General features: G+C 47.5%; 6 protein-coding genes across 16 annotated transcripts in view; 4 read left to right on the forward strand and 2 right to left on the reverse strand.

The window, feature by feature from the left end:
- LOC138645095 (cytohesin-3) overlaps positions 1-12,677 on the forward strand; it is a 126,173-nt gene extending 113,496 nt beyond the window's left edge. Inside the window, exons 10-13 of the mRNA XM_069734149.1 lie at positions 4,412-4,488; positions 6,455-6,526; positions 8,479-8,633; positions 10,805-12,677. Of these exons, the coding sequence (XP_069590250.1) occupies positions 4,412-4,488; positions 6,455-6,526; positions 8,479-8,633; positions 10,805-10,877 (377 nt within the window). The 3' untranslated portion in view covers positions 10,878-12,677. The remainder of the gene's footprint in view (positions 1-4,411; positions 4,489-6,454; positions 6,527-8,478; positions 8,634-10,804) is intronic.
- A 10,677-nt stretch (positions 12,678-23,354) lies between these two features.
- GDE1 (glycerophosphodiester phosphodiesterase 1) lies at positions 23,355-36,244 on the reverse strand. Its single transcript, XM_069734150.1, has 6 exons — positions 35,924-36,244; positions 34,148-34,323; positions 30,739-30,844; positions 27,831-27,923; positions 27,326-27,537; positions 23,355-26,379 (listed from the first exon to the last, which is right to left on the reverse strand). Exons 1-6 carry the CDS (start codon positions 36,173-36,175, stop codon positions 26,232-26,234), a joined length of 987 nt encoding a protein of 328 aa, XP_069590251.1. The 5' UTR covers positions 36,176-36,244; the 3' UTR covers positions 23,355-26,231.
- An 11,122-nt stretch (positions 36,245-47,366) lies between these two features.
- On the forward strand, positions 47,367-81,117 carry CCP110 (centriolar coiled-coil protein 110). Of its 2 annotated transcripts, XM_069734151.1 has the most exons (14): positions 47,367-47,572; positions 49,916-50,068; positions 56,824-56,952; positions 65,585-67,145; positions 68,654-68,778; positions 70,380-70,530; positions 70,821-70,963; positions 71,758-71,874; positions 71,979-72,080; positions 73,787-73,903; positions 74,956-75,035; positions 76,036-76,098; positions 76,649-76,708; positions 78,105-81,117. In XM_069734151.1, exons 2-14 carry the CDS (start codon positions 49,931-49,933, stop codon positions 78,178-78,180), a joined length of 2,862 nt encoding a protein of 953 aa, XP_069590252.1. In that variant the 5' UTR covers positions 47,367-47,572; positions 49,916-49,930; the 3' UTR covers positions 78,181-81,117. The 2 variants fall into 2 exon arrangements, with proteins under 2 accessions (XP_069590252.1, XP_069590254.1); XM_069734153.1 differs by lacking the exons at positions 47,367-47,572; positions 49,916-50,068; positions 56,824-56,952 and adding an exon at positions 62,200-62,265.
- Positions 81,118-90,952: 9,835 nt separating this feature from the next.
- Positions 90,953-175,506, forward strand: VPS35L (VPS35 endosomal protein sorting factor like). 2 transcript variants are annotated; one of them, XM_069734155.1, is made up of 32 exons: positions 90,953-91,013; positions 98,921-99,020; positions 100,481-100,645; positions 102,080-102,199; positions 102,302-102,326; positions 105,148-105,224; positions 106,327-106,455; positions 106,699-106,783; positions 111,625-111,684; positions 115,656-115,752; positions 116,629-116,676; positions 117,474-117,567; positions 117,641-117,718; positions 117,797-117,919; positions 122,354-122,400; positions 123,222-123,333; positions 125,216-125,332; positions 125,901-125,954; positions 127,068-127,148; positions 127,476-127,538; positions 127,645-127,730; positions 127,889-127,969; positions 128,640-128,703; positions 129,638-129,736; positions 131,376-131,453; positions 132,138-132,252; positions 165,072-165,211; positions 165,551-165,716; positions 168,041-168,159; positions 173,204-173,350; positions 174,586-174,645; positions 174,819-175,506. In XM_069734155.1, exons 1-31 carry the CDS (start codon positions 90,985-90,987, stop codon positions 174,619-174,621), a joined length of 2,835 nt encoding a protein of 944 aa, XP_069590256.1. In that variant the 5' UTR covers positions 90,953-90,984; the 3' UTR covers positions 174,622-174,645; positions 174,819-175,506. The 2 variants fall into 2 exon arrangements, with proteins under 2 accessions (XP_069590256.1, XP_069590255.1); XM_069734154.1 differs by lacking the exon at positions 174,586-174,645.
- Positions 175,507-190,021: 14,515 nt separating this feature from the next.
- On the reverse strand, positions 190,022-250,118 carry KNOP1 (lysine rich nucleolar protein 1). 3 transcript variants are annotated; one of them, XM_069734158.1, is made up of 4 exons: positions 250,096-250,118; positions 226,842-228,453; positions 215,653-215,709; positions 190,022-190,532 (listed from the first exon to the last, which is right to left on the reverse strand). In XM_069734158.1, the coding sequence occupies exons 2-4, from the start codon at positions 228,447-228,449 to the stop codon at positions 190,197-190,199; spliced, it is 2,001 nt and encodes a 666-aa protein (XP_069590259.1). In that variant the 5' UTR covers positions 228,450-228,453; positions 250,096-250,118; the 3' UTR covers positions 190,022-190,196. The 3 variants fall into 3 exon arrangements, with proteins under 3 accessions (XP_069590259.1, XP_069590257.1, XP_069590258.1); XM_069734156.1 differs by lacking the exon at positions 250,096-250,118 and adding an exon at positions 238,531-238,605; XM_069734157.1 differs by lacking the exon at positions 250,096-250,118 and adding an exon at positions 238,464-238,599.
- The window catches only part of IQCK (IQ motif containing K), an 82,829-nt gene continuing 33,096 nt past the window's right edge, over positions 238,626-288,358 (forward strand). For 4 of the 7 annotated variants that reach the window (XR_011314707.1, XR_011314706.1, XM_069734163.1 and 1 more), the window contains exons 1-7: positions 238,659-238,721; positions 249,117-249,181; positions 254,511-254,583; positions 255,688-255,785; positions 273,290-273,342; positions 273,749-273,826; positions 281,392-281,476. Coding sequence is in view for 5 of the 7 variants with exons in the window: in XM_069734163.1 (XP_069590264.1) it covers positions 238,673-238,721; positions 249,117-249,181; positions 254,511-254,583; positions 255,688-255,785; positions 273,290-273,342; positions 273,749-273,826; positions 281,392-281,476 (501 nt within the window). In the remaining 2 variants the exon portion in view is untranslated. Of the gene's footprint in view, positions 238,722-249,116; positions 249,182-254,510; positions 254,584-255,687; positions 255,786-273,289; positions 273,343-273,748; positions 273,827-281,391; positions 281,477-288,358 lie in introns of all 7 variants that reach the window. The other 3 variants (XM_069734162.1, XM_069734161.1, XM_069734164.1) reach the window with 3 other exon arrangements.

Here is a 288,358-nt window from a genome sequence, read left to right on the forward strand (position 1 = left end):
TATTGTGGAGATTTCCTGATTCTCCTATACGAAAATATGCAGGCTAGCATAAAAGGCATGTTCTTGTAGCTATATGTTCAGGGAAGGAAGGATTGGGCATGTTGGATTTCATCATGTCCAATCTTTTATTACCCCAGGAGAAATCTCGCTGTCAAAGGCATCTGACAGCTACTTATTCTTCTCCGCCTTTTGCGAAGGCATGCTTGGTTAGTGAGTGTGCTGAAGGGCAAACAAATAGTATTTAAAGTGTATAACTACATTGATTTTTTTGGGGGGGGAATTTTTTTGGCAGTGATATTAGCGACTTCTTGTTAAGAGGTTTTGATGATGGTTTCAACAGACCAAATCCAGCGATGTATTTTATTTCTTTCCCCTATAGACCTCTTATCGGTTTCTGACCGCTCCAATAGGCAATCTTATGGAAACTTAGCCTGTATATGTAGCGAAGGCTGCTATAGTTCTGCTGCTGATTTCCTAAAGGATGACATCAGATTTGTGCCTTTAAAGTCTTATAGTTAGCTTAAAATTATTTATACCGTCTTCATTGTTTTTAAGTAATTTTACTGTTTGGAAAAAGAATTTAATTGTATTTTTTTATTTTTTTTATTTGGCTTTTAATAGTGTGTGAAAAGCAACATTTTTGCTTTCTCATAAATACTTTCCGCCCTGTGGAGCAGCGCATTATTGGAAATCAATACGATACACGTCCCTCAGGAAGCAAACAGATTAGATGTTCTCTTTTCTGATGAGCAGGACACTTGGGTTTGCTGGGGTTGCTCTTGCTAATAGGCTTGATGTATCGTCCTGCAACAGGTGGGAGCGATGAATATATAGCTGTATCTATAATATACCGTTTACCACCATCATCATACATCGGGGTTTGGTACATAAGAATCTATTGCCATCTTTATTCTTCTCAATCTCAGGAGAGCATAAGAAGGGAACAGATATCTTGATTTCAGCACTGGGTTGCTTGCTGTAGTTTTGATAAGATCATGGCTTTGTCTCTGTGATGAGCTCTGTTTAACCCCACCAGTGCCATTATTAAGTCTTCCACTTATGCTGTGCACAGGCTGATCGCGCCCAATCTCTCTGCATGGATAGTTTATGGCTTTGGATGACTACATAGTAGTAGTAGAGCTGCAGCAGATAAAACTACAGCAAGAAGCCCAAGTCATCCATACTTAGAATCCAAGTTTTTGCTCCGCAGATGAGCAGTATTAACCTTGTGACAGGTTCTCTTTGCCATCTATTCTGGAATTGCAGATAAATGGTTAAACATTACTTGGATTGGATGTAAGAAAACATTATAGTTAAGGATTGATGTTAGTGCAGAAATCTTATTGTAGTTTTTCTTGCTTGTAGTAAAGACGGGCACAGTAGTCAATCGGTGAGCTCAGCGGCTCGTGCCTTCACCGTGGGCAGAGCCGCTGAGCTCCATTACTGGCTGCAGACACCAGGAGCAAAAGTTGAGACCTGGGGAGGGTAAGCAAAGCATAGGTTGTAGCTGATTGACAGTAATTTTTCAAAACCAGAAACCCCCTCTACAGATATAGGGTTTAATCTGCAGGTACATGGTGTTACAATGATACCCACCTGCCTTACTTTTAAGTGCAGCTGCTGAGAGAACATGAACATATTTCTTCCCAGGAGCCGCCGGCTTTCAGTCTTGGGGCATGCATGAAGCCATTTCAGTCTATGGATGAACACTATGGATTGCGGCTATAATCACACCCCGACACTGTGCAGAGCTAGCTCTCGATCACCATGCCCGGGCGCTGCTCACTGCATACTGTAGCTACCCTGTGAACACCCCCATGACTGAAAGCCGGCAGCTCTCCGGAGGAAATAAGTTCACTTTCAGTGCAGCAGCCAGGAAGCATTGTAACTAATGATGAGCGCAAGGGCTTGTTACTTGAGTTTGCCTAGGGTGCTCGGGTATGCACAGAGTATCATGGGTGCTCGAGTGACAGGTCCGAGTTCCTGGGCCCATATGTTTTGCGAACACGTCACTCGAGCACCCGCGATACTTGGTGCATACCCGAGCACCCTAGGAAAACTCCAGTAATGAGCAATTGCGCTCCTCACTAATTGTAACGCTATTTACCTGTGGATTAACTCAATACCTGTAGGATAAATAGCGTTTTACGAGGTGACCGGTTCCCTTTAAAAATTCACATCTTCCTTACAATGTTTTATGCTCCTCCTTAGAAGCCATGATTGATAGTATTCCATCCATGGGCAGTATGTGTGAATTCTGTATGAGATGTAGGGTTTCCCGCTTGGTTTGCAGCGTTCGGGCTGTGCAATGATGCCTTGCAGGAAGGCTGTTCATGGCGACTCTTGGGTCTATAATATCATTTTCTCTTCCAAGATGTCTTCCAACTACAAGATCTGTAATAAAATTATTGTGTAATGACGTTAGGGCATGGATAATGGATTCATAAGTACCATCAGTCTCCGACCTGTCAACCGAAAAGAGATAAAGCTGAAAACGGAGCCCAGTCTCCCAAACTGGAATCCAATTTACCATAGGGCCTAATGCTGTAAATTGGAGAATCAACATGACTCTCCCCAGCGATGAATCCATCATTGCTCTCCTACACTGTAAGCCTTGTAAAAGCGCTCGTAATGATCATCCAACAAGGGCTGAAGACCCCTAGGTTCACACTGTAAGCCTTGTAAAAAGCGCTCGTAATAATCATCCAACAAGGGCTGAAGACCCCTAGGTTCACACTGTAAGCCTTGTAAAAAGCGCTCGTAATGATAATCCAACAAGGGCTGAAGACCCCTATGTTCACACTGTAAGCCTTTTAAAAAGCGCTCGTAATGATCATCCAACAAGGGCTGAAGACCCCTAGGTTCACACTGTAAGCCTCGTAAAAAGCGCTCGTAATAATCATCCAACAAGGGCTGAAGACCCCTAGGTTCACACTGTAAGCCTTGTAAAAAGCGCTTGTAATGATCATCCAACAAGGGCTGAAGACCCCTAGGTTCACACTGTAAGCCTTGTAAAAAGCGCTCGTAATAATCATCCAACAAGGGCTGAAGACCCCTAGGTTCACACTGTAAGCCTTGTAAAAAGCGCTCGTAATGATCATCCAACAAGGGCTGAAGACCCCTAGGTTCACACTGTAAGCCTTGTAAAAGCGCTCGTAATGATCATCCAACAAGGGCTGAAGACCCCTAGGTTCACACTGTAAGCCTTATAAAAAGCGCTCGTAATAATCATCCAACAAGGGCTGAAGACCCCTAGGTTCACACTGTAAGCCTTGTAAAAAGCGCTCGTAATGATCATCCAACAAGGGCTGAAGACCTCTAGGTTCACACTGTAAGCCTTGTAAAAAGCGCTCGTAATGATCATCCAACAAGGGCTGAAGACCCCTAGGTTCACACTGTAAGCCTTGTAAAAGCGCTCGTAATGATCATCCAACAAGGGCTGAAGACCCCTAGGTTCACACTGTAAGCCTTGTAAAAAGCGCCCGTAATGATCATCCAACAAGGGCTGAAGACCCCTAGGTTCCTTAGATGACTCTGCGATGGAGCAATGGGCAGAGAAGCATGAGTTTGCACAGCTTTTGAACACCCATGCTTACAAGTCACGCTCTTGGTCTCCATTGGCTGCTTAATTTGCTGTCATCTTCACTGTCGTGTCCAGACATCGTCTGTTTGTTCCAGACTTGCATCCGCTTTCTCTGTAATTCTGAAATGTTCTCTTAAACTTGTTTTTTATTTTTCTTTCTTACAAAGTTTTAAAAGTTTTTATGGTAGGATGGACGGCAGCATGCCTATAGCCGGTTGGTTCTCAACGGTAGAAATGGTTAAGTCCGATCTCCTCCTCGTCCATAAAATATGAAATGTAAAACAGGTGGAAGCTATTTTTGTCGTTGGAGGTTTTCTGCAATAAGTATGCCCCAGCTAATTGAGATATTGGATGACTTCATTCCAGCACACAAACTTTGCTCGGATTTTTCTCCTCGGGGATCGCTCCTGGAGTCCGTCCAGAGCTCGTCTTAACATTTGGTCACGCACAGTAGAAGACTTCAGTCTCGATGTGCCCTGTAATGTAGTCAGGGATTCTCTCTAAAAAAAGAATTCTATATCATATATATGAAATAATCGAGAACCCTTTGGGAAATTTCTAAAGACCCTTTTTTCCCCCCCTCGATATGTCATTTTTTAAAATTTATATTTCCGCTCTCAGTTTGGAGCGAGACTCCAGTAACTAATGACAATGTGCTGGATAAGTGAAAGCAGGTGTTCTTACATAAAGGACAACTCTATAACTAAAGAACGGGGGCCAGATCTCCTCCACGTGTCCTAGAAGTGAAGAGGTTAGATCTGGAGGTTCTTGTGCAGCGCGGCCATTTGTAGACTCGTTTCTTCATGGCGTGATCTTTGTGTCCTGCAGGAGGAAGAGTGAAGACGTGGAAACGCAGATGGTTCATCTTGACTGATAATTGCCTGTATTACTTTGAATACACAACGGTGAGTAGATTTGGTGTCTTCACTAAACGTTGATCATTTTCGAGAGCCGGAAGGCTGTATTATAACTGGTTGGCACACTTAAAGTGGTTCATCCCAGGAGCCAAATCTCACCGATGCGTTCTCCTTGGCACATATCCAGATGTAGACACTAACACATCTATAGGTATCTCTATGAATGAAGGTGGCACTTCACCGACAAGGGAATGGATTACACAATGATTGTGTATATCCGAAATATGGTCATCCAAATTGAGGACTTACATACTCGATTTGTTTCCAAACCTACAACTTGAGCAGCATTTGTAGAATCTTATGTAAAGGTGTTCTCCACTACTTTTGTGTTGATGACCTATCCGGGTAGGTCATGGATATCAGATCGGTGGACACCCCTGCTAATCTACTGTTCCCAGTTCTGGTGGCAGCCGGATGTGATTGGTTTCGGAACAGCACAGCTCTGTTAGCGCTATGGTGCCCGCGGCCGAATACTGCACATCGGTGGCCCTATTGGAATGAGTAGGCGTTCATCTGCCGTATACAACTACAGCCACTATCCAGTTGACAGAGCTGTCCTGGTTCCACTCCACAACTGATTGTAGTCGGGGAACTGATGATATTCAGGGGAGCCGGGTGTCGCACCCCCACGATCTGATAATGATGACCTATCTCAAGGATATGCCATCAATATAAAAGTAGTGGACGAGCCTACAACCATTTTAAAGGTGATTTACAGGTGTATAATATAATCTATCCGTTGCATAGGTGATCATTATCAGATTGAGCTTTTATTAGCGCCTTCTGTGCCGGGTGTTGGAGCACAGCGCTGTTCAATGTATAGCGGCCACTGCCAGATACTGCAGCTCAGCTCTTATTCACTGAAATTGAAGGTCTGCAGTCTTTGTGCGACTTCTGAATTGTGACACTGCGATGCATACACTGTCATGTTTCCCCCGTGGGTGGTCATCATGTGTGAGATATCTGTACTTGCTGTCATGTACTGACTAGTCTTACTGGGATTCTCTGCAGAGAATAGAATTAAGAGAACCCAGATGAGTCTAATTGTCACTATGCAAATAGCACACATGTGATCAAGTGATCACCCATCCGCATACGGAATATGGCGGTGTATGCATCGCACAGTGTCACAATTCTGCACTTTGCAGCCACATAAAGTGACTGCAGATTTGTCAGTTCAGCCTGGACAACCCCTTTAAATAGGAGCTGAGCTGCAGTTCTCATGAGCAGCCACTATATGTTGAATGGAGCTCTTCCAGCTTGTACACTGCTTACATCTGGCTACAGACAAACCTAATAACTGCTGATCGGTGGGTACACATGGGGTCAGACCCCCACTGATCTGATATGATGGCTCTTCAATATGATATGCCTGCACGAAACACCCCCTTTCAAAATGCAGCCACCAGAGCAATCATCTATTTTTTTTTTTATGGCTACAAGTAGCCATGTATTTCTCCTGCAGTGACCACTGCTGGAGAGTGTTGGTACTGCATGGTGGATAGTTAGATGGAAGGCCATCTTTTTTAAAACAAGAACTCCTAGGATCCGCTAGAGCACAAGACACTCCTTCAGAGTAGCTCTCCATAAAAAAAAACCAACGTACTGAAAAGTATCTGATGCGGCTATGCTACTTTCTAAACATACTTGTTCACCTCCAATCCTGATCATGTTCAATTGACACAACTTGCTCTTATTTCTGCGACGCCGTGCTCGTTTTTCTGCGACGCCGCGCTCTTATTTCTTTTACATTTTGGTTGGTTCTCGAGCCCCGTTCTTTATATCTTGCATTGTACCTCCCCCTGGTGGAGAATACAAGATTTGCGCGATTTAGAGGTCATTGCAAATATACTGTACATATATCTCTTTATACATATTTATTCTGTTTATTTTTTTTCTCTGCAATTAGAATTTCACTTTTACTTGTTCATTCTTACACTGTATGCTTTTACAGGACAAAGAACCAAGAGGTATAATTCCTTTGGAAAATTTGAGTATCAGAGAAGTTGAAGATCCTCGCAAACCAGTGAGTATTTTTTATGTATTTGCATAGCGCCATCATATACCACAGCGCGGCGCAGTCATTAACATCACTGTGCCCATTGGGGCTCTCAGTCTAATTTCATTATCAGTATCACTTTGTGGTGTGAGATAAAATCAGAGCATCAGGAGGATTTTTTTTTTTCTAAAGATATTTTAAGCCTTTTTCTTTTTCATGGCACCCCTTTATTTCAAGACTGGGGTCAATGGGATGTTTCCGTGCACAGTTTAAGTTTGGACATAATGTGTAGGGTCCTGTGCCATTGAGAAGGGGAGTGGTAATGGCCGGTGTAGACATACACTTCCGGGAGGAATAACAGAGGAACGGGCACAATGCAGAATCTAAGAAAAGCTGTTCCAGGACGGTTGTTACATGGGGATACAAGTATTTAGTATCACAACCACATTTGCAGTTCCATTTCTCTAGCTTACTGCAGACAGATTTCCTTGTGATATGATGGAGCCATAACTTTCTGGCACAAAGTTCATAGTTTTTAAGGTTGAAAGAAGACACAAGTCCATCGAGTTTAACCTATAACCCAACAAGGGAAACTGTATCCACATTTCTGTAACAGATTAACATCTTAAAACCTGCTTACGAGCTCTTCTGGTGACCCGTGACTGCAGCCAACATGACTAGATGGATAATGGGGTTACTAAATATGTGTATACTCTATATGATAGTAAGGGATCGTGTGGTAGTAAAGCATATGATGCCTTTTCTACACTTCCCCACGCTGCAGTAAAGCATATGATGCCTTTTCTACACTTCCCCACGCAGCAGTAAAGCATATGATGCCTTTTCTACACTTCCCCGCGCAGCAGTAAAGCATATGATGCCTTTTCTACACTTCCCCACGCTGCAGTAAAGCATATGATGCCTTTTCTACACTTCCCCACGCAGCAGTAAAGCATATGATGCCTTTTCTACACTTCCCCGCGCAGCAGTAAAGCATATGATGCCTTTTCTACACTTCACCGTGCAGCAGTAAAGCATATGATGCCTTTTCTACACTTCCCCGCGCAGCAGTAAAGCATATGATGCCTTTTCTACACTTCCCCACGTTGCAGTAAAGCATATGATGCCTTTGCTACACTTCCCCACGCAGCAGTAAAGCATATGATGCCTTTTCTACACTTCCCCATGCAGCAGTAAAGCATATGCCTTTTCTACACTTCCCTGCACAGCAGTAAAGCATATGATGCCTTTTCTACACTTCCCCACGCTGCAGTAAAGCATATGATGCCTTTGCTACACTTCCCCACGCTGCAGTAAAGCATATGATGCCTTTTCTACACTTCCCCGCACAGCAGTAAAGCACATGATGCCTTTTCTACACTTCCGCCACGCAGCAGTAAAGCATATGATGCCTTTTCTACACTTCCCCACGCTGCAGTAAAGCACATGATGCCTTTTCTACACTTCCCCCACGCTGCAGTAAAGCTTATGATGCCTTTTCTACACTTCCCCGCGCAGCAGTAAAGCATATGATGCCTTTTCTACACTTCCCCATGCAGCAGTAAAGCATATGATGCCTTTTCTACACTTCCCCATGCAGCAGTAAAGCATATGATGCCTTTGCTACACTTCCCCACACTGCAGTAAAGCATATGATGCCTTTTCTACACTTCACCGCGCAGCAGTAAAGCATACCATGCCTTTTCTACACTTCCCCGCACAGCAGTAAAGCACATGATGCCTTTTCTACACTTCCCCACGCTGCAGTAAAGCACATGATGCCTTTTCTACACTTCCCCCACGCAGCAGTAAAGCATATGATGCCTTTTCTACACTTCCCCCACGCAGCAGTAAAGCATATGATGCCTTTTCTACATTTCCCCCACGCAGCAGTAAAGCATATGATGCCTTTGTGACCTGGCAGACACCACCGATAATGTATCTCTAATCTATTTATTAATTTTTTTTTAATATTCCAGAACTGTTTTGAGCTATTCAATCCAAGCCACAAAGGACAAGTTATCAAAGCTTGTAAGACAGAAGCAGATGGGAGAGTGGTGGAGGGAAACCATGTTGTGTACAGAATATCTGCACCTACACCCGAGGAGAAAGAAGAATGGATAAAGTCTATCAAGTGAGTCATGGCCACTAGTTAGTGATAAGTCACGGAGCTACACGTAGAAATCCTGAGGAGCTTTTACTAGTCAAACTCTGCAGATAAATGGTGTAACGCCTTCAAGATCACATACCCAGCTAGGCTCAGCTACATGCACTAACAATGGGCTGAACGAATGTTTGATTCCCATCCTTGGTCCTTGTAAATATGGTGGCAATTACACTTGTTTGTGACTGATTGCAAGCTGTATGCAGCCTAACAGTCCGTTTACATTAGACAACCTGACCCATCAGTCGGCTGCATGTTTACTGATCAACGATCATTTAAAGCAGTGGTCCCCAACTCCAAGCCTCGAGGGCCGCCAACAGTGCAGGTCTTCAGAATTTCCTTAGTATTGCACAGGGGTTGGAATCATCACCTGTGCAGATGATCACATTACCACCGATGCAATACTAAAGAAATCCTGAAAACCTGCACTGTTGGCGGCCCTCGAGGCCTGGAGTTGGGGACCCCTGATTTAAAGAGAATGTCTGCAGGTTTTTGCTACCTCATCTGAGAGCAGCACGATGCAGGCAAAGAGAAGCTGAATCCAACGTTGTATCACTTAGTTTACTGGGTGCAGCCGTTCTGACACATTCGGAGCTTTTAGCTTTAGAATGAAGCAGAGCTGAGGAAGATAACTCCGCCCACACCACAGCTAAGCCCGCCCACACCAGGCTTTGTATATACATGGTCCATAGACTATGAGCTGCGTATCACAGAAAGGGGCGTTGCCGGATTAGTCCAACAATGTGAATCTCTTAGTGATAAATCCTTCAGTTAGTAAACGGCTCGCTCTTGACAAGCGACATCCCTGAATTCTGTGTTTTAGCCGCTATCTCCCGTTGTCTTCAGATTACACAGCAAAAACCTGCTGACGTATTCCATTTAATAGCGTGTTCAAGTAGGCCAACCACACTTCCGATGGATACAGAACGTTCATTGACAGATCATTCTGTGCACAAATGTAGTAATTGTTCTCGGCAGCACATGTCCTATTTACATAGGACAATGTGCTGCTGAGAACAATGATTTTTAAGCACAATGGGCATTTTGCTTGTTCGTGTGATTGGCATCCTCTTTACACTGCTCATTCCCGATAATCGTGCAGTGTAAATGCACCGTAAGAAGTCGTGAGCGGCACATCTTGCCACGTAAACAGGAGGTGTGCTGTATTGACCAGTACCTCTGCCCAGTCATCCCATAACCAACTTGGTCTATCATTAATTGTTGCTCATCTGGTACAAATCTACTTGGATTAGGGCACTTTCCCCCACTACTAACTTGACCTATATACCTGACTTCTATATAACTGCTCTTAATTTTAAAGCTTTAGTTTTATTGTTCATGATTTTTCATCAAAAGTAAAATTGCAGCATTACTGGGACTCGCTCAGCTCTTGTTTTACTATGGGACATTTCAGCCATAGGCATTTATCACCGGTCCTCTGAATAAGTGATGAATGATAGTTCGGTGCCCAGATCTTAATCCTCTGTCCTCCTCAGCCACATATTTGTGCCTTAGAAGAGTTTGTATCGAGCAATGGCAGAGAGTGTAATATTCCTTGGCTGACCATTGCATCTACGGTCCTCAACATTGGTCATCTCATGGTGCTTCTTCAAAAGACCTTGAACGGCACATGTTGAAACCTCAGTCATCTTAGACATCTTTGCCTGGGAGAGACCTTGCTGATGCAGTATAACTACCTTGTGTCTTGCTGCTGTGCTCAGTCTCTCTATGGTGTATGACCTTTGATATGAAACTGTCTTCCACAACCTCACCTTTGTAATAGTTTGGCTGTTCCTTACTCCGTTTTAAGCCTCCTACACTGCTGTTTCTGTTTCACTTAATAACTTTTGAAAGTTTTCTTACTTTGCAGCATTTTTTCCACCTCTGCCTAAAGCTCATTTAGTGATTTGCTACTACAGTGTGCATTTTCTGCCTGCATTTCAGGACGCAGATCTGCGGCATGTCCGCCCTGCGAGAACATACCCAATAGCGTAGATTGCCCAATAATACCGAGCACACATGTCGCGCACTACAGAACGATGCTAGGTTATGCCAGGGGTGGGGGAGGGGGCTAATTTAATAATTAGCGTTAATCTGTGGTGTGTTTTCCCCTAATGTGTTTTTGTTCGGTCTTCCTACAGAGCAAGTATTAGTAAAGATCCCTTCTATGACATGCTCGCGACAAGGAAGAGGAGAATCGCTAATAAGAAATAACCTACGTGATGATGATGGTAGCGTCACTCCTGGTACGAGTTGAAGGACCAATCTTAAACCTGGACTTAAAATGCCATAACAGGCGCCACAAGACACGCTCCTTCCAGTGGGAAAGTCTACCATACTGGTATCCACTGCGAATCTCAGCACTGTGCTATCCAGATTCCCCACAGTTTTTGTATTTATTTCCTTTTACTTTGGGCGTCCGACCATTGTAAACTTGATGACGCCTTCATGGTGATGTAAATAGCTCCTGGCACACAACACTATGTCCATACCCAGAGTGCATACATGTCTGATTTCATGTTCCCCTTCCTTTTCTAACATGGCAGCTATGTAGAAGGTATTAAACGCTCAGACTAGGCGCGGTGCAAGCATAGCATTGCTCCAGCGGGCCATGGCTATCCCATAAGCTGCTGACATCAGTGCATTCCCTCATTGTTCCCCGAAGGAAAGAACAAGCCTACTGCAACCGGCTTTGAAAATTTGGTTCATTTCACATCCGGATAATCTCCAAATAGCCACTGAATATAAGCTAACTTGTCGTCTGTACAGTCTTTGTATTTTATATATACGTTACATATATATTGACGCTACATATAATTAACAGCGGGGGTATTACACAATTGTGCCTGCTATGGAGCAAGACAGTATTGTTGTATAGAGCGCCTCCAGCTGATGACCAAGAGGACGAGTGCATCCCTCCATCCATGCATGATCACATAGTGCGGTGTGTATCCCACCGCAGCCATGAAAATAGTAGGAATTATGCCTTAAGCAGCCAAAATCTGTGACCCCAATGTTTCAAAGGCCTTTTTTTTCCTTGCCGATTGAGCCATTGGGTATGTTGCCCGTGGTGTGGAGATGGAGAGAAGACCCACCTGTGGTGTGGAGATGGAGGAACGGCCCTCCTGTGGTGTGGAGATGGATGGACGGCCCTCCTGTGGTGTGGAGATGGAGGGACGACCCTCCTGTGGTGTGGAGACTGAGGGACGACCCTCCTGTGGTGTGGAGATGGATGGACGGCCCTCCTGTGGTGTGGAGATGGAGGAACGGCCCTCCTGTGGTGTGGAGACTGAGGGACGACCCACCTGTGGTGTGGAGATGGATGGATGGCCCTCCTGTGGTGTGGAGATGGAGGGACGACCCACCTGTGGTGTGGAGACTGAGGGACAACCCACCTGTGGTGTGGAGATGGATGGACGGCCCTCCTGTGGTGTGGAGATGGAGGGACGACCCTCCTGTGGTGTGGAGATGGAGGAACGGCCTCCTGTGGTGTGGAGATGGAGGGACGACCCTCCTGTGGTGTGGAGATGGAGGGACGACCCTCCTGTGGTGTGGAGATGGAGGAACGGCCCTCCTGTGGTGTGGAGATGGATGGACGGCCCTCCTGTGGTGTGGAGATGGAGGAACGGCCCTCCTGTGGTGTGGAGATGGAGGGACGACCCTCCTGTGGTGTGGAGATGGAGGGACGACCCTCCTGTGGTGTGGAGATGGAGGGACGATCCTCCTGTGGTGTGGAGATGGAGGGACGATCCTCCTGTGGTGTGGAGATGGAGGGACGACCCTCCTGTGGTGTGGAGACTGAGGGACGACCCTCCTGTGGTGTGGAGACTGAGGGACGACCCTCCTGTGGTGTGGAGACTGAGGGACGACCCTCCTGTGGTGTGGAGATGGAGGGACTACCCTCCTGTGGTGTGGAGACTGAGGGACGATCCGCCTGTGGTGTGGAGACTGAGGGACGACCCGCCTGTGGTGTGGAGATGGAGGGACGACCCTTCTGTGGTGTGGAGGTGAAGGTACCCATCCACTCACACAGGACCTCAACCTCTAAGCTGTCCCTGATGTAATGGTATATGTAGCTGACTTTATGCAATGTTTCTTCAATTGTGTGGATACAGGTGGTTTATATTGTTACGTTGTGAATTTTGTCTATAAAATAATAGTTTATTTTTGCAGCAAAAAAAGTAAAAAACAAGAGATGACTTTTGCCAGTAAAGCCACCGGAAATGAGCACAGATCCAGGAGAGCCATGCATGTTAGTTCCATGGGTGGACATAGTTATATGTAGAACTATTGTAACCCTATTTTGTTTTATTCTGCCTGTTACCTGTCTACCTGGCACCTGTTCTTAACCCCAAAATCGTTCTAGAACCTGAGATTGTTAACGAACCCCCTCTAGGAGATGGTGCTTGAGATCAGATAATGGCCTTACAAGTGTTCTGTACAAGCCGTTTACTGGCATAGCCCCTTCCTCAGATATATAGAAGGTGCGTTACATGGTGACGTGTGTGTACACTGTGTATATGTAAAGGGTTAAATATTCAATAGAAGGTATGGTAGCCTGGGCACACATTTCATCCACTTCTCTGTATGTGTGACGTTACCCTGACACATGTAGTGAGCAGCTATAGACGTCCACTGGGAATTTAAAGGGACGCCCTCATTCTGTCGTGTAGTGTCAATGTTATATATTTGGGCACCAGTATATGATGGCAAAACGTAATGGTGGGACATAGTCCAGATACTTGTCTGCTGAATTATTTGGTCACCGATGCCTGCAAATGCTTCATTAGCCCAATGGATTGGGCTGCGTACGTGCAAAATTATTTTTCACAAATTTTATATAAAGTTGGGCATGGTGTGGAATCTCTTTCCAAGCTCGGAATTGGAGAAGATCGCCATGCTATATATGTCAGTAAACAGGCCGATCAATCAGCAAAGTGAAAACTAAAGGTGGCCGTACACATTGGTCTAGAGCTCGGCAAAACCAAAATGTTCATTCATTAATGAAACGTAATAATTTAGCCGACCGATGACAAATCGTTATCATTTGCTAAGAAATTAGCTCTGTTTCCAGATTTCCATCCAATAATTGCTGGCTATAGTTCTGTGAAAGAACAATCCTAGAAAGATCATTCACCAGGACAGTGAACATATAGGGGCCAACATGGACTGAGATGTGTGCGACTACATCCGCGTAACCATCATTCACCCGAAAATCATATGTTCATTGTTTATTTGCCCATCAACCTTCTTCTACCTAAGTGTATGTAAGATGGACGGGGATCGGATCGTAGTGCACGGACTGGCCGGCGGCTATCTCAACTCTCGCGTGACCTCTTCATGTATTTCTGTGCAGGTGGGTAGAGCCGCCGGCCAGTCCGTACACTGCGTTCCCATCTCTGTCTGATTTATACGGCCGTCTGACTCTTACCCAATTTCTATTCCTTTAAGTGGTTCATATATGACCTCCTCTACCCCCCCCCATCCGCAATGTTTTTGGCAGCAGACTCAACCTATATGTTCAATTACGTATCTAAATGACCAAACTCCATTGTAAGTCCCAGACTCCAATAACGGGGCGGTGTTACTGACGGCAATGTGTGTTAGTCTCCCAATTGTTTCCATATACTATAGACATGTACAACACAATAGATCCTCGTTGACGGAGGTCCCGGATTCCTCTCTAGGGACTGTGGAGTCATTACTTGTACTTAAAGTAGTTTTAAGGCATCAAGGCAGTTTGAAGGCATCAGCAGATCTGGAAGTGGCAAGTGCCTTCATCATTTGCTGTGAAAACCCGTTATCTGACCACGCCGATCTGTCCAGGGTGATTGTATAAAAAATGTGGTGGTCTAATGCGGGGACCATATGTAAAGAGTGTCTTACTGAGGCTCACTGCAGATGACTTGCATCTTGTGCCGGACATAAGATAGCCCTCCACTGTAGGCTTGTCCCGGTCTCTCGACAGGTTCACTTAGATGACTGAGCGGGCATGTTTCAATAGAGATGGCGATCGGTATGTAGCCGCCAGCATGGCTGGCCAGATGTACCCCAATGTCTGACAATAAGGGTCAGTCCGGATACCTCCATGCACATAGGATTTTGGTTGATGGCCAGTTTTAGAAAAGGTAGTTTTTCTTCTAACACAATGGAAAGTCGTCACTTTAGCCCCTTACAATAAAAAAGTAACATTTAGGCTTTTTTCTTCTTTGAGTACAAGAGATAAACTCTGCTATATCTGATTCTCATCCATTTTCGGTCGTGTTTTGAGATTTTACCAGTCTGCAGGATTAGTTTGTCTCTTATTTAAAAAAAATAAAAATCCAAGCATCTCCTACACATCAAACAATAAAAAACTGAGAGTAAATGGGGTACGTGCCGTGTTTTTTTTTGTTTTTGTGCTTTTGTGCTACCGACATGTGAACGTGCTCATAGACCTTTATGGGTAGTTCTAGTTCCCCGAGGCTGTTCGACAGCCTCAACACACGCAGGGTTTGCTTAACAAAGCCGCCAGACTTGCAGGGGCAGCTATTCCAGCATTTTTCTTTTTTTAACACGCCAAAATACTCTTAGTTTGGCTATTAGTGATGAGCGAGCCAAACGGTTATTCCCGATTTGTAAAAGACTTGCTACCTACTATTGTGGAAGGTCGCTTGTGACTTGCTTCCCCAGAGGGAGAAATTGGAGTTAAAGGGATATTCCCATCTCTAAGATTCTATCCCAGTATGCAGTATAGTTCTTCTGATTCGCTATATCATTTACCCCATGTGCAGGGCATTGCAGTAGCTTAGGTATCCATGGTTACGACCACAAGCAACTAACTGTCACTGTGTGTGTTGAAGTAACCATGGATGCCTAAGCTACTACAATGCCTTGCACATGGGGTAAACGACATAGCGAAGCAGAAGAACTATCCTAAATTTCTAATTGGAGGTATTTGTTAATATTATTATTATTACACCTACTACATATTGGGGTAGGATCTTGGAGATGGGAATACATCTTTAAGTCTTGACTGCTACATCTGTGTAAGTGCCCTTGTTGCCTACATGAGTAGTGATTCTTTGAACCCACGTTATGCAATCATAGCTGACTGGACGACCATCACTGGCTTTGTAATCGCCTATCTAGTTTTTCTAGTACACATTATTGTATTAGGGCCCCATGGTGCAACATATTACTTCTGTAGCTTCTTCAGTGATTCTTCGTGCTCCTACATTTTCCTTTTAAATTGCTTGATGTCCATTCAAGCTGCCATGTAGACATAGTTCAGGACGGACATTCGCTCCACGTTCAGTTTGTGCTATATATATATATATATATATATATATATATATATATATATATAATGTAATATATATATTCCAAAGAGGAAGGGTAAGGTTTGCATTTCAGGGAGGGGTGTCTAGCGGACGGTGCCTGAGCCTGCTGTGCGTACATATGACCCTACTGTGGCGATTATTTGCAGTGACTTTTTTGTTACTTTTCTTGCACTGAGCAGCATTTGCTTCACATTTTCATTCCTTCTAAGAGTATACAAATCGCTAAAAAAATATAAAGAAATAATAATACAAAAAAAAATAAAAAATTACATCCAGGATTTAGCTGGCCTAAATCTTGTGTTGAGAAGAAAAATGAAGAACTTTTTTTAGGTCGTTGAAGCAATTTGTGCTTTTACAATGCAACATTTATATTTTCCAGAATCATTCTCCGTTTCGGCAAATCCATTTATACGTAGATCTACTTGTGCTATGGAGCGGTCTATAGGCCGCTCTCACCCTGGAGTTTATGTGGGTATTTAGTCTTTTATTTATTTTTTAGTAAATCCAGAATGTTTCTATTTGCATTGAAATTTAATTTTAAAATGTAAATATTGTACAGTTGTATATTCCATAGATTATGTGCAAAAATGTAAACCCGATTTCTTTGCATGAAGGATTCTGTATCTTTTCTGAGTATATCACTCAAAATCCAGAATAATTAGGGGGGAGGGGGGAGAATTGCAAATACTGTTACCTTTCTTGGAATATAATTAAAGGCGTATATTGTTCAAACCGGCTTGGTCTTTCTTTTTTTTGTCATTCAGCAACAATTTTTAATGTTTTGTTTTGCAGAATACAGGCTGCTGTAAATCATGTTTGTACCGACAGTCGATTAATGGCCTGTTTAGGCAGGCATGTGGCATTTAATGTATGCCCAGAGCGATCAGTAATAGATTATTGTGTGCACATAGCCGATGTGTTCTCACCAGCACGTGTCCTGTTTACACAGCCTTCTCCATACAGGGCAGATACGGACAGTAATACATAGCCGGCATCTGCTTGTAACAAGCCTTTATCACTGTTATTTCAGTATTTAAATGCTGCTGTCAATCACTAACTGTGGCATTTTGCTAATGAAAATCGCCAGTGCACATGCTCATTGGCTCCCCGCAACGTGATCGCAGGGAGACTGATGGGTTACAGTGACAGCAGGAGGCGTGCTGAAGGCTTCCTCCGTTTCTGCCATCTTGCTATTCCTGTATGATGATCAATTCTGAACATATTTCTTCAATTCTACTCCCAATGAAATTTGGCAAATTTTGCAAAAACAATATTCGCTGCCGATTGTAATCGGAACCGAATTTTGAAAAATTTCCCTTAACTCTATTCTTCTCGGATGAGAACAGGTTCACACTGAGTACATGTGTAGTGTCTGGAGATGCTTGTTGCTCTCCGAGCATTTTGGCGTGCTCGGAGATTGTTTTCCTCGCCTCAGCTGCAAGATTTGCGACTGCTAAACAGCTTGAATACATGTGAGGGTTGCCTGTTTGTTAGGGAATTCCCACATGTATTCAGTCTGTCTACAAGTCGCTAATCATGCAGCTGAGACGACAAAAACTAAATCTCCAAGCATGCCAAAATACTCGGAGATCACCTGAGCGTGCTCGGGAAGACCTGAGCAACAATGCTACTCGCCCATCAGTACTTCTGGTGCATGACAATGCTAGGCCTCGTGGCTGAAGGGTGTCAGCAGTTACTACATGATTAAAGGGAACCTGTCACCTGAATTTGGCGGGACTGGTTTTGGGTCATATGGGCGGAGTTTTCGGGTGTTTGATTCACCCTTTCCTTACCCGCTGGCTGCATGCTGGCTGCAATATTGGATTGAAGTTCATTGTCTGTCCTCCATAGTACACGCCTGCACAAGGCAAGATTGCTTTGCGCAGGCATGTACTATGGAGGACAGAGAATGAACTTCAATCCAATATTGCAGCCAGCATGCAGCCAGCGGGTAAGGAAAGGGTGAATCAAACACCCGAAAACTCCGCCCATATGACCCAAAACCAGTCCCGCCAAATTCAGGTGACAGAGTCCCTTTAAGGCATTTATGCTATGGACTAGCCTGTCCATTCCCCAGACCTGAATTCAATGCACCACAGACTGTGCAGGAATTGATTGATGCTTTAATCCAAGTCCGGGAGGAAATCCCTCAGGAGAACATCTGCCTCCTCAGCAGGAACATGCCCAGGCATTGTAGGGAGGTCACACAGGCACGTGGAGGCCACACACACTACTGAGCATCATTTCCTTTTCTTGAGGCACTTCCATGGAGGTTGGATCAGCCTGTAATTTGATTTCCCATTTTGATTTTGAGCATCATTCCAACTCCAGACCTCCATGGGATATTAATTTTGATTTACATTGATTATTTTTAGGTTTTATTGTTTAGCACATTCCACTATGTAATGAATAAAGATTTGCAACTGGAATATTTTTTTTTTTATCAGATAGATTTTTATTATCCGCAAAGAATAAACAATCAGAATATTTCTCATGACAATGTTTCATTAAACATTTACAGATAACTTTTTCCCCCCGACCAAGAGCTCCCCCCACCCCGCCCAACCCCAGAGACCTCAGCCAGAGCCACCCCACTTCCCATCATCATACAACCATTTGAATAAACATCCGTTATATTTCCATTGAATACAAGGCTCCCTATATTCTCATTTATCATCCTAATTCAAGTCCATCCACGGTTGCCACAGCTTGTGGAAGATGTCCAGCTTATTCCTTTTGGTGTAGATACTTTTCTCCAAAGTAAGTATATGCTCCGCTTGCTTAAGAAAGTCTCTTCTTGTTGGAGGTTCCTCTCTAATCCAAAATTTGGCGATCAATTTCCTAGCAATGAATAACAATCGTGCAATAGCTATTTTAAACATGTTGTCCGTAACAATTTCCTCCACATATCCCAATATGCAAGTCAGTGGAACCCTAGGGACAGAACATCCATACACCAGTTCAATACGATTTAAAACAACTATCCAGAAGGAGGACAGTCTAGGGCACTGCCACATCATATGCAATATCCCCGCCTGGGATTGTGAGCACCGAGGGCATTCCGAGTTCTGCCTAAGCCCAGCCTTGAACAACCTGTCAGGGGTTCTATAGGCCCTATGGATTACGAATAACTGTGATAGCCTGCCAGGTTCACTCATTGATATCTTGGGCACATATTCTAGGACCGACTCCCATCTATCATTGTCAATTATTCCCAATTCAGCTTCCCATTTCCCTTTGGCTCGGATGGGATATTTTTCCAGGAAAGAAAAAAGTAGAAACCCATATATTTCTGAAATCGCCCCCTTCGTGCAGCTATTCTTAAGGATATAGTCGAGCATGAGATCAATCTGTACCACTATGGCTCCCCTTTTATTCTGTGCCTGATAAGCATGAGAGATACGATTATACTGGAACAATTCAGACCGTGGCAACTGAAATTCTTCCTGCAACTCCTCAAATGTTTTAAGTCTGCCCTGACTTATCAGCCGCCCCAGCCGTTTAATACCTGCTGCAGACCAAAAGTGAAAACCCTCCCTCTGCCTAAATTCCGGTAGATAAATGTTGTCCCAAATAGGCGAGAATCTGGTGAACCCACTCACTTCCCTAATGAGTTTGACTTCTTCCCATACTCTGTGAATTAATTTGATAGTGCACCCATGTGAACCCATTTTTTTGAATTGTCCTCCCTCCAAACTGTCACTCAAAACGTCTGCCTGTAGTAAGAACCTCAAGCTATTGGGTATTTGCACACTCCCTGCCTCCTCCCCCCATCCTTTGAGATGTTGACACTGTGCTGCTAAGAAGTATAGCCATGGATTAGGAAGTGCAAGACCCCCCTCTGTTTTGGCCCTCTGAAGTATCTCCTGTTTAAACCTAGGACTCTTTCCTCCCCATATTAATTCCCCAAACAAAGACCTAATCTTACGGAATCTGCATTGTGTAATCCAAATGGGAGAGTTATGTAGCACGTACAACAACTGTGGCATTACAATCATCTTTAAGAGGTTCACCCTACCAACCACCGATAAATGTAATTTGTTCCAAGCCGCAATCTTGGTACGAATTTTCTGCATTAATGGACTTAAATTCAGTTCCTCAAAGGTAGATAGAGGAAGAGCAATCTGAATACCCAAATATTTTAATTTTTGAACAATCTTTAATTTTGTGGTTATCGCCCTCTCTCCACTGCCAATACTGTCCCCCTCAATCAACAACATACAAGACTTATCCCAGTTTATTGTGAGACCCGAAAACCGACCAAACTCCTCAATCGCAACTGGAATATTTAGTTCAGTGATATCTAGGATGTGGGATTTTAGTGTTCCCTTTATTTTTATTTTTTTTGAGCTGTGTACAGTGATTCACTCTCTACTTTACCCGGAAAAAATGTTTTAACTTCTAAAAAGAAACAGCTGACCATACTGAAATTTGGACTGAACATAGTTTGGTTCAGAAGTGAGCATGCGATGACCCACAGCGATGAGAAAAGTCCTCATGACTAGTGGTCTCGCTGACTTTTTGCACGTCGGTAGTTTGTGTGGTGCTTGCATTTCACCCTTGTCGAATTCCTTCTTTATTTAACAATGTACAGATGCAGTTTGGAGGAGTGGGTTTTCATCAAGTGAGCTTCTAAAGAAGTTTGGAGGTCGAAATTCACCGTCCAAGTTGTGTATTCTGTCATAGGTGAATAAGCTGGAGCGTACAGCAACATTACCGGATAGGCATGATGGAGGATGTCCAAAAACGTCTGAGGAAACAATTCATTGGACGTAATTTCACAATTGATGAGCGAACGTGTTCACATAAGGTGTTATCTGAGTACACTTGAGTGCGAACAGAGTGTATTCGGTGTGCTCGAGAAACATGGAAAAAAAAAAGCATTGGAATTATGAATTTTTATTTTTTGCATATGACATGATTTGGAGCAAATCTAAAGTAGCGGGGATGTGGAGCAGTCACTAAACCAGGTGACAGCTGTAGTGATCCGCTCCATGCACACCTTACATAGGACCTCTGCTGGAGCCAGTAATGGCTGATCGGTGAGGGTGCCAAACATCGAATCCCCGCCGAGCAATCCTGGGGAAAGGTTATCAATATCAGTAGTGGAAAACCACATTACTTTTATAGCAATGGTAATAAAACTGCCTCTTATAGAGGGCCGCCTGCATTGGTGTGTAGCACTCGGGGTCAGATTAGCGAACCAGGAGTCTCCAGTGGGCAAAGGTTCTAACAAAATAATAGGCCCCAAAGGTCCAGCAGAAGACTATTCCATTTGGATCTAATTACTTGCCACCAGAGTGATGGGTTGATGCAATCATAAAATACACAAGCTGTATAGAATAATTGCCCTTGATGAGAACCTCTGTTCTTTCCTTCCACTTCACCGTGCTAAAACCATATTTCAATATTCCTGTATTAAAGGCGTTTTCACATCTTAAGCCCAAATGTACCGCTTCCCAGTCCTTCTGCTGGTCAGGTGTGGTGGGCTCATGCTAGACTGACCGTTCGGACTAGCTGCATCGCTGTTCTCTGCTGGATCAGAGGAGGGCTACCACACTGAAGCCGGCCAGATCGGGGGCAACCACGCTGAAGCCGGCCAGATCGGGGGCAACCACACTGAAGCCGGCCAGATCGGGGGCTACCACACTGAAGCCGGCCAGATCGGGGGCAACCACGCTGAAGCCGGCCAGATCGGGGGCAACCACGCTGAAGCCGGCCAGATCGGGGGCTACCACGCTGAAGCTGGCCAGATCGGGGGCAACCACGCTGAAGCCGGCCAGATCGGGGGCAACCACGCTGAAGCCGGCCAGATTGGGGGCTACCACACTGAAGCCGGCCAGATCGGGGGTTACCACGCTGAAGCCGGCCAGATCGGGGGCAACCACACTGAAGCCGGCCAGATCGGGGGCTACCACGCTGAAGCTGGCCAGATCGGGGGCAACCACACTGAAGCCGGCCAGATCGGGGGCTACCAGTGCGATCGGGCTGGATTCAGAGCCTATAGTCTATAAGCACTGCACACATTCGGTCTGTGCAACTAGATGGTTCCAGTAGGCAGTAAAGTAATCAGTGAGCAGAAATCAATTAAAGGAAAAATCCCTCCGTTCTTCAAATGTGTAATAAAAAGTAAATTGCAAAGTTCTTTGTATTTAGATGGACTTTACGATCTAAAGGGAACCTGTCCTGTTGTACATGCAGCCCGATCTGTGGACAACGTGGTAAAGAGAAGCTGAGCAGAAGGATATATAGTTTTGTGGGAAGAGTCAATTTAAGGTTTATTTTATTTATTGAAATCTCTACCATTTTGTATACATAGGAGTCCAGTGGGCGGTCCTACTGGTGACTGACAGCAATCTACTGATATACAAGCATACAGGTAAGACTCAATCACTGAACTCCAATGCATCCAAACACCGGGGATTTCAATTAATAGAATCCAAGTTTTACCGGAAATTTTCCCACAAAAATGTGATTAATTCTCCCTGCTATGCAACATCCCACCTGCAGATCAGAGACCATTTTCGACATGACAGGTTCTCTTCAACCGTTAAACCCTGACTTTGATGCGGGCTCCGAAGCTGAGCCTGCATCTTTCCCCACACATGACAATCAGCTGTCATGCATTTAACAGCTGTGGGTGGATCGGTGCTCCACCCATGGCTGTTAACCAGTTAAAGTCGCTGACAGCGGGACTTAACACGTGCAGGCCATAAAAGTGAATAATTCTAGCCGGTCATCAGCACGCCTATCACGTGATCATGGGGCACCGATGGGCTGTCATGACATCCGGGGATCTGCATAAGACCCCTTGCCTCACATTACGATACTCCTGCAAACACCAGCTCGTTGTCCCGTGTTCATAGGTCATGATTTCTGCTACACATAGCCTAAGCAATCGCACGATCACAGCTTCAAGTCTCCTAAGGAGACTATGAAATAAAGTAAAAAGTGATTTTTTTTGTTTTTAAATATTAAAACAAACCTGCAAATTTTTAAGTCACGCCCCTTCTGCCCAATTTAAAATAAAGAGCAACCCACATATTTAGTACTGCTGCATTCACAAGTGTCAAGTCTATCAAAATATATAGTAAATTAATCCAATCAGTAAACGGCGTAATGAGGAAAAAAAAAATGCCAGAATTACGTTTTTTGGTTGCCGCAACATTGCAATAAAAGGCGGTCAACACATCGTATTTACCATGAAAATGGTATCGATAAAAACATCAGCTCAGGTCGTTGGATCAAACTGTGAAAAGTAGTCATTGTGATGTTTGGTATCATGGCCTGTGAGAGTGAATGAAGTGTGACCCTGGCCCGCCCCCTGTTGGTGAATATTAGGAAATCTGAGAAATCATGAGATCAACTCTGGAATTAGCAAATAATTTATTTTAAGATCCAGTTACCTACAACACATATGTAGAAGTAATTGCTTACTTACAAGCATAGTTCAAGATTCGAGGACTTCCCCTCGCAGAAGCAGCGCCCCTCTTGTTCACTGGTGGTGTTTGGTATTGCAGCTTAGAGGGGTTGTATAAGCACAGACTATTTATGACCAACCCACAACTGCTCCTATCACAAGGACGGGACCTGTTCTACAGCACCCGGCAGCGGCCGCTACACATAATGTCCAAATAAATGGGACTAAACATGGTGTCGGTCCGGGGACACCTGGACATATCATGGGACAAAATGAACATTGATGGGGGGGGGGGGGGGGGGCATATATTGTGTGACCCTTGGCATTTAGTCAGCAACAGGGTTACACGCCGTAACACAAGACTCATCATGGGAGAACCAGGCAGCACTAATGGTGGAGTAATAACTTTAATCATGATTATTACAACTAATTTGCTGTAAGTTTAGATGTAGACTGCTTGTTTCTGTCATGCTGTTAATAAAGTTTGTTACAAAACAAAAGTCTAGATAATGTCATCACGTTTTTTTTTTCTTAGCTAACTTTATTAACATCACCTAAAGACAGGTTTTTTTTTTATCCTTGTATAACTTTATTAACAATGTCAATAATGACAAACCTGATAGAAACACTTCAGAATTTCTTCTCAAACTGCTATTCGCCTGGACGGGGTTAACTAACGATGCCAAGTTCTCCTTTGGAGGCTCTACACAGAATTATTATAATTTTTTTTTTTTTTAGACACCAAATGCAGCACCAGTCACAGGAAGACATGTCAGTAGAATATTAAAGGGGTATTCTCATCTCCAAGATATGTAGAAGGTGTAATAATAATATTAGCAAATATCCCCAATTAGAAATGTAGTATAGTTCTTCTGATTCGTTATGTGTCTTTCCTCATGTACAGGCATTGCAGAACCTTAGGTATCCATGGTTACGACACTAGTCAGTGGTTGTAACCAAGGATACCGAAGGTCCTGCAATGCCTGTACATGAGGAAAGAGACTTAGGGAATCAGAAGAACTATACTACATTTCTTTTTGGAGGTATTTGCTAATATTATTATTACACTTACTGTGTATTGGGATAGGATCTTAGAGATGAGAATACCCCTTTAAGTCCAAGCTTATCACACACGTGAATGGTTTCCTATTCTGCGCACAAATGAAATTCATCTGGAATACCTTTTAGACTTAAAGGAACAGGCTAGCAAAAGGAACTGATTTATTATAAAGGAAAAAACCGTGCATAAGAAATAAATGCGGGGTGTGAATTGGCTGCTATGGGGAACATTTCCTACAATCTTCAGCAGCTGAATGTCACTGGGTTATGCAGCTGGACAATGAACACCAGGATACGTTCCCACACACTGGGGGTCCATTGTGGATTTTTGGGTCGGTTTGTGGAAAGTTCGCATCGGCGGTCACTGATTGGGTGGATTTGCTGCAGGCTGCGCCCTGTGCATTCCATAGGATGACGTCCATGTTGAAAATTAATGTCACAAAATGACATTCTGCAGATATTAAACCTGCACCCAAGCTTAATTTCCGCACGTGGATTCAATTTCTGGACGGAAAATCGGCAACAAATCTAACCTGGGTGAACGTATGCCTAAAGAGGTTCTGCAACAGCAATGTGAAAGATTGATCACCTCACTTAGGCCCCTTTCACACATCAGTTTTTTGCCTTCAGTCATAATCCGTTGGATCGACTGATCCATCGCAGAATGTGAAAAACTGATGCGACGGATTCGTTTTCGGATCTGACTAGGGGGGCTGGCTAATTGGATCCGAAAAAAATCGGAGCATGCTCAGTTAAAAAAAAAAACGGAATCAGTCATTTGATGGATCCAGCACCCATAGGCTTCCATTCTAGCAAACGACGGATGGCGACGGATCCGTCGCTGTCCGTTTTTTCGACGGAGACAAAAAACGTTACTTTGTCGTCTCCGGCTGCCGAACAAGCAATTTTCGATGGATCCGGCGAACGATGGATGAAACGTCGCTAATACAAGTCTATGAGAAAATAAACGGATCCGGCGGCATCTGTCGCCAGATCCGTTTTTTTCAAAATTCAACAGATTGCGACTAATGGCGAAAAACTGATGTGTGAAAGGGGCCTTAGCAGGCCATACACATTAGATAGTAGTGGAATGATCAGCTCTAGTGATGAGCGAACGTGCTTTGATAAGGTGTTATCTGAGCATGCTCTGGTGCTAGGAGTGTCTTCGGCGTGCTCGAAAAATGTTAATGTCCCCACGGCTGCATGTCTCGCGGCTGTTCGACAGAAGCAACACAGGCAGGGATTGTCTAACAGGCAATCCATGCATATCGTGTTCTCCAATTTTGTGATTTCCTAATCCTTTCTATGTACATCCATAAAATCCATTCTTAAAATATGATTCTGAGGTTGTAAGACACCGATCCTGAGAGCGATCTACAGTTATGGACTGATCTCATGAAGGAGTGATTCTATGATCATGGCTGATGGAGTCCACAGATCAGATCTCTTGTATTGCACGTCTTTCCTGAGGTATTTCAGCAGATCCCAATATATATCTTATTTCTGATTAATGGTCATCACATTCATTAACAATAAGTTTCAAGCATCACACATATTGGTGGGATTTTCCCGTCTATGCCTTTACGGTGAGTCTGCCTTCTCGGCAGCAGAAGGCTCCTAACCAGTGAGGTGGGCTCGGATGGACCACCCTCATAAAATCATCTTTTAAAGGCTTAAGACAAAGTGGTCAACAACATAAAATAATGGATGACCCCTAAAATGATTTAATATCCTTATTCTGCTGCGGGCAGCACCATGGTGGGCGTTTCAGTAGTGAGGGTCACAATCCTCTACTAAGCTGTCACTGATGAAGTTGCTGTGCAGGACGTGGTCGCTGTGAAGCTTCTCCGTGGCTGTATTGACCGTCCACGCCACCACTTCAATGCCTCTCTTGTTCCACTTCTCCACGTAATTTCTGTAAGGTAGAGTGACATTACGTTAGGTCTCCATTCACACCATTGGGTCTCCATTCACACCATTGGGTCTCCATTCACACCATTGGGTCTCCATTCACACCATTGGGTCTCCATTCACACCATTGGGTCTCCATTCACACCATTGGGTCTCCATTCACACCATTGGGTCTCCATTCACACCACTGGGTCTCCATTCTCACCACTGGGTCTCCATTCTCACCACTGGGTCTCCATTCACACCATTGGGCCTCCATTCACACCATTGGGTCTCCATTCACACCATTGGGTCTCCATTCTCACCACTGGGTCTCCATTCACACCATTGGGTCTCCATTCTCACCATTGGGTCTCCATTCTCACCATTGGGTCTCCATTCTCACCATTGGGTCTCCATTCACACCATTGGGTCTCCATTCACACCATTGGGCCTCCATTCACACCATTGGGTCTCCATTCACACCATTGGGTCTCCATTCTCACCACTGGGTCTCCATTCACACCATTGGGTCTCCATTCTCACCATTGGGTCTCCATTCTCACCATTGGGTCTCCATTCTCACCATTGGGTCTCCATTCTCACCATTGGGTCTCCATTCTCACCATTGGGTCTCCATTCACACCATTGGGTCTCCATTCTGTCAGTCCATGAAGATCGGACCACGCTCGGATGTCATCCGAGTGCAGTCTGATTTTTTTCATTATCGGAGGCAAATTGTGCTCGACGTCATTGATTTTCTGACGCATTTGATCGGATGTTTTGATGGATTGCACTTGGTCCAAAACTACGGTCATCTGCACGAACCCTTAGTGGGATGGCTAGTCTGGAGAAAACAACAATAACCCCTCGACTAGTCATCCAATAATTAGCACAGTGTGAATTTGGCCCTAGGCATCAATGGTCCCCTAAATGTTCACTCCCCATCATGACCAATAAAGTGACCTTACTGTGAAATGTAATTCTTCTGCATTAAGAAGGCCGACACTCCACAGAAGTTCCACAGGACGTGGTGCAGCGCCCAGTCCAGCAGGACATCCATCGAGACGTAGAAGTAATGCTTCCAAATGGAGTCGAAGCGAGGCGTTCCATCCCCGAGATGGCTGAGGCTCCACGGCCTGTGGGTCAGAGCGGTGACTACATTGACGTCTGCTTGTCTCATCTGCAGATTAAACAACATCGAAAGAATAGAAAGTTTGGAAGGAGCAGCAGAAATGGTCGATATAAGCGGCAGCCATCTCATTTTATCATTTCTGTGTCCCACAGTATATAAAGTAGAAAATAATCAATGCCGCAACCAGCGATGGGCGACCACTCAGCTTATACTTTGCACCAGTGGAGCTTTAGAGCAATGACAACTGGTGAGAGTATATGATGGTCTCCAGTGATGAAATTGGGGGCAGGTCTGAGGGACAAACCTCTTATTGCAGTGAATGTTAGCAATTTGCTACTTACTTTATAAATAACACTTGGTTCAAAAGAACAGACAATGCTGCAATTGTAGAGGCGTGGAAAGTCCATGTACATCTTCCTGAGAGCGTCAGCAGCCTGAAAAATAAGAATACGCCATTATCCCCAGGCAGAGGAGAGGTTAGATTATTACTGAATATGCATCCAGCAGTCAGTGAAATAAGCAAAAAAATAACAGAAGCAGCAGCAGCAGCATGTCTTCACTCCAATAATCATGTTTCTATCACAGATTTCCAATTAAAAGCGAGAATCAATTAGGATCGGGTAAACCTGTCCTACCACATTCATGTGAACAGTGTAATACTATAGTTTGACCACTAGATGTCAGAAGTCTATTTACAGTCCCACTCAACAGAACTATGGTGAGGTGACCTAATCATTGGGGTTTTGTTTGAGACAGAAGTGTGAAACTAAAGGGGTTGTCCAGAGGAAACAAGTTATCACCTATCCAGAGAATAGGCAATATCTTATGGATCGGTGAGGGTGCAACCATCGAGACCCACACCGATAGACAAAACAGGGCCCTTTTAACCTAGTTAGAATGAAGCAGAGGTGCACATGCTCTACCGTCACTCCATACATTCTCTACGGGGCTGCTGAGCTCGGCTTTTTCCGTCAGCCACATGGAGAATGAAAGGAGCAGCAGTCAGGCAACCAACCTCTGTTTTGTAACAGGGGACACAGATTCGGATTTGGTCCTTTTCAGCTGCGATCTATGTGATGTCATGGAGTAAGAGGTCACTGGAGTTCATCAAGGCAGTCATAGTTACGCAGACTTTAACACAGCCAGATGTGGATCTTAACAAGCACTGAACTATTCCGACGTGCGCTGCACTCAACCACTCCGACGGGCGCCACACTGAACCAATCCGACATGTGTAGCACTCAACCACTCCGACGCGCGCCGCACTGAACCACTCCGACGCGCGCCGCACCAAACCACTCCGACGCGTGCCGCACCGAACCACTCCGACGCGCGCCGCACTGAACCACTCCGACGCGCGCCGCACCAAACCACTCCGACGCGTGCCGCACCAAACCACTCCGACGCGTGTAGCACTGAACCAATCCTACGCGTGTAGCACTGAACCACTCCGACGCGCGCCGCACTGAACCACTCCGACGCGTGCCGCACCAAACCACTCCGACGCGCGCCGCACCAAACCACTCCGACACGTGCCGCACCGAACCACTCCGATGCGTGTAGCACTGAACCAATCCTACGCGTGTAGCACTGAACCACTCCGATGCGTGTAGCACTGAACCAATCCTACGCGTGTAGCACTGAACCACTCCGACGCGCGCCGCACTGAACCACTCCGACGCGTGCCGCACTGAACCAATCCGACGCGCACCACCGGCCGAGATGCTGCCTGTATTTTAAAGGGACTCTGTCACCTGAATTTGGAGGGAACAATTTTCAGCCATAGGGGCGGGGTTTTCAGGTGTTTGATTCACCCTTTCCTTACCCGCTGGCTGCAATATTGGATTGAAGTACATTCTCTGTCCTCCATAGTACATGCCTGCACAAGGAAATCTTCCCTTGCGCAGGCGTGTACTACGGAGGACAGAGAATGAACTTTAATCCAATATTTGCCTTGTGCAGGCGTGTACTACGGAGGACAGAGAATGAACTTCAATCCAATATTGCAGCCAGCATGCAGCCAGCGGGTAAGGAAAGGGTGAATCACACACCTGAAAACTCCGCCCATATGGCTGAAAATTGTTCCCTCTAAATTCAGGTGACAGTGTCCCTTTAAATCAACTTTCTCGGAACACCCTTATTATTCACGGTGGGCTGAAGCAAACATCTATTGGATTCAAGATACCCAGAATAACCAAGTGTCGGGACACCTACTGTACAACTAGGAAGGTTTAATCTACATTGTTTATACCATACTCTAACTACCTCACTTATTAACCGCCTCATCAGTGATATATGACAGCGGTGGATGGTCAGACATCTCTCTGACTACACAGTATCCGACATACCAACTACCCCCCTGTATTTGCAAGTATAAAATCCCCCTTGTGCGATCTTCCCACAGCACGTTTTTTTTTTTAATCTAAGGGGGATACAAATTCTGCTTTCTTCTGATCGATGCGGGTCCCAGATGTGGGACACCCACTGATCCTCAAGTTATCACCTGTGATGTGGATAGGTGTTTTTTTTTTAAGACAACCCCTTTGACAAACATGTATGCCCATCTCCGCCATCTAATCACAGAATACAGATGCCAGATATGGGCCTGTATTCTGCTCATTGCACAAGGCAAGAAGCCGCTGCGACCGTGAATTACGGTCACACTAGCAGTATTTGGTCAGTATTTTACCTCAGAATTTGTAAGCCAAAACCAGGAGTGGGTGATAAATACAGAAGTGGTGCATATGTTTCTATTATACTTTTCCTCTATTTGTTCCACTCCTGGCTTTGGCTTACAAATTCTGAGGTAAAATACTGACCAAATACTGACCGTGTGAACGTGGCCTAATAGAAACACGTCACCACTTCTGTATTTTTCACTCACTCCTTGTTTTGGCTTACAAATACTGAGGTAAAAAAGTCACCAAATACTGAGAGTGTGAACGTGGCCTTAAAGAGAGGGATTAGTCTAAAATGGTTGCCCCAAGATTGATCATGTGGTCACATACGACGTATGTGTTCTTTACACTCCCCTTCAGGACATGCACCTAATGTGTCAAGGTCTGGTGAGAATATTAAAGGGCCGTAGACAAGACCACTAATAAACCCCCCAACCCACTATTGTAATTATGATCTCTGTTATCAGCTCGCACCGTGTTCATACAACAGTGGGGAGGACAGTGACATTAGGGATAACCCCTGGCCCTCCATATTGGTCCTCCGTGTACTGTACCATCAGGTTATTATTACCTGAGCCGCATGGCCTTTAACATCAAAGTAGATCACTAAATTGTGCCGGAAACATTCCTCAACAGCTTCCTGCAGCGTTGGCACCTTCTCGTTATTATACAGATGCCTGGGAAGAATGAGAAGAACAATATATGACGACGCTACCACTATGGGTGCGACATTGCGAAGGGCTTGTAACAACAACTAACTCTACAGTCTACATTCTCAAGAAAGGAAGGATTTTTAATTAAATTAGTTTTTTTATTTTAATTTTATTCTTTAATGCTCGTTACCTAGGTTACCTACCACTTACGCAGTTTATGAGTGGTGGTCGGTCTCCTACATAAAGGAGCGCAGTGCTTACAAGCTCTTTTCTATACAGCTTGTAGGTGCTGCTCTGAAGATTGGCCGGTTCGCTGCCTCTGCTTGCTGCAATGGAGGGCGCACAATTCGGGCCAAGAGGTGCAATGATGCCACTGGTCAGAACTGTTGATCAGTCAGGAGGTCAGCGGGCCCCCCGGCAAGCGGAGAGGCTGGTGTGCTCCTGAATAATGAACGCAAGACAACCCCTTCAATGGACTTAAAGTCTTCCTTCAACCTTAATGACTATGTAATTTCCCAAACTCATAAAGTAATTTAGATTAAAGCAAAGTCCCGGCTTAATGAAAGTGAGACTTTAGAGACAGGACTTTACATTTTTATGATTACTTCCTTAAAGGGAATGTTTCACCAGGTTTTTGCTATGTAATCTGACAGCAGCATGATGTAGGGTTCGAAACACCGATTCCAGAAATGTATCACTTACTTTACTGGGTGCAGCAGTTTTGATAAAATCCCTGTTTTCTCTGCTGCAGATCCCAGAATGCTGAGCCCTGTATAACCCCGCCCACAATAGGGATTGGACAGAACGCTGCCAATCGGATGGGGGCGGGGTTACACAGAGCAGTTGACTAGGAGGCACGACACATCTAGTCCTGTAGCAACAACCTCCTGCTGATAAAACAGATTTTCATTGAAACAGCAGCACACAGCCCGGTAAGTGACATATCAATGGAATCAGGGTCTTAGCCCCTACATTATGCTGCTCTCAGATTACAAAGCTATTGACAGATTCCATTTCATTGCTCTCTGTAGCAGTTATCCTCATACTGAGCTCCAAATCATTTGCATAGAGGTAGATTTTACAATTCTGAGTGTCTGTAACCGCCACTAGAGGGAGCTCACTGCATATGGAGCCCAATATATGAACAGTGTATAGTACGCTCCCCCTAGTGGTGGCTTCATTCCCAGGATTGCTATAGATTCCAGAGATCGGACTTCCATCAGTCAGAAAGTAATGGGACATCCTAGCGATAAGCCACCACTTTAGAAGACGGGAAAGTCTTTTTAAAAAACTAATGCAAATTCCAAAGCTTCCACTACAAATGGCAGGTTGGTATTTGCTGCTATGACGGCTCCGACTTTCCATGATGAATATTATTGTCGGTGTCCCGGAATGTTACGTACCAGCTGATAGCAATGCTAAGTATGGCTACACCCCTGATCAGCAGCTTGATGGGCACATACCGCACATGCCAGGACGCCTGCACTAGAGAAACAGGTTCTGGGGGATCGGATCCACGTGTGCACACTTGAGCTATTGTGTCACACATCTATCTGCCGCGTCTACAAGACGAGGATGACTGACTGCAGCGGTGATCAGTGGCGATTCGCTCTATAAAATACGGGGGACTGGCAGCTTTATGCCAGGAGAAATGCCCCAGCGTGTCTTCAATATTCAGCACCGCCACACTGGTGGGAAAACGTGGCTGTCCACTGGTGGAAGGATATCCAGCACCATATTTAAGACAGGCAATCTGCATCATGTCTTAGAGGGTCCTCCGGTGCGGACGCCAGGTACAGGCGATCATGTGACCACAAGTATGAGATTTGGTACTTCTGGCCACATTCTGACTAGACGTGTCCAGCTTTCCTCAATACATCTGCATTGATTGAGGCCGCGCACGTCTAGTCGGCATGTGACTATATGTATGCAAATCGCATACTTGTTGTTATGATCACCTGAGAATCCTCATGGTGAGCAGTGAGCGCGCCGTGAGGGTTCCCGAGTCTGCAGCTACATAGAATGACTGCAGACTTGTACCCTAAGGCCAGAGTAGTGCCTTACGTAGCGCTCTTGTATGCGGAGAGCGAACACTTCTGGAGACTTTCTCCCTAATTTGTGACCCCTGTATTTTTAACCCATGCAGGAGGCCAGTCCAGGGGGTCGGGGTAATTTCCTACTTCTTAAGTGTTTAGAGCATTTTATGGCCTCCGGCAGAGCGCGGTGTATTTTACAAGCTGCGGCGGATCCCCAGACGTAGCGGCATTACACGTTATCTTTACCAGGGTCTATAAAACGCTGATGTTTTTCTTCAATGTTAGATAAGAACTTTAATAAGAAAAAATGTTCACGAGTGCTGATAAAGGACAAGCCCCGCTATGGGGCGGCTCCATATAACACTGCCCAGCGCACACGGGAGGCTGCGGACGTAGTCTTGATACCATACACCCGCTATGCCCAACTTTATAGGGGTCTGTATTAGGATGGCAAAACTTAGAAAGTGTTGTCAAACAATGACATGTGCAGCCTGGCAGGAATCAGTACACAGCACCATCCTGACAACTGTCCCCCAGACCGCAGCCAGGAAAAATTCCTCACACCCCATAATCACAGTGGTGCCCTAATGTCACATTGTGCCCGTATTTAGTATCTGCTGCCATCGTAATGGCAAGGGGAGCACACGGGCCAAGGAGAGCACACGGGCCAAGGAGGGCAAGGGGAGCGCATGGGCAAGGGGAGAGCACAAGGGCAAGGTAGAGAACAAGGGCAAGGAAAGCACACGGGCAAGGAGAGCACAAGGGCAAGGAAAGCACACGGGCAAGGACAGCACACGAGCAAGGGGAGCACAAGGGCCAAGGAGAGCACACGTGCCAAGGAGAGCACATGGGCCAAGGAGAGCACACGGGCCAAGGAGGGCACACGGGCCAAGGAGGGCAAGGGGAGCGCATGGGCAAGGGGACCAAGGGGAGAGCACACAGGCAAGGGGACAGCACACGGGCAAAGGGACAGCACACGGGCAAGGGGACAGCACACGGGCAAGGGGAGCACACGGGCAAGGGGATCAAGGGGAGCACAAGGGCAAGGGGAGCACACGGGCAAGGGGACCAAGGAGAGAACATGGGCAAGGGGAGCACACGGGCAAGGGGACCAAGGAGAGAACATGGGCAAGGGGAGCACACGGGCAACTTATGTTTCGTCAGTGCCCCTGCGTCTTGAGGAATGGCCAAATACTGTGAATTTGTATTGTCATGCCATTAAGATTTTCCAATATGGCTGCATTACTTGTGATGTCCTGAAAATAAGAAGATGTCAGACGTCCACACTAACCCCAAGCGATGGTTGGCAGCGGAATTCAGCTTCCTGATTTCAGCAAAAGTAAGGTCACTTAGTTTTCCATGGCCGTCCGTCGTCCGATCTACCGTGTCGTCATGCATGAGAATAGGAACTCCATCTTTCGTAAACTCCAGGTCCAGCTCCACTGCGACGGCGCCATTCCGTGCCGCCTGGAACAAGAAGCCATGAAACAAACGGGTAAAACAAATCCGCAAATGTCAAACTGCGCCCAGAGAATTTAGCGGGGGCTCCATAAATATGGCCACGTATAAATGGCAGACATCTGCCCCAGAACGTTTCTGTCCGGGTGCATCGGGCTCAGTAGCCTCTCCAAACACGGAGGGTGCCGGCTGTGATACACAGACAACACCTGCCTCTAACGGCAGCGACTGGAGCGAGCTCTGATCACTGCTGGGGAATCGCTGCTTTCAATCACTGCTGGGGAACCGCTGCTTTCAATCACTGCTGGGGAACCGCTGCTTTCAATCACTGCTGGGGAACCGCTGCTTTCAATCACTGCTGGGGAACCGCTGCTTTCAATCACTGCTGGGGAACCGCTGCTTTCAATCACTGCTGGGGAACCGCTGCTTTCAATCACTGCTAGGTAACCGCTGCTTTCAATCACTGCTGGGGAACCGCTGCTTTCAATCACTGCTGGTTAACCGCTGCTTTCAATCACTGCTGGGGAACCGCTGCTTTCAATCACTGCTGGGGAACCGCTGCTTTCAATCACTGCTGGGGAACTGCTGCTTTCAATCACTGCTGGGTAACTGCTGCTTTCAATCACTGCTGGGGAACCGCTGCTTTCAATCACTGCTGGGGAACCGCTGCTTTCAATCACTGCTGGGGAACCGCTGCTTTCAATCACTGCTAGGTAACCGCTGCTTTCAATCACTGCTGGGGAACCGCTGCTTTCAATCACTGCTGGGGAACTGCTGCTTTCAATCACTGCTGGGGAACCGCTGCTTTCAATCACTGCTGGGGAACCGCTGCTTTCAATCACTGCTGGGGAACCGCTCCTTTCAATCACTGCTGGGGAACCGCTGCTTTCAATCACTGCTGGGGAACCGCTGCTTTCAATCACTGCTGGGGAACCGCTCCTTTCAATCACTGCTGGGGAACCGCTGCTTTCAATCACTGCTAGGTAACCGCTGCTTTCAATCACTGCTGGGGAACCGCTGCTTTCAATCACTGCTGGGGAACTGCTGCTTTCAATCACTGCTGGGGAACCGCTGCTTTCAATCACTGCTGGGGAACCGCTGCTTTCAATCACTGCTGGGGAACCGCTCCTTTCAATCACTGCTGGGGAACCGCTGCTTTCAATCACTGCTGGGGAACCGCTGCTTTCAATCACTGCTGGGGAACCGCTCCTTTCAATCACTGCTGGGGAACCGCTGCTTTCAATCACTGCTGGGGAACCGCTGCTTTCAATCACTGCTGGGGAACCGCTCCTTTCAATCACTGGGCTTATTAAGTAGGGCGAGCCTGATGGGACGTATGTATGTTGGAAAAAAGTCGGACATGTTTCCTGCACAAAATTACAACTCCTGCAAAAAAACAAACCCAGCACAAGCACATGTATGTCTATGGGAACCTAAAGAGGCCATGGCCTGGGAGAGGAAGTGAGAAAGGAAAGGGCAAAACCAGGGCAAAGGGAAGAGGCTGGAAATGGATGAGGGCATGAGGAAGCTTTCCATTCAGTGACAGCAAGCGGCGACCACTGCAGTCCGGGGTGAATGGCGGCCCGTGCTGCTGCCGGCACATACTGACCAGGCTGATGGCGGCCAGCGTGTTCTCAGGGGCATCGTGGGCGCCTCCGCGGTGGGCGATGGGCGACACCTTCCCCCGGGGCTTCAGCACCTGCTGTGCCCGGGACTCGGGGACCGGCTGGAACCTGAACAGCACGAGCAACAGGTAGAGGCCGCCGGTCAGGACGCCGGACACCTGGGGGCTGCGGGTGACGAGGAGCAGCAGCACGAACACGGAGCTGAAGGACAGCAGCAGACCCTCAGCCCACAGCATGGCGACCACCGAGCCGGCCACCGAGCCGGGCCGCCCCGCCCTCACCAGCCTATACCCGGTAGTGAGGCGGAGAGATGGCGGCAGGGAGTCTCCCTGCACAATGGCTGATGTCACTGCACAGTGTGTACAGAGGACTAATGACAGGGGTCAGCAGGGTGGGATATATATATATACTGCACTGTACACAGCTACAGGGGTCAGCGGGGTGGGATATATATATACTGCACTGTGTACATACAGGACTAATGACAGGGGTCAGCGGGGTGGGATATATATATATACTGCACTGTACACAGCTACAGGGGTCAGCGGGGTGGGATATATATATACTGCACTGTACACAGCTACAGGGGTCAGCGGGGTGGGATATATATATATATATATATGTATATATATATATATACTGCACTGTGTACATACAGGACTAATGATAGGGGTCAGCGGGGTGGGATATATATATATACTGCACTGTACACAGCTACAGGGGTCAGCGGGGTGGGATATATATATACTGCACTGTACACAGCTACAGGGGTCAGCGGGGTGGGATATATATATACTGCACTGTACACAGCTACAGGGGTCAGCGGGGTGGGATATATATATATATATATATGTATATATATATATATACTGCACTGTGTACATACAGGACTAATGATAGGGGTCAGCAGGGTGGGATATATATATATACTGCACTGTACACAGCTACAGGGGTCAGCGGGGTGGGATATATATATACTGCACTGTACACAGCTACAGGGGTCAGCGGGGTGGGATATATATATATATATATATGTATATATATATATATACTGCACTGTGTACATACAGGACTAATGATAGGGGTCAGCGGGGTGGGATATATATATATACTGCACTGTACACAGCTACAGGGGTCAGCAGGGTGGGATATATATATACTGCACTGTGTACATACAGGACTAATGACGGGTCAGCGGGGTGGGATATATATATACTGCACTGTACACAGCTACAGGGGTCAGCGGGGTGGGATATATATATACTGCACTGTGTACATACAGGACTAATGACGGGTCAGCAGGGTGGGATATATATATATACTGCACTGTACACAGCTACAGGGGTCAGCAGGGTGGGATATATATATATATACTGCACTGTGTACATACAGGACTAATGACGGGTCAGCGGGGTGGGATATATATATGCTGCACTGTACACAGCTACAGGGGTCAGCAGGGTGGGATATATATATACTGCACTGTGTACATACAGGACTAATGACGGGTCAGCAGGGTGGGATATATATATACTGCACTGTACACAGCTACAGGGGTCAGCAGGGTGGGATATATATATACAGTGCACTGTGTACATACAGGACTAATGATAGGGGTCAGCAGGGTGGGATATATATATATACAGTGCACTGTGTACATACAGGACTAATGATAGGGGTCAGCAGGGTGGGATATATATATATATATATACAGTGCACTATGTACATACAGGACTAATGATAGGGGTCAGCAGGGTGGGATATATATATATATATATATATATATATATATATATATACAGTGCACTATGTACATACAGGACTAATGATAAGGGTCAGCGGGGTGGGATATATATATATATATACAGTGCACTATGTACATACAGGACTAATGATAGGGGTCAGCGGGGTGGGATATATATATATATATATATATATATATATACACAGTGCACTATGTACATACAGGACTAATGATAGGGGTCAGCAGGGTGGGATATATATATATATATATATATATATATACAGTGCACTATGTACATACAGGACTAATGATAGGGGTCAGCAGGGTGGGATATATATATATATATACAGTGCACTATGTACATACAGGACTAATGATAGGGGTCAGCGGGGTGGGATATATATATATATATATATACAGTGCACTATGTACATACAGGACTAATGATAGGGGTCAGCGGGGTGGGATATATATATATATATATACAGTGCACTATGTACATACAGGACTAATGATAGGGGTCAGCGGGGTGGGATATATATATATATATACAGTGCACTATGTACATACAGGACTAATGATAGGGGTCAGCAGGGTGGGATATATATATATATATACAGTGCACTATGTACATACAGGACTAATGATAGGGGTCAGCGGGGTGGGATATATATATATATATACAGTGCACTATGTACATACAGGACTAATGATAGGGGTCAGCAGGGTGGGATATATATATATATATACAGTGCACTATGTACATACAGGACTAATGATAGGGGTCAGCGGGGTGGGATATATATATATATATATATACAGTGCACTATGTACATACAGGACTAATGATAGGGGTCAGCGGGGTGGGATATATATATATATATATACAGTGCACTATGTACATACAGGACTAATGATAGGGGTCAGCGGGGTGGGATATATATATATATATACAGTGCACTATGTACATACAGGACTAATGATAGGGGTCAGCAGGGTGGGATATATATATATATATACAGTGCACTATGTACATACAGGACTAATGATAGGGGTCAGCGGGGTGGGATATATATATATATATATACAGTGCACTATGTACATACAGGACTAATGATAGGGGTCAGCAGGGTGGGATATACATATATACAGTGGGGCAAAAAAGTATTTAGTCAGTCAGCAATAGTGCAAGTTCCACCACTTAAAAAGATGAGAGGCGTCTGTAATTTACATCATAGGTAGACCTCAACTATGGGAGACAAACTGAGAAAAAAAAATCCAGAAAATCACATTGTCTGTTTTTTTATCATTTTATTTGCATTTTATGGTGGAAAATAAGTATTTGGTCAGAAACAAACAATCAAGATTTCTGGCTCTCACAGACCTGTAACTTCTTCTTTAAGAGTCTCCTCTTTCCTCCACTCATTACCTGTAGTAATGGCACCTGTTTAAACTTGTTATCAGTATAAAAAGACACCTGTGCACACCCTCAAACAGTCTGACTCCAAACTCCACTATGGTGAAGACCAAAGAGCCGTCAAAGGACACCAGAAACAAAATTGTAGCCCTGCACCAGGCTGGGAAGACTGAATCTGCAATAGCCAACCAGCTAGGAGTGAAAAAATCAACAGTGGGAGCAATAATTAGAAAATGGAAGACATACAAGACCACTGATAATCTCCCTCGATCTGGGACTCCACGCAAAATCCCACCCAGTGGGGTCAGAATAATCACAAGAACGGTGAGCAAAAATCCCAGAACCACGCGGGGGGACCTAGTGAATGAACTGCAGAGAGCTGGGACCAATGTAACAAGGCCTACCATAAGTAACACACTACGCCACCATGGACTCAGATCCTGCAGTGCCAGACGTGTCCCACTGCTTAAGCCAGTACATGTCCGGGCCCGTCTGAAGTTTGCTAGAGAGCATTTGGATGATCCAGAGGAGTTTTGGGAGAATGTCCTATGGTCTGATGAAACCAAACTGGAACTGTTTGGTAGAAACACAACTTGTCGTGTTTGGAGGAAAAAGAATACTGAGTTGCATCCATCAAACACCATACCTACTGTAAAGCATGGTGGTGGAAACATCATGCTTTGGGGCTGTTTCTCTGCAAAGGGGCCAGGACGACTGATCCGGGTACATGAAAGAATGAATGGAGCCATGTATCGTGAGATTTTGAGTGCAAACCTCCTTCCATCAGCAAGGGCATTGAAGATGAAACGTGGCTGGGTCTTTCAACATGACAATGATCCAAAGCACACTGCCAGGGCAATGAAGGAGTGGCTTCGTAAGAAGCATTTCAAGGTCCTGGAGTGGCCTAGCCAGTCTCCAGATCTCAACCCTATAGAAAACCTTTGGAGGGAGTTGAAAGTCCGTGTTGCCAAGCGAAAAGCCAAAAACATCACTGCTCTAGAGGAGATCTGCATGGAGGAACGGGCCAACATACCAACAGTGTGTGGCAACCTTGTGAAGACTTACAGAAAACGTTTGACCTCTGTCATTGCCAACAAAGGATATATTACAAAGTATTGAGATGAAATTTTGTTTCTGACCAAATACTTATTTTCCACCATAATATGCAAATAAAATGTTAAAAAAATAGACAATGTGATTTTCGGGATTTTTTTTTCTCAGTTTGTCTCCCATAGTTGAGGTCTACCTATGATGTAAATTACAGACGCCTCTCATCTTTTTAAGTGGTGGAACTTGCACTATTGCTGACTGACTAAATACTTTTTTGCCCCACTGTATATACAGTGCACTATGTACATACAGGACTAATGATAGGGGTCAGTAGGGTGGGATATATATATACAGTGCACTATGTACATACAGGACTAATGACGGGTCAGCGGGGTGGGATATATATATATATATATATATACAGTGCACTATGTACATACAGGACTAATGATAGGGGTCAGCGGGGTGGGATATATATATATATATACAGTGCACTATGTACATACAGGACTAATGATAGGGGTCAGCGGGGTGGGATATATATATATATATATATATATATATACAGTGCACTATGTACATACAGGACTAATGATAGGGGTCAGCAGGGTAGGATATATATATACAGTGCACTATGTACATACAGGACTAATGACAGGGGTCAGCGGGGTGGGATATATATATATATATACAGTGCACTATGTACATACAGGACTAATGATAGGGGTCAGCAGGGTGGGATATATATATATATATATATACATACTAGCTATTGAACCCATTCTACGCCCGGGCGGCGAGCATTCATATTGGTATATGGTCTCCATCCTGTCATGTGCTGCTCCATCCTGCGTCCACATCCTGTCATGTGCTGCTCTATCCTGCGCCCCCGTTCTGTCATGTGCTGCTCCATCCTGCTCCCCCATCCTGTCATGTGCTGCTCCATCCTGCTCCCCCATCCTGTCATGTGCTGCTCCATCCTGCTCCCCCATCCTGTCATGTGCTGCTCCATCCTGCGTCCCCATCCTGTCATGTGCTGCTCCATCCTGCGCCCCCATCCTGTCATGAGCTGCTCCATCCTGCATCCCCATCCTGTCATGTGCTGCTCCATCCTGCATCCCCATCCTGTCATGTGCTGCTCCATCCTGCACCCCCGTTCTGTCATGTGCTGCTCCCATCCTGCGCCCCCGTTCTGTCATGTGCTGCTCCCATCCTGTCATGTGCTGCTCCCATCCTGCGCCCCCGTTCTGTCATGTGCTGCTCCCATCCTGGGCCCCCGTTCTGTCATGTGCTGCTCCCATCCTGGGCCCCCATTCTGTCATGTGCTGCTGCCATCCTGCACCCCCGTTCTGTCATGTGCTGCTCCCATCCTGCGCCCCCATTCTGTCATGTGCTGCTCCATCCTACGTCCCCATCCTGTCATGTGTTGCTCCCATCCTGTCATGTGCTGCTCCCATCCTGCGCCCCCGTTCTGTCATGTGCTGCTCCCATCCTGCGCCCCCGTTCTGTCATGTGCTGCTCCCATCCTGCGCCCCCGTTCTGTCATGTGCTGCTCCCATCCTGCGCCTCCATTCTGTCATGTGCTGCTCCCATCCTGCGCCCCCGTTCTGTCATGTGCTGCTCCCATCCTGCGGCACCGTTATTTAATTTGCTGCTCCCATCCATATGCCCCATACGCTGCTCCATAGTATATGCCCCGTATCAGGTGACGTAAGTAACAAATAGCTGTGGCATGAAGTGCCACAGCCTCATGCCACAGCAATTTGTTACTTGCGCCACCTGATTCCTTTCCGCAGCCATTTTCTTGGTCCTCCTGCTGGCGGAATCGCTTCCGGCGCCATTTTCTTGAAGACACACTGCAGTGTGTCTTAAAGAAAATGGCGCCGGAAAGCGCGGACTGCGCAGGCGCCGATTCCGGCAGCAGGACCAAGAAAATGGCGGCGGAAAGGAATCAGGTGGCGTTAATAAATTGCTGTGGCATGAAGTGTCACAGCTTCATGCCACAGCAATTTGTTACTTACGCCATTCCTTTCCGCCCATTTTCTTCGTCCTCCTGCTGCCGGAATCGGCGCCTGCGCAGTCCGCGCTATTTTCTTGAAGACACACCTGCAGTGTATCTTCAAGAAAATGGCGCCGGCAGTGTGTCATCAAGAAAATGGCGCCGGAAAGCGCGGACTGCGCAGGCACCGATTCCGGCAGCAGGAATCGGCGCCTGCGCAGTACACGCTTTCCGGCGCCATTTTCTTGAAGACACACTCCGGCTCCTCTGCCTGTGACTGGTCAGTCAGAGGGCGGCGTCGGCGCACATTAAGCGTGTCATCGCGCCCTCTGAACTGTCACAGCATAGGACCCGGGAGACGGAGCCGCACGCAGCGCTGGAACGGGGAAAGGTGAATATACTTACCCTCCTGGCGGTCCCTGACTCTCCGGTGGAGATCGCGGAATGCGTTCAGTGCTTACGCATACCGCGATCTCCTGGGAGCTTCACTCTGTGAGGCCCAGACTGCGCCGGCGCAGTCTATAAAGGCTTCGGACAGAGTGACGCTCCCAGCGTTATAGATACAGTGCACTATGTACATACAGGACTAATGATAGGGGTCAGCGGGGTGGGATATATATATATACTGCACTGTGTACACAGCTACAGGGGTCAGCAGGGTGGGATCTACTATAGAATGGTCTAGGGGTCACTTCGGTCTGTCTGTCCTTCTTTCTGTCATGGATATTCAGTCGCTGATTGGTCTCGCCAGCTGCCTGTCATGGCTGCCGCGACCAATCAGCAACGGCCACAGTCCGATTAGTCCCTCCCTACTCCCCTGCCGTCAGCACCCTGTGCCCGCTCCATACTCACCGCAGTCACCGCTTCCAGCGGTAACAGACCGCGTTATGCCGCGGTAACTCACTCCGTTACCACCGCTATTAACCCTGTGTGTCCCCAACTTTTTACTATTGATGTTGCCTATGCGGCATCGCTGCATCTGTTGCACCACAGACTGTCCAGGAGTTGGCGGATGCTTTAGCCCGGTCTGGGAGGATCCCTCAGGAGACCACCCGCCGCCTCATCAGGAGCATGCCCACTGCTGTTGTGTTGATAACAGTATAAATGTTGATAAATGTCGTTCACAGACTGCAGTGTTAAAATAAATTGAGAAAGCAAACAACCCCTTAGGCTACGGGATAGCTTTCCGGTCGCTGGGTCCAACTGCTGGGACCCACACTAAGGGATCACACTCATCTACGCAGCATGAACCGTCAGAATACAATAGAAGAGATACAGATAGAATTTAAAAAATGGTGCGGGGTTCCCCTTATTATTAACCAGCTGAGGGAAAGCTGACAGATGTTTATAGTCTGGGAATGGGGCACTAAACATGGAGCCTCCCAGGCTATTAATATCAGCTCACAGCTGTAGATTTAGCCTTTACTACTTATTAACAAGGTGAGACCCCTATAATTAATAACCATCCAAGTCTGGGCTGACCGCTGCGGGCGGATATTAACCCCTTAACTGCCGATATGCCTTTTAGCAGAGGCAGTTAGTTAGTAATAAGTACCCTTATTCCTCAGCACCGCTTTTTAATGGCGTTGATAAATAATGTTATAGCGCCCCCCCCCCAGCGTTGGAAAATCTCTGGGGTCTCGGTTACTGGGGGTAGCGGAGACCCCGGAAAGCAGTCTGTCCTGTCTCGCCCCTCCGTACTTCTCCTGCCTCGCTGTGGCCCCTCCTTACTCCTCTCTGTGGTCCTCCTGCCTCGCTGTGGCCCCTCTGTACTCCTCATGTCTGTGGCCCTCCTGCCTCGCTGTGGCCCCTCTGTACTCCTCCTCTCTGTGGTCCTCCTGCCTCACTGTGGCCCCTCCATACTCCTCCTCTCTGTGGCCCCTCTGTACTCATGTCTGTGGCCCCCCTGTACTCATGTCTGTGGCCCTCCTGTACTCATGTCTGTGGCCCTCCTGTACTCATGTCTGTGGCCCTCCTGTACTCATGTCTGTGGCCCCTCTGTACTCATGTCTGTGGCCCCTCTGTACTCTTCATGTCTCTGTAGTTCTCCTGCCTCGCTGTGGCCCCTCCGTACTCCTCTCTGTGGTTCCTGCCTCGCTGTGGCCCCTCCATACTCCTCTCTGTGGTTCTCCTGCCTCGCTGTGGCCCCTCCGTACTCCTCTCTGTGGTTCTCCTGCCTCGCTGTGGCCCCTCCATACTCCTCTCTGTGGTTCTCCTGCCTCGCTGTGGCCCCTCCATACTCCTCTCTGTGGTTCTCCGGCCTCGCTGTGGCCCCTCCATACTCCTCTCTGTGGTTCTCCGGCCTCGCTGTGGCCCCTCCATACTCCTCTCTGTGGTTCTCCGGCCTCGCTGTGGCCCCTCCGTACTCCACTCTGTGGTTCTCCTGCCTCGCTGTGGCCCCTCTGTACTCCTCTCTGTGGCCCTCCTGCCTCGCTGTGGCCCCTCTGTACTCCTCCTCTCTGTGGCCCTCCTGCCTCGCTGTGGCCCCTCTGTACTCCTCCTCTCTGTGGTCCCTCTGTACTCCTCCTGTCTCTCTGTCCTCCTTCCTCGCTGTGGCCCCTCTGTACTCCTCCTCTCTGTGGTTCTCCTGCCTCGCTGTGGCCCCTCTGTACTCCTCTCTGTGGTTCTCCTGCCTCGCTGTGGCCCCTCTGTACTCCTCTCTGTGGTTCTCCTGCCTCGCTGTGGCCCCTCTGTACTCCTCTCTGTGGTTCTCCTGCCTCGCTGTGGCCCCTCTGTACTCCTCTCTGTGGTTCTCCTGCCTCGCTGTGGCCCCTCTGTACTCCTCTCTGTGGTTCTCCTGCCTCGCTGTGGCCCCTCTGTACTCCTCTCTGTGGTTCTCCTGCCTCGCTGTGGCCCCTCTGCACTCCTCTCTGTGGTTCTCCTGCCTCTCTGTGGCCCCTCTGCACTCCTCCTCTCTGTGGTTCTCCTGCCTCGCTGTGGCCCCTCTGTACTCCTCATGTCTGTGGCCCTCCTGCCTCGCTGTGGCCCCTCTGTACTCCTCTCTGTGGTCCTCCTGCCTCGCTGTGGCCCCTCTGTACTCCTCTCTGTGGTCCTCCTGCCTCACTGTGGCCCCTCCATACTCCTCCTCTCTGTGGCCCTCCTGTACTCATGTCTGTGGCCCTCCTGCCTCGCTGTGGCCCCTCTGTACTCTTCATGTCTCTGTAGTTCTCCTGCCTCGCTGTGGCCCCTCCGTACTCCTCTCTGTGGTTCTCCTGCCTCGCTGTGGCCCCTCCATACTCCTCTCTGTGGTTCTCCGGCCTCGCTGTGGCCCCTCCGTACTCCACTCTGTGGTTCTCCTGCCTCGCTGTGGCCCCTCTGCACTCCTCCTCTCTGTGGCCCTCCTGCCTCGCTGTGGCCCCTCTGTACTCCTCCTCTCTGTGGCCCTCCTGCCTCGCTGTGGCCCCTCTGTACTCCTCCTGTCTCTCTGTCCTCCTTCCTCGCTGTGGCCCCTCTGTACTCCTCCTCTCTGTGGTTCTCCTGCCTCGCTGTGGCCCCTCTGTACTCCTCTCTGTGGTTCTCCTGCCTCGCTGTGGCCCCTCTGTACTCCTCTCTGTGGTTCTCCTGCCTCTCTGTGGCCCCTCTGCACTCCTCCTCTCTGTGGTTCTCCTGCCTCGCTGTGGCCCCTCTGTACTCCTCATGTCTGTGGCCCTCCTGCCTCGCTGTGGCCCCTCTGTACTCCTCTCTGTGGTCCTCCTGCCTCGCTGTGGCCCCTCTGTACTCCTCTCTGTGGTCCTCCTGCCTCACTGTGGCCCCTCCATACTCCTCCTCTCTGTGGCCCTCCTGTACTCATGTCTGTGGCCCTCCTGCCTCGCTGTGGCCCCTCTGTACTCTTCATGTCTCTGTAGTTCTCCTGCCTCGCTGTGGCCCCTCCGTACTCCTCTCTGTGGTTCTCCTGCCTCGCTGTGGCCCCTCCATACTCCTCTCTGTGGTTCTCCGGCCTCGCTGTGGCCCCTCCGTACTCCACTCTGTGGTTCTCCTGCCTCGCTGTGGCCCCTCTGCACTCCTCCTCTCTGTGGCCCTCCTGCCTCGCTGTGGCCCCTCTGTACTCCTCCTCTCTGTGGCCCTCCTGCCTCGCTGTGGCCCCTCTGTACTCCTCCTGTCTCTCTGTCCTCCTTCCTCGCTGTGGCCCCTCTGTACTCCTCCTCTCTGTGGTTCTCCTGCCTCGCTGTGGCCCCTCTGTACTCCTCTCTGTGGTTCTCCTGCCTCGCTGTGGCCCCTCTGTACTCCTCTCTGTGGTTCTCCTGCCTCGCTGTGGCCCCTCTGTACTCCTCCTCTCTGTGGCCCTCCTGCCTCTCTGTGGTCCCTCTGTACTCCTCCTGTCTCTCTGTCCTCCTTCCTCGCTGTGGCCCCTCTGTACTCCTCCTCTCTGTGGTTCTCCTGCCTCGCTGTGGCCCCTCTGTACTCCTCTCTGTGGTTCTCCTGCCTCGCTGTGGCCCCTCTGTACTCCTCTCTGTGGTTCTCCTGCCTCGCTGTGGCCCCTCTGTACTCCTCTCTGTGGTTCTCCTGCCTCGCTGTTGCCCCTCTGTGGTTCTCCTGCCTCGCTGTGGCCCCTCTGTACTCCTCTCTGTGGTTCTCCTGCCTCGCTGTGGCCCCTCTGTACTCCTCTCTGTGGTTCTCCTGCCTCGCTGTGGCCCCTCTGTACTCCTCTCTGTGGTTCTCCTGCCTCGCTGTTGCCCCTCTGTACTCCTCTCTGTGGTTCTCCTGCCTCGCTGTGGCCCCTCTGCACTCCTCTCTGTGGTTCTCCTGCCTCTCTGTGGCCCCTCTGCACTCCTCCTCTCTGTGGTTCTCCTGCCTCTCTGTGGCCCCTCTGCACTCCTCCTCTCTGTGGTTCTCCTGCCTCGCTGTGGCCCCTCTGTACTCCTCTCTGTGGTTCTCCTGCCTCGCTGTGGCCCCTCTGCACTCCTCCTCTCTGTGGTTCTCCTGCCTCTCTGTGGCCCCTCTGCACTCCTCCTCTCTGTGGTTCTCCTGCCTCTCTGTGGCCCCTCTGCACTCCTCCTCTCTGTGGTTCTCCTCCTCGCTGTGGCCCCTCTGTACTCCTCCTGTCTCTTGACTCTCCTCGTGCTCCTCTACTGTGAACTTTAACCTGCCCGCTATCAGTGACACGTGACGAGACTGAACTGCAGCAAGAAACAAGCCCCTCCCGTCCGGAAGTCTGTCTGAGGAAGTGGGCGGTGCTAAGAAATGGCCGTTATTTTCGCCCTGTTGCTCCGCCCCCTTATTGGGCGGGGTAGGGAGGAGCCAGCGGCGGCCGTTGCCAGGTGAAGTTGTTGCCGCCAGTGCCGTGAAATATGGCGGCGGCGAGGAGGGGGCGGGGCTGAGCTGTCATCTGTGCGGGGCTTTGTTATTATATTAACGGCCGGGCGGACGCCGCTGAGGAGCGGAGTGTGCGGTGATGTGTGCGTGACAGACGGCCGGCCGGTGAGGTGAGTGTGCTGCCGGGCTGTGGCCGGGGACGAGGTGCCGAGCCGTGCTGCCATTGATAGGAGCATTGTGGCCGTAGTGAGGGGAATCGGTCCCACTGTCTCCTGTGGTGCGGGCGGCCCTGTACTGGTAGTGCTGGAGGATGGCAGGCCCCATACCTACCAGTGTCTCATGTCAGTGAGATCTTATATGCTGATGTGTTTCCATCCCTGACCTATAGATCTGTGACTTTCCTCCCCAATGTCAGGCTCTGCTAGGAAGACCCTCAATGGGGAGGATTAAAAAAAAAGTCTGGACGTTATTTATTATTTTGCATATGTTTTCAACAGTCTCTGCGCTCCCACTCATGTAATGCTGTGTACAATCTGCCTATAGTGCAGGGAATATCCCGAGACCCCAGATCTCGGACCCCTGAGTATTTCTTAAAGGGGTATTCCAGCTCTGCTGCCGTCCACAACAGGAGACGAGCGAGGCCAGTAACTATGGTACGTTGTCCCCCTCTTCATAGATGGATCGTGCTGGTAAACAAGCAGTTTTGCAAATTAACGCTAATTAAAATTTCAGCCGTTCTTCAGATATTAACACTTTTTTTGTTAGTTTTATAACTTATTGCCTAGGAGACCGACCACTGCTGCTGCCCAGCTGGTAAGCACTAGCCAGGATTAGGAGGTAACAGCGTTCTCCTGCGACTCCATAGTCCTCTTATAAGAACTGCCCATAGTGATCTGCTGACTAGCAGCAGCGGTCGGTCTCCATGGTAATGACTGGTGGAGTGTTAATATCAGTGCTCGGTGCTTTGTGCTCTGATTGTCTTGCATGAGAGAGTCACAACACAGGTGCGGAGGAGACGGAGAAAGTAATTTCTCCATCTCCTCCATGGCCTGCCTCGGCGTATATTCGACTGCACTGGAATGACATCCGAGTGCAGTCCGATGTTTCACCCAAACCCATAGACTTGTAAGGTTGTGAGTGAGCAGGGTCTCGCTGCCAATCTCCGCACGTTGCAGTAGTTTTCTCATGCTGCATCGGCATGAGAAAATAATAGTTGATTTGCTCTGCTCTGTAGTATAACACTGGTCCGGGGGCCATCCGATAAAGCAGGGGTCCCCAACTCCAGGCCTCGAGGGCCGCCAACAGTGCAGGTTTTCAGGATCTCTTTAGTATTGCATCGGTGGTAATGTGATCATCTGCACAGGTGATGATTCCAACCCCTGTGCAATACTAAGGAAACCCTGAAAACCTGCACTGTTGGCCCTCGAGGCCTGGAGTTGGGGACCACTGCGATAAAGCATTGAATAGCACTCGGACGCGTTATACGCTCGTGTGAGTGAGGCCTGAACGTTGGACTGCACTCAGATGTCATCCGAATGTGATCCGATTGTTTTTTTTTTTTTCCCCACAGACATAAATGGTCAACCGCGGATCCGATTATTGGATGCAACTCGTGCATTCTGCGATTGATTGATTTATTTATTTATATTCTCGGACTGACTTGGAGGAAAAAATTGGACGTGTGTCCGACCCTATAGAATAACACGGGGACTGTCCGTCAAATTGGCGCTCGACAAATTTTAATGATCGTCTGCACGAGTCCTTTTAAAGAGAATTCTTGTTCCATAGCTCAGTATGATGGCACAAACCATGACTGACCCCATTTTATCAATATGATATGGGGGGGGGGGCACTGTGGTGTTCATATCATCTGCTACACACACTTTTTTTTTTTACACTTTCCTATGATGGCCCATAAAACTGGCAATGACCACACAATGTGAACTGAGCCGCTGCTGTCACCTCCCCCTGATCTGTAGGGTACAGAGGGTTCCTGAGCCCGCTCCCCCCAGACGCACGGTACTATTCAGCCTTGGTAATATGCTGTAACCGTATTTACTGCTCTCAGGACCTGGCCCGACACACCCAAAGGCTTACTACTATAGCAGAAGGGGCCGCCGGCCTGAACCCCACGTCACCCAGGCCTCGCTCCTATTTCTGGAAACTGAAATAAACCACAACACTCTGTCCTGATTCTGGCTGATACATTGTTGCTGTTGTGACCTAACATTGTTATCTTTGTGTTTCTAGCCTTTGCTGTGTAATCCATGAGATCCGGGCTGCGTATCCTCCGCACTGTCCCCTCTCATTATCTGCCATTGTGTCAGTACCTGCTCAGTGTTTGTCTCTGGGGTATTTGGATCCCGTAGTCAGTAGGGACGCGCTCAGCGTACACAAGGCCTGTGAATACAATGATAAAAATAAACCGGAGTCTGAGCGATGGCTGCAGGCGATCGTGTGTGATGCACAGCCCTGCTTACGATCAGATGGTAACATGATGCCCTTTCTACCAGTCTTGTTACAGAGCGATGGAGCCGTATGAAGAGTTTTGCAAGAAGCAGCTTGCCAGGTTACAAGGGCAGGCGGTGAGCAGCGAGCCGGCGTCTGCCGCTCCGCAGCAGGTGTCGCTCATTCAGTTTCATGGCGTCGCCGTCCTCTCTCCATTGGTGAGTAATTGTTTTCTGTGCTCATTAATTATTCATGAAAGATAATTGGGATCGTCCTGATTGTGATTTCATCGTAATGCCTCACCTTGTGGATTTAGGGCTCGGTTGTTTTTACATCTTTGATCCAGATTTGTTCTCATGCAAATTGCAGTCAAAGTATCTGACCGTGCGTCAGCAAAACGGAATCGTGTGATGTCAGGAACGTGGACTTGTAGCTTGTGGGGTTTTATATTGTAGCGACAGATACAGGTTGACTTGTATGATGGATTTAGATTAAATCCTAATTCGATTAATAGTTGATAGTTATCGCGTTGATCCTTTAAAATGTGAGTCCTGATCACCTGCGGCTCAACGGGGGACCTGGAACCTGTGAACTCATTTATCACATATACTCTCTATGTCTTTGCAAGATGCCCTGCAGTTGCTTAGATCATAAAAATTATTCCGGTAAAATCTGACCTGTTTAAAGGGGTTGTCTAGGTTTAAGAACTGTGTGTGACAGCGTGCAGAGCGCATGCTATTTTGCCTCCCCGGTACTGTATGTATTCGATTTGAGGTCAAGTGCCGTCTACACACGTTCAGCCTGATGAGACTAGTCTGCATGTGACCGCATACATGTGGTCATGCGACCGCGCTCTCTTGCCGGAAATCGAAACGTGGGACGCGCACTATCAAGATTCAGAGGTTTGCAGTCACGTTGAGCGTCTACAGATTTTTATTTTCAAACCTGGAAAACCCCTTTTAATATTGACCAATGCTCACCCGTTGGATGTCAGCAGGGCCCTGAAGCCTAATCACTGATAGGATGGGTCCAAATCCACCAAATTCAATGAGATTATGCCCAAAAAAATGTCTGTGGCTCAAGCTGGACAATTCCTAGTAGCAATATAGCCAGTGCGTCTAGATACGTGGTGTCCGACCTTTTTATATTGTTTTCTATCACCACCTGAAAGTTCTCATTTTTATGCCACCTTAAAAAAAAAAAAAAAAAAAGCCACTTGACTCCTGAAGTCGATTATTGGCTAGTAAAGTCTACAATATTTCCAGCATCTGTGGCCAATAAGCACATAGGGCGTGTACCATCTGAATGCCCCACTTAGGCTTTATTATGTAAAGAGTGGGGGAACACGCTGACTTATCTGTCTATGGATCACCCAATTCTTATCCAACATTTTCTGTCATGGCAAAATTGTGACCAGTCCCTCCAAAAACAGCAGGTTTCTCCGACCCTTATGTGGGCCTTAATGCTTTTTCACCTTTGATCCTTTATACCCGGCCCTTTATCTTCGGGCCTTTATCCACAGCAGCTCATTATAGACATTGAGAGCCGTAATTAAACTGACTCTCCCTTCTCAGGATTATGTTGTTACTTTGTCAAGAGCTTGTCTTCTCTAATTTCTGGTAGGTGAGAAGGTACATTCTCTCATTCCTGGAAGGGGAGAACGAACATTGAAGTATTTCTTGAAGAATTCTAATAATGTTTTGTCACTGTTCTCCGTTGTACAGCCTACATGTGGACGGTATAAAGGCCAGGAATCGTCTGTCGGGTCATCACATGCAGGGCACTATCTTATTATACCCAGGGCGTACTTACTTGTGGATAATATGAGTCCTCTGGAATGAGGGGCCTTTTTAATAGGTGGTAAAAGCCTAGATCTGATCATTTCGATGAGCAGATTTTCTCTCCTTTTTTTATATACCATATTTGTCAGCATAAGTCGAATTCCCAACAGGGGTCATTTATGCCAGATTGGATCTTCTCTGGGGTGAGCAGAGATTTTTTGACAATACCCATCAGTAAACTTCGGCAGCCCCTCTGACAACCTCTCGCCTGCACGGCCCCTGGCTTTACCTTGCCCCAGCACCTAATAACTGTTAACCCCAGGTAAGCTGGATGTCACTTTGATTGTTATATGGTATATTTTTACCTGTCTGCTCCTGTCGGAGCCTGAAAAACAAGCTTTTACCTGCCATGTGTTGACCTTTTTCCTTTCCTAATGTATACCGGGATTTACAATCATTGTTCGAAGATCTTTCTGGAATTCAGAATCGTTGTATAGTAATATTTACAGAGAACAGGCATTACTGAAAATTCAGGTTCACAGAGATGCGTTATTGTTCTCGTGGTAGACTCTCATTGGTACTAGATGGGGGCGAATCTGCAAAAATAACATCTTGTGACAATCGGCGTCATGGAGGCGGAGCACATCTTGGTGGAGTCGGAGCACATCTTGGTGAAGTCGGAAATTGAGGAGTCAGAGTCGGAGGTTTGGCTTACCAACTCCACAGCCCTGACACATGCATGGCCATGGTGGCTTCATGCCAACAAGTAACATGGACCATAGTTTCAAGATTGGAAGATGTTGCAGCGGTGGAGCCCCCAGTGGTCCTACACCCATCACCCACCCTGTGGATAGAAGGTCAATATTGGTAGCATGCCAACTTCTTCATGTACACTGATCTGTACCAGGGAGGCTTGGGTGCTCCTTACGGCATCCTAATAAGAAGCTATACATGAAATGTACCGTATATGTATGTGGACACTGATGGGGCTCCGAGGTATCTGCCCGTTCTGATGGATCAGATGAAATTCTATCATTGGAATCTGGTTCTAGAAGGAAGACTTGGCGAGGGGATTGTCCACTAACGGCCATTACAAGGAAAAAACAAAACTAGTCTTGCCTTCTGGGCTGGCGTTCGTTTTCCGCTCTCCAACATTGACATATACAATGACACGTGAACACCGATTGGGCATGCAGCCTTCACATTTATGTCTGAAAAGAAGAAACACTGTTTCTCCGCTATAATGGAAGCTGCAGCGATTAGCCGCAGCGGTCACATGAGACCAGTGGAGGACATAGGGCTGAGCACGGATCAAACACTACAAATTATGGAGCTGTTGGGGTTGTGGCCTCGAGACCTTCTAATAGCCGATTGGTAGGGGTGCTGACTGTCTGCCTGCACCTATCTGATAGCGATGACCTGTCCTAAGGATAGGATGGGCCACCAGTAGCATAATCCTGGACAACCCTTTAAAGGGATCCTGTCAGCAGGCTTTCGCCATGTAAACTGAGAGCAGCATGATGTATTGGCTTAGTTAAAATACTGATTCTACTGAAACAGGAACACAACCTAGTAAGTGACACATCACTGGAAACAGGGTCTCTGCCTCAACATCTTGCTGCCATGAAATTAAATAGCAAAAAGCTGCTGACAGCTTCCCCTTAATAGCAACAAAAGACCACAGATGAAGATACCGTACCCAAAACCTCCACCATGCTCACATCCCAAGTGGGGGAGCTACCCAGGGGGAGGTTTGATACCGTTAGTATAGATGGACACTCCTATCAATAGCAATAAAGAAGAAACCGTGGAGTTACAGTCCAAAACCAAGTTTTATTCAACAATAGTGGGCAACCATAGCCAGAACAGTATACAAAAATCCTAATTTAATTAAACACAACATATACCTGAAAAGGAGAGTAGAAGGTAGCAATAGATGGAAATACACACCACGTAGGTATTCCTGGCACCAATTGAGTATTAATAAAGTGCATAGTGCCATATAATAATTGGGAAAAGGATCAAATGGTATACTGGTACCCCCTGACGAAGCTGACGCGAAACGCGCGTTGGGGCCACCACGTGGGTTATCCTGGCCACCAAACTTTGGGTAAGGTTCATTAGTAACTTTGTATGGTGTCTTCCTTTTTTACTTCTTTTTGGCTCATGATGAATGACCGGATGTAGTGGTCACGTAGCCTGTGCGCAGGGCTACTCATATGTATACTTAGCCGTGAAGTATAGATTTATAGGGGTACCAGTATACCATTTGATCCTTTTCCCAATTATTATATGGCACTATGCACTTTATTAATACTCAATTGGTGCCAGGAATACCTACGTGGTGTGTATTTCCATCTATTGCTACCTTCTACTCTCCTTTTCAGGTATATGTTGTGTTTAATTAAATTAGGATTTTTGTATACTGTTCTGGCTATGGTTGCCCACTATTGTTGAATAAAACTTGGTTTTGGACTGTAACTCCACGGTTTCTTCTTTATTGCAGATTCCCCTTAATGACTACTGATTTATTGCTTAAATTGCATGTCATTTTTTTTCTATCCCTCCTGGCAGTAAATGGTGTGGGTGGGGTGTCTACTGTATATTTTTGTCTGACAGGTCTTTTGTCAAAAATATTGCTAAATTATCTAAAGTAAATGTAATGGTCTCACAGTATTTCCCACCTGCAATTAGGCTGTAACGTGTAATCGAGGTTTAGTGTGACCCTTCCACCCCCCGGTGAGATACACCATTAGTGTTCTAGGCAATTATGGGAACACTCGGAGATTGCACCTTTGTGTTGTAGAGGACGATTCGTTTTTCCCTTAAGCATACTGTGGCAAATAGGTTTTGCAAATGTAGTAGATTTGCCCTTGTGTTGGGGTGGGTCATGTCTGCAGGGCAGGGGTCAGTTTGCTGATCTCCTATTTTATGGGTGGTCCTAACACAATATTTGGTGGCGGCACTTTTTTTGTGAAAAAGGGGATGTTCTCCTGCCAGTATGGAAATATGGGGACCAAGTGGCACACAGTCTACACCAGTCCATGTAACGCGTCCTTTAAACAAGCGCCCATCAGATCAGCGTCTTACAGGGTTGATCACCGCTTGCTCTGAATGGTCTTCTGCATTGGAGATATTTCACAAGTGCAGAATTATAAGATTTTCAGGCTTACTTGTCACAATTCACTGGATATGGCTGACGTTCTGCACATGTCGGCTTCCTATATACTACACTGTAGAGTCATATGACACTGTCCTGGTGACAGTGAAGAGATGGGATAATTACACCTTTTGTGAGAACACGCATTTACTATCTGTTAGGTCCTGGCCCGGCCGTCCCTGGCAATAGTACACAAAGCGCCCTGCGTCAATGTAACGGCTGCTGGTTTTGCCTGCTCACCTTGTTCCCCGCTCTGGTAGTAAACTGTCTGTACTGCTGCCTGCCGCTAGATTACTCTATTGCTGGGAGAGCTACAGGATTTGTGATCTATAGGATGCTGCATATCCATAGAAAGGTAAGTGATCGGTAGGACGGGAATGTTCTCTGAAGGATTGTTCTAGTAAAAGCATTATAATAGAGATGTTTATTCCGAATATCATTTGGATTGGTACAGTGTTGGGATTATGGCAACACTTCTCCTTTCTTCACTTCTCTTTTTTTTTTTCTCTCTCTCTTCTCTTCTCTTCTTCCTTCCTCTCATCTTCCTTCTCTTTTTCTCTTCTTCCTTCCCTTCTCTTCTCTTCTCTTCCTTCTCTTCTTCCTTCTTCTCTTCTTCCTTCTTTCCTTCCTCTCTTCTTCCCTTCTTTTCCTCTTTTCTTTCTTGGTCTTTCACACTGCCATTACATATTCACTATGATTAAGATCCCTAAGTGTTTTCTTTCCTTTCCTTCCTTTCCTTTCTTTCCTTTCTTTCCTTTCTTTCTTTCCTTTCTTTCCTTTCTTTCCTTTCTTTCCTTTCTTTCCTTTCTTTTCTTTCCTTTCTTTCCTTTCTTTCCTTTCTTTCTTTCCTTTCTTTCTTTCCTTTCTTTCTTTCCTTTCTTTCTTTCCTTTCTTTCCTTTCTTTCTTTCCTTTCTTTCTTTCCTTTCTTTCTTTCCTTTCTTTCTTTCTTTCCTTTCTTTCTTTCCTTTCTTTCTTTCCTTTCTTTCTTTCTTTCCTTTCTTTCTTTCCTTTCTTTCCTTTCTTTCCTTTCTTGGACTTGGTATTCTTATTAAATCTCTATCTCCTAATTCTGTTTTGCCTGTGTAATAAATAAAAAAAAAAAAAAAAATATATATATATATATATATATATATATATATATATATATATATATATATATATATATATATATATATATATATATATATATATATATATATATATATATATATATATATAATATATATATATACAAAAAAACATATATAATATATTATGTTTTTTTTTTTTTTTTTTTTGTGGCCTCACGTGGAGACTGAGCAGGGGAGAATTGCATGCATGATGTCTGGCTTGTGATTGTCAAAGTCCACATAAAATAGGACCAAGCCTTATGTCACAGCAGAATACGTCAGAACAGTGTGGATATGATTAAAAAATCTTCTCATTAGGTTACCTAAAATCACAAACCGCTGATTGCATTTGATCATATCTTAATTCACACATCCGTTTTCTACTTACATATTTTATCTGTGCTTTCCACTTATAGAACACATTATAGACTGGCGCTGTTCACATTTCCCTGTTTTGTTATGTGATCCTGTGCCTGCAAAAAATAGTTATGGAGGACTGTTTGAGTGATTTTAATCATTAACTTGGATACAAAAAAAAAACCCAATAAATCCTACAAGTCTGTGGGCCTGTGTTAATCGCAGATGGTGTAATGGGCAGGAGAAGCTTTGCAAAACCTGGTAGAAATGGGCACACCGGCCAAACACTCTGAAAATCTGAACTCGGCACATTGATGGAAATTGGTTGTCATGTTTTTTTTCTTGCCACTGGCACGAGACTTGGTGTTTTCTGCCTATGACATTAGTGCAAAGGATGGCTAACATTCTGATATCCCTGGTGCCAGTAGTGCACAATGGTGCCCAACAATGAGGACATGCGGGGGTCTGAGGCATTGGTTTGGGAAATCCTGACTTGTGACCTAGAGCTATGATCCACTCTCTACTATAACATCCCAAATTACTCATGAAAACTTTTACTTTGCAGCTCACAGTGGAGAAAAGGCAAGAAATGCAGCAATATCGCCAGAAGGCCATAGAGCTGAATGAGAAGAAACTGAGCAACAAGAAGAAGTCCTTACTGAACCGAGTGCAGGAGATCCTGGACACCGTCCAGGTAACACATGGGACCTATATGATTTCCGTTCTGTCCAACCTGCCATAAATCATGTGATCTCCCACTAACGCGGTATCATCGCGCTTCACCGGCTGTACAGATAATCGCTGCTTGTGCGATGGAAATGAATTTAGCTTTGTGTATGGCCCGAGGCGATAATGCTAACCTCTCACCCTTGCGGTGATTTAGCGCTGAGTATATTTGTGATCTCAGTGGGGCGAGGGGGGATACGCTGCCGCTAGGATGTCGAGGTGTCTCGACAGTTCGGGCGACCACTAATGTTTTTGGACATATTCTTGATTGGCAGGGCGCTAATTAATAATTAAAGAATGTAAAGGATTTGATCTGTCAATTTACCAATGGATCGGACCTTGGAAGGTAAAACTAAAGTCATCTGCGACTGCTGTAGAAAGACGGGTGCGATCTCTGACTGTCCCGCCGGGGACAATGTGTCTTAGAAGACAGTCCAAAGGAGGTCCCAGCACGGGGGAGACCTGTCGGTCAAAGGGAGCAGGGACTTTTTAAAGTATCTTATATCTGACACGCTGCAGCATTTCAGAGTAAAGGTACCGTCATACTAGACGATATCGCTAGCGATCCGTGACGTTGCAGCGTCCTCGCTAGCGATATCGTCCAGTGTGACAGGCAGCAGCGATCAGGCCCTTGCTGTGATATCGCTGGTCGGGGAAGAAAGTCCAGAACTTTGTTTCGTCGCTGGATCTCCCGCTGACATAGCTGAATCGGCGTGTGTGACACCGATTCAGCGATGTCTTCGCTGGTAACCAGGGTAAACATCGGGTAACTAAGCGTAGGGCCGCGCTTAGTAACCCGATGTTTACCCTGGTTACCATCGTTAAAGTAAAAAAAAACAACCACTACATACTTACCTTCCGCTGTCTGTCCTCCAGCGCTGTGCTCTGCACTGGCTGTGAGCACAGCGGCCGGAAAGCAGAGCGGTGACGTCACCGCTCTGCTTTCCGGCTGCCCGGCGCTCACAGCCAGAGCAGAGAAGCAGAGCGCCGAGGACAGACAGCGGTAGGTAAGTATGTAGTGGTTGTTTTTTGTACTTTAACGATGGTAACCAGGGTAAACATCGGGTTCCTAAGCGTGGCCCTGCGCTTAGTAACCCGATGTTTACCCTGGTTACCGGCATCGTTGGTCGCTGGAGAGCTGTCTGTGTGACAGCTCTCCAGCGACGCTGCAGCGATCCAGATCGGTATCGCTGCAGCGTCGCTTAGTGTGACGGTACCTTAAGGCTATGTGCACACGTCAGGATTTCTTGCAGAAATTTCCTGAACAAAACCGGACATTTTCTGCAAGAAATCCGCATGCGTGTTTTTCGCGTTTTTGACGCGTTTTTTTGTTTGTTTTTTTTCCGGAGCTTCCCAATGCATTAAATAGCGGGAAAAACGCAAAAAATCTGCAAAATTAATGAACATGATGCGTTTTTTACCACGATGCGTTTTTTTTGCTGGAAAAAAAACGCATCGTGCACAAAAATTGCAGAATGCATTAAAAATGATGGGATGCATATGTATGCATTTTTAATGCGTTTTTATAGCGAAAAAACGCGAAAAATCCTGAACGTGTGCACACAGCCTAATGTCTACACTGCTGCAATAATGCCGCTAAGGTCTGATTCACGGTGCCCATGAATCGGCAGCAAGAATCCACTGTCGGGTTCCCTTTAAAAAGGTCAAAAAGTTGCTGGTCCCCTAGTATGTTTTTTTTTTTTTTTTAAATCATTACTGGGCAACCCCTGCTGCATCAATCAAGGACCCCACGTAAAAAAATAAAACATTCAATGCTCCTCTCCTGCAGCCATCAAACCACCTATTGTGACCCATCGGCCGCCACAATGTGATAATTTCATCGTGCCGTATCTGCTAATCAAACAATGCTCTGGTTGTTCCGGTAGGAGGAGGTTCTCTGGACTCAAGACCAATGGCCATGGGCTACCAATGTGGCCACTGTACCAGCATCCTGCAAATGCTTTTTTTTTTTTTTCCCATGGAATTGAAGCGGTAGTGTTCCTGTCTTACGTGAAGCAAGGCACAGTAGACTATTTTGGCTACTTTAATTGGTGTGATTTAACCTGTGGGATCGGTTATTTCCCAGTATGACTCTTAAGCGGCGCACATCTCCAGAGACAGAGATGTTTCTTAGGAAGTTTACTGCACAAGGACAAAAGTATAGCATAGATGGGCCATAAATGACTGAGCGATGCATGTTCCTCCACTGAGACCTTCATTGACCTCAAGATGGAGGCCCCATGGTACACCACTTGGAATTGAGAGTGTGCCATATATTTGGGGCTTTCTCCACTTTCTTGAATGCGAGTTGTGAAAATTGGCACTCATTGGACTGGAGCGGATTGTGTCCAGACAATACTGAAGATTTGTAACAACCAGTTGTCAATTTATTTATACAGTTCCAGGTAGAATAACAGAGGAACAACGCAGAGTTCTGGAATAATGCTCCAGAATTGTTACTGCTGGTAGTTGTGTCAGGAGACGTGACCAACGATGGGGGCTTCTAGTAGCTCAGGGATGTCAAACTCAAATGTACAGAGGGACAAAATGAAAAGCTTGGACAAAGTCGTGGGCCATCCCTTATCTTTATTAAAAATAAAAATAAGTCTACCGTTGAGAAAGTTTTTACTTATCATCAAATATTAACGATTAAACTTTTATATGGAAACAAATTTAGTTCGTGGAACAACCTCTTTAAGTACATTTTAATTAATAGATCTTTAGAATAAAATATTGGACTAATTTATGTTTTGTAAGAGCAGTAAAAAGCATATGGCCCAATTACTTTATTTAAATATGTAATAGCAAAGTATAAAAAACCTTGAATAATAGAGATAATAAAGTATGATGCCAATAAAAGTGCCCCCAAACACAGTAAGAAACCCCCACAGTGAATTCCTCCACATGCACGATATGATGACCCTACTGTACCACCCTCCTTTGGTCCCCCCCCTGACAAAGAATGGTAATTCCATCACAGTATGATTCTCTAACTGTAATTCCCACACAGCCCTCCATGCAGTATTATGGCCACAAAAAGTGTTCCATACAGTATAATAGCCTCACATAGTCCTCCATACAGTATAATAGCCTCACATAGTCCTCCATACAGTATAATAGCCTCACATAGTCCTCCATACAGTATAATGGCTTCATAGTCCTCTATATAGTATAATGGCCTCACATAGTCCTCCATATAGTATAATGGCCTCACATAGTCCTCCATATAGTATAATGGCCTCACATAGTCCTCCATACAGTATAATGGCCTCACATAGTCCTCCATACAGCATAATGGCCTCACATATTCCTCCATACAGTATAATGGCCTCACATAGTCCTCCATATAGTATAATGGCCTCACATAGTCCTCTATACAGTATAATGGCCTCACATAGTCCTCTATACAGTATAATGGCCTCATAGTCCTCCATACAGTATAATGGCATAATATATAGAGATATATATATATATATATATATATATATATATATATATATATATATATATAATTATGTAGATAGATATATATATATATATACATATATATATTATGTAGATAGATATATATATACAGTATGTATCTATCTACAGTATGTATCTATCTATCTATATACATATATATACATAGATAGATATTTTTTTTTCTCCATCATAATGGCCCCACATAATCATGGGCCAAATATACTCCTCTTCTGGGACAGAGTTTGGCATATGTGTAGTATCTGAAGAGCCCACTATTAGAGAAAAAAAAGTCCGGGGTCTGTTTCAATAAAATAAAGAACACTTACTTCTTGAATGGGTATAATTGCAAGCTTATAAAAACAAATTACTTTGCAGGTTAGTTCTTAAAAAAAAAAAAAAAAAAAAATCCTTTCTGTTCTCAAGCAGAGAGTGATTTTTAATTCTGTAGTTTCTGCCGGTCTCCTTTGTAAGGAGTACAGCGCTCTTTTCTGTAGAGCTTGCAAGCGCTTCTCTGATGGGTCCAGATCGCTGGATGCGGCCAGCATGCGAACCTCGCGCTCCTCTATTGCTGCAGAGGTAAACAGCCTCTGCTTTCACCACAGGAGAGTGCACAGGACAGGTCAGACTCCACAACACGCTGGTCCAAACGGCCAGCGTCAGAAGCGCACCTTTTCCTGGCAATGAGGAAGTGGAGAGGCAGCAGAACGTTGCGCTCTTAGTGATCCATTACAAGAATCACTCTTTTTAAATGCAAAAAAATTGCTTTAAATAACTAAAGAATGAATACTCCTCTGATAAATCTTTGAGTTGTTTGCCCACTCATCTTTCCGGCTGGGACCATGGATGCACCCATCTCATCCTCCATTATTACTTTGTGCCCATGCCTTCTCGGAAAATGCCTCTTTTCACTCTTTATGTACTGCATGAGCCAGGAAATTCTCACATTAATGGATCCGTTGGACCCAATTTGCAGATGGAGATCAGAAGGTCATGTCTCTCTTTTGACCTCCATATGGCTTGGGGTTACGTATTTTTTTGGATGAAAACCACAGACTGCAGGTAGGAAAATTTGACCACAAGATTACGACCCCTGACGGACCGAACGCACACATTCTGGATGACGGTAGACCTACCTATGTTTAATCATGGGGAACTAATAATTCCATTTCCTTTTTAACCCATTCGCATCCTGGTCATTGTTACTTTTTTCACCATTTAATATACCCAGTACACTATATCTGATATATTGGGAAACTCGAAGAAAAAAAATCTTTGTACGGAATGGAAAAATAAAACTGCAAAGCATATTTCTTTGCTTTTACTAAGCAGCTGATGAGACTGAAATGAGTCCATCCCTAGGGGGACAAGACGGCTGCGGGGAAACCTGCTGGAATAACATTACTAATGACTGAGGGAAGAGGTAATGAAACTACTACATTTATTAATATCTGCTCAGGATTTATTGATGTATTGTTCCAATGATAAACTCTGCATGGCTGCAGTAACCGCCAGCTCTGCTGCGCAGCCGGTAAGTGATCAGCTTATCGGACGTGATCTCACCGCCGTACACCTCGACATTGACTGACCTTACAATCACATGGAGGACTCCGGTGCTCGCCTCCTGTTTACTACGTGTCTCCTGGATACCATCACATGGCTTGGGAATACACAGCCCATAACAGGGCATAAGGAAACAAACACTAATCTCTGTGTGTGCCCCCTGCAGCCAAGTTACTATTCATACTGTGCTCAATAACCGGCCCGTCTGCCTCACACCAGAGAACAACAGCCTGGGAGCTGCATGGCCTGGGTATCAGTAGGTATTATTTCTTAGTTGTGTTTTTTTTTTTTTTTGCTGTTATAATTTATGGTGTTTGCTGAACAGTTGCACTAAATTATAAATGTGTATGTTTTTTATATACTGTATATTGCTGTAATATAAAGCTTAGAAAAATGAGGACTAACCATCTGATCCCATCTCATATGTTCTGATCTCATCTCATCTGTTATGATCACCTCTCATCTGATCCCACCACATCTGTTCGGATCTCATCTGTCCTGATCCCATGTCATCTGTCCTGATCCCTCCAATGTGATTCCACCTCATCTGATATGATCCCATGTGATCCCACCACATCTGATATGATCCCATCTGATCCCACCACATCTGATATGATCCCATCTGATCCCACCACATCTGATATGATCCCATCTGATCACACCACATCTGATATGATCCCATCTGATCCCACCACATCTGATATGATCCCATCTGATCCCACCACATCTGATATGATCCCATCTGATCCCACCACATCTGATATGATCCCATCTGATCCCACCACATCTGATATGATCCCATCTGATCACACCACATCTGATATGATCCCATCTGATCCCACCACATCTGATATGATCCCACCACATCTGATATCCCATCTGATCCCACCACATCTGATCTGATCCCACCTCATCTGAACTGATCCCACCTCATCTGAACTGATCCCATCTGATCCCACCTCATCTGATCTGATCCCACCTCATCTGAACTGATCCCACCTGATCCCACCTCATCTAATATGACCCGAACTGATCCCACCTTATCTGAACTGATCCCACCTCATCTGAACTGATCCCACCTCATCTGATATGATCTCATCTGATCCCACCATCTGATCTGCTCCCATCTGAGCTGATCCCATGCCATCTGATCTAACTATCTCGGTCAATATGTTAGTGGAGAGCTGATCTGTGTTATATCGCTGGGGGTCTCATCGCTGGGTACTCCCCAGTCAGGTGCACAGGGGACACATAGACAGGATTTAGCTCTTATCACCCGTATGACTGGAGCTTCCAGTCCTATTATTTGTTTGGAGGGTGGCTTTTTTTTAAATAAGTCTTCGGGTATGTGCACACGATGCAGATTTAGTGCAGTTCTGCAGCGTTTTTTTCTGCAGCAGAAACGCTGCAGAACTGCACTGTGAGTTACAATTCAATGAAAATCAATAGAAAAAAAAAAGCTGTGCACATGGTGCAGAAAAATCCGTGCAGAAACGCTGCAGATTTCAAAGAAGTGCATGTCACTTCTTTTGTGCAGTTCTGCAGCGTTTCTGCACCCATAGGCTCCCATTTTGTGGGTCAAATCCGCATAAAAACTGCAGATGTAAAAACCATCTGCAGATTTTATGCGGATTAGGGTGTCAAAACCGCAGCAGATGGAAGTGACGTCAGTGATGTGGAGGAAGTGTGTGGGCGGAGTGTAGTGAAGTTAGTGTATGGTCGATGTGAAGCGTATGGTGGAAATGGTATGTAGTGTCTGTGTGTGTGTGTGTGTGTCGGTCTCTGTGTGTGTCTCTCTGTCAGTAGTGACTCATTGTAGTAATTCGTCGGGTGGGACTACTTCTTCCATCGAAATGTAATGATGGGAGAGTTGTCCCATCGTCAGGCGACTGACTACAATGGGTTAAAAACACACACATAAAACATACATTACATACAACATATAACATGTGCCCCCACCCCACCGATTTCCACCCCCTTCCCCCCCCCAAGCCACCGATCTGTCCAGTACACTGCTCCGGCTCCCCTCCGTCCTGTGCTCCGCTCCCCCCCGTGCTCTTGTCCGCTCACTCCCGTGCTCCAATCACCCCCCATGCTCTGATCCAATCCCCCCACCCCCCCCCCCCGTGCTCCGATCCACCCCCACCCCCATGCTCCGATTTCCCCCCCCCCCCCCCCCACCACCACATCATACTTACCGATCCTGCCGGGGTCCGTCCGTCTTCTCCCTGGGCGCCGCCATCTTCCAAAATGGCGGGCGCATGCGCAGTGCGCCCGCCGACTCTGCCGGCCGGCAGATTCGTTCCAAAGTGCATTTTGATCACTGAGATAGGTTATATCTCAGTGATCAAAATAAAAACAATAGTAAATGACCGCCCCCCCCTTTGTCACCCCCATAGGTAGGTAGGAACAATAAAAAAAATTTTTTTTTATTTTTTTTTCACTAAGGTTAGAATAGGGCTAGGGTTAGGTCTAGGGTTAGGTCTAGGGTTAGGTCTAGGGTTAGGTCTAGGGTTAGGTCTAGGGTTAGGTCTAGGGTTAGGTCTAGGGTTAGGTCTAGGGTTAGGGTTATGGCTAGGGTTATGGCTAGGGTTAGGGCTAGGGTTAGGGCTAGGGTTAGGGCTAGGGTTAGGGCTAGGGTTAGGGCTAGGGTTAGGTCTAGGGCTAGGGTTATGGCTAGGGCTAGGGTTATGGCTAGGGTTAGGTCTAGGGTTAGGGCTAGGGTTAAGGCTAGGGTTATGGTTAGGGCTAGGGTTAGGGCTAGGGTTAGGGCTTAATTTAGCTTTAAAAAACGCTTACAAAACTGCATGAAAAAACGCATCAAAAAACGCATAAACGCACAAAAAACGCACTTCAAATCTGCACCAAAACTGCACTGTAAAAAACGCATCAAAAACGCACCTGCAGATTCTGCCAGGAGATGCAGATTTAGTGCAGAACTGCAGCAGATTTTTCTGCACCAAATCTGCATCGTGTGCACACAGCCTTCCGGGTTTTTTTTTGTTTGTTTGTTTTTTAATGCATGAGTTCTGATTTTCAAGACTACAATTTTTGGGAACCTATAACCTATTTGTTAGCTTGTATTAATTTCTTTTGGGTGGTGGTGAAGGAGGGAGGGGAGAAGAAACACAGGCAATTTTAGTATTTTTTTTATTTTATTTTAATTTAAAGTTTGTGCCTTTCGCCGTCTGGTATATAAATCTTGACTTTATTTTCTAGGTCATTATTCTGGTGATACAGTACCGAGTATTTCTGTATTTTACTACTTTTTAACAACAAGCACTTTAAAGACTCTGCTGTTGATTAGATACTATTTTGTAATGAATGTGACTTTATGATTATTCTTCGTTCCTTTTTTTGTTTTTCGTTTATATTGTAGTTGATTATCAAATGGGTGAAAAAAAAGCTATAACAATGTATATCAGCTCAATGGAGGCCAAAAGCGAAGCTTCCTGTATTTATAGATCAATGTAATCTATACATTATGAATTGATGGCGGTATATTTGCATGTAAACCTATTCTAAACCACAAATTTTTAATTTTGTTTTTTTTTAATATTCCTTTTTGAATACAGGTAAGGACAGTTTCAAGTTCTGCACCCGATGCAGAGAATGAAACCATAGATCAAATCTCCCACCTGAAAAACATGAATGGCTTTGCAATTCTTCCTAATACACCTAACTTTCCAGTGTTCTCATCCCAAAATGGGCCAATGAAGTTTGAGAAATCACCGAAGCATCCGATTTCCAAAAAAGAGCTAAAACCAACAGAAAATATCCCTACTAGAGAATGTAAAGACTGCGTCACACAGAACAATGCAAAGGTGCTATCCACGGAGAGCGCCGACAGCTCCGTTCCTGAAACCTCACGGTGCGATTTACCACCGACTACCAAGGATGCTCCGGATCCATATGTAATGAGCTTACAAAACCTCTTGAAGAAGTCTCGTGAGTATATTGAGCAAAGTAGAAGAAGCGTGAAAGTCGCCTCGAAGGCAAGTTCTTCTGAAAGTCACTCGGACAAGGAAAACGTTACCATTAAAATTAGTGACTCGGTCAAAGAAAAGACCAGGCTTGCACACAGAAGCAGAAGTTCCAGCCCATTACTGGTTGACAAGCCAACACTTAACAAGTCCAATACCTTGTTACAAGCGGCTTCATCCCAAAGTCCGAACTCAGGTTCTCTGCCAACTTTTTCTAAAGTGGACATCGCTTCCAGATCAGAAACCTCTTCTGGTGCCGACAATGAGTCAGACGAAGAACTTCGAGATGGATATATGCTAGAGTATGAAAGTAACATGATTAGAAGCCTTACTGGTTCTTACGCCAAACTTCCAAGTCCTGAGCCAAGTTTAAGCCCCAAAATGCACAGACGGAGGCCCAGACCCTTATCGGCAGGTAACATTGTAATAAACCATCCAGTTAATGCCTACGATCTAAGCCCCAAAGAAAAGGGGAAAATGGTGGAGCTGACAGATCTGGAAACAAATGAAAAAACTTCACTTTCTGAATTTGTGCCAAAAGATGTGGATAAAGTAATGGTTTCTTCCATGAAAAGACATTCCTTCAGTGAAAATATTGACTTTGTCCCCAATTCGAATAGACACTCAAAAAGTAATCTTATCAGTTCAAAGATGGACCCTGACAATAGGGTTAATAAGTTACGCGCCGTCACTGATGACCCTTACAGTCCAATGCGCAAAGGCGTCCAATGTACAAGTCCTGGCTCTACCAACACCTTGGAGGGCAATGCCTTAAGCCAGCAGGCCCACCTTCCAACCATAACGTCAGATATTGGACACAAGCCATATGGGCCTTCAGAGGTGGTAAAGCGCAACTCGCCTGCTGAACTTAATAAGTCTTACGATGTAGAGACCCCATCTCCTATTTTAATGCAAAGCCACAATCCGAATCAAGCATCCGACACTCCTAACGTGTCCTCCGGGAGGGCACAGCTCATCGAGAACAACCTTGACCTTCAGGTGAAGCGTCGACTTGATCTGGATCTAGAAAGTATGCAGAGCGAACACTCAGCAGTGCCAAACGAGGAAGAGCTGAGGTGGCTTCATGAGAGAAGAGGTCGCAGCTGGTCCCTCAACGCACCCAAGAGCGAGATGTTACTGACTAGTACCTTAGGTAGGAAAATTACCTCTCTACATATGGATTCCTTATAGCTGAATTTTTAACGACTGACGAGACCACTTAGATGAAAGTGATATATTTGGATGTGGAGATGAAGCCCTGTGACCTAAGTCTCGACAGCTCCATTTCTGGCTGGTGATTGACATACAGTAGGAAAGCACTTTGATGCATTTTGTGAAGTGGACTGGCTGGATAAGCCAGCCCCCTTCTCTGTTATGACTGCTTCTGTGTCAGAGACACGTAAGGCATTAAAATGAAGTGGTGGGCACGGGACCTTCCATTCTTCCAACAGTGGGACGCCCAGCAGTTGAGTCACCAGCTATTAGACTATGCATAGGTCATCAATCTCCTTTAAAAACTCCTTCCCCAAATTCATACTGTTCCTGCTCCACCAGTGTGCTCAGTCCACCGTGCCACATAGGATATAATTATCTTTAGTGACCACAGATCACCGCCTACAGTTGTGACCTTTTATACATAGTCACCAGGATTTACCACTGTACTGCTATAGACTTAAAGGGAACCTGTCACCCCCAAAATCGATGATGAGGTAAGCCCACCGTCATCAGGGGCTTATCTACAGCATTCTGTAATGCATTCTGTAATGCTGTAGATAAGCCCCGGATGTATCCTGAAAGAGGAGAAAAAATTATATTCAGGGGCGGTCCCGCTCCGATGGGAGTCGCGGTCCAGTCCGGGGCCTCCCATGATGACGTCCTCTTCTTGACTTCACACTGCGGCTCCGGCGCAGGCGCACTTTGTGTGCCCTGTTGAGGGCAGAGCAAAGAACTGCAGTGCGCAGGCGCCGGGAAAGGTCAGAGAGGCCCGGCACCTGTGCACTGCAGTATTTTGCTCTGCCCTCAACAGGACAGACAGTACGTCTGCGCCGGAGCTGCAGCGTGAAGACCATCGTAAGAAGATGGGAGGCCCCGGACCGGACCTGAGACGCCCATCGGACCGGACCGCACCGTGAACGTCCCTGGGTGAGTATAATCTAACCTCTTTTTCTCCTCTTTCAGGTAACGTCGGGGGCTTATCTACAGCATTGCAGAATGCTGTAGATAAGCCCCTGATGAATTTTTTTTTTGTGACAGGTTCCCTTTAAAGGAGCTGTCTTGTCTTCTATATTCAAGAGCACACTTCCCCTCTGCTTGCCAGCTAGCGGTCATCCTGAAGACTGACCATCCGGACCAGCGGCATAGTCGTGCCATTGGTTTTAACTATTTGCCACTCCCCACACTGATGCTGCAAGTAGAGGCAGACAAACCAGCCAGTTTTAGAGCAGCGCTTGCAAGCTCTATAGAAAGGTGCTTGAAAGCACAAGCTCCTTATCTAGGAGACCAACCACCGCTGATAGACTGCAGAGGTGGCAGGTAAAGTAGACAATAAGACGTGCCCGCTTTCTAATAAACAGTTACCCGCTTTTCACGCACTTTGCCATGTTACTCATTTAACAACTCCTTGTAAGTAAAGTGTACAAAGACTCCATCTCTTATGTTTAGAGGACAACCTGAAGAAGAAGGTGCTGGCTTTTGAAGAGATGAGGAAGAAGCTGGAGGAGCAGCACGCTTATCAGCTGTCACTTCTGATTGCCGAACAAGAAAGGGAACAAGAGCGACTTCACCAGGTAATCCAATATCCTGAGGAGTAAAGCAGATCAGCGCGCTCCTCAGACCTGGCACATGTACACGGCATTCCTTCGGGGCTATCACTCACAGGATGACAATGGACAGAACTTCTCAAGAAGCTCTATTTAAATTGCACTTCCACTTAGCGTGTCACCATGTTCTTTGTGATTCTTTTAGTATACATTTCCTATAAAGTGCAGTGTCCTTCATTTAGGAACCTAGAGGTTTTTGCGGCATCATAGTTCGGATGAATTTGTCTTCATATCAGTACTATGTTTTCCTAACTACGAGCTGCTTTATTAAAGGGGCTCTGTCGGCAGGTTTTAGAAACCTGATCTTAGAGCAGCATAATAAAGGGACGGAGACCCAGCTTGTATCAGTTACTGAGATACTTGCTGTAGTTTTGATAAAATCACGCAGGAGATTATGACTAGAGGACTAGTAGACTTGCTGCCAGGTAGTCCTCCATATTCATAAGCCCTGTATAACCCCGCCTCCACCACGATGGGCTTACTATATATGCACAGTGCACACAGCTGCCAATCAGTGGCGTGGGAGGGGTTATACACAAAGCTGCCAATCAGAGGTGTGGGAGGGGTTATACACAAAGCTGCCAATCAGAGGCGTGGGAGGGCTTATACACAAAGCTGCCAATCAGAGGCGTGGGAGGGCTTATACACAAAGCTGCCAATCAGAGGTGTGGGAGGGGTTAAACACAAAGCTGCCAATCAGAGGTGTGGGCGGGGTTATACACAGCTCAGCATTCTGAGAACTGCTAGATCTACAGCAGAGAAAACAGTGATATTATCAAAATGACTGCAAGCATCCCAGTAAGTGACATATCACTGAAATCGGGGTCTCTTCCCCTACATCATGCCGCTCTCAGATCATACAGTAGAAACATGGCGACAGATTCCCTTTAAATTTCATCCAACCAGCAGTCATTTTGGATGAATCTGTCCTTTACACTATTGTGAAGTTCTACCCTCACACATACCTGAGTTTGGTCTACTGATTGGTGGCCACTTCTGCTTTCGATATTTTGAAGCTCAATTTCTAGTTTTTGGGATAGTTCTACCAGTGTCGAGGAATTCCGGCTCCTTTTTTTTTTCTATGGACCCATTATGTTAAAGGAGTGTTGACAAGATGTATCTCCAAGAGCACACCTCTTCCCGGCTTCCTGCTTTGCCGGGTGGTGGTGCGTCCCTGAATTTGACAATTCGGACTAGCGGCATGGTTCTTCCGCTGGTCTATACTTCCATGCTGCCAACAGCGGAGCTCTGCAGCATGGGAGCAGTGCAGGAGAATGGAGTTGGCCAGATTCAGAGCCTGTAATCAAAGCAACAAGCTGAAGATTATGAAGCTAAAAATTCTTCCGTTCTGGAAAATGAAGAGTATTTTTAATAATGGTTATATTGCAAAGTACTGCAAATGGGTAGTCCTAGCAAATTGCATATTTTGGTCCACCTAGTTTTTCTATCTAAACGGTGAGAAAGCCGAATAATATCCTATCTGCATCATCTACGAAAGAATAACAGAAAATCGGTCCCAACTGTGATCGCTGCCGGTCTGATCAGTTTATTTTCTTCTTCTATTTCAGGAGTTTGAAGACGAAGGGAGAAGACTAAGGTTCAAAGATGTCGAGCTGCCTTCTGTACAAGAGGGTTTGGATATGAGGGCTGACTGGGTCAGGAGAAGTGACATCAGTCCGCCTGACAGTCATTTGGACAAGTGCCCCTCAGCCAGTACAGGTACGCCTTGTTTTGGGGCACAGTTGGACATCCGATGTGGGTCGCTGTGTGTTATGCAGCCTGCATTATTCATGGTGTAGTTGTTCACTGAATTCGTTACTGGCACGAAAAAAATCTTTGAAGCTGTCATTTAAATTTAATGAAGGTTGAAAATGCAAGGAGACCATAGCAATTCCTAAAATAAGAAGCTGATGACTGATCGTTTGTTTGCCTCTTACATAATAGTTGGCACGACTTTGTTGATGACTTCTTCTGGTCCCCGTGGCCACTTTTGTTCTCTATTTTTACAGTCGGATCACTCGTCGCTCCTTCGCAGCATAGTTATGGATCCACGGCGGAGTCGTCGTTCAGTCTTTGGGGATCAGCAGAGATGAGAGCACCAAAAATATCAGCCTCAAGGTCCCTTAACAGACCGAAAACCAGATGGTCTCAGGTGACTTGTTTATTGGAATCTTTAGTGTAAACTTTCTCCTATGTCATTAAAACTACTTTCCCGGCTACACAGGGAGCACTTTAATTGTTGTTGACACGGCGTTGAACTTTATAGGGTTCTCCATTCTTTCGAAACGATACGTAAATGGTAAAGATTAATTGCTTACATACTGTCTGTAGCTGTAAGATTTGCAGTGTTATACCCAGTCTATTAGTATTTAGTGTACTGAACTTCAAACTTCTAGATAATAAAGCGGATATCTTCTTTGTCCCCGTCCCTTTAGTACATGATGTCACTGATCCCTGTCTTTCCACTTTCTCTCCTTGTCTCTTGGGGGTGGGATTGTGTTTCTCATAGAATAATTTCAGCACTACTTTTACAATTTGTAAAAGAGGGATATGCAGGAAAGCCACTAAAAAGGAAGAAGTATTTTGTGAACTGTAGTCCTTCACATTAGTAAGTCCTAGCGGCATAAAAACAAAGGTACTGCACAGAGCCGGTCAAGGTAATGAAACTTAAAAATCACATCTGAGCTGCAGTGTCATCATCTAGTAAGCATTCACGCACAATCAGGTACTTCTGAGTATTTATGAGCTCAGAAAACCCCTTGAACTACGCTCGCTACAAATAAGCTATGCTGTTGAACGCTTTTCACATCTCTTTTTGAGGTTATGATATCCCGTTCCTGTTTTATTTCTCATCTTTTTCCTCTGTTTTGCTTCTGGACTCTATAATTTCTACTACCGTCACCAGTACAACTGGTACGGATTGATGTTTTTCGCTTCTCATTCAAGGTTTACAGTCCCCAAATGCAAAGAAAATTTAGTAAAGTAACTGCGCTGGCCAAAGGTTTCCTGACCCGGAGAATAATGCAGACGGAGAAGCTGAAGAATCTAAAGCAAACAGTGAAGGCAGGTGTCACTTTATCCACCGCTCTGTATGTGGACTTTATACCAAGTCGGTTGATTTTTGCAGTAAGCTGTATAACTTGTTTCTTGGCTTTTTTGGGTACTAGGATACTGCTGAATTTATTAAAACATTTCACACGGAAGTTCAGCCAAGCCGAGGACTTGTGTCGGCACAGGACGTTTCTCTGCAGGAACGAGTCGTCGCTCAGGTAAGTGGCGGACAGTGCTTTGATCCAAGTTATTTCATTCAGATCCATCTGTGGCATTTCAGATTGCTGTTGTTTCTTTGTTTTTTTCTCCACTTTCCTCACCTAATGTTATTACGCTGATATTTAAGAGGTTGTCATACTCCATACACCTGAATTTGGGACATCAGAAAAGATGTACATGATATATTTGGCTGATTTGTTATAAGGCACATACCCGGTTGGTGGGGCTGTCAGATTTGGCCAAATGATCACGTTTGGGTAATTCTGACATCCCAGTCAAGTTTTAGCCGTAAGTTGGAGTATGATCATTATGCTCTGCAACTAAGAACAGAGAAGGAGAGACCCTCAGTTCTTGGCAGTGGTGGATGTCTCAAAGTTCAGGCAAGCTGTTAAAGTAAAGTGATATCCTCACTCCATTCCATGTAGTGTCTAAATAATCTAGCCCTGTTCAAACAATTGTGCACTTGGTCATCACTCTTGTGCCTTGCACCCACCAGGCGGACATTGTCAGGGAGACATGTGAACCGTGCTATATACAGTGCTGACAAAGCCATGCCGAAGGTTGACCTGCTTTATGGCCTCAGCTTAGTAGATCCTTGGAGGACGCAGAGTCATATACAGTGCTGACAAAGCCATGCCGAAGGTTGACCTGCTTTATGGCCTCAGCTTAGTAGATCCTTGGAGGATGTAGTCATGTACAGTGCTTACAGAGCCATGCCGAAGGTTGACCTGCTTTATGGCCTCACCTTAGTAGATCCTTGGAGGATGTAGTCATGTACAGTGCTTACAGAGCCATGCCGAAGGTTGACCTGCTTTATGGCCTCACCTTAGAAGATCCTTGGAGGATGCAGAGTCATATACAGTGCTTACAGAGCCATGCTGAAGGTTGACCTGCTTTATGGCCTCAGCTTAGTAGATCCTTGGAGGACGCAGAGTCATATACAGTGCTGACAAAGCCATGCCGAAGGTTGACCTGCTTTATGGCCTCAGCTTAGCAGATCCTTGGAGGACGCAGAGTCATATACAGTGCTGACAAAGCCATGCCGAAGGTTGACCTGCTTTATGGCCTCAGCTTAGCAGATCCTTGGAGGACGCAGAGTCATATACAGTGCTGACAAAGCCATGCCGAAGGTTGACCTGCTTTATGGCCTCAGCTTAGCAGATCCTTGGAGGACGCAGAGTGTTGTACAGTGCTTACAGAGCCATGCCGAAGGTTGACCTGCTTTGTGGCCTCACCTTAGTAGATCCTTGGAGGACGCAGAGTCATATACAGTGCTTATAAAGCCATGCCGAAGGTTGAGCTGCTTTATGGCCTCACCTTAGCAGATCCTTGGAGGACGCAGAGTCATATACAGTGCTTACAAAGCCATGCCGAAGGTTGACCTGCTTTATGGCCTCACCTTAGTAGATCCTTGGAGGATGCAGAGTCATGTACAGTGCTTACAAAGCCATGCCGAAGGTTGACCTGCTTTATGGCCTCACCTTAGCAGATCCTTGGGGGACGCAGAGTCACCAAGGACAGACCAGAATAGATGCATGAGGCTGAGTCAGATAGTATAAACTCTGGCACCATATGGTCAAGGCCGCCTGTCAGTTCCATAAGCCGAGCAGCCGTCTGTCTGACCCAAATGCTGTCCGTAATTTGCAGATCTTTGGTTGTGATGATGCGCGTGCCAACTAATGTAGAACTTTTGCATTGTTTGAAGCTGCGGGCGGCCCTGTATGAAATCCACGATATCTTCTTTGCAATGGATGCCGCAGAACGGATGACTATTCTGGCTCATGACCGAGAACTAAGGCGAGAAAAGATGCTCAGACAGATGGTAATTACTAAATCGTCCAATGATGTTAAACAATTAGCATTGCTTATTTCAGTATCTAGTCACTCTGCAAAGACAGGATTCATGCCCTAAATGCCTGTTAAAGGGGTGGTCCTAACTCCTAAAGTGACTGCTTATCATTAGGAAATGGTTGGACCCCGGCGACCCTTTGAATAGGTTATAACCTGATAAGGAGTGAATAACCCCTTTAAAGGGGTATTCCCATCTCTAAGATCCTATCCCAATATGTAGTAGGGATAATAAGAATATTTGCAAATACCTCCAATTAGAAATATAGTATAGTTCTTCTGATTTGCTATGTCGCTTACCCCATTTGTAGAGCATTGCAGCAGCTTAGGTATCCATGGTTACGACCACTCATATACTGACAGTTAGTTGTTGATGTCTGTATCCATGGATACCTAAGGTACTACATTGCCCTGCACATGGGGTAGGCGACATAGTGAATCAGAAGAACTATACTACATTTCTAATTGGAGGCATTTGCTAATTAATAAGTAGCAAATAATAATTATTATAATACCTGCTACATATTGGGAGCAGCTGGTGCCTCCAGTGGGAGAATGAACAGGAAAGGTGATGGTGCATGAGCGACCTCCTCTTCATTTACTTTCTTACTGGATCTGATTGTCGCCTCACTTTAACTATTATTGACAATTAACCATAAGGTAGAGTAACAGGAGTAGATCGACTAGGTGATGGGACGTCCCAGTTAATTCACCAAACAATAACATGGTGATATAGTCTGCTTTAAAGGGGATCATGGACTTTAGTTAAAAGTAGTTGAATAGTGAAGCAACCATTGAACACACGATCGTCTGGCACGCTGACGTGAATAAGCAGAGTGTAGGCCGTATTGCCGGTTAGTCAATCAAGCTCAATTTTCCATATGACGAATTCTTTCCAATTAAGATGTCCGTCTGACTACTGTGATAGTTACTGACCGTACAGTATATGCAGACACCTCTCTGTGCATTATTATATAAATGACTGCTGATTTATTGATTCAAGATGTTTTTGCTTTCCAACAATAGGAAAAAATAAAGAGCCCTCGGGATCGGGTGGCCTTATCATCGGCAACTCAGAAGTCTCTGGATAGGAAAAAGCTTACCAGGTAATCCGTGTACACACAAACACTATAGAAGCCTGACCTGTATTATATTACATAGTAAGCCATCTAAGGTGCACACGGCGGATTTTTCAGAAGGATTTTGCATGAAATCCATCTGAAAATGCACTTAAAAAATGCAGAAAATAATAAACATATACACTGCAAGGTCAAAATAACATGCAGGGTATAAGTGTAGTCCTTTGGAACCTTTTTTTTTTTAATTACTGATTACATGTATTATATTTGCTATGCCCAGTCTTGTGGTACAGACCCTGCTATTATGTAATCCTTGAATATTAGAAGTAACGGTCCGTCTATCATGGCGCTTAATTCATGCAGTATTCAGGGGTTTATGTCATCCAGGCCCGGGGTTTTGTCCTCTAATATCGTTTTTGAGGCGACGTTGTACTTCCTGCCGGGCAAAGCAGGTCACATTTATTGGGCTTTGGTATAGACACGACTCGTGTAACTCTCCTATAAATGTCTGTTTCAGATTTTGATCATAATGTCTGCTCTGCTTCCCCAGTCATGTGACAAGAATATTTTTGGCACTCTCTGCAACTTCATGAAGTCTCGTATGCAGATCAATGGGTTACTCGCCTGCTAGTCCCGTCCCTCTCAGATGGAGATCCGTTTTGATGTTGCCTCCTGTGGAGTCGGGGCCATCATGTCACTTGATCCAGCAGAGTTGGATGGCCCTTTCTTCAGGCACAGATGCAATGTGTCCCTCGCCTTTCTGGGACTAGCAGGAGAGTAGCCAATGTGATCAGCAGACAGGACCTGATGGCATCATTCTTGTGTTATGACTAGGGGAAAAGAGGATTTGGTAACCAACATTTTTAAACAAACGCCTATAGATGTTACCCAAGCAAGCCACTTAATGCAGAGGACCAATATCCGGGATCAGTCTGCGTTTAGATAGTCACTAGACCTATTACCCTGTTTTTTTTATATGCTGTGTAAATGTATTCTAACTCAAACCATTTGTCTGTATTTCTTCTAGGGCAGTAGAAATTGGAATGTCAAATAGGAAACCTATCCCAAAACCCAAGGCCCTGGATTCCAGGTGAATAAGAACTACATACATAGGGTTTCTACATTTGTATGAATCCTCTTAGTCATGGTGTACAGATCGTCTCGCCTCTCTGCCCAAATATCTTCTCTTCTTGGTCTCTGACTATGATGCCACTGCTCCACAGATTCTGTAATGGATTTTATTTCTCTTCTGTGCCCTTCCGTTCCAAAGTTATACCCTCCTGAAAAAATAGTGCAAATTTTCCCTCCAACCAATCCTTTGTGTGCCACATAACTTCTCTGTGGGCGTTTTCTTATTCTCCTCTACGACACTGGCCAATTAAAACACAGCCACACCCACAATGGAATCCTGTGGAATAAACCTAGTTGGTTAAAGAGAAAATTTGCACTTTTATTACTTCGGAGCATAACTTTGCATGGGAGGGGCACAGAAGAAAAACAAAAGCTGTTCCAGAATTAGTGTAGCAGTGGTAATTGGAGGAGTTAGTCAGTATAAATGTAAACTATCCAATGGATGGTCCTGTTGAAGTATACTTCTAAAGTGCAACAGCGCTTCACCCCTCCATGTTTGTTTCTGACAGAATCCTGCAGCCAAGCCAAGGACAAAATGCACCAGTCAATAAACTACTTTCCAGGCAAGGGTAAGCAAAACTCGGCAAGGGCCTCTTCTGAAATTACTGGGGATCTGTCTGGGTGCTTTGGGGCAAGTAGCTGATTCGTTACTAACTTTCTGCCTCCGAGCTGTCGCTACATATAGACTTATATACTCTGCTTGCATCCTGCTTAGCCATGGACCCAACATTGCCAGAGAATTCCTATTTAATATGTACGATCATGGGTTTCGGCAACAAGGGTCTCCATTCTCATCATGTGGCCCTTGTGGATCACATGCTGTAGTGTAGTTGGGCCTGTCGCTGCCTTCCAGTGACGAGGAATTACTCTATGATCAGCTATGAGCATGGATCCAAAGATAACTTTTCTTTATACAAGATTGGTATGCAAAATCGTAAGGCCATCCGAAGAGGAGGTGCAATTTGCCTTCCTGTCTAGAGGATCTGTAATGTAAAAAAGGCCTTCCAAAAGCTTTTGGGTAGAGGAAAGCCGCACCATCTGCGGAGCATTGTCTCTACTCATTGCAGATTCTGCGGGGTGCATGACATGATGGCTGTCTGTACATTTGCACCAGTTTTTCTCTTCAGCTTGGCATACGACTAGCATTTTCTTCCGAAAGTTGAGAACCAAACTCAAATTTCAATTTTACAAAAATATAGGCAAAGGGAAAGTGCATGGACGCCTCCCCCAAAAATTAATTATGTAAAGGAAGGGTAGGCTCTGCAAAAGGAGTATCTCTAAAGGAGTAGTATCACCTCTCCGGCTTTGGGTTTGGATGGAAGCTATTCCAGTGGCATCACCATGCCAGCATGAAGGAACCATCATTTTTTTTTTTTTTTCAATCCCAAACAATCCTTTTTAATATTTGAAAACACAGAACTTTATAACTTTCCAAGAAAATGTGATCCTCGGGAGTTCGCTTTTTCCAAATGTGTGTTTGCTTGGACATCTTTGGGTCACCCAAGTCCTACAGCCTAGTCTCTGAGATCTTGGCTCGAGGACCATATTCACACCACCAGATTCTGGCAAAAGATTCACTCTTTGGACACTAGGCAGTTAAATAAACTGAGCTTTACATAAATTCCCCAGGTAAGTAAAGCCTCGCTGAGCTCAGCGGCTAATTCCGTCTAATTGGCTGCAGCGCTGTAGACGTAATGTAACTGCTGCAGACGATCAACAAAGAATGGGACAGCAGTGGATGGGCAGCACTGAGCCTGTAAGTAAAGCTTAGTTTATCGGGATAAAAATGGGTGGAGACGGATAAACCCTTTAAGCCCTATCATTTACAGCTCACGATCCGTTTTGAAGTCTCCAAAATGTGTATCTAAAGCCTACAACGTAACAGAACCAAGCGCAATATTACTCAGATATGACTTGTAATATTGTGGCATGTTTAACCTTCTCCTTCTGTCTGGTTATTTCCAGGAGCATCTGCAAAAAAAATCCCAAAAAAGAAGCCAAGTGTTGTGACAACTTACGGAGGCAGCATTCTCTGGGATGAAGGTCACGTTGGGTTTCGCTGTCGGTGGACTTGGATCATCACCGCACACCGCACGCTCCATCACATCTTGCACGTTAATGCTAATAACATTACTCCAGAGATTTGTTTTACTTTTGCTTTTATTTAGCATGATAGGCGATGCTCGCTGTACACCCTCTCCAAGATACGCACCTTTACACTTGTACGACTGTTGGTAGGTGCTTTACTTATTTGACTGTGAAGTTAGAAAATGACGAATGTTCTCATGGCTTGAGTCTGATCCCAATAGAAAAAAAAGTTGTTCTTGGCCATCCTGTATGATGCATGAACCATAAGAATGGGAAAAGGATCATATCCTGCTTTCTAATATTCTACATATTGCTTCTAGTTGTGTTCTACAAAGCAAAGTTACATGTAATAAGATATTTGTCGCATTCCTTTAGTGAAAATACTTTATAAATTAGCATTTTTCTGGAGCACAATTGACAGTAGAATACCGCAGGAGAAAAATCAGCCTGTTTGGAGAAATCTGCGAGTACCTTGGTAGGACACACTGAGGAAGACGCGCGTGCATACAGTACAATTTGTAAATTATCGATCGAAATTGCAGCTTTTGACTAGTTAAGTTTGAAGGACGGTGTCTTTTAATGATTGACAGCAGGTGTATGTAGGAAGGCGGTGAATCGTTGATATGAGACCACCCTTTAGGGCGCAGTGAGATGGTCATATAACACGGACTACGATCACGACGCAATGCTCGGACTGGCTGGAACATGACGGCATGCATTTCTGAGCTCTGGTCAAGAGAGCTGCCAGCCAGTCCAAGCATTGTGATGCAATTGTCGTCCATGTTATATGGCCGTCTGACTGCGCCCATAGACTTATAGACCCCACAGAAGCAGTAATTTTGAGGTTGTACTGAATCCATATTATCCAGCTCCTCCTGCACTAATTCAAGCTGCACGTAGCTAAAGCAGCACGGTCTGCCTACAGACCTACCTATTAAGGAACCGGTTACTTGGTCAGACCCTTTTAATTTGATCATCTATTACGAACTCTTAGGTAAACTTCCCATTGAGTGCATCTTCTAAACCACACACAGGTGTGGCGCCCATTCACTATAGTTGCCGTGTGTAAATCAAGGTGCCCCTTGGTCTGGACTTAAAGGCACCACAAATTCACACAAGGCATTAACCCCCCTGATATGCTTTCCTAGGAGATGCTGCAAACTAAAAGGGTCTGTCCCTCACCGTATAAACCTTCCCATCTTGGTATGTGGCGCGCTTGGGAGTAATGATCGCTTGGCTTCCAACTTCTGGGTCCCGCATAGCATAGCATTGCATTGTCCTCTGTACTGGACCATTCCTGGCTGCAAAGAGGAAAAAACTGAAGGAGGTGATCTAAGCAGTGTAAGGGCACATTATATTGAAGGGGACGCACAGGAGGAGTTAAAACCAGCAGTGTCGAGATGTAATCGATGGAAAAGTAATGTACTGTATATGCCCAAAGAGTATTATACACATCTGCAAAGAAAAAATGGGGGCGAAAATACAAGACGAAAAATAAAAGTTTCATTAAGAAGATAAAGGTTTAGAAGCGAGAAGAAGGAAAAAAAAAAAAAAAAAGTAACTTAACTGGAGGAATATAGAGCATTGCATAAATGTATAGTGGACATTACAAAAAATAGTCAGAGTTGTAAAGATATAAAACGCGTGCGTGGCATAATGAATGTAAGACGACAGCGGGATGAGAGAATCGGACAAAGCATATGTGAAAGACCTGCTAGAGGCTGGACTGGTAATGGCACAGGTACTGAATCTCCATAATTAGTGACCTATAGTGATCTGTAGTATGGAGGCAAGAACAGCCACAGACTGATACATATTTATATATACACCCAATATTTGACCATGTCAATTGCGGTACACGATGGGGTAAGGTCTAGGGTTAGAAACTTGAGTCAATGAATAGCCATGCTGAAGGTTAAAACTGAGCCCTCCGGGAAGGCGCCAGCCCCGACGCGCGTCACACCTTTATCTGGAGGAATCGCCAAATTGACATGAGGGATGCGATCACCCAGTTGTCAATTTAGTCCTTCTTTTCCAGGAGTAATAACCAAGGATTGGCATAAAGCAGATTTCTAAATAAAGATTCTCTAACAATATTATTTGACGGCGAATGTATTTATAAACAACCGACCTGTCTTTCCTGCTCTTGTCGTATAACGGCACCATTTCCCTGAGCTTGCATGGCCCATCAAACTGGATGTAAAAAACTGTATTTGTCTCTCGTTTGTGCTCTCCACCTATTTCACATTATTTTATGTATGCTACTTACTTGATGTTTATTACTACACTCTCCCGAAACGGCTGTGCTCCGGTATGGGACATTTTGTGCAATTTTCTGGACCATGTAAGACGTTCCCTGCTATTAGAATGTCAGCGCTGTCTCTCCCCTCTTATGACGGAGTACCTCTTGTATGTGAAGGATCACTACTTCCAGGAGCGCAGGTCCTGACATGTTACTCTCTGGTGAACTCCATCCTGTTATATTGGGAGTAGGAGACCAATCTCCATAGTAAATCGACGCCGGACCACACCGGAACCTCCCGGTTTTGCGACGCTGTCTACAATGAATGTGACTGTAGCCGGGATCACACGTCCGGTTTCTATACTCACTTTTTCTATGAATGTTTTTACATTTTTATTTTTTTTTTCCGAAAATGTCTCCCCTCCAACTCTAATCTCCCTGTGGCCTTTTTTATTTCTTTACAAGTGCCAGAACATTTTTATGTACATTCTATTTATTTATACATATTTAATTTACAGCTGTATGCAAACTGGTTTTCTTTTATAAAGTGTATTTATTTTTGTACATTATTTTGTATGGTTTTTGTTCGTGCTTTGCCTGTTTTTATTAAGAATAATAAAGTTTTTATTGTGAACTGTTTAAGAATTATTTGTGTGGAACTGTTGTTTTTAAAACAAAAAAAAAAAAAGAGACAAGGGGATAAAATAAACTTTATTATCTCTGATTTAGAGAAACCTGCTTCTGTCTCCACTTCTTTCTTCCTCCTTCCCTCGCCTCATGAACTTTCCTGATCTGATCATTCTGAAAACCAAACCAGCCCAAATCTACCTTTCTCTAGACTAGGTGGACCGATGGCTCACTCAAGTATCAGGTTACAATTACATAGTAAAGTACGCTTGGCATATTCCAGAGCTGGATTCACAGCTGCAGTGCTTTGTACTGCTTAATCGGTGGAGGTCCAGACACTGAACCCTTTACCAATCACTGGAGCAGCTCAGTACTGTCATGTGATGTAGCAGCGGCGTCAAGCGGACCTTGGTTTCTCGACAAGTGTTGCGGCCAGACAGTAGAAAGCATCCATTTATTCGGACTCCCATGACAGCACACGAGAGAGGGGATCCGCCCTTAAGGAACAGGAAACCTACAGATACAAAAGGGCGGCACCTCTCCCCATGCATCAGTTGGTTTCCTGTTCCTGAAGGGACTGGATGCCTACAGAATCTACAGGAGTCCAGGCCGGCCGGACCGATTCTGGTGGCGAGGGGGTCTCCCACTTCGGCCGGTGCGGGTACCTGATGTAGTCACGGTGGCCCTGGCAGGGCGGCACGGCGGTGACTAGGCAGCGAGGAGCGGTCGCCAGGGGGTGTCCGGTCTCCGGGGCCAGCGTCTGGTAAGTCGCCCTTCCCGTGGGCTGTGGGTCTCTCTGGACAGGGGGGGGCGCGGCGGCATCTAGGGGGCGCCGATCGGATCGTAGCTGGCCGGCCTCGGCGTTCCACAAGGGCTGCAGCGCTGACAGGAAGCGCTGAAAGCTGTGGTGACGTCGGGGGGCGGAGCCGGCGACGTCTTCCGGATCGGTGAGCTCCTGCGCATGCGCGGGGGCTCCAAGATGGCGGCGCCCACCGGAGATCATGCCGCAATCCCTCCGGAGTAACGATTGATTCCCCACAGCTGCGGGAGGGCGGGAAAATTAAACAAGCAAGCTGGGCAGGATGCGCTGACCGAAGGAGGGGCTTTATAAGGCGGCTCCAGCAGCATGTTCCCGGGTTCTGGCTCCAATTTACTGAAAATGGATTCAGAGCAGGATCAGCAGGTTGTGCTGCTGAAACAAGCATCCCAGAAACCCAAGGAGAAGGAACATGAAAAGAGGAGCGATGGTTCGGGCCGCAGAAGCTCCTCCAGACAGGGGTCTGGAGGGTCAGCCAAAAAGGATCCCCCTCGTGCTTCGGTATTTCTGGGTGTGAGCAGCCACTGGTAAGTGATCTTCGAGAAAGTTCACTTAGTGACTAGTCTCCCCTCATGTGTTTTTATGTAGGGAAGGAAAAACGTCAGTAAGGCGAAGCATAGGGAATGTGCCATCTGCGGGGTTCCCTTGCCTGACTCACACCCTAAAAAACTATGTGACCCCTGTATCCAGCAGACGGTGAGGTTCTGGAAGGAGGGGAGGGGGTATAGCATGTAGATCTTACACTCTAGTCTACCTTACTTATCCCCGTAGGTAGCCGAAGAATCCTCCTCTATTACGGCCAGTCTCAAGGAGATGATTAGAATGGAGGTTAAAGAGTCCTTTAAAAACCTTTCACAGTCAGGAGGTTCTAGGCAGAGAACTGAATCTGATTCGTCTATGGAAAAGGACAAGTCCGAAGAATCAGACAATTCAGCAGCATCATCCTCCTCTTCGGAAGAAGACGCTGCTCGGTTTTGCCTACCCTTAGAAAGGATAGACAAATTGGTAAAGGCGGTCAGAGGCACAATGGGAATATCGGAACCCAAGCCTCAACTATCCAAAGAACAAATGATGTTCAGTGGATTGGAGCAAAAGAGGCGCAGAGTGTTTCCTTTAAATGAGAAAATACAAGATCTTATTAATAGGGAGTGGAGAAAACCGGAGAGAAAAGGCTCCTTACCACCTGCGCAAAAACGTCGATACCCTTTTGATGACCCAGCAGTAGGTAACTGGGAGAAAGCACCAAAGCTGGATGCAGCAATTGCCAAGGTAGCTAAACGATCTTCTCTCCTATTTGAAGATATGGGAACACTTAAAGACCCCCTGGATAGGAAAGTGGATACCTTCCTGAAGGGAACCTGGGAGATGGCAGCTGGCTCCTTAAGACCTGCGGTAGCTTCAACCTGCACGGCAAGGTCAATGATGGTCTGGCTGGACCAGTTGGAGACCCAATTAAAACAAGGGGCCTCTAGAGATTCCATTCTCTCAGCATTACCTGTAATCCAGGAGGGGGCGGCTTTTTTATCAGACGCCTCAATTGACTCCGTAAAGTTGGCAGCTAGAGCAGCAGGACTTTCTAATGCTGCAAGGAGAGCCCTATGGCTGAAATGCTGGCCGGGGGATATGCAGGCAAAAGTGAAGCTCTGCGCTATCCCTTGTAAAGGCGAGTATTTATTTGGGCCTACCCTGGATGAACTCCTGGAGAAAGCAGGAGATGATAAGAAAAAGTTTCCCAACCTGTTCAATCCATACCGTCGTCCCTTCAACAAAAGAAGGTTCAACCGGGGAGGAAAGCGAGCCTTTTCACCAGGGAGAGATCGTCCCAGATGGGAGGATAGGCGAAAGCGAGGTACAGGTCTCATGTTTCGCCGTAACCAGACGGAAAATAAAAAACAAGACCAATGACTGGCAATTCCAGTGGGAGGGAGACTATTGCGTTTCTCGGCAGAGTGGTCGAAAATCACAAACAGCGTTTGGATAAAAGACACTGTTTCCCATGGTCTCAAGCTGGAATTTGTTCATATTCCACAGGACAAATTTAGTTTAACACCCTGGCGCTCATCTCCCACTGAACAATTCGCCCTAGAAGAGGAAGTGAGGACTCTTTGTTCCAAAAATGTTTTGGTAGAAGTGCCGTATTCTCAGGCAGGGAAAGGGTTTTACTCTCCCCTGTTCCTAATCCAGAAGCCTGATAAATCTTACAGGACCATTATAAATCTTAAGGGTCTCAATAAGTTTTTGGTGAAACACACTTTCAAAATGGAGTCCATCAATTCGGCAATAAAGATGCTTTTCAACAACTGTTTCATGGTAGTAGTGGATTTGAAAGATGCCTACTATCATGTACCCATTCATGCTGATTTCCAACGGTACCTGAGGGTAGCGATACTAATGGGGGGTAGGATTCAACATTTTCAATTCAGAGCACTCCCCTTTGGGATCACCTCGGCACCTATGGTGTTTACTAAAATAATTGCGGAAGTCATGGCGCATTTAAGAGAGTCAAATATCCTTATAGTCCCCTACTTAGACGATTTCCTCATTGTAGGTAACTCGGTAGATCATTGTCTGTCACAATGGGAGATTGCTAAAACCAAACTAGAACGGTTGGGTTGGATCATAAACTTTGAAAAATCAAAATTACAGCCCCTAAATGTTCAAAAATTCCTGGGGTTAATGTTGAATTCAGTGACACAGCAGTGTCTCCTCCCTATGGAGAAAATGGACCAAATTCAGAGTTTTGTATTAAGAGCAATCAATACACCTTCCATGACACTTAGACAAGCAATGTCTCTACTTGGGTCACTCACATCTTGCATCCCAGCAGTTAAGTGGGCTCAGTTCCACACCAGGTCCCTACAAAAAGAAGTCCTGTTCCATGACAGAGCCTTAGGAGGCGCATTGAATGGGAAATTGACATTGAGGCCGATAACATTGAATTCCCTTAGATGGTGGCTAGATAAACAAAATTTATCAGCAGGGGTTCCCTGGATGGTAGATGTCACCCACGTGATAACCACGGATGCCAGCTCTTCAGGGTGGGGAGCCTATATGGGGGACATGGTGGTCCAGGGACAGTGGGAACCCTTCACAACATTTTCATCAAATCAAAGAGAGTTGTTGGCGGTTGAACTGGCTGTTAAAAAATTCCTCGTATATCTGCAGGGCCAGCACGTCAGAATTCTGTCGGACAACAGAGTGGCGGTCGCTTACATAAACCGGCAAGGGGGAACTCGTTCCGAAACTTTAATGCAGATCACGGATCGGTTGTTCCAGGTGGCAGAGCTCAATTTTCTATCTTTGACAGCTCTTCACATCAAGGGAAAAGAAAATGTGGCAGCAGATTTCCTCAGCCGAAATGTGTTAAAACAGGGAGAGTGGTCTCTCAACGAGGACATTTTCAATCTCGTCGTCCGCAGATGGGGTCAACCAGTGGTGGATCTATTCGCCACCAGAAACAACAGAAAAGTAAAACTTTTTTGCTCCCTAAATCCCAGGGAGAATCCCCTGGCGGTAGACGCGTTTCTCATAAAATGGGATTTTCCACTGGCCTATGCTTTCCCACCACTGAACCTGATACCTCTAGTGGTGAGGAAAATCAGGGAGGATCGAGCGAAAGTCATCCTTATCGCCCCCTTTTGGCCCAGAAGAACCTGGTTTGCCTGGCTCAAGACAATGTCTGTAGCGGTCCCCTGGGTACTGCCAGAGATCCCGGACTTGCTTTCTCAGGGACCGATCTCCCATCCACAAGTGGCGGGGCTCCATTTGACGGCATGGAGTTTGAACGGTCACTATTAGTGGGGAAAGGCTTCTCTCCAAACTTGGTGGAGACGCTCCTAAAGAGTAGAAAGCAAATAACTACGAGAATCTACTCTAGGACTTGGAGAAAGTTCTTGTCTTGTTCAAAGTTTAATGTCCAAGACGGAGTGCCAGTACAACAAATCCTAGAGTTCCTACAGAAGGGGTTCGAGTTAAAACTCTCTCCTAGTACCCTTAGGGTACAAGTCTCAGCTTTAGGTGCCCTATTTTCCTGTAATATAGCGAATAACTACTGGATAGCGAGGTTTATGAAGGCACCACTATATCTACACCACTGCATAAAGACAGAACAGTTCCATGGGATTTAAATTTAGTTCTGTCCTCTCTAACTAAACCCCCCTTTGAACCTCTGCAGGAGGCCTCGATCAAAATGTTGACACTTAAGACCGCCTTCCTGATTGCCATAACCTCAGCTCGCAGGATAGGGGATATACAGGCACTTTCCAGAGCTCCTCCATACACTGAAATCTTGTCAGACAGAGTAGTCCTTAGACCAGACCCAGCATATCTGCCAAAGGTGGCGACACGGTTCCATAGATCACAGGAGATAGTTTTGCCGTCCTTTATTCCTAATCCCTCTAATCCTAAAGAGCAGGAGCTTCATACGTTAGACGTCAGGAGATCTCTTCTTCAGTATATTTCAGCTACTGATAATTGGAAGAAAGATGGAGCACTGCTTCTTTCCTTCCAAGGTCCAAGGAAAGGGTTTAGAGTATCGAAATATTTACTGGCTAAATGGATTAGGGAAGCTATCTCTCTAGCTTATACAGCAGGTGGGGGGCCAGCTCCGCAGAACCTAAAGGCACATTCCACCCGGGCCATGGCGTCATCCTGGGCAGAAAGATCTGGAGTGTCAGTGGAGCAGATATGTAAGGCGGCCACATGGTCATCCCCTTCCACTTTCTTTAAACACTATCGGTTGGATTTGGGGTCCTCCTCTGATCTTTCCTTTGGGTTAAGGGTGCTACAATCTATAGTCCCTCCCTAAGGTAGCTTACATCTCTGTAAATCTCTCGTGTGCTGTCATGGGAGTCCGAATAAAGCATTAAGCTACTTACTGGTAGCGGCATTTTTCGGAGGCCCATGACAGCACCCTTAGTTCCCTCCCTATTCACGTGGGGGTAGCACTTCCTGATATGTATATAGCGTAATATGTAAATCTCACGTATGGTGTCTTATTACAATAATGGGTTATTTTGTTTCAAATGTATATAATGTATATTTGTGTACCACTAACCGCGGCAGTCCTCTCAGGCTCTGAAATACAACTGATGCATGGGGAGAGGTGCCGCCCTTTTGTATCTGTAGGTTTCCTGTTCCTTAAGGGCGGATCCCCTCTCTCGTGTGCTGTCATGGGCCTCCGAAAAATGCCGCTACCAGTAAGTAGCTTAATGCTTTCTCCAATATTGAAGCTCCTGCGGTCTCTGATCTTTCCAGGGCTCCTGATCTGGCAGAGATGACGCACATCTTTCCTTTCGATGCTTATGATTATGTACCAGGTGATGATGCCGGTCTAGTGGTTTTCTCTTTATAACGTGTATGTGAACAATGCAGGTGCAGAAGAGCAATTCACGGTCTATTACTTATACAATGGTCCCCTTAAAAACTATGAAGGTCGGACCCCTTAGTAAATTCAATATACCCCTAAGACACATGGCATATTGCAGCCGGTCATGAGTCTTTCACGCAACGCCAACCCTGCACATATAACCCGTTGGCAGGGACAGTCCTCGCCAATTCATGTCTCAACTTGTTGGGGTTAATGGCCGGTTCTGCGCTCAATGGAGTGTGCAGAGGAATCGCTTGCTATACAGCATTATGGTAGGTGGCAGGAGGACCCGGCGTTGGATTTCGCAGTTTTTCGAAGAGCTGCATGTTAAAACAAGGACAGCGATTATATTCTGAAATCATCTTCGCACATGACTGACCCTCACATATGTAACCTAGGAAGATCTTCCCTATGTATAGGGATGTATGGGTGCAAAAGCGCAAAGTATTGCCCTCCCCACCAAGAAACCTGTGCATTAGGTCTATGGAGTCCTTAGTTCAGGTCAGCACCAGCCCGTCGGACCATGTATCACAGACACGTGAATCCTGGCTCATTAAATTCTGAAGAAATGGGCAGTCGCCAGACTTACGATCTACATTAACTCATTCCTGCTGAGGTCGGTTTCCATTTTTGCGCATTTGTTTTTTCCTATCATTTTTTTTTTGGTCTGTCCATATAGCTATGTGAAGGCTTTTTTTTTTTTGTAAAATGATTTGTAGTTTAGAATGACACCATCCATTTTACCATTCAATGTACTGAAAAATAAATCCGACTGAAGAGTGGGCAAACATCGCCAATTCTAGATGTGCCATACTGATAGACTGCTACCCAAAAAGACCAAATGCTGCAATAAATCAACAAAGTATTAGCCTAAGGGCTCATACCCGTCAGCATGAATAAAATCAGTCTGATGCTGTTCCTGAAAAGTAGGCCTAGTGTCATGAGAGTACAATGCGATTTTTCTCACCTAGCATCCGTATGCAATGCGATTTTACATAGAGGAATTCTGTCATTTAAAAATGGTTGTCAAAGTAAATATTTAATACATATACAGATTGATATATAGCTACAAATATGTGAGTGACACATGTAATTAGTACAGCGCGTGTGTGTAGTTCATTGTAACATGTATTTAATGAATCAATTACAGAAAAAATAGCGTTGGGTCCCTCGAAATTTAAATAACCAGCTGAGGGAAAGAGGACAGTTGGGGGCAGTTGTTTATAGCCTGGGAAGGGAGCAATAAACAAGGAGCTTCCCAGGCTATTATCAGCTGTATACTTAGCCTTCACTGATTGTTAAAATGGGGGACCCTAAAAAGGATTATGTATAGTCCCCCTAATAATAACCAGCATAGGCTAGGCAGACAGCTGTATGCTAATATTAATAGGCTAGAAAGGGACCATGGATATCCCCCCCCCCCCTAAAAACATCTGCCCCCAGCCACCCCAGAAAAGGCACATCTGTAAAGATGCGCCCATTCTGGCATTTAGCCTCTCTCTTTCTACTCCCCTGTAGCGGTGGGATATGGGGTAATAAAGGGTTAACGTCACCTTGCTAATATAAGGTGACATTAAGCCTGGTTAGTAATGGAGAGGAGCCAATAAGACGCCTATCCATTATTAAGTCACTAGTCTGAAAGGGTTTAAAAAATACACACACATTAAGAATAAAGTATTTTAATGAAATAAAGACACAGGGTTTTATTATCTTTATTGTACGCTCAATCCAACTGAAGACCCTCGTTCTCCTGTAAAAAATTCCAAAATAAAAAAGCAACAATATCCCATACCTGTCCGCCGTACAGTCAAGTCCCACGCTGTAAATCCATCTGAAGGGGTTAAATACATTTACAACCAGGAGCAGTGCTAATGCGACCGCTTCCAGCTGTAAACGACTGGGGAATTAATGAAATGCAGGAAATGTAGCTTCGGTAACTAGCGGTGCCGTCATCGAAGCTGCGCCCCCTGGCATAAACTCATATAAACTGTAGCGTGGGAATTTTTCTGAATATTTTCTAACTCTACAGTTTACATGAGTTTATGCCACCAGGGGGCGCAGCTTCGGTGACGGCACCGCTAGTCACCGAAGCTCAGTCCGTCACCTTCATTTCATTAATTCCCCAGTCGTTTACAGCTGGAAGCGGTCGCATTAGCAGAGCTCCTGGTTGTAAATGTATTTAACCCCTTCAGATGGATTTACAGCGTGGGACTTGACTGTACGGCGGACAGGCCCCAGTGTGCCACGCAGTCGTTTATATAGTGGCTCGTCTGTGCGTTGTGTCTCACCCAGTCCGGGCCCCCCTCTTTGCTTCTGCTCACCGGGCCCCACACACCAGTAATGGCAGTAGTGCCCTGATGGTGACTCTGACTGTATATATGGTCTCGCTTGCTATATTTCTATGTAATGCAGCAGAGCCCGGTTATGGCTCAGTATTAGGCCACGTTCACACGGTCAGTATTTGGTCAGTATTTTACATCAGTATTTGTAAGCCAAAACCAGGAGAGGAACAATCAGAGGAAAAGTATAATAGAAACATATGCACCACTTCTGTATTTATCACCCACTCCTGGTTTTGGCTGAGAAATACTGAGGTAAAATACTGAACATACTAATAGGAAATTTAAATTGTGAGCCCCGATGGGGAAAGTGATGCTGACAGTACAGCGCTATGGAATAGGATGGTGCTATGTAAATAAATAATAAAACAAGGTAGTCCTTTCCCTGGGCTAGACAATACAGGATCGGTGCTCAGGAAGGATATAATGGAACTAGAGAGAGTACAAAGGAGGGCAACAAAATTAATAAAGGGGATGGGAGAACTACAATACCCAGATAGATTAGCGAAATTAGGATTATTTAGTCTAGAAAAAAGACGACTGAGGGGCGATCTAATAACCATGTATAAGTATATAAGGGGACAATACAAATATCTCGCTGAGGATCTGTTTATACCAAGGAAGGTGACGGGCACAAGGGGGCATTCTTTGCGTCTGGAGGAGAGAAGGTTTTTCCACCAACATAGAAGAGGATTCTTTACTGTTAGGGCAGTGAGAATCTGGAATTGCTTGCCTGAGGAGGTGGTGATGGCGAACTCAGTCGAGGGGTTCAAGAGAGGCCTGGATGTCTTCCTGGAGCAGAACAATATTGTAACATACAATTATTAGGTTCTGTAGAAGGACGTAGATCTGGGGATTTATTATGATGGAATATAGGCTGAACTGGATGGACAAATGTCTTTTTTCGGCCTTACTAACTATGTTACTATGTTACTATGATCCAGCAGAGAGAACTTTATTCATGGAATTATTATTATTATTATTATACATTTTTATAGCGCCATTTATTCCATGGCGCTTTACATGTGAATACGGGGCAAATATAGACAAATATAGAATTCTACTATTCTACTGTCATGTTATAGCACAAGGCCAGAGAAATTACTGGATCAACATTAAGTTTCAATTGGAAAAATAATCTGACAGATTAAAATTGACATTTAAGCAATGTTATTCACCAACTTCACACAATCACATCGGATAAGGGGAAAAGTTACCGCACTGTGCGCACAGTAGTCTTCGGCCTTCAGTACTGATTTTGTCCACCAGATGTCAGCATTAGGCGCACGCTCGGGCTGGATGGCGCATCCGCCATCCGCAACATGGCGAGAGGTCAGAGGTAAAAGTTGACAGTGAGTAGTCACATGACGCTGAAGATGGCTGCTGTTCAGTGGTAAGAATCGTCTTCTCTCCTTCTGCAAGGCATTAGTATACTGGTACGTGGACGGGCCGGGTGTGCCCTGATGCACCGCGGGAGAATTCTCAGTACTAGCGTACAAGTAGAGTGAGGAGGTTGTCTAAATCAGCCAATCGGGGCGCTGCTTACATTTCCTATAGGACGTATAGACAATAAGAGCTTAAATCTTATTGGTTTCAGTGAATAAGCTCCTGACATTTGGGGGCTGGTGACCCCCTGACCCCAGATATTGGGGGACACAATAATCAACCTTCTGTAGGCGGGCCCCCACCTGCCGTGTGCCAGTTATAATGCTGGTATTACAGGAGGGTCCTGTATGGGGTATATCTGTGTCATCCGAGTGATCGGGTGCAGCGGTGTGTGCCCCAGAGCGGTGAGAGGCTCAGGGCTGAGTGATCGGGTGCAGCGCTGTGTGCCCCAGAGCGGTGAGAGGCTCAGGGCTGAGTGATCGGGTGCAGCGCTGTGTGCCCCAGAGCGGTGACAGGCTCAGGGCTGAGTGATCGGGTGCAGCGCTGTGTGCCCCAGAGAGGTGAGGGGCTCAGGGCTGAGTGATCGGGTGCAGCGGTGTGTGCCCCAGAGAGGTGAGGGGCTCAGGGCTGAGTGATCGGGTGCAGCGCTGTGTGCCCCAGAGCGGTGAGAGGCTCAGGGCTGAGTGATCGGGTGCAGCGGTGTGTGCCCCAGAGAGGTGAGGGGCTCAGGGCTGAGTGATCGGGTGCAGCGCTGTGTGCCCCAGAGCGGTGAGGGGCTCAGGGCTGAGTGATCGGGTGCAGCGCTGTGTGCCCCAGAGCGGTGAGAAGCTCAGGGCTGAGTGATCGGGTGCAGCGCTGTGTGCCCCAGAGCGGTGACAGGCTCAGGGCTGAGTGATCGGGTGCAGTGCTGTGTGCCCCAGAGCGGTGACAGGCTCAGGGCTGAGTGATCGGGTGCAGCGGTGTGTGCCCCAGAGCGGTGACAGGCTCAGGGCTGAGTGATCGGGTGCAGTGCTGTGTGCCCCAGAGCGGTGACAGGCTCAGGGCTGAGTGATCGGGTGCAGCGGTGTGTGCCCCAGAGCGGTGACAGGCTCAGGGCTGAGTGATCGGGTGCAGCGCTGTGTGCCCCAGAGCGGTGAGGGGCTCAGGGCTGAGTGATCGGGTGCAGCGCTGTGTGCCCCAGAGCGGTGAGAGGCTCAGGGCTGAGTGATCGGGTGTAGCGCTGTGTGCCCCAGAGAGGTGAGGGGCTCAGGGCTGAGTGATCGGGTGCAGCGCTGTGTGCCCCAGAGCGGTGAGAAGCTCAGGGCTGAGTGATCGGGTGCAGCGCTGTGTGCCCCAGAGCGGTGAGAGGTTCAGGGCTGAGTGATCGGGTGCAGTGCTGTGTGCCCCAGAGCGGTGACAGGCTCAGGGCTGAGTGATCGGGTGCAGTGCTGTGTGCCCCAGAGCGGTGACAGGCTCAGGGCTGAGTGATCGGGTGCAGCGGTGTGTGCCCCAGAGCGGTGACAGGCTCAGGGCTGAGTGATCGGATGCAGCGCTGTGTGCCCCAGAGCGGTGACAGGCTCAGGGCTGAGTGATCGGGTGCAGTGCTGTGTGCCCCAGAGCGGTGACAGGCTCAGGGCTGAGTGATCGGGTGCAGCGCTGTGTGCCCCAGAGCGGTGACAGGCTCAGGGCTGAGTGATCGGGTGCAGCGCTGTGTGCCCCAGAGCGGTGACAGGCTCAGGGCTGAGTGATCGGGTGCAGCGCTGTGTGCCCCAGAGCGGTGACAGGCTCAGGGCTGAGTGATCGGGTGCAGTGCTGTGTGCCCCAGAGCGGTGAGAGGCTCAGGGCTGAGTGATCGGGTGCAGCGCTGTGTGCCCCAGAGCGGTGACAGGCTCAGGGCTGAGTGATCGGGTGCAGCGCTGTGTGCCCCAGAGCGGTGACAGGCTCAGGGCTGAGTGATCGGGTGCAGCGCTGTGTGCCCCAGAGCGGTGAGAGGCTCAGGGCTGAGTGATCGGGTGTAGCGCTGTGTGCCCCAGAGCGGTGAGAGGCTCAGGGCTGAGTGATCGGGTGCAGCGGTGTGTGCCCCAGAGCGGTGAGAGGCTCAGGGCTGAGTGATCGGATGCAGCGCTGTGTGCCCCAGAGAGGTGACAGGCTCAGGGCTGAGTGATCGGGTGCAGCGCTGTGTGCCCCAGAGAGGTGAGAGGCTCAGGGCTGAGTGATCGGGTGCAGCGCTGTGTGCCCCAATGAGGTGAGGGGCTCAGGGCTGAGTGATCGGGTGCAGCGCTCTGTGCCCCAGAGCGGTGAGAGGCTCAGGGCTGAGTGATCGGGTGCAGCGCTGTGTGCCCCAGAGCGGTGAGAGGCTCAGGGCTGAGTGATCGGGTGCAGCGCTGTTCGCCCCAGAGCGGTGAGAGGTTCAGGGCTGAGTGATCGGGTGCAGCGCTGTGTGCCCCAGAGCGGTGAGAGGCTCAGGGCTGAGTGATCGGGTGCAGCGCTGTGTGCCCCAGAGCGGTGAGGGGGTCAGGGCTGAGTGATCGGGTGCAGCGCTGTGTGCCCCAAAGCGGTGAGGGGCTCAGGGCTGAGTGATCGGGTGCAGCGCTGTGTGCCCCAGAGCGGTGACGGGCTCAGGGCTGAGTGATCGGGTGCAGCGCTGTGTGCCCCAGAGCGGTGAGAGGCTCAGGGCTGAGTGATCGGGTGCAGTGCTGTGTGCCCCAGAGCGGTGAGAGGCTCAGGGCTGAGTGATCGGGTGCAGCGCTGTGTGCCCCAGAGCGGTGAGAGGCTCAGGGCTGAGTGATCGGGTGCAGCGCTGTGTGCCCCAGAGCGGTGAGAGGCTCAGGGCTGAGTGATCGTGTGCAGCGCTGTGTGCCCCAGAGCGGTGACAGGCTCAGGGCTGAGTGATCGGGTGCAGCGGTGTGTGCCCCAGAGCGGTGAGAGGCTCAGGGCTGAGTGATCGGGTGCAGCGCTGTGTGCCCCAGAGCGGTGAGAGGCTCAGGGCTGAGTGATCGGGTGCAGCGCTGTGTGCCCCAGAGCGGTGAGAGGCTCAGGGCTGAGTGATCGGGTGCAGCGCTGTGTGCCCCAGAGCGGTGAGGGGCTCAGGGCTGAGTGATCGGGTGCAGTGCTGTGTGCCCCAGAGAGGTGAGAGGCTCAGGGCTGAGTGATCGGGTGCAGTGCTGTGTGCCCCAGAGAGGTGAGAGGCTCAGGGCTGAGTGATCGGGTGCAGCGCTGTGTGCCCCAGAGCGGTGACAGGCTCAGGGCTGAGTGATCGGGTGCAGCGGTGTGTGCCCCAGAGCGGTGACAGGCTCAGGGCTGAGTGATCGGGTGCAGCGCTGTGTGCCCCAGAGAGGTGAGTGGCTCAGGGCTGAGTGATCGGGTGCAGCGCTGTGTGCCCCAGAGAGGTGAGGGGCTCAGGGCTGAGTGATCGGGTGCAGCGCTGTGTGCCCCAGAGCGGTGACGGGCTCAGGGCTGAGTGATCGGGTGCAGCGCTGTGTGCCCCAGAGCGGTGACGGGCTCAGGGCTGAGTGATCGGGTGCAGCGCTGTGTGCCCCAGAGCGGTGAGAGGCTCAGGGCTGAGTGATCGGGTGCAGCGCTGTGTGCCCCAGAGCGGTGAGAGGCTCAGGGCTGAGTGATCGGGTGCAGCGCTGTGTGCCCCAGAGAGGTGAGGGGCTCAGGGCTGAGTGATCGGGTGCAGCGCTGTGTGCCCCAGAGCGGTGACGGGCTCAGGGCTGAGTGATCGGGTGCAGTGCTGTGTGCCCCAGAGCGGTGACAGGCTCAGGGCTGAGTGATCGGGTGCAGCGCTGTGTGCCCCAGAGCGGTGAGAGGCTCAGGGCTGAGTGATCGGGTGTAGCGCTGTGTGCCCCAGAGCGGTGAGAGGCTCAGGGCTGAGTGATCGGGTGCAGCGGTGTGTGCCCCAGAGCGGTGAGAGGCTCAGGGCTGAGTGATCGGATGCAGCGCTGTGTGCCCCAGAGAGGTGACAGGCTCAGGGCTGAGTGATCGGGTGCAGCGCTGTGTGCCCCAGAGAGGTGAGAGGCTCAGGGCTGAGTGATCGGGTGCAGCGCTGTGTGCCCCAATGAGGTGAGGGGCTCAGGGCTGAGTGATCGGGTGCAGCGCTCTGTGCCCCAGAGCGGTGAGAGGCTCAGGGCTGAGTGATCGGGTGCAGCGCTGTGTGCCCCAGAGCGGTGAGAGGCTCAGGGCTGAGTGATCGGGTGCAGCGCTGTTCGCCCCAGAGCGGTGAGAGGTTCAGGGCTGAGTGATCGGGTGCAGCGCTGTGTGCCCCAGAGCGGTGAGAGGCTCAGGGCTGAGTGATCGGGTGCAGCGCTGTGTGCCCCAGAGCGGTGAGGGGGTCAGGGCTGAGTGATCGGGTGCAGCGCTGTGTGCCCCAAAGCGGTGAGGGGCTCAGGGCTGAGTGATCGGGTGCAGCGCTGTGTGCCCCAGAGCGGTGACGGGCTCAGGGCTGAGTGATCGGGTGCAGCGCTGTGTGCCCCAGAGCGGTGAGAGGCTCAGGGCTGAGTGATCGGGTGCAGTGCTGTGTGCCCCAGAGCGGTGAGAGGCTCAGGGCTGAGTGATCGGGTGCAGCGCTGTGTGCCCCAGAGCGGTGAGAGGCTCAGGGCTGAGTGATCGGGTGCAGCGCTGTGTGCCCCAGAGCGGTGAGAGGCTCAGGGCTGAGTGATCGTGTGCAGCGCTGTGTGCCCCAGAGCGGTGACAGGCTCAGGGCTGAGTGATCGGGTGCAGCGGTGTGTGCCCCAGAGCGGTGAGAGGCTCAGGGCTGAGTGATCGGGTGCAGCGCTGTGTGCCCCAGAGCGGTGAGAGGCTCAGGGCTGAGTGATCGGGTGCAGCGCTGTGTGCCCCAGAGCGGTGAGAGGCTCAGGGCTGAGTGATCGGGTGCAGCGCTGTGTGCCCCAGAGCGGTGAGGGGCTGAGTGATCGGGTGCAGTGCTGTGTGCCCCAGAGAGGTGAGAGGCTCAGGGCTGAGTGATCGGGTGCAGTGCTGTGTGCCCCAGAGAGGTGAGAGGCTCAGGGCTGAGTGATCGGGTGCAGCGGTGTGTGCCCCAGAGCGGTGAGAGGCTCAGGGCTGAGTGATCGGGTGCAGCGGTGTGTGCCCCAGAGCGGTGACAGGCTCAGGGCTGAGTGATCGGGTGCAGCGCTGTGTGCCCCAGAGAGGTGAGTGGCTCAGGGCTGAGTGATCGGGTGCAGCGCTGTGTGCCCCAGAGAGGTGAGGGGCTCAGGGCTGAGTGATCGGGTGCAGCGCTGTGTGCCCCAGAGCGGTGACAGGCTCAGGGCTGAGTGATCGGGTGCAGTGCTGTGTGCCCCAGAGCGGTGAGGGGCTCAGGGCTGAGTGATCGGGTGCAGCGCTGTGTGCCCCAGAGCGGTGAGGGGCTCAGGGCTGAGTGATCGGGTGCAGCGCTGTGTGCCCCAGAGCGGTGACAGGCTCAGGGCTGAGTGATCGGGTGCAGCGCTGTGTGCCCCAGAGCGGTGAGAGGCTCAGGGCTGAGTGATCGTGTGCAGTGCTGTGTGCCCCAGAGCGGTGAGGGGCTCAGGGCTGAGTGATCGGGTGCAGCGCTGTGTGCCCCAGAGCGGTGAGGGGCTCAGGGCTGAGTGATCGGGTGCAGCGCTGTGTGCCCCAGAGCGGTGACAGGCTCAGGGCTGAGTGATCGGGTGCAGCGCTGTGTGCCCCAGAGCGGTGAGAGGCTCAGGGCTGAGTGATCGGGTGCAGTGCTGTGTGCCCCAGAGCGGTGAGGGGCTCAGGGCTGAGTGATCGGGTGCAGTGCTGTGTGCCCCAGAGCGGTGAGAGGCTCAGGGCTGAGTGATCGGGTGCAGTGCTGTGTGCCCCAGAGCGGTGAGGGGCTCAGGGCTGAGTGATCGGGTGCAGCGCTGTGTGCCCCAGAGCGGTGACAGGCTCAGGGCTGAGTGATCGGGTGCAGCGCTGTGTGCCCCAGAGCGGTGAGAGGCTCAGGGCTGAGTGATCGGGTGCAGTGCTGTGTGCCCCAGAGCGGTGAGGGGCTCAGGGCTGAGTGATCGGGTGCAGTGCTGTGTGCCCCAGAGCGGTGAGGGGCTCAGGGCTGAGTGATCGGGTGCAGCGCTGTGTTGGCGCCTCAGCACTAGATCGGTGGCGGTTTAAGAGGTCGGACCCTCTGCTTTCAGTAATGGGAACCTGTCAGATCCCCCAAGTCTGTCATTTCACCAGTGTACCATGATATTGGCATATTCCTGCTGCACCGCACTCCCCGATGGCCCACAAACATCATATACTAAAAGTGACCCCCACCAGCAGCTCGCAGACCCCTCATGTGTTGCTCAGGTGAGTGCCCCCACTCTGATGGGCATTGGCATACATCGGGGGCACTATTACATTATAAGCATCTCTCGCTGGGGACATTCCTACTTTATAACGGGGCACTAGGGCGATTATTACTTTATAGTGGGACATTTGGTCCATTATTATGTTATAAAGGGGCACTCACGGCTTTATAGGGGGGCTTTTTCCATTATTTATAAGGGTGTGCTCGGGGCATTATTGCATATTAAGGGGGTATCAAAGAGGCACTATTACATTATAAGCGGGATTCGCTCGAGACATTACTACTTTCTAATGGGACACTTGGGGCATTATAATTTTATAAAGGGGCACTCACTTCTTTATAGGGGGGGGGGGCTTTTTCCATTATTTATAAGGGTGCACACGGGGCATTATTGCATATTAAGGGGGTATCAAAGAGGCACTATTATAAGTGGCCCTCGCTCGAGGTATTAGTACTTTATAATGGGTCACTAGGGCAATTATTACTTTATAATGGGACACTTGGTCCATTATTATTTTATAAAGGGGCTCTCCTGGCTTTATAGGGTGGGTTTTTTTTTCCATTATTTATAAGTGCACTCAGGGCATTTCTAGTTTATAAAGTGTCACTTGGGTCATTATTATTTTACAAAGGGGCACTCACGGCTTTAGAGGGGAGCTTTTCCCTTTATTTAAAAGGGGGCATTCAGGGCATTATTCTATATTAAGGGGGCGTCAAAGAGGCATTATTACATTATAAGCGACACTCACTCTGAGCATTACTACTTTATAATGGGGCACTAGTTCGATTATTACTTTATGAAGGGTCACTCGTGGCTTTATAGGGTGCACTTTTTCTATTATTTATAAGGGGGCACTATTACATTATAAGGGGCTCTCGCTCCAGGGCAATTATTACTTTATAATGGGGCACTAGGGCGATTATTACTTTATGAAGGGGCACTCGTGGCTTTATAGGGTGCACTTTTTCTATTATTTATAAGGGGGCACTATTACATTATAAGGGTCTCTCTCTCCAGGGCAATTATTACTTTATAATGGGACACTTGGTCCATTATTATTTTATAAAGGGGCACTCCCGGCTTTATAGGGTGGGCTTTTTTCCACGATTTAGAAGGGGGCACTCGGGGCATTTTCAGCATTATTACGTAGTCATCTGCCCAGACATCGTTTGATAACGATTATTATTCCTGTCGCCCTTCTCTACATGTTTTACCGACAGATCGGCCTTCGCCCTGTTCTATCCGTGATGATGTCGTTCAGGGAGGATAGGAGTAGTAGTACTTGTCATCTGTGTATGTCAGGGCAGTTAATAACACGCAGGGACCAGTGATGGACTCTGCCGACTTTCTCCATTTATTACAATGGCAGTATAGCGATCTGCACACTCGCTAGTTCATCTATATGTGACTGTCCGCACCTTGGGGGGCGCTTTTCATATCTTCATTAGATTTATTTTATTACGTTTTATTAATATCTAATAATAATAAAGTTCAGTCAGTGGAAAGCTTTAGGTCATCACTTGCAATGACGTTAATATACGAGCTGCCACTTTGGACCAAGTCTTAGTGACGGATCCATCGGCGCCCTATCACATCTGATACATCAGACATATCAGTGTCCTCTTTTCTCTTCCTCCATGTCCAGGCATTCCCGGGAGCGAGATTATTCTGAAGAGTTTGCGTCATGCCGACTGGAGAAGACCCCTGTAGACTATGGCGATTACCATCCGCTAAAGACCATCACTGTAAGTAAAGACTTGTCACCTTCATGCCATAAGGATGCGCCGTAGTTTGCTTCAGTTGAGTATTATAATGTGTGGTGCCGTGCCTCCGCTGCTGCAGAACTTCTTTTTAAGAGAAGGTTTTTTTTTTCTGGTTAAACTGCAGAGCAGCCAGGAGAAAATTTTTGTAGATCAGAGACTAATTTTTCATATACAGTCATTGTCGAAAGTGTTGGCATCCTTGGCGTCCGGACCCCCAAACTGGTCCGGACAACATTGTTGACACCTTTCCAAAATTGTGGCTGAATAACTTTGTTTGAAGCATGTGATGCTCGTTCAAACTCGCCTGTGGTAAGTAACAGGTGTGATAAATATGGAAATCGCACCTGAAATCAGATTAAGGGTATGTGCACACGTCAGGATTTCTTGCAGAAATTTTCCTGACAAAAAACGGACATTTCTGGCAGAAATCCGCATGCGTTTTTACCGCGTTTTGACGCGTTTTTTCCCCAAATGCATAGAATTGCAGGAAAAACACAGAAAATCCGCAAAAGTAATGAACATGCTCATTTTTTTACCGCGGAAAAAAATCGCATGCATGTGCACAAAACATGCAGAATGCATTCTAAATGATAGAATGCATAATGTATGCGTTTTTAATGAGTTTTTATAGCGTTTTTAGCGTGAAAAAACGCAAAAAAAACGCAAAAAAAAACGCAAAAAAACCTGAACATGTGCACGTAGCCTTAAAGGGAGAGAAGTTGACTCAATCTTTGCATTATGTGTCTGAGTGTGCCACAGCTGGAGAACAGATAGAGGAGAAGAGAACTGTCTGAGGACTTGAGAGCCAAAATAGTTGAACAATATCAACAATCTCAAGGTTACAAGTCCATCTCCAGAGATCTTGATGTTCCATAGTCCACAGTGCGGAGCATAATCAAGATGTTTACAACTCGTGGCACTGTAGCCAATCTCCCTGGATGTGGCCAGTAGAGGAAAAAGTATGAAATGTTGCAGAGCTTTTTGGTAAAACACATTATCCTACTGTTTACCGAAAACGAAATGAGGCCCACAAAAATAAGAACACAGTACCTACAGTCAAATATGGTGGAGGTTTAAATATGTTTTGGGGTTGTTTTGTTGCCTCTCAAACTGGGTACAACCAAGGTATCATTGTATTCAGTATAACGGCGCCGATCTGACACTGTCTGTAGGTTTCTGAGCACAATCCTGCTGACAGGTTAAGTCGAGAGTGCCACCAACTTCTATTATATCTCTGCTGCAATTTTTGTTTTGGCCACAGGATGGCGCCATATTACCAGGAACTTCTTTTGCCGGTCTGCTGTGTTTCCGCATTACATATAGCGGTTTTATATCCAGTGATTGTGCTTCTAGCTCTACATGGCTGGTTAACTGCTCCAGAATGAGAACGATGGCACAGGATTTAGATTGTGAACTCGTGCAGTTTTTTTTTTTTTTTTCAGGTTACAGAATCCAAATCCAAAAAACTAGGAAGAAAAGAGAGTACGTCATCCACCTCTTCTTCGTGCTCCTCCAGCTCGGTGGCGGACCCCCTGAGCAGTGTCCTGGATGGGACGGATCCCTTGTCCATGTTTGCCGCCACAGCTGAATCAGTTGCAGCCACTACGGTAATCAGCCGCCACATATTCGGGGAGAGGCATTGCTATCGCCCAACAGGCAGACCCCTACGTGTTTGGTGCAACAGCCAGGATACGCTTAACTTTTGTGTTTTTATTGTCATATTTTAATTATTATTTTTTTTCATTATCCTCGACAACCAATTGGCACTTTATAATTGCAGCGGGGCAGGGTGCGCCATGCAGCGACAGACAGTCTAACCGTTTAGATGCTGCGGTCACTATTGACTAGAGCATCTAAAGGGTTAAACAGTCAGGATCAGAACGGTGCCTTTCGCCAGTAGATGCAGGTGGGTGTCAGCTGCATAACACTGCTGACACCACTGCAGGGCTGTGGAGTCGGTAAGCCAAACCTCCGACTCCCCAATTTCCATGACTCCGACTCCACCAGAATGGGCTCCGACTCCATGACGCCGACTCCACAGCCCTGGACACCAGCCACCAACAGAGCAGGCCCAGCTCCTGAGTCTGCTCCTTCCCACTTCCTCCCTACATGTGTAGGTCACAGTTTGTGCCCCTAAACTATACATAATTATGTGCAATCATTTCTCTTGTTTCCTTAAAGGGGTGGTCCAAGCTTGGGATTCTCACTATGCGACTGCAGACTTATGAATCCTTACAGCATGCACAGCACACGCTGATCGGTGGAGGTGCCGGACCCCCACCTATCTGATACGACACTAAAAAGAGGTCATCAAAATAATGAATAACTTCTCCATTAAAAAAAACAAAACACATTAAAGGGGTTATCCAGGCTTGGGGTTCAAGTTTGCAACCATTTTGTATGACTGCAGACTTGTGAGTCCTCACAGCATGCACAGTGCGCGCTGTCAAGATTATCTGCTGCCGGCATGACAAAGTATGCGGACACATACTGACTAGACTTGTACGGTCTCGCTCAACACAAGTGAATAGAGCCAGGCTGGAGACTTCTAGTTGTAATGTGTCTGGAAGTATGCAAATCGCATCTTTGTGGTCACATGACCGCCCGCTTTTGGCACCAGAGAATCCTGACAGTCTTCACTGTGCACGCTGTAAGGACTCACAAGCCTGCAGTCATAGAAAGTGGCTGCAGACTTGAACCCCAAGTTTGGACAGCCCCTTTATAATGTTTTTTTTTTTTTTATGGAGAAGTTATTGATTACTTTGACCTCTTTTTAGTGCAGTTTTCAGATCAGTGGGGGACGGGCACCTGTTACCAGCTCCAGACGGATGTAAATATTGTGCGCTGCCCGAACACCACGGCTCCGTACACCATGTATTGGCCGGTGCTGAAACCTGCAGCTTCGCTCCTATTCACTGGCATGGGACCTAAATATTGAGGACCCATCCCTATATCAAAGTAGTGGACCAACCCAGTTCAATCCTAAGTGTTTAGTTTCTTCTCCCAGGTTTCCACAGTTTTTGCCTCCATTTTTTTTGCAGGATATCAACAGGAAAAAGCGCGAGAAGGAGGAGGATTTCATAGGGAGCGATTTTGAGCCGTGGTCGAGTAAGCGCGGCGAGATCCTGGCCAGATACACGACCACTGAAAAGCTTTCTATAGTGAGTGGCTTTGTACTGAGATATGTAGTGTTATAGTAATATCACCCAGCTGATTACCTGTTATTAGCATTTAAAGGATTTGTTTTGTCATTTTTATTGCAGAATCTATTCATGGGCTCAGAGAAAGGTAAGCACCGTGTCTCATCTAATGAAATTTCACCTTAAAAATACCAAGACACAAAACAATTAATGAAGGCAGATCTTTCAAATTACATAAGTTATTCTATCAATCTCTCAAGGCTGATGAGGCCGGTGTACTTATGGTACTTGGAAAATCCGTCAGAAGGGCTGTTTAATATTGGTAAATTAAATTAGAATTTTATCAGTCCAGTTAAGGAATGTGAGAGCTTATGAATCCAAGTGTATTCAGCCTCCACCTTCCCAGCCTGCCGGACAGCTGCAGCTTGTCCAGAGCAGTGCGAGATCTCGGCAGGGAGGAGGTACACTGAGGCGCTGTCAGACGTGATTTCACTTTTAGCTAAATTTCACGATTTGGAGTTTTCTTAAAAAGTTAAATAATTTCCCCAAAAAACACCAAAAACCTGCTTTCTAGTAATCCTCTCCCCCTCCCCAATTCAGTAACCACTGGGACCTGTAGTTCTTTAAGTTATGTCCCGCTCTTGCTGGCTTTATAAGCTACGGACCCGTTTGACATGGAAAAAAAAATGTTTTCTTTCCAGATATGTAAGTGGTTATGTTTATTTAATAAAGTTATTATTATTGCTATTATTATTATTATTATTATTATTATTAAATAAAGATTATTAATAAAGTTACACAAGCTTTGAAGCTGTAAATGTTCTTTCTTATTTGATTTTCATATTGATGTGCAGTTTGTAGCTTGACCAAGTTTCAGCTTCTTTTTTGATTTTTCTTGTCCTTTCCAGTAATATACAGTCATGGCCAAAAGCGTTGGCACCCTTGAAAATTATTGCAATTCGATGTTTTGTTATACACTTGTTTGTTTCTTTTGTACGTATTGGAGCAAGACAAAAAGCGGAGAAAAAAAGGCAAATTGGACATAACTTCACACAAAACCCCCAAAAATGGTCTGGACAAAATTGTTGGCACCCTCAACTTAATATTTGGTTGCACGTCCTTTGGAATAAATAACTGCAATCAATCGCTTCCTATAACCATCAACAAGCTTCTTACACCTCTCAACTGGAGTTTTGTCCCACTCTTGTTTTGCAAACGTCTCCAGGTCTCTCATATTTGAGAGCGCCTTCTCCCATGTGACCCATAATCCTTTGGCTTTCTTCAGATTTCATGATACCTTGCACACAGTCAAGGCACCTAGAGGCAGCAAAACAACCCCAAAACATATTTGAACCTCCACCATATTTGACTGTAGGTACTGTGTTTTTTTCTTTTCCTCATTGCGTTTTCAGTAAACAAGAGAATGATGTGCTTTACCATAAACCTCTGTCTTTTTCTCATCTGTTGACAAGACGCTTTCCCAGCAGGATTTTGGCTTATTTACGTACATTTGGCAAACTGCAGTCTAGCTTTTTTTATGCCTCTGTCAACAGTGGGGTCCTCCTGGGTCTCCTGCCATAGCGTTTAATTTCATTCAAATGTCGACACATAGCTTACACTGACACTGATGCACCCTGATCCTGCAGTACAGCTAGAATTTCTTTGGAACCTGATTGGAGCTGCTTATCCACCAGCCAACGAAACCTTTCATCAATGTTTCCCTGCTGTCCACGTCCAGGGAGATTAGCTACAGTGCCATGGGTTGTTAACTTGTTGATTATGTTGCGCACAGTGGACATAGGAAAATCAAGATATCTGGAGATTGATTTGTAATCTTGAGATTGTTGATATTGTTCAACAATTTTGGTTCTCAAGTCCTCAGACTGTTCTCTTCTCCTCGTTCTGTTCTCCATGCTTAGTGTGGCACACACAGACACAAAATGCAAAGATTCAGTCAACATCTCCCTTTTTTATCTGGCTTTTATGTGATTGTCATAGTGCTCACACCTGTTACTTGCCACAGGTGGGTTTGAACGAGCCTCACATGCTTGAAACAAAGTTATTTACCCACAATTTTGAAAAGGTGCCAACAATTTTGTCCAGTGCATTTTGAGGGTTTTATGTGAAATGATGTCGAATTTGCCTTTTTTTTTTTTCCTCTGTTTTTTTTTTGTGTTTCAATACATACAAAAGAAATAAACATGTGTAATTGCAGTCATTTTCTGGGAGAAATACTACATTTCCTGGAACAATTTCAAGGGACTTTCGGCCATGACTAGATTGGATTTGCAGTCTGTGCATATTCAGAGTGCTGTTGTGTTCATTAGCTTAATAGCATATAGCAGCACATCTTCTATCCTATACTGATGTCCTCTTCCTCTGGTTTCCTTCTTTTCTGTAGCCTGTTTTATCTGCTCTCCCTGAGACTGTATACACTTTCTCCCGTCTCCATATTGTGGAGACCTGTGTACAACCCCTTTCCTGCTGCTATCTCTAACACTGAGAGAAGGGGCAGGAGAGCAATGGCTCCAGGAGCCAGAGGTCTGATGGATTTGTAACATTCTTCCACATGGCTCTTCTAGATTAATGCTTTGCACTGTGCAGCAGCAAAATGGTAGAAATGGTTTATTGAAGAATATCGAGAAAGTTGATTAATTTTGGATTTAGCAAACAAACAAAAAAAAATGTGTGCAGCTTGTAGTTTTACAGAGTTGCAGCTTTTTTTGTGTGAGTGTCCCTCCCTGTAGTATAGGCTGGATTTCAGATCTGTGTATATCCAGGATTCTGTCTTTATTAGCCTACATCTATACATTATATATATATATATATATATATATATATATATATATATATATATTATATGTATAATATATATATATATTTTTTTATTATAACTTTTTTGGGGATTTGGAGTTGTATATACACAGTATAAAATGGTGTTAATTGACTAAAATCTGCCCTTTATTGAGGTAAAACTACGACTCCGGGTTCAGCGGTATCGGAGAAAGTGAGAACACGGCTCGAGGAACTTGATGATCTGGAAGAAGTAGGAAAAAACTTTTTATTTCTCCGTTTTCTAGTTCTGGAAGGATTGTTTATGTGTATCTCTCTCTTTGTATACTGTGTGTACATACATATATCCAGTATCGGACTGGGTGTTTGGCGGGGCTCACATTTCACCGGCATATAAATATTACACTACCCTCGTTCACTAATGTACCTATATGTCTATATAATAATAAGTTGGGTAGTTTAGTTAATGAGTGATGAGATGTTGCTTTTTTATGTATGGAGTGAATCAAGTGAATTATGCCAAGTACTGCCCATATAGTGGGTTTGGGGGCCCACCGGAGGATTGTCCTTTTACCCAATGGGCCAGTCCGAGCCTGTATATATCCTGGCTTCTTCTCCAGCTCCCATTCATTGTATGTATTAACGAGTCTGACTGATTTATCGGGGTCTATAATCGGCTAATGTGTGCGTCTGGTGGGATTACGACGTTTTTGACTGTTCTGAGTGTTGCAAGAACTGGAGACTTTTCTTGATAAAACCATCTTAGGAAATTGCTACGTGGAAGCTCGGTGGTGGTCCGCAGAGCCAGGGTTCTTCCTATTCTATACATGTGCCAGAAATTCCCACCACCACATACATGGAGAGGGAGATGTGCAGGACCACCCTGGATGTCTTCCTGGAGCAGAACAATATTGTATCATACAATTATTAGGTTCTGTAGAAGGACGTAGATCTGGGTATTTATTATAATGGAATATAGGCTGAACTGGATGGACAAATGTCTTTTTTCGGCCTTACTAACTATGTTACACTATGTTACACTATGTTACCCAAGGATGGTCATCTCTCCATTCGATTCCTGTCTGGATGTGACGGTCGTTGGCCACTTTTGCCACATGAGAATGGACTCTACTTGTGCTTGCGTTTATCCCATTTTCAGTCTCTTATGACCTCATTTTCTTTTTACCACCGATTGAGATAATTTTTGATGAATGCCTCCTTCATCCCTTTCAAAGGGACTTGCTGCAGAGCAGAGCTAATGAGGATGGCGGCACTGATGTTCCTTCCATAGGTCGCTCTTTGTAAGGCTTGTCGGACGTTCCTGACATTGACCGTCCGCGTTCATTTCTTTCCAGGGATCTCAGAAAGAACTCTTGAATCTGACTCAACAAGATTACATCAGCCGGATAGAGGAGCTCAACCAGTCCCTGAAGGATGCCTGGGCCTCCGATCAGAAAGTCAAAGCTCTGAAAATAGTCATCCAGGTATCGGTCGGGGTGCGCATGTATTGTGCAGGCTCAGGAGCTGAGCCCGCTGCATACAGGGCAGATGTAGGCTGTAATACAAAGTCATTGGCAGCTCTGGTTGCTGCTTTTACGGGCAGATGCAGGATGCAGAACACGTCCGGCATTTGATGGGTATGGTGCAGGCTCAGCTCCTGAGCCCGGTGATCAGATGAACGCAGATAACACAGATCACCGATGTCAGATGTCTTTCTCCTTGTCCAGTGCTCCAAGCTCCTCTCTGACACCACAGTGATCAAGTTTTACCCCAGCAAGTTTGTGCTGATTACCGATATCCTGGACACGTTTGGTAAGTGTGTTATCCATGTTTGCCTCGTATGTTGTTATATGCATATTCCCTCCTCAGTGAGGAAGAGGACGAGAACTTTAGTGCTACCTATTGGAAGTAGCGATCCTAAAAAGTCAATGTGGACCCTCTAACGCCACATGACTTAGGATAAAAGCCACACCAGAATCTCAATCTGCAGACACCTGTTTCCGGTGTTACCACTCCTCAGTGCAATGCCTGAGATCGGATTTGGCTGGATGAGAAGTCTCTGACTGGGGTTTAAGGGGTAACGTTTCTCCTTATGGAGAGTGACATGCCAATGTAAGGAGACTTATAGGCCATGCAATGCTCCTCTGGAAAATGAAATATGCAGATTGCATGTAGCACACTCAAAGTGAATGAGAAAGACCCCACTGATCACATAGTGCAGATCTCCTCAGCATTCTTTACTATGAACATTTTTCTGCCGCCGTCATGTTGGTAGCTGCTCTGTCTGATCCCCCCGTTCTGGTCGAGATCTGACCACCAGTAAGCGGATCTCTATTCATTGCTATGTGAAGTCTCAATATACACGAGTATTTGCTCAGCTGGTTGCTCCCTATCACTATGAATGGGGGGCGCCGCTGTATGCACCCACCACCGCTGTATGCACCCACCACCGCTGTATGCACCTGCCACCGCTGTATGCACCTGCCACCGCTGTATGCACCTGCCACCGCTGTATGCACCTGCCACCGCTGTATGCACCTGCCACCGCTGTATGCACCTGCCACCGCTGTATGCACCTGCCACCGCCGTATACACCTGCGACCGCTGTATGCACCCACCACTGCTGTATACACCTGCCACCACTGTATGCACCCACCACCACCGTATGCACCTGCGACCGCTGTGTGCACCCGCCACCGCTGTATACACCTTTCACCGCTGTATGCACCCGCCACCGCTGTATACACCTGTGACCGCTGTATGCACCCGCCACTGTTGTATACACCTGCCACCGCTATATGCACCCACCACCGCTGTATACACCTGTGACCGCTGTATGCACCTGCGACCGCTGTATGCACCTGCCACCGCTGTATACACCTGCCACCGCTGTATACACCTGCCACCGCTGTATACACCTGCCACCGCTGTATACACCTGCCACCGCTGTATACACCTGCCACCGCTGTATACACCTGCCACCGCTGTATACACCTGCCACCGCTGTATGCACCCGCCACCGCTGTATGCACCCGCCACCGCTGTATACACCTGCCACCGCTGTATACACCTGCCACCGCTGTATGCACCCGCCACCGCTGTATACACCTGCCACCGCTGTATACACCTGCCACCGCTGTATACACCTGCCACCGCTGTATACACCTGCCACCGCTGTATGCACCCGCCACCGCTGTATACACCTGCCACCGCTGTATGCACCCACCACCGCTGTATACACCCGCCACCGCTGTATGCACCTGCCACCGCTGTATACACCTGCCACCGCTGTATGCTCCTGCCACCGCTATATGCACCCGCCACCGCTGTATGCTCCTGCCACCGCTATATGCACCCGCCACCGCTGTATACTCCTGCCATCGCTGTATGCACCTGCCACCGCTGTATACACCTGCCACCGCTGTATGCTCCTGCCACCGCTATATGCACCCGCCACCGCTGTATGCTCCTGCCACCGCTATATGCACCCGCCACCGCTGTATTATTATTATTTATTCATATAGCACCATAAATTCCATGGTGCTGTACATGAGAAGGGGTTACATACAGAGTTATAGTTATAAACTAATTTACAATGACAGACTGGTACGGAGGGGAGAGGACCCTGTCCTTGCGGACTTACATTCTATGGGATAATGAGGAAGAGACAGGAGGTAGGGGTGCTGCAGCACTGGTGGTTGGTGACGTGGCGGCAGCACTGGTGGTTGGTGACGTGGCGGCAGCACTGGTGGTTGGTGACGTGGCGGCAGCTCGGGTGGTTGGTGAGGCGGCAGCTCAGGTAGTGTTGAGGCGGTAGCTCGGGTGGTTGGTGAGACGGCAGAATGGTTATTGCAGGCTGGAGGCTTTCTTGAAGAGATGGGTTTTCAAGTCCTGTCTGAAGGATCCGAGGGTGTGGGATAAGCGGACGTGTTGGGGCAGAGAATTCCAGAGGATGGGGGATATTCGGGAGAAATCTTGGAGGCGGTTGTGTGAGGAGCAAATAAGTGTGGAGGAGAGAAGGAGGTCTTGGGAGGACCGGAGATTACGTGAGGGAAGATATTGGGAGATTAGTTCAGAGATATAGGGAGGGGACAGGTTGTGGATGGCTTTATAGATCAGTATTAGTAATTTGAACTGGATTCGTTGGGGAATTGGGAGCCAGTGGAGGGATTTGCGGAGGAGTAGCGAGGAGAGAGGTGGATTAGCCGAGCAGCAGAGTTGAGGACAGACTGGAGTGGTGCAAGAGTTAAGGTACCTTCACACTGAACAACTTAACAACGATAACGATAGCGATCCGTGACGTTGCAGCGTCCTGGATAGCGATATCGTTGTGTTTGACACGCAGCAGCGATCTGGATCCTGCTGTGCCATCGTTGGTCAGAGCAGAAAGTCCAGAACTTTATTTCGTCGCTGGATCTCCCGCAGACATCGCTGAATCGGCGTGTGTGACGCCGATCCAGCGATGTCTTCACTTGTGTAACCAGGGTAAACATCGGGTTACTAAGCGCAGGGCCGCGCTTAGTAACCCGATGTTTACCCTGGTTACTATTGTAAATGTAAAAAAAAACAAACACTACATACTTACATTCCGGTGTCTGTCCCCTCGCCGTCAGCTTCCCGCACTGACTGTGAGCGCCGGCCGTCTGTAAAGCACAGCGTTGACGTCACCGCTCTGCTTTACGGCTGGCCGGCGCTGACACAGTGCAGGAAAGCTGAGGCCGGGGGACAGACAGACACCGGAATGTAAGTATGTAGTGTTTGTTTTTTTTAAGCACGGCCCTGCGCTTAGTAACCCGATGTTTACCCTGGTTACCAGGGGACTTCGGCATCGTTGGTCGCTCGAGAGCTGTCTGTGTGACAGCTCTCCAGCAACCACACAGCGACGAAACAGCGACGCTGCAGCGATCGGCATCGTTGCCTATATCGCTGCAGCGTCGCTTAATGTGACGGTACCTTTAGCGGGGAGGCCACAGAGGAGGGTGTTGCAGTAATCGAGGCGGGAGATGATGAGGGCTCTGTAGGCACCCGCCAGCTCTGTACGCACCAGCCACCGCTGTACGCACCCGCCACCTCTGTATGCACCCTCCACCGCTGTACGCACCCGCCAGCGCTGTATGCACCCGCCAGCTCTGTATGCATCCGCCACCGCTGTACGCATCCGCCACCGCTGTACGCACCAGCCACCGCTGTATGCACCCGCCAGCTCTGTACGCACCAGCCACCGCTGTATGCACCCGCCACCTCTGTATGCACCCGCCACCTCTGTATGCACCCGCCACCGCTGTACGCACCCGCCAGCGCTGTATGCACCCGCCAGCTCTGTACGCACCCGCCACCGCTGTACGCATCCGCCACCGCTGTACGCATCCGCCACCGCTGTACGCACCAGCCACCGCTGTACGCACCCGCCACCTCTGTATGCACCCGCCAGCTCTGTAAGCACCCACCACCGCTGTATGCACCCGCCAGCTCTGTACGCACCAGCCAGCGCTGTACGCACCCGCCACCGCTGTACGCACCCGCCAGCTCTGTACGCACCCGCCACCGCTGTACGCACCCGCCACCGTTGTATGCACCCGCCACCGTTGTATGCACCCGCCAGCTCTGTATGCACCCGCCAGCTCTGTATGCACCCGCCAGCTCTGTATGCACCCGCCAGCTCTGTATGCACCCGCCAGCTCTGTATGCACCCGCCACCTCTGTATGCACCCGCCACCTCTGTATGCACCCGCCACCTCTGTATGCACCCGCCACCTCTGTATGCACCCGCCACCTCTGTATGCACCCGCCACCTCTGTATGCACCCGCCACCTCTGTATGCACCCGCCACCTCTGTATGCACCCGCCACCTCTGTATGCACCCGTCACCTCTGTATGCACCCGCCACCTCTGTATGCACCCGCCACCTCTGTATGCACCCGCCACCTCTGTATGCACCCGCCACCTCTGTATGCACCCGCCACCTCTGTATGCACCCGCCACCTCTGTATGCACCCGCCACCTCTGTATGCACCCGCCACCTCTGTATGCACCCGCCACCTCTGTATGCACCCGCCACCTCTGTAAGCACCCGCCACACCGCTGTATGCACCCGCCAGCTCTGTACGCACCAGCCAGCGCTGTACGCACCCGCCACCGCTGTATGCACCCGCCACTGCTGTATGCACCCGCCAGCTCTGTACGCACCCGCCAGTTCTGTACGCACCCGCCACCGTAGTATGCACCCGCCAGCTCTGAATGCACCCGCCAGCTCTATGCACCCGCCACCTCTGTATGCACCCGCCACCTCTGTATGCACCCGCCACCTCTGTATGCACCCGCCACCTCTGTATGCACCCGCCACCGCTGTATGCACCCGCCACCTCTGTATGCACTAGCCACCGCTGTACGCACCCGCCACAGCTGTATGCACCCGCCAGCTCTGTACGCACCCGCCACCGCTGTATGCACCCGCCACCTCTGCATGCACTCACCAACGCTGCACTCACTGGTAGTCATTCACCTGCCGGAACGGGAGACCTAGATGTGGGTCCTGCCTCTGAGACCTCCAGCTGTCAGACATTTTTTAGCATATCCCATGAATTTCGGATGTCATTTTCTATTCTGCTCCTCCGTTATGGTATCATCGTGTTTTAATTTCATCTGTTTTACAGGAAAACTGGTCTATGAACGCATTCTGTCGATGTGTATGGACAGTAAGAGCGCGCTGCCGGGTAATGATTTTTCTTTATGATTTCCTATATTTTTTTTTGTAATAACTTCATGGACAGCTCTCCAGGTTCTTGCTGGTCGCTCTTCCTACCTGCAGAGTATGGAAGCGTCATTCTCTGACTGCTCCGTCTCTCTGTCCTTTACATGGCAGCACAGGGCGGTGCTGGTGGTTGCTGCTATATGTAGTGTTAAGGTACCTTCACACATAACGATATTGTTAACGATATCGTTGCTATTTGTGACGTAGCAACGATATCGTTAACGATATCGTTATGTGTGACAGCGACCAACGATCAGGCCCCTGCTGGGAGATCGTTGGTCGCTGAATAAAGTCCAGAACTTTATTTCGTCGCTGGACTCCCTGGAGACATTGCTGGATCGGCGTGTGTGACACCGATCCAGCGATGTCTTCACTGGTAACCAGGGTAAACATCGGGTAACTAAGCGCAGGGCCGCGCTTAGTAACCCGATGTTTACCCTGGTTACCATGCTAAAAGTAAAAAAAAACAAACACTACATACTTACCTACAGCCGTCTGTCCTCCAGCGCTGTGCTCTGCTCTCCTCCTGTACTGTCTGGGAGCCGGAAAGCAGAGCGGTGACGTCACCGCTCTGCTTTCCGGCTCACAGCCAGTACAGGAGGAGTGCAGAGAAGCAGAGCGCAGCGCTGGAGGACAGACGGCTGTAGGTAAGTATGTAGTGTTTGTTTTTTTTTACTTTTAGCATGGTAACCAGGGTAAACATCGGGTTACTAAGCGCGGCCCTGCGCTTAGTTACCCGATGTTTACCCTGGTTACCGGCATCGTTGGTCGCTGGAGAGCGGTCTGTGTGACAGCTCTCCAGCGACCAAACAGCGACGCTGCAGCGATCCGGATCGTTGTCGGTATCGCTGCAGCGTCGCTTAAGGTACCTTCACACATAACGATATTGTTAACGATATCGTTGCTATTTGTGACGTAGCAACGATATCGTTAATGAAATCGTTCTGTGTGACAGCGACCAACGATCAGGCCCCTGCTGGGAGATCGTTGGTCGCTGAACAAAGTCCAGAACTTTATTTCGTCGCTGGACTCCCTGGAGACATTGCTGGATCGGCGTGTGTGACACCGATCCAGCGATGTCTTCACTGGTAACCAGGGTAAACATCGGGTAACTAAGCGCAGGGCCGCGCTTAGTAACCCGATGTTTACCCTGGTTACCATGCTAAAAGTAAAAAAAAAACAAACACTAGATACTTACCTACAGCTGTCTGTCCTCCAGCGCTGTGCTCTGCACTCCTCCTGTACTGTCTGTGAGCCGGAAAGCAGAGCGGTGACGTCACCGCTCTGCTTTCCGGCTCACAGACAGTACAGGAGGAGAGCAGAGAAGCAGAGCACAGCGCTGGAGGACAGACAGCGGTAGGTAAGTATCTAGTGTTTGTTTTTTTTTTACTTTTAGGATGGTATCCAGGGTAAACATCGGGTTACTAAGCGCGGCCCTGCGCTTAGTTACCCGATGTTTACCCTGGTTACCGGCATCGTTGGTCGCTGGAGAGCGGTCTGTGTGACAGCTCTCCAGCGACCAAACAGCGACGCTGCAGCGATCCGGATCGTTGTCGGTATCGCTGCAGCGTCGCTTAAGGTACCTTCACACATAACGATATTGTTAACGATATCGTTGCTATTTGTGACGTAGCAACGATATCGTTAATGAAATCGTTCTGTGTGACAGCGACCAACGATCAGGCCCCTGCTGGGAGATCGTTGGTCGCTGAACAAAGTCCAGAACTTTATTTCGTCGCTGGACTCCCTGGAGACATTGCTGGATCGGCGTGTGTGACACCGATCCAGCGATGTCTTCACTGGTAACCAGGGTAAACATCGGGTAACTAAGCGCAGGGCCGCGCTTAGTAACCCGATGTTTACCCTGGTTACCATGCTAAAAGTAAAAAAAAAACAAACACTAGATACTTACCTACAGCTGTCTGTCCTCCAGCGCTGTGCTCTGCACTCCTCCTGTACTGTCTGTGAGCCGGAAAGCAGAGCGGTGACGTCACCGCTCTGCTTTCCGGCTCACAGACAGTACAGGAGGAGAGCAGAGAAGCAGAGCACAGCGCTGGAGGACAGACAGCGGTAGGTAAGTATCTAGTGTTTGTTTTTTTTTTACTTTTAGGATGGTATCCAGGGTAAACATCGGGTTACTAAGCGCGGCCCTGCGCTTAGTTACCCGATGTTTACCCTGGTTACCGGCATCGTTGGTCGCTGGAGAGCGGTCTGTGTGACAGCTCTCCAGCGACCAAACAGCGACGCTGCAGCGATCCGGATCGTTGTCGGTATCGCTGCAGCGTCGCTTAAGGTACCTTCACACATAACGATATTGTTAACGATATCGTTGCTATTTGTGACGTAGCAACGATATCGTTAATGAAATCGTTCTGTGTGACAGCGACCAACGATCAGGCCCCTGCTGGGAGATCGTTGGTCGCTGAACAAAGTCCAAAACTTTATTTCGTCGCTGGACTCCCTGGAGACATTGCTGGATCGGCGTGTGTGACACCGATCCAGCGATGTCTTCACTGGTAACCAGGGTAAACATCGGGTAACTAAGCGCAGGGCCGCGCTTAGTAACCCGATGTTTACCCTGGTTACCATGCTAAAAGTAAAAAAAAAACAAACACTAGATACTTACCTACAGCTGTCTGTCCTCCAGCGCTGTGCTCTGCACTCCTCCTGTACTGTCTGTGAGCCGGAAAGCAGAGCGGTGACGTCACCGCTCTGCTTTCCGGCTCACAGACAGTACAGGAGGAGAGCAGAGAAGCAGAGCACAGCGCTGGAGGACAGACAGCGGTAGGTAAGTATCTAGTGTTTGTTTTTTTTTTACTTTTAGGATGGTATCCAGGGTAAACATCGGGTTACTAAGCGCGGCCCTGCGCTTAGTTACCCGATGTTTACCCTGGTTACCGGCATCGTTGGTCGCTGGAGAGCGGTCTGTGTGACAGCTCTCCAGCGACCAAACAGCGACGCTGCAGCGATCCGAATCGTTGTCGGTATCGCTGCAGCGTCGCTTAGTGTGAAGGGGCCTAATGTGAAGGGGCCTTTATGCCATTATTTCTGGGGAGAAGAGCAGTTTGAAGCTTCTGTATGACACCAGCGCCCCCATTGTCCATAGGCTGCGGCTGGTATTGCAGCATTAAAGTGTCACTTTCCTGGAATAAACAGACCATTTTTAATCTCATGTAACCCCTTTAAATTGTTCACCCAGTGTTATGGTATTGAAGGACTGGCCTTAGGATAGGTCATCAGTATCAGATCAGAGGGGATTCGACACCCTTTCCCCCCCACAAACAGCTGTTTTCATCTTCGGAGGTGGTGCGGTTCACACAGTCCCTGTATAGGAGTAGAAGTGCAGCTCCGCTTCACCTTTGCATAGGTCTTCAATATCATAAGTTTGGACACCCCCCTTTTAAATGTACCTAGGTGGTGGTCTAAAATTTCCAGGGGCAGGGGGCTGCACCTGACTCCATACTAGAGCGAATATCTCATAAGGGCAATTTAAGGTCCCCTAATACACAGACTGAAGCCATCCACACCTATCCGGTAGGAACGGCCATGGATGTAATATGCATGGCTCCTCCAGACTCTCCCCCAACAGATGATGTCCGGGTAGGGAAGGAACCGATATGTTGATTAGTCGCCTCTAGAGGAGTCCGTCAGCGTCTTACTCCCTCTTCCCAATGAAAATACATTCATGCTCGCCCTAACTGGGGTTTGGAGAGGAAGCTGACTTTCAGACCTGCGTGATCGACAGCCGACTAAGGTGTAAGAGCATCATCACAAAGTACTATGTTCTGAATCTTCATTACGGTGCAAATGTATAGAAACCTTATCTGTAGATACTTAGGCTTTAAATTATTTTAATTGTTTTCGCAGAAGTATTTTATACATTTTGCTATTTTTTTATGGTCCGCTCTTGACTTCTTTTTGTAATATTTGCAGCAAATTTTACCCCGGATAATGTGAACGACACCGCCAAGGAGACGTGTCTGAATTGGTTTTTCAAGATTGCGTCCATTCGGGAACTTGTTCCTAGATTGTATCTTTTATTAAGAAAAAAGCCCGCAAACCTCGTGTGCTAGTTAATACCGAAACACTAGGAACAGATGCTGCAAACCGTAGTGTGGTGCAGGCCATGTCCTGTTTGATCTTTGGGTTTGGACTCTTTTAATGTACATGCAAGTCTAATATGTCCGGAAACTGTCCCGATACTCCTGCTAGGTAACTTAACATACACTATTCCTTTTCAAAAGTATTCTGCCAGCACAATATGACCTGGAACTCCCTTTCTCTATTTTCCCACCAAGCTTAAAGAAAAATATTCTATTCTATAGAATTTGGTTTCGGTACAAAAAAAGCAGCAAAACCTGATACGTGCTGTTTTGCTGCGGATTTTCAGTGGTTTTTCACCACCCATTCAGTGCCTGTAAGCACTGCCCTGAAATGAGCAGGATCGCTGTATCCGACCATCCTCAGTGTCCCTGCGCTCCTCGGATGCTGCAGAAGCACAGTTGTCTCTGCTATCAGCACGGGAGCGGCTCAGCCATGGTGCAGCCCCAGCTGTCAGCCATAAGGAGCGCACCGTCACCAGCAAGACAGGAAGTAGGGGGAGCAGTGCGCTCCTCATGATGGGAACATTGGGCAACCACTTTAAAAATAATACTATTTATTTAAACATTTTGACATTAGTTTGCAATGACGGACACCGCACCCGACGAACTCTATTGACTCCATAGGGTTCTTCCAAGCTGTCAGCCATCTAACACTGTGTTTTTTGAGTTGTTTTTTTTTTGGTTAAATGTACCAAAATATAGAACAGGCACCAAAATGAGACCTTTAATGCCGAAGTGAACCCAGTCTAATAATTGTACATCTGTGTCCTAATTAGTTTCTCCTTAACCCACCTCTCGTCCAGCTACGTAGAAGCGGCCATTCTGAAATGTGACAAATTTCTCTCTAAAAAGTAAGTTTATTAGAATCAGGATTTTCTGAGCATGTGCTGTTTTGTGAGGGATAAACATTGACGACATATTTCCAGAAATTTGGGGTGGGACCGACGACTTCGACACCCACCGATCTCATCCATGCAATGTATGGTAATTGGAGCTGGTTGGGGCAAAAACTGGCATTGGTGCCCAGATATTAAAGGGGTTATTCATGTATGTGTATGTGAGTGTGTAGTATATATTGCTGTCTATTGTTGACTGTAGAATGAGTAAACTGAGAATCCATTAGTAAGCTCGTCCTGAGATCTGTAACTCTTTTTTCGAAGCTCCTCTTAGCTGATATATGACCACATCAAAGTTGAAGGTGAGGGAAATTAAGAACCTGTAATAACCAAATGGAGCTAATAGCACAATTGATATATATAGTGTTTGTATAGATAATTTCTTTTTACTGAAATACATATATTTTGGGCTTAAAGAAAAATCAATTTTGCTACTGGGCTCCATTAAGAACTTTGCTCTATTTGGTTATCACAGGCTCTTGGTTTGCCTCACCTTCAACTTTGATGTGGTCTGTGGTCATATATCAGCTAAGAGGAGCTCTGAACTAAAAAGTTACAAATCTCAGGACGAGCTTACTTATGGATTCTCAGTTTACTCATTCTACAGCACAGAAGCTATAGAAGGGAATCAATGCAACATTTTGAAAGAAACCAATTTGTAAAAATGACTTTAGATTAAACTCTCTAAGAATTTAAGCCAGAAAAGTAAATTGTCTCCAAAGATGGAGTTTTATGGTGTTTCTCTATTACAGTGGGATATCGGAGTCTCTGCCCCGGCTGACCTCCATGATTAAAGGCATTGGGGACCCGCTGGTGTCGGTGTACGCCCGGGCGTATCTCTGTAGGGTAAGGATGCTGTAATGTCCAGGCATACCGCCATTATTAGCAGTCGCTGATGCCGTGTGCTGCCGTGTTATAGGTTGGCATGGAAGTCGCTCCGCACATCAAGGAGAATCTCAACCAGAACTTTTTTGATTTCTTGCTGACTTTTAAACAAGTAAGATATTTTATGTTATACTCGGCGTGTCTATGGCACAAACTCGAAACCGCACTAATAATGTAGTGATCTGTCCAGATTCACAGCGACACCGTGCAGAACCAGCTGGCGGTGCAAGCGGTGGAGATTCCCATCTACCTCACCCTGTATTCTCCGGCCATAGACTGGATGTTACGCTGCATCGCGTATCGAGCGCCCGATGTGAGTGCCACGTTTATTATATTGAATCTGTGCGATTGCTGGGGTCCGGCCGCTAGGACCCCCACTGATCCCGAGAACCAGGGGAAGCCCCATGGGAATGAATCGGTGGTCATCATGCGCACTGCTGCTCCATTCATTCTGATAGGAGTGCTGATCTCTGCAGCCTCGACTACCTCCGGTGGTCCTAATAAGAATGAATGGAGCGGTGGTCAATCACTGCGGCTCCATTCATTCTGATAGGAGTGCTGATCTCTGCAGCCTCGACTGTCTCCGGTGGTCCCAATAAGAATGAATGGAGCGGTGGTCAGTCACTGCTGCTCCATTCATTCTAATAGGAGTGCTGATCTCTGCAGCCTCGACTATCTCCGGTGGTCCTAATAAGAATGAATGGAGCGGTGGTCAATCACTGCTGCTCCGTTCATTCTAATAGGAGCGCTGATCTCTGCAGCCTCGACTACCTCCGGTGGTCCTAATAAGAATGAATGGAGCGGTGGTCAATCACTGCGGCTCCATTCATTCTAATAGGAGTGCTGATCTCTGCAGCCTCGACTGTCTCCGGTGGTCCTAATAAGAATGAATGGAGCGGTGGTCAGTCACTGCGGCTCCATTCATTCTGATAGGAGTGCTGATCTCTGCAGCCTCCTCTATCTCCGGTGGTCCTAATAAGAATGAATGGAGCGGTGGTCAGTCACTGCTGCTCCATTCATTCTGATAGGAGTGCTGATCTCTGCAGCCTCCTCTATCTCCGGTGGTCCTAATAAGAATGAATGGAGCGGTGGTCAATCACTGCGGCTCCATTCATTCTAATAGGAGTGCTGATCTCTGCAGCCTCGACTATCTCCGGTGGTCCTAATAAGAATGAATGGAGCGGTGGTCAATCACTGCGGCTCCATTCATTCTAATAGGAGTGCTGATCTCTGCAGCCTCGACTGTCTCCGGTGGTCCTAATAAGAATGAATGGAGCGGTGGTCAATCACTGCGGCTCCATTCATTCTAATAGGAGTGCTGATCTCTGCAGCCTCGACTATCTCCGGTGGTCCTAATAAGAATGAATGGAGCGGTGGTCAGTCACTGCTGCTCCATTCATTCTAATAGGAGTGCTGATCTCTGCAGCCTCGACTATCTCCGGTGGTCCTAATAAGAATGAATGGAGCGGTGGTCAATCACTGCGGCTCCATTCATTCTAATAGGAGTGCTGATCTCTGCAGCCTCGACTGTCTCCGGTGGTCCTAATAAGAATGAATGGAGCGGTGGTCAATCACTGCTGCTCCATTCATTCTAATAGGAGTGCTGATCTCTGCAGCCTCGACTGTCTCCAGTGGTCCTAATAAGAATGAATGGAGCGGTGGTCAGTCACTGCTGCTCCGTTCATTCTAATAGGAGTGCTGATCTCTGCAGCCTCGACTATCTCCGGTGGTCCTAATAAGAATGAATGGAGCGGTGGTCAGTCACTGCTGCTCCGTTCATTCTAATAGGAGTGCTGATCTCTGCAGCCTCGACTATCTCCGGTGGTCCTAATAAGAATGAATGGAGCGGTGGTCAATCACTGCTGCTCCATTCATTCTAATAGGAGTGCTGATCTCTGCAGCCTCGACTGTCTCCGGTGGTCCTAATAAGAATGAATGGAGCGGTGGTCAGTCACTGCTGCTCCGTTCATTCTAATAGGAGTGCTGATCTCTGCAGCCTCGACTATCTCCGGTGGTCCTAATAAGAATGAATGGAGCGGTGGTCAATCACTGCTGCTCCGTTCATTCTAATAGGAGTGCTGATCTCTGCAGCCTCGACTACCTCCGGTGGTCCTAATAAGAATGAATGGAGCGGTGGTCAGTCACTGCTGCTCCGTTCATTCTAATAGGAGTGCTGATCTCTGCAGCCTCGACTACCTCCGGTGGTCCTAATAAGAATGAATGGAGCGGTGGTCAGTCACTGCTGCTCCGTTCATTCTAATAGGAGTGCTGATCTCTGCAGCCTCGACTATCTCCGGTGGTCCTAATAAGAATGAATGGAGCGGTGGTCAGTCACTGCTGCTCCGTTCATTCTAATAGGAGTGCTGATCTCTGCAGCCTCGACTACCTCCGGTGGTCCTAATAAGAATGAATGGAGCGGTGGTCAGTCACTGCTGCTCCGTTCATTCTAATAGGAGTGCTGATCTCTGCAGCCTCGACTACCTCCGGTGGTCCTAATAAGAATGAATGGAGCGGTGGTCAGTCACTGCTGCTCCGTTCATTCTAATAGGAGTGCTGATCTCTGCAGCCTCGACTATCTCCGGTGGTCCTAATAAGAATGAATGGAGCGGTGGTCAGTCACTGCTGCTCCGTTCATTCTAATAGGAGTGCTGATCTCTGCAGCCTCGACTACCTCCGGTGGTCCTAATAAGAATGAATGGAGCGGTGGTCAGTCACTGCGGCTCCATTCCTTCTGATAGAGGAGGCTGCAGAGATCAGCACTCCTATCTCCGGTGGTCCTAATAAGAATGAATGGAGCGGTGGTCAGTCACTGCTGCTCCATTCATTCTGATAGGAGTGCTGATCTCTGCAGCCTCGACTATCTCCGGTGGTCCTAATAAGAATGAATGGAGCGGTGGTCAATCACTGCTGCTCCGTTCATTCTAATAGGAGTGCTGATCTCTGCAGCCTCGACTATCTCCGGTGGTCCTAATAAGAATGAATGGAGCGGTGGTCAATCACTGCGGCTCCATTCATTCTAATAGGAGTGCTGATCTCTGCAGCCTCGACTGTCTCCAGTGGTCCTAATAAGAATGAATGGAGCGGTGGTCAATCACTGCTGCTCCGTTCATTCTAATAGGAGTGCTGATCTCTGCAGCCTCGACTGTCTCCGGTGGTCCTAATAAGAATGAATGGAGCGGTGGTCAGTCACTGCTGCTCCGTTCATTCTAATAGGAGTGCTGATCTCTGCAGCCTCGACTATCTCCGGTGGTCCTAATAAGAATGAATGGAGCGGTGGTCAATCACTGCTGCTCCGTTCATTCTAATAGGAGTGCTGATCTCTGCAGCCTCGACTACCTCCGGTGGTCCTAATAAGAATGAATGGAGCGGTGGTCAGTCACTGCTGCTCCGTTCATTCTAATAGGAGTGCTGATCTCTGCAGCCTCGACTACCTCCGGTGGTCCTAATAAGAATGAATGGAGCGGTGGTCAGTCACTGCTGCTCCGTTCATTCTAATAGGAGTGCTGATCTCTGCAGCCTCGACTACCTCCGGTGGTCCTAATAAGAATGAATGGAGCGGTGGTCAGTCACTGCTGCTCCGTTCATTCTAATAGGAGTGCTGATCTCTGCAGCCTCGACTATCTCCGGTGGTCCTAATAAGAATGAATGGAGCGGTGGTCAATCACTGCGGCTCCATTCATTCTAATAGGAGTGCTGATCTCTGCAGCCTCGACTATCTCCGGTGGTCCTAATAAGAATGAATGGAGCGGTGGTCAATTACTGCTGCTCCATTCATTCTGATAGGAGTGCTGATCTCTGCAGCCTCGACTATCTCCGGTGGTCCTAATAAGAATGAATGGAGCGGTGGTCAGTCACTGCTGCTCCATTCATTCTGATAGGAGTGCTGATCTCTGCAGCCTCGACTATCTCCGGTGGTCCCAATAAGAATGGAGCGGTGGTCAGTCACTGCTGCTCCATTCATTCTGATAGGAGTGCTGATCTCTGCAGCCTCGACTGTCTCCGGTGGTCCTAATAAGAATGAATGGAGCGGTGGTCAATCACTGCGGCTCCATTCATTCTGATAGGAGTAATGATCTCTGCAGCCTCCTCTATCTCCGGTGGTCCTAATAAGAATGAATGGAGCGGTGGTCAATCACTGCGGCTCCATTCATTCTAATAGGAGTGCTGATCTCTGCAGCCTCGACTATCTCCGGTGGTCCTAATAAGAATGAATGGAGCGGTGGTCAGTCACTGCTGCTCCGTTCATTCTAATAGGAGTGCTGATCTCTGCAGCCTCCACTATCTCCGGTGGTCCCAATAAGAATGGAGCGGTGGTCAGTCACTGCTGCTCCGTTCATTCTAATAGGAGTGCTGATCTCTGCAGCCTCCACTATCTCCGGTGGTACTAATAAGAATGAATGGTGCGGTGGTCAATTACTGCTGCTCCATTCATTCTAATAGGAGTGCTGATCTCTGCAGCCTCGACTATCTCCGGTGGTCCTAATAAGAATGAATGGAGCGGTGGTCAGTCACTGCTGCTCCATTCATTCTAATAGGAGTGCTGATCTCTGCAGCCTCGACTATCTCCGGTGGTCCTAATAAGAATGAATGGAGCGGTGGGGGATAACTTCCAAACTTGTGGGTGTAAATAAATTTATGGAATGGATCAATTTTCCCCATTTGCGTTGCTTTTTCTTGCTTTATTGTAATTTCTGATCTCCCCTGATCACATCTCACTAATTTAATATCCTTGTCAATCACTCGACAGTCCCTACTGACAGAAATGATGGAGCGCTGCAAAAAATTAGGAAACAAGTAAGTGACAAAGTCCCATTCCTCTTCTGCATTCTTTTTTTGTAATTTCTCAGTTCTTCACGGGGTGTGTACCAATCTATATTAAGGAGGCGTATTTGCTGCATTCCCAAATTTTCCCTATTTATACACCATGTAGTGGCCGTTATCAGGTACTGCAGCTCAGCTCCTATTGAAGTGAATGCGATCTGAGCCGCAGTACCGGGAACAGCCACTACACAGCATACAGATCCGTGATGTCCACCTCTGCACACGGTGTACGTCCGGCCACCTCCAGAGCATAATATATAAGAAAAAGAGCTGATCGCACATCCCCACCAGTCTAATATTAATGATGTATCTTAAGACTTGGCCATCAACATGTAAGTCTAAAAGGGACGGTCCACTATCAGGATAGTGGACACCAAACTATGGAAAAAGCCTAAAGTACCAAACGCAGCAGGTACTCGCCCTCCACAGCCTCCTCGCAGCTCTTTGTTTTTTGGCTGCAGCGATGACATCACATTGACAGCACGCATCACCTCTGCAGCAAATCGCTGAGCTCAGCGGCTGCACTGGGATAGACCGTCCAAGCCTCGGACCTCAGGGATCGGCTGGGGCGGTGATCCGTGCTGTCGATGTGATGTCCTCGCTGCTGACGTCGAGCGGCAGGGATCCGATGCTGCACCCAGAGCGGGTAAGTGCCCGCTTTTTATTATTTTAGGCATTTTATATGGCATTTGGAGTTCGCGTTCCTGAAAGTGGAAAACCCCTTTAAGGCAAAACGGTCCCAGACTTTCTCCTTTTACTTGTGTGGATTTGCAGTCTCTGTTTTTTCTCCTCAGCGCTCTCCTTCTAAATTCAGTGATGTCGGCTTTCAGAGCAGAGTTTATCGCTGCCAGATCAATGGACTTCATTGCAATGATTAAGGAATGTGACGAGGCCGGCTTCCCCAAGGTAATTATGGCTCGCAGAACTGCAGATTTCTGTATATCAGCCAGTTATTTAGGTGAATGACCTCAGGCGTGTTCTGCTGCCAACATTTCACAGATTCGGTTAACTCAAAAAGTTCCAGGTTCCTTCCTGAATATTAATGTGCAACCCAAGAAACGGGCCCCAATATTTATATTTCTGCCTCATTTCTGATGTATCCCTTCCAATATTAATTCATAAAAATCCTGTCTAATATTATTCTGTCTGATTACTGTCATTGCCAGGAGCTGCTCATTTCAGGAAAAGGCATACGGCTCTCATTAAAGAAATCCCCCTCTTCCTCCTCCTCCTTCACCTCTCTCTCTTCCTCCTTTACCTCTTCCTCCTCCTCTTCCTCATCCTCTTCCTCATCCTCTTCCTCATCCTCTTCATCCTCATCCTCCTCCACCTCTCTCTCTTCCTCCTCATCCTCTTCCTCCTTTCCCTCTTCCTCCTCGTCCTCCTTCTCATCCTCTTCTTCCTTCTCCTCCTCTTCTGTCTCTTCCTCGTCATCCTTTTCCTCCTCCACCTCTTTCTTCCTCCTTTCCCTCTTCCTCCTTTCCCTCTTCCTTCTTTCCCTCTTCCTCCTTTCCCTCTTCCTCCTTTCCCTCTTCCTCCTTTCCCTCTTCCTCCTTTCCCTCTTCCTCCTTTCCCTCTTCCTCCTTTCCCTCTTCCTCCTTTTCCTCCTCCTTCTCTTCCTCTCTCTTCCTCCTTTTCCTCCTCCTTCTCTTCCTCCTCCTCATCCTCTTCCTCCTCCTCATCCTCCCTCTTCCTCATCCTCCTCCTCTTCCTCCTTATCTTCCTCCTCCTCTTCCTTCTCCTCTTCCTCCTCATTTTCTTCCTCCTCATCCTCCTCCACCTCTCTCTCTTCCTCCTTTCCCTCTTCCTGCTTCTCTTTTTTCTCCTCCTCTTCCTCCTTTCCCTCTTCCTCCTTTCCCTCTTCCTCCTTTCCCTCTTCCTCCTTTTCCTCTTCCTCCTTTTCCTCTTTCTCCTTTCCCTCTTCCTCCTTTCCCTCTTCCTCCTTTCCCTCTTCCTCCTTTTCCTCTTCCTCCCTCTTCCTCCTCTCTCTTCCTCCTCATCATCCTCCTCTTCTTCCTTCTCCTCCTCTTCCTCCTTCTCCCCCTCTTCCTCCTCATTTTCTTCCTCCTCATCCTCTTCCTCCTCATCCTCCTCCACCTCTCTCTCTTCCTCCTCATCCTCTTCCTCCTTTCCCTCTTCCTCCTCCTCTTCCTGCTTCTCTTCTTTCTCCTCTTCTTCTTCCTTCTCCTCTTCTTCTTCTTCCTTCTCCTCCTCTTCCTCCTTTCCCTCTTTTTCCTTTCCGTCTTCATCCTTTCCCTCTTCCTCCTCCCCCTTCTCCTCCTCCTCCTCCTCCTCCCATCAAAGCTTTTCTTCTCTTAATGTATTGCAATCATCATATTCTATAGCCCTGTGCACTTACAGTTGCTCATTTTGCCTTTCTACCCAGTAATTCAGAATATCAGGCAGGGTAAGCTAGAAGGGTGACCTGTCAATCAAAGACTGAAGGCCGGTGATGGGCGGGGCATATGGAGATAGACATGGCTGCTGGAAGTGCAGGGTGCTCCCTCTGGATTCAGCTTTAGAGATGAATTTCTCAACAGTTTCCAAACTAAATGCTATAAGTGTGGTATGCCTTTAATAGGCATTAAAGGGCCTTTGCAAACATGCCTTTAGGTAGGGGACTCCTTTTTGCTGATGCCAGGTTCCCTTTAAGGCCAGCTGTACCTGCCCTTTGCAGATAAGGATTTTTAGTGCAGTTGGTTCTGCATTGTGCCTTTGATCTCTTTCTGATTCATGTGTCTCTGTGGACCTGGATTAATAAGTAATGAGCAGAGTTTCTGTGTTCCAGCATCTTCTTTTCCGCTCCTTGGGATTGAACGTGGCTCTGGCCGACCCTCCGGAGAATGACAGACTGCAGATTTTAAACGAAGCGTGGAAAGTGATCACTAAGCTGAAAGTCCCCCAGGTATTTGATTCCTGCGGCACAGAATCCACGGGCTCTGCACTAGTGGGGCGCCTGCTCCATGTACAGCAGTTATTAGTATTTTTCTGCCATGTGAACGGTCCCCATTCATTTTTGGGGGACATTTAAAAGTCTGATTTACTTTTATAGGCATAAATTTAATTTGCGACGTGTTGCCTTTTAATTGGCATCTAGGAAGTTACCGTCTCCGGGATAATCCTCCTGCTGTACAAGGGTGTAGAGGGGAAGTACATGAAGCCCCCCAGACCTTGGAGAGCTTCTGCGGACAACCCCTATAAGGTGTTAATGCCTTTACCAGTGTTTCCATTAGGCGAGGGACAAGTATTTTTTCCCCATCCACCTGAAGACCATCACCTCTTTATGTCCGAGAAATAGTGATGATACCATGAAAAGTCATCGAGGTGACCCCACAAACGGGAAAGCCCTCTTTGCGCTGATGTAGTAGGGTGTTAGCGAGTCATGGCTGTACGGATCAAGATTCTGGTATATTTTTTTCTGGACGGTATAAAGTTTAATTTCATTTTTTTGTTGTTTTTTTTTTTTTTTGCAGGATTACATTAACTGTGCAGAGGTCTGGGTGGAATACACCTGCCGGCATTTTACGGTGAGTGATTATAGGAGAATTAGAAAGGTCCGGGGTGGTCCTATCTTAGTATAGGCGAATTCAGACGTCTGTGCAAACCGGTCCGAGATCAGACTGCTAATGCACGGACTGACCACGGCCCTCACGGACACAGTCTGTGCAGAGGCGCTCCCAGACACCGTCTGTGCAGCGGCGCTCCCGGACACCGTCTGTGCTGCTGCGCTCCCGGACACCGTCTGTGCTGCTGCGCTCCCGGGCACCGTCTGTGCTGCTGCGCTCCCGGGCACCGTCTGTGCAGCTGCCCTCCCGGGCACCGTCTGTGCAGCTGCCCTCCCGGACACCGTCTGTGCGGCTGCCCTCCCGGACACCGTCTGTGCGGCGGCCCTCCCGGACACCGTCTGTGCTGCTGCGCTCCCGGACACCGTCTGTGCTGCTGCGCTCCCGGACACCGTCTGTGCTGCTGCGCTCCCGGACACCGTCTGTGCTGCTGCGCTCCCGGACTCCGTCTGTGCTGCTGTGCTCCCGGACACCGTCTGTGCTGCTGCGCTCCCGGACACCGTCTGTGCTGCTGCGCTCCCGGACACCGTCTGTGCTGCTGCGCTCCCGGACACCGTCTGTGCTGCTGCGCTCCCGGACACCGTCTGTGCTGCTGCGCTCCCGGACACCGTCTGTGCTGCGGCGCTCCCGGACACCGTCTGTGCTGCGGCGCTCCCGGACACCGTCTGTGCTGCGGCGCTCCCGGACACCGTCTGTGCGGCGGCGCTCCCGGACACCGTCTGTGCGGCGGCGCTCCCGGATACCTTCTGTGACGCATGGCTCAATATCACTTGGAGCTGCAGATCCCTGCATAGTCAGGGGCCAGGGCAAATCGTGCAAGGGCCACAGCTCTAGATCAGTGCTGCTCACCATTAATTCTCAGGATCAATAAGGGGTCCCAGAAGTTGAACCCCCACCGGTTGTATAGTGATATGTCATCAGATAGGAATTATTTATGGACATCAGTGCCATCACGTTGGTTGTGTCTCCACCTGTCAGACTGCATGGTGTGAAGTGAGAACCCATGCAGTCTTTTGGGCACCTGACCGGGCAGATCCCATTGGGGCTGTGATGTTTTTCTACCTTATGTGTTTGCAGAAGAGAGAGGTGAACACTATCCTGGCGGATGTTATTAAACACATGACCCCGGATCGGGCATTTGAAGAAGCCTATCCACAGGTAAGATTGATAATATGTCGGGTGCAGTACTTCCAGGTTTTGGTACAGTTGTCAGAATGCTAAGCTGTAAATATCACCTGTAATATTAGTGGGTGGCCGAGACCTCTCCCCGTCCATAGGTGCACGTGCCTGCGCCATATCCACGGTCCGCAGCGCTGATGACCGCGCTCTTTTCTTCTGTGTAAATGGCCGACTGCCCATCCTGAACTCCCCTCTGCTGACTCAGACGGGGGGATTTGACAACGGGTCCCCGTCCGCCGCTTGTATTCTGCTCTCCAACATTGAATTGTTTGGTGTTTTCTTACTTTTGATGAATTTATCTCGCAGCTCCAGTCTGTAATGAGCAAAGTTGTTGCACATTTTCATGACTTCTCCGTCCTCTTTTCCGTGGTGAGTTATCCCCTCCGTTGTAGACATATAGATTTGCTTATACACTATAGTCCTTTTTTTTTTTTTAATTAAAAGTTTTGTTAAAACTCAAATATCTTGGTTTTAGGAGAAATTTCTGCCCTTTATGGACATGTTCCAGAAAGAAAGTGTTAGGGTGGAAGTTTGCAAATGCATCATGGAGGCCTTTATCAAGTAAGCATTTTACACAGTAGGTTGGCATGTCAGAGTGAGGAGACTTATAGGCCATGCATCCTCCTCTGGAAAATTAAATCAGAAATATGATAGTACTGAATACGGCTTAGTTTCCTCCTGTACTTTACATTTCTGCACAATTTGCCTTTTGTCCATAGACACCAGCAGGAGGTGACCAAGGATCCGGTCATACTGAACGCTCTGCTCCATGTCTGTAAGACCATGCATGACTCTGTGAAGTAAGACTTTCCTTCCATTGCAGATTGTTTTGAGCTTCACTTGATCGCTATTATATTGTAAACCTCTTTAGGATAAAAAAATACTTAAAGGGATTGTCCATCTTTATTTATTTTTTTAAATCTATAGACTTCCGGTATTTAAAATATGTCGCTCCATCGCCGGTTCTCCTCGTCTTTGTCAATATGGCCGCAGCGGTGACATCACATGGCTGCTGCAGCCAATCACAGTGATTGATGGACTGAAAAAAGTCACTTAGCGCCCCAATATTCCACCTGCTTCATACGTTCTATGCTGTTAGCGACAGGAATGCTATGACAATCATAAAAAGCATATGTGTTATATGTGGTTCCCCAATTCTATGTCATTATTTATTAAAGGGGTTGGACAGGTGATAACCCGCTGATAGGTGGGTGTCTCCTCACAGGGAGCCTGCACCTATTGGAGATTGGGTAAAATGGTGCTGCAGGTCAGACGCGGGACCGCAGCACTCAGCAGCCCCATAGAGAACGAATGGAGTAGCTGTCCGGCACGTGTACTGCCGCTCCCTTCTTATAGGGAGAAAAGTGTCCTGTTCTGCTGATCGGAGCCCATCATAGCGGTCGGACCCCCAATCGTGTTTCCACCAGAGAGCAATCTTTAAGCATGGCACTTACAGTTCTCTCTTCGCAGCGCTCTGACCCTGGAGGATGAGAAGAGGACGCTGGCTCACCTCATTAATGGATTCATCAGAATGGTAGGCAGATTCCTGCTTCCCAACGTGTGCATGGGCGACTAATGCTTTCCTATAGCTTTTTATTATTTGCATGCCAGATAGAAGAAATCACTGATTTTTTTTTTTTTTTTTTGCCAAGTGCGTTTATAGTCTCGAAAACCCCTTTCTAGTTCTGGAGAGATTTTATCCTCTCTGATAGTGTAGGATGGTTAGACAGTGAAAGTACACCAGAGCAGGGGTGCAGATGAAATGTTTAATATGCTGCATTTCAGCGTTGTGTCAGTAGGTGGCGCTGCGTCTTACTATACAAGTTCTGATAGTACTAGTAGTAAGCCCGGGGCTTATGGGAAATTAGTCATGCTTGGGACCACCGAAACCTTGGGGATATGTCAGCTTTATGAGACCATCCTACAAGATTTACTTAGAGTAACTAACCTTTCATTCTTTAATAATTTTGTCCCGCATGGAAAGTCATGAAACTTTGCAAATTACTTTATGAGACAATTTGTCTTCATTCATTTTTCCCCCAGTTTATTTGCTTGCCATCAGCTGCATTGATAGATGATGGCAGTGATGGGCCAGCGCCTGAGTGTCGTGCTGAGCCCCACAATCTCCTGGAGCAGCTTATCCCCACAGATTGTGAGACCCCGGGGCTGAGCTGACCCTTTCACTGCCATCATCTGTACTCCAAAGTAATATATTGTCACATAAATGCAGCTGAAGGCTGAGAAATAGACTCCGGGAAAGCGGTGGTTAGGAAGATAAAAAAAATCCAGTAATAAAGTGATTTTCGAAGATTCATAACTTTCCATGCTGGAGAAAATTGTTAAAGAAAAGAAAAAAAAAAGTTTACTTACTTTTTAAATGATGCAGAAATGGCGGCTTCTTTACGGCAGGAGTGGTCACCGGTGATTGCGTTACACCAGGCCGCCTCTGACTTCTGTGTAATTCCCAGGTCTCCTTCGGCCGTGACTTTGAACAACAGCTCAGTTTCTATGTGGAGGCGAGAGCGCTGTTCTGCAATCTGGAGCCGGTTCTTGTCCATCTGATCCATGTGAGTTGTGTCCAGGAGGGGATGTGTCCGCTGTGAGGTGACACCCACATAGCGCTCCGTATATGTTACGTATTACTCCGCGCTCCTGAGGATCCCGTGCAGCGCTCCTGACATGCTGCTGCTATCTGTACTTCTCAGCCACCCAGCTGTATACTATACTGCACCTTTGTCTCTCGTTCTGTCTCCCGCTTGCTTGCTCTCTCACGCTGTTACTCTCTCGTACGCTCACACAATTTCTCTCTCTCGTTCTGTTGCTCTCTCTTGTCGCTCACTCGTTCTGTCGCTCTCTCTCGTTCTGTCGCTCAATCGTTCTGTCGCTCTCTCTCGTTCTGTCGCTCTCTCGTTCTGTCGCTCTCTCCCCTTCTCTCTGTCGCTCTCTCGCCTGCTCTGTCCCTCTCTCGCCTGCTCTGTCGCTCTCTCGCCTGCTCTGTCGCTCTCTCGCCTGCTCTGTCGCTCTCTCGCCTGCTCTGTCTCTCTCTCGCCTGCTCTGTCGCTCTCGCCTGCTCTGTCGCTCTCTCGCCTGCTCTGTCGCTCTCTCGCCTGCTCTGTCGCTCTCTCGCCTGCTCTGTCGCTCTCTCGCCTGCTCTGTCGCTCTCTCGCCTGCTCTGTCGCTCTCTCGCCTGCTCTGTCGCTCTCTCGCCTGCTCTGTCGCTCTCTCGCCTGCTCTGTCGCTCTCTCGCCTGCTCTGTCGCTCTCTCGCCTGCTCTGTCGCTCTCTCGCCTGCTCTGTCGCTCTCTCGCCTGCTCTGTCGCTCTCTCGCCTGCTCTGTCGCTCTCTCGCCTGCTCTGTCGCTCTCTCGCCTGCTCTCTGTCGCTCTCTCGCCTGCTCTCTGTCGCTCTCTCGCCTGCTCTCTGTCGCTCTCTCGCCTGCTCTGTGACTCTCGCCTGCTCTCTGTTGCTCTCTCACCTGCTCTTTGACTCCCTCGCTTTCTCGCTCTCTCCTTCGCTTTCTCGCTCTCTCCCTCGCTCTCTCCCTCGCTTTCTCCCTCGCTTTCTCGCGCTCTCTCTCGCTTTCTCGCTCTCTCTTGCCTGCTGTGTCGCTCTCTTGCCTGCTCTGTCGCTCACTCTGTCTTTCACTCTCTTGCTTTCTCTCTCGCTTTCTCTCTTGCTTTCTCGCTCTCTTGCTTTCTCGCCCTCTTTCTCGCAGTCTTTCTCGCTCTCTCCCTCGCTTTCTCGCGCTCTCTCGCTTTCTCGCTCTCTCCCTCGCTTTCTCACTCTCTCTCGCCTGCTGTCGCTCTCTTGCCTGCTCTGTCGCTCACTCTGTCTTTCACTCTCTTGCTTTCTCTCTTCCTTTCTCGCTCTCTCGCTTTCTCGCAGTCTTTCTCGCTCTCTCCCTCGCTTTCTCTCTCTCTCCCTTGCTTTCTTGCTCTCTCTCGCTTTTTCGCTCTCTCCCTCGTGCTTGCTACTGTGGACCCCACAAACCCAACAACCTCCATAATCCGCAATAGGCTACAGTAGCTACCCAGGTCTATCACACTCGATCTATTTTATGAATATAATCTGCCATATAGAGTTGTTCTGTACATTAGTCGGTGCAGCTCTATAGAAAACGCTCTATTTCTTGGCAAAGATTTCAGCTGATCAGAAATGACTCTGATACATAAGATCTGCATTTAATAGTCACTTGATTGTTTCTTCAGAGTGTCAACCATTTGGCCATGGAAACCAAGAAGGTGATGAAAGGGAATCATTCAAGAAAGACGGCCTCGTTTGTCAGGGTAGGTGGGATGTCACTGTTCCGCCCATAATTATAGATTAGGATTGTTAAAGGGTTCACGCTATTTATAAATAAGTTTAACTATTAAATTGTTTGTCCGCTACTGTACAAACTAATCAACAGGACTTTTGCTGTTCCAGAAAAACCCATGCCCTGGTGCCATTTGTATTAAAAAAAAATATATCCTTTACTCACCCTCCCCAGGTCCAGCAGTGCGTCTCTCTGCAGCTACGCCCAGTGTCTGCTACTGTCTGCAATGCTGACATCACATCCACAGCGCTGCTTCCAATCAGTGACTGTCAGCTGCTCCGAGCAGCTTGGGCCATCATCTCAGACAGGACCACTGAGCTCACTTATAGGCTGCAGCTGTGTCAGCGCTGCCGACAATAACAGACACCAGGAGCAACACTGGACCTGGGGAGGGTGAATAAAGTGAGTTTTTTTTTTTATCTTTCCATTGTCCTGGGCCCGTCAAAGCTAACTCTTATAGTAGTGGACAATTCCTTTAATTCACTATTGAAATAAAATATTACCAATAAATTCTGGAAGGTGAAGTTTGGATGCATCTGCGTATACTTGATTTTTTTTTTTAATTTAAATTATTTTCTATATCTGTAAAGTTATACATCCAATTCTTGCACTATGAAGACCGTCATACAAGTCTTATGTTCCTTGTTTGTTCCAGGCGTGCGTTGCCTTCTGCTTTATCACTATTCCCTCCCTGACCAGCATCTTCACCCGACTCAACCTGTACCTGCATTCGGGCCAAGTGGCTCTTGCAAACCAATGCCTTTCCCAAGGTGAGTACAAGACCAGCGCATTCCAACTTATTACTTACAGGGTTATTTCCCATCTTCATAGATGGAGCTTGTCAACCCAAGCAATTTTGCAGTGTACTGCTTAGTAAAATTTTCAGCCGTTCTTGAGATATCAACGCTTTTCTTATGTTTACAGCTCGTTGCCTTGGAAACTGACCACCGATGTTACACAGCAGAATATGCTCTGCGCTTACAAGCTTATTTTGATTGAGCTTGCAAGCACTGTTTTGTTGCTTGCCAGGATTGCTGGAGCGCACTGTCACTTTTATACTCTCAGCCAGCTTCATCTCAGTGCTTACAAGCTAGACTGCAGCGGTGGTCGGCGTCCAAGGCAATGAGCTGTAAACCAAAAAAAAAAAAGTGTTCCGACGTTCCAGCGATGTCGATTGGGGGGATCTCTCGTGGCTCGTATAGAACTGGCTGCAGGGCTCATGCGGTATAACAAGCAGGGGGCGCTATTGGCCTGCTGGGCTCTTACCATTTCTGCTTGTTAAAGGTTCGTGCAACGGCGTGAACCTTGGGACAAGTGGAAGAAGTGAGCTCAGCAGTTTATTACCATCCCTGCCTTCTAGATTGCTGTATACACGGCTCTAAACGAGCATTTTTATACAGTATATAGGAAGCGCTATCTGCTCTGGACCCAGTGGTCATAAAAATTGGGTTTAGGGAGCAGGAGGTGTTGGGTTTTAGGAGACCCTGTCAGCTCTGCTGTGCAAAAGAAGGCTGAATTTACACTGTAACTGGGGCTAATATACCAGCCTCAGTTACAGGAGAAATCAGGTAAAAAAAATATATATATATATATATACAGTGGGGCAAAAAAGTATTTAGTCAGTCAGCAATAGTGCAAGTTCCACCACTTAAAAAGATGAGAGGCGTCTGTAATTTACATCATAGGTAGACCTCAACTATGGGAGACAAACTGAGAAAAAAAAATCCAGAAAATCACATTGTCTGTTTTTTTTATCATTTTATTTGCATATTATGGTGGAAAATAAGTATTTGGTCAGAAACAAACAATCAAGATTTCTGGCTCTCACAGACCTGTAACTTCTTCTTTAAGAGTCTCCTCTTTCCTCCACTCATTACCTGTAGTAATGGCACCTGTTTAAACTTGTTATCAGTATAAAAAGACACCTGTGCACACCCTCAAACAGTCTGACTCCAAACTCCACTATGGTGAAGACCAAAGAGCTGTCAAAGGACACCAGAAACAAAATTGTAGCCCTGCACCAGGCTGGGAAGACTGAATCTGCAATAGCCAACCAGCTTGGAGTGAAGAAATCAACAGTGGGAGCAATAATTAGAAAATGGAAGACATACAAGACCACTGATAATCTCCCTCGATCTGGGGCTCCACGCAAAATCCCACCCCGTGGGGTCAGAATGATCACAAGAACGGTGAGCAAAAATCCCAGAACCACGCGGGGGGACCTAGTGAATGAACTGCAGAGAGCTGGGACCAATGTAACAAGGCCTACCATAAGTAACACACTACGCCACCATGGACTCAGATCCTGCAGTGCCAGACGTGTCCCACTGCTTAAGCCAGTACATGTCCGGGCCCATCTGAAGTTTGCTATAGAGCATTTGGATGATCCAGAGGAGTTTTGGGAGAATGTCCTATGGTCTGATGAAACCAAACTGGAACTGTTTGGTAGAAACACAACTTGTCGTGTTTGGAGGAAAAAGAATACTGAGTTGCATCCATCAAACACCATACCTACTGTAAAGCATGGTGGTGGAAACATCATGCTTTGGGGCTGTTTCTCTGCAAAGGGGCCAGGACGACTGATCCGGGTACATGAAAGAATGAATGGGGCCATGTATCGTGAGATTTTGAGTGCAAACCTCCATCCATCAGCAAGGGCATTGAAGATGAAACGTGGCTGGGTCTTTCAACATGACAATGATCCAAAGCACACCGCCAGGGCAACGAAGGAGTGGCTTCGTAAGAAGCATTTCAAGGTCCTGGAGTGGCCTAGCCAGTCTCCAGATCTCAACCCTATAGAAAACCTTTGGAGGGAGTTGAAAGTCCGTGTTGCCAAGCGAAAAGCCAAAAACATCACTGCTCTAGAGGAGATCTGCATGGAGGAATGGGCCAACATACCAACAACAGTGTGTGGCAACCTTGTGAAGACTTACAGAAAACGTTTGACCTCTGTCATTGCCAACAAAGGATATATTACAAAGTATTGAGATGAAATTTTGTTTCTGACCAAATACTTATTTTCCACCATAATATGCAAATACAATGTTAAAAAAACAGACAATGTGATTTTCTGGATTTTTTTTTCTCAGTTTGTCTCCATAGTTGAGGTCTACCTATGATGTAAATTACAGACGCCTCTCATCTTTTTAAGTGGTGGAACTTGCACTATTGCTGACTGACTAAATACTTTTTTGCCCCACTGTATATATTTTTAGTTGTTGAAATGCCCCCTCTCAAAGGTTTTTTCATGACCTTATGGAGGACAGGGCAGAATATGTGAAATAAATTAAAGAACATAGATTAAAAAAAAGAAAAACTTTCCCGATCTATAAAAATAATTATTGCAGAAATAGGAACAAAATTAGAAATTCATTTCAGCAGTGTTTTGTGTTAAAAGTTAAAAACAGACATTTAATTCCTCTCTAATTCCACCCGATAGTGGCAAAAAAATAAAATAAAAAGAGTGTGTGAAAATAACATAAAAATGTAGCCCCGTGTATCATGAACGAGAGGGGCAAAAAGTATTTTATCTTAATTTTTAGAGTCGTTAAAAGCTCCTGTGCTATAAAACCTGAAAACGGGGGGGAGGGGAATGGCCCTGTCCTGAACTGGTTAAATTGATCCTGTTTTTTTTTTTTCCACACATGGAAATTTTGCTTTCCATTTCTCCAGCTTATGGCGCCTCAGCTATTTCAGAACTACGACTTCTGGCATGATGATGGGAGTTGTTGTCTTTTCACAATATCTTGAACGCCGTAGCTTGGAGACCGCAGCTGGTGAATACCGATATCTCATATATATGAAGTTGGAAAAGTAGGAAAAGTTTCCTATCACTTTCTACAAACTTCCTGTAATAACCGCAGTGAGGATTTATCAAGAATAGTTCATCCCAAAATTGCCGTTATCGTATAAATAGCAGTGAGCGGACCCGCTGGGCTCATTACTGACTCTCGTGGGTCCCCGGGGGGGATTTTGCTCTCTACACCCCAGTAGGTTCCAGCTGCTGACGCAGGAAGCTGACTCCGGGTTTTGGAAGTCCACCACTGTAGCAGGTTTCTTTGTTGTGGGCCTGATGCTACGGACGGCCCCGGACAAAAGAATTTACAGCCGAGCAATTTTCTTAACCGGTTATTATAAAGGAACAAAAAAAAAAAGCTGCAAAGTCAGATACGAAGCGTTTATGACCGGGGGGGTGTTGCAGCGTCGCTCTGTGTGCCATCGCTTCCGGGCGGGCGCCATTTCTACTCCTCGTTACGTATTTCTGGACATTTCGAGTTAATTGTAATATTTTATGCCTAACGAGCCGTATTTATAAGGATGCGGATTACAGAAGCAAACAAGTATTCATAGTGGACTGAGAATAGTCCGAACGCATTCATAGGTTTATCTGCGGATTTTCACGCTTATTTCACCCTTTTCATGGGGCGAAATCTGCAGCAAATCCACAAGAAATCTGCATTTCTTTCTCGCTTCATTGGGGGGCACAGGAACCATGGGTGTATGCTGCCGTCGCTAGGAGGCTGACACTATGCACAAAAGGAAGATCGCTCCTCCTCCACAGTGTACACCCACCGACAGGCACAAAGCACCTCAGTTTAAGCTTTATGTCTGTAGGAGGAGGACCTGGATCTAACACCACATCCGTTTTTTCCTTTTCAGCTCACCTGTTGTGTTTTATTAATCTTTTTCCTTTGTCTTTCAGGTTCTTCAGCTTCAGGGTAACTGGGTGTAATGTCTCACCCTGTTTTCCCACACTTATGCGACCAAGAGAGCAGTGTGGTGTCACCCACATCGCCTACTCTCGGACCGATCCCCTGTCACCTTTACTGGTGTTTCAGGGCGATTACTGGTGGACAGTCCTTGCCTTTTCCCCTCCTCACCCCTCTCCTCAGAGAGGGCTGAGAGGAAGACGGTGGTCATCTATGGTGACCTCCCCCCTTCTCGTAAGGGGTTGATGCCGTCTTCGGCGCACTCCTGGCCTAATAAGAGAGTGTGTTTTCTCTATCCCTCTCTCTCGAGGCGCCCCTCGCAGGGGGGACATAGTGTATCTCTGCCTGCAGAGTGTGTGAAGATCCAAAAGCGTATGAAGAATCGTTCATTCACCATCGTCTAAAGGGCACAACAGGCGTCCATCACTAACCTGCACTGTATCTGGGGGACACTGCAGCCTGAGCAGTGACAGCGCCGTCTCTGTTATCAGATAGGAGCAGCCCAGACTGGTTAATTTCTCTCTTCACAAGGGCCTAGCTCTCCCCAGCTGTAGCCCTAGTCTATCACTTATGTCCAATCTCAGGGAGGCCCATTCCTGTCCCTATGATCCGTGACGCCTGTGCCATCTGTAAAAGTAAAGTGTCATTCAGAGAAACCCTCTAACGCCTGGGATGAGAGCACTCCCCTCCCTCCGGAGTGGGCTGTTACCATATCACAGTCGGTCTCAGATCTGACTAAAGTCCCACAGTCCCCGGTCCAGGTCCTGGAGCGACCTCCACGTTTGTTTTCTGCCACCAGTGCTCCGAACACCTCTCACGGTGATTCGCTCGCACCTGACCGCGACCTTCACAGAGACAGATCGCGTACAAAGCAAAGGAAGCTGCGGGTCCCTCTTCTTTCTCTTGGATACATTCCTCATCCCATGCCTCCTCCTCGGAGGCAGTTTTGGGGGTTGGATATGGATTCCCAGTCTGAGTCTGAGTCCCATACGGACCAGACCTGAAAGATGCAAGATATGCTCAATAGCCTCATCTTGGCAAATTACCAAAATTCTGAACCTAAGGAAGGACGAGGCACCTGCTCAGGAGCACTCGGTTGCTTTCTAAGGGGTAAAATGTCCTTCCCGGAGTTTTCCCTAATCTCAGGGAAGTTGTCATGATTATTTCTAAACACTGGGAACACCCTGAAAAGCGCTTCCCAGGCAGGAAGAGGCTACACATCCTCTACTCCTTTAGCCCAGACCTTCTTGATAAATGGGCAGAATCCCTAATGTGGATCCGCCGGCTTCTCGCCTGTCTTCCAAGACAGCCTTGTCTCTACTGATCAGTGCATCGCTTAAGGATTCTACAGATAGACAGATTGAATCCTTAGTCCTATGAAGGAAGTCCTTCTTTCCTCTCTGGTGGCAGTTCATCACCACCTACGCCAGTCTCCTCATTTGGGGAGCTGCTTTTTTCTTCGTCACACAGCGCAGGGCCACTGGAACGCCTAAGAGGCCTCTCTCCCCATCAATCTCCTGGAGATCAGGGCAGTTTTTTCTTTTCTCTTCGCCACTGGCATTCTCTCTTTCCAAGCCAGCCGGTCTGCATACAGTCGGACAACTCCACGGCCGAGGCTTACATAAACAAGTTATGATAGAGGTAACAAGGATTCTGCAATGGGCAGAACATCACATTTCCACCATGTCAGCCGTGCACATTCCGAGGGTAGAAAGTCGGGCAGCCGATTTTCTGAGCCATCAGGGTCTTGCTTCGTGAGGGTGATTGCTCAGCCCCACCGTCTTCATCCAGAGAAATGGGGCTCCTGAGGCGTCGTCCTCATAGCGTCTCGGATAAACCATGAGATTCCTTGGTTCGTAGCCAGGTCCCGGGATCCGCTAGCCAGCTATTGAGATGCTCTAGTAATATTGTGGTCACAATTCCAACTGCCTTATATTTTTCCGTCTCTCCCCTTGTCCGAGTGTCGTGAAAAGGATAAAGGAAAAAGGGATCCTTATAATCCTGATAGCTCCGGACTGGCCAAGAAGGACCCGGTAAACATGTTCATGGACGCCCCTTGGAAGCTTCCAGGCCGTCCAGATTCTCTCTCTCTCAAGGTTCCTTCTTCCACCAGAGTTTATATTCTCGAAGTATAACAGCATGGTCGTTGAGACCAATCTGGTCATTCAGACCATTATTAGGGCCAGGAAACCAGCATCCTTGCATATCTACTACGAACACTGATAGGTCTTCTTCCGGTGGAGTGTGGACAAGGGTTTGATCCCTGTAACGGGGTCTACCAAGCTGGGGTACCTCTTTCAGTACCACCCCGTGTTTCAGGAGGTCCACTCTGTTTTGGCTGGAGTCTGAATAAAAGACGCTGGCTGGAATTCCTTGATTACGTGAGAGCATATAAAAGCTGACTGCTACCCCACGTATTTCCAGTCTAAAAGAACCACCTTTATTTACAGCACACAGCATATATAACACAGATACACAGGGCAGGCCAATACGAACACAGCAGGCCAGACCTACATTACAATAGCCGCAGGGGGCCGGAGCCTGCCAATATTTACTGTGGGAATTACAAAGGTGGGGTGAGGTCAGAAAGAGAATATCTTGTCCAGGGGCGCAGCCTGTGGACTGATGCATTTCACATGGAAACTGTTATACATACATATACTGCCTTGGCTAGGGTTATATAGCCTTCCCCATTAGTTCAATGGTGTTTTTATAGCACTTTTTGTATTTTTGGTTTGTGTTTTGTTTATTGGTCACTATTGGTTGGGTTCGTTGCCTTGTTTTTAATCAATAAAAGTGGTTTTATATATTTACTGAGGTTTACTTTATGATTTAAAAAATACATACATATACTGCATAACATTCTTGGTGCTGGGGGGTTCTGTAACACGGCTCCCCTATTCAGCGACGCGATCGGCATACACAGTCTGATCCTTAACGGATCGGTTTGGGGATGACAGAAGTTTATGGGGTTGGTACGAGTTCCGTTTGTCGACTTAGTCCATCGGCATTACCGTTTTGATTGCCGGGTCGGTAGTGGATGGTGAAGTCCAGAGGTTGTAGGGCTAAACTCCACCGCAGTAATCTGGCGTTGTCTCCGGAGACCCGATTAAGCCAGACTAGGGGATTATGGTCCGTTAGGAGGGAAAACAGTCGTCCATACAAATATGGTTGTAACTTTTTGAGTGCCCATACTATTGCCAGGCACTCCTTCTCGATGGCCGCATAGCTCACTTCACGGGGCAGTAGTTTCCGACTCAGGTAAGCTACCGTGTGTTCTTGGCCATCCGGCCCGACTTGGCTTAGTACTGCCCCCAATCCAAACATAGAAGCGTCTGTGTGGACAAGGAAACGTTTAGTTGGATCGGGTGCGGCCAATACAGGGGTATTGGTGAGGGCGTCCTTTAGCTGGCGGACGGCTTCCTCACACTCTGGGGTCCAGGTTACCTGGCAGGGTTGGTTCTTACGGGTCAGATCAGTGAGGGGCTTGGCCACGCTGCTGTAATTGGGAACGAATTTCCTGTAATACCCCGCTGTCCCTAGAAACGCCATGACCTGTGTTTTAGTGTGTGGGGTGGGCCATTTGGCTATGGCCTCAATCTTGGCTGGTTCTGGTCTCTGTTTCCCACTTCCCACCCAATGCCCTAAATACTGAACCTCTGCTTTGCCCACGTGACACTTGTTTGGGTTCAGGGTGATTCCTGCCTTGTGGATCCTGTCTAATACTGTCTGTAGGTGATTTAGATGCTCTTCCCATGTCGCGCTGTAGATGGCTATGTCATCCAGGTAGGCACACGCATAGTCCTGGAGACCATCCAGAAGCCGGTCAGCCAGCCTCTGGAAGGTTGCCGGGGCAGTCTTCATCCCGAATTGCATAACTCGAAACTGGAATAAGCCAAACGGGGTGACAAATGCCGACTTGGGAATAGCTTTAGGACTAAGGGGAATCTGCCAGTTGCCTTTGCATAGATCGATGGTGGTCAAATACTTTGCCCCTGCCAGCCGGTCTAACAAGTCATCCACACGCGGCATGGGATACGCATCCGTCACCGTTTTCTCATTGACCTTACAATAGTCTACACAAAACCGTGTAGCCCCATCCTTCTTGGGCACTAACACTACGGGGGATGCCCAGGGACTATCTGACTATTCAATGACCCCTAAACGCAACATCTCTTGTATCTCTTGTCGCATCCCCTCTCGTACAGACTCAGGGACGCGGAAGGGGGGTTGTCGCAGGGGGGTCTGATCCTGGGTCTCAACCTTGTGTTGTGCCACGTGAGTGTACCCGGGTTTCCCCGAAAACATCCTCTGTCACTGCCTCAACAACTCCTCGGCCTGCTGTCTCTCCCGGGGACCTAAGTCTTCACCCCAGTGTCACCCTAAGTCTTCACCTGGTCCCATGTTTTAGACTGAGTCCTCTCCCCTAAGACATCAGGCAAGGGAAGTCCGTCTAAATCCTCTGCTTCAGGTGCACAGATGGTCACTACCTCTTCAGGGCGCTCCCGATAGGGCTTCAGCATATTCACGTGGAACATGCGGATAACCCTGGGGTCGTCACAGTCGGCGACATTATAGGTGGTGTCGGCTATGTTCCCCACTACCTGGTAGGGCCCCTGCCATGCAGCTTGGAACTTGTTCTGCCTAGTGGGCTCTAACACCAGGACCTTCTGTCCTATTTCCAAGGTGCGCTCTCTGGCCCTCCAATCGTACCATACGCGCTGGCGCCGCTGGGCCACCTGCATGTTCCCACGTACAGCCTGGGTCAGCGCCTGTAGGCGGTCCCGGAATTCCAGCACATAGGATACAATAGGTACCCCTTCTATGATGCCCTCCCCTTGCCAGTGTTCTAGCACTAAGTCTAGGGGTCCCCTTACCCGTCTCCCGTATACCAGTTCGAATGAGGAGAACCCCGTGGATTCTTGGGGCACCTCTCGATAGGCAAACAGGAGGTGAGGCAAGAATTTCTCCCAGTCCCTGTAGGTCCTGGTAAAAGTCCCAATGAGTTGTTTTAACGTCCCGTTAAAGCGTTCACACAACCCATTGGTTTGCGGGTGGTACGGGGCGCTTCTAATGGACTTTACGCCGCACAGCTTCCACAGTTGGTTGGTCACCTCTGCTGTAAACTGGGTACCCTGGTCCGAGATAATCTCCCGGGGAAATCCAACCCGTGAGAAAACCTGGAGCAGGGCAGCCGCCACCGTCTCTGCCAGTATGTTAGGTAACGCAACCGCCTCTGGATACCGTGTGGCATAATCTACCACTGTCAATATATACCTTTTCCCTGACGGACTGGGTTTGGCTAACGGCCCTATCAGATCGACCGCTACTCGGCTAAATGGTTCCTCCACAATGGGGAGGGGGCGTAACTTGGCCTTGCATCGATCTCCCCTCTTGCCAATGCGCTGGCAACTGTCACAGGTCTGGCAGTATTGACGAACATCATAGGTTACCCCCGGCCAAAAGAAGTTTTGTGTCAGACGATGCCTGGTGCGACTGACGCCGAAGTGCCCGGCCAAGGGTATGTCATGAGAGATTCGCAGTAACTCCTGCCTATACTTCTTGGGAACTACCAGCTGTCGTTTTATAGTGGGGCTCGTCCCTGTGTGGTGCTGCTCTGTGATCCGGTAGAGGACTCCCTGCTTCCATATAAACTGTTCCCCTTCCAGTACCCCTCTCCCCTCCTATGCCTTCCCACAATATCCCTCCAATGAAGGATCCTCAAGTAACTCCCTCTTAAAGGGGTTGTCCACTACTTTCATGTAACCCCCCAATGTATCCCCCCAGGGCCCCTATTGCATTGTGTAAATACCTTGCGTTGTCGTTTTTGCCTGTGAGCGGCGCTATGGCTGCAGCTGGGTACGGGTCACATGACCCCCAGACTGCAGCCGCCGCTCATTTCCGCCGACGTCACGTCAATTTCCAGGCTCTGAAAATTGACGTGACATCAGCAGCAGGCGTGACCAGCCCCCACAGTCTGCAGTCACTCAGCAAAAGTGACTGGGCTGGGGGCGGGGCTGCCTGCAGGGCTGTGCTGGGGGCGGGCGGGGCTATGTGTGCTCACTGCTCACGCTGGGATCTGAGGACAGGGCTGTGCTGGCTCTGCTGGGGGGAGTGCGTGGATGCCTGACGCTGGGGTCTGGGTGCCGGCATGTGCCGCTCGGCGCCGGCGGTCTCCTGTGCCGCTCGGCGCCGGGGGTCTCCTGTGCCGCTCGGCGCCGGCGGTCTCCTGTGCCGCTCGGCGCCGGGGGTCTCCTGTGCCGCTCGGCGCCGGGGGTCTCCTGTGCCGCTCGGTGCCGGGGGTCTCCTGTGCCGCTCGGCGCCGGGGGTCTCCTGTGCCGCTCGGCGCCGGGGGTCTCCTGTGGGGGGTTGTTGGTGTGTGTGTGTGTGTGTGTGTATGTATATATATGTGTATGTATGTGTGTGCAGGCATCGTCCGATGGGACTACAAGTCCCATCGGGCTCTGCCTGCTACACTGACAGTGACTGGCACATTAGCCAATGATGGGACAGTTGTAGTCCCATCATCCGGCTAATGTGTTGAATGAAAAAAAAAAAAACACTCAGTACATACATACAACACACACCATGTAACATGCGACGACATGCACCATGCGACGACATGCTACATGCACCATGCGATGACATGCTACATGCACCATGCAATGACATGCACCATGCTACATGCACCATGCGACGACATGCTGCATGCACCATGTGACGGCATGCGACATGTACCATGCGACGACATGCACCATGCGACGACATGCACCATGCAGCGACATGCACCATGCAGCGACATGCACCATGCGACGGCATGCAACATGCACCATGCAGCGGCATGCGACATGCACCATGCGACGACATGCACCATGCGGCGACATGCACCATGCAGCGACATGCACCATGCGACGGCATGCGACATGTACCATGCGACGACATGCGCCATGCACCATGCGACGGCATGCGACATGCACCATGCAGCGGCATGCGACGACATGCACCATGCAGCGGCATGCGACGACATGCACCATGCAGCGACATGCACCATGCAGCGACATGCACCATGCAGCTACATGCACCATGCGCTGGCATGCACCATGCGACGACATGCAGCGGCATGTGACATGCACCATGCAGAGGCCCGTCCGTCTTCTCCCGGGCGCCGCCATCTTCCAAAATGGCGGGCGCATGCGCAGTGCGCCCGCCGAATCTGCCGGCCGGCAGATTCGTTCCAAAGTGCATTTTGATCACTGAGATAGATTATATCTCAGTGATCAAAATAAAAAAAATAATAAATGAACCCCCCCCCCCCTTGTCACCCCCATAGGTAGGGACAATAAAAAAATAAAGAATTTTTTTTTTTTCCACTAATGTTAGAATAGGGTTAGGGTTAGGGGTAGGGTTAGGGGTAGGGTTAGGGTTAGGGGTAGGGTTAGGGTTAAGGTTAGGGGTAGGGGTAGGGTTAGGGTTAGGGGTAGGGTTAGGGTTAGGGGTAGGGTTAGGGGTAGGGTTAGGGTTAGGAATGTGCACACGTATTCTGGTCCTCTGCGGATTTTTCCGCTGCGGATTTGATAAATCCGCAGTGCTAAACCGCTGCGGATTTATGGCGGATTTACCGCGTTTTTTTCTGCGCATTTCACTGCGGTTTTACAATTGCGATTTTCTATTGGAGCAGTTGTAAAACCGCTGCGGAATCCGCACAAAGAAGTGACATGCTGCGGAATGTAAACCGCTGCGTTTCCGTGCAGTTTTTCCGCAGCATGTGTACAGCGATTTTTGTTTCCCATAGGTTTACATTGAACTGTACACTCATGGGAAACTGCTGCGGATCCGCAGCGTGTGCACATACCTTTAGAATTAGGCTATGTGCACACGGTGCGGATTTGGCTGCGGATTCGCAGCAGTGTTCCATCAGGTTTACAGTACCATGTAAACATATGGAAACCAAATCCGCTGTGCCCATGGTGCGGAAAATACCGCGCGGGAACGCTGCGTTGTATTTTCCGCAGCATGTCAATTCTTTGTGCGGATTCCGCAGCGTTTTACACCTGTTCCTCAATAGGAATCCGCAGGTGAAATCCGCACAAAAAACACTGGAAATCCGCGGAAAATCCGCAGGTAAAACGCAGTGCCTTTTACCCGCGGATTTTTCAAAAATGGTGCGAAAATATCTCACACGAATCCGCAACGTGGGCACATAGCCTTAGGGTTAGGGTTGGAATTAGGGTTGTGGTTATGGTTAGGGGTGTGTTGGGGTTAGGGTTGTGGTTAGGGGTGTGTTGCAGTTAGGGTTGTGTTTAGGGTTATGGCTACAGTTGGGATTAGGGTTAGGGGTGTGTTCGGGTTAGTGTTGGAGGTAGAATTGAGGGGTTACCACTGTTTAGGCACATCAGGGGTCTCCAAACGCAACATGGCGCCACCATTGATTCCAGCCAATCTCGTATTCAAAAAGTCAAATGGTGCTCCCTCACTTCCGAGCCCTGACGTGTGCCCAAACAGTGGTTTACCCCCACATATGGGGTACCAGCATACTCAGGACAAACTGCGCAACAATTACTGGGGTCCAATTTCTCCTGTTACCCTTGTGAATCTAAAAAAATGCTTGCTAAAACATAATTTTTGAGGAAAGAAAAATGATTTTTTATTTTCACGGCTCTGCGTTGTAAACGTCTGTGAAGCACTTGGGGGTTCAAAGTGCTCACCACATATCTAGATAAGTTCCTTGGGGGGTCTAGTTTCTAAAATGGGGTCACTTGTGGGGGGTCTCTACTGTTTAGGCACACCAGGGGCTCTGCAAACGCAACGTGACACCCGCAGACCATTCCATCAAAGTCTGCATTTCAAAAGTCACTACTTCCCTTCTGAGCCCCGACGTGTGCCCAAACAGTGGTTTACCCCCACATATGGGGTATCAGCGTACTCAGGAGAAACTGGACAACAACTTTTGGGGTCCAATTTCTCCTGTAACCCTTGGGAAAATAAAAAATTCTGGGCTAAATAATTATTTTTGAGGAAAGAAAACGTATTTATTATTTTCACGGCTCTGCATTATAAACTTCTATGAAGCACTTGGGGGTTCAAAGTGCTCACCACACATCTAGATAAGTTCCTTTCAGGGTCTAGTTTCCAAAATGGGGTCACTTGTGGGGGGTTTCTACTGTTTAGGCACATCAGGGGCTCTGCAAACGCAACGTGACGCCCGCAGAGCATTCCATCAAAGTCTGCATTTCAAAACGTCACTACTTCAATTCCAAGCCCCGGCATGTGCCCAAACAGTAGTTTACCCCCACATATGGGGTATCACCGTACTCAGGAGAAACTGGACAACAACTTTTGGGGTCAAATTTCTCCTGTTACCCTTGGGAAAATTAAAAAATTCTGGGCTAAATAATTATTTTTGAGGAAAGAAAACGTATTTATTATTTTCACGGCTCTGCATTATAAACTTCTATGAAGCACTTGGGGGTTCAAAGTGCTCACCACACATCTAGATAAGTTCCTTTGGGGGTCTAGTTTCCAAAATGGGGTCACTTGTGGGGGGTTTCTACTGTTAAGCCACATCAGGGGCTCTGCAAACGCAACGTGACGCCCACAGAGCATTCCATCAAAGTCTGCATTTCAAAACGTCACTACTTCACTTCCGAGCCCCGGCATGTGCCCAAACAGTGATTTACCCCCACATATGGGGTATCGGCGTACTCAGGAGAAACTGGACAACAACTTTTGGGGTCAAATTTCTCCTGTTACCCTTGGGAAAATAAAAAATTGCAGGCTAAAAGATCATTTTTGAGAAAATATATTTTTTTTTTATTTTCATGGCTCTGCGTTATAAACTTCTGTGAAGCACTTGGGGGTTCAAAGTCCTCACCACACATCTAGATTAGTTCCTTTGGGGGTCTAGTTTCCAAAATGGTGTCATTTCTGGGGAATCTCCAATGTTTAAGCACACAGGGGCTCTCCAAACGTGACATGGTGTCCGCTAATGATTGGAGCTAATTTTCCATTTAAAAAGCCAAATGGCGTGCCATCCCTTCCGAGCCCTGCCGTGCGCCCAAACAGTGGTTTACCCCCACATATGGGGTATCAGCGTACTCAGGACAAACTGGACAACAATATTTGGGGTCCAATTTCTCCCATTATCCTTGGCAAAATAGGAAATTCCAGGCTAAAAAATCATTTTTGAGGAAAGAAAAATTATTTTTTATTTTCATGGCTCTGCGTTATAAACTTCTGTGAAGCACCTGGGGGTTTAAAGTGCTCAATATGCATCTAGATAAGTTCCTTGGGGGGTCTAGTTTCCAAAATGGGGTCACTTGTGGGGGAGCTCCAATGTTTAGGCACACAGGGGGCTCTCCAAACGCGACATGGTGTCCGCTAACAATTGGAGCTAATTTTCCATTCAAAAAGTCAAATGGCGCGCCTTCCCTTCCGAGCCCTGCCGTGTGCCCAAACAGTGGTTTACCCCCACATATGAGGTATCGGCGTACTCGGGAGAAATTGCCCAACAAATTTTATGATCCATTTTATCCTACTGCCCATGTGAAAATGAAAAAATTGAGGCGAAAATAATTTTTTTGTGAAAAAAAAGTACTTTTTCATTTTTACAGATCAATTTGTGAAGCACCTGAGGGTTTAAAGTGCTCACTAGGCATCTAAATAAGTTCCTTGGGGGGTCTAGTTTCCAAAATGGGGTCACTTGTGGGGGAGCGCCAATGTTTAGGCACACAGGAGCTATCCAAACGCGACATGGTGTCCGCTAACGATGGAAATAATTTTTCATTCAAAATGTCAAATGGCGCTCCTTCCCTTCCGAGCCTTACCATGTGCCCAAACAGTGGTTTACCCCCACATGTGAGGTATTGGTGTACTCAGGAGAAATTGCCCAACACATTTTAGGATCCATTTTATCCTGTTGCCCATGTGAAAATGAAAAAATTGAGGCTAAAAGAATTTTTTTGTGAAAAAAAAGTACTTTTTCATTTTTACGGATCAATTTGTGAAGCACCTGGGGGTTCAAAGTGCTCACTATGCATCTAGATAAGTTCCTTGGGGCGTCTAGTTTCCAAAATGGGGTCACTTGTGGGGGAGCTCCAATTTTTAGGCACACGGGGGCTCTCCAAACGTGACATGGTGTCCGCTAAAGAGTGGAGCCAATTTTTGATTCAAAAAGTCAAATGGCGCTCCTTCCCTTCCAAGCCCTGCCGTGCGCCCAAACAGTGGTTTACCCCCACATATGAGGTATCAGCGTACTCAGGACAAATTGGACAACAACTTTCGTGGTTCAGTTTCTCCTTTTACCATTGGGAAAATAAAAAAATTGTTGCTAAAAGATAATTTTTGTGACTAAAAAGTTAAATGTTCATTTTTTCCTTCCATGTTGCTTCTGCTGCTGTGAAGCACCTGAAGGGTTAATAAACTTCTTGAATGTGGTTTTGAGTACCTTGAGGGGTGCAGTTTTTAGAATGGTGTCACTTTTGGGTATTTTCAGCCATATAGACCCCTCAAACTGACTTCAAATGTGAGGTGGTCCCTAAAAAAAATGGTTTTGTAAATTTCGTTGTAAAAATGACAAATCGCTGGTCAAATTTTAACCCTTATAACTTCCTAACAAAAAAAAATTTTGTTTCCAAAATTGTGCTGATGTAAAGTAAACATGTGGGAAATGTTATTTATTAACTATTTTGTGTCACATATCTCTCTGGTTTAACAGAATAAAAATTCAAAATGTGAAAATTGCGAAATTTTCAAAATTTTCGCCAAATTTCGGTGTTTATCACAAATAAATGCAGAATTTATTGACCTAAATTTACCACTAACATGAAGCCCAATATGTCACGAAAAAACAATCTCAGAACCGCTAGGATCCGTTGAAGCGTTCCTGAGTTATTACCTCATAAAGGGACACTGGTCAGAATTGCAAAAAACGGCAAGGTCTTTAAGGTCAAAATAGGCTGGGTCTTGAAGGGGTTAACCCTTTCTTACTATTGGATTAGTAATGGATAGGCGTCTTATTGACGCCTCTCCGTTATTAACCCGGCTTCATGTCACCTTACAATAGCAAGGTGACATTAACCCCTTATTACCCCATATCCCACCGCTACTCGGGAGTGGGAAGAGAGGGGCTAAGTGCCGGAATTGGCGCATCTTACAGATGCGCCATTTCTGGGATGGCTGCGGACTGGTATTTGTAGCCGGGGGGGGGCCAATATCCATGGCCCCTCTCTAGGCTATGAATATAAGCCCGCAGCTGTCTGCGTAGCCTTTCTGGCTATAAAATATAGGGGGACCCCACATCATTTTTTTGGGGGGGTCCTCCTATTTTAATAGCCAGTAAAGGCTACGCAGACAGCTGCGGGCTGATATTCATAGCAGGCTACAAATATTGGCCCCCGGCCGTCGGCTTTCCCCCTCTGGCGCAGAGAATTGCACGGGAGCCCACGCCGTTTTTTTCTTTATTTTTAAAAAATTCAACGCTCATTAAGGCCTCTTTCACTCTTGCGTCGGTACAGGTCCGTCGCTATGCGTCGGGCCGACGTACCGACGCACGTTGTGAAATTTGTGTACGAAGTGGGCAGCGGATGCAGTTTTTCAACGCATCTGCTGCCCATTCTGAAGTGCGGGGAGGAGGGGGCGGAGTTTCTGCCGCAACGGCCAAAAAAACGTTCACTTGAACGTTTTTTCGTGCCGACGGTATTCCAAAACACGACTGATCCGTAGCACGACGGACGCGACTTGTGGCCATCTGTCGCTAATACAAGTCTATGGGTGAAACGCATCCTGCGAGCACATTTGCAGGATCCATTTTTTTCCACCGGGATGTTTTTTTTCCGCCGGATCCGTTTTTTTCCGCCGGATGTTTTTTTTTTTTCCACCAGATCTGTTTTTTCCACCGGATCCGTTTATTTTCGCCGAATCCTTTTTTTTACGCCAGATCCGTTTTTTCTCATAGAGTTGTATTAGCGCCGGATTACACCTGATGGCCACACGTTTCATCCGTTTTTGGCAGGATACGTCAAAAAAGCTGTTTCCGCCGGACGGAAAACACATACAGAGAAACGGTTTTTCGGTACGTCGAAAAAATGCACAGCGACGGATCTAGCAAAAAACGGATGAAACGTGTGGCCATCAGGCGCTAATACAACTCTGAGAAAAAACGGATCCGGCAAAAAAAAAAAGGATCCTGCAAATGTGCTCGCATATAGTATATAAGACAGCCTCCCCCATAGAATATAATATACCCCACATAGTATATAAGACAGCCTCCCCCATAGAATAGAATATACCCCCGCAGTAGTATATAACACAGCCACATCTATAATATAACACTGGGAGCGTCACTCTGTCCGAAGCCTTTATAGACTGAGCAAGCGCCGGCGCAGTCTGGACCCCACAGAGTGACGCTCCCAGGAGATCGAGGTATGCGTAAACACTGAACGCACACCACGATCTCCAACGGAGAGGCAGGGACGCGCCAGGAGGGTAAGTATAAGCTATATTCACCTGTCCCCCGTTCCAGCGCTGCGTGCGGCTCTGTCTCCCGGGTCCTCTGCCTGTGATTTTCACAGTTCAGAGGGCGCGATGACGCGCTTAATGCGCGCTGCCCTCTGACTGAACAGTCACAGCCAGAGGACCGGAAGAAGTGGCGTGCAGCGCTGGAACAGGGGACAGGTGAATATAGCAAGTGTCGGGGGCCTGAGCTAGCGGCAATACCGGCACCTGACCCCCACAGCGCGCCGGTGTCCCCGCCTGCTCAGGCCCCCCAGCACTCGGTGCCCAGCGACGATAGGTGAGTATGTAAATTTTTTTTTTTTTTATATATATATATCGCAGCAGCATACGGGGCATATAATACTATGAAGCATCTTATGGGGGCCATCAACATTTATGGAGCAGTGTATGGGGCATATACTATGGAGCATGTTATGGGGGCCATGAACCATAATGGAGCAGTGTACCGGCCATATGCATGGGAGCAGCAAATTACAGAACGGTGGCGCAGGATGGGAGCAGCACATGTCAGAATGGGGCTGCAGGATGGCAGCAGCACATGACAGAACAGGGGTGCAGGATTTGAGCAGCACATGACAGGATGGGGGCGCAGGATGGAGCAGCACATGACAGGATGGAGACCATATACCAATATAAATGCTCGCCACCTGGGCGTAGAACGGGTTCAATAGCTAGTAGTATATAACACGGCCTCCCCCATAGAATATAATATACCTCCCATAGTATATATCAAAGCCCGCATATAATATAGCACAACTTGCATAGTATATAGCACAGCCCATGTAGTAGTATACAGCACAGCGCGGGTCGTAGTATATACAGCACAGCCCGAATAGTAGTTTACAGCACAGCCCGTGTAGTAGTATACAGCACAGCCCGTGTAGTAGTATACAGCACAGTCCGGGTCGTAGTATATACAGCACAGCCCGCGTAGTAGTAAATACAGCACAGCCCGCGTAGTAGTATATACAGCACAGCCCGCGTAGTAGTATACACAACACACAGCCCACACAGTGGTATATACACAGCACAGCCCACACAGTGGTATATACACAGCACAGCCCACACAGTGGTATATACACAGCACAGCCCACACAGTGGTATATACACAGCACAGCCCACACAGTGGTATATACACAGCACAGCCCACACAGTGGTATATACACAGCACAGCCCACACAGTGGTATATACACAGCACAGCCCACACAGTGGTATATACACAGCCCACACAGTGGTACATACACAGCCCAGCCCACACAGTGGTATATACACAGCACAGCCCACACAGTGGTATATACACAGCACAGCCCACACAGTGGTATATACACAGCACAGCCCACACAGTGGTATATACACAGCACAGCCCACACAGTGGTATATACACAGCCCACACAGTGGTACATACACAGCCCAGCCCACACAGTGGTATATACAGCACAACCCACATCTCATCCCCCCGATAATGGCTCCACACTCTCCTCACCTTTCCTCTTGCCCGCGCTGCTCCTGTCTCGGCGGCTGCAGTCTGCCCGGGACACAGCAGGTGTGCGATGATATGACGTCATCGTGCACCCGCAGTGTCAGAGGCAGAGCGGGGAATGATGGGAGAGGGAGCGTCAGCGGACGCTCTCTCCTCCATCATTGCATTGAACTATACCGGCGTCATGGACGCCGGTATAGTTGAATGCGGCGGCGGCACTGGCGGGAGTAGGGGGGAAAGAGTGCAGCGGCCCACTACTGGCACCGGCCCTTCTGGCATTTGCCAGAAGTGCCCGATGGCCAGTTCGGCCCTGGTCACCACCCACACACTTCCCTCCTCCTGAACTGCAGCGTTTCTCGGACCCACATCCGCAGCAAAACTGCAGATATTTTCTACATCTCAATGAAAGTTTGAGGCCGGAGTCACACTACAGCGAGATACGGCCGAGTCTCGCAGGTTAAATACAAGCTCTGGCACCGGCACTCCGGGGCGGAGCGTGCGGCTCCATTTATTGCTGTGTGGCTGCACGCTCTGCTCCAGAGTGCCGGTGCCAGAGCTTGGTTTTAACCTGCGAGACTCGGCCATATCTCGCTGTGTGTGATCCCGGCCTAAGGGTGCAGAAACGCTGCAGTTCGGCACAAAAGAAGTGACATGCTGCGGAGAAAAAAAAAAGCTGCGTTTCGGTGCGGCCTTTTCCGCAGCATGTGCACAACAAGTCTGCGGCTCCCATAGACTTACATTGGTTGTGCACTACAATGCGGATTTGCTGCAATTCTGTGCGGCAAAAAACGCTGCGGATCTGCAATCAAATCCGCAACGTGTGCACACAGCCTTAGCATTTAGTGAGCCTAGCAAAAAGGCAAGCAAAAAACAAGTGTGGGATTGCACTTTTTTTGCAATTTCATCGCACTTTGAATTTTTTTCACATTTCCTATTACACGACATGGTGAAACCAATGGTGTCGTTCAAAAGTAGAACTTGTCCCGCAAAAGATAAGCCCCCACATGGCCATATTGACGGAAACATTATGGCTCTGGAAAGAAGGGGAGCGATAAACGAAAAAAACTCCAGGGGTGAAGGGGTTTAGAAACATGGATATGGACATATCTATGGAAATAGATATATAGATATATCTGTATGTATCCATCTATCCCATATCTATCTAATTCTATCCATCTGTCTGTGTCTATCTATCTATCTATCTATCTATCTATCTATCTATCTATCATCTCTCTATCCCATATCTATCTATCTATCTATTATCTCTCTATCCCATATCTATCTATCTATTATCTGTCTGTGTCTATCTATCTATCTATCTATCTATCATCTCTCTATCCCATATCTATCTATTATCTGTCTGTGTCTATCTATCTATTATCTCTCTATCCCATATCTATCTATCTATTATCTGTCTGTGTCTATCTATCTATCTATCATCTCTCTATCCCATATCTATCTATCTATTATCTGTCTGTGTCTATCTATCTATTATCTCTCTATCCCATATCTATCTATCTATTATCTATCTGTGTCTATCTATCTATCTATCTATCTATCTATCTATCTATCTATCTATCTATCATCTGTCTGTCTATTATCTATCTATCCCATATCTATCTATCCCACATCTATCTATCTATCTATCTATCTATCTATCTATCTATCTATCTATCTATCTATCTATCTATCTATCCCACATCTATCTATCTATCTATCTCATATCTCTCTCTCTCTCTCTCTCTCTCTATCTAATATCTATCTATCTATCTATCCCATATCTATCTATCTCTCTATCTATTATATATCTATCTATCTATCTCTCTATCTATTATATATCTATCTATCGCTCTGTGTAATGGAGTGTGGGTTGGACAAATGTAAAAGAGGAGTTGGACAGAAATGACACCACAAATCTTTTTGAAGAGAGAGGAGGGAGAGGAGGGAGGGGTTTGGGAGTGTTTTTGGAGGGGGTGTGCTAGATTCGGGCTTAGTGGCATTGCAAAGCATCATGGAACTTGTAGTATTAGGTCACAATAAGGAAGTAGTCGATTAACCCCATGAGAGCTGAATCCAGCACTGAAGATGTGCTGCTACAGCATGATAACAGCTAATATTGCTAAAATAAACACAGTAGATGTTTTCAGTGGCACATAATAGCAAGATTTATGAAAAAAAAACAAAAAACTTTATAGTAGTGGATAACTTCTTTAAATTCATCTGGAGTGGCCCAAGAAATGTGTCTGGCTATGGGAATACGTGTAGGGTTGGGATGTCTTACCTGGGCCTCCTCTGAGTGTGATTCCGCCTCCGAAGCTCGAGCTTGTCTCCGGGTGTTCACAGTATATGTCTCAGCCAGAGGGGCAACCGAGAAGGCAGACAACATGGGCCCCAAGTCATTTCCCAGCAAAACGTCTGCAAGCAAATCCTCCATCAAGCCGACCTCAACAAGGCCATCCCCAACTCCCCAGTTTAGGTGAATCCTGGCAGTGGGCAGTCGATGTATGGCTCCCCCTGCTACACGGACTGCCACTGTCCGGTCCGTCTTCTCTTGGTCACAAGGGTCAAAGTTGCTCCGGAATCTCTTAGTCCCTGCATGCGTTTCCCATTAACCCACACGACCTGTCGATGCTGTTGTCGATTATCTGCCCGGGCCGCCTGCACGGGGTCTACTTCATGCAGCACTTCCTCCATGTCTTCCACCCCTTGGTTAGTTGTAGCCCCCAATGCCGGGCCAGCTTCGCCTTGGTAGCAGTGTACAGCGGCACGGCGGAAGGTAGCTGTTCCCGCCTTTGGCCACTGGGTATGCTGAGTCCGGTTGGGACATTGTCTTTGCAGGTGGCCCAGCTGACGGCAGGTGTGGCATCACGCCCCAGGGGAACTGTGGTAGGCCGGGTTTCTAGCTGGTCCCCCTACAATCTTCGGTGGTTTGGGGCCCTCCAGGTCCATGGGCGGACCCCTAGTGACCATCTTTGATCCGGACAACAGGCCTCCTGGCGTCATGATGTTCATCGGCTAGACGAGCGGCTTCCTCAAGAGTCCTTGGCCGCCTGTCCTGAAGCCATTCCTGTGTCTCGGGGTTTAGTCCATTAAAGAATCGTTCTAACAAGAAGAGCTGGAGGACGTCCACCTTAGTGGTTGCTTGGCTCCCTTGTACCCACTGTAGCAGTGACCGCCGTAATTTACAGGCCCATTCAGCGTGGGTATCGGTTACTCGTTTTATAAGTCCGCGGAACTTTTGGCGGTATGCCTCTGGTGTCAGCGCATACCGTGCCAAGATCACTTCTTTGATCCGCTCATAGTCCATACAGTCCTCATCGGGTACCGTGCGATAGGCGTCCGCTGCCCGGCCTGTCGGCTTGCTGGCCAGAATCTGAACCCGTTCCTCCGGCTTCACTTGATGAAGGGCACACTGCCGCTCAAAGTCCTGCAGAAAGCCATCAATGTCTTCCTCTGCCTCCCCCAACTGTCGGAAGGCATTATACTGGATCTTTTTGTGGCTTACTGTTGAAGGTACCTGGGCGGAAGCCAGAGCTCCCCCTGCTCGCTGACTCTCCTCTCTCCGCTCTGCCATCTCCATCTTGGCCAGCTCCACTTTGGTCCGCTCTGCCATCTCCATCTTGGCTAGCTCTATCCTGGTCCGCTCGGCCATCTTTTCCTTCAGATCAGTACGCACATCAGCCATCACCTCTCGTATGATCTCTGCTGCAGGGTTTGGGCCATAGAACGCCAGTCTGTTCTTTACCTCCCTCTGGAATTCAGTGTCCTCCACGTTCACATTGGGGGGCGCTGCACTGTCGTGTTCCATGATGGCTGCTATCAAATCCGCTTTTGTTTTGTTGCTGGCGATTAACCCTCGGGCTTCCACCAGATCTTTTAATGTAGTCCTCTTTAACTTCTGGTAGTTGTCTTCCATTCATTCCTTTCCTCCTGTAGAAGGGATATCACATCCCGCTGTCTGCTGTTATGTTTGCTAATGACAGGTGTTATGAAGGCAATCCAGAAACACAGTGTGCTTAGCGATCAGAGCGCACACAGTGATCTGACAAATACCCAAAAATACAAGAACGAGCTCTGAGACGTGGAAACTCTGTAGACTGCACACCTGATCCTATCCTAAACACAACTAAAAGCGGCTGTGGATTGCGCCTAACAACTACCTAGGCAACTCGGCACAGCCTAAGAAACTAGCTAGCCTGAAGATAGAAAAATAGGCCTGACTTGCCCCAGAGAAATTCCCCAAAGGAAAAGGCAGCCCCCCACATATAATGACTGTGAGTAAGATGAAAAGACAAAACGTAGGGATGAAATAGATTCAGCAAAGTGGGGCCCGATATTCTAGGACAGAGCGAGGACAGTAAAGCGAACTTTGCAGTCTACAAAAAACCCTAAAGCAAAACCACGCAAAGGGGGCAAAAAAAAACCCACCGTGCCGAACTAACGGCACGGCGGTACACCCTTTGCGTCTCAGAGCTTCCAGCAAAACAAAAGACAAGCTGGACAGAAAAAAAGCAACAAAAAAGCACTTAGCTATACAGAGCAGCAGGTCACAGGAACAATCAGGAGAAGCTCAGATCCAACACTGAAACATTGACAAGGAGCAAGGATAGCAGCATCAGGCGGAGTTAAGTAATGAAGCAGTTAACGAGCTCACCAGAACACCTGAGGGAGGAAGCTCAGAAGCTGCAGTACCACTTGTGACTACAGGAGTGAATTCAGCCACAGAATTCACAACAGTACCCCTCCCTTGAGGAGGGGTCACCGAACCCTCACCAGAGCCCCCAGGCCGACCAGGATGAGCCGCATGAAAGGCACGAACAAGATCGGAAGCATGAACATCAGAGGCAAAAACCCAGGAATTATCTTCCTGAGCATAACCCTTCCATTTAACCAGATACTGGAGTTTCCATCTAGAAACACGAGAATCCAAATTCTTCTCCACAATATACTCCAATTCCCCCTCCACCAAAACCGGGGCAGGAGGCTCAACAGATGGAACCATAGGTGCCACGTATCTCCGCAACAACGACCTATGGAATACATTATGTATGGAAAAGGAGTCTGGGAGGGTCAAACGAAAAGACACAGGATTGAGAACCTCAGAAATCCTATACGGACCAATAAAACGAGGTTTAAATTTAGGAGAGGAAACCTTCATAGGAATATGACGAGAAGATAACCAAACCAGATCCCCAACACGAAGTCGGGGACCCACACGGCGTCTGCGATTAGCGAAAAGTTGAGCTTTTTCCTGGGACAAGATCAAATTGTCCACTACCTGAGTCCAGATCTGCTGCAACCTATCCACCACAGAATCCACACCAGGACAGTCCGAAGACTCAACCTGTCCTGAAGAGAAACGAGGATGGAACCCAGAATTGCAAAAAAATGGAGAAACCAAGGTAGCCGAGCTGGCCCGATTATTAAGGGCAAACTCAGCCAACGGCAAAAAGGACACCCAATCATCCTGGTCTGCAGAAACAAAACATCTCAGATATGTTTCCAAGGTCTGATTGGTTCGTTCGGTCTGGCCATTAGTCTGAGGATGGAAAGCCGAGGAAAAGGATAGGTCAATGCCCATCCTACCACAAAAGGCTCGCCAAAACCTTGAAACAAACTGGGAACCTCTGTCAGAAACAATATTCTCAGGAATGCCATGCAACCGAACCACATGCTGAAAGAACAAAGGTACCAAATCAGAGGAGGAAGGCAATTTAGCCAAGGGCACCAGATGGACCATTTTAGAAAAGCGATCACAGACCACCCAAATGACTGACATCTTTTGAGAAACGGGAAGGTCAGAAATGAAATCCATCGAAATATGTGTCCAAGGCCTCTTTGGGACCGGCAAGGGCAAAAGCAACCCACTGGCACGAGAACAGCAGGGCTTAGCCCTAGCACAAATCCCACAGGACTGCACAAAAGTAAGTACGTCCCGTGACAGAGATGGCCACCAGAAGGATCTAGCCACTAACTCTCTGGTACCAAAGATTCCAGGATGACCAGCCAACACCGAACAATGAAGTTCAGAGATAAGTTTATTAGTCCACCTATCAGGGACGAACAGTTTCTCTGCTGGACAACGATCAGGTTTATTCGCCTGAAATTTTTGCAGCACCCGCCGCAAATCAGGGGAGATGGCAGACACAATGACTCCTTCCTTGAGGATACCCGCTGGCTCAGATAAACCCGGAGAGTCGGGCACAAAACTCCTAGACAGAGCATCCGCCTTCACATTTTTAGAGCCCGGAAGGTACGAAATCACAAAGTCGAAGCGGGCAAAAAATAACGACCAACGGGCCTGTCTAGGATTCAAGCGCTTGGCAGACTCGAGATAAGTCAAGTTCTTATGATCAGTCAATACCACCACGCGATGCTTAGCTCCTTCAAGCCAATGACGCCACTCCTCGAATGCCCACTTCATGGCCAGCAACTCTCGATTGCCCACATCATAATTACGCTCAGCGGGCGAAAACTTCCTGGAAAAGAAAGCACATGGTTTCATCACTGAGCAATCAGAACCTCTCTGTGACAAAACCGCCCCTGCTCCAATCTCAGAAGCATCAACCTCGACCTGGAACGGAAGAGAAACATCTGGCTGACACAACACAGGGGCAGAACAAAAACGACGCTTCAACTCCTGAAAAGCTTCCACAGCAGCAGAAGACCAATTAACCAAATCAGCACCCTTCTTGGTCAAATCGGTCAATGGTTTGGCAATGCTAGAAAAATTACAGATGAAGCGACGATAAAAATTAGCAAAGCCCAGGAACTTTTGCAGACTTTTCAGAGATGTCGGCTGAATCCAATCCTGGATGGCTTGGACCTTAACTGGATCCATCTCGATAGTAGAAGGGGTAAAGATGAACCCCAAAAATGAAACTTTCTGCACACCGAAGAGACACTTTGATCCCTTCACAAACAAAGAGTTAGCACGCAAGACCTGAAAAACCATTCTGACCTGCTTCACATGAGACTCCCAATCATCTGAGAAGATCAAAATGTCATCCAAGTAAACAATCAGGAATTTATCCAGATACTCACGGAAGATGTCATGCATAAAAGACTGAAACACAGATGGAGCATTGGCAAGTCCGAACGGCATCACTAGATACTCAAAATGACCCTCGGGCGTATTGAATGCAGTTTTCCATTCATCTCCTTGCCTGATTCTCACCAGATTATACGCACCACGAAGATCTATCTTAGTGAACCAACTAGCCCCCTTAATCCGAGCAAACAAGTCAGATAACAATGGCAAGGGATACTGAAATTTAACAGTGATCTTATTAAGAAGGCGGTAATCAATACACGGTCTCAGCGAACCATCCTTCTTGGCTACAAAGAAGAACCCTGCTCCCAGTGGTGATGACGATGGGCGAATATGTCCCTTCTCCAGGGATTCCTTCACATAACTGCGCATAGCGGCGTGTTCGGGCACGGATAAATTAAATAATCGACCTTTAGGGAATTTACTACCAGGAATCAAATTGATAGCACAATCACAATCCCTATGCGGAGGTAGAGCATCGGACTTGGGCTCTTCAAATACATCCTGATAATCAGACAAGAACTCTGGGACCTCAGAAGGGGTGGATGACGAAATCGACAAAAATGGAACATCACCATGTACCCCCTGACAACCCCAGCTGGATACCGACATGGAATTCCAATCCAATACTGGATTATGGGTTTGTAGCCATGGCAACCCCAACAAGACCACATCATGCAGATTATGCAACACCAGAAAGCGAATAACTTCCTGATGTGCAGGAGCCATGCACATGGTCAGCTGGGCCCAGTATTGAGGTTTATTCTTGGCCAAAGGTGTAGCATCAATTCCTCTCAATGGAATAGGACACCGCAAAGGCTCCAAGAAAAACCCACAACGTTTAGCATAATCCAAATCCATCAGATTCAGGGCAGCGCCCGAATCCACAAACGCCATGACAGAAAACGACGACAAAGAGCATATCAAGGTAATGGACAGAAGGAATTTGGACTGTACAGTACCAATGACGGCAGACCTAGCGGACCGCTTAGTGCGCTTAGGACAATCAGAAATAGCATGAGTGGAATCACCACAGTAGAAACACAGACCATTCAGACGTCTGTATTCCTGCCGTTCAACTCTAGTCATAGTCCTATCGCACTGCATAGGCTCAGGTTTAACCTCAGGCAGTACCGCCAAATGGTGCACAGATTTACGCTCGCGCAAGCGTCGACCGATCTGAATGGCCAAAGACAAAGACTCATTCAAACCAGCAGGCATAGGAAATCCCACCATGACATCCTTAAGAGCCTCAGAGAGACCCTTTCTGAACAAAGCTGCCAGCGCAGATTCATTCCACTGAGTGAGTACTGACCATTTCCTAAATTTCTGACAATATACTTCTATATCATCCTGACCCTGGCACAAAGCCAGCAAATTTTTCTCAGCCTGATCCACTGAATTAGGCTCATCGTACAGCAATCCGAGCGCCAGGAAAAACGCATCGACACTACTCAATGCAGGGTCTCCTGGCGCAAGAGAAAATGCCAAGTCTTGAGGGTCGCCGCGCAAAAAAGAAATAATAATCAAAACCTGTTGAATAGGATTACCAGAAGAATGAGGTTTCAAGGCCAGAAATAGCTTACAATTATTTTTGAAACTTAGAAACTTAGTTCTATCTCCAAAAAACAAATCAGGAATAGGAATTCTTGGTTCTAACATAGATTTCTGATCAATAGTATCTTGAATTTTTTGTACATTTATAACGAGATTATCCATTGAAGAGCACAGACCCTGAATATCCATGTCCACACCTGTGTCCAGAATCACCCAAATGTCTAGGGGGAAAAAAAAAAAAATGAACACAGAGCAGAAAAAAAAAAAAAATGATGTCAGAACTTTTTCTTTCCCTCTATTGAGAATCATTAGTTAGGCTCCTTGTACTGTTATGTTTGCTAATAACAGGTGTTATGAAGGCAATCCAGAAACACAGTGTGCTTAGCGATCAGAGCGCACACAGTGATCTGACAAATACCCAAAAATACAAGAACGAGCTCTGAGACGTGGAAACTCTGTAGACTGCACACCTGATCCTATCCTAAACACAACTAAAAGCGGCTGTGGATTGCGCCTAACAACTACCTAGGCAACTCGGCACAGCCTAAGAAACTAGCTAGCCTGAAGATAGACAAATAGGCCTGACTTGCCCCAGAGAAATTCCCCAAAGGAAAAGGCAGCCCCCCACATATAATGACTGTGAGTAAGATGAAAAGACAAAACGTAGGGATGAAATAGATTCAGCAAAGTGGGGCCCGATATTCTAGGACAGAGCGAGGACAGTAAAGCGAACTTTGCAGTCTACAAAAAACCCTAAAGCAAAACCACGCAAAGGGGGCAAAAAAAACCCCACCGTGCCGAACTAACGGCACGGCGGTACACCCTTTGCGTCTCAGAGCTTCCAGCAAAACAAAAGACAAGCTGGACAGAAAAAAAGCAACAAAAAAGCAAAAAGCACTTAGCTATACAGAGCAGCAGGTCACAGGAACAATCAGGAGAAGCTCAGATCCAACACTGAAACATTGACAAGGAGCAAGGATAGCAGCATCAGGCGGAGTTAAGTAATGAAGCAGTTAACGAGCTCACCAGAACACCTGAGGGAGGAAGCTCAGAAGCTGCAGTACCACTTGTGACTACAGGAGTGAATTCAGCCACAGAATTCACAACAGTCTGCCACCAGTGTAACGGGGTCTACCAAGCTGGGGTACCTCTTTAAGTACCACCCCGTGTTTCAGGAGGTCCACTCTGTTTTGGCTGGAGTCTGAATGAAGGACGCTGGCTGGAATTCCTTGATTACGTGAGAGCATATAAAAGCTGACTGCTACTCCACGAATTTCCAGTCTAAAAGAACCACCTTTATTTACAGCACACAGAATATATAACAGATACACAGGGCAGGCCAATAGGAACACAGCAGGCCAGACCTACATTACAATAGCCGCAGGGGGCCGGAGCCTGCCAATATTTACTGTGGGAATTACAAAGGTAGGGGAGGACAGAAAGAGAATATCTTGTCCAGGGGCGCAGCCTGTGGACTGATGCATTTCACATGGAAACTATTATACATACATATACTGCATAACATTCTTGGTGCTGGGGGGTTCTGTAACAGTCCCTATGTCCTTTTTTCTCTTCCTTCCATTCTTGGTTTTCTACAAGCGGGTCTTGACGTGGCTCTATCGTTTCTGCCAATTCTTTTCTAACAAAGTCTGGCTTCTCGTTCCCAGGTAAAGGACCTTTCTTCAAGGAGTCGCCAACCTGGTACCTCCTTATCGTCTTCCTATAGATCCTTGGGTTTTTAACCTTGTCTTTGGCGCGCTGCAGCGCGCTCCTGTTGAGCCCATTCAAGACATCATGTTTTTTCTCCTGTCTTGGACAGTTGTCGTCTTAGTTAAATTATGTCCATTAGGAGAGTTTCTCAGTTAGCGGCATTTTCCTGCCGTTCCCTGCTCCTGATTCTATACCGGGACAAGGTAGTTCTCAGGCCTGTTCCTTCCTTTCTACCCAAGGTGGTTTTGTCATTGCTCATTAATGAAGACATTGTCCTTCCATCTGTGTCTCTCCAGTCCATCTCCTGGAGAAGTCCCTCTACAAGCTGGATCCCGTCACAGCTATCCAAGTCTACCTTTCAAGGACTGCTCCCTTTCGTCAATCTGATGCCCTGTTCGTCATCTCTGAGGGTTTTCTTAATGAGCTCCTAGCTTCTAAGTTCACTATTGCCGTGGAGGCATTCTGCGTTCACCTCCAGAAGAGGCTGTTTGTCCTGAAGGCTCTTCCGGGAGCGAAGGCTCACTCTGCTCTGCGGTGGGGGCCTCCTGGGCTGTTCGTTACCAGGATTTGGCTTTCCAGATTGTAAGGCCGCAAGCTGGTCATCTTTGCATTGCTTTGCGAGTTTTTATGGGCTTCATACCCATGCCTCGTCTGATGCAGGCCTGGGAAGGAAGGTACTGCAGGTGGCGGTTTTGCATCGGCTGACCTGAGTCCATTTATTCCTTGAATCTTCCTGTTTCCCACCCTAGGGACTGTCTTGGGACGTCCCATGGTTACCTGTGTCTTCCAATGAAGCGATAAAAAAAGAGGGATTTTTGGTACTCACCGTAAAATCTCTTTCTTGGAGCCTTCGTTGGGGGACACAGCACCCTCCCTAACTGTGTATACCATTATTTGGGTACATATGTTGTACCATTATTTGGTCTATGTGCCTTCGTTGTTGGATTGGTACATATGTTGAGTTTTTTGGTTGCTTCTCCTACTGCTCTAACACTAACTGAGGTACTTGGTGCCTGTCGGTGGGTGTATACTACTACGGAGGAGCTATTTTCCTTATTTGCATAGTGTCAGCCTCCTAGCGACCGCAGCATACACCCACGGTTACCTGTGTCCCCCAATGAAGGCTCCAAGAAAGAGATTTTACGGTGAGTAACCAAAAATCCCTCTTTCTGAGGCATCTAAGGTTTAATACACTTTCTGCTTTGTTTCACACGTCCTTGTATGTGTGTTCTGCCATCATTTTGCTGCTTTAAGTCTGAATTTACAATGTGCGCATTCCAATAAGAACAAGGAAAACAGTTGGATGAACAGGGGTGTTGAAACTTTTGACAGGTTGTGTGTACATATGTACGGTATATATACATTAGGCTGCAGACTGCTCTCGTTGCGGCAGTCCATGCTCCGACATATGTTCTCCATTATTAATGACTGATGCTATATTGCTTCTTTCATTTTTCCGGATGACTACCCGCCGGGCTTATATCTAATGATGTGTGACCTGAGCAGCTACATGCACCACGGATTTCAGAAAGGATTTTAATGGAATGATTTTCTGCGTTGGGAAGGGATGAATACTAATCGCCCCTTTCCCTGGCCATAGCTGCCAATCACCGCGATGCAAGCAGCAGGGCCCCAATATTCAGCTCTTTGTTGGGAAAAGTGCGCACAGGACAGAGAAATAAATCTTTAAAAAAATAATAATTTCCAGCATGTCATCGAGTAGCCGTAAGCCCCTTATAATAGCTGTGCACAAATTATTCAAACTACCTGTCGTAGAACGGGCGCCGCGCCTCCACATTGGAAGAAACTGTTCAGGCGGAATGCGAAGGCTGCAGTTGATTGGCTGTAGTTGTCATGTGATGCCTCCTGGCGGATGTTAATCTAAGGGGAGCGGTTGACACAGTACGGAGGATCAACAATGAGTTTTAGTTTTTTTACTTTTTTTTTATATGCATTGTCTGGGCCCATTAAACGTGTACAGTAGTGGCCATCCTAGTAGAAAAACAAGGGTTTATGGCTCATCCAGTGGTCAAAACCTTGAGCTTTATTGAAAAAAATATTTTAAAAAGTCATCTCAAATGGAAGATGTAAAACTGACGCGTTTCTGGTGTTTGGCACGCACTTACTGATTGGCTGCAGCGCTGTTGAGATGTCAGCACTGCAGACAATAACAGGCTCTGGGAGCAGTGGAGGAGACTCAGTTCTTGACCCGGGAGGTTGAGAAAAGAGCAGTAGCCGGTGGAGAAGGGTTTAGCAAAACCAAATAATCCATTTAAAGGGGATGACCGGTCAAAACCACCGATAAGTCTGCAGTCACTCTGTGTGTTATTCAGTTGTCCAAGAAACTGATATATCCCACTTTTTAGGATTCCGGTAGTAGAAGTCTTTATTCTAGACGCTTATTCAAAAAAAAACAAAAATACAATCAAGTGCATCTATATACATCAATTCATTCCATACACTTGCTGATAAAAAGCTTCAAACATTAAGTTTTCTTGAAAAATTGATGGCCAGGGCGAGGACAGTGATGGAGTAGGGCGAGGAACTTGCCCCCCTGGGGTGTATCTTTTGGTGTTGTTCCTTCAGCATTTTATGGTGGTGCTGGTTCTATTTATGTATTGTTTTTAATTGACTAATAAAAGTTATATTTTACTATATCTGATAAAGTACAGTGTCTCTATAGTGAAACAAGAAACTAATAGACCTAAATGGGGTTTGCAGCCTCTAGGAATAAAGCTTAAAGGGGTTGTCTGTTCGTATGATATTGATGACTTCTCCTTTAATTAGGGCATTAACAGCAGATGAGCGGGGCTCTGACACCTGACAACTCTACCGATCAACTGATATTCGCTCTTGAGTACTGACAGTAAGATCTTCTCTTAAATAGGAGTTGTTCTGCAGTACCCAGCAGCGGCCACTACGCTTTGCACAGAACTGAGCTGTTCATTCAGTGTTTACAATGAGCCACTAATGGGGCTAATAACAGGTGATTGGTGCGGCCACCAGACCCTTATTGATGATCTATCCTTACGGTGCAGTCAGACGACCGTATAAGTTGGACAGAGATCATAACGCACTGCCAGAACGTGACGCCTTCATGTATTTTTATGCAGCTGTCATGCTATGGACGGGAGAGCCGCCAGCCAGTCCGTGCGCGGAGTTCCAATCTCTTTCAGATTTATACGCTGGAAGTCAGTCCTTGTATATTTGTGCACTTTTACTTTCTGAAATCAGAATATCCCTTTTAAGAAAGAATTTAAAGAAGTTGAAACATACTTTCTTTCCCGAAAAATCTGGGAAAAAGGGACACCTGGGATAGTTGGCAAACCTCCTGAGCAGTGCTAAAACTTCATTTGAAGACAATTCTTCCATGAGGTCTAGGATTCATCCTCATGAGATGGAGACTTGGCGTTTAGTTGCAATTTCAGGGAGCAGAAATCGGGGGTCTGATGAGTGGGTGGGCTTTAAAAGTTGCGCAGCTATGGGGGGGGGAGAAGAAGGCGGATCATTAGCATCTGCGGGTAAATCTATCCATCTTATTCTCCCCATCTTTTTGTCCCCGTCTGAAGCTGACGCCTTCTTCAGAGCTGCCGTCAGCCTTGTTCCGGAGGTGCCGAAGACCATTAATATAGACGGGAAGATGCGATCTTCTGAGACCTTTCTCCTCGAGTTCCTCAGCAACTTCTTCTCCACATTGCTGGTCGTTCCTGTGAGTATCACTTCCGTCTTACCAGTTGAGTCCGCCTTTAATGCACTTTGGGTTGTCACTTTTAGGCTCCCCTCAGGCACTTTTTTTTGTTGTTGTTGTGGTTTTTAAGGCGGTGTCTTGAATTTCATGTAGTTGTTTTGTGGTTTTTTTTTTTTTGGGGGGGGGACTTTTTTTATTTTTATAATTTAGATTTTTTTTCACATTTTTTGTGCCTGAGGGTAAACCCGTGAAAGAAACCACCATACCTAGACCGTGGTGCGTATTGGGAAAAAAAAGAAAAGGAAAAAACCCACCAAAAGTGAGGATAAAGTTTTCCTAACGCTACGGTTGTATCTGCAGGACCACCCAGAACAAGGCGTCCTCTTCCTGGTCCGTGGTCTTTTAAATGTGATTGAAGATTACACGTGGGAGGACAACAGTGATGACAAAGTCCGGATCTACACCAGTGTCCTGCACTTACTGGCTGCCTTAAGTCAAGAGAGCTATCTGTATCATATAGACAAAGGTGAGCTGGTCTTAAAGGGGTTGTCCACTACTGTGCCAACCGCTTTTTAGGATATTATATTATAAAATATCTTACACTGTTTTCCCGTACCAGCACTGTTCCAGCGATGTCTCCCAGGGATTGCGTGACAGTACTGTGCCACGTGAGCACTGCAGCCAATCTTTGGCCGCTAATAATCTTCTGCACTCTCACTTCCATCAGATGAACCACGGACATCCAGGAGAGGTGTGAGCACTGCAGTCCATTAGAAGCCACTGATTGGTCACAGGGCTCACTTGGCACAGTAATGTCACGCGAGCCCTGGGAGACTCGATGCTGACATTACTGTGCCACGTGAGCACTGCAGCCAATCTTTGGCCGCTAATGAGCTTCTGCACTCTCACTTCCATCAGATGAACCACGGACATCCAGGAGAGGTGTGAGCACTGCAGTCCATTAGAAGCCACTGATTGGCCACAGGGCTCACTTGGCACAGTAATGTCACGCGAGCCCTGGGAGACTCGATGCTGGCATTGCTGGAACGGTGCTGGTACGAGAGGAAAGTGTAAGATGTTTTTTTTTTATGTCACAATGGGGAATCTAATATTTTAAGAAGGTGTTGCTCAGAGTAATGGACCCCATTTAAAGGTCACTATTTTTTTTGTATTGTGGTAACACAGACAGGTATCGCCCTAAGAATGCCTATTATTTGTCTCAAGACCGCACCTCGATCATAAAGGTTCTTGGCCTTTATTACAAATCTCTGACATTACTTTCTTGTCCATCGTTGTCATTTTCAGCTTAGTTATCCTTAATATTTCTGCTTATTTGGGTGGAAAACACGTTAAAGGAAGATTCTACCCCTATACTGAAAATTTGGCTTTGAGGAGAACATTCGGAAACGTATTTGTGATGACTACTTGGGCTGTCTTCTGTCCCTGGGGCTCTTTTTGGTGGCTCCAAGGGCAAGCTGGAAGTGGCAGTGACTATCCAGTTTCTTTTAACACTCCCTATCCCTAAAAAAAAAAAAAAAACGTGTACGGGTAATTTAAACCCTGCTGATGTACAGAATGTGAGTAGTACCAAAGAAATATTACCGTATGGCCTTTTCTGACAGTAAGGCCCCGATTCATCAAAGCTTTTGCGCCAAAAAAGTGGAGTAAAAGATTTGAAAAGTTCAACAGTTTTGCGTAACGGAGAGTGGAGCAAACATTTCATGACATTTGTCAGGTTTTTTTCTCCAGTTTCATCAAAATGCCAGTACTGCGGACGCCGGTGCACGGAGCTGCCGAATCCATCCCTCTTAATGAATCCGCCACCTTCTATTTCAGCAGGATGTCACTTTCTGCGGTGGGGTTTTTCTTCTGAACATGGATGAGAATTTTTTTTAATGCCGTGTATGAGTCCCATGTCCCTAAGGCCTGGCTCATATGGCGGTCTTTTCAGTCTGTGTACAATTAATTTTGCTCTGGGGGGGTAAGAAGACGAGGATTCCCTTTATTCTAGTACAACTTTGGGAGTATGGGGCTCCCCAAACAATGCAAAATTTAATTTCAGTTTTTGAGTGGACTTTTATGTTTTGGAAGTGTAAACTTTTAACAATTTGATTGAAATGTGACCCTTCCATTTCTACGGGTTATCTTTTTACACACATCTTATACAGACTCTCTGCTCGTCAGCGTCCCTCTGCCGATGGGCAATCCCATGCTTCAGAAAGAATAAGGTCGCCCCTAAAGGTTCTCCGGGGCACGTGTAGTCACGTATGTGGATGGCGCCTATCGGCTGTGAGGCGGACACTAGCATTCAGTAATGCTCCGAGCTCGTGGAGCTGTTTCAGTGCCAGTCCTTGCACTTTGCAGTGCCCTCCAGCAGCTGTTGCTTACGGTTGGCGCGCCTCTGAGAAACCCAAAATAAACTCCCTTGTAGCTGGCTTATCCCGCCGTTACCTAACATAGTATGGGTGGTCTCTGCTAATCCACACTGCAGCTTCGCTTAAGAAGAGATTAGGCTCATCGGAAAAATTCAGTGTTTACCAACCAAATGCAATGTGCACCAACATGGCAGTAAGCATTACTCAGAATGGGCACTTCAGTTATTCTGGAGAAACAGTTGGTAAACCATTTTCTCATTTTTTGGAGCAGGAGATTACTGTATACAGGGTTATTATGGTGTTCAATGGGTGATCAGTCTGCAGTGAGCCCTCTGGCTCCCTCTAGTGGTGACTACAAGCAGCCAGAAAATCACATTATAGGTCGACCGTTGTAATGAAGCATCAGTGCTTACGCTGCCTGCAGAAGGCGGACATGCCTTTATCACGACAATACGCTCCTTTGTCTTCTCTTTAGTTGATTCCAATGATAATCTTTACGGTGGAGATACGAAATTCTTGACGGAGATTAACAAACTGTGCGACACTCTCATTGGACAGATTTTGGAGCACTTGAAAGCTCTTGGGAAAGAAAAGGTAAGTCCCATTTTAATCTTCTAGAAGCCAGTAATGTGCCGTCGACTTCTCCCCGCCCCCTAACATGATAGATGATGATAGAAAAGCGTAAAAGGTACTTTACTACTTTATATTGCAGGGGAAGCGAATATTGTACCTGCTTATACAAACGCAATGATAAAAGTGCAGTTTAAGTTTGTGACCCCTATAAAGAAGAAAATGGTTGAAGATCTGTTCATGTTAGTATAGACTGGTCCACAGAAGAGGTCAAAATCCCATAACTGCGGCTTCACCCCAGTCTTCCATGGTGCGATGGATGAACCTAAAGGGTTTATATCGGTGGGCTACATCGTACTATGGCAGACTATGTCGCACAGTCATGAATTGATGGTCGCTCGATGGCCACCAATAGTCACATCTATGGTTCCATAGTCAAACATTTATTTTTTTTTTTCCCAGATCGGTGCTACCTCCAAATATTCTATTATATACACTGAGGTTGTCACGAGTCCAGAAGCCATTCCGCCCATTTAGTTTAGGTTTCATGATGTCGACACTCTTAAGTTGTCTTTCTAGATTAAAAAAAAAAAAAAGAAAACTGCATGCTCTCCTTGGCTAGCCTAGGTGTGCATATATTTCTTAGAAAAAGGAAGCTAGTTGCTGGCAGAAAAGGATCAGGCATTTGAAATACGAATGCCTGATCCTTAGCTCCCGCTGGAGGCAGGAGGCCTATAATACCAGTGTATGGTCGTCCGGCCTTGCTGAAATTGGCAGGATCAGCTGATATACATCTAATGTGTATGGACAGCTTGGATCAATACAGAACTAAACTTTGGAGAAATGCTGACGTCCTTAGCTGGGATGGACTGCAGCGGTTTGTTTTTTTTAAATTGTGTTTGAATGCAGAAAAGCAGCAGTTTGCAGTTCCTACTCCATCATTCTCCATATATTGCCCTCCTAGTCAACACTTATTTGCCTGCAAGTTCCTGCTATCATCTAGTTCTGACTGCTTATTGGCTGTGTCCTTCAGTTAATTTTTCAAGAGCCAATGACGTTGTTTCCAGCTGCAGATGTAAGCTACATTATTGGCGCCCCTGATAGTTTTATTATAAACAGCTGATTGGCGCCCCTGATAGTTTATTATAAACAGCCGATTGGCGCTCATGATAGTTCATTATAAACAGCTGATTGGTGCCCCTGATAGATTATTATAAACAACCAATTGGCGCCCTTGATAGTTTATTATAAACAGCCGAATGGCACCCCTGATAGATTATTATAAACAACCAATTGGCGCCCTTGATAGTTTATTATAAACAGCCGAATGGCACCCCTGATAGATTATTATAAACTACCAATTGGCGCCCTTGATAGTTTATTATAAACAGCCGAATGGCACCCCTAATAGATTATTATAAACAACCAATTGGCGCCCTTGATAGTTTATTATAAACAGCCTAATGGCACCCCTAATAGATTATTATAAATAACCAATTGGCGCCCTTAATAGTTTATTATAAACAGCCGAATGGCACCCCTGATAAATTATTATAAACAACCAATTGGCGCCCGTGATAGATTATTATAAACAACCGATTGGTGCCTCTGATAGATTATTATAAACAGCCGATTGGCACCCCTGATAGATTATTATAAACAACCAATTGGCGCCCTTGATAGTTTATTATAAACAGCCGAATGGCACCCCTGATAGATTATTATAAACAACCAATTGGCGCCCTTGATAGTTTATTATAAACAGCCGAATGGCACCCCTGATAGATTATTATAAACAACCAATTGGCGCCCTTGATAGTTTATTATAAACAGCCGAATGGCACCCCTAATAGATTATTATAAACAACCAATTGGCGCCTTTGATAGTTTATTATAAACAGCCTAATGGCACCCCTAATTGATCATTATAAACAACCAATTGGCGCCCGTGATAGATTATTATAAACAACCGATTGGTGCCCCTGATAGATTATTATAAACAGCCGATTGGCACCCCTGATAGATTATTATAAACAACCAATTGGCGCCCTTGATAGTTTATTATAAACAGCCGAATGGCACCCCTAATAGAATATTATAATCAACCAATTGGTGCCCCTGATAGTTTATTATAAACAGCCGAATGGCACCCCTGATATATTATTATAAACAACCAATTGTCCAGTCGTAATGTGGCTGGAAGTATGCAAATTGCCCTCTTGTGGTCACATGATCGCCCACTCTCTGCACCAGAGAATCCTCACAGTGTGCAGTGCGTGTGATGTGAGGATTCACAAGTCTGCAGTTACATAGAGTCTAAGGCCGGACAACCCTGTAAAAGATTTGGTCGGGGACAAGACTAGACCGGCTTCTCCCCACACTGGTGTAGGTGAGTGACAGATCTCAACCATGTGTGTACATAATGTTCGATCAGTCAATCACCTGGAGTTACCATTTTCAAAGTATATTTTCTCTAAAACGCCGGAGCATTTCTGAAAAACCTTTGTGATTACAGCCAGGCTCTTATTCTTGCTGTGTGCAGTTTGGGCAGCATTAATCAGAGGACACGTTCCCTTTAAAGTTAATAATATACTCAGTATATATAACAGTATAGGACACATCTAGGGTGGTCTCCTAGATAAAGCCCCATAGTGATGGGAGTGGTGATCAGAAATATGCATACCTAAATTATTTCCTCATTTACCGTTATTTTCTGAATCCGGGTTCATCTTTCCCCCTGGTATCACTTAAGTAAGTGAATACGATGGTAGTAAGATAAAATGTGACATAATCGGGATACACCCATACAGGAATTACCCCGCAGGGACCCCCTGACATCTCACACAGTGTCATTGGGTCACTTCTAGTCCCCTCTCCACATCTGGGCTAGTTTATTATATCTCTATACTACAGCCCGCGCCGTACAGCGCTCTGACAGTGCAGCTGTGATTCCAGCCCATGACCTAATCGTGTAATGAGAAACGGCTTGTCCCGTGCTGCCGCAGGGGGGATGAACTGTGGATGATCTCCACGCTTACACAATCCGCCATCTCCCACTCCTCATTTGAAGCTCATTACTCATCGTCCTCTCCCAGGTCCCAGCATAATTTACACACACAGACTACCATCCTTCAAGGGATGGACCATTCCCACCAGAATAGAAAGGAAACTTTATATTAATGGAATAGTCTAAAAGGCAGTGCTGAAAACTCAATAGAATAAAAGTATCCTTGCTCACACTAGAAATGGTGTGAGGTTATATATATAATTATTATTTTATTATTATGGCGCCACTTATTCCATGGCGCTTTACATGTGAGGAGGGGTATACGTAATGAAAGATAAGTACAATAATCTTGAACAATACAAGTCATAACTGGTACAGGAGGAGAGAGGACCCTGCCCCCGAAGGCTCACAATCTACAAGGGATGGGTGAGGATACAGTAGGTGAGGGTAGAGCTGGCCGTGCAGCGGTTTGGTCGATCGGTGGTTACTGCAGGTTGTAGGCTTGTCTGAAGAGGTGGGTCTTCAGGTTCTTTTTGAAGGTTTCGATGGTAGGCGAGAGTCTGATGTGTTGGGGTAGAGGGTTCCAGAGTAGGGGTGATGCACGAGAGGAATCTTGTATACGATTGTGGGAAGAGGAGATAAGAGGGGAGTAGAGAAGGAGATCTCGTGAGGATCGGAGGTTGCGTGTAGGTAAGTACCGGGAGACGAGGTCACAGATGTATGGAGGAGACAGGTTGTGGATAGCTTTGTACGTCATGGTTAGGGTTTAAAACTGGAGTCTCTGGGTGATGGGGAGCCAGTGAAGGGAGTGACAGAGGGGAGAGGCCGGGGAATAGCGGGGGGACAGGTGGATTAGCCGGGGAGCAAAGTTTAGAATAGATTGGAGGGGTGCGAGAGTGTTAGAGGGGAGGCCACAGAGCAGGGGCCGAACATTAGGCTCTGAGGGATGAGGCGCCGAGCATTACTCTCTGGGGGGGCGAGGGGCCGAGCATTACACTCTGAGGGGCCGAGCATTACACTCTGGGGGGCGAGGGGCCAAGCATTACACCCTGGGGGACGAGAGGGCGAGCGCTACACTCTGGGGGGCGAGGGGCCGAGCATTACACCCTGGGGGACGAGGGCGAGCGCTACACTCTGGGGGGTGAGGGGCCGAGCGTTATACCTCGGGGGCATGAGGTACATGTTGGGGGCGAGGGGCAGAGTGTTAGAAAGTAGCATATGCCAGTGTTTACGTGTCATAGACTGGATACACAACACACATGTAAGGGTTAAATATATTAGGAGGCAAGTGAACTATCAATTCTTGAAGTTTATGTCAGGAAGGCACAAATAATTGTCAAGTGTACAGATCCGAGTGACTTTGACAGTAGAGACATTTTGACGACCAGACGACTGAACGCCTCCAAATAGTCTGATGTCGCGGGGTGGTCCCAGTAGGCGGTGGTTAGTACCTACCAAACCCGATCCTAGACGGTACCCGCAGTCTGTGCCTTCCTAAATATACATCCAGTAATGACTAGATCGGTGATTGGGTTGACTCGATAGATCAGTGGTGGCCAGCCGAATTTAAAGGGTCAAAGCCTCATCACTACTCTGTTAGATATATAGGTAGATAAAAGTCTGATTAATGTATCCATATCAACATATAACTGTAGCACTATATTACTACAAGGTTACCTTGATTTTTGGGAATAACCCTTTATCCACCATCCATTGGATAGAGGGAACTTGCTGATCGCTTGTGGTCACTGGGACCCTCCGTGATCTTGAAAGAGACATTCGGCCTCCTTGTCCTGAATAGTCCGGTGGAGTACATGCCCCAGCACCTGCTCCACTCATTGTCTATGGGACTAAGAGGACAGTACTCGGCTGTTTCCATCAGTCCTATAGACAATGAGTGGAGCAGAGCCCGCACACGCACACCATTGCCCCATTCTTGGTATTGATGGGGGCCACAGTGATCAGCAAGTTTTCCGCTATGCTATGGGTAGGGGATAACTTGATTTTGTGAGAATAACCATGTAACGTCTTATTAAATTCCTGTTTTTTTCTCCCCCGTAGACCTTGAAGCGGCAAAGCTCCCTTGCATTGTTATTTTTTAGCAGTATTCTTGCCCATGGGGACCTGAGGAACAATAAATTGAACCAGCTTGCTGTGAATCTATGGAACCTGGCGCAGAAGCATGGCTTCGCTGATACAAAAACTATGGTAAGAACGAGTTTAGTTGGATCTTTGCTACTTGATGTGAAATGTCACACTCCAGCCCCCTTTGTGTAAGCCCCCTCCACGTGTTTCCGGTACGTGCGGTATCCGTTTTCACACGTACCGCAGACACGTATCCACACGAACACCTATTAACACCCATGGTGATCTTCCCATGTCTGTGTTTTTCCAGACTGTGTGACCCACATGGAGTCCGTTTTTTCCTGGGAGCACGGATGACCAATACCGGGCCAATACATGGGTCCAGATATAAACACGTATCGCACGCGGATGGCGTCCATGTGCTGTACGCGTTTAACATTGCGGAGTATCGGAGAAGCTTTGGAGTTCACTTTTCTGAAGCCATACTGGGGAAAAAACGGATGTCGCACTGATCTAAAAAAAACTGAAGACACCGGTATTATATGGACATGAGAAGGGGGCGTAGGTGTCACAATGTTGCCCCCTAAGTTCTCACCTTGCTTCATTGAGCGCATTCCTTTGCCGTATGTGATCACTGGTAATCTAATTGCCTTAGTACAGATTGACTGGTGCTCAGGGTGGTCCAGCAAAGCTGCAGTGTAAAGCATGGGGGGAAAGGACACATGAGCAGTCTGCAACTTTGATCTGACAGCAGATGGATTCCAGTCTAAGGTCTCACGCTCCCGTATAAAACGGCCGAGAGCTATTCGATGTTTTATCAGATGGCACTCGGCCCAATATTATGCTATGGGGTAATGCAGATCTGCAATTGTTTTCTTATATCGATTTGGCATGAGAAAACAATCACAGCATGCAGCGAGTGCATCAGATTGCACATACCCACACAAGTTTATGGGAGCATTTGAAACATCGGACTGCACTCTGATGTCATCTGAGTGCAGTCTGATTACCACGGACGGCGGCAATGGAGGAGATGGAGAAATTACTTTCTCTGTCTCCTCCGCACCTGTGCTCCGATTCTCTCATTCAAGACAATCCGAGCACTGACACTTGGATCACGCTCTCAACAGATCTGGAGGAGATCTGTATGGAGGAGAGGGCCAAAATCCCCGCTGCAGTTTGTGCAAACTTGGTCGAGAACTACAGGAAACGCCTGACCTCTGTAATTGCAAACAAAGGGTTCTGCACCAAATATTAAGATCTGTTTTTCTATTGTATCAAATACTTATTTCATTCAATATAATGCAATTTCATTCTGTAAAAATCCTACAATGTGATTTTCTGTATTGTATTTTTAGAATCTGTCTCTCACAGGTGAAGTGTACCTACGATAAAAATTACAGACCTCTCCATTCTTTGTAAGTGGGAAAACTTGTAAAATCGGCAGCGTATCAAATACTTATTTTCGCCATTGTACGACCTTACTTACACTGCACATATTCATAGATTTCAGAGCAGAAGTGAAAAGTGTCAATTTTTCTTTTCTTTATTGTCAAACTTTTAATTTTAATACTTTTTTTTCCCTAACTAGGTGAAGACTCTGGAATACATCAAGAAGAGAAGCAAACACCCCGATTGCAGCCACCTAAGCGAGCTGGCGAGCAGACTTCCCCTGCAGACTAGAACCTAAGGTCATGTGAATGTCATCGCCAGGTTCTGCGATATTCCTGGGGCACAGATTATGACGCTGAGCCTGATCTGTGGCCCTGGAGGATTCGGCCTGGAAGCACTGATGCCGTCATGTACAGATGTTTATGACCTTACAGCATCCAGCCATGTATAAGGACGGTATAAATCTACATGTCGTATATAGGGTCAGCAGCATTTCTGATGAGCGGTGCCACCGATCTATACATTTGCTAAATATAAAGGTTATATGATGATTTGTATGGGGCCATGCGTGGCAGGTGTAGAAGGAAATCATCCTTGTCCCGGTGGACTACATTCATGTAGAGTGGCGATTTTCCTGAGAAGCTGCAACACAAACTTTTGCCATCTAAACTGATTTTTTTTCTTTTTTTTGTCCACGGGTGAATTGGGTTTCGTGAAAATTTGCTACATCTGAACATGGTCTAAAGAGGCACCATAGAGGTGATATGCAGTCAGTGTTATTAGCTGTTATTTTTACTATTGAAATTGTAGCTGAATTTAACCAAAAATCTCTGCAAAAAAAAAACTAAAAAATGATTTTTGTATATAATAAAAATGTTTGCGCTCAATGTCCGTCCTCTTTTTGTATTGTCGGAGATATTAGCCCAGTGAGTGGAGGCTTCTAGAATACAGGAAACACATGTATATACTAAAATGACGCAAGATACTTTCGGAAAACGAAAAGGAAGTACAGATACTTGTCTGCTAAAAAATAAGGATTTTTGTGTACTCACTGTAAAATTCTTTTCTCCGATCCACTCATTGGGGGACACAGGACCGTGGGTGTATGCTGCTGTCACTAGGAGGCTGACACTATGCAAATACAAAAAGGGTTAGCTCCTACTCTGCAGTGTACACCACCCACTGGCTCCGGATAGAACCAGTTCAGTGACCAAGCAGTAGGAGATCAACAAAAAATTAATCATAGGTACGACATGTCAAAACTATAAAGGTACCGTTACACTAAACGATTTACCAACGATCACGACCAGCAATACGACCTGGCCGTGATCGTTGGTAAGTCGTTGTGTGGTCGCTGGAGAGCTGTCACACAGACAGCTCTCCAGCGACCAACAATGCCGAAGTCCCCGGGTAACCAGGGTAAACATCGGGTTACTAAGCGCAGGGCCGCGCTTAGTAACCCGATGTTTACCCTGGTTACCATTGTAAATGTAAAAAAAAAACAGTACATACTCACATTCCGATGTCTGTCACGTCCCCCGCCGTCAGCTTCCCGCACTGACTGTGTCAGTGCCGGCCGGCCGTAAAGCAGAGCACAGCGGTGACGTTACCGCTGTGCTTTACGGCCAGCGCTCACAGTCAGTGCGGGAAGCTGAAGGCGGGGGACGTGACAGACATCGGAATGTGAGTATGTGTTTTTTTTTTTACTTTACAATGGTAACCAGGGTAAATATCGGGTTACTAAGCGCGGCCCTGCGCTTAGTAACCCGATATTTACCCTGGTTACCAGTGAACACATCGCTGGATCGGCGTCACACACGCCGATTCAGCGATGACAGCGGGTGATCAGCGACCAAAAAAAAGGTTCTGATCATTCCCAGCGACCAACGATCTCCCAGCAGGGGCCTGATCGTTGGTCGCTGTCACGCATAACATAGTAACATAGTTAGTAAGGCCGAAAAAAGACATTTGTCCATCCAGTTCAGCCTATATTCCATCATAATAAATCCCCAGATCTACGTCCTTCTACAGAACCTAATAATTGTATGATACAATATTGTTCTGCTCCAGGAAGACATCCAGGCCTCTCTTGAACCCCTCGACTGAGTTCGCCATCACCACCTCCTCAGGCAAGCAATTCCAGATTCTCACTGCCCTAACAGTAAAGAATCCTCTTCTATGTTGGTGGAAAAACCTTCTCTCCTCCAGACGCAAAGAATGCCCCCTTGTGCCCGTCACCTTCCTTGGTATAAACAGATCCTCAGCGAGATATTTGTATTGTCCCCTTATATACTTATACATGGTTATTACATCGCCCCTCAGTCGTCTTTTTTCTAGACTAAATAATCCTAATTTCGCTAATCTATCTGGGTATTGTAGTTCTCCCATCCCCTTTATTAATTTTGTTGCCCTCTCTAGTTCCATTATATCCTTCCTGAGCACCGGTGCCCAAAACTGGACACAGTACTCCATGTGCGGTCTAACTAGGGATTTGTACAGAGGCAGTATAATGCTCTCATCATGTGTATCCAGACCTCTTTTAATGCACCCCATGATCCTGTTTGCCTTGGCAGCTGCTGCCTGGCACTGGCTGCTCCAGGTAAGTTTATCATTAACTAGGATCCCCAAGTCCTTCTCCCTGTCAGATTTACCCAGTGGTTTCCCGTTCAGTGTGTAATGGTGATATTGATTCCCTCTTCCCATGTGTATAACCTTACATTTATCATTGTTAAACCTCATCTGCCACCTTTCAGCCCAAGTTTCCAACTTATCCAGATCCATCTGTAGCAGAATACTATCTTCTCTTGTATTAACTGCTTTACATAGTTTTGTATCATCTGCAAATATTGATATTTTACTGTGTAAACCTTCTACCAGATCATTAATGAATATGTTGAAGAGAACAGGCCCCAATACTGACCCCTGCGGTACCCCACTGGTCACAGCGACCCAGTTAGAGACTATACCATTTATAACCACCCTCTGCTTTCTATCACTAAGCCAGTTACTAACCCATTTACACACATTTTCCCCCAGACCAAGCATTCTCATTTTGTGTACCAACCTCTTGTGCGGCACGGTATCAAACGCTTTGGAAAAATCGAGATATACCACGTCCAATGACTCACCGTGGTCCAGCCTATAGCTTACCTCTTCATAAAAACTGATTAGATTGGTTTGACAGGAGCGATTTCTCATAAACCCATGCTGATATGGAGTTAAACAGTTATTCTCATTGAGATAATCCAGAATAACATCCTTCAGAAACCCTTCAAATATTTTACCAACAATAGAGGTTAGACTTACTGGCCTATAATTTCCAGGTTCACTTTTAGAGCCCTTTTTGAATATTGGCACCACATTTGCTATGCGCCAGTCCTGCGGAACAGACCCTGTCACTATAGAGTCCCTAAAAATAAGAAATAATGGTTTATCTATTACATTACTTAGTTCTCTTAGTACTCGTGGGTGTATGCCATCCGGACCCGGAGATTTATCTATTTTAATCTTATTTAGCCGGTTTCGCACCTCTTCTTGGGTTAGATTGGTGACCCTTAATATAGGGTTTTCATTGTTTCTTGGGATTTCACCTAGCATTTCATTTTCCACCGTGAATACCGTGGAGAAGAAGGTGTTTAATATGTTAGCTTTTTCCTCGTCATCTACAACCATTCTTTCCTCACTATTTTTTAAGGGGCCTACATTTTCAGTTTTTATTCTTTTACTATTGATATAGTTGAAGAACAGTTTGGGATTAGTTTTACTCTCCTTAGCAATGTGCTTCTCTGTTTCCTTTTTGGCAGCTTTAATTAGTTTTTTAGATAAAGTATTTTTCTCCCTATAGTTTTTTAGAGCTTCAATGGTGCCATCCTGCTTTAGTAGTGCAAATGCTTTCTTTTTACTGTTAATTGCCTGTCTTACTTCTTTGTTTAGCCACATTGGGTTTTTCCTATTTCTAGTCCTTTTATTCCCACAAGGTATAAACCGCTTACACTGCCTATTTAGGATGTTCTTAAACATTTCCCATTTATTATCTGTATTCTTATTTCTGAGGATATTGTCCCAGTCTACCAGATTAAGGGCATCTCTAAGCTGGTCAAACTTTGCCTTCCTAAAGTTCAGTGTTTTTGTGACTCCCTGACAAGTCCCCCTAGTGAATATTGTGGTCGCTATTTCCTAGATGCCCAACCACCTGCAGATTTGTTATTCTGTCAGGTCTATTAGATAGTATTAGGTCTAAAAGTGCTGCTCCTCTGGTTGGATTCTGCACCAATTGTGAAAGATAATTTTTCTTGGTTATTAGCAGAAACCTGTTGCCTTTATGGGTTTCACAGGTTTCTGTTTCCCAGTTAATATCCGGGTAGTTAAAGTCCCCCATAACCAGGACCTCATTATGGGTTGCAGCTTCATCTATCTGCTTTAGAAGTAGACTTTCCATGGTTTCTGTTATATTTGGGGGTTTGTAACAGACCCCAATGAGAATTTTGTTACCATTTTTCCCTCCATGAATTTCGACCCATATGGACTCGACATCCTCATTTCCTTCGCTAATATCCTCCCTTAAAGTGGACTTTAGACAAGACTTTACATAGAGACAAACCCCTCCTCCTCTCCGATTTTTACGATCCTTTCTAAACAGACTGTAACCCTGTAAGTTAACTGCCCAGTCATAGCTTTCATCTAACCATGTCTCGGTTATTCCCACTATGTCAAAGTTACCTGTAGATATTTCTGCTTCTAGTTCTTCCATCTTGTTTGTCAGGTTTCTGGCGTTTGCGAGCATGCAGTTTAGAGGATTTTGTTTTGTTCCAATCTCCTCGCTGTGGATTGTTTTAGAAATGTTCTTACCTCCCATCTGAGTATGTTTTCCTGGGTCTTCTTTGTTCAAGTCTAATGTTTTTCTTCCTGTCCCCTCTTCTTCTAGTTTAACGCCCTCCTGATGAGTGTAGCGAGTCTTCTGGCGAATGTGTGTTTCCCAGGTTTGTTGAGGTGTAGTCCGTCTCTGGCGAGGAGTACATCGTACAAGTAATTCACACCGTGACGATTTTGTTAACGATATCGTTGCTACGTCACAAAAAGCAACGATATCGTTAAAGAAATCGTTATGTGTGACGGTACCTTAACACTCATCATAGGCAACAGGCCAAAAAGGGTGGGTGCTGTGTCCCCCATTGAGTGGCTTGGAGAAAATGATTTTACGGTGAGTACACAAAAATCCCTATTTCTCCATCGCCACATTGGGGGACACAGGACCGTGGGACGTCACAAAGCTGTCCCTGGGTGAGAAATTACAACATAACTGCGCCTGCTGTCCAAAGGTGCGCTACCGCTGCCTGCAAAATTAGTCTACCCAGGCTCGCATCTGCAGATGCCTGAGTATGGACATTATAATGCTTTGAGAAAATATACAGGCTAAACCAGGTCGCAGCTTTGCAAACCTGCTCAGCAGACGCTTGATGCCGAATGGCCCATGAAGCACCCTCCGACCGAGTGAAGTGTGACCTGAGGCCCGCAGGGATAGGCTTGCCTCTGATGCGGTAAGCCTCTTGAATAGTCGACCGAATCCATCTGGCGATTGTCGACTTAGAAGCGGCCATTCCCTTCTGGTGGCAAGCAATAAATTGCCAGGTCTTTCACCGGGAAGGAACAACCACGGGAAGGGCAGCATCCAAAAAGGAAAACCACCTATGCCAAAACATGGTATCAATCCACAGACAGCTGTTTTGGGGTATTTGCCCCTAAAGACCTGGCTATTTATTGCTTGCGTTGAGAAACACGTGATGGTGTCTCCGCGGCTTTTCTACATGCATTTGCATATTTTCCATAAGGGATGGGAGCAGTGTTCTGGATCACTGCGTTGAGAAACACGTGATGGTGTCTCAGCGATGTTGGATGTTTTGATCTCCCCGAGGTCATTCATCCTTATGTTTATAGTCCTTTTACTAAGCACAGCTCCTAATAGCCAGTTTCCTACTCCACACTGATGAGGGGCAAATACCCTGAAACAGCTGTCTGTGGATGGATACCATGTTTTGGCATAGGTGGTTTTCCTTTTGGGATGCTGTCCTTCCCGTGGTTGTTCCTTCCCGGTGAAAGACCTGGCTATTTATTGATTGCGTTGAGAAACACGTGATGGTGTCTCCGCGGCTTTTCTACATGCATTTGCATATTTCCCATAAGGGATGGGGGCAGTGTTCTGGATCACTGCGTTGAGAAACACGTGATGGTGTCTCCGCGGCTTTTCTACATGCATTTTTAGATGGAGTCCGCTCGCCAGTTCCTCAGGCTTAGAGACCTTCTAATCGCCACTGCTTTTGAAGCTGTAAGTGCAGAGCAATTAGCCGCGTCCAGGGAAGCGTTTACTAAGTAATCACCAGCCAAAGAAATTTAATTAGCCAACTCCGCTATCTCGGAGGGGAGATCACTCTTCTGTATAGCCTTGTGCAGAGAATCTGCCCAAAAAGTCACAGCTTTGGCTACCCAGGTAGCTGCAAATGAGGGAAAAAGTGCCAAGCCTCAAAAACCGAACGGGTGAGACTGTCAATCAGGCGATCTGTGGGATCCTTGATGGAAGATTCGTCCGGCAGGGACAGCATAGTTTTGGAGGACAAGCGGGATACGGGAGGATCCACTGGAAGAGATTCTGTCAATTTTTTGCGGAGGTCAGGAGAGAAAGGATATCTGGACTCCAGAGATCTCTGACCTGCAAAGCGTTTGTCCAGACGCTCTCTAAGTCGCTGAACTATGTCCTGGAACTCCGGGTGATTGGCAAACAGCCTATGAGGACATTTGGTCCTTTTAAAGGACACTGCATTATCCGTATGGGAAGTAGCGGGTTCTTCGTTGACCTGCAGTGACTGGTCGATGGCCTCAATGAGACTATAGTAGTCTGATAACTTGGCGACTCTAGATCAAGGGGCCCATCAGACTCAGGTTCAGAGTCATGGTCGCTATAGGCGCCTGGAGAGGGAGAGCGGGAAGCAGAGCCAACGGTCGCCGAGGCACCGGAAGGCCTGGGGGATGAGCTACAGTCATGGCCAAAAGTATTGACACCCCTGCAATTCTGTCAGATAATATTCATTTTCTTCCTGAAAATGATTGCAAACATAAATTATTTGGTATTATTATCTTCATTTAATTTGTCTTAAATGAAAAAACACAAAAAGAAGTGTCCTAAAGCCAAATTGGATATAATTCCACACCAAACATAAAAAAGGGGGTGGACAAAAGTATTGGCCCTGTTCGAAAAATCATGTGATGCTTCTCTAATTTGTGTAATCAACAGCACCTGTAACTTACCTGTGGCCCCTAACAGGTGTTGGCAATAACTAAATCACACTTGCAGCCAGTTGACATGGATTAAAGTTGACTCAACCTCTGTCCTGTGTCCTTGTGTGTACCACATTGAGCATGGAGAAAAGAAAGAAGACCAAAGAACTGTCTGAGGACTTGAGAAACCAAATTGTGAGGAAGCATGAGCAATCTCAAGGCTACAAGTCTATCTCCAAAGACCTGAATGTTCCTGTGTCTACCGTGCGCAGTGTCATCAAGAAGTTTAAAGCCCATGGCACTGTGGCTAACCTCCCTAGATGTGGACGGAAAAGAAAAATTGACAAGAGATTTCAACGCAAGATTGTGCGGATGTTGGATAAAGAACCTCGACTAACATCCAAACAAGTTCAAGCTGCCCTGCAGTCCGAGGGTACAACAGTGTCAACCGTACTATCCGTCGGCGTCTGAATGAAAAGGGACTGTATGTTAGGAGACCCAGGAAGACCCCACTTCTTACTCCGAGACATAAAAAAGCCAGGCTGGAGTTTGCCAAAACTTACCTGAAAAAGCCTAAGGCCATGTTCACACAGTGCGTTTTTTACTGCGGAACCGCAGCGGTATTGCCGCTGCGGTTCCGCAGCAGTTTTCCATGCAGGGTACATAACAATGTAACCCTATGGAAAACAGTCACTGCTGTGCACATGGTCCGTAATTTCGTTTAAAAAGCCGCGCAGAATAGCTGCGGCAAAAAAGAAGGAGCATGTCACTTCTTTTTCCTGAACCGCAGCGGTTCTGCACCCATAGACCTCCATTGTGAGGTCAAAATCGCAGTAAAACCCGCAGATCAAAAATATATCTGCGGGTTTTACTGCGATTTGATGTGCAGAACCGCTGCAGCAGGAAGTGCGGGGGAGCGGGCGGAAGTGCGTGGGCGGAGTGTGGCTGCCCCCCCGTGCTCCGATCCCGCCCCCCCCGTGCTCCGATGCCCCCCCAGTGCTCCGATGCCCCCCCCGTGCCCTAATCTCCCCCCCTTATACTTACCCGGCGTCCCGGTGTCCGTCCGGCCGTCTTCTCCCTGGGCGCCGCCATCTTGCAAAATGGCGGGCGCATGCGCAGTGCGCCCGCCGAATCTGCCGGCCGGCAGATTCGCTCCAAAGTGCATTTTGATCACTGAGATATAACCTATCTCAGTGATCAAAATAAAAAAATAGTAAATGACACCCCCCCCACTTTGTCACCCCCATTGGTAGAGACAATAAAAAAATTAAGAATTTTTTTTTTTTTTTTTTCACTAAGGTTAGAATAGGGTTAGGGGTAGGGTTAGGGGTAGGGTTAGGGTTAGGGTATTTTCAGCCATTTTAGCCCTAAAAAGCTTCCTAGGAAACACACAGTCTCTGCATAGAAAACTGCATAAAAAAAGGATAAAAAAAACGCATCAAAAAAGGACAAAAAAAGGACCAAAAAAAGGACCTGCGTTTTCTGCCAAGAGCTGCAGTTTTTTAAAAAAACTGTCCTGAAAAAAAAAGGATGGAAATCCTGAACGTGTGAACATACCCTAAAATGTTTTGGAAGAATGTTCTCTGGTCAGATGAGACAAAAGTAGAGGTTTTTGGGCAAAGGCATCAACATAGAGTTTACAGGAGAAAAAAAGAGGCATTCAAAGAAAAGAACACGGTCCCTACAGTCAAACATGGCGGAGGTTCCCTGATGTTTTGGAGTTGCTTTGCAGCCTCTGGCACTGGACTGCTTGACCGTGTGCATGGCATTATGAAGTCTGAAGACTACCAACAAATTTTGCAGCATAATGTAGGGCCCAGTGTGAGAAAGCTGGGTCTCCCTCAGAGGTCATGGGTCTTCCAACAGGACAATGACCCAAAACACACTTCAAAAAGCACTAGAAAATGGTTTGAGAGAAAGCACTGGAGACTTCTAAGGTGGCCAGCAATGAGTCCAGACCTGAATCACATAGAACACCTGTGGAGAGATCTAAAAATGGCAGTTTGGAGAAGGCACCCTTCAAATATCAGGGACCTGGAGCAGTTTGCCAAAGAAGAATGGTCTAAAATTCCAGCAGAGCATTGTAAGAAACTCATTGATGGTTACCGGAAGCGGTTGGTCGCAGTTATTTTGGCTAAAGGTTGTGCAACCAAGTATTAGGCTGAGGGTGCCAATACTTTTGTCTGGCCCATTTTTGGAGTTTTGTGTGAAATGATCAATGCTTTGCTTTTTGCTTCATTCTCTTTTGTGTTTTCCATTTAAGACAAATTAAATGAAGATAATAATACCAAAGAATTTGTGATTGCAATCATTTTCAGGAAGAAACTGAGTATTATCTGACAGAATTGCAGGGGTGTCAATACTTTTGGCCATGACTGTATGTACATGCTTCTGAGATGCCTGTTTGTGTCTTGAATGAGAACGGCCCCTGCAGGCCGATGGTTCCCCTGCTGTAGGGGAATTTTCTGATACAGGCGGATTAGTGGTCCTGCTCCTGGAGGGATTCAATCACTTTAGTCAAGGAAGCCATAGATTGCGAGAGTGCCAAAGTCCACTTAGGGGGACTGCTCACTGTGGGCTCGGTCGTGGTGGGGGGCTCCTGAGCGCATTTAGGGTCACAAGCATGACAGAGCGGAGCAGTATGCCCGCTTGGTAGCGCAGCCTGACAGGAGGTGCAAGAAGTGAAAAACACTGTTTTTGAGGACTTTTTGGAGGTTTTAGGTAGACTTGTACACTGCTAACCTCCAAAATTAGTGCAGGGATATGCTGTAAGGACAGCAAGGCACTTTGTGCGGCTGAAAAATCAGCGGAGCTCTTTGTGTGCGGCTGTCTGAGCGGAGCGCCTTTGTGGCTATATGAAGAGGGGACCTGCAGTGTGCAGAGCACTCACCTAGGTCCTGTGCCCGTGTCCCTAGCGGAGCAGAACGGTCCCTGTGTCTGTGCCAGCGGTGTAGCGGCGGGTCCCTTCGGCGTTAAGGGGGCTGAAGATGGCTGCCGAGATTAGGAGGGCGCTTCTTGCAGTGTACGAAAAGCCCTAGACCGGTGGGCGGAGCCTCGGGCGTGACGCGCACTGTGGGTGGAGTTTTCGGCCTGCAGCCTAGTTGAGGCCGAAGCCCAGGGCTGAATTAGCTGTGCCCGGCCGGGCCCGCGATGCGCTCGGGAGCCCCCCACCCGCTGAAGCTGGACCGTCTCTTGCGAAGGTAGAAATGTGGGGGGACGGTGCAGGAACCCTCAATCCACCATCCCCTTTGATGGGGAGGTGGAGAGGGACCGTCTAGCTCCATGCAGCACCGCTGTTCACTCAGTGGTGGTGCAGAGGGAGGCAGCCGGACACCATGGGGAAGGGAGCCTCTGTGTATCCTAAGGGTTCACTCCCCTAGGATTTCACAGGGCTGTGTCCGGCTGTGGCATCCCACGTCGCAGGAGAGGGTACGGGGAGGCGACACTCGCCGTGCTCACCTGTTGATGTTTGGGGGAGATCGGCCCTTTGAATAGGTCCGTTGCCCCAGTCTTATTGCGCAAAAAGGTTAAAAATATAAAAAATAAAAAAGATATGGTCTGAATAACAGACCCAGTGTGCCTCCTACGGACACTAAGCATGAACTGGTTCTATCCGGAGCCAGTGGGCGGTGTACACTGCAGAGGAGGAGATAACCCTTTTTGTATTTACTTAATGGCAGCAGCGTACACCCACGGTCCTGTGTCCCCCAATGTGGTGATGGAGAAAAAGGGAGTACAGATACTTGTCCGCTAAAAAAAGGGAGTACAGATACTTGTCCGCTAAAAAAAAGGGAGTGCAGATACTTGTCCGCTAAAAAAAAGGGAGTGCAGATACTTGTCCGCTAAAAAAAAGGGAGTACAGAAGATATTGTCCGCTAAAAAAAGGCGGGGGAAGTACAGATACTTGTCTGCTAAAAAAAACTGCATTGTTTGGGAAAAAAGGAGTTGGGTTTGCTCTTTATGGCATCTTCAGTCACAGAGTATATAGCCAGTAACAATGCATCTCAAGGTCCTTGGGACTGACAGCCTTTCTTACATCCAGAGGTCGCTGTCGATCACGGATTAGGCTACTTTCACACTTGTGTTTTTAGCAATCCGTCATTTTTGGCAAAAAACGGATCCTGCAAATGTGCCCGCAGGATGCGATTTTTGCCCATAGACTTTTATTAGCGACGGATTGCCACACGTCGCGTCCGTCATGCGACGGATCCATCGTGTTTTGGCGGACCGTCGTCACAAAAAAGTTCAACGTAACTTTTTTTTGTCAGTCGTGTCCGCCATTTTCTACCACGCATGCGCGGCCGAAACTCCGCCCCCTCCTCCCCGGACTTCAGAATGGGCAGCGGATGCGTTGAAAAACTAAATCCGCTGCCCACGTCGTGCACAAATTTCACAATGAGCGTCGGCCCGACGCATAGCGACGGACCTGTACCGACGCAAGCTTGAAAGTAGCCTTACTTGTCACGTAAGACTGGAATGAGCAGAAATTTTAATGAATAAATTACAAGTTAGACTTCTTCTTGTCCAATATGGCTATACATTAATTTGTTCAGCGCCATAGCATTTTTGGTAGCAGATAATACTGCATTATTAAATGTGGCCGGTTCCGTATAATATGGCCATCCAGGCTTTGTAGGAGTCCTGCTTCTGGTCGGAGTGTGACCCATTCTCCACATCTATGGTGAAATAAACTATAGGAAATGATGTCATAAAATGTAAGCACGTAGGGGCTCGCCGGCGTACGATGTGCTGAATTCATTAAGAGGCATGTGTCACTTAAAGGAGGTATCCGGGTTATTGCAACTTACCTGCATGTTGTGCCCGGGGCTGTTCTTCCCTGGCACAGACTGCTCCTGGCAGGGTTTCCGTTGTCTCTGCTGGCGCGATGGGACTTCCAAGGTCATTCTAATTGACAGCCGATTCCCCAGTTAGGCAGAGGAGATCCGGCTGTCAATCAGAATAACCTCGGAAGTCCGACGCTGTCGACTGAGTGGAGCGGAAAAGAAGCCTCCGCTCTGTAGACATGATGTCAGCAAAGGCTTCTGAATACCCGGCAGGAACGGTCTGTGACCGCTTTGTGTTGGGGAAGAACGGCACCGCCGCTTAATCGTTATGAGGGTACTTTATTTTTAACCTAAATGCATGTACTTTGGTGAAAAAATATATATTTGCAATTAAGATCCATTATTGATTACTGAACAATCAGTCTGCAGAATGAGTTAACAGTGAATCAGTCAGTGAGTTTGTTTTAACAGCAGGATCTAAAGCCGTTACCTTAAGGGCAGTCCCACACGTCCAGATAATTCCGGTACCGGAATTATCCGTGCCCGTGTGTTTCTGTGGCACATCAGTGTGGCACACGTGTGCCCTGTTATGACCTGGTGGTTAGGAGCACCCGGCACGACCTGATAGTTAAACTCACACAGGACAAGCTCTGAGATGTGGGAGCTCTGCTGACCGCAAGCCCTAATCCTATCACAACAACTAGAAATAGCCGTGGAGCATTCCTGACACTCCCTAGATGCCTCTTCACAGCCTAAGAGCTAGCTAGCCCTAGAGAAAGAAAATAAAGCCTACCTTGCCTCAGAGAAATTCCCCAAAGGAAAAGGCAGCCCCCCACATATATTGACTGTGAGTAAAGATGAAAGTCACAAACGCAGAAATGAAACAGGTTTCAGCAAAGGGAGGCCAGACTTACTAAACAGACAGAGGATAGGAAAGGTATCTTTGCGGTCAGCACAAAAAACTACAAAGACCACGCAGAGTGTGCAAAAAGACCTCCGCACCGACTAACGGTGCGGAGATGCCACTCTGCATCCCAGAGCTTCCAGCTAGCAAGACAAAATCATGATAACCAGCTGGACAAGGAAACAATGAACAAATAATAACTATCAGGAACTTAGCTTCTGCTGGAGAAGACAGGTCACCAGAAAGATCCTAGAGCGAACTGAACCAATGCAGGAACATTGACAGCTGGCAAGGAGTAACGATCTGAGTGGAGTTAAATAGAGCAGCCAACCAAAGGATAAACCACGTCACCTGTGTAAGGAACCTCAGAAGCAGCAGCTTCACTCACAGCCACCAGAGGGAGTCCATGGACAGAACTCGCCGAAGTACCATTCACGACCACAGGAGGGAGTTCGACAACAGAATTCACAATAGTGCCCACTGGGTACCACACGCACCGTGCAGGAGACAGGGCTAAAGTTTAGCGCTGTCCCCTGCATCTGGTGCTGAAGCCCCATTCATATCTTCCCTGCAGCAGCGTTTGCTGTAGAGAAGATATGAATATTCCTTTTTTTTGTTTGTTTCTCGTGTTTAAAATAAATATCCATGTCCCCAACCCCCTCCCACCCCCTGTGCGCCCGCCCGCTGTTCTTAAAATACTCCCCCGGCTCCCTCGCTGGCGCTGCTTCCTGTCCTGGCCGCACCTTCTACTGTATGCGGTCACGTGGGGCCGCTCATTTACAGTAATGAATATGCGGTTCCACCCCTATGGGAGGTGGAGCTGCATATTCATGACTGTAATCGGCGGCCCCACGTGACCGCTCATGCAGTAGGTGCGGCCAGGACAGGAAGCAGCGCCAGCGAGGGAGCCGGGGGAGTATTTTAAGAACAGCGGGCAGGCGCACAGGGGGTGGGAGGGGGTTGGGGACATGGATATTTATTTTAAACACGAGAAACAAAAAAAAAGAGGAATATTCATATCTTCTCTACAGCAAACGCTGCTGCAGGGAAGATATGAATGACGGCTTCAGCACCAGTGGGGGGGGGAGCGATTACTGTAGCGCTGTCTCCTGCACGGCACACGGACTGCACACGGACGTCCGTGTGCGGTACGTGTTTTACACGGACCCATTGACTTTAGTGGGTCCGTGTAATCCGTGCGCTCCCACGAACACTGACATGTCTCCGTGTTTGGCACACAGAGACATGGTCCGCAAAAAATCAATGACATCTGCACACATGCATTGATTTTTATGTGTCTACGTGAGTCAGTGTCTCCGGTACGTGAGGAAACTGTCACCTCACGTATCGGAGCCACTGACGTGTGAAACCGGCCTAAGGCAACTGTTCAACCAAGTGCAGACACTCGGTGCTGCAAGGCGGCGGGGCCAGACATTTATATACACCTTCCCATCTACTTGGTTTCCCTCTGTCCTCACGTCTCTGGCTCTATGAAGTCAGAGCTGTCAAACAAGCAAGAGGGCAGGAGATTAAGGGAAAACAAGCAGGTGTGAAAGAGTCTATAAATGATTGGCCCCAGGACTTGGTTTGAACAGTCATTCCCTGCTGACAGTTCCTTTAACTCCTTTAGGCTACTTTTACACTTACCATGTTTTTTGCGTCCTGTTATTCACAGTCTGCCGCAATAATGGACCTCAAAAAAACTTGCAGATCGACGTTTTTCGGGTTCCCAATACTACAGCAAAAGTATTGGGAAAAAAAACGGCGGTCCGCAAAACCGGAAGTCACGGTGCACCGGAAGGTTGGTTTTGCGGCCCCATTGATTTACAATGGGGGCCGTGTCAGTAAGCCGTGAAAAAGATTGAGCAGGCTCGATGTTTTTTCACGGCCGTAAATACGGTCATACAGCGCACCATGGAATTATTGCAGCCGCATAGAAATCTATTGGGGCTGCAAAAACGGTCCGCAAAATCACGGCAAGTGTAAAAGGAGCCTTATGCAAACTTATCACCACAATAAAGTTCAGCTAAACTTTGATGTGGTCATAAAGAGCCAAAAACCAATAATGCATCAATAAGTGGTTTCTGCATTTTCACAAAGCTTTATCTCATTTAATAAACTGATTTCCATCTTCTCTAATGATCACATAATTTGGGATTAATATGGTCTTACCCCCCAAACACTTAATCCAATGCAATGGCCACTAAATTCTGTCCACTGCCTAAGTGTAATCCTTCTCTAGCCGCAGAGACCTAGGGAAGCGTGGCTGGGGCTGTGCCTCCTAGCTCTCCTGTCTTGTCAAACTGTGTATAGTCATAACAGAGTTACAGGCTTTCAGTTCAGGGCAGCCAACGGAGGTGCATGCTGGGAAGAAAAGCAATGGAAGTTCCAGCACATCTAGTGCTGGCAAAGCACTGATAAATAGTGGATGGTAAAGTACACAACAAGACTAATTGGGACTTTATTTATGGTGTAACATATACAAAGATTTACATGTAATAAGACCATCTGTACAGTATAGCTGTGACCAGCAGTCGTCACCGGTTGTGGGACCACCCGGACGCTGCGTTATCATCATACCGCTGACCACATTTAGCCCTGGATATGAAAGCAGGAGAAGTCAGTCATTGAATTTGACCGATCTGGACGCAGTTTTGTCTATGTAGAAGAACTTATTCGGGGCCGGTTGGAAGCCTAAGCCAATCCCTCTGTTCTCTTTCCAGGAAAGAGCTTTGTCAAACTCTGCTTGCAGGTTCCTCTCAAGCACTTGTTCTCTTTGCTTCCCCAAGGCCATGTTGGCTTTTCCCTGGTCCGAGGGTGACGCCAGGCTTCCTTGGTTTCCCTTCTTCAGGCTTCCTTGGTTTCCCTTCTTGAATCCGCCCAACAGTCGTAAGAATTTGGTTTGCTGTTCGGGGTTTTGGAACGTCGCAGTGTCCCACTGCCCAAATTTAGTTCCCTATATAGAAGGATAAAACATTTCACCGTCAGTTACTGGATTATCATTGCCAAGATGAGCAGTACACAGTGCTCAGCATAAATTAGTACACCCCTTTTGAAACTTATTTTAATCACAATCTCACGAGAACAATTTCCAAAATTTTTTTTTTTAACCAATAAGTTTTTATTGAGAAATTGCATATTAACCATACAACAGTGAACTTCAGGAAGAGGAGGGGGAGGGAGGGCAATCAGAGGGGGAGGGGGGACAAATCCAGTACAAAGGCATGAGGACCAAAACATAGTCAGTACAGAATATACAGATACAGTGTCAAGTACAGCCAAAAAAAAGAAGGATAAGGAGATTGATGAGATATACAATTTAAATATACAATCTAAATATAATTTAAATGAGGGCAAGAGCAGACTGGGAGATGTGTACGGAGGACACCCAGGGGTCCCACCATGAGAGGACCCTAGTTCTCCTTGACAAACCCTGAGCCATAATAACCTCATAGCAAAAGTGTAAGTCGATTTTGAAGATCAGCTCGGCTCTAGAGGGGAGATCCGAGGACTTCCAATGTTTCGCAATGCATTGTCTAGCAGCGACCAGGACATTAGAGACAATGGGCCGGAGAGGGGAGGGAAGATCGGTGAGGGAGATGCCCAGGACAGCAAGTTGACCACTCAGCACCAGGGGGAGACGAGTCAGGTCGGCAATCAGTGTTTCCACCTCGTTCCAGAAAACCTGAATCCGCGGACATGACCACCAGACATGGGACGAGGACCCCAAGGCGCCACACCCCTTCCAGCAGAGAGGGGAGGAGGACGGGGAAAACCTCGCCAAACGGACGGGGGTAATGTACCAGTGTAGTTGTATCTTTTTCACCTGCTCCAAGTGTCCAATACATGAGGAGAATTTAGAAGGATGTGTCATTGCGAACTGCCAATCTTCCAGGGAGGCCTCAAAACCCAGCGAGGACTCCCAGGAAGTCATAAATTGAAATTTGTCATTGGAGCCATAGGATATGAGGGCTTTGTAGATAATGGATATGCCATGGGGCAATATAGTGGCTGGCCTGAAGAACCTATGGACCGGGTCCTCTGTCAAAGGCGGGGGCGCCCCGAATGACCGACGTGATCTGAGAAAGCTACGGAGCTGAAAATATTGGAAAAAATCAGTGATGCCCAGGGAGAATCTTCCCGAGAGGTTCTCAAACGACAGAAGACCGTCTGAGCCAAATAAGTCCGCCACCCGGAGCACCCCACGGCTCTCCCAGGAGGAAAGAGAGATATGCCCGATAGCATACTCCAAAGCCCGCAAAGAGATATAATCATACATGAACCCTAAATGTGAGGAGCTAAGCAGGGCCCAAAGTTTAGCAGCACTCTTGATAGAGCGGAGACACGGGCCCACAAGAGGGACCCGAAGCAGCTGAAGTTCTAGGAGTAGTTTAAGCGAGTTCTGGGGGGCAGAGTGGGACTCGATAATGAACCAGGGTAAGCATGAGTTCCCTTCCCACCATATTTTAAGGGGCTCGAGGATCGCCGCTCTATAGTAAGACTGTACCGCAGGAGCGCCCAGCCCACCCATGGAGTACGGTAGGGACATAATCCGACGCCTGATCCTGTGTGGCTTCTTGTTCCAAATAAACCGATCTATAAGCACCTGAAAAGCTGAAATAAACTTTGCGGGGATAGAAAGGGGGAGGCAACGAAAGAGATACATAATCTTAGGTAGGAGTAGCATTTTAGCAGATTGTATACGAGCCATCCATGAGAGCGACGCATTGGATAAATGATCTATGCCCTTCCTAACCTCCGCAAGGGTTTCCTCACAATTAGCGCGAACTATATTGTCTAATCTCGTTATCTTAATACCTAGGTACGTGAAGCCCAGGGGAGCCCAAATAAACGCGTATTGTGATTGAATTTGGATCTGGAGGGGAACCGGGAGGAAAAGGGGAAAGATTGTGGATTTGGTCAAATTAAGTTTATAGTATGAGACCGCCGAGAATTCCGTTAAAATAGAAGTAATTGCGCTCAACGAAGTTAAAGGTGAGGTGCAGGTTAAAACCACATCATCGGCATAGAGACCAATTTTATGTTCAGTTCCCCCCACCACAATTCCCTTTATGTCCGCACTTTGCCTGACCATTGCAGCCAAGGGCTCCATGATCAGAGCAAAGATGATAGGGGAGAGGGGGCAGCCCTGACGCGTACCATTCCGAATGGGAAATGTTCGAGACCCGAAGCCCGCCGATCGAACCGACGCACAGGGGTTGGAATACAATGCCATAACTGCTCTACCAATTTGCCCAATAAGCCCAAACCTCTCCATCACGAGCTCAATATATCCCCAGTGCACCCTGTCGAACGCTTTTTCGGCATCTAGCGACAGAAATACGCTGGGGAGACTTTCCCTCTCCACCACATCCAAAAGATCTATCAGGCGCCTGGTGCCATCCCTGGTCTGTCTTCCGGGAACAAACCCAACCTGGTCCGGGTGAATGAGGCCAGGGAGGACCGAGAATAATCTGTTGGCCCAGATTTTTGCATAAATCTTCACGTCGCAATTTAAGAGTGCTATCGGGCGGAAGTTCCCTGGGGATGTTGGGGGCTTCCCTTGTTTGGGGAGGGTCGCTATGGAGGCCTCCAACCCCTCAGCCCTAATACTGCCTGTCGACAACCAGTTATTAAAGAGGCGCAAAAGATAAGGGGAGAGGACAGAGAAGAACTGGGCATAGTAAAGAAAAGAAAAGCCATCTGGCCCAGGAGAGGAACCTTTGTTGGCCTCTCTGACAATCTGCGCGAGTTCAGACTCGACAATAGGGGAGTTTAGGAAGGAGAGCTGCTCTGAAGTGACTGAGGGGAGATTAGCCTTCTCCAAAAATGCCAAAATTGACTCCCGCGAAGGCTGGGGAATCCCTGGGTCAGCCCCAAGGTCATAGAGAGAGGAATAATAAGATGCAAATTCCTCAGCAATTATGAATAGGGTTGCACACCCGGGAGCCATCAGTCCTGAGCAAGAATGGGATCTTGGATTGAGCCTCTCTCTTCCTAACACGTCTAGCCAGAACAGCGCCCGCTCGGTCCCCCATTGCATAAAATTTAGCTCTAGTTTTCCTCAGAGACTTCTCAGCTTTATGGAGGAGCAGGTTGCGGACATGCATGCGGGCTGTAGAGAGATCAGCGGAAAGGGCTGGAGTAGGGGATATTTTGTGAGCTGTCTCGAGGCGGGCTAAGTCATCTAGGGCAGATTGGAGAGCTGCGTTATACTTTCTTTTGGCCGTTGCCGCCATCTTGATGAGGCAACCTCTGATTACCGCCTTGTGGGCAAACCAAAGAGTGTCGTTACGAATGTCAGGGGTGTCATTGGAATCGAAAAATTCCCGCAAAGCCACCTCAACACCCTGGGAGTTAGATTGGTCAGCAAGGAGATGTGCGTTGAGACGCCAGTGTGCAGGAGGCCTGATGGCCAAGGGGTCTTTTAGAATAAGGGACACCGGCGCATGATCCGACCATGTGATACTGCCTATATCTGCTGAGATGCAATGAGGAAGAGCCACGTCGTTCACCAGCACAAAATCAATCCTGCTGTAGGAGCCGTGCCTGGGAGACAAGAACGTGTAGTCTCTCTCACCGCAATGCAAATATCTCCAGATATCATGTAGGTTGAAAGAGTTAGCCAGAGGACCTGCTTCGCATCTTGACAGGGAAGACGCAGAGCAGTCCATATCCCTAAACATTGGAGCATTGAAATCCCCAGCAATCAGCTTATGCCCATGTTGGATATCGTGTAAAATTTTGAAAACCCCCTCCAGAAACTTGAGCTGCCCTACATTAGGGGCATATATCGAGGCAATGGTGTAGGGTGCGTTGTTGATAAGGCAGAGAACCACAATAAACCTACCCAGTGGATCCGCAATAGAGCGAACCAGCTGGAAGGAGTTGGCCCTGCTAAAAAAAATGGCTACTCCCACCTTTTTTGACGGACCATTAGCAAAAAATTGATGCAGATATAAACCTGAATGCATTCTGGGATTATCACATTCCAGCAAGTGTGTTTCCTGAAGACACAAAATATCATGGCGGGATTTGCTCAACTGACGCCACACAACAGACCTCTTGCCCGGAGAGTTGAGACCATTAACATTAATTGAATACAACGAGATACTCATAATGATGTCATATAAACAGTTTTGCAGTCATCTGGACACCGATAACCTGTACATGAGAGCAAAGGACGCTTGGCCAATAATCTAGAGCATACATGTGGTAAAACTGGAGGGAGGGAGGAGAGAGGAGGGGGGACACATACAAGACCTACAACGAATAACAAGTAAACCAGAGGACCGAGGTCCATTCACAGAGACCCTGAGTCCAAAAGGTGAGAATCAAAAAATAGTTCACCTATGGGGCAAACAAATGCTGCGGATACACTCAAAAGAGGGACCCGCGCAGCATAAGAACGAGAAAAAAAGAAAACAAAATAAATCCGTGCGGGAAAGTAGCCAGGAACCATCGATGCAGTGGGCTCAGGCCACCTCCCAATCCGGTATAATGCGGGCCCTGGAGCCTCCGCCACCTCCAGGCCCAGACAGGTTCACAGAAGACGGAGATTCAGGAGATGAAAGTCCCCACTTGGAGAGCGCGGCAGCTGCGTGAGACGGCATCAGGCAGGTGGTGATCGATCCATCTTTGCGGATGAGAAGCTTGGTAGGAAACCCCCAACGATACTGGATGCCTTTCTCTCTGAGGATAGTAGTATAGGGGGCAAAGGCCCTCCGCAGGGCCAGAGTACCCGGAGAGAGATCTGGGAAAACAGAGATGTGTGCAAATCTTTCCGGGAGAGTTGGATTCTTCCTTAGAGCCTGGAGAAAATCTTCCTTCATTTCATAGAAGTGTATGCGTGCCAGCACGTCTCTTGGGACCGAGGGACCCAGGCCAGACGGTTTAGGGATCCTGGGTACCCGGTCAATTATGATGTCCTTTGGGGCAAACCGAGGGAGAGCTGGAGCTATAAAATCTTGGAAGAATAGTTTCAGATCTCCTGAAAGGACAGATTCCTCAATATCCCTGAGTTTAACGTTGTTTCTCCTGGACCTATCTTCCAGGTCCAGGGCTTTAGAGTGGGTTTTAGTGGCCAGGGCTTGCAGGGTCTCATGAGCGTCCCAGAGTTCGTTATGGGAAGAGACCAGCTCCGCCATCTTGCGTTCCAGGCGGTCCGTGCGGTTACCCAGCTCCACAACCTCCCCCCTCAGTTCAGCCAGCATAGAGCGCATATCCTCTTGTATGGAGGTTCTGAGGTCTCCAAGTAGGCCCTTGAGGAGAGCAGCGGTTACCGGACCGTCAGCTGAATCCGACGCCGCAGCGCCTGGATTGGACGCTGCTCCGCCTGAATGCAACGCTGCTCCGCCTGAATGCAACGCAGCACCACTTGATTGCGACGCTTGAGCGTTGCGTTGCGAAGAGCGGGAAGGCCTGGGGGAGGTCGGCGCCATCTTGGATTTTGGCGGTGGCTGCGGGGAGGCCGCAAAGAAATCAGGAATTCTCCTGGAGGGATCACTGGCGCCCGTTTTAGATTTCCCCATACACTCACCGCCGCACCGGGAGCCGGTACCGATATCGCGAAGGTGAATGAGGACGCTGAGGAGGCAGATATGGGCCGCTTTAAGGTTCCTGGCTGCGGAGTTCCCGCTCTGTGCGACCTACTCCATCGGCAGTTAGGCCACGCCCCCAATTTCCAAAATTTTAACAAGACTGAGTTTCACAGAACATTTTTTCTAACCCATAACATGAAAGGTTAATTATATAACTTTCATTACAAAATCAGTAATAGCAAACTCTGTGTTCACTGAAGAATTTTAAGAAAGAATGAGTCCAGGAGGAGAACAAAAAGTTTTTTTATTTTCACGTATACTACTGATTTATGAAACAGACAAAATGACACTAAGGCCGGCTTCACACTTGCGAGTTTTACAGACGTAAGAGCGCAGAAACTACGTCCGTAAAACTCGCAAAACATACGGCACAATTATTCTCTATGCCCCTGCTCCTATCTGCCGTATTTTACTGATCAGTATTATACGGCTTTCTACGGCCGTACAAAATCGCAGCATGCTGCGTTTGTCACCGTACTGCGCAAGAAATACGCCAATGAAAGTCTATGGAAGCGTGAAAAATACGGATTAAACACGGACAAGCAGTGTGACTTCTAGGAAAGTTCCCACGATCTATGAACAGCCAGCAGAGGGCGCCTCACCGCAAATGAAGCTAAATATAGATCATTGCTCTATATTTAGCCTCATTCCCCGGGGTTTTGCAGCAAGGAGCAGCCTGCATTAGCGGAACTCCTTGCTGCAAAATGTTTTAACCCCTTCAGAAGGATTTACATCGTTGGACGTTACAGATCTGCGGAGGGTAAGTATATTGTTGGTTTATTATGTTTTTTTACTTACAGAACGAGGGTCTTCAGTGACTGGATTGGGCGTAGAATAAAATACTCCAACAACCATTGTTTTTATTTCATTAAAATAATTTTAAATAACGTGTTTGTGTTTTATTTAACCCTTTACTACAATTGGATTAATAATGGATAGGTGTCATAATTGACGCCTCTCCATTATTAATTAGGCTTAATGTCACCTTACAATAGCAAGGTGGCATTAACCCTTCATTACCCCATATCCGACCGCTACACGGGAATGGGAAGAGAGTGGCCAAGTGCCAGAATAGGCGCATCTTCCAGATGTGCCTTTTCTGGGGTGGCTGGGGGCAGATATTTTTAGCCAGGGGGGGGCCAATAACCGTGGACCCTCTCCAGGCTATTAATATCTGCCCTCAGTCACTGGCTTTACTACTCTGGCGGAGAAAATTGCGCGGGAGCCCACGCCAATTTTTTCCGCCATTTAACCCTTTATTTTAAGAGCTAGAACGGCCAAATTTTGCAGATACTACTGACATTAGTAGTGGTGAATCTGCAAAAAAAATGGAGAGAAGACATGGTTTACTGTATGTAAACCATGTCTCAAATCATGTCGGGTTTTAGGAAGGAGAAAGAAAAAGCCGGTAATTGAATTACCGGCTTTCAAGCTGTATAGCGCTGGAAAAAATATTAATATATATACATATATGTGTCTACTGACATATATATATATATATCTAGACAGTATATATATATATTTTTTTCTTTTTGGGACACATGGATCACTTCTATAGCGGTATGTTGGTTTTGCAAGCCTGCGAGAAAACCACGCAGTACGGATGCCATACGGATTACATACGGAGGATGCCATGCGCAAAAAACGCTGACACACCCTGCCTACGGAGGAGCTACGGACCACTATTTTCGGGACTTTTCAGCGTATTACGGCCGTAATATACGGACCGTATTTTCATACGCTGAGTGTGAAGCCGGCCTTATTCTGTAAGATCCTCATTGCCAATTATTGGTTTTGTGGCTTTCCTTTTACTGCTTTCCACTTCGGGCATCTGTGCTACGAACCGGCGTCTACAACTGAACTGCATATTCCAGATGAGGTCGCACTAGTGCTTTCTAAAGCGGTAATATAATTTTCCTGTCTCGAGAGTTCATGCCTCTTTTAACACCCATTGTTATTATATAAGCAGACGTTGCATAGGAAGGATGGGAGTAGCCAGTAACTGTTCACTGTATGTATAGCAGACACCCAATCTTACAAGGTTATATACACTGCTCAAAAAAAAAAATAAAGGGAACACTAAAATCCCACATCCTAGATATCACTGAATGAAATATTCCAGTTGTAAATCTTTATTCATTACATAGTGGAATGTGTTGAGAACAATAAAACCTAAAAATGATCAACGTGAATCACAACTAATATCCCGCGGAGGTCTGGAGTTGGAATGATGCTCAAAATCAAAGTGGAAAATGAAGTTAGAGGCTGATCCAACTTCCGTGGAAATGCCTCAAGACAAGGAAATGATGCTCAATAGTGTGTGTGGCCTCCACGTGTATGACCTCCCTACAATGCCTGGGCATGTTCCTGATGAGACGGCGGATGGTCTCCTGAGGGATCTCCTCCCAGACCTTGACTAAAGCATCCACCAACTCCTGGACAGTCTGTGGTGCAACGTGATGTTGGTGGATGGAGCGAGACATGATGTCCCAGATGTGTTCAATCGGATTCAGGTTTGGGGAATGGGCGGGTCAGTCCATAGCTTCAATGCCTTCATCTTGCAGGAACTGCTGACACACTCCAGCCACATGAGGTCTGGCATTGTTCTGCGTTAGGAGGAACCCAGGGTCAACTGCACCAACATATGGTCTCACAAGGGGTCTGAGGATCTCATCTCAGTACCTAATGGCAGTCAGGCTACCTCTGGCGAGCACATGGAGGGCTGTGCGCCCCTCCAAAGAAATGCCACCTCACACCATTACTGACCCACTGCCAAACCAGTCATGCTGAAGAATGTTGCAGGCAGCAGATTGCTCTCCATGGCGTCTCCAGACTCTGTCACGTCTGTCACATGTGCTCAGTGTGAACCTGCTTTCATCTGTGAAGAGCACAGGGCGCCAGCGGCGAATTTGCCAATCCTGGTGTTCTGTGTCAAATGCCAAGCATCCTGCACGGTGTTGGGCTGTGAGCACAACCCCCATCTGTGGACGTTGGGCATTCAAACCATCCTAATGGAGTCGGTTTTTAACCAGTTGTGCAGACACATGCACATTTGTGGCCTGCTGGAGGTCATTTTGCAGGGCTCTGGCAGTGCTCCTCCTGTTCTTCCTTGCACAAAGGCTGAGGTAGCGGTCCTGCTGCTGGGTTGTTACCCTCCTACGGCCCCCTCCACGTCTCCTGGTAGCGCCTCCAGCCTCTGGAAACTACACTGACAGATACAGCAAACCTTGCCACAGCTCGCATTGATGTGCCATCCTGGATGAGCTGCACTACCTGAGCCACTTGTGTGGGTTGTAGAGTCCGTCTCCATCTGTTGTCTATTCCATTTGTAAAACAGCATGTGAAATTGATTGTCAGTGTTGCTTCCTAAGTGGACAGTTTGATTTCACAGCAGTTTGATTTACTTGGAGTTATAATCTGTTGTTTAAGTGATCCCTTTATTTTTTGAGCAGTATATATATATATATATATATATATATATATATATATATATATATATATAATATATGTGCCTATACTAATGTAATAAAGCTTAATCTACTATATAATTGTCTAAGGGGTACTTCCGTCTGTCTGTCTGTCCCGGATATTCATTGGTCGCGGCTTCTGTCTGTCACGGAAATCCAACTTGCTGATTGGTTGCGGCAAAACAGTCACGACCAATCAGCGACGGGCACAGTCCGGCGCCAAAATGGCCGCTCCTTCCTCCCCGCAGTCAGTGCCCGCTCCATTATCCCCTCCAGTCAGCGCTCACACAGGGTTAATGGCAGCGCTAACGGACTGCTATTAACCCTGTGTGACCAAATTTTTACTATTGATGCTGCCTATGCAGCATCAATAGTAAAAAGATCTAATGTTAAAAATAAAAAATCATCATATACTCACCTTCCACCGCCTTTCCCGCTCCTCGCGACGCTCCGGTGACCGCTCCACAGGTTCCAGTGGCAAGGATGGTATGCGAGAAGGACCTGCCATGTCACGGTCATGTGACCGCAAAGCCATCACAGGTCCTGTGAGAAGGACCTGCCATGATGTCACGGTCATGTGACCGCAGCGTCATCACAGGTCCTGCGCCCATACCAACCCTGGGACCGGAAGCTGCCGCGTGCACCGCACACAGGGCCAGGACTTCAACGGGCTTTCGGAGGGTGAGTATATGTTTATTTTTTAGTCTGTATACTACGTGGCTCTGTGCTGTATACTACGTGGCTGGGCAATACACTACGTGACTGGGCAATATACTACGTGGACATGCATATTCTAGAATACCCAATGCGTTAGAATCGGGCCACCATCTAGTAAACAAATTATCATCTAAACCTATAAATTGGTGAGGGGTCTTTGCTAAGAATCTGCAGTTTACAAGATAGGGAGGCTCCAGTTATCCAGTATTAGGACCTTTTTTCTCCATATTGTGGGCCTTTCTTATTCATGGGCTTTGTCTAGTATTGCTTGAGCCTCTGCTGCTATACTAGACAAATCCTATGCACAAGAGTGGCACTATTTCTGAAAAAAAGGCTTCTTTCTAATTCCAGACAACTTATTTGCAGGGATTGTCCAAATTAAATAAATTATCACCTATTCACTGGAAAGGTGATGACTCGAATTTCACCTCTCGAACTTCTAGCAATTCCAAGAATTGGACTCAAAAGTGTCCTGCTGGAGTGGAGCAATGGCTGCATACACCAACACTCTCTTCATCTGTCCATATGAGTTTTGAACACACGTCAAGCTCTGGCCCGTGATGACGGCATATCCCCCCCCTGATTATACTATACTGTATGGAGGGCTATGTGGGGCCCATTATACTGTATGGAGGACTATGTGGGGCCCATTATACTATATGGAGGACTATGTGGGGCCCACTATACTGTGTGGAGGGCTATGTGGGGCCCATTATACTGTATGGAGGACTATGTGGGGCCCACTATACTGTGTGGAGGGCTATGTGTGGCCCATTATACTCTATGGAGGACTATGTGGGGCCCATTATACTCTATGGAGGACTATATGGGGCCCATTATACTGTATGGAGGACTATGTGGGGCCCATTATACTCTATGGAGGACTATATGGGGCCCATTATACTGTATGGAGGACTATGTGGGGCCCACCATACTCTATGGAGGACTATGTGGGGCGCACTATACTGTATGGAGGACTAAGTGGGGCCCACCATACTCTATGGAGGACTATGTGGGGCCCACTATACTGTATGGAGGACTATGTGGGGCCAGTATACAGTATGGAGGACTATGTGGGGCCATTATACTGTATGGAGGACTATGTGGGGCCCACTATACTGTATGGAGGGCTATGTGGGGCCCATTATACTGTAAGGAGGACTATGTGGGGCCCATTATACTCTATGGAGGACTATGTGGGGCCCACTATACTGTATGGAGGACTATGTGGGGCCATTATACTCTATGGAGGACTCTGTGGGGCCCACTATACTGTATGGAGGACTATGTGGGGCCATTATACTCTATGGAGGACTATGTGGGGCCCACTATACTGTATAGAGGACTATGCGGGGCCCACTATACTGTATGAGACTGTTGATTTTGGGTCAGAAACATGACCAGTCTGCATAGCAGTCCAATCATGGACCCACAACACGGATGTGTGAACAGGACGCTATGTACTTCTTACATGAGTGATCCTCACCGGTCCCATTACCTGTGAATACCCAGACACATCACTAGCCAATTAAAGCCAGAAATGTAACCAGTGAGTCAAAGCAATGACAATCCATCATCCACTCAATATGATTCTTTTGGCACCAGCAAGAGAAACGAAAACTGGTAGTCACTGCCAAGATGGACACATGGTTCCTTATTTACACTGATTGCGGAGTTCATCAGCCTATACTTCCTACAGATGGCGTCATGTAGTCCACTTCATCGTGCCAACTTTGCATATTACCGTGTCTTGTTATTGTTGGCTGGTGGAGCCGACTTGAGTGCGAAACTTTTCTGGCTTTTTCAAAGGGTGTTATTAACCCATTGTGGCACCGCTGCACATAATTACAACATTTCAGGAATTGTCTTTTCAAGATAAGTGCAGGCAATTATTCTTCTAGAAAACACATTGCTAGTAACGTCTCCCCAAAGCCTAAATAATTACCCTGCTGAACTGCGAGACAAATGATCAGCCTCCAATCATCTACAAATTGCTCCAATTCTTCAGTAACTTGTCACCCTGTAATGCCCAGGGAGCTAAAATGAAATGTGCAATGATAACAGGAGAATAGAGAAAGATCAATGTCCGCCTTCATTTGCATTAGAATGTATTTTCTTTCTTTTTTTTTAAATAGCCTGAATGCAGGATGAGAGGATGGAGGGTATATCTCCAGACATAGGCCTCAAACAGACAAGGCATGGGATGGGTCTCCATGTTCTGGACGGTACTGGTTACTACTGACGGGGTCTCAGTCCCAGCTCTAACAATCAGAAGTGTTACAAGAACCCCAGTCTCATGATTCTTCGAATTGGACCATCACAAATCAGACATTTGTTGGATATCCTATGGATAAGTCATAAATGGCTTTGTTGAAGTACTCTTGTTTCATTGAAATTATAGCAGGTTGTCCACCTTTGGAGAGAATATTTGGAGGAATCCAAGGATGTAATAAAATGACACCTGTCAACTAATTCAAATAGCAGCCTGTCCTACTGATATGTCACAACAGGCTTCATATGGCTCGTGTGCAGGAGAGAGCATGCATGCACGTCGCTCGTGTGCAGGAGACAGTACACTGTGTGCAGAATTATTAGGCAAGTTGTATTTTGATCACATGATACTTTTTATACATGTTGTCCTACTCCAAGCTGTTCAGGCTTGACAGCCAACTACCAATTAAGTAAATCAGGTGATGTGCATCTCTGTAATGAGGAGGGGTGTTGTCTAATTATATCAAAACCCTATATAAGGTGTGCTTAATTATTAGGCAACTTCCTTTCCTTTGGCAAAATGGGTCAGAAGAGAGATTTGACGGGCTCGGAAAAGTCCAAAATTGTGAGATGTCTTGCAGAGGGATGCAGCAGTCTTGAAATTGCCAAACTTTTGAAACATGATCACCGAACAATCAAGCGTTTCATGGCAAATAGCCCATAGGGTCGCAAGAAGCGTGTTGGGCAAAAAAGGCGCAGAATAACTGCCCATGAATTGAGGAAAATCAAGCGTGAAGCTGCCAAGATGCCATTTGCCACCAGTTTTGCCATATTTCAGAGCTGCAACTTTACTGGAGTAAGAAAAAGCACAAGGTGTGCGATACTCAGGGACATGGCCAAGGTAAGGAAGGCTGAAAAACGACCACTTGTGAACATGAAACATAAGATAAAACGTCAAGACTGGGCCAAGAAATATCTTAAGACTGACTTTTCAAAGGTTTTATGGACTGATGAAATGAGAGTGACTCTTGATGGGCCAGATGGATGGGCCAGAGGCTGGATCAGTAAAGGGCAGAGAGCTCCACTCCGACTCAGACGCCAGCAAGGTGGAGGTGGGGTACTGGGGGGGAGGGTATTTTGGGGGGGAGGGTATTCATTTTATAGGAGGGGAAGATAGTGCAGACAGAGTCCTGGGCACAAATAAGGAAGTTGGGGGTGGCGGTGGCATGGGGGGTGGGGTCAGAACAGTTAATAATTTAAGAAATAGAAGTATAGAGAGGAACATAAAGTGCATGTATACTAATGCCAGAAGCCTCGCCAACAAAATGGACGAATTAGAACTAATGTTGTTGGAGCATAATTATGACATGGTGGGGATATCTGAAACGTGGCTGGATGAGAGCCATAACTGGGCTGTTAACTTGCAGGGCTATAGCCTGTTCAGAAATGACCGTACAGATAAGCGAGGGGGAGGGGTGTGTCTATATGTAAAATCATCCTTAAAACCCATCCTGCGCGATAATATAGGTGAATTTAATGAAAATGTAGAATCCCTGTGGGTGGAGATAAGGGGAGGGGGAAAAAATAATAAATTACTGATAGGGGTTTGTTATAAATCTCCAAAAATAATGGAAGCAATGGAGAATATCCTAGTAAAGCAAATAGATGAAGCTGCGACTCAAGGAGAAGTCATTATTATGTGGGACTTCAACTACCCTGAAATAGATTGGGGAACAGAAACCTGCAGTTCCAGCAAAGGTAATCGGTTTTTGACAATTATGAGAGACAATTACCTTTCACAACTGGTTCAGGACCCAACAAGAAGGGGGGCACTGCTAGACCTAATATTAACCAACAGGCCAGACCGCATATCAAATATAAGGGTTGGAGGTTACTTGGGAAATAGCGATCACAAAATAATAAGTTTTCATGTATCCTTTAAAAAGATGTGTAGTAGAGGGGTTACAAGGACACTAAACTTCAGGAGGGCAAATTTCCAACGGATGAGAGAGGATCTTGGTGCAATTAACTGGGACGATATCCTGAGACACAAAAATTCACAGAGAAAATGGGAGACGTTTATTAGCATCCTGGATAGGACCTGTGCACAGTACATACCGTATGGGAATAAACATATTAGAAATAGGAGGAAACCAATATGGCTAAATAGAGCTGTAAGGGGCGCAATAAGGGACAAAAAGAAAGCATTTAGAGAATTAAAGGAAGTAGGTAGTGAGGAGGCATTAAATAAATACAGAAAATTAAATAAATTCTGTAAAAAGCAAATCAAGGCAGCAAAGATTGAGACAGAGAGACTCATTGCCAGAGAGAGTAAAAATAATCCTAAAATATTCTTTAACTACATAAATAGTAAGAAACTAAAAAATGATAGTGTTGGCCCCCTTAAAAATAGTCTGGGTGAGATGGTGGATGAGGATGAGGAAAAAGCCAATATGCTAAATGACTTTTTTTCATCAGTATTTACACAAGAAAATCCCATGGCAGACAAAATGTCTAGTGATAAAAATTCCCAATTAAATGTCACCTGCTTAACCCAGCAGGAAGTGCGGCGGCGTCTAAAAATCACTAAAATTGACAAATCTCCGGGCCCGGATGGGATACACCCTCGAGTACTGCAGGAATTAAGTACAGTCATTGATAGACCATTATTTTTAATCTTTAAAGACTCCATAATAACAGGGTCTGTGCCACAGGACTGGCGTATAGCAAATGTGGTGCCAATATTCAAAAAGGGAACAAAAACTGAACTCGGAAACTATAGGCCAGTAAGCTTAACCTCTACTGTGGGTAAAATCCTGGAGGGCATTCTAAGGGACGCTATACTGGAGTATCTGAAGAGGAATAACCTCATGACCCAGTATCAGCACGGGTTTACTAGGGACCGTTCATGTCAGACTAATTTGATCAGTTTCTATGAAGAGGTAAGTTCCGGATTGGACCAAGGGAACCCAGTGGATGTAGTGTATATGGACTTTTCAAAAGCTTTTGATACGGTGCCACACAAAAGGTTGATACATAAAATGAGAATAATGGGGATAGGGGAAAATATGTGCAAGTGGGTTGAGAGCTGGCTCAGGGATAGGAAACAAAGGGTGGTTATTAATGGAGCACACTCGGACTGGGTAGCGGTTAGCAGTGGGGTACCACAGGGGTCAGTATTGGGCCCTCTTCTTTTTAACATATTTATTAATGACCTTGTAGGGGGCATTCAGAGTAGAATTTCAATATTTGCAGATGACACTAAACTCTGCAGGGTAATCAATACAGAGGAGGACAATTTTATATTACAGGATGATTTATGTAAACTAGAAGCTTGGGCTGATAAATGGCAAATGAGCTTTAATGGGGATAAATGTAAGGTCATGCACTTGGGTAGAAGTAATAAGATGTATAATTATGTGCTTAATTCTAAAACTCTGGGCAAAACCGTCAATGAAAAAGACCTGGGTGTATGGGTGGATGACAAACTTAAATTCAGTGGCCAGTGTCAGGCAGCTGCTACAAAGGCAAATAAAATAATGGGATGCATTAAAAGAGGCATAGATGCTCATGAGGAGAATATAATTTTACCTCTATACAAGTCACTAGTTCGACCACACTTAGAATACTGTGCACAGTTCTGGTCTCCGGTGTATAAGAAAGACATAGCTGAACTGGAGCGGGTGCAGAGAAGAGCGACCAAGGTTATTAGAGGACGGGGGGGTCTGCAATACCAAGATAGGTTATTACACTTGGGGCTATTTAGTTTGGAAAAACGAAGACTAAGGGGTGATCTCATTTTAATGTATAAATATATGAGGGGACAGTACAAAGACCTTTCTGATGATCTTTTTAATCATAGACCTGAAACAGGGACAAGGGGGCATCCTCTGCGGTTGGAGGAAAAAAGGTTTAAGCATAATAACAGACACGGATTCTTTACTGTAAGAGCAGTGAGACTATGGAACTCTCTGCCATGTGATGTTGTAATGAGTGATTCATTACTTAAATTTAAGAGGGGACTGGATACCTTTCTGGAAAAGTATAATGTTACAGGGTATATACACTAGATTCCTTGATAGGGCGTTGATCCAGGGAACTAGTCTGATTGCCGTATGTGGAGTCGGGAAGGAATTTTTTTCCCCAATGTGGAGCTTACTCTTTGCACATGGGGGTTTTTTGCCTTCCTCTGGATCAACATGTTAGGGCATGTTAGGTTAGGCTATGGGTTGAACTAGATGGACATATAGTCTTCCTTCAACCTTAATAACTATGTAACTATGGTATGGGCTGGTATCATCAAAGATGAACTTGTGGGACCTTTTCGGGTTGACGATGGAGTGAAGCTCAACTCCCAGATCTACTGCCAGTTTCTGGAAGACAACTTCTTCAACCAGTGGTACAGAAAGAAGTCGGTATCGTTCAAGAAAACCATGATTTTCATGTAGGACAATGCTCCATCACATGCCTCCAACTACTCCACAGCATGGCTGGCCAGTAAAGGTCTCAAAGAAGAAAAAATAATGATATGGCCCCCTTGTTCACCTGATCTGAACCCCATAGAGAACCTGTGGTCCCTCATAAAATGTGAGATCTACAGGGAGGGAAAACAGTCCACCTCTCGGAACAGTGTCTGGAGGCTGTGGTGGCTGCTGCACGCAATGTTGGTCGTAAACAGATCAAGCCACTGACAGAATCTATGGATGGAGGCTGTTGTGTCATCATAAAGAAAGGTGTAACAACCCTGCTGGCATCACTGCATGGCCTCCCATCCCCCACCTGCTTTTCACTCAAATTCACTCACTTCTCCAGGCCATGCTGTGACTTCTCTCTGCTGCCAGCTCCATGCTGTGTGCCTCATGTCTGCTGCTTGCTCTGTACATGCTCTGTCTGTGTGTAAGACTAGTCACCAGAACTATGGAGCAAAACCTAAAGTTTATTTAATTCTATATCCTTGCTAGTGTTTCTTTAGGTTTTGCTCCATAGTTCTGGTGACTGGTCTTACACTAATAGTTGAGTGGTTTCCACTTCCTTTTCTGTTGCACTGGGGAGGAACAAATAATTTCACTTTTATATACTCATGTATGGACTGCATTGATTATTTCTGAAAGTTATTAGTCCTCTGAGGTGTATACATTAATGCTCTGTCTGCGTGCATAGGGGGGCGGCGCCGGCAGTTCCTGTGTCTTACTGAAACTATGTGCACCTTGCTAAGGTGTCCCCGGCCAATATCCATGAGGCTTCCTGTATTTAAGACATCCCCACCCATTGGTGGGGGCCTGTGCAACTTTCTCCCTCAGTCCGTTCTTAGCTGCTGAGGTGCCAGGCCCTGTCTTTGTGACTCTTGTGTCCGCCACCCAGTGGGGCGTTGTACCCTGGTCTGTGTCCTGTATTTGCCACCCAGTGGGGCTTCGTACTCTGGCCTGTGTCCAAAACCCAGTGGGGCGTCGTACCCTGGCCTGTGTCTGTGCCATGTCCCGTTCCTGACTCTGTCTTAGCCTAGTCCTGTTCCTGTGTCCGTTTATATCCCTGCCTTGGTTTCCTTACCCTGCTGTGCACACTCTGTGTCTTGCTTTGCTCTGCTTTCGGCTCTGCACTCTGTATATAGCTTTGCTCCACTTTCGGCTCTGCACTCTGTGTCTTGCTTTGCTCTGCTTTCGGCTCTGCACTCTGTGTCTTGCTTTGCTCTGCTTTTGGCTCTGCACTCTGTGTCTTGCTTTGCTCTGCTTTCGGCTCTGCACTCTGTGTCTTGCTTTGCTCTGCTTTCTGCTCTGCACTCTGTATCTAGCTTTGCTCTGCTTTTGGCTCTGCACTCTGTGTCTTGCTTTGCTCTGCTTTCTGCTCTGCACTCTGTATCTAGCTTTGCTCTGCTTTTGGCTCTGCACTCTGTGTCTTGCTTTGCTCTGCTTTCTGCTCTGCACTCTGTATCTAGCTTTGCTCTGCTTTTGGCTCTGCACTCTGTGTCTTGCTTTGCTCTGCTTTCGGCTCTGCACTCTGTGTCTTGCTTTGCCCTGCTCTTGGCTCGGCCTCCTGCATTTCTGTTCTTGGCTCTGCCTCCTGCTCTTGACTCCACCTCCTGCTCTTGGCCCCTCCTTCGTTTCTGTACTTGGCTCCACCTCCCACGTTTCTGTACTTGGCTCTGCCTCCCGCGTTTCTGTACTTGACTCCGCCTCCTGCTCTTGGCTCCACCTCCTGTGCTTCTGCTTTGCATCTGCTCTTGCGGTCTTTCTCTATCTCCGTTCCTCCTGTCTGAACAGGTCCCTACCTGTTCCCATATACCAGCCGTGTCTACCTATATACCGGTCCTGCCAGTGTACCAGCCTTGTCCGCCTGTCCTGCCAGTGCGTCAGCCGTGCCCGCCTGCCTGTGTCTCTGTTGTAACCATCTGCCTGCCTGTGTCCCAGCTGTGCCCGCCTGTCTGCCAGAGTGAAAATAGTCACAGAGCGGGGGCGTGGCCTGAGAGCTCATGTGAGCGGACGTGCGGCTGTGAGCTCCCGCCGCTGTACATTCTAAAATCCTGCAGAGCCGCTGCTGTTTGGTCCCTGCGGGGGCTTACCGGCTGCGGGGAGACTTGGAGGGTCCGGCGGTGCTGAGCGGTGGTGCTGGAGCCGGCGAACATGACCAGGAGACGGCAGAAGGACGCGGGAGCCGGGGATGCAGGCGCAATCCAAGATGGCGCCGACACGAGGGAGAAGGCAGACAAGGAGAACGCCGCATGTAGAAAGCGCATGGAGGTAGCGGCAAAGCTCCAGCAGTTTGCGAGAGCGGAGGCCGCAGAGGAGGGAGCCGGAGCTGATACCGAAGAGGAGGAGGAGGAGGAGAGCCCAGCAGGAGAACATGAGGTACAACAGGGGAGAAAGGAGAGTAAAATGGCGGTGGCAGAAGGGGGACCCGAGGAAATGGCGCCAGAAGCTGAGCCTACCTTAAGAGACGTTTTTGCGCTAGTTTCTTCATGTAAACAGTCTCTGACCTTACAGATACAGGAGGTTAAGGGGGACACAGCCCAGATAAATGCAGCCATGCAGAAGATTGACAAACGTGTGGGGGAGGTAGAGGAGAGAGTGAGCACTGTAGAAGACCATATAGTGCAGCTGCAAAAAGCAGAGAAAAAGTTCACTCAAGCAATAGCTGAATTGGCTGCGAAAAATGAGGACCTTGAGAACAGGTCCAGAAGAAACAATATTCGCATAGTGGGCATCCCTGAAAAAGCTGAAGGGAGGAATCCAACGGAATATATTGAAAAATGGCTGTTAGAAACATTTGGCGATATGGCGCTAACAAAAGTGTTCGCGGTAGAAAGAGCGCATAGGGTCCCGCCGAAACCACCTGTCCCTGGAGCGAATCCCCGTACCATGCTAGCCAAAATTCTAAACTATAGAGACAGCGACATTATCCTGAGGAAGGCCAGAGACATGACGGATCTGACAGTTGAAGGCCAAAAGATTGCTATCTACCCAGACTATTCTACTCTGGTGCAGAGACAACGGATGATGTTCACGGGTATCAAGAGACGGCTGAGGGAGCTGGGAGTGCAATACTCCATGATGTTTCCAGCAAGACTGAGGGTGGTGGCGTTTGATAAAATTCATTTTTTTCAGAAGCCGGAGGAAGCTACCCAGTGGATCGATATTAATGCTAAAAAGCTTAAAGGAAAAGGAGACTGAAACTGTGGGAAGAGTCTGATCTTGGTTACTTATCTGTCAGTTGGCAAAGAGTCATGTGATTGACAACTCAGGGGGTATGGGGGGGGAAGAAGGGAGCTGGATTGTATTCAGTTAAAGTTAATGGGATGGTGTAATGGTTGCTGGGAAAGAGGGAGGAAGGGTAAGCGGCATATTATAAGTGTATGCAGGTTTCTTGCGTGTGTAAATAATTCTACGTTAAAATGTTTTGAGATACGTTATTTTTCAAAATGTCTGAAATCCTGTTATGTACAGTGGTGGGAGGAGGGTTGGGAAGGTAATGCCAAACGGAGTGTTCGCTATGGGCGATGATGCCCCACTCTTGGAGAGAGGTGGAATGGTTAGATGTGAGGGGGGAAGGGTGGGAGGGGGAGTTGGGAGGGGGGGAGGGGGAGGGTAGTTAGACAGCTTGGGCTCAAAATTGACGATACTTATAGTGAAGATGAGCCAAGTGATGGGGACCCGTTTTAAGATTTTGTGCTGGAATGTGAGAGGCCTAGGGGAGAAATCTAGACGAGCCGCGTGTTTGCAATATGCAAGAGACCAACGGGCCTCAATGATATGCTTGCTGGAGACGCATTTGGTAAGGGAAAAGGTGGATGTTCTGAATAGACGATGGATCCAGAGGGGATATCATTCTACCTTCTCCACGTATACAAGATGAGTCTCAATCTTGGTTCCAGCGGGAGTTCAGTATGAGGAGGTGAAGGTATGTGTGGATGTGGATGGGCAGTACGTACTAATACGGTGTATATTGTATGGAGTGATGTTGTGTGTTGCAGCGATGTATATTCCGCCTCCCTACTCTAGCAGGAAAATCAGAGAAGTAATGGAGCGAGTGGAAAGATGGGGGCCGGCACCGTTAATAATTATCGGGGATCTAAATAACATCTGTGATGAATATTGGGATAAAAATAAAAATACTCAGAATAGGTCGGAGGGACACATAACAACATTTGGCACCTATATACAGGAGATAGGTTTGATTGATCTTTGGAGGGTTAGACATATTGGGGAGAGAGGGTACTCATGTTATTCACCGGCGCATGCCACGCTCTCTAGAATTGATATGGCTCTGGGTAACAGGATTTTGGACACACTGGTTGGGGAGGTGAGATATCTGCCAAGGGCCTTGTCGGACCATAGTCCAATTGAAGTAGAGGTTAGATTGGAGGGGGCACGTTCGATAAATGGGAGAGATTGGAAGATTCATCCTAATTGGTTACAGAGTATTGAGTTGGAAAGTATAGGACGGGAGGTGGCGGAATTCTTTCTCTTAAATGATGGAAGTACTGATGCTCTTACGATTTGGGATGCAATGAAGGCGTATCTGAGGGGACTACTGTTTAGGGACATTTGTAGGTGTAAGCGGAGGACGAGAGAGGCAGAAAAAGTGGCAGTTGAGGAGTTGAAGGAAGCAGAAGATGGGATGGCCACACTGGGAACCCCTGAGGCAGAGAGAAGAATGAAAAACGCACAAAATCATTTGGAAAAAATTCTGTTAGGCAAAGCCGAGAGGAAGCGGGATTTCCAAAGGGTATTGTTCTATCAGGAGGGAGAAGCAGTGAGACATATGCTGTCGGTAGTGGCTGCTGCTCAGAGAGGTTCTTCATATATACATTCTTTGGAACCTACAAGTGGAGGTAGAATAACGGAAACGCCTGAAATCTTGAGAGCCTTCGCGGACTTCTATGCAGATTTGTATTCCTCTCGGGTTGGTGAATCGGTCGAAGACACACTGACTTTCTTGGAAGGTCTGGATCTGCCGAGACTGAATGAGGCAGATAGGGAGAGCCTTGAGGCCCCTATCACTGAGGAGGAATTGAGTCGGGCATTGAGGTCTATGGCTAATGGGAAGGCGCCTGGGGTTGATGGGCTACCCGCTGAGATCTATAAAGGGTTGGCAGAAGTGTTGATTCCTAGATTAAAAATGGTATTGGAGGAAGCTAGGTCCTGTGGGCGCTTGCCAGCCTCTATGAGAGAGGCCATAATAGTGGTCATTCCAAAGGAGGATAAGGACTTGGGGAAACCGGAGTCGTACCGCCCAATTTCTTTACTAACTATTGATGTCAAGCTTCTGGCCAAGGTGTTGGCTCTCCGCCTCTCTAGTGTTATTGCGAGTCTGGTGCATTCGGACCAATCTGGCTTTATGCCGGATAGATCAACGGCGATCAATTTGCGGAGGTTATATGTAAATTTGCAGGTAGAGTCTGACAACTGTGGTCGAAGAGTGATTGTATCGCTGGATGCACATAAGGCGTTTGACAGTGTTGAGTGGGGATACCTATGGCAGGTGTTGGAATGTATGGGGTTTGGTCCGCAGTTTGTGGCCTGGATACAGCTGTTGTACTCATTACCGTCCGCTAGAATTAGAGTAAACGGGGAGCTATCTCGCCCTATAGGGCTGGCTAGGGGGACTAGGCAGGGATGCCCGCTTTCACCCCTCCTGTTCGCGTTGGCTGTAGAACCTCTTGCTGCTAAGATTCGGCAGGCGGATGGGGTCCCTGGGTTTAGGTATGGGAAAGTAGAGGAAAAAATAGCGTTATACGCGGATGATGTTTTGCTGTTCCTGGCGGATCCAGACGATTCACTAAGAGGGGTTGTTGAAATTGTTGAGAGATTTGGTACTGTGTCGGGACTAACAATTAATTGGGATAAGACGGTTCTTTTTAGAGTGGATGACTTAGGAGAGAATGTGAGTGAGGATGTTGGGGATGAGAGGCTAAAGGTGGTTTCCCAATTTAAATACCTCGGAATATGGATTTCGGTGCCAATTGCGGAGTTCCTGCAAAGAAATTTGACTCCTGTTATGGGGGTACTCAAGGCAAAGGTAGATGCCTGGAATAAGCTACATCTATCGGTCGTCGGTAGGGTAAATCTTATTAAAATGGTCCTGATGCCTAAAATTCTTTATGTTCTACATAACGCACCAATTTGGATCCCGCGGGGGAAGTTCAGGCAGATTAACGCCCTTTTTAGAAGCTTGATATGGGGAAGACAATATCCACGTATTAGCATGGAGACGCTTCAGCGACCCAAGGAAGATGGTGGTTTGGCTTTGCCCAACCCGGAAATATACTTCCTTGCGGCCCAGAGCCAGCATTTGAAGGGCTGGGCGCGAGGGGCGTCATCCAGTGCAGTACAACAGCTAATGGAAGAGGTGACGGACCGACGACCGTTGGCTAGGTGTTTGGAAGATGGCTCTTTGAGAGCTCTGGGGAAAGTATACCCAACCCTGTTCCTGATTCGTAAATTGTGGTATAGACTAAGGCAGATTCGTGGGGTTAAAGGGCTGACTAAATTCACACCGATATGGTCTAACCACGATTTAAAGGAATTTGAGGCCTTGGGAGGAATATTGGAATGGCAGAATAAGGGAATTTATTTGTTCACCAGATAATCCAGCGACAGGAACTGAAGTCCTTCTCCCAATTGCAGGAAGAATTTGGTTTGCGATCCACAGGGGAATATCAGTATGCGCAGATGAGACATGCCTTTAGAGCTCAGAATAAGAAGGCTGATATCAGGGTTCAAGAGGATATAGTGTTGGAGTATGTGTGTGGTGACGGAACTACAAGGGGAGTTATTTCCACTCTGTATAAGGACCTTATGCACACGTTCCTGCTAGATTTCCCTATAAAGGCGAGAGCTAAGTGGGAGAGAGAAGTGGGACCGATGGAAAATGAAACCTGGGAATCGGTGATGGAGTGGATTCCGCGACTATCCTTGAGTGAACCATATAGGATCTCGCAGCTATACATTCTGCATAGGGTATATAAATCTCCGGAAGTGCTATACAAAGCGGGATTGCGTGCCAATTCTGAGTGTCCGAGGTGTGCGAGTGAGAATGCAGGAATATATCACATGATGTGGACGTGTCCGAGACTGGCTGCTTTTTGGGTGGTGGTTTTGAGCCGGGTTGAAGTAGCTTATAAGTGTAGAGTTCTTAGAGATCCGATAGTATGCGTGCTGGGATATGTGGAAGAAATTGGAGTTGACAATACTTGGAAGATTGCAATCGCTAGGCTACTATACATGGCCAGGAAAGTAATAGCACGAAATTGGATAAATGCGGAACCACCTGTGAGAAGGGAATTTCTCCAATATGTTCAACATGGTCTAAAATTGGAAAAGGGGGTGTACAAAAAAAGGGGGAAAATAGAAATGTTTAATAAAATATGGTCTCCTTGGCTTGATTTGTATTGAGGAGTATAGTCGTCGAGTTTCCTAAGACCTGGATGAGGATAAATTACACGAGGCAGAGAAGGCCTCAGTGGGGTGAAGATTGAGACTGAGCTGTCGTAGGGGGGAGGGGGGTAGTTGGGGTAATGTTGGGGTTTATTAAAACAAGAAAATGTGTATGTGATATAATGCAATGTAAATGGCATTCTGATGTTCTTCTTTATATTGTTAATAAAAATCTATTTAAATCAAAAAAGAAAATAGTCACAGAGAAAAATGCAGAGATGTTTACCTGCTGAAGCCTCCAACCAAATGCACTAGCAGGGTGCGGCTGACCCGTTTTATGATGGCAAAAACACAGGTGCAAAAAATACCGATGAAACAACCACTTTCAATCCAGTGTTGGCTGTTTGGCATTAGTGCACAAAAAATAAGCGATAATAGTCTGTATGTGGCGTTGTTCACACAGGCAATGCAAAGCATCTGGTTTACAGCCTATTACTGACGCACCTATATGCGGGCCGCCCAGTGCCACAAAATGCATGCTATGTGAATAGAGGCCAACAGTTTACAGAGCCATCTTGGTCCGACCGCACCCTGCAAGATAAAGAGCAAAAAAACCACATATCAATGTATGCAAGGTATTAGTTTATATTGGGGCCTCAATACGTAAGCCGGCTTACAACTGTACTGTTGCCGTCTGCAATTGTACTGCCCGGATCGGATTCATGCTGCCTGTGGTTTGGGCGGTATGAATCAGATGACAAGTCCCCTTTAAAAACACTGCTACTATGTGGGGGGCGTTGTTTCATCTGTTGGTGGAATATGTCAGCACATCCTTCATCTATTCAATCCTGCAACAGTTCTACAGCACTGAAGTCACATACATCATTCACGTAACCGCTGCAGTCAATCACTGGCCTCGGCAATGAAGTGTCATACAAGCCAGCCTCACGGCGGAGGTCAGTGACTGGCTGCAGCAGGTACGTGAATGATGGCGTGACGTCATAGCTGCAGGACCAGTGGGGACCACTGTAGCAGGGGTAGATCCAATAGTAATGGATATTTTTTCATTAATATTCCCTCCCACCCCGGGGATACCTGCCACATATTGGACTGCCTGCTTATCGGGCAGGCATACCATCCCGCTCCGTGTGACCACAAATATCAGTCTATAGCATAATTGCCACCGGTCCATACCTTAAAGATTAACTAACCTTATCGATATGGACTTCATCTTGTGCTGGCCCCGGCGGGATGTCTGTGTGCTCCTCCTATACGATAATAAACATACACATTAGTGCCACATACGGTAACTCGCTGTATGGCAACATATGTGGCTGGGGACGGAGGTGTAGATGACCAGAGCTGGCATTCAGATGGAGAGAAGAGTGGATGTGGCAGAATCAGGAGAGGAGCAGAATAAGCCACCAAGACATGGAGATCACAAAGGCAAGACCCTGAGAACCAGGCATTAACTAACAGCCAAAGTCCTGGGATCCGAGGTATCTTATCCGAGTCATTTAACCCTTTAGATGCCACACTCATTGGCAACTGTGGCATTTAAGTTGTTTGATAGGGTCGTCATGGAAGCCAGAAGTATAAAAAAAGCTCTTGGGTGACTTGTTTCCTGTGTAAAAGTATGTGCAGGCAGATTTTATGTTTGTGTGCTCTCTATACGGGAAATGGACTAAACATTATTACCCAGATAGTGCACATGGACTAACCATTACCCAGATAGTGCACATGGACTAACCATTACCCAGATAGTGCACATGGACTAACCATTACCCAGATAGTGCACATGGACTAACCATTACCCAGATAGATAGTGCACATGAACTAACCATTACCCAGATAGATAGTGCACATGAACTAACCATTACCCAGATAGATAGTTGTCATGATCCCAATGGCAGGGGATCACAAAAGGACAAGCACAAAAACAAAACAAGCTCTAGGGTGATGGAACCTGAGCTGACCGCGATCCTGAACCTAAACACACAACTAGTAGTAGCCGGGGAACGTGCCTACGATGATTCCTAGACGTCTCGCGCCAGCCGAAGGATTAACTTCCCCTATAAGAAGAAACACAGACCTCACTTGCCTCCAGAGAAACACCCCACAGAAATAGCAGCCCCCCACATGTAATAACGGTGAAATGAGAGGAAAGCACATACGTAGTTATGAAAATAGAATCAGCAAAAATGAGGCCCGCTAAAGCTAGATAGCAGAGGATACAAAAGTGAACTGCGCGGTCAGCGAAAAACCCTTGAAAAACATCCTGAAATTACTTGAACTCATGTGCCAACTCATGGAACATGAGGAGTAATTTCAGCCCACTAGAGCAACCAGCAGCAAGGAATCACATCTCTGCAAGCTGGACTAAGACAAAAATTAAGCAAAACGTGGAACAGGAAAATCAAAACTTAGCTTGTCCTGAAGATAACAGACGCAGGGAGCAGAGGTAAAAAGACACGCTGATTACATTGATAGCCGGCGAGGAAATGACAAAAAAGCCAGGTTAAATAGGAAACTCCCATAACCTGATGGAACAGGTGGACACCAGAGACCGCAGAGAACACAAGTCACCCAGTACCATCAGTAACCACCAGAGGGAGCCCAAAAACAGAACTCACAACAGTACCCCCCCCCTTGAGGAGGGGTCACCGAACCCTCACGAGAACCACCAGGGCGACCAGGATGAGCCCTATGAAAAGCACGGACCAAATCGGCAGCATGAACATCAGAGGCAATCACCCAAGAATTATCCTCCTGACCATAACCCTTCCACTTGACCAAATACTGGAGTTTCCGTCTGGAAACACGAGAATCCAAGATCTTCTCCACAACATACTCCAATTCACCCTCCACCAGCACCGGAGCAGGAGGCTCAAGCGAAGGAACGACAGGTACCTCATACTTCCGCAACAACGACCGATGGAACACATTATGAATAGCAAACGATGCCGGGAGATCCAAACGAAACGACACAGGGTTAAGAATTTCCAAGATCCTATAGGGACCGATGAACCGAGGCTTGAACTTAGGAGAAGAGACCTTCATAGGAACAAAACGAGAAGACAACCACACCAAGTCCCCAACAAGAAGTCGAGGACCCACGCGGCGACGGCGATTAGCAAACTGCTGAGCCCTCTCCTGGGACAACTTCAAATTGTCCACCACATGACTCCAAATCCGATGCAACCTATCCACCACCATGTCCACTCCAGGACAATCAGAAGGCTCCACCTGACCAGAGGAAAAACGAGGATGAAACCCCGAATTACAAAAGAAAGGAGACACCAAGGTAGCAGAACTAGCCCGATTATTAAGGGCAAACTCGGCAAGCGGCAAAAAGGAAACCCAGTCATCTTGATCAGCAGAAACAAAACACCTTAAATAAGTTTCTAAAGTCTGATTAGTTCGTTCCGTCTGGCCATTCGTCTGAGGATGGAATGCAGACGAAAAGGACAAATCAATGCCCATCTTAGCACAGAACGTCCGCCAAAATCTAGACACAAACTGGGATCCCCTGTCAGAAACGATGTTCTCCGGAATGCCATGCAGACGGACCACGTTTTGAAAAAACAGAGGGACCAACTCAGAGGAGGAAGGTAACTTAGGCAAGGGTACCAGATGAACCATCTTAGAAAAGCGGTCACACACAACCCATATGACGAACATTTTTTGAGAGACAGGGAGATCCGAAATAAAGTCCATGGAAATGTGCGTCCAAGGCCTCTTCGGGATAGGCAAAGGCAACAACAATCCACTGGCCCGAGAACAGCAAGGCTTAGCCCGAGCGCAAACTCCACAAGACTGCACGAAAGAACGCACATCCCTCGACAAGGAAGGCCACCAAAAAGACCTGGCCACCAAGTCTCTAGTACCAAATATTCCAGGATGACCTGCCAACACAGAAGAATGGACCTCGGAGATGACTCTACTGGTCCAATTATCCGGAACAAACAGTCTTTCCGGCGGACAACGATCAGGTTTATCCGCCTGAAACTCCTGCAAAGCACGTCGCAAGTCTGGGGAGACAGCCGACAATATCACCCCATCCCTAAGGATACCAGTGGGCTCAGAATTTCCAGGGGAGTCAGGCACAAAACTCCTAGAAAGAGCATCCGCCTTCACATTCTTTGAACCTGGCAGGTATGTAACCACAAAATTGAAACGGGAGAAAAACAGTGACCAACGAGCCTGTCTAGGATTCAGACGCTTGGCAGACTCAAGGTACATCAGATTCTTGTGATCAGTCAAGACCACCACACGATGTCTAGCACCCTCAAGCCAATGACGCCACTCCTCAAATGCCCACTTCATGGCCAAAAGCTCCCGATTACCAACATCATAATTCCGTTCAGCGGGCAAAAATTTTCTAGAAAAGAACGCACATGGCTTCATCACTGAGCCATCGGAGCTTCTCTGTGACAAAACCGCCCCCGCTCCGATCTCGGAAGCATCGACCTCAACCTGAAAAGGAAGCGACGTATCTGGCTGACGCAACACAGGAGCAGAAGAAAACCGGCGCTTAAGTTCCTGAAAGGCCTCCACAGCCGCAGGAGACCAATCAGTAACATCAGCACCCTTTTTAGTCAAATCCGTCAAAGGCTTAACAACACTAGAAAAATTAGTTATGAAGCGACGATAAAAATTAGCAAAGCCCAAGAACTTCTGTAGACTCTTAAGAGATGTAGGCTGCGTCCAGTCACAAATAGCCTGAACCTTGACGGGATCCATCTCAATAGTAGAAGGGGAAAAAATATACCGTATATACTCGAGTATAAGCCGAGATTTTCAGCCCATTTTTTTGGGCTGAAAGTCCCCCTCTCGGCTTATAGAGTCATATACCCGGGTGTCAGCAGGGGAGGGAGAGCGGGGGCTGTGTAATCATACTTACCTGCTCCCAGCGCGGTCCCTGCAGTCCCTGGCTTCTCCGGCGCTGCAGATTCTTCCTGTACTGAGCGGTCACATGACACCGCTCATTACAGAAATGAATAGGCAGCTCCACCCCCATAGGGGAGGAGCCGCATATTCATTTCTGTAATGATCGGTGCCATGTGACCGCTCAATTACAGGAAGAAGCTGCAGCGGCGGAGAAGCCAGGAACTGCAGGGACCGCGCCGCAGCAGGTAAGGGGAGCGCAGCGCTATAATTACCTGCTCCTCGCTCCGGCTCCGTCTGCAGCGTCCTCTAGCAGTGACGCTCAGGTTAGAGGGCGCTGTGACGTAGTCAGTGCGCGCCCTCTGCTGAGCGTCAGTGCTGGAGACGGAGCCGCACGAGGAGCAGGTAATTATTGAAAGCGCCGGCGTCCTGAGAAGAGAGGTGAGTATGTGATTTTTTTTTTTTTTTATGGCAGCACCAGCAGCATTCTAAGGAGCACCTATGGGGCCATAAAGGTGCAGAGCATATATGGGGCACAGCATTATAAGGAGCACCTATGGGGCCATAAAGGTGCAGAGCATATATGGGGCACAGCATTATAAGGAGCACCTATGGGGCCATAAAGGTGCAGAGCATATATGGGGCACAGCATTATAAGGAGCACCTATGGGGCCATAAAGGTGCAGAGCATATATGGCACAGCATTATAAGGAGCACCTATGGGGCCATAAAGGTGCAGAGCATATAAGGGGCACAGCATTCTAAGGAGCACCTATGGGGCCATAAAGGTGCAGAGCATATATGGGGCACAGCATTATAAGGAGCACCTATGGGGCCATAAAGGTGCAGAGCATACAGTTAGGTCCATATATATTTGGACAGAGACAAAATTTTTCTAATTTTGGTTATAGACATTACCACAATGAATTTTAAACAAAACAATTCAGATGCAGTTGAAGTTCCGACTTTCAGCTTTCATTTGAGGGTATCCACATTAAAATTGGATGAGGGGTTTAGGAGTTTCAGCTCCTTAACATGTGCCACCCTGTTTTTAAAGGGACCAAAAGTAATTGGACAGATTCAATAATTGTAAATAAAATGTTCATTTTTAGTACTTGGTTGAAAACCCTTTGTTGGCAATGACTGCCTTAAGTCTTGAAATCATGGACATCACCAGACGCTGTGTTTCCTCCTTTTTGATGCTCGGCCAGGCCTTCACTGTGGTGGTTTTCAGTTGCTGTTTGTTTGTGGGCCTTTCTGTCTGAAGTTTAGTCTTTAACAAGTGAAATGCATGCTCAATTGGGTTGAGATCAGGTGACTGACTTGGCCATTCAAGAATATTCCACTTCTTTGCTTTAATAAACTCCTGGATTGCTTTGGCTTTATGTTTTGGGTCATTGTCCATCTGTAGTATGAAACGACAACCAATCAGTTTGGCTGCATTTGGCTGGATCTGAGCACACAGTATGGCTCTGAATACCTGAGAATTAATTTGGCTGCTTCTGTCCTGTGTCACATCATCAATAAACACTAGTGACCCAGTGCCACTGGCAGCCATGCATGCCCAAGCCATCACACTGCCTCCGCCGAGTTTTACAGATGATGTGGTATGCTTTGGATCATGAGCTGTACCACGCCTTCGCCATACTTTTTTCTTTCCATCATTCTGGTAGAGGTTGATCTTGGTTTCATCTGTCCAAGGAATGTTCTTCCAGAACTGTGCTGGCTTTTTTAGATGTTTTTTAGCAGAGTCCAGTCTAGCCTTTTTCTTCTTGATGCTTATGAGTGGCTTGCACCGTGCAGTGACCCCCTCTGTATTTACTTTCATGCAGTCTTGTCTTTATGGTAGATTTGGATATTGATACACCGACCTCCTGGAGAGTGTTGTTCACCTGGTTGGCTGTTGTGAAGGGGTTTCTGTTCACCATGGAGATTATTCTGCGAGCATCCCCCACTATTGTCTTCCGTGGGCGCTCAGGTCTTTTTGCATTTATCAGTTCACCAGTGTTCTTTCTTTCTCAGGATGTACCAAACTGTAGATTTTGCCACTCCTAATATTGTAGCAATTTCTCGGATGGGTTTTTTCTGTTTTCGCAGCGTAAGGATGGCTTGTTTCACCTGCATGGAGAGCTCCTTTGACCGCATGTTTACTTCACAGCAAAACCTTCCAAATGCAAGCACCACACCTCAAATCAACTCCAGGCCTTTTATCTGCTTAATTGAGAATGACATAACGAAGGGATTGCCCACACCTGTCCATGAAATAGCCTTGGAGTCAATTGTCCAATTACTTTTGGTCCCTTTATAAACAGGGTGGCACATGTTAAGGAGCTGAAACTCCTAAACCTTTCATCCAATTTTAACGTGGATACCTTCAAATGAAAGCTGAAAGTCTGATCTTCAACTGCATCTGAATTGTTTTGTTTAAAATTCATTGTCGGTAATGTCTGTAACCAAAATGAGAAAAATGTTGTCTCTGTCCAAATATATATGGACCTAACTGTATATGGGGCACAGCATTATAAGGAGCATCTATGGGGCCATAAAGGTGCAGAGCATATATGGGGCACAGCATTCTAAGGAGCATTTATGGGGCCATAATCAAAGGTGCAGAGCATATATGGCACAACATTATAAGGAGCATCTATGGGGCCATAATCAAAGGTGCAGAGCATATATGGCACAACATTATAAGGAGCATTTATGGGGCCATAATCAAAGGTGCAGAGAATTCTATATAGCACAGTTGTATATGGAGCATCTATGGGGCAATAATGAACGGTATGGAGCATCTATTTTTATTTTTGAAATTCACCGGTAGCTGCTGCATTTTCTACCCTAGGCTTATACTCGAGTCAATAAGTTTTCCCAGTTTTTTGTGGCAAAATTAGGGGGGTCAGCTTATACTCGAGTATATACGGTACCTCAAAAAAGAAATCTTCTGGACTCCAAAGAGACATTTAGAACCCTTTACAAACAAAGAATTGGCCCGCAGGACCTGAAACACCTTCCTGACCTGCTGAACATGAGACTCCCAGTCATCAGAAAAAACCAAAACATCATCCAAATACACGATAATAAATTTATCCAGATATTCACGGAAAATATCGTGCATAAAAGACTGGAAGACAGAAGGAGCATTAGAAAGTCCAAAAGGCATCACCAAATACTCGAAATGGCCCTCAGGCGTATTAAATGCGGTTTTCCACTCATCACCCTGCCTTATCCGCACAAGATTATACGCACCCCGAAGATTAATCTTAGTGAACCATTTAGCCCCCTTAATGCGAGCGAACAAATCAGTCAACAATGGCAAAGGATACTGATATTTGACTGTAATCTTATTCAAAAGACGATAATCTATGCAAGGCCTCAAGGAACCATCTTTTTTGGCCACAAAAAAAAAACCTGCTCCCAAAGGGGACGAAGATGGACGGATATGTCCCTTTTCCAAGGACTCCTTAACATAATTCCGCATAGCAGTATGCTCTGGCACTGACAGATTGAACAAACGACCTTTAGGGAATTTACTGCCGGGAATCAAATCTATAGCACAATCGCAATCCCTGTGAGGAGGAAGCGAACTGAGCTTAGGCTCCTCAAAAACCTCCCGATAATCAGACAAAAATACCGGAACCTCAGAAGGAGTAGATGAAGCGATAGAAATCGGAGATGCATCATCATGAACCCCCTGACATCCCCAGCTTAACACAGACATTGTTTTCCAGTCCAGGACTGGGTTATGAGTTTGTAACCATGGCAGACCAAGTACTAGAACATCATGTAAATTATACAGTACCAGGAAGCGAATCACCTCCTGATGAACGGGAGTCATACGCATGGTCACTTGTGTCCAGTACTGAGGTTTATTCATAGCCAAAGGTGTAGAGTCAATTCCCTTCAAAGGAATAGGGACTTCCAGAGGCTCAAGACTAAACCCACAGCGATTGGCAAATGACCAATCCATAAGACTCAGGGCAGCGCCTGAATCCACATAGGCATCGACGGAAATGGATGATAATGAACAAATCAGCGTCACAGACAGAATGAACTTAGAGTGTAAAGTACCAATGGCAACAGACTTATCAACCTTTTTTGTGCGTTTAGAGCATGCTGATATAACATGAGCTGAATCACCACAATAAAAACACAATCCATTTTTCCGCCTATAATTTTGCCGTTCACTTCTGGACTGAATTCTATCACATTGCATTATCTCAGGTGCCTGTTCAGAAGACACCGCCAAATGGTGCACAGGTTTGCGCTCCCGTAAACGCCGATCAATCTGAATAGCCATAGTCATGGACTCATTCAGACCTGTAGGCGCCGGGAACCCCACCATAACATCTTTAATGGCCTCAGAAAGGCCATCTCTGAATTTTGCAGCCAGAGCGCACTCATTCCACTGAGTAAGCACCGACCACTTCCGAAATTTCTGACAATATATTTCTGCTTCATCTTGCCCCTGAGAGAGAGCCAATAAAGCTTTTTCAGCCTGAATCTCTAGGTTAGGTTCCTCATAGAGCAAACCCAATGCCAGAAAAAACGCATCCACATTGAGCAACGCAGGATCCCCTGGTGCCAATGCAAATGCCCAATTCTGAGGGTCACCCCGCAGGAAAGATATAACAATCTTGACCTGCTGAGCAGGGTCTCCAGAGGAGCGAGATTTCAAGGAAAGAAACAACTTGCAATTGTTCCTAAAATTCAGAAAACTAGATCTATCTCCAGAAAAAAACTCTGGGACAGGAATTCTACGTTCAGACATAGGCGTATGTACAACAAAATCTTGTATATTTTGAACCTTAGCAGCAGGATTATTCAGGCTGGAAGCCAAACTCTGGACGTCCATGATAAACAGCTGAGGTCAGAGCCATTCAAGGATTAAGAGGAGGAAAGAAGCAGTCAAGCTGCAATTAAGGTTAGGCAGCAAACACTGAGGAGGAGAAAAAAAAAAAAAAAAACTTCCTCAGACTACTTTTCCTCCTACTTCAGCCAAAACGATGACCAATTTTTTAGGCCGGCTATACTGTCATGATCCCAATGGCAGGGGATCACAAAAGGACAAGCACAAAAACAAAATAAGCTCTAGGGTGATAGAACCTGAGCTGACCGCGATCCTGAACCTAAACACACAACTAGTAGTAGCCGGGGAACGTGCCTACGATGATTCCTAGACGTCTCGCGCCAGCCGAAGGATTAACTTCCCCTATAAGAAGAAACACAGACCTCACTTGCCTCCAGAGAAACACCCCACAGAAATAGCAGCCCCCCACATGTAATAACGGTGAAATGAGAGGAAAGCACATACGTAGTTATGAAAATAGAATCAGCAAAAATGAGGCCCGCTAAAGCTAGATAGCAGAGGATACAAAAGTGAACTGCGCGGTCAGCGAAAAACCCTTCAAAAAACCATCCTGAAATTACTTGAACTCATGTGCCAACTCATGGAACATGAGGAGTAATTTCAGCCCACTAGAGCAACCAGCAGCAAGGAATCACATCTCTGCATGCTGGACTAAGACAAAAATTAAGCAAAACGTGGAACAGGGAAATCAAAACTTAGCTTGTCCTGAAGATAACAGACGCAGGGAGCAGAGGTAAAAAGACACGCTGATTACATTGATAGCCGGCGAGGAAATGACAAAAAAGCCAGGTTAAATAGGAAACTCCCATAACCTGATGGAACAGGTGGACACCAGAGACCGCAGAGAACACAAGTCACCCAGTACCATCAGTAACCACCAGAGGGAGCCCAAAAACAGAACTCACAACAGATAGTGCACATGAACTAACCATTACCCAGATAGATAGTGCACATGGACTAACCATTACCCAGATAGATAGTGCACATGAACTAACCATTACCCAGATAGATAGTGCACATGAACTAACCATTACCCAGATAGATAGTGCACATGGACTAACCATTACCCAGATAGTGCACATGGACTAACCATTACCCAGATAGTGCACATGGACTAACCATTACCCAGATACTGCACATGGACTAACCATTACCCAGATAGTGCACATGGACTAACCATTACCCAGATAGTGCACATGGACTAACCATTACCCAGATAGTGCACATGGACTAACCATTACCCAGATAGTGCACATGGACTAAACATTACCCAGATAGTGCACATGGACTAAACATTACCCAGATAGTGCACATGGACTAAACATTACCCAGATAGTGCACATGCACTAAACATTACCCAGATAGTGCACATGGACTAACCATTACCCAGATAGTGCACATGCACTAAAAATTACCCAGATAATGCACATGGACTAACCATTACCCAGATAGTGCACATGGACTAACCATTTCCCAGATAATGCACATGGACTAACCATTACCCAGATAATGCACATGGACTAACCATTACCCAGATAATGCACATGGACTAATCATTATACAGATAATGCACATGGACTAACCATTACCCAGATAGTGCACATGGACTAAACATTACCCAGATAGTGCACATGGACTAACCATTACCCAGATAGTGCACATGGACTAAACATTACCCAGATAGTGCACATGGACTAAACATTACCCAGATAGTGCACATGGACTAACCATTACCCAGATAATGCACATGGACTAACCATTACCCAGATAATGCACATGGACTAACCATTACCCAGATAATGCACATGGACTAAACATTACCCAGATAGTGCACATGGACTAAACATTACCCAGATAGTGCACATGGACTAAACATTACCCAGATAGTGCACATGGACTAAACATTACCCAGATAGTGCACATGGACTAAACATTACCCAGAGAGTGCACATGGACTAACCATTACCCAGATAATGCACATGGACTAACCATTACCCAGATAATGCACATGGACTAACCATTACCCAGATAATGCACATGGACTAACCATTATCCAGATAATGCACATGGACTAACCATTACCCAGATAGTGCACATGGACTAATCATTATCCAGATAATGCACATGGACTAAACATTACCCAGATAGTGCACATGGACTAAACATTACCCAGATAGTGCACATGGACTAAACATTACCCAGATAGTGCACATGGACTAAACATTACCCAGATAGTGCACATGGACTAACCATTACCCAGATAGTGCACATGGACTAAACATTACCCAGATAATGCACATGGACTAACCATTACCCAGATAGTGCACATGGACTAAACATTACTCTTTTATCAAAGCCATTTGCACTGCTCCTCTGCTATTCCTCCTGAAACTATACAAGTAAACTGACAGTCAGCGTCACAATGCATCTTCTCAAAAAAGGGACGTATCTGATGGTCAATCATTACTGACAGTCAGCACAAATCCCGACAACAGTAGTCGCAACACCCATTTGTCAATTATTTTGTATATTTCCAGGAGACAAAACTATAGAGGAGAGTTTTACGAAAAGCTGTTCTAGAATTCTTCTTTAATGAAGACAAGTATTTTTTTTTTAAACAGACATGTCTGAATATGTGATACATACTTGCTTCTTGCTCCATGTTTTAGACTTTTTGGTTTCTTCTTTATCCTTCTGCTTCTTTTTGGGAACTTTCGGTGTGTCTTCACTTGCAGAGTGCTCCTCAACCTTTAGCATCTTCTCCTTTTTCCTCCTCACTGACTTTTCTTCATGACAAGTCACTTGCACAGATTGATGGGCCCCATCCGCCAACTTAGCCGTCTCTTTTGCTTTATTTCTCTTTTTCTTCTTCGAGGCTCCAGCAGATATGATGTCACATTCGTTATCTCGGTTTCTATTCAGATCTGATTCTCCGTGTACAGATTCCTTATCAGTAATTGATTGTTTTCTGTTTTTCTTCTTTTTGGAGACCATTAAAGAGTCTCCATCGTCTTCACCATGGAGGACATCATGACCATCAATAACATCATCTTCGCTCTGTACAGAAGCCATCTTCTCCTTTTTCCTCATCTTTGACTTTTGCTTTTCTTCTTCATGACAAGTCACATGTACAGATTGATGGGCCCCATCCGCCAACTCAGCTGTGTCTTTTGCTTTTTTTCTCTTTTTCTTCTTCGAGGCTCCATCAGATATGATCTCATATTCTTTATCTCTGTTTCCATTCAGAGCTGTTTTTCCGTGTCCAGATGTCTCATCAGTAATTGATAGTTTTCTCTTTTTCTTCTTTTTGGAGACCCTTAAAGATTCTTTATCTTCTTTGCCATGGTGGACATCATCTTCGCTCTGTACAGAAGCCAACTTCTTCTTTTTTGCCTTCTTTGACTTTTGATTTTCTTCTTCACGACAAGTCACATGTAAAAATCCATGGGCACCAACCGCTAACTCAGCCGTGCCTTTTGCTTTATTTTTATTTTTCTTCTTTGAGGCTCCATCAGATACGATGTCACGTTCTTTATCTCGCCTTCCATTCAGATCACATTCTCCGTGTCCAGATTTTTCATCAGTAATTGATAGTTTTCTCTTTTTCTTCTTTTTGGAGACCCTTAAAGATTCTCCATGGTGGACATCATGACCATCAATAACATCATCTTCGCTCGGTACAGAAGTCGTCTTCTTTTTCTTTGTTATCTTTTTTGCTTCCGTATGGTCAGACATCTCAGACTGGTCATCCTTAGAAGATCTTGATTGTTCCTCTAGAGCAGAACCCTTTTTCTTCTGGCTGACTGAGACATCCGTGCCAACATTTTGGGTTTTTGTTGCTTTGTACTCAAGGTTCCCCTTGGATTGCTTAAACTTCTTTTTCTTTGTAACACTTTCCTCACTTTCTTCTACAGCGGAATGTTTTTCTTTTTTATGCAGTGGATCAATACTTTCAAGAACATCGTCTTCAACATTTTTCTTTTTCTTCTTCTTTTTTGGGACATTGTTTATAATAAGGTCACATGATGCCACATCTTCATCTAACGCTTTACCTTTCTTCTTCTTTTTAGGAACTACATCTGCTATTTTCAAAGCATCTTCTGCAACGCTGGCTTTCTTTTTCTTCTTCTTACTTTCATTACTATGAGACTGTGATTCCTTTACTATACTTTTCCCAGATTTTTCATGTTTCTGTTTCTTCTTCTTCTTTGTTGGTTCAGTGCAGGTTATATATTCCTCATCACCGCCTGTCATTCTTCTGTGTATCAAAAAGTAAAAGTAACTCATTAAGAAGGAATATAAGACACATAATACTTCACTGCAGTGAAATTTTTTTTTATAATATATATATACACACACACACAGAATATATACATGCATAACATGTAGACCATGACCATGTAGACCATGAAATCCACCTTCCTAATATTCTGTGGTTCTCCTTGGACCAGACTAAACTTCTGTAACCCATAAAGCCATAGGCTTCCCAAGATCTCTATAGGGCCATGTTCTCATGTAGCATTTTTGTGTGTGTGTGTAGAAAATCAATAGTTCAAGCAAAATGAATGTTTTCATGAAAACTCTTGACCACCATCCGTTTAAAGATGCTGTTGAACTTCAGGTTTTTGATGCATTTTTTCCCCTATAGGATTATTATTATTATTATTATTTATTATTATAGCGCCATTTATTCCATGGCGCTTTACATGTCAGGAGGGGTATATATAATAAAAACAGGTACAATAATCTTGAACAATACAAGTCATAACTGGTACAGGAGGAGTGAGGACCCTGCCCGCGATGGCTCACAATCTACAAGGGATGGGTGAGGATACAGTAGGTGAGGATAGAGCTGGTCGTGCAGTGGTTTGGTCGATCAGTGGTTCCTGCAGGTTGTAGGCTTGTCGGAAGAGGTAGGTCTTCAGGTTCTTTTTTAAGGTTGCTATGGTAGATGAGAGTCTGATATGTGGTGGTAGAGAGTTCCAGAGTAGGGGGAATGCGCGGGAGAAGTCTTAGATGCGGATGTGGGAAGAGGGGAGTAGAGAAGGAGATCTTGTGAGGATCGGAGGTTGCGTGCAGGAAAGTACCGGGAGATGAGGTCACAGATGTATGGAGGAGACAGGTTGTGGATGGCTTTGTACGTCATGGTTAGGGTTTTGTACTGGAGTCTCTGGGCAATGGGGAGCCAGTGAGGGGATTGACAGAGAGGAGCGGCCGGGGAATAGCGGGGGGACAGGTGGATTAGTCAGGCAGCAGGGTTTAGAATAGATTGAAGGGGTGCGAGAGTGTTAGAGAGGAGGCCACAGAGCAGGAGGTTACAGCAGTCGGGGCGGGAGATGATGAGGGCATGGTCTAGGGTTTTTGCAGATTCTTGGTTTAGGAATGTACAGATCCGTGAAATATTTTTGAGTTGAAGGTGGCAGGAAGTGGAAAGGGCTTGGATATGTGGTTTGAAGGAGAGATCAGTGTCAAGGATTACCCCGAGACAGCGAGCTTGTAGGACTGGGGAGAGTGGGCAGCCGTTTACTGTAATGGATAGATTCATTGGGGGGGTCGCGTGAGATTGGGGAAAGACAATTAATTCTGTTTTCTCCATGTTAAGTTTTATAAATCTAAATCCTGTGAAAATTCAGTGAATCCTGAAAAAAAACATGTAAAAAAACATACAGCTGCCTTAATGTAGGATCCTTTTGTTTAGACAGACTGCTGTTGCAAATTTTGGTGCGGACACCAACAGGAAAAATTCTGCTACGTGGAAACATGGCCTCTGTGTCCTATGGTATTGGGCACCAAGATGTTAGCAGCAGATCATTTCAGCCCTGTATGTTGCGAGGTGCCGTCTTGAAGGGATCGGATTTGCTTTTCAGATGCTCAATCGGACAGAGGTTTCAAGAACTCTTTGTCATGTTCCTCACACAATTTCTGGACGAAATTTGAAGTGTGGCAGGGCCGGGGTGCACCTGGTAAGTACAATGTTTAAGGTAGGTGGTCCATGTCAAATAACATGCATGTGAAAGCCGGGAACCAAGGTTTTCCAACAGAACATTGCCGAACCCACATAAACCAACCCCCACCCAAAAAAAAAAAAAAAAATAGACAAGAAAAAAATAATAGAGAATGAAAATAACAAAATTTAGGCCCCCACTTATCACTGATAAAAAAAAATGCAAAAATCATTTGATGAGCAAGAATTTTTTTTTATAGATCTTTAAATTGCATTTACAGAAAAAAAAGGGTCTGGTTCGGAACAGGGGTAAATGGTTCGGTCACAGATATTTTTCGATTTGAACAAGGGAATTGTCAATACACTGCAATAGGGTGGAAGTGACACTCGCCCAGGGGTGGACGTCCTCCTGAGGGTGACACTCGCCCAGGGGTGGATGATGTTATTATGAGGGCGGCCTTCACCCAGGGGTGGATGTTATTATGAGAGCGGCCCTCACCCAGGAGTGGATGTTATTATGAGAGCGGCCCTCACCCAGGAGTGGATGTTATTATGAGGGCGGCCCTCACCCAGGAGTGGATGTTATTATGAGGGCGGCCCTCACCCAGGAGTGGATGTTATTATGAGGGCGGCCCTCATCCAGGAGTGGATGTTATTATGAGGGCGGCCCTCATCCAGGAGTGGATGTTATTATGAGGGCGGCCCTCACCCAGGAGTGGATGTTATTATGAGGGCGGCCCTCATCCAGGAGTGGATGTTATTATGAGGGCGGCCCTCATCCAGGAGTGGATGTTATTATGAGGGCGGCCCTCACCCAGGAGTGGATGTTATTATGAGGGCGGCCCTCACCCAGGAGTGGATGTTATTATGAGGGCGGCCCTCATCCAGGAGTGGATGTTATTATGAGGGCGGCCCTCACCCAGGAGTGGATGTTATTATGAGGGCGGCCCTCATCCAGGAGTGGATGTTATTATGAGGGCGGCCCTCATCCAGGAGTGGATGTTATTATGAGGGCGGCCCTCACCCAGGAGTGGATGTTATTATGAGGGCGGCCCTCATCCAGGAGTGGATGTTATTATGAGGGCGGCCCTCATCCAGGAGTGGATGTTATTATGAGGGCGGCCCTCATCCAGGAGTGGATGTTATTATGAGGGCGGCCCTCATCCAGGAGTGGATGTTATTATGAGGGCGGCCCTCATCCAGGAGTGGATGTTATTATGAGGGCGGCCCTCATCCAGGAGTGGATGTTATTATGAGGGCGGCCCTCATCCAGGAGTGGATGTTATTATGAGGGCGGCCCTCATCCAGGAGTGGATGTTATTATGAGGGCGGCCCTCATCCAGGAGTGGATGTTATTATGAGGGCGGCCCTCACCCAGGAGTGGATGTTATTATGAGGGCGGCCCTCATCCAGGAGTGGATGTTATTATGAGGGCGGCCCTCATCCAGGAGTGGATGTTATTATGAGGGCGGCCCTCATCCAGGAGTGGATGTTATTATGAGGGCGGCCCTTATCCAGGAGTGGATGTTATTATGAGGGCGGCCCTCACCCAGGAGTGGATGTTATTATGAGGGCGGCCCTCACCCAGGAGTGGATGTTATTATGAGGGCGGCTCTCATCCAGGACTGGATGTTATTATGAGGGCGGCCCTCATCCAGGAGTGGATGTTATTATGAGGGCGGCCCTCATCCAGGAGTGGATGTTATTATGAGGGCGGCCCTCATCCAGGAGTGGATGTTATTATGAGGGCGGCCCTCATCCAGGAGTGGATGTTATTATGAGGGCGGCCCTCACCCAGGAGTGGATGTTATTATGAGGGCGGCCCTCATCCAGGAGTGGATGTTATTATGAGGGCAGCCCTCATCCAGGAGTGGATGTTATTATGAGGGCGGCCCTCACCCAGGAGTGGATGTTATTATGAGAGCAGCCCTCACCCAGGAGTGGATGTTATTATGAGAGCGGCCCTCGCCCTGGGGTGGTGTTATGAGGGCGGCCCTCGCCCTGGGGTGGTGGTATTATGAGGGCGGCCCTCACCCAGGAGTGGATGTTATTATGAGAGCGGCCCTCGCCCTGGGGTGGTGGTATTATGAGGGCGGCCCTCACCCAGGAGTGGATGTTATTATGAGGGCGGCCCTCGCCCTGGGGTGGTGGTATTATGAGGGCGGCCCTCACCCAGGAGTGGATGTTACTATGAGGGCGGGCCTCACCCAGGAGTGGATGTTACTATGAGGGCGGCCCTCGCCTGGGGGTGGATGTTATTATGAGGGCGGCAGTCGCCCGGGGGTGGATGTTATTATGAGGGCCGCTCTCATAATAACATCCACCCCTGGGTGAGGGCCGCCCTCATAATAACATCCACAACTGGGCGAGGGCCGCCCTCATAATAACATCCACCCCCAGGCGAGGGCCGCCCTCATAATAACATCCACTCCTGGGTGAGGGCTGAATTCACATGATGAGAGCATTATACTGCCTCTGTACAAATCCCTAGTTAGACCGCACATGGAGTACTGTGTCCAGTTTTGGGCACCGGTGCTCAGGAAGGATATAATGGAACTAGAGAGAGTACAAAGGAGGGCAACAAAATTAATAAAGGGGATGGGAGAACTACAATACCCAGATAGATTAGCGAAATGTTATTAGGAGGGCGGCCCTCGCCCAGGGGTGGATGTTATTAGGAGGGCGGCCCTCACCCAAGGGTGGGTGTTATTAGGAGGGCGGCCCTCACCCAGGGGTGGATGTTATTAGGAGGGCGGCCCTCGCCCAGGGGTGGATGTTATTAGGAGGGTGGCCCTCACCCAGGGGTGGATGCTATTAGGAGGGCGGCCCTCACCCAGGGGTGGATGTTATTAGGAGGGCGGCCCTCGCCCAGGGGTGGATGTTATTAGGAGGGCGGCCCTCACCCAGGGGTGGATGTTATTAGGAGGGCGGACCTCGCCCAGGGGTGGATGTTATTAGGAGGGCGGCCCTCACCCATGGGTGGATGTTATTATGAGGGCGGCCCTCACCCAGGGGTGGATGTTATTAGGATGGCGGCCCTCACCCAGGGGTGGATGCTATTAGGAGGGCGGCCCTCACCCAGGGGTGGATGCTATTAGGAGGGCGGCCCTCACCCAGGGGTGGATGTTATTATGAGGGCGGCCCTCACCCAGGGGTGGATGTTATTAGGAGGGCGGCCCTCACCCGGGGGTGGATGTTATTAGGAGGGCGGCCCTCGTCCAGGGGTGGATGTTATTAGGAGGGCGGCCCTCGTCCAGGGGTGGATGCTATTAGGAGGGCGGCCCTCACCCAGGGGTGGATGTTATTATGAGGGCGGCCCTCACCCAGGGGTGGATGTTATTAGGAGGGCGGCCCTCGTCCAGGGGTGGATGTTATTAGGAGGGCGGCCCTCGTCCAGGGGTGGATGCTATTAGGAGGGCGGCCCTCACCCAGGGGTGGATGTTATTATGAGGGCGGCCCTCACCCAGGGGTGGATGTTATTAGGAGGGCGGCCCTCACCCAGGGTTGGGTGTTATTAGGAGGGCGGCCCTCACCCAGGGGTGGATGTTATTAGGAGGGCGGCCCTCACCCAGGGGTGGATGTTATTAGGAGGGCAGCCCTCGCCCAGGGGTGGATGTTATTATGAGGGCGGCCCTCACCCAGTGGTGGATGTTATTATGAGGGCGGCCCTCACCCAGGGGTGGATGTTATTAGGAGGGCGGCCCTCACCCAGGGGTGGATGTTATTAGGAGGGCGGCCCTCGTCCAGGGGTGGATGTTATTAGGAGGGCGGCCCTCGTCCAGAGGTGGATGTTATTAGAAGGGAGGCCCTCGTCCAGGGGTGGATGTTATTAGGAGGGCGGCCCTCGCCCAGGAGTGGATGTTATTAGGAGGGCGGCCCTCGTCCAGGGGTGGATGTTATTATGAGGGCGGCCCTCACCCAGGGGTGGATGTTATTAGGAGGGCGGCCCTCACCCAGGGGTGGATGTTATTATGAGGGCAGCCCTCACCCAGGGGTGGATGTTATTAGGAGGGCGGCCCTCGTCCAGGGGTGGATGTTATTAGGAGGGCGGCCCTCGCCCAGGGGTGGATGTTATTATGAGGGCAGCCCTCACCCAGGGGTGGATGTTATTATGAGGGCGGCCCTCATCCAGGAGTGGATGTTATTATGAGGGCGGCTCTCACCCAGGGGTGGATGTTATTATGAGGGCGTCCCTCATCCAGGAGTGGATGTTATTAGGAGGGCGGCCCTCACCCAGGGGTGGATGTTATTAGGAGGGCGGCCCTCACCCAGTGGTGGATGTTATTATGAGGGCGGCCCTCACCCAGTGGTGGATGTTATTATGAGGGCGGCCCTCACCCAGGGGTGGATGTTATTAGGAGGGCGGCCCTCACCCAGTGGTGGATGTTATTATGAGGGCGGCCCTCACCCAGTGGTGGATGTTATTAGGAGGGCGGCCCTCACCCAGTGGTGGATGTTATTATGAGGGCGGCCCTCATCCAGGAGTGGATGTTATTATGAGGGCGGCCCTCACCCAGTGGTGGATGTTATTATGAGGGTGTCCCTCATCCAGGAGTGGATGTTATTATGAGGGCGGCCCTCGCCTAGGGGTGGATGTTATTAGGAGGGCGGCCCTCACCCAGTGGTGGATGTTATTAGGAGGGCGGCCCTCACCCGGGGGTGGATGTTATTAGGAGTGCGGCCCTCGCCCAGGGGTGGATGTTATTAGGAGGGCGGCCCTCACCCAGGGGTGGATGTTATTATGAGGGCGGCCCTCACCCAGTGGTGGATGTTATTATGAGGGCGGCCCTCGCCCAGGGGTGGATGTTATTAGGAGGGCGGCCCTCACCCAGGGGTGGATGTTATTATGAGGGCGGCCCTCACCCAGTGGTGGATGTTATTATGAGGGCGGCCCTCATCCAGGAGTGGATGTTATTATGAGGGCGGCCCTCACCCAGGGGTGGATGTTATTAGGAGGGCGGCCCTCACCCAGGGGTGGATGTTATTATGAGGGCGGCCCTCGTCCAGGGGTGGATGTTATTATGAGGGCGGCCCTCGCCCAGAGGTGGATGTTATTATGAGGGCGGCCCTCACCCAGTGGTGGATGTTATTATGAGGGCGGCCCTCACCCAGGGGTGGATGTTATTAGGAGGGCGGCCCTCACCCAGGGGTGGATGTTATTATGAGGGCGGCCCTCACCCGGGGGTGGATGTTATTAGGAGGGCGGACCTCGCCCAGGGGTGGATGTTATTAGGAGGGCGGCCCTCACCCATGGGTGGATGTTATTATGAGGGCGGCCCTCACCCAGGGGTGGATGTTATTAGGATGGCGGCCCTCACCCAGGGGTGGATGCTATTAGGAGGGCGGCCCTCACCCAGGGGTGGATGCTATTAGGAGGGCGGCCCTCACCCAGGGGTGGATGTTATTATGAGGGCGGCCCTCACCCAGGGGTGGATGTTATTAGGAGGGCGGCCCTCACCCGGGGGTGGATGTTATTAGGAGGGCGGCCCTCGTCCAGGGGTGGATGTTATTAGGAGGGCGGCCCTCGTCCAGGGGTGGATGCTATTAGGAGGGCGGCCCTCACCCAGGGGTGGATGTTATTATGAGGGCGGCCCTCACCCAGGGGTGGATGTTATTAGGAGGGCGGCCCTCACCCAGGGTTGGGTGTTATTAGGAGGGCGGCCCTCACCCAGGGGTGGATGTTATTAGGAGGGCGGCCCTCGCCCAGGGGTGGATGTTATTAGGAGGGCAGCCCTCGCCCAGGGGTGGATGTTATTATGAGGGCGGCCCTCACCCAGTGGTGGATGTTATTATGAGGGCGGCCCTCACCCAGGGGTGGATGTTATTAGGAGGGCGGCCCTCACCCAGGGGTGGATGTTATTAGGAGGGCGGCCCTCGTCCAGGGGTGGATGTTATTAGGAGGGCGGCCCTCGTCCAGAGGTGGATGTTATTAGAAGGGAGGCCCTCGTCCAGGGGTGGATGTTATTAGGAGGGCGGCCCTCGCCCAGGAGTGGATGTTATTAGGAGGGCGGCCCTCGTCCAGGGGTGGATGTTATTATGAGGGCGGCCCTCACCCAGGGGTGGATGTTATTAGGAGGGCGGCCCTCACCCAGGGGTGGATGTTATTATGAGGGCAGCCCTCACCCAGGGGTGGATGTTATTAGGAGGGCGGCCCTCGTCCAGGGGTGGATGTTATTAGGAGGGCGGCCCTCGCCCAGGGGTGGATGTTATTATGAGGGCAGCCCTCACCCAGGGGTGGATGTTATTATGAGGGCGGCCCTCATCCAGGAGTGGATGTTATTATGAGGGCGGCTCTCACCCAGGGGTGGATGTTATTATGAGGGCGTCCCTCATCCAGGAGTGGATGTTATTAGGAGGGCGGCCCTCACCCAGGGGTGGATGTTATTAGGAGGGCGGCCCTCACCCAGTGGTGGATGTTATTATGAGGGCGGCCCTCACCCAGTGGTGGATGTTATTATGAGGGCGGCCCTCACCCAGGGGTGGATGTTATTAGGAGGGCGGCCCTCACCCAGTGGTGGATGTTATTATGAGGGCGGCCCTCACCCAGTGGTGGATGTTATTAGGAGGGCGGCCCTCACCCAGTGGTGGATGTTATTATGAGGGCGGCCCTCATCCAGGAGTGGATGTTATTATGAGGGCGGCCCTCACCCAGTGGTGGATGTTATTATGAGGGCGTCCCTCATCCAGGAGTGGATGTTATTATGAGGGCGGCCCTCGCCCAGGGGTGGATGTTATTAGGAGGGCGGCCCTCACCCAGTGGTGGATGTTATTAGGAGGGCGGCCCTCACCCGGGGGTGGATGTTATTAGGAGTGCGGCCCTCGCCCAGGGGTGGATGTTATTAGGAGGGCGGCCCTCACCCAGGGGTGGATGTTATTATGAGGGCGGCCCTCACCCAGTGGTGGATGTTATTATGAGGGCGGCCCTCGCCCAGGGGTGGATGTTATTAGGAGGGCGGCCCTCACCCAGGGGTGGATGTTATTATGAGGGCGGCCCTCACCCAGTGGTGGATGTTATTATGAGGGCGGCCCTCATCCAGGAGTGGATGTTATTATGAGGGCGGCCCTCACCCAGGGGTGGATGTTATTAGGAGGGCGGCCCTCACCCGGGGGTGGATGTTATTAGGAGTGCGGCCCTCGCCCAGGGGTGGATGTTATTAGGAGGGCGGCCCTCACCCAGGGGTGGATGTTATTATGAGGGCGGCCCTCACCCAGTGGTGGATGTTATTATGAGGGCGGCCCTCGCCCAGGGGTGGATGTTATTAGGAGGGCGGCCCTCACCCAGGGGTGGATGTTATTATGAGGGCGGCCCTCACCCAGTGGTGGATGTTATTATGAGGGCGGCCCTCACCCAGGAGTGGATGTTATTAGGAGGGCGGCCCTCACCCAGGGGTGGATGTTATTATGAGGGCGGCCCTCGTCCAGGGGTGGATGTTATTATGAGGGCGGCCCTCGCCCAGAGGTGGATGTTATTATGAGGGCGGCCCTCACCCAGTGGTGGATGTTATTATGAGGGCGGCCCTCACCCAGGGGTGGATGTTATTAGGAGGGCGGCCCTCACCCAGGGGTGGATGTTATTATGAGGGCGGCCCTCACCCGGGGGTGGATGTTATTAGGAGGGCGGCCCTCACCCAGGGGTGGATGTTATTAGGAGGGCGGCCCTCACCCAGGGGTGGATGTTATTATGAGGGCGGCCCTCACCCAGTGGTGGATGTTATTAGGAGGGCGGCCCTCACCCAGGAGTGGATGTTATTATGAGGGCGGCCCTCACCCAGGGGTGGATGTTATTATGAGGGCGGCCCTCACCCAGGGGTGGATGTTATTAGGAGGGCGGCCCTCGCCCAGGGGTGGATGTTATTAGGAGGGCGGCCCTCGTCCAGGGGTGGATGTTATTAGGAGGGCGGCCCTCATCCAGGGGTGGATGTTATTAGGAGGGCGGCCCTCATCCAGGAGTGGATGTTATTAGGAGGGCGGCCCTCACCCAGGAGTGGATGTTATTATGAGGGCGGCCCTCATCCAGGAGTGGATGTTATTAGGAGGGCGGCCCTCATCCAGGAGTGGATGTTATTAGGAGGGCGGCCCTCACCCAGGGGTGGATGTTATTATGAGGGCGGCCCTCGCCCAGGGGTGGATGTTATTAGGAGGGCGGCCCTCGTCCAGGGGTGGATGTTATTAGGAGGGCGGCCCTCGTCCAGGGGTGGACGTCCCACACAGAGAGGGGCCATACATTGGTCTTGCACAGGGCTCTCCTCCGTCAGTTTTGGCCACTACATCTCCCCCATTCCCAACCTTTCAAACGCAGCATTCATGATTGAGACTCCGCGCACCTTCAGTACAACGCTCAGCCCGATAATCACTGCTGGGCGCTGTAGTCCGGGCGCTGTATGGAAATACCTGGCGATATGCGGCAGGTCTCACACAGAGCTGCGCCCACGTGTCCGCCCCAGGGTTACCGGAAGTCATAGTGCTGGCAGGGCCGCGGTGAGTTCTGGGTAAGCAGTGTGTACTGGTCGCCATGACAACCCCTGCCCGTGCCATGGCTGCAGCCTGTGCGCCCCGGAGTCTGTGGCAGCGGATCTGTGAAGGTATCATTGTGTGACTGGGGGACGTGCTGCATTCTACTAGAGCTCCTGCAGAACTACAACTCCCAGCATGCGAAGTCAGCAGCTGCCTGGTTTTGTTCATACATTATGTTGTCATTATTCTATGTCACCCAGCCTCTAAAATACACACAGGGTGACTGTCCCCAGCACACATCACCGCTGCAGCCAGTCACTGAGCTCAGCCACCCATGCCGTCTACCAAGCCACAGCCAGTAAGCACAGTGACTGGCTGCAGCGGTGATGTGTGCTGCGGGGCGGGGCTGGGCCCCGGAGGGTGAGCAGTCACTCTGGTAAAGGGACACTGTCACCTGAATTTGGAGGGAACAATCTTCAGCCATGGAGGCGGGGTTTTCGGGTGTTTGATTCACCCTTTCCTTACCCGCTGGCCGCAATATTGGATTGAAGTTCATTCTCTGTCCTCTATAGTACACCCCTGCTCAAGGCAAGATTACCTTGTGCAGGTGTGTACTACAGAGGACAGAGAATGAACTTCAATCCAATATTGCAGCCAGCATGCAAAAAACCCGCCTCCATGGCTGAAGATTGTTCCCTCCAAATTCAGGTGACAGTGTCCCTTTAAGTATTTGGGAGAGTTTTCTGGAAGTGGAAACCCCATTTACATAATAATCTAGTGTCACCGTGTACTGTACAGTCCCATGTTCTGCATCATAATCTACCTGCAAACGACCATCTGCATTGATTTTTGGATGGTCCCCTCAGCACAGTGCGGGTGCATGGTCCCCTCAGTACAGTGCGGGTGCATGGTCCCCTCAGAACAGTGCGGGTGCATGGTCCCTTCAGCACAGTGCGGGTGCATGGTCCCCTCAGCACAGTGCGGGTGCATGGTCCCTTCAGCACAGTGCGGGTGCATGGTCCCTTCAGCACAGTGCGGGTGCATGGTCCCCTCAGCACAGTGCGGGTGCATGGTCCCCTCAGCACAGTGCGGGTGCATGGTCCCTTCAGCACAGTGCGGGTGCATGGTCCCCTCAGCACAGTGCGGGTGCATGGTCCCTTCAGCACAGTGCGGGTGCATGGTCCCTTCAGCACAGTGCGGGTGCACGGTCCCCTCAACACAGTGCTGGTGCATGGTCCCCTCAGCACAGTGTGGGTGCATGGTCCCCTCAGCACAGTGCGGGTGCATGGTCCCTTCAGCACAGTGCGGGTGCATGGTCCCCTCAGTACAGTGCGGGTGCACGGTCCCCTCAACACAGTGCTGGTGCATGGTCCCCTCAGCACAGTGTGGGTGCATGGTCCCCTCAGCACAGTGCGGGTGCATGGTCCCTTCAGCACAGTGCGGGTGCATGGTCCCCTCAGCACAGTGCGGGTGCATGGTCCCCTCAGCACAGTGCGGGTGCATGGTCCCCTCAGCACAGTGCGGGTGCATGGTCCCTTCAGCACAGTGCGGGTGCATGGTCCCCTCAACACAGTGCTGGTGCATGGTCCCCTCAGCACAGTGCGGGTGCATGGTCCCCTCAGCACAGTGCGGGTGCATGGTCCCCTCAGTACAGTGCGGGTGCATGGTCCCCTCAATACAGTGCGGGTGCATGGTCCCCTCAACACAGTGCTGGTGCATGGTCCCCTCAGTACAGTGCGGGTGCATGGTCCCTTCAGCACAGTGCGGGTGCATGGTCCCCTCAATACAGTGTGGGTGCATGGTCCCTTCAGCACAGTGCGGGTGCATGGTCCCCTCAATACAGTGCGGGTGCATGGTCCCCTCAGTACAGTGTGGGTGCATGGTCCCCTCAATACAGTGCGGGTGCATGGTCCCTTCAGCACAGTGCGGGTGCATGGTCCCCTCAATACAGTGCGGGTGCATGGTCCCTTCAGCACAGTGCGGGTGCATGGTCCCCTCAATACAGTGCGGGTGCATGGTCCCTTCAGCACAGTGCGGGTGCATGGTCCCCTCAACACAGTGCTGGTGCATGGTCCCCTCAGCACAGTGCGGGTGCATGGTCCCCTCAGCACAGTGCGGGTGCATGGTCCCCTCAGTACAGTGTGGGTGCATGGTCCCCTCAATACAGTGCGGGTGCATGGTCCCCTCAACACAGTGCTGGTGCATGGTCCCCTCAGTACAGTGCGGGTGCATGGTCCCTTCAGCACAGTGCGGGTGCATGGTCCCCTCAATACAGTGTGGGTGCATGGTCCCTTCAGCACAGTGCGGGTGCATGGTCCCCTCAATACAGTGCGGGTGCATGGTCCCCTCAGTACAGTGTGGGTGCATGGTCCCCTCAATACAGTGCGGGTGCATGGTCCCTTCAGCACAGTGCGGGTGCATGGTCCCCTCAATACAGTGCGGGTGCATGGTCCCTTCAGCACAGTGCGGGTGCATGGTCCCCTCAATACAGTGCGGGTGCATGGTCCCTTCAGCACAGTGCGGGTGCATGGTCCCCTCAATACAGTGCGGGTGCATGGTCCCTTCAGCACAGTGCGGGTGCATGGTCCCCTCAATACAGTGCGGGTGCATGGTCCCCTCAGTACAGTGTGGGTGCATGGTCCCCTCAATACAGTGCGGGTGCATGGTCCCCTCAACACAGTGCTGGTGCATGGTCCCCTCAGTACAGTGCGGGTGCATGGTCCCCTCAATACAGTGCTGGTGCATGGTCCCCTCAGTACAGTGCGGGTGCATGGTCCCCTCAACACAGTGCTGGTGCATGGTCCCCTCAGCACAGTGCGGGTGCATGGTCCCTTCAGCACAGTGCGGGTGCATGGTCCCCTCAATACAGTGCGGGTGCATGGTCCCTTCAGCACAGTGCGGGTGCATGGTCCCCTCAATACAGTGCGGGTGCATGGTCCCCTCAATACAGTGCGGGTGCATGGTCCCCTCAACACAGTGCTGGTGCATGGTCCCTTCAGCACAGTGTGGGTGCATGGTCCCCTCAACACAGTGCTGGTGCATGGTCCCCTCAGTACAGTGTGGGTGCATGGTCCCCTCAGCACAGTGCGGGTGCATGGTCCCCTCAGTACAGTGCGGGTGCATGGTCCCTTCAGCACAGTGCGGGTGCATGGTCCCATCAATACAGTGCGGGTGCATGGTCCCTTCAGCACAGTGCGGGTGCATGGTCCCCTCAGTACAGTGCGGATGCATGGTCCCCTCAGTACAGTGCGGGTGCATGGTCCCCTCAACACAGTGCTGGTGCATGGTCCCCTCAGTACAGTGCTGGTGCATGGTCCCCTCAGCACAGTGTGGGTGCATGGTCCCCTCAGCACAGTGCGGGTGCATGGTCCCTTCAGCACAGTGCGGGTGCATGGTCCCCTCAGTACAGTGCGGGTGCACGGTCCCCTCAACACAGTGCTGGTGCATGGTCCCCTCAGCACAGTGTGGGTGCATGGTCCCCTCAGCACAGTGCGGGTGCATGGTCCCTTCAGCACAGTGCGGGTGCATGGTCCCCTCAGCACAGTGCGGGTGCATGGTCCCCTCAGCACAGTGCGGGTGCATGGTCCCCTCAGCACAGTGCGGGTGCATGGTCCCTTCAGCACAGTGCGGGTGCATGGTCCCCTCAACACAGTGCTGGTGCATGGTCCCCTCAGCACAGTGCGGGTGCATGGTCCCCTCAGCACAGTGCGGGTGCAAGGTCCCCTCAGCACAGTGCGGGTGCACGGTCCCCTCAGCACAGTGCGGGTGCATGGTCCCCTCAGTACAGTGTGGGTGCACGGTCCCCTCAGCACAGTGCGGATGCATGGTCCCCTCAGTACAGTGTGGGTGCATGGTCCCCTCAGCACAGTGCGGGTGCATGGTCCCCTCAGCACAGTGCGGATGCATGGTCCCCTCAGTACAGTGCGGGTGCATGGTCCCCTCAGTACAGTGCGGATGCACGGTCCCCTCAGCACAGTGCGGATGCATGGTCCCCTCAGTACAGTGTGGGTGCATGGTCCCCTCAGCACAGTGCGGGTGCATGGTCCCCTCAGCACAGTGCGGGTGCAAGGTCCCCTCAGCACAGTGCGGGTGCACGGTCCCCTCAGCACAGTGCGGGTGCATGGTCCCCTCAGTACAGTGCGGGTGCATGGTCCCCTCAGCACAGTGCGGGTGCATGGTCCCTTCAGTACAGTGTGGGTGCATGGTCCCCTCAGCACAGTGCGGGTGCATGGTCCCCTCAGCACAGTGCGGGTGCATGGTCCCTTCAGCACAGTGTGGGTGCATGGTCCCCTCAGTACAGTGCGGGTGCACGGTCCCCTCAGCACAGTGCGGGTGCATGGTCCCCTCAGTACAGTGCGGGTGCATGGTCCCCTCAGCACAGTGCGGGTGCATGGTCCCTTCAGTACAGTGCGGGTGCATGGTCCCTTCAGCACAGTGCGGGTGCATGGTCCCCTCAGTACAGTGCGGGTGCATGGTCCCCTCAGTACAGTGCGGGTGCATGGTCCCCTCAGTACAGTGCGGGTGCATGGTCCCCTCAGCACAGTGCGGGTGCATGGTCCCCTCAGCACAATGCGCGGTGCATGGTCCCTTCAGTACAGTGCGGGTGCACGGTCCCCTCAGCACAGTGCGGGTGCATGGTCCCCTCAGCACAATGCGGGTGCATGGTCCCCTCAGCACAGTGCGGGTGCATGGTCCCCTCAGCACAGTGCGGGTGCATGGTCCCCTCAGCACAGTGCGGGTGCATGGTCCCCTCAGTACAGTGCGGGTGCACGGTCCCCTCAGCACAGTGCGGGTGCATGGTCCCCTCAGCACAATGCGGGTGCATGGTCCCCTCAGCACAGTGCGGGTGCATGGTCCCCTCAGCACAGTGCGGGTGCATGGTCCCCTCAGCACAGTGCGGGTGCATGGTCCCCTCAGTACAGTGCGGGTGCATGGTCCCTTCAGTACAGTGCGGGTGCATGGTCCCCTCAATACAGTGCGGGTGCATGGTCCCTTCAGCACAGTGCGGGTGCATGGTCCCCTCAATACAGTGCGGGTGCATGGTCCCTTCAGCACAGTGCGGGTGCATGGTCCCCTCAATACAGTGCGGGTGCATGGTCCCCTCAGTACAGTGTGGGTGCATGGTCCCCTCAACACAGTGCTGGTGCATGGTCCCCTCAGTACAGTGCGGGTGCATGGTCCCCTCAATACAGTGCTGGTGCATGGTCCCCTCAGTACAGTGCGGGTGCATGGTCCCCTCAACACAGTGCTGGTGCATGGTCCCCTCAGTACAGTGCGGGTGCATGGTCCCTTCAGCACAGTGCGGGTGCATGGTCCCCTCAATACAGTACGGGTGCATGGTCCCTTCAGCACAGTGCAGGTGCATGGTCCCCTCAGCACAGTGCGGGTGCATGGTCCCTTCAGTACAGTGTGGGTGCATGGTCCCCTCAGCACAGTGCGGGTGCATGGTCCCCTCAGCACAGTGCGGGTGCATGGTCCCCTCAGCACAGTGCGGGTGCATGGTCCCTTCAGCACAGTGCGGGTGCATGGTCCCCTCAGTACAGTGCGGGTGCACGGTCCCCTCAGCACAGTGCGGGTGCACGGTCCCCTCAGTACAGTGCAGGTGCATGGTCCCCTCAGCACAGTGCGGGTGCATGGTCCCTTCAGTACAGTGCGGGTGCATGGTCCCTTCAGCACAGTGCGGGTGCATGGTCCCCTCAGTACAGTGCGGGTGCATGGTCCCCTCAGTACAGTGCGGGTGCATGGTCCCCTCAGTACAGTGCGGGTGCATGGTCCCCTCAGTACAGTGCGGGTGCATGGTCCCCTCAGTACAGTGCGGGTGCACGGTCCCCTCAGCACAGTGCGGGTGCATGGTCCCCTCAGCACAGTGCGGGTGCATGGTCCCCTCAGCACAGTGCGGGTGCATGGTCCCCTCAGCACAGTGCGGGTGCATGGTCCCCTCAGCACAGTGCGGGTGCATGGTCCCCTCAGCACAGTGCGGGTGCAAGGTCCCCTCAGTACAGTGCGGGTGCACGGTCCCCTCAGCACAGTGCGGGTGCATGGTCCCCTCAGCACAATGCGGGTGCATGGTCCCCTCAGCACAGTGCGGGTGCACGGTCCCCTCAGCACAGTGCGGGTGCATGGTCCCCTCAGCACAGTGCGGGTGCATGGTCCCCTCAGCACAGTGCGGGTGCATGGTCCCCTCAGCACAGTGCGGGTGCATGGTCCCCTCAGTACAGTGCGGGTGCACGGTCCCCTCAGCACAGTGCGGGTGCATGGTCCCCTCAGCACAATGCGGGTGCATGGTCCCCTCAGCACAGTGCGGGTGCATGGTCCCCTCAGCACAGTGCGGGTGCATGGTCCCCTCAGTACAGTGCGGGTGCATGGTCCCCTCAGCACAGTGCGGGTGCATGGTCCCCTCAGCACAGTGCGGGTGCATGGTCCCCTCAGTACAGTGCGGGTGCATGGTCCCCTCAGCACAGTGCGGGTGCATGGTCCCCTCAGCACAGTGCGGGTGCATGGTCCCCTCAGCACAGTGCGGGTGCATGGTCCCCTCAGTACAGTGCGGGTGCATGGTTCTAGGTGTCCTTTAAAGGGAACCTGTCACCTTAGAAAATAATATTTCTTTACAGATATAGGGTTAATCTGCAGGTAAGTAGCATTACAATGCTGCCCGGCCACCTTACTGAAATTGCAGCTACCGTCAGAAAATGGGCTTATTTTGTCCTGGTAGCTGCTGGCTTTGTCATCACGGCGGTGTAGGGAGCAGCTACAGTCATCAGACACTACACTGTGAATGGCGGTTGTCCTGGTACTTTGATTGACAGCTTGCAGTAATGCTCATCTTTATATATCGATCTGTCTTATTAAATTGCTGTGCTTATAGCCGCCGCTCACAGTATGGTACCATGACTGAAAGCCGGCGGCTCCCGAGAGGAAATAAGTTACAGGTTCCCTTTAAAGAATTTCTCTACTTTTGCCATTTCTTTGTGCACATCTGAAGTGGTTGATGAGTTCTCATCTTATACGTACCTTCATAGACATAGGTTAGGGATATCTGTTTTATAAAGTGCCATCACTTTGTAACATGGGAAAACCCTTTAACACAGACTCGTACTTTGTGTATGTATAGAAGATGGTGCATACTAGCGCCTAGGAACTGAGCCGCCCCACAATATATAGACAACCCATTGATGTCATGTAATAACAGTAAAGGGTTCTGATCTTCATTCTTCAGGATCACCCTGCTCCCCTGCCTCTTGGCTTTCTGCTTGTGATAAGCGGTGTGCTCCTGATGATTGACAGTTTGGATCAGCAGCATGGTCGCCTTGTTGGCACAGACTGTGCGCTCTACTAGGCTGCTAGCAGAGGCAGCTCTGCCACTGTAGCATAAGAGAAGTCTGGCTGGATCCATCGATCTTCACAGATTCAGAGGAGCACTTACAAGCTCTAAAGCAAAGAGCTTGAAAGTGCATACTCTTTAGGTAGGAGGCTGACCTCTGATAAACTGCAGCTGTGGTCGGTAACCTAGGCAGTGAATGGTAAACTGTAAAATTAAAAATCCCTCTGCTCTTTAGAACAGAGAGGATTTTTATTAAATGGCAAAGTGCAACGTTACTTTTCCAAACACTTTGTAATTGTATCCATTTCATAAGATGAGACGACATTCTCTAACCATTAATGTCTGATTTTCTTTTACATAGTTACATAGTTATTAAGGTTGAAGGAAGACTATATGTCCATCTAGTTCAACCCATAGCCTAACCTAACATGTTGATCCAGAGGAAGGCAAAAAAACCCCATGTGCAAAGAGTAAGCTCCACATTGGGGAAAAAAATTCCTTCCCGACTCCACATACGGCAATCAGACTAGTTCCCTGGATCAACACCCTATCAAGGAATCTAGTGTATATACCCTGTAACATTATACTTTTCCAGAAAGGTATCCAGTCCCCTCTTAAATTTAAGTAATGAATCACTCATTACAACATCATACGGCAGAGAGTTCCATAGTCTCACTGCTCTTACAGTAAAGAATCCGCGTCTGTTATTATGCTTAAACCTTTTTTCCTCCAACCGCAGAGGATGCCCCCTTGTCCCTGTTTCAGGTCTATGATTAAAAAGATCATCAGAAAGGTCTTTGTACTGTCCCCTCATATATTTATACATTAAAATAAGATCACCCCTTAGTCTTCGTTTTTCCAAACTAAATAGCCCCAAGTGTAATAACCTATCTTGGTATTGCAGACCCCCCAGTCCTCTAATAACCTTGGCCGCTCTTCTCTGCACCCGCTCCAGTTCAGCTATGTCTTTCTTAAACACCGGAGACCAGAACTGTGCACAGTATTCTAAGTGTGGTCGAACTAGTGACTTGTATAGAGGTAAAATTATGTTCTCCTCATGAGCATCTATGCCTCTTTTAATGCATCCCATTATTTTATTTGCCTTTGTAGCAGCTGCCTGACACTGGCCACTGAATTTAAGTTTGTCATCCACCCATACACCCAGGTCTTTTTCATTGACGGTTTTGCCCAGAGTTTTAGAATTAAGCACATAATTATACATCTTATTACTTCTACCCAAGTGCATGACCTTACATTTATCCCCATTAAAGCTCATTTGCCATTTATCAGCCCAAGCTTCTAGTTTACATAAATGATCCTGTAATATAAAATTGTCCTCCTCTTTACGACTGCTATCCGTGGTTTTCATGGATAGCACTCATAAATATATGCTGTGGGGCCATGCACATGTCTGATTTTTCTCTCAATGAAAGAATCAGAGACATGTCTGATTTGGATCCAAACGGATTAAAATCAGCAATGCAAATCTATGGGTCTGTGAAAAAATCAGATCGCACTCGGATGGCATCCGAATGCCGTCCGATTTTCATGGACTGTCAGAATTGAGAAGGTGGGGCAACTTTTTTTTGTCCTCCACGTACGAGAAAAACTGATTCAAAACTCTGATCCAAAGCTCTGATCCAACTCTGATCCAAAACTCTGATCCAACTCTGATGCAAAACTCTGATCGAACTCTGATCCAACGCTGTGATCCAACGCTGTGATCCAACGCTGTGATCCAACGCTGTGATCCAACGCTGTGATCCAACGCTCTGATCCAACTCTGTGATCCAACTCTGTGATCCAACTCTGTGATCCAACTCTGATCCAACTCTCTGATCCAACTCTGATCCAACTCTGATCCAACTCTGTGATCCAACTCTGTGATCCAACTCTGTGATCCAACTCTGTGATCCAACTCTGTGATCCAACTCTGTGATCCAACTCTGTGATCCAACTCTGTGATCCAACTCTGTGATCCAACTCTGTGATCCAACTCTGTGATCCAACTCTGTGATCCAACTCTGTGATCCAACTCTGTGATCCAACTCTGTGATCCAACTCTGTGATCCAACTCTGTGATCCAACTCTGTGATCCAACTCTGTGATCCAACTCTGTGATCCAACTCTGTGATCCAACTCTGTGATCCAACTCTGTGATCCAACTCTGTGATCCAACTCTGTGATCCAACTCTGTGATCCAACTCTGTGATCCAACTCTGTGATCCAACTCTGTGATCCAACTCTGTGATCCAACTCTGTGATCCAACTCTGTGATCCAACTCTGTGATCCAACTCTGTGATCCAACTCTGTGATCCAACTCTGTGATCCAACTCTGTGATCCAACTCTGTGATCCAACTCTGTGATCCAACTCTGTGATCCAACTCTGTGATCCAACTCTGTGATCCAACTCTGTGATCCAACTCTGTGATCCAACTCTGTGATCCAACTCTGTGATCCAACTCTGTGATCCAACTCTGTGATCCAACTCTGTGATCCAACTCTGTGATCCAACTCTGTGATCCAACTCTGTGATCCAACTCTGTGATCCAACTCTGTGATCCAACTCTGTGATCCAACTCTGTGATCCAACTCTGTGATCCAACTCTGTGATCCAACTCTCTGATCCAACTCTGATCCAACTCTGATCCAACTCTGTTAAAACTTTGATCAAAGTCTAATTAGAATAATCGGTCCGTTTTACTCGCACTTGGAAAATGCTGATGTCTGAGTTAGGCCTAACAAGAAACAATTATCCAGAACGGAAGACGTGGACACTCCTAAGAAGCTCTTACATCAAAAAGACCCCTATGAGGAGCCCATATCCAGGGCTGCTTTCTTGGCTTACAAAAATGCAGTGTGGCGTATCGCCTGCTGTATGGGTGTCCCTGCTTCATTACACATATCCTCCTCACAGATGTCAATGACACAAGTTTTTGCCGTTTGAAAACATGGCAGCAGTTCACACCTGTGTGTAGAGTTAGACTTGTGTCATTGTTGATCCTTCACCCTACAAGATCAGCCATGTCTTGTCCTCCACAGCCAGTGGTGCATGCTACAATGTATCAGGGCCTCTTGTTCTGCACTTCTCTGGTTACTTGTCACATTTGTAGCACAGTGAAGATCATATAGTTGCTCTTGCCTTTTCCTGTCTTCGTCACTGCCATCACTAAACGTCCATGTCTTTCTTTTTCGTTCAGAACACGAGCGTGAAGAACCGTCCTTACCTCCCGGTTATAAATCTAAGGGATCGTCGATAATATGCGTAAGTACAACGGGCACAGTGTCCTGATAGCATGGCTGTAAAGTGGGGGACTCGCTGCAGCCAGAGATACTTTCAAAACTTTATTTATTTTTTCCTTTTATTTTGAAAGGATTTTGCTTTTGGAAAACTGTGACTCATTGCGGAAGTTCATTTCGCCACTTTTGTTTGTCTTCCTCTACGTGTGATAACATAATGATAACTCGACAATCCAAACAACTGAACACAAGGGCGAAAACAGACTGTCATGCAGAGAGAGTGTGAAATATTGAGGATATTTCTTTTCACCAAGAGTCTCTCTAGCCATAATAAACTAGGGAGTGGCATATACACATATTTAGTAATACAGTGGCATTGTTGGCACACCTGCGTGCTGCAGAGCTTTGTATTTTTATTCTCTCCACTATATATTTTTTGCTGCCTGCAGTCACCACTAGGGGGAGCTCAGAAGCGTTGTGCATACTGTTTTATCATTGCCTTCAGTGCACAACCTGTCAGCAGTCATTGCCAAAGCTCCTGCTGTGCTAAACACAATTTTAATAGGTTTTTCAGGACTTTGAGGGGGAATTCTTAGAATCCATAGAATAAAGTACAACTTTCTGATTACTGGGACCCCAACAATCATGAGAACAGAGCTCTGGATCCTGAGAGAGGGGCTTGCATGGTTGCAGGTGCTCATGCTTGACCTTGCTCCATTCATTGTCTATTGTACAAGATAAAAAAACAAGTATAGTGTGCAATTGTTTCAATGAATGGAGCACACTCAGATATCCTGCAGATACCGTATATACTCGAGTATAAGCCGAGATTTTCAGCCCATTTTTTTGGGCTGAAAGTCCCCCTCTCGGCTTATACTCGAGTCATATACCCGGGTGTCAGCAGGGGAGGGGGAGCGGGGGCTGTGTAATCATACTTACCTGCTCCCAGCGCGGTCCCTGCAGTCCCTGGCTTCTCCGGCGCTGCAGATTCTTCCTGTACTGAGCGGTCACATGGCACCGCTCATTACAGAAATGAATAGGCAGCTCCACCCCCATAGGGGAGGAGCCGCATATTCATTGCTGTAAATGATCGGTGCCATGTGACCGCTCAATTACAGGAAGAAGCTGCAGCGGCGGAGAAGCCAGGGACTGCAGGGACCGCGCCGCAGCAGGTAAGGGGAGCGCAGCGCTATAATTACCTGCTCCTCGCTCCGGCTCCGTCTGCAGCGTCCTCTAGCAGTGACGCTCAGGTTAGAGATCGCGGTGACGTAGTCAGTGCGCGCCCTCTGCTGAGCGTCAGTGCTGGAGACGGAGACGCACGAGGAGCAGGTAATTATTGAAAGCGCCGGCGTCCTGAGAAGAGAGGTGAGTATGTGATTTTTTTTTTTTATGGCAGCACCAGCAGCATTCTAAGGAGCACCTATAGGGGCCATAAAGGTGCAGAGCATATATGGGGCACAGCATTATAAGGAGCATCTATGGGGCCATAAAGGTGCAGAGCATATAAGGGGCACAGCATTATAAGGAGCACCTATGGGGCCATAAAGGTGCAGAGCATATATGGGGCACAGCATTATAAGGAGCACCTATGGGGCCATAAAGGTGCAGAGCATATATGGAGCACAGCATTATAAGGAGCATCTATGGGGCCATAAAGGTGCAGAGCATATATGGGGCACAGCATTATAAGGAGCACCTATGGGGCCATAAAGGTGCAGAGCATATATGGGGCACAGCATTATAAGGAGCATCTATGGGGCCATAAAGGTGCAGAGCATATATGGGGCACAGCATTATAAGGAGCATCTATGGGGCCATAAAGGTGTAGAGCATATAAGGGGCACAGCATTATAAGGGGCACCTATGGGGCCATAAAGGTGCAGAGCATATAAGGGGCACAGCATTATAAGGAGCACCTATGGGGCCATAAAGGTGCAGAGCATATATGGGGCACAGCATTATAAGGAGCACCTATGGGGCCATAAAGGTGCAGAGCATATATGGGGCACAGCATTATAAGGAGCATCTATGGGGCCATAAAGGTGCAGAGCATATATGGGGCACAGCATTATAAGGAGCACCTATGGGGCCATAAAGGTGCAGAGCATATATGGGGCACAGCATTATAAGGAGCACCTATGGGGCCATAAAGGTGCAGAGCATATAAGGGGCACAGCATTATAAGGAGCATCTATGGGGCCATAAAGGTGCAGAGCATATATGGGGCACAGCATTATAAGGAGCACCTATGGGGCCATAAAGGTGCAGAGCATATATGGGGCACAGCATTATAAGGAGCATCTATGGGGCCATAAAGGTGCAGAGCATATAAGGGGCACAGCATTATAAGGGGCACCTATGGGGCCATAAAGGTGCAGAGCATATATGGCACAGCATTATAAGGAGCACCTATGGGGCCATAAAGGTGCAGAGCATATATGGCACAGCATTATAAGGGGCACCTATGGGGCCATAAAGGTGCAGAGCATATAAGGGGCACAGCATTATAAGGAGCATCTATGGGGCCATAAAGGTGCAGAGCATATATGGGGCACAGCATTATAAGGGGCACCTATGGGGCCATAAAGGTGCAGAGCATATATGGCACAGCATTATAAGGAGCACCTATGGGGCCATAAAGGTGCAGAGCATATATGGCACAGCATTATAAGGGGCACCTATGGGGCCATAAAGGTGCAGAGCATATAAGGGGCACAGCATTATAAGGAGCACCTATGGGGCCATAAAGGTGCAGAGCATATAAGGGGCACAGCATTATAAGGAGCACCTATGGGGCCATAAAGGTGCAGAGCATATATGGCACAGCATTATAAGGAGCACCTATGGGGCCATAAAGGTGCAGAGCATATAAGGGGCACAGCATTATAAGGAGCACCTATGGGGCCATAAAGGTGCAGAGCATATATGGGGCACAGCATTATAAGGAGCACCTATGGGGCCATAAAGGTGCAGAGCATATAAGGGGCACAGCATTATAAGGAGCACCTATGGGGCCATAAAGGTGCAGAGCATATATGGGGCACAGCATTATAAGGGGCACCTATGGGGCCATAAAGGTGCAGAGCATATAAGGGGCACAGCATTATAAGGAGCACCTATGGGGCCATAAAGGTGCAGAGCATATAAGGGGCACAGCATTATAAGGAGCACCTATGGGGCCATAAAGGTGCAGAGCATATATGGGGCACAGCATTATAAGGAGCACCTATGGGGCCATAAAGGTGCAGAGCATATAAGGGGCACAGCATTATAAGGAGCACCTATGGGGCCATAAAGGTGCAGAGCATATAAGGGGCACAGCATTATAAGGAGCACCTATGGGGCCATAAAGGTGCAGAGCATATAAGGGGCACAGCATTATAAGGAGCACCTATGGGGCCATAAAGGTGCAGAGCATATAAGGGGCACAGCATTATAAGGAGCACCTATGGGGCCATAAAGGTGCAGAGCATATAAGGGGCACAGCATTATAAGGAGCACCTATGGGGCCATAAAGGTGCAGAGCATATAAGGGGCACAGCATTATAAGGAGCACCTATGGGGCCATAAAGGTGCAGAGCATATATGGGGCACAGCATTATAAGGAGCACCTATGGGGCCATAAAGGTGCAGAGCATAAATGGGGCACAGCATTATAAGGAGCACCTATGGGGCCATAAAGGTGCAGAGCATAAATGGGGCACAGCATTATAAGGAGCACCTATGGGGCCATAAAGGTGCAGAGCATATATGGGGCACAGCATTATAAGGAGCACCTATGGGGCCATAATCAAAGGTGCAGAGCATATATGGCACAGCATTATAAGGAGCATCTATGGGGCCATAATCAACGGTGCAGAGCATTGTATATAGCACAGTTGTATATGGAGCATCTATGGGGCAATAATGAACGGTATGGAGCATCTATTTTTATTTTTGAAATTCACCGGTAAATGCTGCATTTTCTACCCTAGGCTTATACTCAAGTCAATAAGTTTTCCCAGTTTTTTGTGGCAAAATTAGGGGGGTCGGCTTATACTCGGGTCGGCTTATACTCGCGTATATACGGTATATAATGTCACAAGCCCCCTAAATGTTATAAACTTGCACCCTTTATTGCCTTTCATGTGGCTAGGGTGTTTAACCTGATAATTGAATAAATAATTTTAAAAAACGACATGGGGTCCCCCCTATTTTTGATAACTAGCAAAGGTAAAGCAGACAGCTTCGCCTTGATATTAATAGGCTGGGAAGGTCCATGGGTATTGGGCCCTTCCCAGCCTAAAAATTCCAGCCCAGAGCCGCCCCAGAAGTGGTGCATCACATTAGATGAGCCAATTCTGGAGCTTCTCCTCGGTTCTTCCCGATTGCCCTGGTGTGTTGGCCATCAGGGTAATGGTAGTTGGGGTTGATGTCAGCAGTGAGTTGTCCAAAAACACAGCTGCCATCAAGCCCTGGTGTTAGTAATGAAGAGGGGTCTATCTGACACCCCAAATGTACTAACCCTGTAAGTAAAAAGAAAAAAACACAAATATGTTATTTTAACCCCCTTAATGACCGCCGATACACCTTATAACGGCGGCAGTTAAGGTGCCTCATTCCTCAGCGCCGGAAAATAAGGGTATGGCGCCCCCCAGCTTTGGAAAATCTCCAGGGTCTCGGCTACCGGGGGTAGCTGAGACAACGGAGAGCATGATTCGGGTCGGTTTTTACCATCCCCAGTGTTGTGCAAAAAAAAAGTCTGATTTTCCATTTATTTCTCTCTCCTCTGATATGATCTAGCATACCAGAGGAGAGCGAAATAGGGTCCCCCAATTTCCCCCGTACCTCTGGAATCTCCAGACCCTACGGCTCCATCCCATGGCCCTCCACATCATCTTCCCGGAAGAAAATGGTGGGCACATGTGCAGTGTGCCCACCGAGTTCTGCTGGCCGGCACCCGGCAACAATAGGATATTTTTTCATTGGTTATGATATAGCCATATCCGCTCTCTTTCTACTCACACAGCAAATTGCAGTGGTAAACTCGCATATGGCTCCCACAGTGATGCCACGTAGCTGAATACTCCCACGCTGAATCACAAAAAGCAGTTAAGTAATAGTGGAGTGAGCACATTCTGCAATGTGGCATCGCTGCTACTAATTTATGGTGCCGAATCTTTAGGGTTATAAAGCAAAAAGCGTCCCGCTTGGCATAATGTTATGAGCTGACCAAGCAGAATTTACCAGTGTTAGTGTTGGCAGCTAAACCATGGTGGGGGAGTAGATATAGAATTTGCACATACAGTATATGTATCTTGTCTGCTCCACTAAGAAAGAGAATATGTCATAATCATTTCTGTTTTAATGCACAGATAAAAGATAATCAATATGATGAAGGGTTATGTGATGGTATATCATCTGCACGAATCCCTGATCCAAAGACATGTAAGTAAGGAGAAAGTGAATGTCTTGAGATTTGTTAGAAATTTCTGCAGAAATTGCAAGTATGACATATTTTTTAAGCTATGTGACCACAACGTCTTTTTCAGGTGGATTCAGCTCGGAATCCCTCTGAAAAAGCGCTGGAGAAACATCTGATAAAATGTGCAAAGTGCGCAGCAGTGTCAAAACGGCATTACTGTGCACACGTTCCATCTTATATCACTACTCTTGACCACTTCAGGGTTCGAAAACCATGGAACAATTAAGAGACGTTACATTCTAATTTACTCTTTACCATATAGTGTGAAGACCAGCGGCGGCAGAGCCACTGCAGGAAAAGCAGCGAGACTGCCAGCTCAGGAAAACCACCACCGGCATTTTACTGAAAAGGTTATGCCTGGGAAAACTCTAAATGATGATCCTTAAAGAGTAACTAAACTTTTAGAGAGTTTTTTGATATTTGACAGTCATTTTAATTGCCTTTAGGTCATTAAGAGTCCAGGTTCTGAGACCCTTACCGATTGCTCAATAGAGGCCCGAACAGAGCACAACTCAGGAGACACGGGATATGCTTTCTATTGTTTGCACACTGAGGCTGGAGCTGTGCGCTCCTGTCTCCTGAGTTACTTAGTATGTAAGGGTCTCAGGACCCAGACCCCACTGCTCTACTCCCAATTAAAATTACTGCCAAATAAGTTACTCTATAAAGGGAGTCTGTCACCCTAAACTGACGGTATAAACTAAGCACATAGCCTTGTAAGGGACATTGCCCCTTTAAAATCGCTCCGTTAGGACTCGTTAAGACTTTATTTATCAAAGTGTTTACGCAAGGAATCTGGTTTATAACACTTTGAAAAGTCACTACATTTATGCGCAATGCAAAGAGGGACTGGAGTAAGATTTGTAGTGAGAAAAATGATGGTGGCGGCTTGCAAACCAGTGGGAAGAGCGGTGCAATACACAGGAGTTATTCTTTTCCTGGCACTTCAACCCATTTTAAAGCTTTTGTCGATTTTCGTCCATGTAGTGAACAAACCCTGTAAGATTTGCATGAATAGCCATTAAGAAAATATAATCTAAGTATTAATCATCAAATTTCAATACCAGGTTCACCCCAGGAATATTTGGAAAGCTGCATATTCCCTGTACTGCTTCCAGGAATGGCTGAAATGCTGACGGAGGCAAAGAAGGAGAAATGCTTTTTAGTGAGTATGTTATGTGACATGTCATTTATTACATAGCTACAGAGTTGCACAGTCAGTACAGGTGAAAAATCACATCTATCTGTCATAGTTATTGTTTACAGATCACATTGTGTAATATCACACTAAAGGGAGTCTGTCACCCCTCCCCCCCAAAGTGCAAATTAGATTATAGTCTAGCATTGGTGTCCTCTCCCAGCTTGTCCCGGTTCTGTATCTATGTCGCTCTCCTATTCCCTAATTCTGGATCAGTTCCTCCAGTTCCCGTTTCTCCTATCTTTTCGGTTCCTGCAGTTATGATGCTCTAATATTACCCAGTAATTATGTGCAATTTTATTTTGACATTTGGCTTGATTCTTGATGACAAACCTACCGTGATCCTAAAGGTACCGTCACACTAAACAATATCGCTAGCGATCAGTGACGTTGCAGCGTCCTGGCTAGCGATATCGTTCAGTTTGACACACACCAGCGATCAGAATCCTGCTGTGATGTCGTTGGTCGCTGCAGAAAGTCCAGAACTTTATTTCGTCGCTGGACTTCCTGCTGACATCGCTGAATCGGCGTGTGTGACGCCGATTCAGCGATGTCTTCACTGGTAACCAGGGTAAACATCGGGTTACTAAGCGCAGGGCCGCGCTTAGTAACCCGATGTTTACCCTGGTTACCAGCGTAAAGGTAAAAAAGAAAACAAACACTACATACTTACCTTCCGCTGTCTGTCCCTCGGCGCTCTGCTTCTCTGCCCTGTGTAAGCACAGTGACATCACCGCTCTGCTTTCCAGCCGCTGTGCTTACACAGGGCAGAGAAGCAGAGCGCCGAGGGACAGACAGCGGAAGGTAAGTATGTAGTGTTTGTTTTTTTTTTTACTTTTACGCTGGTAACCAGGGTAAACATCGGGTTACTAAGCGCGGCCCTGCGCTTAGTAACCCAATGTTTACCCTGGTTACCGGCATAGTTGGTCGCTGGAGAGCTGTCTGTGTGACAGCTCTCCAGCAACCAAACAGCGACGCTGCAGCGATCTGGATCGTTGTCGGTATCGCTGCAGCGTCGCTTAGTGTGATGGTACCTTTACTGTTGTCTTCCTTCAGCAACCCTAATCCTAATGTAGGGAGCATGTGCTGCACTTTGATCCTTTCCCCTGTCCATGACCTTTGGCTTATCTGACTGTGCCTTATGCTTCTGCTGTCACCTAAAAAGCTTCCCTGTCATGGGCAGTATGTCAGCCCCCTGTGGTGAAGCACAATGCTTTCCTCACAGAGATCCCCTCCTGCTTACTTACAAGCCCTTTATATACATTTTAGTTTTTTATTTGTCTTAAAAAAGGGAAGAAATAGTCAGACTGTTAATACTTTGTTAATGGCTTGGCCAACGTTCAGTCTAGTTATTGTGGGGCAATTTGCAGGGCAGTATATTTTGTCTTCTCTTCCTGACCACTGCCCAATTATGTACCCCCACTCTAATCATGATGAGAAAGTCAAGCCGAGATCTACAGCAGCCGGGAACCCTCGTCCACCCCACACGCCATATCTGGGCACCACACATATTGTGTGCCCTTTTCTGGATCCCACAGCTTGTTTGTAGGTACTCATTTGCTACACCTGCCACATATACAGCAGCTGGGAACCCACGTCCAGGCCGTCCTACACCCCATAACTGGACGTAACATATGGCCAATGCCTCGACTTCTCTGCAGGTACTCGTTCTCTACTCCCTAGCCAAGAACCGGAGTCTTACCCACACCACACACCCCAAAACCAGGAGTGCATTCACCTAGTACCACAGATATTGCATGGGAGAACCCCGAGCAATGTAAGCACGGCAGATAACCTACATCCAGCCGACACCACTCCGCACACCCCATAGTTGGGCATGACACCTAGCCAGAACCATATGTTCTGTATATCCATAGTTTTCCCAACAGTACGGACTGGTAGAGCTAGCGCAAAAGTGGCCCCAAGGAGCTGATGTGCATAGATTAGTTCTTTGTACTGCTTTTTAGGATATGTTAGCTGAATAAATAATGGGAAATGAAATAATAAAGGCAAAGCTGTTGGAAAGTCACAGTTCTAGCTGTCTGCAGTCACTTCTTGGACAGTAGGGGGCAGCGCGGGGAAGAAGTAACCGTACTTGGGCCATCACTGGAAGTACACAGAGCGTCTCATGCCCCCAGAATACAGATTGAGCGATCGTGCCCCAAGACGGCAGCAGTGATATTATGGCGCTCGGTCATTATACTACGGGGGGATGAATCTGTATTGATTTCATCTCTCGCTCCTCACGTTCTGCCCGGAGATTGAATATAAATGGAAATACGGTCTGAATGCCTGGAAGCATCTCATGACCACGAGACTTGGCCGAAATAACAAGCGCATGACACTTGCATAATGTCAGCAGCGGCTTCTGAAGGAAACAGCAGATGCTAAGACAGACGTTCTCCTGCCCTACAACAAAGGCAATCGGGCAGACAATAGCGCCATACAAGAAGAGGAGCCATTCAGGAGAAATATTATGAAAGAGCAGCACAAAGTGGTACAGAGACTCCTCTCCGCGAGGCGGCCGGCCCAGATGTAACAGGCAGACGTAGAAGACGTCTCTGCCCGACCATTGTTTACTTGTCATGTTATTTAGAGATGCTCTCTGTCTCTGAACTTTTCCCAAGGCATGCCGCGGAGCATCGGTCGTGGGAATTGTGAGCAGATCTCCGAACAAAGCACATCACCGCCGCCTGTCAGCGCAGGGAACAATACGCATTCACCCGCAGCTATCATGGACTCCGGGAAAGACGTAGAATATATAGGAGAATGGGTGATAGCAGGTGCATTCGGGAATTACCATGTGCAGGGCGCTGACTTATTAACCTGCTCGTCTTACTAGTTATTAGCACATTACTGATTGAGGCCGTGTTCAGACGAGCAATGAAATTATCATGCCGGTCATGTCTGCAAATTGTGGACGTGACCGGGTCCGTGTGCAGCTTCTAGTGCTTGACAGGTGCAGGAGCTGACTGCCATTACATGCACTGTCCTCATCCATGCTGGGACATTCCTGTCCACCTGCACGTGGGCTAACATTGGCCCAACGTTCTCTGCAAGTACTCACCCGCCATATATGCAATAGTCAGACACAACACACGGCCAGCAGCACACACGGGTCATGGGGACCCTACGTTGTATATCGAGAGTTTTCTGTAAGTACTCTTCTCCTACACCCACCACGCATGCAGAAACCCACATCTAGCCCACACCATGCACCCCATAGCTGGGCACAACACATACAGTGGCATGTTAAAGTTTGGGCACCTTTGGTCAAAATTACTGTTTCTGTGAACAGTTAAGCAATTTGAAGGTGAAATGATCTAAAAAATTGCTAAAGTTAAAGATAACACATTTCCTTTGTATTTTTGGCCAAAAAAAATCTATAATTTTTTGTCATGTTTTACATTTTAAAAATTACAAGGCAAATGAGATGATGCAAAAGTTTGAGCACCCTTGGAGATTTGTGTGCTAAGATAACGTCGAACAAAGTCCAGCTCACCATGATCGACATCCTTGATAACGTCCAATATATATAAAAACCCAGCCTCCTCTCACCTTGTGCCAAAAAACAGCAGCCATAGGTTCTTCTAAGCAGCTGCCTAGCACTCTGAAAATGAAAATGGCGGAGGCCCACAAAGTAGGAGAAGGCTATAAGAAGATAGGAAAGGGTTTTCAAGTTGCCCTTTACTCAGTTTGAAATGTAATTAAGAAATGGCAGTTACCAGGAACAGTGGAGGTCAAGATAGGGTGTGGAACACCAAGCAAAATTTCAGTGAGAGCTGCTCGCAGGATTGCCAGAGAGGCAAATCAGAACCCCCGCTTGACTGCAAAAGACCTTCAGAAAGATTTAGCAGACTCTGGAGTTGTGGTACATTGTTCTACTGTTCATAAGCAGACATATGGCCTTCATGGAACAGATCAGGGGACTGTTAAGGCCATTTTTAAACCTTCAGCTTTGCACCTTTTGAGGTAGTCCATTGTGGATTTTGATGTGTGTTTAGGATTATTATCCATTTGTAGAAGCGATCCTCTTTTCAAAGCAGATTATCTGCGGACATGTGAGGATTACCTTGTGTTTTCATTTTAATATTAATAAATGGGTAAAAATGTGTTGGGGAGGTTTTTTTTTTTCAAATAAAGGACTTTAATCTGTGTTTGCCTTTATTACTTTTGACTATGGGGTTAGTAATGGGGGTCTCTTATCTTGCTACAGCATTAATATTATTATTAAGTTGGACCCCACGTAATTTTTTTTCTGGGGGGGGGTCACCCCTTGTTAATAACTAGTAAAGGCTAAGTAGACATCTGTTAGCTGATATTAATAGCCTAGGAAGCTCCATGTTTATTACACCCTCCCCAAGTTATTAAGACCAACTGTCTGCTTTCCCTCAGCTGGTTAATAAAAATTAGGGGGGCCACACGTCAATTTTTCTTTTATTCTATCTATATACTGTATCTATTCTATTCTGACGGTTCGGGTTGTGACTTTGCTGTACTCGGCTGATGAAATGTCAGATTTCCTATGAGATGGGTGCGTAAAAATCGCACGGCACATGCATGGTCCGTGTGCTGTGCAATTTCTTTCTTGCATTGCCAAGTCTCGTCCGATATACCTGGCCACTCGCAGCAAGCTGTGATTTTTTTTTTTTTTTCCCCCAGTCAGATCCGACCTGAGAAGAAATTGCAGATGAACACAGAATCATCGTATAACACTAGTCAGAGTGAAATCTGATTTTTTTTTTATGATGAGTATGAGTCCCTAGGGTGAGGGCAGTGAGACTATGCTTCTCTACAGGTTTCATGTGAAAGGACAGGGTCGCTCTTTTAAGAGCCACATGAAATTCAGACTTTCCCCCCGAATATTAGTCTGCATAACTGGACTAGGTACCGGGGCATTTGTGGCCCGGCTTAGTATAGATCATTATTTTAGTTGCTCGACATGCGGAGATTCTTACAGGATGTGCTCTTATCTGACCGATCATATACTGATCTCATAGATCCATTCACTAGGAAGGATATACTTTGGATCATAAGATTAATCGCCTGCAGATTTTGTGTATAAATTCTTTCCCAGTGACTTCAGTAAAATAATATTTTTGCATTACTGACGATATCTGCCTACATGTCTGATTCATGATTATGGGGAGTCACCGATAAAAAAAAATCCATTTTACAGAGATCCTCCAGAGAGAGATGACGGTACCCAGCCTTAACTCACATCATGTGTTAACTGCATGAATGTCCTTTTCTAAATTTTCCTTTTTTTCTAGTAATTTGGACACTTTCCAAAATTCATCTTTTGCAGAATGACTGATGCAGCTGTGCCATTCTTTCCAGCCCGGCCCGTCACAGAGCAGATAATTGGGCCCCTAAAAGACTTAATCATAGGTATTATGAAGAACGCTCATGACTTGATGCGTTTCCTTTCTCTGGGCGAGCCCCGCGATTTTCCAGCAGCTTGATCTCATGTTTAGCATTAGCCGGGCTGCAGGATGCTAATTATTTCTATGGCTGCCTAAATTTCAGGAAAGTGTCACTGTCGCGATTTATTTATTTTCTAATGGGTTGATGAGTATTTTGCGATTAGTAAAGCAGAGATTAGCATGTTGTGCTGTGATATATTTTACAAAAAGATGAAAATGTGCCATATTTATATCCCAGTATAGCTAAATATTAGAGAAAAGCGAATAAATTCACAAGATTCTGGTCCAACAGCCAGGTCAATACTCCGTAGCTGCTGGATGGGAGCCCTGCAGACTGCCTCCTACTTGTCGAAACTGCAGCACCTCTTCTCATTAGTAGACCTGGCACAGCGCCATCGTTTCGTTATGATGCACAAATGGCGTTGGCCTACTAATCGAAGGGGTTTCGGGGATGCCAGAAGGTAGACGGTGGACCGCAGAGATGCCTGAAGGTAGACTTTGGACCACAGGGATGCCAGAAGGTAGACGGTGGACTGCAGGGATGCCAGAAGGCAGACTGCGGCCCGCAGGGATGCCAGAAGCCAGACAGTGGCCCGCAGAGATGCCAGAAGGCAGACGGTGGCCCGAAGGGATGCCAGAAGGCAGACGGTGGCCCGCAGGGATGCCAGAAGGCAGACGCTGGTTTGCAGAAATGACAGAAGGCAGACGGTGGCCCGCAGGGATGCCAGAAAGCAGACGGTGGCCCGCAGGGATGCCAGAAGGTAGACGCTGGTCCGCAGGGATGCCAGAAGGTACACGGTGGACCGCAGGGATGCCAGAAGGTAGACTTTGGGCCGCAGGGATGCCAGAAGGTAGACGGTGGATCACAGGGATGCCAGAAGGCAGACGGTGGACCGCAGGGATGCCTGAAGGTAGACTTTGGACTGCAGGGATGCCAGAAGGCAGACGGTGGCCCGCAGGGATGCCAGAAGGTAGACGTGGACCGCAGGGATGCCAGAAGGTAGACGGTGGCCCGCAGGGATGCCAGAAGGTAGACGCTGGTTTGCAGGGATGCCAGAAGGTAGACGGTGGCCAGCAGGGATGCCAGAAGGTAGACGGTGGCCCGCAGGGATGCTAGAAGGTAGACGCTGGTCCGCAGGGATGCCAGAAGGTAGACGATGGACCGCAGGGATGCTAGAAGGTAGATGGTGGATCGCAGGGATGCCAGAAGGTAGACGGTGGACCGCAGGGATGCCAGAAGGCAGACGCTGGTTTGCAGAAATGACAGAAGTCAGATGGTGGCCCGCAGGGATGCCAGAAGGCAGACGCTGGTTTGCAGAAATGACAGAAGGCAGATGGTGGCCCGCAGGGATGCCAGAAGGCAGACGCTGGTTTGCAGAAATGACAGAAGGCAGATGGTGGCCCGCAGGGATGCCAGAAGGCAGACGGTGGCCCACAGGGATGCCAGAAGGTAGACGCTGGTCCGCAGGGATGCCAGAAGGTACACGGTGGACCGCAGGGATGCCAGAAGGTAGACTTTGGGCCGCAGGGATGCCAGAAGGTAGACGGTGTATCACAGGGATGCCAGAAGGCAGACGGTGGACCGCAGGGATTCCTGAAGGTAGACTTTGGACCGCAGGGATGCCAGAAGGTAGACGCTGGTTTGCAGGGATGCCAGAAGGTAGACGGTGGCCCGCAGGGATGCCAGAAGGTAGACGGTGGCCCGCAGGGATGCTAGAAGGTAGACGGTGGCCCGCAGGGATGCTAGAAGGTAGACGCTGGTCCGCAGGGATGCCAGAAGGTAGACGATGGACCGCAGGGATGCTAGAAGGTAGACTTTGGACCGCAGGGATGCTAGAAGGTAGATGGTGGACCGCAGGGATGCCAGAAGGTAGACGGTGGCCCGCAGGGATGCCAGAAGCCAGACAGTGGCCCGCAGAGATGCCAGAAGGCAGACGGTGGCCCGAAGGGATGTCAGAAGGTAGACGGTGGCCCGCAGGGATGCCAAAAGGTAGACAGTGGACCGCAGGGATGTCAGAAGGTAGACGGTGGCCCGAAGGGATGCCAGAAGGTCGACTCGACAGTGTACCGCAGGGATGCAAGAAGGTAGACGGTGGCCCGAAGGGATGCCAGAATCCAGTCGGTGGCCCGCAGGGATGCCAGAAGCCAGACGGTGGCCCGCAGGGATGCCAGAAGCCAGACGGTGGCCCGCAGGGATGCCAGAAGCCAGACGGTGGCCCGCAGGGATGCCAGAAGCCAGACGGTGGCCCGCAGGGATGCCAGAAGCCAGACGGTGGCCCGCAGGGATGCCAGAAGCCAGACGGTGGCCCGCAGGGATGCCAGAAGCCAGACGGTGGCCCGCAGGGATGCCAGAAGCCAGACGGTGGCCCGCAGGGATGCCAGAAGCCAGACGGTGGCCCGCAGGGATGCCAGAAGCCAGACGGTGGCCCGCAGGGATGCCAGAAGCCAGACGGTGGCCCGCAGGGATGCCAGAAGCCAGACGGTGGCCCGCAGGGATGCCAGAAGCCAGACGGTGGCCCGCAGGGATGCCAGAAGCCAGACGGTGGCCCGCAGGGATGCCAGAAGCCAGACGGTGGCCCGCAGGGATGCCAGAAGCCAGACGGTGGCCCGCAGGGATGCCAGAAGCCAGACGGTGGCCCGCAGGGATGCCAGAAGCCAGACGGTGGCCCGCAGGGATGCCAGAAGCCAGACGGTGGCCCGCAGGGATGCCAGAAGCCAGACGGTGGCCCGCAGGGATGCCAGAAGCCAGACGGTGGCCCGCAGGGATGCCAGAAGCCAGACGGTGGCCCGCAGGGATGCCAGAAGCCAGACGGTGGCCCGCAGGGATGCCAGAAGCCAGACGGTGGCCCGCAGGGATGCCAGAAGCCAGACGGTGGCCCGCAGGGATGCCAGAAGCCAGACGGTGGCCCGCAGGGATGCCAGAAGCCAGACGGTGGCCCGCAGGGATGCCAGAAGCCAGACGGTGGCCCGCAGGGATGCCAGAAGCCAGACGGTGGCCCGCAGGGATGCCAGAAGCCAGACGGTGGCCCGCAGGGATGCCAGAAGCCAGACGGTGGCCCGCAGGGATGCCAGAAGCCAGACGGTGGCCCGCAGGGATGCCAGAAGCCAGACGGTGGCCCGCAGGGATGCCAGAAGCCAGACGGTGGCCCGCAGGGATGCCAGAAGCCAGACGGTGGCCCGCAGGGATGCCAGAAGCCAGACGGTGGCCCGCAGGGATGCCAGAAGCCAGACGGTGGCCCGCAGGGATGCCAGAAGCCAGACGGTGGCCCGCAGGGATGCCAGAAGCCAGACGGTGGCCCGCAGGGATGCCAGAAGCCAGACGGTGGCCCGCAGGGATGCCAGAAGCCAGACGGTGGCCCGCAGGGATGCCAGAAGCCAGACGGTGGCCCGCAGGGATGCCAGAAGCCAGACGGTGGCCCGCAGGGATGCCAGAAGCCAGACGGTGGCCCGCAGGGATGCCAGAAGCCAGACGGTGGCCCGCAGGGATGCCAGAAGCCAGACGGTGGCCCGCAGGGATGCCAGAAGCCAGACGGTGGCCCGCAGGGATGCCAGAAGCCAGACGGTGGCCCGCAGGGATGCCAGAAGCCAGACGGTGGCCCGCAGGGATGCCAGAAGCCAGACGGTGGCCCGCAGGGATGCCAGAAGCCAGACGGTGGCCCGCAGGGATGCCAGAAGCCAGACGGTGGCCCGCAGGGATGCCAGAAGCCAGACGGTGGCCCGCAGGGATGCCAGAAGCCAGACGGTGGCCCGCAGGGATGCCAGAAGCCAGACGGTGGCCCGCAGGGATGCCAGAAGCCAGACGGTGGCCCGCAGGGATGCCAGAAGCCAGACGGTGGCCCGCAGGGATGCCAGAAGCCAGACGGTGGCCCGCAGGGATGCCAGAAGCCAGACGGTGGCCCGCAGGGATGCCAGAAGCCAGACGGTGGCCCGCAGGGATGCCAGAAGCCAGACGGTGGCCCGCAGGGATGCCAGAAGCCAGACGGTGGCCCGCAGGGATGCCAGAAGCCAGACGGTGGCCCGCAGGGATGCCAGAAGCCAGACGGTGGCCCGCAGGGATGCCAGAAGCCAGACGGTGGCCCGCAGGGATGCCAGAAGCCAGACGGTGGCCCGCAGGGATGCCAGAAGCCAGACGGTGGCCCGCAGGGATGCCAGAAGCCAGACGGTGGCCCGCAGGGATGCCAGAAGCCAGACGGTGGCCCGCAGGGATGCCAGAAGCCAGACGGTGGCCCGCAGGGATGCCAGAAGCCAGACGGTGGCCCGCAGGGATGCCAGAAGGTAGACGGTGTCTCGCAGGGATGTTGTCTGGCAGCCACAGAATACTGATGTCACCGCAGGACCCTGGAATTGGTTTGCTCGTGTCTACTAATTTTTGCAAAAACCAAACGCCATGAAGAACTTCACCATCATCCTCATCTAATCCTAGAGGACTATGACTATTGGAATAAATCCGAGGGCCAATGTACCTTGTATTATATGAAAGGCTTCAAATCCCTTTTAAATATATTTGCCCCCTTAACCCCCAGGGCTGTTTTGGTTTTAAAAAATCCCCACTGCTCCAGCGCTGCTGTTCAGGTGGTCTCTGCAAGGACCAGAAGTGATAAGGTCTCGACCACTAGTCTTCCGATCCCTGAGACCAGGGTGGTTATTTGGGTCCGTCCGCTGGGATCAGCTGATCGGTGGGGATTCTGAGTGTCGCACCCCCACTGATCAGAAATTGATGAGACATCCTAAGAATTGGCCATCAATGTAAAAGTCCCGAACAAGCCCTTTAAGTTCCTTTGCGTTGTAGCATCTGTTGTAGAGCAGGTCTTCTAGAATCCGCAGACATGCAGATCGCTGCCACCTGCACCTTGTTATGTTGCTTCTCTGTATGTCGGACACACGTGCAGGTATTTGAACTTTCTGTAACTCCCAGAGAGTCATTTATTTGGTTTGCACCCAAAGGAAGTCCGATGATGTCAAATAAATGACCAGATATTTACTTAGGAACTAAGCCAACATAGATACTTTTATGGAAGAAAAAATTGGGTAATCTGATCACAGAATGACTCTCTACTAAGTCTCTGCTCTGAGAGCAGCCTAAATTAAATGTGACCTTTCAATTTCGAGTCCATAATTGAAGACGGATTATGGGATAATACATGTAACCAGACTGTAAATCATTTAGTGTTATTGCATTTTTATTGCCTGGCAGATTCATGTAAAAGAACCTACTCTCATTGTAAGGGCTCGTTCTCACGTCCGATTTTCATGTACAATTGTTATCTGGGGTTTTCAGACATAGCACTTGTACCTATGATAGTCTATGGGGCTGTGCACATGTCCGATTTTTATAATTTTTTTCCTTGGACTGAGAAGTCCACGGAAAAACAAATGGAGACGTCTAATTTTGATCCGAGTGTGAGATAAAAATCGGCCATTGAAAATGGGTCCGTGGAAAAAAATTGAACCATAGTTTTAAGGAGTTTTTTCACTTTCCACAATCCCTTCTTTGATAAGAAGCTATTTACAAAAGATCTCCCTGTTGGCGCCGCTCCCAGCAGTCAGCTGCTATTTGTAGAGAAGCATTCAGTTTCCCTGCAGCGCCTCCAGAGGAGAAATTAAGCATTACACAACATCTCTTAAATTCGATGGATTGTGCATGTACGTGATCCCCTACTCCAGTTCTCACAGCCCATGTTTTCAGGATTTCCATAGTATTATTATTATTTATTTATATAGCACCATTAATTCCAGGGTGCTGTACATGAGAAAAGGGGTTACATACAGGGTTATAGATATCGTTAACAGTAAACAAATTTACAATGACAGACTGGTACGGAGGGGAGAGGACCCTGTCCTTGCGGACTTACATTATTCGGGATAATGGGGAAGAGACACGAGGTCGGGGTGCTGCAGCACTGGTGGTGGTGAGGCGGCAGCTCGGGTGGTTGGTGCGGTGGCAGCTCTGGCGGTGGCGACGCAGCAACTCGGGTGGTTGGTGACGTGGCGGCAGCTCGAGTGGTTGGTGAGGCGGCAGCTCGGGTGCTTGGTGAGGCGGCCGCTCGGGTGGTTGGTGAGGCAGCAGAATGATTATTGCAGGCTGTAGGCTTTCCTGAAGAGATGGGTTTTCAGGTTCCGTCTGAAGGATCCAAGGGTGGTGGATAATCGGACGTGTTGAGGCATGGAATTACAGAGGATGGGGGATATTCGGGAAAATCTTGGAGGCGGTGGTGTGAGGAACGAATAAGTGTGGAGGAGAGTAGGAGGTCTTGGGAGGATCAAAGATTACGTGAGGGAAGATATTGGGAGACTAGTTTAGAGATATAGGGAGGGGACAGGTTATGGATGGCTTTGTAGATCAGTGTTAGTAGTTTGAACTGGATTCATTGGGGAATTGGGAGCCAGTGGAGGGATTTGCAGAGGGGAGAAGCAGGAGAGTAGCGAGGAGAGAGGTGAATTAGCCGAGCAGCAGAATTAAGGACAGACTGGAGAGGTGCAAGGGTGTTAGCGGGGAGGCCACAGAGGAGGGTGTTGCAGTAATCGAGGCAGGGGATGATTAGGACATGCACAAGAGTTTTAGTAGATTGTGGGCTGAGGAAGGGATGGATTCTGGCAATATTTTTGAGTTGGAGGCGACAGGAGGTGGCAAGGGATTGGACGTGCGGTTTGAAGAACAGGGCAGAGTCGAGAGGTACCCCGAGGCAGCAGATTTCAGGTGCGGGAATAGTATTGCCCAGGTGATGGAAATATGGGAAATGCTAAGGAAGTCCTGAAAACATGATCTGTTGGTGACTCTTGTGGACTGGAGTTGGGGGACACTGGTGTATGTTATGCAGGACAGAACGGGTCCTCCAGATCAAGAAATTCAAAACCAGAGTGTGTACATAAATTGGTTTCCTAACTTGAACAACCCCTTTTAAAGGGCACTTATGTACTATAAAGATACCAGTTTAGGATAAATGTGTTTATTATACAATTGTCAAAGCTCACATGAGAGGTGGTGTACAGGGCAGGGTTAGCACTAGTGATGTCCGTCTCTTAGAAGTCTGTGTGAGCTTCATTAAAAGCTGTACAATTCTTAGTGGCCTGTATTTGTAAAGTGTGGGAATGTTGAGTTATTCATAGTCTGGAGACAACAGTGTACCTTCTGGATTAATATATATCCGACTTATTATATTCTGTCCACGTCAGTGTTCATTGTGGATTCAGGGGTATACAGCTGGTCTATTCTTCTAAATCCCATTCAGCTGCCCTTCTAAGTTTTGCTCACAGCTGTCAGCACAGGTGTATGACTGTCATCATCCCTTAAAAGGTGACTCCACCTAAAACCACATAAAAAGCATAGGTGAATAGAATAAAAATGATACAGTATCAAATTATGACTCATTTCTGTACCTCTTTTCTTCTTAAGGATCCCTCGTCCAATCTCACCCTGCCTTTTATTCCTGTGTTTTGCTATAAGTCCCATGATGCATCAGTACAATATCACATGACCAGCTAGCGCCAGAACCAACTTTGCCTGTTGAGCTAATACTGTGACTGTCCTCCCCTTTGTATTATCCTAAATAAGCTAAAAGATTATAAGCAGGCTGAACTGTGATCATCTACATTTTAATGCTGTGAGAGGAACTGTGTAGTCATCATCAGTAAGTGCGATGTGAGTTTCTGTTTTGTCGAATACTTCATACAAGCAGTTCAGGTGGTGACCCAATTCAGAAAACAAAAATGAAAGTCCTTTCCAGAGGGCACCATGAGATCACCTGACCCAGCTGTGAAGGAATCTATGAATTTCAAGATGTCACGATGCAACAAAATGCATTAATGCTACCTGAACTATATACATTTTGCAAGCTGGGGGGGAGTGCTTGAACCTATGGTGTTAACCCATTCATTCTTTGTCAGGACCCTGCTACTGATGTTTTAAACCATTGAGCCGTGGGTGGATTTTAATAATATATTTATACCAAACTGGCAGCTGCATACAAATGTTGAATTTCAGTAATAGAAGGCAAAATTGCCATTAGACAGATTGCTACGAATAAAGTGCAGTGTTGCCAATTGTGTGTAAATTAAAAATGGTATACAGGGGAGTACAAACAGTTTTAAATGTAAAGGAGTACATGATAACCGTTACTGTACCTTAGGAGATGACAGCTGGGGATCCACCACACACCCGACGCGCGTTTCGCAATGAAATGCTTCATCCAATTCAACATTTGTATGCAGCTGCCAGATTTGTATAAATTTATTATTAATTCATTTTTTTACAGGGCAATTTTGCCCTACATCACTGTATTTTAATATTGATGTGCAGCTGCTAGTCTTGTATAAATATACTTTTAGACGGTTGCCATATATATTGTTTACATTGTGGGTCTTCCTAAATGGTAGCAAGTGTTGCACTTTAAATATGACTATTCCTTGGAATTTGTGTATATACATGGGGGTCCTACATTAATATGACAATTATTGAGTACTTTCCTATATATTATCTGGGTGTCCCCACCTTTTTCCTGTTTACCTGCGGTGCTTTCTCTTATTTGTTTTATCTACTGCTTTTATGCATGATTTTAATGTATTGAATAAACTTTATATTTTTTAACCATTTACACCCTGGCCTTCATTGTAAAGTTTTTGTTGGTGTTTATATCCACAGTTTAGGTGAAAAGTATTTAGTGTTCCCTTGCGGTTAGACGTCTTGATGACTATCTCATTATGGATAGCTTTATGAGGTGTATGAGTTTGCTGTACAAGTGTCTCTGTGGTTCCATTATAAACTGTTTCCTATGTACTGTATTTTTTTAGTAATGTTTTTTCCCTAAATTAGCTGAAAATTAAGATTCAAAGAGAAAAATATAATGAAAAACCCTCTGCACATTAAGGCAAGTGTGATGGATTTTGGAATTTCAGGTCAGGAGAGCTTCATACACATCTTGCTTAGAAAAAAAAAATATCCCACAGCAAACAATTCACATTGTGAATGCTTCCTGTGATTCTCTTATTGTTAAAATTGGATGCAGTTGGTGCCAGAGGTTTGTGAATGTAGGTCAGGTTATGTGTCAGATTTTTCCTACCAACATCCAGCTCCCCTGTTCAGCTGTTTGTAGCTTTTGGCCGTGAACTACTGACCCTCCATGTACATCCCTTTCATTGTTACTGCACACACACCATGCTGTTCTCTACTGATATTTAGCTATCCAGTCACAAACCATAGAAACTAAAGCTGGCCATACACGTTAGATTATGTAGGCCGAACCTGCCCATATCGACTGGTTCGGCTGACTGACTAATGTGTATGGGGCGCTGGCCAAATGATGGTCGGGAGGGATGTTGATCAGGTATGTCTGATTTCGGACTGCCTATAACATTGTTCTCCCTGAGTTAATCTGCCGTGAGGATGTGTTTGTCGATAGCTTTATTATAGAGAACACGGGAGCGCTCGCCCACGGATGTGGATACACTTAAATACAATAGTGGAACATGGAGCCATTGGCTCCCTGTACCAAAGATTAGATTGTATATCTGCTTCTCATGAGTCCACTCACTGTGCAGTACTTGTGGGGGCATTATACTGTCTGGGTGGCTATGGGGAAATCATACGGTGTAGGGGCCATCATACTGTGTGTGGGGGGACTCCGTGGGGGCCATCATACTGTATGTGTGTGGCGGGGAACTTTGTGACATCATACGGTGTTGGGGTGGTCTGTGGGGCCATCACACTGTGTGTGTGGGAACTTTGTGACATCATACGGTGTTGGGGTGGTCTGTGGGGCCATTATACTGTGTGTTGGAGAACTTTGTGACATCATACTGTGTTGGGGTGGTCTGTGGGGCCATCACACTGTGTGTGTGGGAACTTTGTGACATCATACTGTGTTGGGGTGGTTTGTGGGGCCATCATACTGTGTGTTGGAGAACTTTGTGACATTATACTGTGTTGGGGTGGTCCGTGGGGCCATCATACTGTGTGTTGGAGAACTTTGTGACATTATACTGTGTTGGGGTGGTCTGTGGGGCCATCATACTGTGTGTGTTAGAGAACTTTGTGACATTATACTGTGTTGGGGTGGTCTGTGGGGCCATCATACTGTGTGTTGGAGAACTTTGTGACATTATACTGTGTTGGGGTGGTCTGTGGGGCCATCATACTGTGTGTTGGAGAACTTTGTGACATTATACTGTGTTGGGGTGGTCTGTGGGGCCATCATACTGTGTGTGTTGGAGAACTTTGTGACATCATACTGTGTTGGGGTGGTCTGTGGGGCCATCACACTGTGTGTGTGGGAACTTTGTGACATCATACTGTGTTGGGGTGGTTTGTGGGGCCATCATACTGTGTGTTGGAGAACTTTGTGACATTATACTGTGTTGGGGTGGTCTGTGGGGCCATCATACTGTGTGTTGGAGAACTTTGTGACATTATACTGTGTTGGGGTGGTCTGTGGGGCCATCATACTGTGTGTGTTAGAGAACTTTGTGACATTATACTGTGTTGGGGTGGTCTGTGGGGCCATCATACTGTGTGTTGGAGAACTTTGTGACATTATACTGTGTTGGGGTGGTCTGTGGGGCCATCATACTGTGTGTGTTAGAGAACTTTGTGACATTATACTGTGTTGGGGTGGTCTGTGGGGCCATCATACTGTGTGTTGGAGAACTTTGTGACATTATACTGTGTTGGGGTGGTCTGTGGGGCCATCATACTGTGTGTTGGAGAACTTTGTGACATTATACTGTGTTGGGGTGGTCTGCGGGGCCCTCATATTGTGTGTTGGAGAACTTTGTGACATCATACTGTGTTGGGGTGGTCTGTGGGGCCATCATGCTGTGTGTTGGAGAACTTTGTGACATCATACTGTGTTGGGGTGGTCTGTGGGGGCCATCATACTGTGTGTGTGGGTACTCTGTAACATTATACTGTGTTGGGGTGGTCTGTGGGGCCATCATACTGTGTTGGGGTGGTCTGTGGGGCCATTATACTGTGTGTTGGAGAACTTTGTGACATCATACTGTGTTGGGGTGGTCTGTGGGGGCCATCATACTGTGTGTGTGGGAACTTTGTGACATCATACTGTGTGGGGTGGTCTGTGGGGGCCATCATACTGTGTGTGTGGGAACTTTGTGACATCATACTGTGTGGGGTGGTCTGTGGGGGCCATCTTACTGTGTGTGGGGGGAACTTTGTGACATCATACTATGTTGGAGGCACTGTGGCAGCTTAATACATTGTTGGGGCACTGTGGGGGCATCATACTTTACTGGGGCACTTTGAGTTCATCATACTGTGCGTTTAGGGGATACTGTTGAAGAAACTTGTGTGTAGGAATTCTCTCTGGAGCTATCATACTGCGTGCAGAGGGAACTTTGAGGAGCATCATACTCTATGGGGGACATAAAAGGAATATCGTAGTGTGTTAGAACACTAAGGGGCTTCAATATAGGATTACTATGTATACGATGCAATAAACTTCCCTCCCCCTTGCTTTAAATGTTGGGAGGTATGCCTTCTGTGTCTGCGCCTATTTGTTGGTGTGGAAGAGGGAGGTTGATGTAAAATAGTTTGGGCCCAATTTGGACTTTTGCTATGGGGCCCATGCAAATTTCAGGTGCATAGAAAGTCAATTTAAGTAAAGCAAAGCTTTCCCTGCGCCTTCTTCACAATTATATCCGCAACAGTAGAAAACGCGTATGTCTCTGCGAACCATCCACCTACAGAGGTCCACAGTACATACGCTCCATAAGACTGTAGTCTTTTTTTACAAGATGAACACATTTTTTTCTTATAGTAACATCGTTTAGGTCTATGTACAAATATATTCCATGCCATGATGTTTTTAACATAGCTCTAGCTCATATCAGCTTTAAAAGATTAATTTACAGCCATTCTGACATGGGGTTTCAAGATAAGTACACCAGCCTCATTGGGTCCTAGTGATCTATTTAATAAAGTATGCAATTTCATCCTGTACAAGCTACAAAGCAAAATAATTATTAATAAAGAATAAACTCAATATACCATTTCATAAAATGTGTTTCATTTCTTTGTTTGCTTTTTTTTTATAGAGAAAAAGGACGAAATTCATTGCTTGTGACTTCCTCACTCAGTGGTTATATAAGTAAGTAAGATCACTAATGACTGCTCTGTTTAGCAAAGGATTATTGTCAAAGGGGGGATTTAAATCTGCCCCTTCTCAAAGGCAATAGATGGCATGGGCCTCGGGACCATCTAAGATCTAAGATACAGGATTCTGATTTTTTTTCCAATTTATGTAAAGAAAAAAAAAATAATCTAACACTTTTATAAGAAACTGGATTGCAAGCAAAATAGAAAGCAATAGAGACCTATGAAGATATGTGTTGGAACCTAGAACTGTGCCCCCCCCCCCGTATACTAGAACCTTGGACATTGGCCAATTGCTGGAATCTGGCTCCCCATCTCCCTCCGGCCAATATAAATGTATCCGAGGGTTATTTGCAGTGAGTTGTGGGTATAAATACTTTGCATTTCTTTCTGTCTTTCAGTAAGAATCCATTAAGGAAAGATCAGCAGAGTAAAGACTTCTTTGAGATTCCATTTGTTCAAGAATGGTTAAAAGATCAGTAAGTACTAAATAATAGAGATTCAGAGGACCCTGGTCGGACACGTTGTGGCAGCCGGACCTATATGTTTTCTTCTGAATCTACATAACCCCTTGTGATTGGGAGAAAAGCATTAGCAGAAATTGTTGGAAGAGAAATCGAATCTTTCTAATGAATATATAGTGTAGCCTCAGCGGTTTTGTTTCGTAAGTGAAGCCCTCTCCCTGCAGCCATTAAACACTTTGCACTGGATGTGTTTGGTGGGACCTTGTGTGTTCTTCATCATCATTAGACCATCACACATCAGGTTGCCTCCTGCCAATAAATACATGATCATAGCACTTTAAACAACTTGGGACTTGACGTCGTACTTCTCATTTGCAAGAACAGGATTCATCTTGGCAGCAGCGCAACACAAAGCAGTGTGCTCCAGTGAATACAACTGTGTTATGTAATACAGCATATAAAATAATCTACTCCTTACTGTAAATTATAAGTAGGAGACACATTAAGGGTCACAGAGGATGCCCGCAACATGTAAAAAGCTAATAGGCTTAGTGTAGTTATACAGGGCTCAGGACACACATGTGAATGGAAGAGGGCTTGCGGTATAATTCATGGAAACTACCCTATATAATGTATAGGGCACCAAAGCACCTTCAGTCAGCTCATCAGTAGAGGTGCTGGGTGTCGGACCCCAGCAATCTGATATTGATCACCTCTCCTCATGATAAAGGCTTAGAAACCTTCTGTATTAATCAACAGCAGTACATGAATCCTTATAAAACACACTCCAGCTTCTGCAGAAGCTCTTTCTGGAGAGTATGTGGGTCTATTACACAAACAGCTGGGTGTGACACCCACACTAGCCAACCACATCAGTTTTTCCTATGAGGCAAGTTGAGCGGTCTACCCCCCTGAGTACTCAGTCTCTTTAACTCCACAGAGCGGGTCATCGTGTTTGGAGCTGAGCCCACTCCACACAGGGCAGATGCAAGCTGTGTTATATAGCCAGCATCTGCTTGGAGCTGCTGTTATCCATTTAGATGCTGCTGTTAATCTCAGACAGTGGCATTTAAGTAGAGCGTTGCTCATGTGCACCAGCTCGTGTCGCAGGCAACCAATGAATTACCATGGCAGAGGGTGTCCAGCTTAAAGTCCCCATAGTGTCACGGGGTTGCCGTGACAGAGAGGATCCAGAAGACCGCTCTGTCTGATTTCTCCTGCACATACACTGACTAGAAGCACTTCACCTTCATATTAAATGGTGCAGATTTTTTTCTAGCAGAGTAGGGGTTAATCTGTTCAGTTCAGGGTTCCGTTCCTGGAAGCTTACCTGCCTTAAGGCTCTCAGCTGTTCACTGTTGGCCACTCCCCTCTTCTATATGTACTGGACTCTGGCAAGTAGGAAATCCCAGAGTTAACTTCATTGCTGCATGGTCGAGGAGCTTTGTTGTTTGAGGAGGCGTTTGGTGTATTTATCTAAGACTGTTGCTTGGTTTTGGTTGTATGCAAATCCTCTTCTTCTCCTACTTTGCTTTTTCCCCATCCTTCACTCCTTGGTGTCTCACTCTGTTTGTGTGTGCATATTTATATGATTGGAATTTTCCTTTATCCCTGTTCATATTACCTTGTTAGTCTGATTGGTGTATAGCCGTACACTACTACTCTCTTCTTCCCTGGGTGGGGGGAGGGAACAGACTGAAGCCGGATTCAGGAGCTCAGCAAGGTATGTGGCCCCGGTGTCTTCACCATTAGAAATAATCTCGAAACAGGGCTAGCTAGGGTGCCCCTAGTGTTAGGAACAGGGAAGGAGTCCCTGGCCCCTGGGATACCAAACAACAGAGTCTGACATTTAGTTGCACTTTATGCTCTCCTGTGAGCATTGCTTGGTCTGGCGCCAAATTAATTTTTGATCCAGGCAGCAGAAGAGCTAGAATTGTCCCTGGTGCCAGCTATAGTTTGCCTCTTCATACATTGCCAGTCACAGAGTGCTCCCCAGTGCCAAAAAAAAAAGAAAAACAAGTGTTCTCCATTGACACGAAGATTATTAGCAAATCCCACCAGTGACACCTTTCCAATTCCCTCCAGTGCCAGCTTACATTACCATCTATCTTATAGTATCAGCCACAGTTCACTGCTGGTACTAGTTGCAGTGTTTCCACCATGTTTATCCAATACCCTGAAAAACACTTACTGAGTGCTACTACTGCAAAGCTGCAGGTGTAATGTATACAAAATGGCAGCACCGACTGCATACCGGTGATAGGCACCCAAAATGCAGCTATGGATACTATTCATAGAGAAAAGTTACAACTCAAAAAACTTGTAAGAAATTGTCTAACACACAGGTTTTTTTCTGAGCCATTCAGAAACTACAAGGTTTTTTGCGAATATTGCTTCATAAAGCACCCTTTTTTGGGTGGGAGGGGAGTTTTTGAAGGAGTTTTTTTTTTAAGTATTTTTACACAGCCTTTTGATTAGACAGTGCTTAATTTGGAGCAGATTCCATCAGGATCTGCGTCAAAGAAGGGACATGCAATTTTTTATTCACCAGGTGTTTTTCAAAGCCTCTTGTATTTGGTGAGTTTATTACATTTACATTTTTGCATTTTTCTCCCACTTCTGGTTTTCACTTACAAATACTTGGGTAGAAAAAAACTCACCAAATACTGAACGTGTGAATGTGGGCTTAGCAAAAAAAAAAAACCTCTCCAAAATCTCCTCATATGTACCTCAAAGTGGATCATGTCCTGTTTCAATGCAAGCTTGAAAATCATATTTCCCGACGAACAAATGTTTTGTTATTCGTCAGATGATCATAAATTTGTTTAGACAGGATGATAATTGGAAACGACTATTACTAGGAAGGTCTTTCCCGACCTGTCGGCCATTGTAAATGCACCACTAGGTTTGTTTTACATGGACAGATGAACTACCACGCGCAGGAAGCCACCAGGGCTGTAGTCGGAGTCGGTGTCATGGAAATTGAGGAGTCGGAGGTTTGGCTTACCGACTCCACAGCCTGGCAGGGCTGTGGAGTCGGAGCCCATTTTGGTGGAGTCGGTGTTATGGAAATTTCGGAGTCGGAGGTTTGGCTTACCGACTCCACAGCCTGGCAGGGCTGTGGAGTCGGAGTCGTGGAGTCGGAGCCCATTTTGGTGGAGTCGGTGTTATGGAAATTTCGGAGTCGGAGGTTTGGCTAACCGACTCCACAGACCTGGACGTCACGTACAGTCAAGCAGCAGCTACAAAAGCAAACAAAATTTTAGAATGTTTAAAAAGAGAGATAAAATCCTGTGATCCCAGCGTATTGTTACCCCTCTAAATCACTGGTGAGGCCACATCTAGAATATAGGATCCAGTTTTGGGATCCAGATTTGAAAAAGGATATTCAGAAGTTAGTCAGTTCAAAGGCAACAACTATATTATTATATATGATGAGAGGTTAGAAAAGTTGGGCTTGTTTAGCTTAAAAAAAGGCTCCTCGTAGGCGTCCTCATCTACATGTATAATTACATGTGTGGTGAATACAAAGGACTGGCACATGACTTATTTTTTCCAAGGACCATAATAAGGAGCAGGGGGCACTCATTACATCTGGAGGAAAGATGTTTCTGACAGATAACTAAGAAAGGGCTCTTTGCAGTTAGAGCAGTCAGACTGTTGAATGCCGACCACAAAGAGGTAGTAATGGCCGATACTATAGCAGCTTTTCAAAAAGAGCAGGATGATTTTCTCACAACAAATGGCATTGTGGGTTATACATAATCTAGTGATAGAGATTATATAACTGGTGGAGAAAAGATGAACTTGATGGACCCAGGTCTTTTTTCAGCTTGTATAGCTATGTAACTATGAAATTCATGCACTTATAGCCTTCACTGCTATCAATGAGGTTATTAATGGTTGTCTGAGGAATGTTCTGCCTCTCTGAATGCACTTGGATAAATCATCAAGAGCCGCTGCTTTCAGCTTCCTTTAAAATTGCTGACCAATGACGTTCCAGATGTGCTGTATGGGTGACGAGTATGGAGACGCTGCAGGCCACGAGGAAGCATGTTTAGGCCACAGAGGCTGCTCACAGTGCAACATGAGGCCTGGTGTGACTTGTGGGACACTTTGGACAAATGGCTGCACCACTGGCAGGGCTGTAGAGTCGGTAAGCCAAAACTCCGACACCACAGCACTGCCTAACTACTGACCATGAACATAAAGTGCAGCACAGATTCATCTACTATATAAAGCTGAATGTGTGTGTGTGTGTGTGTGTATGTGTGTGTGTATGTCCGGGATTGGCATCTGCACCGTCGCAGCTACAGCCACAAAATTTTGCACAGTCACACGTCTGGACCCCGAGAGCGTCATAGGCTATGTTGTGAGGCGAAATTTTAACCCTGCGCGTTCCAATTCACCAAACAATTTTGCCCCTATCTACATAATGGGGAAAAAAGTGAAAGGAAAAGTGTTGGAGGCGTCGAAACTACAGCCACCAAATCTTGCACAGTCACACGTCTGGACCCTGAGAGCGTCATAGGCTATGTTGTGAGGTGAAATTTTAACCCCGTGCTTTCCAATTCACCAAACAATTTTGCCCCTATCTACATAATGGGAAAAAATGAAAGGAAAAGTGTTGGAGGCAAATTGACAGCTGCCAGATGTGAACAAGGGGGACGTAAAGAGTGAGAGCGATGGCGTCAAAGAGTATATACCGTACAGTTGCTAAGGTGGGACCCCGACATGGGATACTCACCACACACGGGGATATGAACACACACAAAATGCGCCACACACTACCACGTGCTTGAACACATATCACCCTCAGCACACATTTCACCACACATTCTCCAACCTCGCCACATAAAAGTCGAAACACAAAAGTCGCCGCTCAAAACTCGCCACGCGCAGAACTCGCCACATGCAAAAACTAGGCTCTTGCAAAACTCGCCACAAGTGCAAAACTCACCTCATGGAAAACTCGCCACACGCAAAACTTGCACACGCGGAAAAATTGCCACATGCACAAAAGTTGCAACACATGCAAAATTTGCCTCACACAAAACTTGCACATACTCAAAAGGCACCACACAAAACTCGCCACGTGCAAAACTCGCCATGCGCAAAACTTGCTGCACACAAGTTGCTACACTAACCTGTCACATGCAACTCGACACACGAAAAGTTGCTACACGCATGTTGCCACACAAAACTCATCTCACAAAAGTCGCTACATGCATGTCGCCACACGCAACTCAACACACACAACTTGACAAACGAAACTCGCCCTAAAACACACACAAGTCTGGTCTTATCCTTCAAAAATAAAAATCTGATTAATAAGCAGACAAACTACAACAAATGTACCATATAGGAAATACGGCAGCTGTCAGTCACATGACCTGTCTATTATGTGTATGTGTGAGCTAATATATACTGCCAGGGGGAGGGCTTCCTGTTGGCTGGGGATTTATCAGGCTGCCAATTTAGCTTACAAATACTGAGGTAAAAATACTGAGCAAATAACGTGTGAACGAGGTCTAATACAGGAGGAGATGACACACAGGTATATACTATATACAGGGGAGATGACACACATATATATACTATATAGAGGAGAGATGACACACAGGTATATACTATATAGAGGAGATGACATACAGGTACATATATATACAGGAGGAGATGACATACAGGTATATACTATATACAGGAGGAGATGACACACAGGTATATACTATACACAGGAGCAGATGACCTACAGGTATATACTGTATACAGGAGGAGATGACATACAGGTATATGCTATATATAGAAGATGACATGCAGGTATATACTATATATAGGAAGAGATGACACACAGATATATACTATATACAGGGGAGATGACACACAGGTATATACTATATACAGGAAGAGATGACATACAGGTATATACTATATATAGAAGGAGATGACATTCAGGTATATACTATATATAGGGGAGATGACACACAGCAGGTATATACTATATACAGGGGAGATGACATACAGGTATATACTATATACAGGAGATGACATACAGATGTATACTATAAATAAGGGAGATGAAAAACATGTATATACTGAGGTGATGAGGTGAAAATGAACAAACATTTTTAAAAAAAACAAACAATGTGATTTTCTGGATTTTTTTTTCTCAGTTTGTCTCCCATAGTTGAGGTCTACCTATGATGTAAATTACAGACGCCTCTCATCTTTTTAAGTGGTGGAACTTGCACTATTGCTCACTGACTAAATACTTTTTTGCCCCACTGTAGCTGTGATGATTCGACTCTATTATCTTTAGAAAGTGCTATAAAGAGTCCGGTTTTCCCACCGACTCATGTGCACAATACATTTAAAAGGGTATTCTTATCTCATACATTTCTGACATATTCACAGGCGTAAATGTATAGTAGATGCAAATCCCACCAATGGTACTTGCATGCATCTCAAGGACAGGCCCCGACTCTTGGCCTGAGATGGGCAGAATTTCCTTTCATTTGTGTAGGAATTTTGATAACTTCTCCACATAAAGCAGCGCGCAGTATGACCCTATTGCTGAGATAGATGCGGGTTCCATTGTTGGGATCTACCATACATTTATGGCATATCTTGTGGATATTACATATATATACTAGAGGGCTCTTCTGGTTTTGTACGTTTATGGGCTTCCTACACGTGACCACCTTGCACCTTGTTTTTCCGCTTCTTTCTTATACAGCCATGCCTGAGACTCTCCAGTGACTTGAACGCGCTCCTGACCCCTCATCCTAGTTTTGATTGATTGAGTGAACACAATGGAGGCCGTTATAGAAGACACAATACGTTCCTGTCAGATTGAAATTACCTCAAATTATCTCCAGCTATAATGCGCATTGGCGGCTGCTTGAAAGTCACAAAGAATATCCCGAATAATAAAGGATATTCCAAATTAACATGATTCATCTCCCGAGACAGAAGATGTTTTGTGATAGGATCAGACTCTTCTTTGTCCTGGGTGGATTCACATTGTGATCACCTTTCATTGGCATTCTATTAAATCCGTCTGTCATGGCACAGTCACAAGGCTCATACATAAAGCTAGGATACACTGTAATTGCACAGGGCAACCACCATATCAGTATTTTTTTTTCATAAATCAATAAAACACATAAATATAACAAACTTTGTAATATATTTTATTGAATAAATCTGCTTCTTCCTCCTCCTGGACTGATCATTCATTCTAAATTCATGGGTAAAATCAGTGAATACAGATTTTCCCGTTACTGAGATAGGAGATGGCAGTTGGATGCTTTTGGTTAGGCCATGTTCACACATTCAGTATTTGGTCAGTATTTTACCTCAGGATTTGTAAGCCAAAGCCAGGAGTGGGTGATAAATACAGATATGGTGACGTGTTTCTATTATACTTTTCCTCTGATTGTTCCACTCCTGGTTTTGGCTTAATAATACTGAGGTAAAAAATTGACCAAATACTGAACGTGTGAGCGTGGCCAAATCGAATAATTTTAGACATTTGGGAAGCAATAAAAAAACTTACTGTAGTACCTTTTTTTTTGCAGTCCAAGACCACCCATTCCTCTATCTCTTCTCCTGTCTGAAGACGAGGCAGCGTTACTTATCCAGTCGTTCTGGAGGGGATACCAGGTAACATCTCATCGACATATAAATCACTTATCTGCTCAAGTCATCCATTAATATCCTTGAGGCTATGTTCCCACGTTCAGTATTTTACCTCGGTATTTGTAAACCAAAGTCAGGAGTGGAACAATCAGGAAAAGTATAATAGAAACACATCACCACTTCTGTATTTTTTCACCCACTCCTGGTTTTGGCTTACAAATACTGATATAGGTCGGCTATGTTCATACGTTGCATTTTTGCTCCTTTTTTTCTGCAGACAAAACCTGCTCTCTTAGCAGTAAAGAAGCTGCTCACAAAAAGCAGGTTTTGCTGCATTTTTTTTTGCTGCGTTTTTATCAGATACATTTCTCTCTAGTGCATGCTAATAGTAACCAAAAATACATAACCGTAATAATCATATGACTAGACCGGACCATACCAGACCAACTGCTCATTCATTAGGAATATACACTCGAGAGAAAGCAGTCATAAGGCCAAATTATATGAAAATACAAAACAACTTTATTAGTATTAACAGGCATAAAATGGCAGGTGGGAAATCCCCCGTGCCGAACTCAGCACACAAAATGGAACTGGTACAGGTCCATTAGGCCATATCAATCAAACAGTGCTATCCATCTGTAAGAAATGAAAAAAAGGAGAAATAGGAGCATATAGTCAAATTGTAAAACAGACAATCTTTATTTATACAAAACCTTTAAAAGAGAGGTATAGGACATAAATATGCATAGTAATGTAACCATAACATAACATGAATAGGGGAAGGAAACATCCCGCATCCCACCCCCCCAGAAATAGTGGAGTAATCAGATGGTCGTAATATAACACCAGGAGGGCACCTAGGCGGGTGACCACATAAGGACACCAAGTAGGTGAAAGCAGACAACACACTGGCCAAAAGCAAGGGTCTCTACATAGTAATGATGCCTAACAAGTGGGTGGCTATCACTGTATAGGGCTAGACGAAATGTCTATACTACCACTCATGGTCCCCGCCACACCAAACCATATCATGTGTAAGGAGTAATGAGGTAATACTGTGTGACGGGAAACCACCGCTACCTATAGCACCAATGGAAAGTACACAGCCAGTGTGTGAAGACGGCCGAAAAAAACGGCCTGTTGCAGACAAATAAGAAAACACGCCTGGTGCTCACCTAATGTCCGTGGGGGGAGAAGGATGAGGGGGGTCCCGCCGGTGTTGACGCCCCGACGCGCGTTTCGCGGCGTAAACACGCCGCTTCCTCAAGGGGAGTATATCGTAAGGCAGAGCAGGACCTGCCTATAACCTCCCCGACCTTAGTCACCTGTTACAGTTTAGCCAATCCAGGCGACGCTAGCGGCAAAAAGAGAAATCCAGCTCACCATAGTAATGATCCCAGGAAGCTCGGATAACGGAAACGCTGTGTCAAGGCGTGAGAGAACCAGGAAAATGAAAAGGAATTCCAGCTCGACGAGGCAGTGAATAGTAAACTAAGGGTGCCCTGTCACCTGAAACGCGTAGATAGTGTGTTTTTTACCTTTATTGTGCTGATGTTTTATCCTCTGCTTCCTATATGAAGTGAATAAAGTACCAAGTTTTTACTTTTCACTGCCTCGTCGAGCTGGAATTCCTTTTCATTTTCTGACGCTAGCGGCGCATGCGCGCTGCGGCGGGTAAGCCCGGCAGGAGGACCTGGCGCCCAGCCCAGCATGGAGATCAGGTGAAAACCACCAATGACTGCACGCTGGACGGAAAGGACGCCGGCCCACATACCGAAGCCGCCCACCTGCAGGGCGATGCGCACAGCCGCAAGGGAGGCGTGTCCATCAGGAGTGAACAAAGAAAGTACAGGGACACAAAGAATAAGGTGACCTGAGCAAAGACACCCCACCACACTATAAGCACACATACCGACGCGATATGTACACAATTGTAATAAAATACATCACTCAATGAGCACAAGATATACAATAGTGGTCCGATCCGCCATGAGGCCAGGGCAATATCACTTGTACTTCACATACTCCGTGGTCTCCGTGGACAATATGTATGGGTATCGGAGGTCTTGTAGTCCATGTAGATGGCAAAGCTGGATGTCAATTAACAATATTTGTGGAGGAGTGAACATAGCTCAGAGCTGGGGAAGCCACAGACAGGGCTCACATAACATAGGACACTGAATAAGAAAAAAGAAGAAAAATAAAAAGGAATTAAAAACAAGTTAAAATCAAAAGGAAAAACACCGGTGGAACTCGGAACCAATATGATGGAGAACATCACACCAAGAGAGAATATCATGGAGGCTAGAGATAGGGAGCAAAACTAAGGGACTCATTAAGACCCTTAGGGGTCACAGTATCGAGTATAGCAATCCACTTCATCTCGATCTGTGCTAATCTTTTCTTATTGTCCCCACCTCTGACACCCAAGTGGAGTACATCAATCCCCCGCACCACAAGTAATTTCTCATTGCAATTATGGTACAACTTGAAGTGGCGGGGGATAGTCTTGAGATCCGCCAGTGTGGACACCGTCCCGGCCGCGCCAATGTCTCGCACATGCTCCCGTATGCGGACTCTAAGCTCACGCGTGGTGAGACCAACGTATATCCTGGGTCATGGACACGTCGCATAATATATGACATTGCTGGAGCCACAGGATATGCGTTGTCTAATTTGGAACGTTTTGGAGCCATCGCTGGAAGTAAAGTCGGAGCAGCGCAAGACATTGGCGCAGGCAAGACAGTGCCCGCACGGGATGCATCCAGGACGAGGACCACTAGAACCAAAGAAATTCCTATCCGGGATTGGGGTATAATGGCTCCGCACCAATAAATTGCTGAGATTAGTCCCTCTCCTAGGAGTCATAAGAGGAAAGGAGCCCAGGGCAGCACGCAGGGAAGGCTCTACCTGAAGGACAGGCCAATGTTTTTTCAAGATGGCCCTCATACTCTCCCATTCATGATTGTAGGTGGAGATGAACCTGATACGTTCATCACCACCCACAGGCCGACGTCGAGAGTTTGGGTGCAACAGATCACTACGTGATGTATTACGGGCCCGGTCATATGCAGCTTTGATGGATCTACGACTGTACCCCCGGGCCACAAATCTTTCCTTTAAATCAGCGGCCTGTGACTCAAAACGTGCTTCCGTGGAACAAATCCGCCGCATCCTGAGGAACTGCCCGACTGGGACAGCCCTAATAGTAGCTGGATAGTGAGCGGAAGAAGCATGTAGTAGAGAATTGACGGCGGTCGGCTTCCTGTACACATCCGTCTGGATGCGCCGGTCACCATCGACCTCCAGACGGACATCCAAGAAGTCGACCGCGGTTTCACTGCAATTATAAGTCAACCGTATATTAAACGGGTTGTTGTTGAGACTAGTCATAAATTCCTCGAGCTGGTGGGCAGATCCCCCCCACAAAAACAAAACGTCGTCGATATAACGAAGCCAGCACAGCACATGGGCAGCAAGCGGTGGGCCCCCGTCGCCAAAAACCTCCCTCTCCCAGGCGCCAAGGAAGAGGTTAGCATACGAGGGCGCACACGCCGCGCCCATGGCTGTGCCCCGCTTTTGAAGATAAAAGGTATTTTTGAAGACGAAAAAATTGTGGGTGAGGATGTAGCCCACCAGCTCGAGGATCAGCTCACAAAGGGGGCTGCCCAGGTCGGAGGCCCCCAGGAAGCGGCGGACGGCCGCCAAACCATCAGAGTGATCTATACAGGTATACAAACTCTCGACGTCGGCCGTCACAAAAATGGTGCCTTCATCCACAAGGATGCCGTCGACCCTAGACAGGACGTCCGTCGTGTCTTTAATAAATGACGGTAAGGTTTCGACTAATGGTTTGAGATAATAGTCGATAAAACGGCAGACAGGTTCACAGATGCTATCGATCCCAGACACGATGGGACGCCCTAGTGGGTCAAGGGCATCCTTGTGGATTTTAGGCAGCAAGTAAAAGGTTGGGACCCTCGGTGACTTTACCAACAGACCCTCAAGGACCATCAGTAAGAAGTATAGAACAAGGTATTAGCCAACAATAATAGCCAACAGCACTGACATTCCTTATACCTAATTTACATATTCATGCGTTAAGTATACATACCAATGGGCCAAATATCAAAAGGCCGAAGGCACATCGCTCCCGTCCACCCCGACGCGCGTTTCAGCTGATACCTTCCTCAGGGGGCGTGTCCATAGTTACATGGACACAGGTTATATACACACAGGGCTGGAAATAGAAGCGCATGATTTAGCACTGTTGTTTGATTGATATGGCCTTATGCATGGTTCCTTTTCTCTCCCTTTTTTCTCCCTTTGTCAATGACGCTCCCTTCTTCTCTGCGCATGGCTTTGGTGTATGTAAACATTGAATACTATACAAACTATGATTAAAACATAGAGGCACTTAGCTCACCGTCTGATCAAATGGTCAAGGGCTGTTTTTAATTAGTGTTGGACGCTACCTGCCCTTTATAGTTGTCATCCTAGGCTCAGGAGATGTAAATCTATTATTGTAGGTTGCCACATGAAGAGGCTGCCTTGCCGCCGGCAGATGGGCTCATGCAGTTTGATGAAAATGTGCGCTCTGTATAGCAATAATGGAGTTCAAAATTCACCTTACCCGTGTTCACATGCACCGTACTTCTTTACTCCTGTGCCTCATCGGAAGCGATGCACATGACATGTGATCCGTAGATAATGGTGATCTTCAGATTCATAGGAATTGTATTGGTGGTTGATCGTTCGGCCTACAGTTATCTCCAAATACTATAGCACTCACTCGGCCGAACACTTGTGTTCTCTATTAGAAAGCTGCTGACTGACACATTGGCCGGTGGCTTATCTCAGGGAGAACAATGCAATAGACAGTCCAAAATCGGAGGTGTCTGATCGACCCCATCAGTCGGCCCGTGCCCCATACACATAGACCATCGATATCGGCAGGATCAGCCGACATTAGTCTATGGGGGCCTCAGTACACTGTGCGGTGGCCATTCTGGGGTACTGAAGTAGAGCTGCAGTACCTAAGCGCGACCACTACGCGGTGTACTGAGCAGTGCGGTCCCAACACTAGTCCCTTGTACTTCCAGCAACGTGGAACCTACTACCAGCTGGTCCTAAGGAAAGGTCGTCAGTATGTAAGTCCTGGGGAACCCATCTAAAAAGAAACGCATAGTACATTATGAAATGCCACCATTAAGGTTTTTTGTAAATCCACACAAACCATGCGCACACCCTACAAATCTCCCAATAGAAATGATGGAATCATATCTTAGTGTGGCATCATTATTATATATATACAAAAAAGGTTGCACTCTATCATGCAAAAGCATGTCTAATATGAAATATATGAATAGCAAAATGGCTTTTGAACATTAGGAAAATATTTAAGAGACGCTTTGCACAGAATTTGATATAATCAAATAGTGTGAGCCCATCAAGCAATCGTCAAGGTGGTCTCATAAAACTGATGGGTCCCTGATCTCCCTGTCCAAATGTGAACACTTACCGAAGGCCAATGTCTGTATGCCTGGGTGAATGTGGACACCTCTGTTCAGCAAAGCCTACATATGGTTTGACCGGGACCAAGTGTGATGAGATGCAATTAACCCCTTTACCCCCAAGGGTGGTTTGCACGTTAATGACCGGGCCAATTTTTACAATTCTGACCACTGTCCCTTTATGAGGTTATAACTCTGGAACGCTTCAATGGATCCTGGTGATTCTGACATTGTTTTCTCGTGACATATTGTACTTCATGACAATGGTAAAAATTCTTTGATAGTACCTGCGTTTATTTGTGAAAAAAACGGAAATTTGGCGAAAATTATGAAAATTTCGCAATTTTCCAACTTTGAATTTTTATGCAATTAAATCACAGAGATATGTCACACAAAATACTTAATAAGTAACATTTCCCACATGTCTACTTTACATCAGCACAATTTTGGAACCCAAATTTTTTTTTTGTTAGGGAGTTATAAGGGTTAAAAGTTGACCAGCAATTTCTCATTTCTACAACACCATTTTATTTTAGGGACCACATCTCATTTGAAGTCATTTTGAGGGGTCTATATGATAGAAAATACCCAAGTGTGACACCATTCTAAAAACTACACCCCTCAAGGTGCTCAAAACCATATTCAAGAAGTTTATTAACCCTTCTGGTGCTTCACAGGAATTTTTTGAATGTTTAAATAAAAATGAACATTTAACTTTTTTTCACAAAAAATTTAATTCAGCTCCAATTTGTTTTATTTTACCAAGGGTAACAGGAGAAAATGGACCCCAAACATTGTTGTACAATTTGTCCTCAGTATGCCAATACCCCACATGTGGGGGTAAACCACTGTTTGGGCGCATGGCAGAGCTCGGAAGCGAAGGAGTGCCATTTGACTTTTCAATGCAAAATTGACAGGAATTGAGATGGGACGCCATGTTTCGTTTGGAGAGCCCCTGATGTGGCTAAACATTGAAACCCCCCACAAGTGACACCATTTTGGAAAGTAGACCCCCTAAGGAACTTATCTAGAGGTGTGGTGAGCACTTTGACCCACCAAGTGCTTCACAGAAGTTTATAATGTAGAACCGTAAAAATAAAAAATCATAATTTTCACAAAAATTATCTTTTTGCCCCCAATTTTTTATTTTCCCAAGGGTAAGAGAAGAAATTGGACCCCAAAAGTTGTTGTACAATTTGTTCTGAGTACTCTGATACCCCATATGTGGGGGTAAACCCCTGTTTGGGCGCACGGGAGGGCTCGGAAGGGAAGAAGCACTGTTTTACTTTTTCAACGCAGAATTGGCTGGAATTGAGATCGGACGCCATGTCGCGTTTGGAGAGCCCCTGATGTGCCTAAACAGTGGAAACCCCCCAATTATAACTGAAAC

The sequence above is a fragment of the Ranitomeya imitator genome, chromosome 7, assembly GCF_032444005.1.
Source record: "Ranitomeya imitator isolate aRanImi1 chromosome 7, aRanImi1.pri, whole genome shotgun sequence".
NCBI classification, from domain to species: Eukaryota; Metazoa; Chordata; class Amphibia; order Anura; family Dendrobatidae; genus Ranitomeya; species Ranitomeya imitator.

Excerpts from the sequence above, each read along its gene's own strand:
- KNOP1 (XM_069734158.1), bottom strand. The coding sequence starts at position 228,449 with ATGACAGGCGGTGATGAGGAATATATAACCTGCACTGAACCAACAAAG. Across the intron at positions 215,710-226,841 it reads AAACATGGAGCAAGAAGCAA|GAGGAGCACACAGACATCCC; the intron begins GTATGTATCACA and ends ATTATCGTATAG. Across the intron at positions 190,533-215,652 it reads ATGAAGTCCATATCGATAAG|GGAACTAAATTTGGGCAGTG; the intron begins GTTAGTTAATCT and ends CCTTCTATATAG.
- CCP110 (XM_069734151.1), top strand. The coding sequence starts at position 49,931 with ATGGAGCCGTATGAAGAGTTTTGCAAGAAGCAGCTTGCCAGGTTACAA. Across the intron at positions 50,069-56,823 it reads TCGCCGTCCTCTCTCCATTG|CTCACAGTGGAGAAAAGGCA; the intron begins GTGAGTAATTGT and ends TTTACTTTGCAG. Across the intron at positions 70,964-71,757 it reads CGAAAACCAGATGGTCTCAG|GTTTACAGTCCCCAAATGCA; the intron begins GTGACTTGTTTA and ends TTCTCATTCAAG.
- VPS35L (XM_069734154.1), top strand. The coding sequence starts at position 90,985 with ATGACGCTGAAGATGGCTGCTGTTCAGTG. Across the intron at positions 106,456-106,698 it reads CTCTGAAAATAGTCATCCAG|TGCTCCAAGCTCCTCTCTGA; the intron begins GTATCGGTCGGG and ends CTCCTTGTCCAG. Across the intron at positions 127,149-127,475 it reads TTGAAGAAGCCTATCCACAG|CTCCAGTCTGTAATGAGCAA; the intron begins GTAAGATTGATA and ends TTTATCTCGCAG.
- GDE1 (XM_069734150.1), bottom strand. The coding sequence starts at position 36,175 with ATGCTGTGGGCTGAGGGTCTGCTGCTGTCCTTCAGCTCCGTGTTCGTG. Across the intron at positions 34,324-35,923 it reads CGCTGGCCGCCATCAGCCTG|GCGGCACGGAATGGCGCCGT; the intron begins GTCAGTATGTGC and ends TTCTTGTTCCAG. Across the intron at positions 27,538-27,830 it reads AACCAAGTGTTATTTATAAA|ATGAGACAAGCAGACGTCAA; the intron begins GTAAGTAGCAAA and ends TTTAATCTGCAG.